Genomic DNA, 288,358 nt, shown 5'->3' on the forward strand with positions numbered 1-288,358 from the left:
AACCATATCAATAGACACCAAGTGTTTTGCCTTATGTTTTGCTGATGACAACTGAATTTTCTCTGGTAATTCTCTATTTCGATTTAAAAAAGAGGACAACTGGATTTTTTTTTCCCATAGCCTAAGTCATATATAAAATTATTATTATTATAAAATCTCTTGTCAAAGGCAAGGCAATCTCTTATCAATGTCACAATTATGAAATCGCTTATTCAACTTATTTAAATAGAGAAGTGGTTATAACATGCTTTTGGTCACAAAAGGCTTTTCATTCACAGTAATTCTTGGCTTCAGTGAATGTTTTGTATTATTGACAATCCTGAAACATTTTCAGATACAGCTTCACTGTAGGGAGGGTGACAGGAGAATGGAGTCAGGTGTGGTGTCAAGCCATAGGGCAAGAGGCAGAAACTGATGCCCAGGAAGTTTCAACTGAATACAATGAAGGAATTCTTACTCTGGGTACACGAGCACTGAACCAGATTGCCCAGAGAGGTTGTGAAGCTCCTCCCTCAGTGGAAAAATTCAAGAACCATCTGGTTGCAATCCTATGCCATGAGCTCTAGGATGACCCTGCTTGAGCAGGGAGCTGGACAGATGAGCCACTGTGGTCCCTTCCAACATCACCCATTCTGCGATTCACTCATCCAAAAAACCAAACCAAATCAAAAACCTCATCCTATGTCTTCATACTGAAAATTATCTTTAGTAATCTGGAAATCAGTCTTTGATACAGATGTGTTAGGAATAACATAGAAGTGATTATTGAGTGGCTAATAAACAGTTAATAAATAACCTGGAAACTAGTTCTCCTAGTCATTTTTCAGAGTAAAATCGATAAGCAACTGCTACCAGAAGGGTTATGAAATAATGATATACATTAGAAAAAGTCAAGCTCTTTCCCATAGTTATATAAATCTGGCACAATTGAAAATGGAAAAAAAAACCTATTGAGCTAAAGTGTAAACCTAAGAAACTGCAACAAACAAGAGGAACAAGTCTACAAATGGTGCTGTATGATGCCCTTTTGATCAAGAGGTGTAGTCCACAGTGTTGAGTAATTCCAAAAATGTAGCTATACAGCTTTTACACATTAACTTTTTTTATTAAGCATGCTTGTTTACAGAACTCAAGATTTTCTTTTAAATCCCTATCTCCTACTTTAATCTATTTTTTTTGATTTCATGCTGCTAATTCAAATTGCTAACACTGCACTTAATTGAGGTCTTCTCTGAACTTCCCTCTGAGGCCAAGGAACAGGTTTCTTTAAGCTGAGTTAGTTTACTGGATTCTGATCACAGGACAGAAGTAGCCTTAGCTCCTCACTCATCCTATGTCTGGTGAAAAACAGGGCCATGAGGGAAAGCTATTATTTATCTACACTGGGGTAACAGGAAAGAAGCTAGCTTCCAAATTTCCCCATATTTGCTCTTGGCTGCATTTAGGATCAGAGGGAAGAAGCAGGGAAGCAGAGGGAAGCATCTTTGAGTAAAGATGTCAAGTGATGTAGCTCTAACTCCCAAGCACTCAAGGAGAATTTTATTGGCCTGAATATGCTCTCTCCAGGTCTCACAGCAATATTAAACTAATATAACAGCAGAAGGAATCTAACCATTCAACTTATTTTGTATTCAGTGTATGTTCTCTTAATTGTTTCCAATTACTGCACTTCTTCTCCTGGAAACAGATCGTGCTTGCTTGTGCTTGGCACCTATTAACAGTAGCCTCAGCCACTGGAAACACAGCAGCTACATTTCTGTGCATCCATCTGTGGATGCAAGACTTGACTGCATTGAAACCATGCTCAACTTGCCCAAAACTTGATGTTTCACTCTACCTAATGAAGGAACCTGGCTCATTTTTCCAAAAAATAAAGAATTACCTTCTCTCATTTTCCAAGAGCCTGATGGAGCTTCTCTCAAAAAGAGGTGGACCTTTTGAATTTGCTAATCTGGTCTAGCAAGGAATTCTTATTTGCACAGGACAGTGACATCTCAGTGCATTTTTCAGATATTAGTTATTTACACACTCCTCATTCTCCTAAAACAGTCATTCCTAATCTGCATGTTAAAATTTACCTGTGGAGTAAGCCAAGTAACTTAAACCAACAAAACATCCAAAGAATGTTGGTTCAGTTCTCAAACTAGTTACACTAGTTCAGTGTCTGTAACTTTACTCAACATCAGAGATGCGATTAGGAGATGTGATATTATACTTATGTTTATATTATTTATATAATATTTATGTTGAGTTATAATTGCCTTCCCTTTCTTACCTAGATGCATTTAAATGAGCTTTTGAGTATTGTGCTTCTCTGGTTAGTAGAGCAAGTTAGTTTATTCAGTTTAGAAGATAACATGAGTGATGCCTGAAAGTGGGTATTAGAGAGGCCTGGGATGTAAAAAAGTCTCCCTCTCATTTTGTTAATTTTCTCTTGGATAAAATCTGTCATATTCCAGGCAATGTCTGCTTGGGATTTCTACAGAAACCTTTACTTTCATGTATATATATGATTCACTTACGCTTGTTCTTTTAAATAACACAATTTTTTTTTTTTCCAAGCAAAAGACGCCTACATGATTTTAACAACTGATAATGGGTTTATAGAATTACATTTTTATTAAAGTTGGAAGAAGACCTTTAGGATGGCCAAGTTCAGTCTCACAGGCCTGTAACTCCTCAGATCTTTCTTCTATCTTTTTGTAGCTAGGGATCACATTTGCTACCTTCCAGGCACCTGGGAGGGACCCCCTCCGTTAGCCAGGGCTGATGATGAATGATGTAAGTGGCTCAGTGAGCACTTCTGCACCTCCCTCAGTACTTTGGGTTGGATCCCATCGAGCCCCATAGTCTCATGAGTATCAAACTGATGTAGCAGGTCACTGACCATTTCCACCCTACATCATTGGGGCTTCATTCTTCTCCCCAGTATCTTCTGATGAGCATTTCAGATATGTATCTTCCTAGGAAAAGCTGTAGTCTCTAGCAAAATGTACTGCTTGCTAAGAGATCTGAATATAGTAACCAAGAATTGTGAATAGCAACCAGTGCCTTGCTTTCCTGTTTAACTGATGCCTCAATTAAACAATTCATCGTGGCAACAAGGATTGATTTATGGTGATTTAGAACAGAAGTTCATTTTTTTCATTAATCCCAAGACATTTATAATAATAAAAATAGTAGTAATAAGAATAATAATGCTACCTCACCAGTATTCCTGGTTTAACATATCTCAGTTGAGTAAGTACTCACTATACAGAAGCCATACAAAATGTCACCTGTAAACTGTAAGACCTTCAGCTTCTCCTGCACTGTCTGACATGCCAGGTAGCTTTCACATATATACAGTGCAGGAAGGTTGAAAAATAGGTTACATGGCAGAGCAGTACAAATCCCTATAAAGAAGCACAGTAGTCAGAGTAGTAATAAACATGCAATTGCTTTCACTGTAACTTTGATGGGCAAGACAGGAGAGGTTGGGAAAGAAAAAAAAGGGTAAGTCTCTGTTATCTATCTGAAGACAGTCCTAGCTTCAGTCTTTGTAAAACAAAAAAATGTTATTTTGGTTTGCTTTGCCCAGAACAGCATTTCAATATATTATTATACCTTCACTAAAGAAACCAAATGAAGCCTGCTCAGACTACTAGCAGCCAGGGAGATCATTCCCAGCTCCCACAGATTCTAATGTAAATTCAGCCTCCACTCATTTACTACTGAGAATTACCTATTGACAAACAAGCAAGCAGTGCTCTGAAGCCTGAGTGCTCTCTAAGAGGTGGGGGCTCTGTGCTTCTAAAGAAAGCAGCATTTGCCAACACACCACATGATGTGATCTACCAATGTTATTCTTTCACCATCTCTGGCAAATAAAACAGTTTCACTTTTAATATTAGCAGGAGCCACTTCCTGACACAAAGTCAAAATCCAATTGCTCAGCTGATTACAAACAAACAGCAGCTCCCATTCCACATCCCTACCCAGCAGAACCTGCCACCTGCCCACAGAGGGGTGAGCTGGAATATTGCATGAGAACATCCTCCTCAGCCTGACACCACATCTCTTCCACACTGGTTCCATCTTTACCATGTAACAGACCACACATACTAACTTTGAGAGGAGCAAAACTTGCAGACAATGAATAGAATATGAAGAACTTATTCCAGTGAGTTTCTGTTTGTAACCTTTAAAAAAAATGCATGACTTGTTGCTCATCTGGCCCCAGTTTACAATTAAAACCTCTACAGTCATCCTTGGACTGCCACACCTTCTAGGTGGCTCTAGATTCTCCTCAGAATTTTTTCTGTACTCTTTACACTCCACCTTCAACATGAGATTATTCACATCCCCAGGAAGATCTCAGAAAGCTTGTTAACTTGCATATTTTAGTTTCATACTTCATCTTAGGTATTAAATATTTCTCTGAACACAGTGGTTTTAATTGATCTGTGCTGGCACTTTAAGTGGGGTAGAGCTTTGTTTCCAATGTATGGCCAAGGGCTTCTATAATCCAAAATAAGATATTCTGTCTCTCTTCCATTAATTTTTCTTTTAATTGTTTGGTATATGCAAGAATTGTTTAGTACATAAAACTATGTATTATTCCTCATTGCATGAGAACTTATCTAGCTGCACAATAATACTGTTACCATAGAATATGGCTCGGAAAATCTCCTATTCCTGAAGTAATATCATCTGGGGAAAAATATTAAAGAATATGAAAAAACAATGGTAACATTATTTATCTAATCAAAGAAAGCAAGCTTTTATGGCCACCCCAAGCAAAAGGGTTTCACTGATACATGCATGTTTTACCACTCAGCCTGGATTCCACATCAAATCAACAATTAAAAATGCATATTCTCTTTAAATTTAAAACCACTGACTACAGCAAAAGTACTCCCTACTAATTCTCCCAGTCCACAATAACAGAGTATTTTGTGCATTTCAAAGAAAGAGTAAAACCAATTATAACCCTGAGACCTGGGAATTATGCAAGGATTAATCCTAACAAATCAACCCCTTGACATCAGGAATGCATAAAAAAGACATTGTAAGTCCTTATATAAAGGTTGTATTTTTAAAACAGGAAAAAATGCAGAAAAATATAGGCCAGATTGTTTTTACATACTGCTATGATACAAATTGACCTGTGTTGTTTTAACAGATCTAGTTTTGAGGTTTGATTTCAACTCTTTCATTCAGTTTTGAATGCTCTAAATTTTATGTTTTACAGAAAACCGGGGGGGGGGGTGGGAACAAAAATTCTTCCTTTCATTAACTAGAATTTTTTAATTCAGCACAGTGTTATGTAAAAAAATATCAGAATGATGATAGGGAACAGAACTTTACCACATGCTCTTTTTGTAAAGTAGAGATAATATTGATACAATGTCAAAAAGAATAAAAAAATTAAGCAGTCCTTTTTAAGTTGAAAACTTCCCTATGCAGTGTCTCATAAGCAAATTCACAATTGATGCAAAAACCTTTCCTAACAGATCACCAGCTGTTGGCTTGGTATATCCCAGCTTGGCCTGGATGATTTGGATTTCAATTTCTTTGCTAATCATTACAACAAACATTTATTCATGTCATTAGAATTTCAGGCATGCCAGACTCTTCCTCAGCCATCATTCCACAACTCATGAAAGAAGCTAACGTGTCCCACATTAAATGTATTTCCATCCCCAGTGGGATGAAACAGATTGGGAAATGGTATTCCCTACTATAGACTTGGCTCTGCCTCCCACAGCAACCTTCAGATCTGGAGCAGAATCAGCTAGAAAGGGAACAAACTGACATTGCAAATGCAAGGCAGAGAGTAACCAGCAAGGAATGGGGTAAAACAGGGATCTACAGAGCTCAGCAGTGAGCTGAGTTTTACCTCCCAGTCCTGAGGTGCTGGTTACTGACAGCTCCTGCTCTGAAATAAGGACAGGAGAAGAACTAATGGAAAAGAGGACCAAGATCCCTAACAAGGACCAAAAGCCCTTTCTGCTCTGCTCCCTGCTGGAAGGCCAATGGCTGTACTTTGGGTAACACTGGTCTCCCTCCTCCTAGCACTAACGGCCTCTCCTCAACTCTCTTCTGTTAACAGATGATATACAGCAAGCCTGCCAAACATCTGCCCCAGGCTCAACACTAGCGCCTAGAGCCAAGCCCTGGCTCAAGGCCACAGGGAGGCACTGGAGTTCAGATTTCAGCATGAAAGGATGACACCAAAAGGATCATATCTCTGATAAGTCACCTACAGCCTCCACAAAGTTTTAAAGCTGGTACTGGCAGAGGGGGCCTGACGTGAGCTACTGTGAATCCTTCAATCCAGCTAGGGTATAATTATATGGTTCTGCTTGACAATGTGACATAGCAGGGGCAATGAAATATCCATTTCACAGTGAGGCCAGAATGACATGGCTACTATGGATGGTTAAGCTACTTAATTTATGTCTCAGAACTCATTTGAATTCATTAAGCATTGTCTACTATATTCAACCTTGCTATAGATAGCTGCTTATAAATTTTATAAGAAATAAACACTTTAGGCATGGGCAATTTATTTCTTCCTGCAACCAGACTATCTTTTGTGAAATTGCACACTACAGACAAATACTTACAATATCTAATTTATAGAAAGCATGAAAACCAAAGACTTCAAACTGTTTCAGAATGGTAGACAGAAGCAAATACATTAGAGGAAGAATAAAAACAAACAAACAAAAAGAAAACACTTAAGGTATGGAAGAAGGTGCTTTAAACAGTGAAGATTACTGTTTTACAAGAAAGCCACTTATCACTTTCTGTGCTTTCTGTATTTGAAAAATAATTAACTATGAGGTGAGATTTTTAAAGAAGAAAACAAGGCAAACATTTCCTGAATTCTTACAAAGTAAGAAGGTAAATATGTGAAGACTTGACAGGAATGAAATAGAATCTCTCAACTTTTGAGTGCATTGTTTCCTGTCCTTTAAAAACACACTAACCCAGTGTGCACTTCATTAGTATTCTAATTGTCAAGTAGTGCTCAGTGGTTGTCTCAGGCTGTCTGATTAAAAATTAAACAAAATTAATTTTTTTCTATTACCAGATGCATTGAAGGTATGGGGGTTTTTTTGATTTTTTTTTTTAAATTAAACTCCCTTCCCAACACAGAATCCCATGCTGTCATAGTGGAGTGGTAACTCACTATACTTTGCAAGAGTAGACCATGAAAACTACTGAACTCTGAATTTCAGTGCAGAGGTGTTATTCTTATAATGCACTGCTGCTGTTCAGTTCAGTTGATCTTTGTGCTCTCCAAGGGTGAAAGAAAAGCTGATGGAACTGTAACTATAGAACATGGCAAACAGCTCCATGAGCTGCAACTAGCTGTGGTGCACATAACACAGCTTGTTTTCATCTCCAAATGGACACTGTGCTATCTGGACACTAAATGACCAAGTACTCTCTTCCAATTATACACTTATCTAACAAAAAACTGTACCAACCCTTAATCATGAGGGCATTAATAAATATCAACAGAAAGCAATTTTTCAATAATGCTAAAAAGAATGACCTAAAAAGTGAATTTCTGGACAGAACCTCAAGACCCTGGCAAAGATTTTCAGGCACATCCACAAACATCTCTTCAATTTACTCAAATAACTTAAACCATCTTCTGCCTTTGTTTCTTATAATTACAATAGGGATCCTTTTCTCTCTTTTAAAGTTAGATATTATGTAAACAAAATTAATTGAGTTATGTGTACAGACACTGTAGTTGTACAGGACAAAACTGATTCTATGTTCAGAATATTGAGATTAGCAGGACCCAGAGTGTTCCCAAGACACAAGAAAAATATACAGTTATTATTTTAAGCTACAGCCAACTAGAATAACATGCCAATCAGTTTGATCAAAGACAAGAGAGGAGTCATGTTAGACTTGAAGGTTTTTGAAACTTAAGACTATGACTCATTGTTTCATTCATGTTAAGCATGCTGTCAGTGACATTAACTGTAGCATTCATAAAACCATTTTAAAAGACCAGGAAAAGTAGTGAACTTGTTAAAAAGCTGTACTGAACACACTAAGGTTGCATTAACAAACAACAAAACCTTCAGAAAAAGTACTGAAAGAACCTAGCAAGACAGATTTTCCTTTGTAATCAGGGTCTCTTTTGCTAGGAACAACATACAAAGGCAAATACAGATAACGTGATCAAGTCAGTTCTTTTTTTATTTTGGAATATTGGTGGTTAAATTTTTTTATTGGTCAGAAAACAGAGTTGAAGAATTGCAGAATTCTTCTTAATACAACGCAATTTATGTTCTCCTTCAGAAATTTTGGAGGGCTGTCAGGTATTGCTATGATAGTCAACTTTCCTGCAGTACTTAACATGTGGCTTCTTCAGTGTCTTAAGCACATGCAGGTATGCAGCCACAGACACTAGGGCTGGACACACAATTTTCCAGTAAGGCTCAGCTGAATTCTTCTTTCTGTGTGGAAATGGTGGTCTCACTTGCAAGATTATGCATAAATATTAAGGACAAAGACTAGGAAATTAAATTAAAGCCCAAATTTGTTGCCTTGCAACAGGGCCATATCCATATGAGAAGAAAACATTCTTTGCAGTGGTGGACTAGAGCAGGTTAAGAGGAAAACAAGAGAGAATTAAAAGAACAGGACAACTCATTCAAAATGACTGAATCTATACAAGTAGACATCAGATGCGGCCATGAAGCAGTATTTTCTTAAAATCAATTTATTATCCTTTTAGAGATGATCTGAACACTGTCAGACCTTTTGTATTTTATAGTTGATTGTCCAAGTCCTTACTCTTTGAACACAGAAAGTGTTCAATGCCCAAATGCTTCAACTCTAGCCCTGTTAATATAGTGTTAAAAGGGATTTTATGGTGGAACTAATAACAGCAACTCACATGGGATATTTAGTGGCATTTAATACTAGTAATCTTACAAAATGTCCTAAGTATGAAAAGCTGTTCTAATAAAAATGTCTTCATGTTAAACAGCTCTCTGAGTTTTCATGTCCAAATGTAAAATATCTACTTTGCCCAAAATTTTGCAGGTTTTAAACTAAAAGGATTCTTTCCTGCAATGAAATAGTCTTGGCACCTTAAAATAAAATTTAGGAGATTTAAACATCCCCATCACCTGCTTCCACTACTTTCATTGTATAATCAACAGCTGAATAATCAAATAAACAGAGTCCAAGAATGCCTAAACTTAAACTTCACCCACCTGTGACTTCCTTCCCCAGGCTGTGACTTTGCAAATTCTTTTTGGGAGGTGAACTAGAGTGAATAGTGCTGGATTTGTAGTAAAGGGCACCTCTCTAACATTACCATTTTTCACCAGAAACACCTACAGCTTCCCATTCCACCTATAAAGGAAACTGCCTACACTGCGGAGGAAGAACCAAGAAATATTGGCCTGCCCTGATGTTAAATCATTATGGCTATGACAGGCATTCCTACACATGATGCATGTGCAGCTGCAAATAAGGTCACTGTGTTTTCTCCTTGGCAGTTAACACTACGTGCTGAACATCTCTGCTTCCATTTTAAATTTACACTAGCTTCACTCCCTTCAAAATCAGACAAAAAATTTGCAAAGTAATTAGATTTCTATGTCTAATTAGAGAAGACTTAATTCACTACTGGTATATTTCACCTTCCTATCAGCTAGTTTAGCAGTGACTTTCACATATTCAGAGTTTTCCATACTGCTGAGCTCCAAACTAATTTACAACCTTTGGATACTGTTATGTGCTTTGACAATAAATAACAGAATCCCCAGATTTCACACTATGTTATAAGGGAAGCTTTACAACAGCCATGTTTTCAGATAAAAAAATCAGAGCTGCTGGGCTCAACAGTCATGGTGTAGGCACAGACCAGCTCCACATGATGCCTGCAGACAGTCCTGTATTTCTAACAGCACATGGGCTTCATCAACAGCCAGGCACAGGTACCATCCAAACCTAAACATTATAATTACTGTGAGAGCACAGAACTGTGGCAGTGTATGCACACACACATTTCTGTCACCAGTTAGAGCAGATCAGTGTGCCACTGATATAAATCAATGGCAATGAGCTTATTTAGAACAGACAGGGGTCTTGTCTTGAAGAACCTACCTTTTTGTCAATTACAATTACACAAATTCATTTTAGCAAAGCAGTGCTGCTGCACTTTCTAAAAGAATCTCATTAGTACTGGCTTAGCATTAGCTTGGCTACATTTGGAAAATCAGGATTCAATTCATTTACTTATTGCAGTAGTACACCCCAGCAAAGACAGGATTCACTAAGAACTACTGTGGAAGACAGCTTAGTGAGAGTGTGCTGATAAACAATATTATTTAAATAATCTCACTACAAGAGAGCATCTCTCATCATGGATGCTGGCCAAGTGCTTCCAATATTTTGTGAGTTAGTGCAGCCAGAGGCAAAAACAAACCCAACAGTCACCAGGAGGATTTGTGGGGTTTCCCCTGGTAGCTTCCCATCCAAGTACGATGCATACTTTCTGAGATCTGATACCAAATGTGGCAGGGCTGCTGCTAAGAGGGTCACCATGGGATTATTTTAATGTTCACTGAAATGGAAGCAATTTATTACATACTGCAGTAGCATCGCTTTCGTTCAAATTATAAGAGGTTGCAAGCAGCCTTTTAAATCTGCTCTGCCTTTCCCTCTGGTCCCAGCTTACCTTCCAGCTTCTTGGAAGGATGATGCTCTGAGAAGCAGGCTTTGGAGGTTATACTAAGAACAGAGCATTCAGTAAGTACTCTGTTGACCTTCCCAGAGCATGCAGGGCTAGAAACATACATCTGCATGCCTAAATTCAGCTTCCCCAATGGCCTAAGAAAGGGATGCATCTGTGGAACAAGTTTCGCACTTACTTGAATATTATCATAAAACATTTACATGATTTAATTAGATTATGTAAATGCTTTACTCCAATTTGAAGCTTTGAAAATCATAATGTCATGCTCTAAATTATGCAAATATTGAAAATGCTTTTCACAGCAGCAGAAGCAAAGACACAAGTGAGACAGTCCTGCCACATGCCGTTCTGCTGTTCTTTACTCATGGCAGACCACACAGAATGCATTACTGTAATCTTGACTTTTTCTATTAGGATTTTTTGCACAGGATGTAGTTATTTCATGCCCTCATTTTATGCTAAGCCCCAAATCCAAATTTGATTTGGAAGATGTTCTGTGGTTTATATCCACATCCTGACTAAGCAGCAGATTTTTCACAATATCCTTCCCCCTCCACTGCCACAACATGCACTTCATGGCAAGGAGATCTCAGCAAGGAGATGCAGTAAGAGTTATTCATTGAACCATCTTCCTAAAGTGCTGAGCAGTGGAAAAGGGAAGTAGGTAAAACCTTGGCATATGTTTTTCTCTTACGTTAACTTACTTCTGCTGTACTCCTGGGTAGAATAGTGCTGCCACAGAAGAGCACAAGTCACTAAAAGATCCTGCACCTCATAGGACATTCTTTAGACAGAACAGGCCCTTATATGATGTACAGAAATAAGTTACAACAGGTAGAGATGGTACCAAATTATTTGGAGATGAAAGGATCAATCATGTCAGTCAAAAGAACCGTCATGAATGAATTGCAGGAATTAAATTGTACACCAGGGTTGGGCAGCTGAATTTTAGCAGGATTTTGTTATTCAAAAAATTGCTTTGTTACTATTTTCCAATCCAAACTGAGTGCACCAACTTCTTCTTCCTCAATACAGCAGTTCAGTGTATTTGAAACACTGAAGTCTGATGTGGACAGACTTCAACTGCCAAAATGGACCCTTAAAGAATGGGGTCTCTAGGGTCAACAAATCTTTCCATACCATCAGAATACCTCACCTCCATCTCCTACTAGTACGCCAATATTTGGATACCCCCCTCCCCAAACTGATGATCATGAACAGATTTAAAAAAAATAAGGTTTAGGTTTATGAAGAATCCTAAAATGTTTAAATTCTAAGGCAAAGGAACTTTGAGAATACCATGTCAGAGAGAGAGAGAGAGAGAGATTTCTTCCTGTGGAAGTATGGCTTTTCCTCAGCACACTGTTAAAGGACCTACCCTACTGCTCTTCAGCCATGGGTAAGCAGAGTAGTTGATGTGCAGGCCAGGTTATGTCACATGGCCATTGGTATATCCATGCCAACACAAACCATCTGGGGTAACACCTCTCTCTAGCAGCAGCCTACAGTCCTGGCTAACCAAAGAATAAAGCTGTCCATTGTTACACAGATTATCACTCTTAGAAAGCTGCTCCCTCAGCAGTCTCTGTCACCTCTGGTGTGCTGCCTGGCTATGACTTCTGAGAAAGCTGATGGGTTGTTAGGGAGCCTGTGGGGAAAAGCCACACAAAATAAACATAAAACCACAGACAAAGGTAATCCTTTTTTTGGTGGGAAACATTAGCAGCTGAAGGGTTCAATGGGGAAAATACATCAGAATGCAAAGGTCTAAAATCCTAATGGGACAAATGGAGCTGGAAGATGGCCACTCTACAACTCTGTTCCAAACAACAGAAAGGACATCTTCCTAGCCATGAAAATTCACTTCAGATATATTCCAGACATAAAACCCAGACTATTGCTAGACCCAGCAGCCTGTTAGATTTTTGCCTGAGACAGGCACAAACTACTGCCTTTTCCCACATACCTTGCCCTGCTTACAGCTCTCAGATTATCAATACCTTTTCCATGACAACAACACTTGTCTGCAATACGCTTCACCCATTCCCTTGCTCTGCTTGCTAGGCTTGCCCATTCTCTGCTGACCTCAGCCAGTCATCACAACACTGCTCACCTTCTGGTTTTACAGCACCCTTTATATTCAATATTCTTCCTAGGACAATCCACCTAAATTGCCTTTTTTTTCACCTATGCAGGAAAGCTACAAGAGACAAATAATAAACTTGTAGGGACAAATTTATTTTTAAAAGTTTCATAGAGCACTTTTCAGGGATGCATGAGTGCTCTCTTTGCTCTAAGGATAAAATTGATGCTCATCACTACTCCAGAAAAAGTGAAAACATTCCATAAAAAGGCAAGTAATTTTTTAAAAACAAGTGGTAAGAACAACACCCTCTCAACTGAATAGAAAGGTTAGGTTTTCAAACACTAAGTAGTAAAACGCTCACTACCCTTTCCAGCAGAAATTATCCCACAATAAATAAATAAACCAGACCTGACTCAGCCAATGTCATGGGCAATACCAGAAGAGCCCTAGGTACTCACTCTTTAGTTCTGACAGGTCTTAAGTCAGGTCATAAGTCTGTCATACAGGCCTGGTTGCAGAATTAAGTTGCTCTTATTCCAGGTCCAAGAATGTCTTTCAAGGATTCATAGGAATCCTTGAAATGAAAACTCCCTATCCAAAACTGCACCCTCCTGTGGTTATCAGACAAAATAAATTGAGCACAGCTGACTGAAATTATTCTGATTCAATTATTTCAACTAACCATATTTATCAGCCTCCTAAACTCATAAATCATAACAATCTCTGTTGGGAAATTCAAAATTGATGTGGCCCCGCCTGACTCAGAGAAGGCGGCAGGCATCTGACAGCCTTGAGGAGCAGCCTTGTGTGAGTTGATTGAAATTTCCAGCAGTATTAATCTTAATAACCTCAGGTAGCTTCCTCCCCACAGCCTATGTCTTTCTGTGCAAGCAGCGAGGGAGGGAGCACTGCAGCAATTACTCCCTAGTTCTCTCCAGCTGACTCTGTTTTCTGATGAATATGAACATGTCAGTCATGCTCAGCCTTCATCCCTTCTCAGCCCTCAGCAATGACCAGTCCAAAACCTGCAGAATTTGTAGAACATGGAAATAGAAACCAACTACCTCTCAATAAAGCAGCGTGAAGACTCAAAGCCAAAAGCTTTTTCCTCTGCTTTACAAGAAGTGCCTGTGAACTGCAACAGAAAAAATGTTAAGCATTTTTCTTAATCATTCACAAAATAGATTGAAGATATTCAAATTGTATTAATGCTGAAAATAGATGATTAAAACACAGATCAGAAATATGCATCCATCTAGGAAACTGAGTTCAAGTAACCATCCCTCACATATGACAGGGTGGTCAGGTGTTGTTGAAGTTGACTGGTGTTTGCTTTGTGATGGATTAAACAGCTTCCATTGTGATGAAGCTTTCATTTGTGCCTTCCTTCCCTCCCCAACAGACTTCCCAATATCATTACGCACCAGATTTCTTCCACTTCACCCAAATTGACTTCTAGGGGAAAAAAAAGGCCAAAAAAAAAGGCAAAAAAAAAAAAAAAGGCGCAACATCGAAGCATCTATGGCTCCATCCATCCACCTATCAGCTGCTATTGGCAGACATGCATGCACCCAAGCCTAACTCTTTCATACTTGAAAATAAATGTGTTATGCAGTTACTCTCATGATGATAAAGACAGATTCTTAAGAAGATGCTTTCCTGTTTGTGCATATCATTATCCTGAGTTGCATAATCCTTTGTTTGGATGCAGCTTTAGATAGGCAACCTCTCAAAATATTATATGTGTGTATTGAGACATGGCTGGAAGTCCTCAAGTGCTTTACCCCACAGACTGCATGCTGGAAAACAGATCATTGGTATTCACAACCTTTGCAAAGTCAAGTTCCAGGCATTCTCCCCACCCACTACTTTCCAGGCAGAGTCAAAACCTGTTAATTCCTTGCCTTAGCAGAAACTCTTTCAAATGATGAAAAACTAACACTTGCAGGTTTTTTTTCCCTTCAAGTGTGTTTGAAGACAAGTTCAATTTACCATTATATACTATGTTCCACCCATCCTCCTTGGAAAACAGAGTGGTGTAAGGGAAATCCTATAAACTGTTGGGTTAGAATTCTGCCTCTTTGTAACAAAATGCATAATCCCCACTTTGTTGCATGAATGTGATCTCTTAAGTTCTGATATTTGCCAGTATTTTGACTGGTATTTATAAGAAAAACCTCTCCATTAAAAACAAACAAATGAAACATTCATAATTTGGCAAAAATTTCCTCACTTTGAAACACATTTCCTTATCCAGCTCTGGGCACTGCTGTTCCATAAAGCTCAAATAATACCATTTCTGCTATTTGCCAGTCTTTCTCGCCTTTTAAGGCCTCTGCAAATGTTTAGAAGCTGGCAGTGGCTCAGTGAATTTGTCTGCCAAGTCTTTTGCCACCCCAGGATTCAGCTCACCTAGGCTTGCAGATCACTAAGTATGTGGTATCTTTGGGTTTCCCAAGGTCTTCCACATTCTCTTCAATTCATTCTGTTTAGGAGCTTTTCCACAGTCCCTCCTGCCAAAATCCTGAACTCAGCATGGCATCAGAAAAAATGGACAATTTGCTGAGAAAGTACATTAGAGGGTCTTCCCTGCTCAGCCCAGCTGTCTGGCAGCTGTGCTTTAACTCCAGGGCAATGGCAACCATTTGCCAGGCATCTTCACACTGGGTGCCTGACTCCTGGATTTAGTAAGTCTCATTCATCTCCTTCTCCCCAAAGCTATCTTCTGTGCTGGAGCACTAAGACTCCCTTATGAAGTTGAAGCAGCCATAGCACCAAAAACATCAAACAAGTTTTCTCAAGATTAGCTCAGAATTCTTTTGCTGTAAAGTTATTATGGAAGGAAGAGTGGGCCTCAGATACTTTATTAATCATATCTAATATCTGACTACGACACTCTCTTGAAGTCATAAACAGGGGAGTAAAGTGTCTGTCATAAACAAGTATTTCTGCAGATTTAACTAGTGTGACTCAAGATTAACAGCCCACTTGAAATTTTCTTCCTGGTGGCTTGGGTTAATTGCCCCATCTGATAACTTCACACCAACAGGGAAGGAATAATGAACAGCTAAAAATCCTAAAGCCCTAGAATGTATATGCTTCAACTAATAACTTATGGATTAATAAGTAACCTACATGAACCATCTTCAATATCAGAACTAAGATGCTGCAACATAAATGGCAACTCTCTAACACTTAAATCAGTTAACACAGGAAGATTAGCATGGTAGAAATTTAAGAACTTTTAATAGCATGGCCAAAAAAAGCAGATAATATCATTGGGTTTTTTTAATCCTTACCCCTATATCCTTTTCTTCACTTACTGCCAATTTCTTTCATCTTTCCCATTTCTCTTTTCCAAGTGATCCAAATTTCCCTGATCTTGTCCTTTTCAATTCACTTTACATTCTGTATTTGTCAGTCTTGCTTTTTACTTTTTCTTCTCCTGTGTCTTTTACTCCAGATCTGTTCATGTCATTTTCTTCTCACTTGGCAAGATTCTCACTGACCAAAGTGGCAAGTGGAATGAGCAGAAGCAATGTGCAAATTGTTCAGGGAACTATCCATGGCTTCACACTTTGCAGCTCCGTTTATGGGAAGGCCAGGCTTCCTGGAAAACTGATTTGCTGTTTTCTCTCAATCACTTCACATGCTATTCTAGAAATCATAGGCCTTCTGCAGCTTCAGAACAGCATTCATATCTCAGGCACCACAAGCCAATTTTAAACACTTTCTTCATATCCTCTAGAAAAAGTATCCTGGACATTCTCTGTGAAGCCAAATGGAAGCTCTACAGCACTTCAAACTTGTATCCAAATGCTGATCTTAATGATGAATACCTACTACTTTTCACTGCTCCAGTTAAATCAAAGGCATATAAGACACCATGTGGTGCCTTACTGTGTCAGACTAGTCAGACAACACTGCTGAAGTCCATCTCACATCAGCTGCAGAACTTCAGTCTCAAATATTGCCAGAGAGATCAGGCTGAAAGATTACGAAATTCCAAATGCAGAACTAATGCTTTCTGCTCTCTGCTGGAAAACTTCTGGAAGCTTATTTCTTTACAAAGCACTGTTTTAAACTACTTTAAGTGTTGCACATAATCCAGATCATATGGCTTCCTCTTTCCACTCAACTTCAAGGTCCAAGGTAAGGACTATGGGCCTAGAGCAAACACCCAGAGTACCTAAGCTATGCAATGCTCTTCATTCATTCTGATGTTGACAAGTTATTCATTAACGTCATCATCTTCGGGATAGATCAAGGTAATTTTAGCACTAACACCACAGGAAAAGTCCAGGTCAGTACTGAGTACTATGGTTTGGTGGTGGATTGGGTTTTCTGGTTTTTTTCCTTATAATTAAGTTAGCACCATTTTAGTTCAAGTTAAAGAGATTGTTATTTCAAGCTTCTCATTAAATGGCCAAGATTTATATTGACTTTGATCAGTTTCAGTTAAAGCATGCTAAAAACCTTTATAAAATATTATAAATTCATTTCTTCTTCAATAATTCACTTTCTGTGGAGTAAAAATACCACATATCAAGCAGTTTTGTAACTCCATACCAGAGACATATTAATATAGAATTGAAAAAGATTTTCAGGACCAAACCTAGAAAACAACTTTTTAGACAACAAGACTGACATTTTTAAGAAATACTGTAACTCACTTTTTCAAAATCAAGACCTACTGAATTTTCTTACCTAGACACAATCTACAAAGAAAGAAAAATAATTTAAGAGGTGTTTAAAAACAGAGTAATTTTGTGCTTACCAGTGGTGCTAGATGACTGTATAAACAGAATTCTCTGAGACACTGAAAGCAACTCAGAGCTGTGAGATGAGTCAGACCATGACCTGAACTTCCAAAGCAGCGATGGGCTCCTTGCTGTACAAAAATCTTCTTGCCTTCGCCATTTTTGCCAAGGAGTATTTTGCAACAATATTGTTTCCAAAACACAATACTAGGATTCTGTAAGAAATTCACCTGAGACATGAGAGTTTTCTGAAATCCCTTATAACACAACTCACAAAAAAAGTAAATATACAGAAAGAAATATGCAAAGAAACACACAGGAGCAATGTGCTGTCTTAGCTCTAGACACAGAACTTTAGAGACTAAGTTATTATTTTTAATTTCCATTTTCTACCTTTTCTGGTGAATAGCACATGTCCAGGAAGTTAATTTAAGACTGGACAACCACATAGGGATTCTCTGCCAGTACTCTTTGTTGTGTCCACCAGCTGGTGGTTCAAAAGGATTTTTCTAAGCCAGGGATGCTGACATTATATTTGGCAACCTTTATTTGCTTCATCTTTCAAGTACTCTTTCAGTTACTTCTAAGTAATTTAAACTTTACCATTAATGAGATTTTTTTTCTTTGTGCAGGTTTTTTTTTTTTTTTTTTAATTGGGGAAAGGGTTGTTAAAGGCAAGTGCCATAGCTCACCTTCATGCCTGTGAAGGCCACTTTATTTCATATGCTTTGAGCCACCATATGCAGATTATATTCAATAACCTCTAGTTCTGGTATCAGGAGAGACAGTGAACAGTCATTCCCTATTCATCCTCTCCCTCTGCCACTTTTGATTTTATAGACTTTTATCATTCTGTCTCAACCATCTGCCTTTCAGTCTATTTAGTTATCCTCATACAGGTGTTGCATGCTATTCTTCATTCCTGTCACTCCATCTAAAATCTTTCCATTTTACTGCATTAGACTGAAGATGGAAAAAATCACAGCTACACACAGGATTCCAAATGCACATACACCAGGGATTTATGAATATATATTATTTTGGGGGATTAACAATGCTTTATTTTCGTTACTTGCTTGCTAGTAATTCCCAACATTTTAATTAAAATTTTTACCTCTATTAAGTTGATGTTTTTGAAGATCTATAAAACCCTCAAGATCTTACTTCCAAGCAATAGCCCTATTGGAGGTCCACAGTATGCAAAATAACTGTTAATATTAGTTACTTAAAATTTCCTGCACTGAAGTTCATCTGCCATTTTATCTGCCATTTTATCATCCATGAGATAAGGCCATTTCATAATTCTTTAGTCATCTTTACTTCTCCGAACAGTCTCTGAAAACTGCCATATTTTTCTGCAGCCCTTTTTCCAAAAGTTCATGAGCATACTGTGAAGCACATGCCTTGGCACAGACCTTGTGGACTTTCCTGGTAATTTATTTTTAGCCACAAAATGTGATGATTTATTCCTTCTTCCTAGTTCCTTTTAATCAGTTATTTAACCATCTTAGGACCCTTCCTTTCATTCTACAGCAGTTTGCTTGCTCCAACAGCCTGGGATGAAACCATGTCAAAAGCCTTCCCTTTCAGAAGGTCATTTCCATATTGCTGCCAGTGCTGTACACATAGCCCAGATCCTGCTTTACAGACAGCTGAAAATGATTAAAAACTGACCCTTCCCACTCTCCTGATTCTACTGTAATGCATTTTCATTCAAATTGGACCTGCTAGTCCCTTCCTTTCCAGTGTTCATCCATTCTTTTCTTCCCTATTGAGTGATACACACATTTAACAAGACTAAACCAAAAGTTTCTTGATATTATTTGTTTACAGAGCTTTCCAGTTCATGTAAGCTTATAATATTAAAGGAAATACAGCCACATAGAAATCAGCCTGAAATCTATCCTGCATTTATTACATGTTAAAAATCAAGTCAAATCCCACACAATGTTAGGCAATTTCCCCGTCACCTTCGCACTGCCAGCCATATACACCGCCAGACAAAGTTTCATTAGACCTTTATTGCTAATGTGAAGAAAGTTTGAAGGAGTTCTGCTGCATACCAAAAATATACTGCAGAGGTTTTTTCTTTTTTTTTTTTTCAGAGGGGTGAGTGGGGAGGGTGGCCCACAGGTGGGACAGACACGATACCCAACAAGATTTTGTGTCTGATGAAAAGCTCCACATAAAAAGCAGCAGCCCAGCCAAGGATTTTGATGTTCAGACAACTGAAGTACTACTGATTTGGAAATATAGTTCTTCTTACAGTATACAGGTGAATAGCTCATGCCTAATTACAGTTTGAAATGATTTGAAACACCACAAGTTTAAAATATAAACGCAGAAAATGAGATAATCAGAATTTCCAATGAAGCATTCATTCTGAAGCAGATAGGTAATACCATTAACACAAATGCAAACAATAGTACAGGTGATTTAACTGGATTACTTCACTCCTATGAATTTTTCCAAATAAGCTCCTTAAGAAAGTCAGAAATGGAATTCAACTGTCATCTTTTCTGGATGTTTTGGCCTATAGCAGTCAGTCATGCTCTCCAAACGCCATCTCACTGAAGCAGCTGTGTGGACACAACAAATCACATTTGGACGTTTCGATCCAAGAGTGGGGAAGGACAAGCAGAGGTGAGCAGCACGCTGTCCCTCACCACTAACACCAACAGTTGCCATAGCAACAGGAGGGCTCGCTGGAAGAGGTTGGTATTGATCTTTCCATCACATGTTCATTGCCATTTCTTCAGAGTAGTATTACACAATGCTACCACAACCAACACTGTCACACATACCCAAGTTCTGAAGCTAAAGGAAAATAATAGTGTTGAAAAGGCAGCAGGGAATAATTAATATTACAGTTAGCCTGGGTACACAAAGAGCAAGCAGCAAATCTTCATCTTAGTGCAAGCTCTGCCAGGGGAAGACAGGATGTCAATATGTACAGGAATGTTTCACCGTGCCTTCCACCTACATTTGAAATTTCCTGCATATTTTCCTACAGCGCAGCATCTGCCTGTTCTCAGCATTTGTAACAACACAGTAACCCATGTCGAGGTCACCTATTGCAAAAAGTAGGATATAGCAAAGGATATTTTGTGCTTAGTTGCAAGCCTTTTACATCATGCCAGCATACTGGAGATTGGCATGGATCCAGAAGGGTAAGAAAGTCTAAGCAGACAAATATTAGAGGAGATTTTTTGGGTCAACAGTAGCATAGCTCCAGAGTCCCTCACAGCACAACTTGACCTATAAATATGGGATAACACACATACTCACATTATGTGAGTATATCAGAGATTTTGGCAAAGACTAATATTGTTTCCAGTAACAATACATAGCTGAGAACTGCATTTAGTTTGCAATTTGCAGGATGTTAGTTTGTTGCTATTACCATAAAGCTCAAATGAAAAATATATTTTGAAGGTTTCACTTTCACAAAAAACATTCCTTCTTAAGACATGCAAAAATGGGAGAAAAAGTGTTTAAAATGTTAGATGGTATTAAGAAAGCCTTTAAAGACCACTCCCACTACTGTATCTAGAGCCAGAACAGTTAGCAGAACATGGCCCTAGCTACAAGCAGAAGGCTGTTTATACCAGAAATGTAGAATATTATTCTTGAAAACAAGTAGATCACATCTGCTACATGAACCCTACACTGTCCCAATTTTGTATCAGCATAATAACACTTCTGTAATTCCTTATATTTGCATAAAGCTGATGTAATAAAGCAAAAGTATGGAATGTACCCATTATCACCTGAAACTTTAGAGTTCACAAAGTGATTAGCCCCTCAATCATCTAGGTAGCACAGCCTTCAGAAAATGCATCATAGTTCCTCAAGGCAAATACAAAAGAAAAAATTACAAGTCTACATCAGCATAGATATTCCTAACAAAACTATAACTTTTTTACTTAAAAAAAACAGATCCTGAAAAAAAACCTTTAACAATACCTACCAGTTGTGTACATCAAGTTAACAACTCCAGAATAACTCAAATTATAACAGTATATGATATTTAAGGGCTCTCGGCACCCTGTTAATAACCAGTCTCCCATCATAACTTAAAGATGCAAATAGCCATGGGTCTGCTGAGGACCATTCAACTGCATATACACTATCTTCATGTTCTTCATAGGTAGCTATTACACTGTCCTGAAGGGGCTCTTTAATCCTAAAATTGAAAACAAACACACAAAAAAATTAGTAAGGATTTGTGAACACATTTGATTTTAAAGGCCATATTAAGGGTCACTAACATCTAGATAGATAAAATTTAAAGTATAAGAATGTAGTAGTAGGTTCTAAGGGAATTTTTTACACCTTATGTTTGCATGTACTTATGTTTCACATGACGGCGAAGTCAAGTCAGTGCAAAAGACCCCCTTTACAGGGACACAGTAACTCTCACTCTAAATTTCAGTGCATTTCCTGTCTCTCAGAACCTACACTGAGCATCTCTCACTCTCTAAAGCAAGTTAAAGTACGTGGCATGATCTAAGTGCACAACTTTTCACAAACATCTTTTCTCTCATCATGTAACACCCCATCTTCTCCCCCTTCATTGTTAAATGAATTCTTAAAATAATACACAGTCTTAGAGATACATAGATGGGTAAGTTGCAGTCCCTAACATCAGTCTCTCCTGTGTTGCCATACTGGACCCACGCTCTTCAGAATTATGGAAGGCAATGGAACTACCACTCTGAATTTTATCTCCCATTGCTAGAGTTACATCAGCACCAGATTCTCATCCACTATTGTATACCCCACCTCTCACTGCAACAGCCAAGCTCCTGGTCACCTACATCATAGGAGAGACACAGATTGCCTTCTGCTTTGTAAATATTCAAGAGATTTAGGAAATTCTGAAGTCCAAACCAAGTACTCAAAACTCATTGTACTCTACTAACTGAGCACAATCCTTCCTTCCTCCATTCCCAAGGCCAGTCTCTCCTCTCAAAGCACCACTACAGCACATTATTCTGTAGCTACAGGGTAGGGGAGTTTTCAGAGGATGACCTTAGAGCTCCCTTGAGCCACAGATAATTGTCTCTGTCTGACAAGAATCAGTCAGCCCTTCAGAGTCATCTCTCTGCCTCCTAGAAACAGCCTTGCAGTACAGCTGCAACCCTCTTCATGGAAAGCAAAGCCAAAGAGCCTTGTGAATGCCACTCAATCATTTAAACAGATGCTGCTACTACAGAAATGAAGTGCTGTTATTGGCTGCCTGTGCCCTTTCCTGCTGCTCTCTGAAAGCATGCAGTTCTGCAATAACAAAGCCTGGATGGAGCACAGTAGGATCTTCTGCAGGGTATTGCTGCCCCACCTAGCCATCTGAGAATCTAACACTGCAATTAAAATTCAATTGAGTTTAATGAAGAAACCAAAAGCAGACTCATACTGCAGAATAGCTTCAGACATATATTTTCAAGGATTTTTACCATTTGCTTGTGTTACATTAAAGGTCAACTAACCAATACAGGTCACAGCACAACCAACACCCAGTCCCTGGTTAATTGCAGTTAATTGTTTTGCAGTTCTCCTAAATATAAACTTGATACAAACTTACTAAGAGCAGAGAGCTAACGAACACACACAGACACTTCATCTCCTGCAAGGCGCTTTTCTAACTTCCTGCTAACTGACGTGCCTGGTTAAGTGAAAGTTGGTCATGTCCCCAGACAGCAATGTGCTTCATGAAGTGCTCACCCACTTACCCACAACTCCATTATTCTGAAGGTTTCAGATGTCTCTCTGGATAAGCAGGGGAGTAATGCACACTGCACACGGCTGTCAGGGGACACGACCGACTTTCAGCTAACCAGGAATCTCAGTTAACCGAAGGCTGGATAAACAAGGACAAATAAGCTTCTAGATTACACTATTTTCTGTATGCTCACAGTTGTTTCAGTGTTTCATTTAAATAATACAGCTCATCTAAATTAATTTAGAGGAGTCATAAGGGGAATGAGTGTTCAGGAAACAAGCCTGTAGATGAATTTCTGCTTGGCATTTCCATTTATAACTACAGTTTTTAACTGGGTTTTGTTGTCTATACACTGAATTTCCTCTTAGGTATAAAAGTAGATTTTGCGCCTTCCCAGAAAAAGAAAGCATACTATTCCAACACGGTTCTTCAGGCCAATGGCACAGCCTTGAAACAATTACTGAGAATCAGAAAATCCTCATGGAAGTGATCACTTGGTGTAAAAGAGCTAGATACTATACAAGACAATCAGGATGGGAAATAATCATCTCAAAACGACATGTGTCTCAGGAGCAATACAGAAGATCCAAAAGAAACTGTCCATGAGCATCCTTTACAATCACAGTGAATGAAAATAGATTAGGCTTTAAATTATGCAATGGGTAATGAGCCCAGAAGGACTCTGCTAGTGGAATAAAAAGGAGAATTCATTTCATGTATGTGAAAGACTCTTCTAAAACATTAAAAGGAGCTGACTTGTTTGTGATGAATTTTTTCCTCACAACAGGAATCTCTTAGAGGCAGACTACCTTACCTGATGCTATGATTTCTGAGAAAACACCTCAGATTTCTCTGCATTTCAGCTATGTTTACTTTTCTTTGTAATCCAAGAATAGGCTGAGGACACTATTTTTGAATTTATACCAATCTAGGGTACTTAGAATTGTTCTGTTCCTGAGTCACACAACAATTTATGCACCCCAAATAAAATTTTACACATCTTTTACATATTTATTTATTAAAGAATCATCGCAGATTAACAAGAAGAATAGCTGTACTGAACTGGATATGAAATAAACTTTATTCTACGCTACTTTAATAAAATTCACATGGTTGCCAGAACACAGAGGTACCTGTTTTTACTTAAAAGCTGCAGGTTATAAAAACAGCTGTGTGTAGCTACATATACAGCACGCATGTGTGTACAAAACAGCTATGTATAGCATGGATAGCTATACTATATAGCTAGTTCAGTGTTCCACAGATGTAGGTGCTTGAGCTACTGATCCCATCATTGAGAGATGGTGCTGTGCAAGGCCAGCAGTTGGACTCAATGAGCATTGTGGGTCCCTTCCAACTTGGCTCATTCTGTGATTCTGTTACTGTATTTGATAGCGTACTTGGTAATCCCTTGTTATGTCTGGCATGCTTAGTGAACTATTTTCTTCCTTGCCACAGATCTTCTTGACCCTTAAAATGCTTCTTTAGTTTCTTACTTTCCTATCTGATTTGAAGATTTTATTCTGACCAGACTAAAATACCTTTTCTTCTATACGTTCTTGCACTGCATCAACTGACAATGCACCACATTCCTTTCGCCACCAAGAAATCGTAGTATGAAATGTGCAGTCTCTGCCTACCTCATGCATAAATTTCAAACCTGTGCCACACAGAGCTGAAAATGGACTGTGTTTTCTCTGTAGTCTTATTCAAGCAGCATGACCCCAACCTGCTTCTATGAAAGGAGAGAAGCTTTTATTTTACTAGATAACTTTGAGGTTAATTGTGTTTCAGATTCAAGAAAGAAGTTTGTTCAGCCTTGGATAACTGTTTTCATGTAGAAGGCTGTTATTTCCAATTACTTTTCATGGTAACAACCACTTAAGTTTGCAGTGCTTGCAATTCTGTTTTGTCACCACAGTGTTCAATAAAATATGGTTTTCAGTCAGGAAAAATCATTAATTCCTTATCACAGTCAAAATTAAATCCTCTTTAATCTAAAAATCACTATGAAATAGAAATGAATCAATAGAGTAGCAGCATAAACTACAGCATCCAAAAATGAATCCTGAAAAGCATAACACTGGATTCTGGGTTAAGCCCATGGATGCACTTTCCTTTTGACTTCAAGAGAAAATTGTTTCTGGTAAGATTAGACAACATACTTGCCTTTTCACTCACTTTAAAAAGCCCAAATTCAAGCATATTTATTCTTGAACACATTTTTTTATAGATAATAATTGGCCATTCATACTATTCCAAACATCCTATTTTTTTTTTTAATTCAAAAAAGAGCTGTCTGAACTGCTTCCCCAGGAAAACAGGAAAAGCATATTTTTATATAACAAGTTTCATAGAGGCCCTAATATGAAAAACAAATTAAGGAAGGTATACTTGCTGATGAGGGTTAACGAAAGAAATACTACAGGAAAACCAGAAGTTTTTAAAGAAAACAGTCTTGGAACTGAAAAGTGCTGCTGCACTACATTTTGCCCAGCTTCTTACACATCCAACAAAGCAGTCCTGAATCCTGGCACTCCCCAAAAGAGAAACTATTTAACCTGTTTTAATTAATTAGGTCTCTTGGTTGATTCCATAGCATAATCCTGTGACTTCTAGGTTTCTCCAAGACATTAGTATCAAAAGAAAAATAACATCAAATTTAACACTGCTGACAGCTGTGTGAAAATATCCTGAAAGCCTGCCTCAGCATGTTTGGCAAATACTTTTCCAAAGATCAACGCTGACAAATCTCTCTCCTGAAGTCACAGATGCCAATAGAAAGGTGCTACGTTAGACTGCACAGTTCATATGTAATATTGTGAAACCTGATTATTTATTATTCAAAAATCTCTAAACCACATTTCTATCATGAAAAGTAGATATCAACAACTTCTTTAGATAGAACTTTGAGGAAAGTCTCTTTCTACAGAGAGGGCAGCCACCATTTTCTCTCTGGTCCGTTCCAAGAGCTGAAGATGTTTCTACACATAACACCTCATTAAAAACTTCACAATCTCAAGTGAGATACTCTGTAAAGGAAAAACTAATCCTTTACATCTCTCAGCATTAAATATAAAATATTGAGAAATGCTTGTGTTAGATCTTCTGTTTGTATTTAAGGACACTATGGCTAACATCTATGACAAAAAAGATGGAAACATAAGCCTTCAGGAAAAAACACTAAAACTGTATTTTCTGATAGGAATTTCTGGTACAATCTTCAAAGGATAACAAAGGTTATCATTATTTTAGAACATATAATAAAAAATGTAACATAAGGGAAGAAGGCAGCATCCTGACCTTAGTAATCAGTTCTGCCAGTGAAAACAGCAAACATCTTAAGGCTGTAAGCCCCATAGAAAACTGAGGGAACTGGTAGTTTAAACTGCAAAATTAAGGTTTTAGGATAGCTTCCTTTCCAGGCCTGATGTATAAACTCCAAATGTTATTGACTGTATAAATATTTTCATTGTTATGGATACAGATATTTTTTCTCTTAAAGAGCAAGTCCTCCATTACCAGTTGAGCCTTGTCACAAACTTCTGGCTACAAGTGTCATGAAGAATAAAAACACTGCTGTAGATGCAGCGTGTACCTTGCTGCTGGTGCTCCTATGACTCCAAATATTCTTCTCATGCTGTTTATCACCAGCATACCAAACAGAGACCTACACTCTTCATAATTTAAACCTATAAGCCAAACAAACATATTGGAGTAATTGAAGAAAAGGAATTCTGATTGGCAAGTAAAGATGGCCACACTAAACTGCAAGAACCTAGTAGCTTTCTTTTAGTCTTAGAGCAATGTAGAATTAAAGTGACTATCAGAATAATTTAATGCAGTAACACATAGACTAACTCACTAACATCAGGATTTTGGATGACCAAAGACAAAAGGAAGGATATAAGACACTTGATACCTGCCTTAGGAGGAAGACAGTTCCCAGTGCTATCCTAATATCTTACAGGGAGCTAACAGTCACCTTCAGGAGATTTAGGACTAGCTAGTTCAGTGTTGCAGGGAGAAAGTTCTTGCAACAACAGAGTGCAAAGCCACTGAAGAAGGAGGCCAATGAGAAGCCTGACAAGCAATTGCACAGACGTGGAATGATCCCATGTTTTGAAAGTTTTGTTCAAACTTAGGCATTGAAAATCATTCCTCATGTGATAAATATCCAGGCACATTAGCTTTGTGTTGAGGATGAAACCAAAATGAATCCAAGTACTCACCCTCATCTGCTCTATCTTCATTTATTTTGTTTTTCTACGCTTTTTTCTACCTCTGGATCAAGGTGCTAGAAACTGAACTAGTACAGCACTTCATCCTCAGTTGCGGTTTTTTTTCCCCATATTTGAACTGTGCTTTATATAATCCAGACTGGGGACTTGACCAGAATATAGCATAGCTGTCCTTTGGCCACATGCCTATAGCTCTTCTCTGTGGACAGCTCCAGCCTCTTCTTAGACTACCTGTTTTCAACAGTGGCTTTTTGCTTCCCATGCAGAAAGCACTGAAGCCTTTCTTAATTCAGTGCAAAAAAAACAAACACAGTTGGCATGTTTCTCCCAGACAAATTTCACAAAAAACCATGCAAGCACAGCTGGCACATTTAAGAATAAACAAAAACACAGTTAGTGAGAGCAGATGAACTCAAGAATATTGCTGATAGCAAAGCATAGTGGAAGAATCAGAGATCCCCAAAGATTATTCAGAAGGCAGTAAATGTCCCTGAACTACAAACAGTCAGGGGCTAGGAACATATCCAGGGGAAGTACATCTCCGTTTCCTATTTCTATCCTTTTTCCTCCTGACCACTATGAGACACATGATACTGGGTAGCAAGACCTTTGACATGGCACAGGGAAGCTGCCTGCTCTTACCTTTTTTGACTGATGAGAGAAACAGCAGCAGCAGTTAAACAGAAGGGAAAAGACAGACTTAGAGTCTGATCTAAACCAGCAGTTAAGAGGAACCAGTAGTCACTTGATTTCAGCAAGAGACAGATCTTCATGCAACAATATAACATTCTAGTTTTATTGCTTATTCAAGCATGTTCTGGTCTCTAAGATGGGAGCAGATAGGCCCAAGATGTCAACACAGACAAACACTGAAGGAAAAAAACACTAAGAAATTCTTATGAAGAATCTTCATAAAAAGATTCAAACTATCTTTTAGTTTGTCTACTCATTATGCAATGAACTTGAACTCTTTTCTTTTGAAAAAAATTATCTCCAAATAATTATTTTCAGTTGGGAACCTTAAAAACCAGGCAACTACAGCAGTAAATCTGGCAACAATTATTGAGTGGGTAGACTCATGCATAGCTCTAAACAGTTGAACAAGGAAGGGTTAAACTGACATACTATTTGTTTTTGTCTCCAACCAAGAAATAAAATAAAAATCAGGAAATTTACTCTAAAAGATGTTAAGAATTAACAAGTCTTAAAGATCTCAAGAAGGACTTTTAACTGCAATGTTTTCAAAATATGGGGAATTTACTAAGTAGAAAAAACAATAAACCTTTGAAAAGAAAACTGACACATACTCATCATTTTTATATTTATTCCAAGGAGGATTTTCACAAGTGATTGTGTTCAGGACAAATAAAATGCAGAAAGAGTCTTTTTCTTTCTTTCCACTTGATATTTTAACTTTCTGAGAGACATATGGTAGTCAGTCTGAAGGTGACTGGCCTGAGACACAAGCTGTACAAACAGACTCTTCCTGGTGTATTTCAAGATACACCTGAAAAAGATATTCTCTTTATCAGTATTTGTGTGCTGTTTAATAACAAATCAAATGTCCTCCAAAACAGGATAAATGAACCTTGTGAGACTACAACACTTTCTGGAAAGTCTAGAACATACCCAAGCCAAAAAAAAAAACAAAAACCAAACCCAAAACAAACCCAAAAAAAACAAAAGAAAAAAAAAACAAAACAGAAAAACCCAAAAAGCAAAATGAAACATAAAAAACCCCACAAAGAAGAAAACCCAAAAAAACCCAACAACTAAAAAACCAAGCACACCCCTCCCTCATTAAACCATAGAGTGAAAACCTGTTTTTTACAAAGGACAGTATGCATTGGAATGGTGTCACAGACTCTTCACAGAGGTCTCTAGGAGGGTATCAGAGCTGAAATATTTGGCACTAGTGGTTGACTAACAAGAAGTATTCCCAACAGCTGTTATGCCCTACTTCATTTGTGCACTCAGAACTAAACAGACATTCATTTGGCAACAGTTCAAGGCTGCAGCAGCTTGCAAACATCCTTCTGACTCAACTCATTACAAGGGGGCAGAAGAGGAAGCCTAAAACAAGCCTTTCACAGTACCAAGCAAAGGTTACAAAAGGTAATGTGCTTTCCCAGGTTTTATGAAAAACAGATAAGCAGTTGAAAAGCACATATTTAAAAAGCAAATGCAGAGTTGATACTCTTGCAGCCTCTGGGAACAGGCAAGGGCTCTACATCATTATTATACAAGTCAGTTGTGATGTGGTTTACATTCATTCCACAGCCATGGGAAAAGATGCATTATATTTGTTGTATTGCATCGGATGATCTTGGATTCAAAAATTCATACTCTAGAACAATTACCTGTGTTTTAATGAGGCAACCTACACAGTCAAAAATCCACAGAAGTCCAGAAGTACAGATAATCTACTGCACAATGTCTGTCAGAATGCTATTTACTTGTGGTATTTTTAATGAATTCCACCATATTAAAAAAAATGTGGTCTCTTTCTCATTTCCACTAATGCTATTTATTTTCCATCCAGAACAGAATAAATTGCAATCTCCAGCCAAAGATAAGGAACCAAAAGATGTCCCTGCCCATGGCAGGGGAATTGAAACTAGGTGATCTTTAAGATCCCTTCCAACACAAACCATTCTTTGATTTTATATTTAAACACTGTAACTCAGCTACATTCTAGAAAGAAAATATATACTGCTGATGTGAGCAAATTTTTAGGTATTTAATTTGATACTCCTTGATTTTTCAGGCACTTAAAATACATGGAGAAAATCTTCTAAAGAAATCCTGTACACCTAAAATAAACCATTTCTATATATGGAGTAACTTTCTTACTTAGTATTAAAAAATAATAGTTTCCAGGTATTAAAAAATAATAGTTTAAATCAAGCCAAAACACCAAAACTATTTGGAACAAAACTGCATATGTATTAATAAAATTAAGATTCAACAGCAACCTTAAAAATGCAACTAGAGAAGTAACCTAAACTTCATCTAGAATTTTAGCTGAAACATCTAGCAAACACAGCTGAATAACTAGGGGATCTTATTTGTAATTTCCTTATCACCTCTGACTATTCTTTATTTTAAAAGATCATGCAGGAGCTTCGTAGAGCTGTCCAGAAGAGCAATGGAGCTGGTGAAGGATCTAATGAGTAAGTCACACGAGAAGGGGTTGAGGGAGCGGTGGTTGTTTAGTCTGCAGGAGGCTCAGGGGTAGCCTTACTGCCCTCTGCAACTGGCTAAAAGGATATTGTAGCCAGCTGGGGGTCAGTCTCTTCTCCCATGCAACAAGTGACAGGAGAGGACACAGCCTCGAGCTATACCTGGGGAGGTTTAGGTTGGACATTTAGAGAAATTCCTTCACAGAAAGGGCAATTAGAAATTGGAATGGGCTGCCCAGAGAGGTGCTGGAATCACCATCCCTGGGGGTGTTCGAGGAAAGACTGAGGGTGGCAGTCATTGCCAGGGTCTAGTTGACACAATAATGTTCAGTCATAGGTTGGACTCCAATCTCAGAGATCTTTTCCAATCTAACTTATTCTGTGATTCTGTGATTCACTTTGTAAAGGAAGAGTTCACTGAAGATCACTATGAAAGCTAGTAACAAAATTAGAAAGCCTTGGCCAACCAGAACTTCCTATATACACATATATACAGTTAATTTACTAAAACCCAATCCCCACAAAATTCACAAGGAAAAGATTTGATTCCATACAAACCAAATGGATGGGTATACAACATTTGCCAATAGCATGCACTATTCTCTACCAAGATTGTTGAAACCAAGCTTCTGGTTCGCTTGATCTAGGTCTGATGAGTTACTGGGTTACAGAGCAGTCAGAGATATTAAATGCAAAATTTAAAAAAAAATGTGCTTATACTTCATTTCTTCTGCCCGTGCAGAAGCTCATCATTGGACTGGTAACATTTCCCAAGGGTCCTAACACTTACACATACAATACAAAAGCATATTTTCAAATTCTAACTTAACCCAGATTATTCTACATGCTTGACTTGAAACAGAGCTCCCTTAAAGTGAATCTTTTCACCAACCCAGTGGACTTTAGGACTGATCCTCAGCATCACCACTCTCTTCCTACCAGTGAATGTGGAGTGACCATGCCAATCAGATTTAAAGAGTGTATTCCACCCAAGACTGAATAAAGAACAAAGTGGGAACTCTAACTACTTACCTGAAAGGCCTGTATACAAAAATCCTAGTCAGCAAAAAAAAAAAACCCATGTAAACCATTACAATGAAATGACAAATTATATGCATCTACATAAAAATCAGGAAATTTCATACTTCTCTTCTTGATGCTGGTCCTCTTGGTCACTGAGTTCATCATCATCTACCATATGGCCAAATGGTTCAGAAGAAATTGATACCATATTAGACAGGATAACTCTGCTATCACTGCTTCCTGTAAGGATCAGCTGATCATGAGAATGATTGTATCTGACATTCCAGACCCTAAAAAAGTTTAAAGCAGACAGAATGAGACACTATTCATGGTAGGTAGTGCATCACTGTTAAACAATTTTTAAGAGCAGCACTAAAATTCATCTTTTCAATGTTTTAAATATGCATAGAAGTAACATGCCTCATTCCAAAGACGGCTTTTTTGCCATCTTCATTAGACTTTTAAGCTTCCATGTAATCTGTTTTCTATAAGGCGTCTTTAAAATTCAACAAGTAAATTTAAAAAAAAAAACAAAACAAAACAAATCACACTATTCAATTGTATCATTCCTTGAGGGTACATGCCAATTCATTTTTGAATAAGGCAGATACTTAAGTCCTAAATACAAAAATTTCCCAAAGCAAAATATGGATTTTAAATAGCCTTTTAACAAAAAACTCACAACATTCTTAAAGTGAAGTTTAAAACAGATCCTAAAACAAATGTAGGACTATATTTCTCTTCAATTTTTACATATCAATACGAAATTGTCTTATGGTTCTTGTTTTGCTCTTTTTCTTTGAATATTCTGAAGAAAAAAAGTATAAATAATGCCTCTGTTAATTCCCATCTTCATTTCCCCTAAAGTAGCTTTAGGGACTGGATCTACTTTGCAAGAATTACTCCAACCCAAATTTTATAAAATATGAATAATTCATCTTTTTTTCAGCACTGAAATTAGCAGACATCAGGCAAGATTCTCTCCTTAGTCGAGCCACAGACCAGTGGCTAACCCTAACCGTGCAGTAGACACAGGCTCTAAATGTTATTTCGGAGAATAAAATTATTCACTTGCATATTCTGACTTAAGGACTGTGAAGAACACAAAAAAAGTTGAGCTGCATTACTGAACATACCATGTGACAACAGAAGGATGGACGGCAGCTGCTTTATTACTGCACATCAGGTGCAGCACATCAGGCTCCATTTGGGAAGGCACACCTGTGTCCCAGCTGGGCCCTACGGGCCAAGTTCTGTGCTGTGCTTCTCAAAGGTGTACCCCATCTCCCAACAATGCTAACAACAGTTTCTTGCCAATTAAACTAATGTTGTCTAAACTCTTACTTTACAATTACACAAGGAACATTGACATGCTGAAACTTTTCCTCTGTGCAAAAAAAATGATTATGCACAACAGTACATAGTTTAGTTTGCATTGCTCCTAAACGATACAAGAATTAGCTGAATAAATGATATAAGCCATCCACCCACAAAACAGCATGCAGATAATTTGATCTACCAGTGGGAATGCTCCTCTAGTGTCTTCACTGGTTCTGTGGCATTTCTCGTGTCCCAGAATTTCACCTTGCAGTCATCTCCACAGCTAGCCAGGTAGTACTGTTTATTGGGATTAAAGTCCAGGTCTCGTACCAGCTGTCCATGTGCATTTTCTATACAATATATCTGCCTGTAAAACATTAAAAAAATTTAAATGGTCTATAAAAAGCTGACTGCACTCCACCTACAGAAATCGGTTTCCCGGGAAACTTGCATAATCCCCTTGAGACCTTGAGTTCCCAATGCTATTGCAGAGTTTAGGGAATTCCCAGTTGTTAACAACAGTGACTTGTATAGATTTCTTGGCTTGTTTTGATGCTTTGTTCCTCCCATGTTTGTTTCTACTAGGATCATCTGGAGTTAAAAGGAAATAGTAGTTCCAGATGATTCTAGCACAGCTCTGTAACAAATATTATAAATGTCTGCTACTAAATCACAACAGTTTCAGGTAAGAACTTCTTCACCCCTAAGCAGTTATACTAATTATACTAATATACTAGTAGATGTCATAAACCTGTTTATGACATCTACTTCAGCAGGAAAAGCTGAGATGCAAAGGTTGCAACAGATATCAATGACAGATTTTTATTACTGCTCTCTATTGAATTTACCTTCTTGAGCTCTTGCATTTATCACTAATTTACCTGTGGCCCTTAAACTATTCAGCCAGACACAATCTCATCCGTCTGGACCACTTTAGAAAACATCTGTAGTACTTCTAATAACTTAGCATATCTATTCAAAACATCACGTGCCATCAGTTGGTGTCCCTACCTTGCCTCTTAAAATTGGGGGTTGTCTGATTTTTCCTGTTTTCACTATTGTATGACCAGTTTTCTTCAGGCCACCAATATATCATCTAAAGTTCTGCTTAGACTTGACCATCTCCTACAATCTTCATTGGAACTTTTCAACACATCATGAGCTTTTTGTTTTTCTTTAAATGAAAAATGTTTCTCTTCAGTAAACATATTGACCAAAAATTCCTATTTCTTGTGAAAACTACATATACTTATGGTCTTCTGCCACAATCAGATAGTCTCTTGCTGTTAATACCTAACTACTAATACGAAGCAAAATAGCTCCAGAAGGAGAGATTCAAAGTTATCAGGCCTGTACTAAGCCCTATCTTGACAGCTCTGGCTGTCACCAGTGAAATTACTAAGATATCTAGCATCAACACTCTTCTCAGAGTTTGACAGGCTAAGGATATCATTCAGGTATGCCTTTCTACCAAGTATTCTAGGAATGTAATTCAAGCTTCCATTTATTTAATTTGGACTATGTATATGGCAAAAATACTAAGTCTCAAGCATGCTGGCTGCAGTAAAACACATCTTTCCTCCTTCACTGCGCCTTTCACTTTTTTCTTGCATTGCTTAGAGATGTGTGTAAAGGCTTAAAAATACTACTGTCCATTGTATATTAAGGACTACTCACCATGAAAGACTTTATCCCAACTTAACAATTATTCTGACCATTTGATCCCTTTCCTCCCCAAATATGAATATTCTTTTCATCACTTTTCACCCTACCTACAGCAATAATACATACACTAAATTTCCCACTTACATCATAAGATTAAAGCCAGACCACATGAACATTTTCTCCAGCTTTTGGCTCCACTTTCTCATATTACTCTTCTTACATATTATTTAGAATTTAGCCTTGGAGTCTGAATTTTCCTGATAAAGTCCTCTCTCTAAATCCAATCAGCCTAGTGTCTGTCTTTGCTGCTTCACAAGCTCTTCTCTGATTAAGATTGCTTCTTAGTCTAGTCTAGGACTCTTCCTGACAATCATTTTTTTCCTCTCCCCTTCTTTGTTTGCTATGTCCAAAAGAATGTATTCCCTCTACCTTGCAGCTGTCATAACCACACTCTACAGGAGCAGGTATTCTAGCTACTTCTAGCATTTCTCTTCACTTGGCCGGTAGGACAGTTTTCTGCCCTTGATTCCTCCCTCCTCCCTCTTTTTATGCTCCTTATACTGATGCAGTTTATATTGCCTGGACTTTAAACTCCTACTTCTAGCTTAACTAATTATTAAGAAATATTCACATAATAGACATATTACAGCCTAATTGAAGATGAGACTTACTGTTGCACATACTCTTTGAGTATATTGCAAACAGCTCTTTGGCACAGCCTAGCTATCAAACTAGTTTAAGGACAAACCAGATTTTAGGACTTGTGTACTCTGAGCTTTACTTAAAGTAAATACAATAGTGGGATTTGCTTCTCTTAACCAGCTACCCCTTTCACTGAAGATCCAGACTACAATATCCAGATAATCTAGCTTTCATAGAAGTTACTCAGAGAATCCCTTTAATGATAAAGAGAGAGATGCTTCTTCTAATGAGACAGAGCATGAAGCAGACTTTAAAATATTTAATATTCTCTCTTCAAAACACGAGATTTGGTTAAAGATCTGCATGCTATATGTTAGAAATAGGATTACAAAAACATTACAAAAAAAGCAAATTATTAAAACCCCTTCTCCTTTTGTCCTCTCTTTTCCCTCTTGTCTTTCTAAGGTGTATTGATAAATCTAAGTATACACATGATATATAAAAATCTAATTTTATGTAATTTTACAAGGCAAAGAACAGGACAATCAAACATGACTTTAAAACACTTCACAGAAAGTGACTTTTAATTACTGTATTTTTAACTTTCCTTCATTAAATAAAACTTTTCAGCAAAACCACAAAGACTAGCAAACAAGGGATTTATTGCTACAACTCTAAGCTAGCAGGAACCACTGAACTAAATTTAAAGTCATCACCCTTTAAAACAACAAAAGTTATTACAAGACATCAGTCTTCTCAGTTTAGTGATAAATTACTATGTGCTAAGGGGATAAAGTGTACTTTTAAAAAAGCTTGAAGAGGCTTTAGTAGTCATGGCAACAGATGTGCACAACATCAGTCCTTTGCTTATCAAAATCACAACTAAGCAGGGGGGGAAATGCCTTATAATAGACATATTCAAAGCTTTTATTTAGTTATGATTTTGATAGATTCAGTGATTTCTTACAACCAGTATGCTACAATCATTAATATAGTATAGGACACTTTGTTAAAATCAGAAGTGAAGAGCGAACTTGTGAATTGCCTTCAAAGATTAAAGTCACCTTTAATTGCTATGAAGATAGTTCATAGCATAGTCAGGAGTGTTAAAAGCATTTTCAGGCTGAATTGCAAAACAGCTTCATTCAAGTAATTCCTATGTATTGAACAAATCCTTGTGAGACCAGTACGTGGTTCAATAAAACTCAATATACAAGTTAGAACTGAAGCTGAGGGGGAATACAAGAGAAAACTCTTTGTTAAACTGTAACTACATCAGCTATGCAAGCCTTTCTATTCCTTTTATAAACTATAGGTTTACCACCTATCATTTCAAACAAAAAACTTATTGTAGGAGCAATGGAAAAATCTACCTCCAAAGGAGATTGCCTTTTCTAGAGAACACGGCTGCCAGCTGCCCTTACCTCATGCTCCGTGTATCCCAGCCTCGGACAGTGGTATCGTTGGCTGTGGCAATCTGGGTACAATTGTGGTGTGGACTCCATCTGCCCGAAGTAAATTTTAATTGTCCTTTCCCTTCCAAGGCTGTGGAACTAGAGAGCTAAAATAATGAAACAAAGCTGGCAATGTTTCTAAATGTAACACTAAAATGAAATTAGTTGCAATGAAGACAAAGCTGTTCAACAGCATATTGATCCAAGCGCAACAGACTACCAAATCCAAAGATTGAAGCAAAAAAAAAAATAAAGAAACAACAAATAAAAGCTAGAGTTAATTTTCTATGACTATTTTTAAAAAAGGCTTATGCAGTGTAATGTATACCAAATTATTACAAGTACTCTTCTATAAACCTAAAAAGTTTCAGATAATTGTTGAAACAGTGGATAGACAATATGGGCACACTGCACAGATTTGTAGCTGTCACACACACACACACACGTGCATTTAGCTTCATTAACAGTCTTACAAGATTTTTTTCCATGTCAAAATGCCAAATTTTATCTGTAGTAACAGAATTATGGTGTCAAAGACTCTTTTTTATAAATGTATAGCAGCTTTTAAAAATAAAGAAGTCAAGGCCCAGGTGCCCATGTCATCACATACATGCCTGTTAAAATAACAGTAGATACTAGATTACAAATCTACAATCTGTGAGATAAAAAGGTTTCAGTTCCAAAAACAGGCTTGCAGGTCCTAGAGTAGGCAGCTCTGCATCTCCACAGTTAATGAAAAGGAGGTCCAAAGTAATCAACTTGCTTTTTGAAGTTGTATAGCAAGTTATCCCCCAATTTCATGTGAACATGGGGGAAATCAAAGCTGCCTACACTGCAAAGTACTTTTACTTCCAATCACTTACTGAAACTGTTTAGTAGCTGAAGAGAAAGAGGAAAACCAAAATATTTGCAATTAATCAGATATAAAATTTACACAAATTTCAAGCAGCTACACAAACAACAGACTTATTTGGTCATCTTTCACACGACTTTCATATTTCAAAATGTTTTATTATGAGGTATTTCTCAAAAGCAGATTACTGCACTGGATCCTGGTGGATCCTAATGCAACATCAAAATTCTATTTAATAGTAGATCTCTCAGCACAAATATTATGCTATGATGGATGAAAAAGACTAAAACATACAAACTGTTTACATGAACTTTAAGTGATATCAACAGAAAAATAGGCTGTCAATACCAAATGGCCTAAATCTATTTGTATATTGTGCAAAAGTTCATGTATGTATTTTGCTCAATTTTTATTACTATAACTCCACCAAGAATATCATATTTCTTTAGCACTACTATTACCAATCTAGAAATTACAACTAGAATTTATGTTTTTTAAAGAAGATGGAATCCCCAGCATGCAAGATCATATATTACTCAGGTGTTAATGAATCATATAATACTATGGCCAAACCTACTCCTCTAACACCATTCCTCCTCTAGAACATATACTGTCTGAAAACCTTTCTACAACTCACAGGTCATTAGTAGAAACAAACCACACTGCATAGGGCACAGGACACGGGATAATAAAATTCACTTTTTATTTTTTGACACATATGAGATTCCAGGCTCAACAGAATATTCATAGCTTGCATAGGTCATTTCAAAAATTAAAGTAAGTTTCTTTAGAAAGCAGACTTGGCCATTCAAAGCTTAGAGTGGGGGGGAAGGAAACCAATGTTATCACTGACAGTAAGATAGAAGCAACAAAGGGAGTATATTTTCTCAGGTATTTAAAAAATCTTCTCTTGAGATGGAAAGCATTGTATATTCAAAACATGACTCAGGGCAGAGGGTCTTTGTCAGCAGTAGACTATGCTTTCTCCAGCATTCAAGACATATATACACACACACACACACACATACACACAGACATATATATAATGCGTATTCTCATTTTAACTTTTATAATGTAAGCTACTATAAAAGATCAAATTTTTCTTCTTTGCCGTCAAAAGTTTAGGGTTGAGGTCAGCACACACATACTGTGATATTTCTTAACAACATAAAAAAAAAATCACCTATGCTAGATGGGCCAATTCATCCTTGCCTTCATAAGCAATTCATAATTAAATTAAATTACATCTTTCCTTATACAGATGTCCAGCTATATATACAGCCAAGTTCTTAACTGACTTGTTCTTCTTTTCCATGTCATCTGTGAACCTGAAAGCAACTGCAAGGATTTAAAGGACAATTTGGAGATAGAGAAATTTTCATATATAAGAAGGAATTCTTATTTAACAGAAGGAAGTATACAAGTTTCCTTCCTAGACATCCAAGAAATAAAAGAAACAAAATTGGTAGCTCAGAATCACAAATGCAGGTTCAAAAACACCTTAGTTGTAATTTTAATTCATACTGAATATATGGACTGGTAGGCAAGTGCACTTTTTATCTTGAAATCTTTCCTCCACTTCTTTAAATGCAGAAAAGCTAACTACAAAAGCTAAAGAAAACATGACATAGGTGTATTTTAAACATTATTCTTGCATGAAGATTAAGATCAGTGCTGCCCAGGGGATGAAGACATACAGGCATGAGGGCCTCACAGGATACTATAGGTAAACAATTCATGGTATTATTTTACAAACACAAAATGGGAGTTACATTGAGGAAAAAGGAAAGGAATAGAGTAAGACTGAATGTCTACTTTTAGACAACAAAATTAGGAATTATTCTTGCACAAGTGTGTAATACACTCTGATTTCAGAACTCTAAAGAAAATAAAATCTCGATCAGGGTAAAATGGTTACTGGAGTATGGATGGATTTTACACTGTTCCTAAGTGCTTAGCTGGAACAATGCCTAAATCTGCTGACACAAGAAGAAAAATAGAAGAGCAGCATGATATTATACTACAGTTGCATGAGAGCAACACTTTGAAGTAAGAAAAAAAATCTTCTAAAAAAATTAAACAATGTAACATGATCAGAATAGAACTGTTTATGTTATCCTCAGTGAAGGAAGGGGTTTTACAAAAACAAAGTACAAAAACACGAAAAAAAAAAATCCCTCCTAGGATATCCTAGATCTAGGACTGATTTCTGTGTATTCAAATCAAAGTATCAATGTATCCAAGTTATTTTTTGTCAAAATATCAAGGACTGAGGTTGATTTTCCTGCTTCAAAATTTGATTACACAGGGTCTGACTTCGAAAGAAGAAAGGACAGGCACTATCCTTCAAAAAGCCCCAAACCAAACATATATTAAATGTTAAAGGGTACAGAAATTATCTAGGAAAACCACAAGCAGCATGGAGATCAACTGTTCATGCTCTCTTCCAAGAAAAGAGCTTTGTGACCAAGAACAGAACAGGAAAGTCCTTAGAAGAAAGATATATTAAGGGCTACACTAAGTAGACAAACCCAAGCAGACTATTTTGAGATTGACATTAAAAGGCATAAATGTTTTCCTGACTTGTTATTGACAGAAAGGTTGATGAGGATAGTAAATTGAGTTCAGTTCCTCCAACTGCAGGAAACAATGCCATGGAGTCCTTTCACAACTGTTCTTGACTCCTGAACCATCTTAAAACTATTTGCCTTTTCAAATAGCCTCATCATATTGGCAGCTCAGACTATTCTCACAATAGCTAAGTAACACAATTCACATATTTTTAAGTGCTGAGTTTCTGCATTACAGTAAGAAAATATATTTATTCCTTAAACACGAGTTTTCTGCTTTATACTATAAAATTAAAATAAATATCAAGTTCATCCTCTGAAATATATTGTTATTCCTATATGCTGATGATGCATTCCAAGTTCTGCCAGCAATAAGTTTCACTATTTCACTCCTACTTATATTCTATCATTAAGGTGACCATGAAATAAAATTGATTCCAACCCTATGAGCTGGTTTCTATTCTCATTCTGACCCAGTAATTTCCCTTTTATTTTTCTTCTGACAGTTTTCTGCCCTCCTATAGTTAATCTATGTTTATTTTAGTTGCAGTAATAATGGGGTGCTAAAAAATTCTCCACTTAATTCCACAAGGAATTTCCTGCCTTGAGAAATAGCAGCTATCTTGCCAAGAAAGCATCTCATGCTTATTCCTAACATTCTCTCTATTTGGATACATCACTTTTATTCAGATAGCCTGTGAAATCTTCCCCAAAATATATTCTGCCTTGCCTAGAATGCCACTGCTTGATATTATCTGTTGTTCAGAACCAAGACCACATGAATGCTGCTAAGTAATACCGACAGGACAAGAAATCTAAAATAGTTTGGATAAGAATGATCAAAAGCACACCTCTATTTGTCCCCTTTTTGAAAACATATGAAAACCAGAAAAATATCTGGTTTATAATATCAGAGATTTTAATATCTCTGTTTCATTCTGTTGCACTCATCTGCCATGCCAACCATACTGCATTTACCCATGGAAGAGTTCTAGCAATTTGTTGACATCTGACCTCAAATCTGTACACAGAAATATTAACTGTCTTCTTCTCAGCAGATTCTATCCACACCTTGTGCATTGTCTGGGCTTCTCTTGGGTCCAACTAATGATTATAAATGGCATAGAATAGCTAATTTAATTGCAAAAGGTAATGATGCAGTGAGCATAAGATTAGTTTCACCCCAGAAGGTAATGTCCTCAAAACAATAATAAAGGGAGTGATCAAAAGGACAGGAGAAGCTTGTCTTAATGTAAATACAGGCAAATTGAACACTGTAAGGCAGAAACAAGTTAACAAAAAAAATTGAAACAAAAAACAAAACCCCAAACCAAAACGAACCAAAACAAACCCACTGAACTGTACAGTAAATTACAGTTAGCAAATGTTTCTTAACCCAAGCTGACTAGATAATTCAGAGAATGAACACACCAATAATTTTATTACCAAGAAGCTCTGAATCTATTGGGAACTGCACAATTCTTCAGGCTAATTTTAATGAAGCAATGTGACTTGTAAATCACAGGCAGATACAGAAAAGAGGCCAAATAAGACTCTGAAGTTTTGATCACTGTAGAGAAGCAGAAATTTTGGCCCATACAAAATTTTAAAGACAGACATATTTTCAGTTTTTCATCTATATTATACCTGAATTTTATACACACTTTAATAAATATAAAAGGTCCATAAAGAGTAGCATTTGGTTTACCTCTTGTCATTAAAATGGCCTATAATATGTACCTATTCAAAAAATGGGAAGCAATTGAAATGTGTTGTAAAAACAGGAAGAACAGTGATGAACCAGTGTAATGAATACCTCCTTACCGCTACTACCTGATACAGACACAGTGGACCTGATTTACTTTTAGTTAACAATGATGATATTATTCAACTTGAGCACCATCATGTGTTTTTTACAAAAACAGAAAACAATACAAATACACTGACATTCCTATTATTTTAATCCTAGGCTCTTGATTTAAGTTTTAATTACAACATTTTTTACTTATAACAACACATGTACACGCACAGAAGTACACTGCTATTTCACTTATAAGTCTATAGCAACATATATATTTTGTAAAAATGTTCTCCCCTTAGCAATCCCTACAGAATATATAAGTTTACTAGTGTTGAGCAAAACATTCAGTAGAGGTAGCTAGGTGTGCAGCTGCAGTGCCAGCTGCAGAATGAGCCCTGGATGGTGGAGGGAAATGAGGCAAGGAAAGAAGCTCTGACCATTTGCACAACAAAAGGCACGATGGACCTGTGTCACCAGTCAGTTGCCTGGACACTCAGAGACACAGCAGGAGCAGAGGATTGAGAAGGAAGACCCCAGACTTTTGCTGCATAGACTGGGAGAGTATAAAACCCCAGGATTTTCTTTATTCAGAGTCCCTCACAAGAGGCACCAACCCAGGCTTTTGAGCTGTTGCACTGGGATTAAATGACTTTAGGGATGGAGAAGACTGAGACACTGTTCTGGGAAACTCAGTGTGTGTGAGATTGGGGCATGCAGGGAGTCCAGCAGGGCCCTGTCAGCCCACTGGAGCTGCCCAAAGTCTCTGCCCACGGGAGTGTGACTGCTGGAGTGACTCCTGGATGGTCAGACAGGGACACTTCCCTAACACCAGCTACATCCTGCTTAGTCACTGCCTGCTTGAAATAAAGCATGTTAGGTGATAAGACATCAGGTGGCTAAGAGATTCCAAAAATGGACAACCTTTCATCTTAATGAACAATAAAGACAACTTTTCTTGTCATTTACATAACCTCCATGTATCTGCACATAAAAAAAATGTTGCGATTTTTTGCTTTTTTGGCTTTTTTTAAAATTTGCCTTAACATGCCTCTTTTCTAATGTGGCAAGACCTGATTTCTTTGCTTGAGGCTGTTCTATATTTGTTTACCAGGCAAAAAAAACCAACCAAACCAAACCAAAACAAAAAACGCCCTCTTTTTATTAATATCTCAAGAAAGTCTCTATTTACATTCTGATCAAAAACCATTAAAATACAAATTGCGCTTTTTAGAATTATGATATATTATCATAATAATATATCATAATTGCAACAATCCCTTATAAACAGGATATTCACAGAAAGAAATCACTGTTCACTGTTTCACCAACAGCTCACTAGCTTGCAAACACTCTTTGTCCATGGTGATAACCAAATGGAAAATATATTTACTACTTACCTCTACTAATGCTATCTGTTTAATAACCAACTTGTTCTCACAGATTTCTCTCACATTCTAAATACTACAGCAGCAAAAGTTGGGGTAGAGTGTTGATTTATGGAAGAGGGTTTTACTGTGGTTTTTTGTTTTTTTAGAGAAAGTCAACTGTGTAACAAAATATTGCTTGTTTTTCTTTATTGCTCTTTGTAACTGTCAACCCTATATGTTTTTTGCAAATATAAAATTGCTACAAAACAAAAGTCAAAAAGTCACAAGTTAAATCCCCATAATTCCTTTATCACTTACTTTGCCTTCTAGAGCCCTTTTGTGCCATCAACATTTGGTGTAATAAAATAATACTTTAGAAGTACCCAAAAAAAAATAAGTAATGCTACTTGAAATACTGAGAGAATCTGCAAGCTGAATGCTGCTTTGAGGATAAAAATACCAATTTCCCCAAATCATGCTAAAATTACAAAACTTGGTAGCATCTATTCCTCTCCAAAATTACACAGATCATAATTCTAGCAATGGAAGGAAAAGAAAATGGAAATCATACTTATCTGCACAAATATTTGTGTGATAAGAGTGGGGGTTTAGTTTTGAGAAAAGAAATAGTATAAGGAAGACACAACATACAAAATTCTAGTAAATAATTCCCAAGCAATATAAAATGAGGAATAAAAACTCCATAAAATTTGGCATTCATGACAAGATTTCCACAGAGAAACTGACAATACACCAGACAACATCCTAGAGGAAATCACAGAATGGTTTGTGTTTAAAAGGGCCTTAAAGATCATTTAATGTCAATCCCCTGCCATGGGAGGGAGGTTAGGATTAAGAAAAAATCTGAGAGAGTTATGAGAAAATGGTCAAACACTGAAAATACTAATTAACATTCAAAAGAATTTCAGCAGGTGAGGACAGAAGGAGTGAAAGTAGGAGAAAGGGAAAATGCTAAGTTGCCTAGCAGTCTCAGTTCTTCAAGGAGACATGAGGACCCACAGTATGCAAGCAGTACCAACCCCAAAGTAGTTTTTCAATATTGCAGAAAGGTTTGTGTATTATGCAGACATTAGGAAAGAAATACTGACTAATGCAGGTGTAATGCAAATCCAGGGGATACAATGCCAGAGACAGGCTCCTGGAGGTAAGCTGTCAGAAACTCTCCACATCAATTTGATAAAAATAAACTCTAATTTGAAGCCTTGGAAGGCCACATAACACCTATTGAAGTTGCAGATGAAAAAAAAAGCTAAAGTTTCTCATCTAGAGAAGGAACCCAAAGGGCTTAATTATAAGCATAAAGTATTAAACTATATTATATTACATTGTCATCTATTTGCATGCAGTCAGGTGGTATAAACAGGGAAGAGTTTATGGACACAATGTATTGACTAAGTTGAAAAGAATTAACCCTGACTTAAGGAGTTAAAGGTGACAACAGATCAATTGAATAGCAATGTCCTTGGCATAACAAGTTTCCATTTATAAGCACAGACACTGATCTAAATGACTATACAGAATCATTCAAAGTTTTCTATATACATTTTATCATATGGCATAATCAAACAAAAATCTATGCCAATGACACTTTCTATATATGTTCCTGAATAAGAATTTTTTTAACGATAAGTAAAAAATTATAAATAAATAATAAATAATAAATAATTATTTATAAATAATTATAAATAATCTGAATAAACTGTATATTACTAAATTAACCTAACACTGAGAGAATTCAAAGCAGTACATAGCAAATAGAGAAACTTGTATTATGCTTATACAATCAAGAGTTGTAAATTAAATAAAGGGCTTCATGGTATTAACCAACATGAGTTACACCATTATCTGAATTCAGTAACCTTTGGCTTTACTGCTCATCAATTTTTCCACATGTAGACATTCACCAAATCAGCACTGCTTTATCCTACATTACTCACTATAAAAGCAGTAGGACAGTAAGGGGAACTCTAGAACAAAGAAAACACTTACCCACTAGCAACAGATACTACTCTCAAACACTCTTATTTAAGACAATGGTAGGATATTCATTTCCCCCACCTACATTATAGGCAACAAGATACTTCTAAAGGAATAATTAAAAGATTAGCAAATTCTAGGCTAGGTAATGCCATTGTTTGGGCTATATTCAAGTACAGAATTTTTTGTTAAAAGAAAATTTCTTACCACAGCTTTGGCTGAACTTTCCTGCAAATCCCACAATAATATGTTGTTATCAGCCAGTGAAATAATCTTTTTACCATCTCCCATCGGTTCCCACATAACACTGTAAAACAGAAACAGAAAAACAAAATAAACAACCCAACATTAAAATCCATCAGAATTTGAACTAGAAAGCCATTTTAATTCTCTGATCTAATCTACACCAAAATATGTTAAACCATATTTCTTCTGGCTTCCTTTAGATGAAATCCATCACATATTTTAAATCCAAAATCTGCCATTAACTACCAGTTTTAGCAGTCATTCTGCACACACAGAAGTACAACCAGAGACCTTAATGTACACTAACTTTAGAAGGCTTTAGTTTGAAACCTCAAAGTTGTTCATATGGATTGTTGCCATCCTTTTTGAAGGTGCACCAAAAATCATAAGCCTTAGTTTTGATGCAAACTCCTTGCAACTCTGCATCAGTCATCATGACTTAATCAGGTTATACTTTTAACCTGTGATTCACTTCATGCTATAAAGGAAGGAATGCAAGAAATCTCTCTTATTCTGTCTATGAAAAGCAGCATATTTAAGCCAGTCAGTGTGGGCAGCTCAGCTAACTAATTAGGCACTCTAACCCTAATAAATTTGCTGGAGGTAACAGCAGGATTGAAACTTGTCATTTTATAAGAAGCTTCTATTTCTGTGATTTTGTTACACTTTTGTAACCAAGTTTTGCAGCACCCCGATAATCTCAGAGCCACAATATACCTGGAGGTACAGGTCACAACTTTAGTATCAACAAAAATGAAATGGAAATGGAAGAAATGGAGAAACTTCTTTTCATTTTAAGACTGAACCTTCAGCTATCTAAAAGCACTTGATATGCTGTTTTCATCTTCAGAGCCTAGCTGAAGTCCCACTGCTCGAAGTTTAACCAAAGGCCATGACTAGACACAAGTTTTCTAGTCATGGACTCCTCACAAGTTTCTCACTTCTCATGGACTAGTCACAAGTTTGTTTTTGTTTTTGTGTGAATCAATTCAGTAACTGGATTGTTGGAGATTGAAATGTTATAATTTATGGCTAAACATGTTCATGGAAGACTTTTGCCTATTACAGCAAAACTATAAAAGCTGCAGAGAAAATCACCCAAATGGGGCCTTGGACTGTGCATTGATGGACATAAAGCAACTCAGGCCTGGGCTGGGAAGAAGAACACATTCCCAGAGGGATCAAGCTGGAGACCACAGCCCAGGGCTGTCAGCTGCCATGCTTGCACAGATCCTCACACCAAAGGGTGGAAGGAGGAGAGGCTTTGGGTGTGTGGTGAAAAAACTTCTGGTGAGAGTCAGTGACGGCCCATCCTCTGGTGTGCAGAGCTCAGCTAAGGGGCCCCTTCACCCCAGAAAAGGTGAAGAGGGTGTCATGGTCCCCTAAAGACCCCCCCCCCAAAAAAACCCTGCACCAGAACACTGCAACATGATGGAACAGATCCAGTGTTGCAAGGGACAACATCAAACTTGCCCTCCCTAGGGGAGGCACGTGGGCGTTCCCACCTCAATATTATAAACATTTTTTAATCCATTGCATTCCATTGCTTTGTGGTGGCAGTGGGTAGCAGGGGACCCTCACCACCAAGAAGCCAGATGGAGGGGAGCCACAAGATGTCATTGGCACCCTTGGAAGGCTGATGTTTCTCCCTCACCCCTGGTTACTCTCTGCCTGTGCCCCCCACCTCTGCACATCTCTATTTCTTTCTTTTCTCTTTCTATTCCTTTCTTTCTTTTCTCTTGTTTTCTCTTTGTCTCTTGTACTATTAAATAAAATATATCAAGTGTTTTAGCACCAACATCTAACCTGGTTTCATCAAGTTTTGGGGTATATTTCAAACCTTTCTGGGTCTGATCCATTTTATTCAGAGAGACTTAGTTTTCCTTGCTCTTCTGTGTTAATTAGGATTGTAACAGAGGTAATAGATGAAAGAAGGTTGCACAAATAGTTGTGAAGGTTGCTAGTGGCTGCCTAATGTTGGGTAACTAAGCCCAACATTAGGCAGCCACTAGCAACCTTCATAACCCTGCACTGCACACTATGCATGCTTCTATTTTATCCCAGATTTTGCTTTACTGCTGTATTCCTAAAACACTGGCTATAACCTGGCTGACCCCAGATCCAAGTGATGGAACTGCATCTAATCTTCATCTTATGCTATAAAACACAAGGAAAACAAAAGATGAAGTTGCAGGTAAGAGAAAGAAGTGACAAAGTACCTTTTTTCATGCCATTAATACAACAAAACTCAGTTATTCTCAGCTGATACCTTCCTCTCAAATTACTCTTGTTCCTTGTGTAAACAGTTTCATCAGTTTTTATTCAGCATTTTTAGTAACAAGCATCAAATCTATAAGACAGATGACTATTTGGTGTTTTGTAAAGAAGGCACCTGTGTAAGGCACCTGTTTGGTGTTTTGTAAAGCAAAATCTGGAACTGAAACTTAAAACGTGCATTGGCTGACTCCTTACCCACTGAACTTTTCCATAAAGCAACAGAACAGAATAAAGAAAGGACTAACTTCTGCACCTTCCTTCTGCTGGAAGCATGACCTGCATAGCTTACTGTGTTGCCAATCCATGAAAATTACCTACCTACAAAAGCCCATTTGTAGTGAGTTTTCCTGTATTAGGACAAAATCACTACATTTAGCACATTAAGCTACCATCATGTTTTTAAACATGTTTTACCAAGAACATAGCACTAGAATAATTCTATGATTTACTTTAAATTTGCCTGGTTTGGCTGTAGTATTGCCAACACACACTTTTGAAAAGTATGGTACAACTTGGAAAAACTTAGAAGCAATTGAAAATGAGTGTTGATAATAAAAATGATAACATGCAGTTTCAATTACATGTTCAACTACATTTTGCCCTTAACAATGTGAAGAAACCAATTGGCACTGCCACGTGTATTTCAGAATTTCACATAGTTGTGCTGCATAGATACATCAGTTAAATCCTTCAAATAGATGAAAATATTTTATGAAAACATGTAACAGAATCAAGAAAATTAAGGCACTATAACCTGCAAGTGATCACAAGCAACGTTCCACAATCCGGTTTTCCAAAGTGAAATTTAAAGAAATCCGGGTGATCACGTGGCTGAATAGGTAAGTAAGAAATCTTCAAGTTGATTCTGATCACATTTATTTAAGTCCATCATTTTACTTACATATTGCTGAAAATATAAGTGGTATTTGGTGTTGATCTATGTAGATTTATTTTTAATTACAGACAATGAAATCTGATTTGACCACTTAACCCTTTAAGAGTTCTTTCAGCCAGAGATCAGTATTTTATATGCCTGTTGATATATCTGCACCTTTCCTACACAAATCACTCAATTTTTAGTTGCAAAAGCTAGATTGAAAACAATTTCTTTGATGTTTTCACAGGTAGGAATAAATTCCACATCATTGAGCGTCACTGAACTTCAAGGTAAAATAATTTTTCCAGCTGAATATAGTGTACTAATTAGAGCCAATTATAACTGAGCTGACATAACTGGCAATGAAAAGGCCTCTCCAACATTCACTGTCATTGTGGGATGCCCATTTTACATCTATTTCATTTTTCATTTATGGGTGTGGTTGTAGTGATCATTCATTCAGATTTTTTAATCTCAAGTAGAGGTTACTCAAATCACCCTTTGTAACATGTTCAGCTCTGTTCTGTACTCACAACTGAATGTCAAACATGAAATACTATGGAGAAGAGATGGGGAGGAAATATTGGTGAGTGAAAGAAAAAGTTACTCTTGAAGAAAGATACAAATTGTAGAGAAACTGAAGTTTTCACTTAGAACAGTCTTCAGCATAGCAGAAATTGTGATAATGTCTGAAAAGGAAAACAGATAAACCAGGCAGTACCATTTTCCTCAGTGTGTCAACTGCTGACGCTTACAGTTTTCAGAAATGGACAAGAGAGTCGTCAAATTCACAGTTGCCACTCAGAAACTGAGGGCTGCTCTTTAAATAATATATAAACAGAAGACAAGCAATTATATATGTTGTATTTTACCCTATTTTGTTATCATCTAATTCAGGATGCTTCAATAAAGCTTGCAGCTGGTAGTTTTTAGAATAAAAAAATAAAATCCAATTCTACAGAGAACATTACCTTAGCAAAAAATAAGAGTATTTAAAATATTCACTCCAATGCACACATGAAAGGAATGCTATGCTGCAAAGATAGTTAACATCTTTATCAATAAACTTACTGAGCTTTTACAAATGAACAATTCAAAGTCCTTCATTATAGACAAAGCAAGAAAAAAAGCAACATGCAAACACTTTCATTGACATGAACTGCAGTTAAGCCACAAGTGTTGGACACAGCACACATTAACTACTGCTTAACTGCAATTACAGCAGTGACAACCATTTATTTCTATAAATGGAAAAATTTTGCAAGATTGAAAACTCTCATGCATTTAAAAATGGAAAATATACCCATGCGTTTGGTAATTCAGAAGAACATCCTGCAGCTTCCATGTAGCCCAGAAGAAAAATTCACATATTGTGAACTTAAATATTGTGCCTGTTTTGCATTATGATGATTACAATTTAAAGATTACTCTTGCTTATCAGATAATCAGGTCATGAATTCTAAGAGACAGGAGATCAGACCAAGTACAACCTGAAACCCACGATCTTGTTCCCTACCCAAGTGCTCTACAAAACAGCCACATTTCTGAATGAAATCAGTTCTGGCTATTTTACAGTGTATTGAAGTCTGCTGCAGGGAACACAAGTTACACTTCATCTCAAAATTCTCAGACATTGAGATCTAATTCAGAGTGCCACTAAAGATGTGCTGAAATGAGAACCACTTTAGCTTCCTAAAAAAAACTTAGAAGGTAAGATGAACATTTTAGCTAAAAAGTTGCTGATCAATGAGAATTAAGAAATGAAGGGTTATTTTGGACAAGAACCCCTAAGATAGCTGGGCTTTATTCTGACTCTTGCATTACTATTACATTCAGAAAAATTAAACTGCTTTATAAATAAAAAAGCATCCCAACAAAGAGATGCCACAGAAAAATCACTTATTTCTACTTTTTTTTTTCCCTAAACTATCATTGTGTGGGCCTCTACAACACACTACTCATGAAACAGCTCTTGCCACAGACACCATTTCTATTCTGTTGCTTGAACGGAGCTTAAAAAATTTGCAAAGTGAATATTATAAATGTGTGACATGTCAGGAAAGAAACAAATAACTGGCTTGTCTGTAGATCAAGTAAGGTGGGCAGCCTGGGAAAAACATTTCTGTAGTATCTGTGTCTGCCAGGAAAACACACAGGTAAAAGCCATGCCCAGCCTCTGGAGGCCTCAGGATGACAATATTTTTTTCCAAATACTAAGGCAAAAGTTAAGGGCTGAAACAAACTTATTTGCAAAAACAATCTCTGCAGACTTACCTTAAAGAAAAAACTCATCTACTTTTGAGAGGGACAATTTGAGTATTTTCATAAGGGATTTTTCAAAGATGGAAATATGGATACAGCACATCCTTACTGATTTATACTGTTTGGAACAAACTGCATGGTTGGTCAGGGGAAAAATACCTAACAAAGCAGGATACTCCTCTGAGTAAATTCTTCAGTGATTTAAAACATGTGTCTAAGATGATCTAGGTTGCCGAGATCTGCATTGATAGCTGAAGAAAATCACCACTGCTTCTGTTCAAAGAACAGAATGCTAAAGGTTTACACAGACCTAGCATAGATGTACCCTCTAACACCTCTAATGCAGCAGCTGTTAATTCTGGGGGAATTTGAGGTGAAGAGACTGCAAGAAGCAGCTGGGACTGTAGTAATGTGGTCTCCCTAACTTACCTCTTCATCACCATTGCTGGAGCATGAACACTGGGATGGATGGACAGTGGGAGGCTGCAGGGCACCCCTTCAGGTCTCACAGACATTTTAACAAATAGATACACTTAATCACAAATGTACAAGGGTCAATTCTTTCATCCAACAGGCATCCAAAAGACATTTCAAAGCCCTGAATTTTTAACTACTATGTAAGCAAGTGTCAGCAGCAACATTGCTACATCTATAGTCATCCCAGAATATTGTGCTGGAAAAAATTCTACCCTAAGGGATAAATATTCTAAATAATAAATTCTTAACAGGGCTTTGGAGAGCAAACTGCTGTCTGATATCATGAAAACGGGCACCTGTTCAGTTAGTTCCTCATGAACATTTAAACTTTTCTTACATAACTGATTTTTTCACAGTTCTGCAACACTGTTTTTCTTTAACATTTCCCACTAACATTTTAAGCAATTCAGTAAGATTGAACAAAAAACTATTAGAATAAATAGAATAGTAGTAGAATAAACAGAAGTATCTATTTCACCTGCAAAATCAGTTGCGGCAGACTTCAAACCTCGCTTTTTTAGTGGTATGAATACCTTAAGTGACATTACAAAGAAGAAGAAACCCTCTTTTAAAAACAGTTAAATTTTCTTTCAGTGGGGAAAAATCTCAACTAATTTAGCAGTAAAACTGGGGAATATGGTGAGAACAGAAAAAAACCCTATATTCAAGTTGGGATGACTAAAATAGTACTCTACAAACCCCACTGTATTTACTTGCAGAGTAACACAATTTCTGCACTATTTTCTGTATCATAATTTATGAATCCAAACTAAACAAAAACATCTGCAAAGACCTCATAAACAGTAATTTTCATTCAAGCATATGGAATCTATTTAACTTATTAGAAGTTATAAGTTAACTGAATACATATAGTAAGTTCACCAAAACTAATAAATAACTATTTTTCCCTTTAGTATTTGCTTCAGTGTCAGATTTTAGCTTGACTAAGTTTCCCTCTGCTGTACATGAGTAGAGTCAGATAAATTCTGATTAAAAGCTAACATAATAAACAGGGCATATAATACAAAGTTCTATTACTTCAGTATCCAATTAATGAATTGCATTTATTCCCTAGAAAAAGTGATTACATTGAAGAGCCTAAAGTTTTAAAATTGCACAATACTAAGCACTCAAAATTACCACAAACATTCAAGGGAATGAAAATGAGAAAATGAGTGTTCTAAATTACTCTGCTGGATCGAGACATATTCTAGAGGATGACAAAAGTGGAAAAGGAAAGAGAAAATGCAAGAAAAACAACTAATGGTCGAACACTGAACATTTGTATTTAAATATAATAGATTAATTTATCTACAATAAAGAAGAATCAAAGATTCAAGAGAGCAAAATCCTGTGAAGAATTCAGGATCACACAGAATTATGAAGAGAGCAGAGACAAATACAGTTTAAACTTGACCAATTTAGAAAGGATCAAAATATAAAGGGCATTAGCAGTACTGATAAGCAGCTGTTAAGATACATTACCAGTGAAACTTGTCATGTAGTAAGTTAGGCCAAAAAAACTGTTTCTATACTTACTGTAATATCAGAAGTGGCTGATGGAACATGTGGAATGAACCAAGTGTGGAAGAATTATTCTTAAATGCTGACAATTTCAGATAATTTTCCGAAATTCTGTTCATCATGTGAAGATACAATTAATATCTACTGTGCAGCTGTTACAACCCCTCTTCCCCCCCCCAAAAAAAAGTTCAGTTTATACACCAGAATATACAACTGACAGTCCTGACACTCTCAAAGAAACCTCTATACAAATATCAGAGGGAGGTCTGTCCTCACAATTATATTTCAGGTAGGGGGACATATGAAGTGTTAAAATAAGTTAAGGTTAAAAAACTTATGATTGCATTTATAACATGCCTTTGCTATAAAACATATCTAACAGGCACTGAACCACATATTCAAGACCATACGATCCTTATAAAAGTATTGTTACTTTCGTGTTTATATTCATTAGGTAAGGACTATTGAATTATTTTAGACTTTCTTTTTTTTTTAATGAAACCCTAAGGTAGAACTTTTACACATATATCCTGAAGCCTGCAGAGGGGCTCTAGAGAAGAAGTAACGTTACCAACAAAATGACAGGAAACAGAAGTGATACCTGAATAACATATGAAAGTTAGAGCTATTAAAAACACTGTTTTTACTTTTGAGTTTCATATTCTCTTCCTTCTTGGCTTTTTTACTTAAAAATGTTTTGGGATGGTTTGTTTTTTGTGGGCTTTTGTGTTTTTTTAAATAAATTTAAAGGCCAAAAAAGTAAGTAAAACCCTACTGGATTTCAGTCATCTGTCTTCAGGACATCAATTATAAATGAGCCTAACTTTGATCAGGTGACTGTGTGCATTAATGGAATGAGCATGATGAAGCAATAAAATGTTATGTATTAAATCTCTACTCAAGTTGAAAGGACTATAAGAGCAAATTTTGTACTTCTGTAAAAAGCCAGCCTTAATGAGCATGATTTGTACTGTGTATGGCCAAGGAAGAGATGGTACTTCTCTGTACTCTATATGGAGACCTTCAATGAAATGCCAAATAAAATCTAAGTATTTAAAATCTGTGGGAACAGCTCATTTATAATAGCTTTCCCCTTTGTGAATTCAAAGTTCTAATTTAATATTATAGTGATAAACATCCTGGAGTTCTTGAAACATCTGTGACTCTAAAGAATTTATAATTTCTCTTCCTCTCTACAGTCTCTTAGATATGGTAATATTTGCATGTTCATATCTAGGATTGATTGAGTGGGATACACCAGAAAAAAAAGCAACAAAAAAAATTAACCTGAGCTAGTAGAGCAGCCTAATGAAGTAATCTATCATTATTACTAACATACTCATCCCTTTCAAACAAATTTTTAGCAGCTCTTATTTTCTATATAAAACATGAATTCTTCATTCCTCACCTTTCAGGCTTCTCAGGATTGAGTCTCCACTTATATTGCCTCTGTAACCCCCATTCATTTTCCCTTTACAGTTGTATTTCACTGTTCATCTAACATTTTCCCCTTATTTATTTTCATTTTATTCCACATTTAGTCCATAAATCACGATCCAACTTACTTCACTTGTTCCTCTCTCTTTTGAAGTACATAGCTTAGTACTGAACAGGATCTGCCCTATTTTATATCTGCCACCTTTGGAAAGCAAAAAGTAAGATGCTAAGCATTGAGAGGCAAGCCTGCTTCCAGCAGAATCAAGAGAAACTCCCTGCTGTGTTATGAATTCAAGATCTCACAGATTATACTTTGTCTTATGGCCTGTAGTATCTTCTTTCTCCAAGGACTATCCATCCTGTCAAGTCTACTACCAAAAGAGTCTGCAGCAAAACTGAGAGAGAACAGGAGGTTACTATGCTAAATACTAAAATACAAGTCTCCAGGGGTTTAACAGAAGAGAGTTCTGGGGATTCCTTCAAGCTGCACTCAGAGGAATAATCAAAATCTCATTAACTGCTGCCCCCTTTCCCTGGCCTCTCCTATGCAGACAGTACTTTGGACAGAACCGCTTTGTGCAAGATATCCAGTTGAATCTTTAGTTGAATCTTACAACATTGCATAGACCAACATGCTTACTGTTATATGGGTTTAACTCTGTATGTATGAATATATACACTCATCTACAGAAGGAATTCATTGAAGAGACTTTTTTTCTTTTTAAACGCACAAATTCCTGTGTGTATCTGGGGGTTTCCACACTGAAAGTAATTCACCCAGGATTTTTGCACTTGAAATCCTTCTATTTTGGCTTACATGAGGAACAGCAGGCAGAGGATGAAAAAATCTTAGGCTAGAACCAAACAGAATAATTAACAGGCCTATTTGTTGGCCTAATTTAAGCATCTGTTTAATTTTCTGAACTCTCTTTATGCCATACAAGAGTTTGAGTAAAAATGCTGATGAGTCCCAAATTCAAAGCTTGGAGTCAGTAAACAATCTCAGATACTAAAAATGAAAGGTTATGCTCTAATTTTTAAGCACAGTAACTCATGCAATCCAGATAAAATGGAACTGTAGAAAACCAAATTTCTTTTTCACTTGCCTGTAATGCCTTGGATATTAGATTTTTGCCAAAGGTTTTGTCAAGACTAGAAAATTATTTCCACAGATCTTGAGAAGGAAGGGCGCAGTGTTGAGTAACACATCAGCAAAGTTTAAGATTTTAGTCACAATCGATTGAAAACCCTCTTTTGGTCTTGGTTCACAAAAGAGAACAGGTATTAAGCATGTCTCCACTGGTTTTTAGTAGGAAATTTCAGAGAAATCGGAGTACAGAAATCCATAAAGGAGATGAGAAAGGTAAAAAAATGCAGAATCAGTTGTTAGCATCAGTACAGAGTTGAACAAAACCAATTCCTGACACACCAGACCTAGAAAAAAAATACACCCCTTGTGTTTATTAGTGCATGATACTAGAAACAAATATCTGTGACGTAAATTTCAGCTAACAGGCTCACCTTTAAAAAAGCTGATAGAGAAGGAAGCAGAGCAGGGTAAACATGAGAAAAACTACGAGCAAATAAAGCCCTGAGAAGGGTAGTAGATGCTAGAATATATAACGGGTGGCATGTTCAAGATAGTTTTGCTTTTTTTCCTGATTTACAATAAAAACTCAATTACTTATGATCTCCAACCAGATCCATAAATCTCATGAAGCATCTGTGCAATGGATAGCAAGACAAAAAAATACCCTCCTACAAGCTGCTATCTGGAGCCACTGTCACAAGGGTTGACACCAACATTACAAACTCCATCTCTAAACTGTACTGACAACTCTGCCCACTCTTCCAGGCCCAGTATATAAAGATATGATAGTAGCCCAGTTTTTTATCTAATCTTTTTTAGCATGCATTCTGACTAATAATAGTCAAAATTAACTTAAAAAATGAAGGCTGTATCCAATCATTCATGGCTATAGTCACACTGCTCTACAGCATGCTGGGGATTAAGCCACCCTGTTAAAGTGCACATGGTCACACTAAACTCAGATCCAGCATTCAGCCTGTGGTTTTCCAGGCAAAACATACAGGGTATGTATGCTGTAATGGCAAGGCAAATGACAGATCCTTCTTACTGCAAGTATTTGGTGCCAGACCACCACTGATCTCATAGTGGTTGTGTACACCAGAACACTGGTCTTACATTGTGGTTTGAAAAGTGTTTATACTTGGCACTGAGGAAAATTGCTTTTCTGATTCCTATTTGGTTCTAACAGCAACCAAACCCTTACTGTCTAAGGGCTTCATGTTTTTCTAAACACTTAAGTAGTGTAATAAAAAGAATATTTACTTTGCTATTTGCAGCCAACACACCCCTCAGTGGGGTGTAGCCTTTGTGACATACTTAGCACAAAAGGCCTAATTTACTCATTTATGAGTTGTGTCCATTATGAGTGAGACAGGAATAGAAATGTCTGCTCTAAAACAAGATCCTCTAACTCAGCTGTGCTTTTCTGAGATGATGTGAGGAGTACTAATGCCAAGTATTCTCTTTACACCTTTTATCACTTTAGCACCTTTAGCACTGAACATTTTCAAATCTCTATGCATATATATATATACATGCACATAGGTAAAGGGCATTAAATAGCAGTAGATATTTGTAAGCACTAAGTACTGAACAAAATCAGATAGCAGATGACTGAAAACTGCTCATGAGCTTGTTATCAACTGGTTTTAGAGCAAAAAACAAATTCTGGGCATTCATATAATTCACATCCTGACAAAAAGTTGTTTGTATGCCTCCTATTATTCCTTTAGTGATCTGGCTACCATTCAAAGCTCTGGCATTCCAGCATCAGATAGAAATTGAAAATTTTATGGAAAATTAAAAGACAAAAAGCACAAAGCTTAAGAGATTAAAACAAACAACAAAACCTCTCAAATTTAGTATGGAATTTTAATTACCAAAAAGTGTCCACAATAAAAAGTGAAATAAAATAAAAAAAATAACTACAAGGAGGAGTACTCAAAGTATGTAGCAAAGAATTAAAGGATGCTACTATGAAGAAATTTAACACTCAGAAAACCTGTACCTTAGAAAAAAGTCATCTATAAATTTCTGAACACATTGATATGTCCTATATTTTCAAGACCTGCATAATAAATAGCATCTTCAATTTACCCTTTTTCTCTGGTTAAAATTTAATCTGCAAGGCTCAAATTAGACATCCGTGGCTAGAAATGGATGCTTAAAACTTATTATATGTCCTGCATCTGGTCAGGAAGCAGTGGGAATATGTCATATACCCACATCCATAAAGCACCAAACTTGCAAATACACAATGGAGAAATTTAACGTCCTCTTAATATAACAGCAAGGGAAACAAATTTCTGTAATAACCTCTTGCTAGATTGCAGCTCTCCTTGTCTTGACTTATACAACAGATAAAGAGTAGTTACACAGGCAGCATGTAACAAAATGAATTTTTATCCTTATGAAACAATAAATTACTCACACTAAATCAGCTGAGTGAGACTAAAAAATAAAAACTTGTATGCAACATCAAATTTATATTCCAAAATATTCAAATTCTAAGTATTATACCTTTGTGCAACAAAGGCCTTAGATGGGGGCAGGTGGGGAAAAACACATTCAAACAATACACAGGCTGTTACTCCATATGTGTTTGCAGGACTTTAATATATGTTTTTAATCTATGAAACATCTGGGACTAAAAATCCAATTTATACTTTTTTTTTTAAGATGGAATACTTTTAAGCTGCATAGCATAGTTTCTTCAATATAAATCTGCACAAAACTAACAGCATGGGTCTATCCTTTAGGCTTTTTCTAGAAGTATAAAATATGCAGAATCCTACCAGGCCATATTGCCATGGGCTGTGTTGTCAAGGTGACAGAGTAGCTCCAGGGTTTGAGTGTTGCTTGATGAATCATCAGGGGATTCATGACTGCCTGATTCCAATTCCTTCGGCATCCTCCAAACAGCAGCACATGTCATGACTTTAGTGTCTGAAGCTAAGCAAGAGAGAATAATGTCAACAGATCATTGTATGGGAGATGCATTTTGTACACACTGCACCAACATTTACACAAATCTATAAGCAATGCACATCTGCTGTTTGAAAAATTTAAAAATATTATACCAAGATGAATTCAAAGAATGCAGAACGTGGCTACAGATGCAGACCTCAAGTTAGCAGTCAAGGTGCTGCAGAACTCATAATTAGCATGTATTTGACATATGTCTTCCTGAACAAAAGCAAAATTAGGTGCTCATGAAAACTCTTTGGGATGCATGTTTTCCAAGTTTCATTCCCCGTACTGATGTTAACGAGTATGTCAAGTTACATTGCTTGATTCATTAACAGTAAAGGTACAGACATCATTTAAACACTTCTAACAGCTATCTCCAGTTTAATCTAGAGCGTTATCTTATGTCCTTTACTACCAGCAACTGCTTATTGCAAAATTAAGTTTCCCAAGTAAGTATATGCCTCTAACCCCAGCAAATAAAAACGGCTTCCAAAAGACAAACTGAACTTACATGCACACAGCAAAGTATTACAATGTACGAAGAACAAGGGATCTGTAGATTGAGGAGAAAATACCATATGGTCTGTGCACATATGGCAGTGCCCATCACCCAGTATAGCAATTTGTAGCAGTGCAGAATGGGAGGAGACCAGAGCAGCAGTGCATATGTTCACGCTGTTCTAGCCACTGGTGCAGGGTTCAGTGAGGATGAACAGGTCGGTGTGATCCACTCCAGTGGGAACAAGGGAACCAGCCACGGTAAGCAAAAGCAGGGAGAGGAACTGCTGGCTGCAGGATGAGCTATATGACAAGTCCATAGGATATGCAGCAATGAATCTTCTCTTCTGAGGTCATTTTACAGGCCTCTGTCTCCAAGTACATTTTAGCTGATTTTAGTCAAGAGTGTCTGATTACAGAGCCGCGAGCAAACGCAACCAACTTCATCAGTGGAAAGGAAAGTGGCAGCAGCTGCATGTAATGAGAGTGTTTTCAAGAGGAAGCAAGGACATTGAAAAGGCCTTCTCAGGCTAAAATGGTACTAACTGAGGAAAAAACATGTATTATAAAGGTCACCAATGTGGATATTCTCTATGGAAAAAAGAGGCAGCCAAACAACAGAGAATAGGACAAAAAGTAACTGATACATAGTAAGTCCCAAATACAAGACTGCAGACATGTTTAAAATGCAGTCATATGAAATAAATAATAAAAAAAAAGGTCATGAAACCTTTAGGTGGAAAAGGTGAAACCTGTAGAAAAAAAAATTCCATTTCTGTAACAGGAAACAGGGATAGGAGGAGGACTTTATATGAATTCTGAACACACAATCACTGGATATTTGAGAGATTGTGCTGAGCAAAAATTATATGTATGATGCACATAACTGCTCTACAGTGATTTGGATATACAAGTTGAATACAGTAAAAAGAGACCATACATTTAAAGATGATAGAAAACCCCTTATTTACTAACACTTACTTGAACTTTTGCTAATTGTAGAGCATGCTAACTAAACAGCTATTTCTGAATCATTCCAGGCAAATTGTTTACAGCAGATCCACGTACCACTGAGGAAGAGAAGAAAGCAGCAGTGGATGGCTACCTTTCCTTAGCAAAGGGCAAACCAGCACACAGTGTGCTTTGTACACCATGCAAGTAATAAATAACTTAAAAGTTCAATATAGCTAAAGAAGGGGAGATTTATCAAATGTTTCACTTCAATGTGAAAAACCGGTAATGAACATTTTCTGGTAGATTATAACTACTAAAAAGTCTGTACCACGCATATTAACTTTTCCACTATTATCAGGATCATGGCAGAGCACCACAAAAGCAAATAATGGAAAACAAACTCTTTAAGCCATCTTTCCTCTCCAGCACTGCACTGCAAGTCTTAAGAAAACTTTAAAATGTCACAAAGAAACTTAATATACAGGAAACAATTTTTTTTTTAAAAAACGTAGCCTTCACAAAACACTTTTCAATATACTGATAGGACGTATCTTTCCCAAGAATTATCTGATAAATATTACCTTTTTCTTTTTAGTTGAAATTTAACCCACAAGGTTTCAACTAGTAATCAGTGGCGAGCCCAATTCTTAAAGTTTATGGTACAATTATGGACATAATTAAAAAACTAAGAATCAACTATCACTTCTGAAGTTGTTTTGGGGTGGAGGGGTGTGATTTGGGTTTGCTTGGTTTGTAGTTTTTTATTTGTGTTTTTGGGGGTATTTTTTGTTGTTGTTGTTGTTCTACTTTACAAGCTAGCTAACAAATAGAAAACTTTATGCAGCCAGATTTTTAAAAGGATAGAGACTGATTTTAAGTATTGTTCACTTTTGATAAAATTACTTCTACTAGAATATATGTAAATATAATGAGATTATGAAGACCATCTTACATAACAGATGTCTGAATACAGAAACCAAAGGGGCCCTTTGCATGCTCATGTGTGAAAGTGTACAGCAATATCCAACACTGATGTTTCATTATCCTGGCTCAGTTTCAATTCAGATTTCTCATTTCATGTACAAAAATCTGCTATTATTCCACTTTTCTTAAAATTCTCTGATAAATGCGAAGCTGCCCATAAAACTTGCACAATCACCTCCTACACCATATTTTTTCTGAAAAATTACAGCAGACCTCATTCTTCTGGTTTCAACTTTTCTTGCTAGTAGATGGCTAGGTGGTCCCAAAATTATTTCAAACTGTGATTGGTAAAACCTGGAGCAAATGTATTAACATTTCAATGCCCTGCATCTGCTCAAGAAGCAGTGAGAACATGTCATATACACACATCCATAAAGCACCAAACTTGAAAATATACAATGGACAAATTTAGCTTTCTTCAGAAAGTAAAAGGAAACAAATCCCTGTAATAAACTCTGCAGTACTGAGCTCTACTTGTCTTGTCTTAGGCAAGAGAAATGAGTAGTTACACAGGCACCATATAATATCAATTCTCATCCTTAACAAACAATAAATTACTTCCACATAGGCCAAATCAGTGGAGGGAAGACTGAAAATCAAAGACTGAAGTGCACCATCAAATTTATCTTCCATAAAAAGATCGAAATTCCAAGTATTGCTGCTTTGTGCAGTAAAGGTTTTAGATGGAGGAAGGTGGGGAAAAACACATTCTCAAGACATCTTTCCTCTAACCACAGCACAATCTTAAAGACAGCCTTGAAATGGTATTTTAGCTTCTTCAAACTGGAGTATTACTTCCTTGCACAATCAGATTTCCAGACCAAAAACCCTAAAACAACTAAAGAAGCATCATTTTGAAGACTGAAGGAGGCCAAAGCATAAGTGTATCTGTATGTGTATATAAATATTAAGAGAAAAATCCCCCAGAAACTTGTGGGGATTGAGGCTCCTATAACACTTTGGTAGTTTGAAAACTGAAGTACAGGTTGGTGCAGAACTTCATATGCAGAATTTTGTGCAGTTCCATGCTTGTTTTACTCCACTGGAACTAGTGGGGAAGGATAAATTAAATTGCACATCAGAAAGGGATAACACTAAAAGCCAACAAGCACAAAACTTTGACTCAGCACAGACATTATCCTCTGCTTTCAGGTGGTGAAGCTCAGGGAAAGTGACACACCACTGTCCAGCTGCTGAATGTCCATCCATCTTGAACAACTGTATGTACATTGCAAATATTCCAGCTTCAAACTTTGAAGAAATTCTGGAATTAGATACATGGCTGAAATCTGTAGAACAAAGACTTTGATTCAGAGCACTACTAACTTCTCCTTGGACAGTTCTGACACTTTGTTAATTCCCAGATGTGTGAAACCAAAATAGAATTTCCACAGCCACCCAGAGAAGTAATTTCAGATATGGCTGGCCTTAAGGAAGGCTTACTTCACCTTTATATAAAGAACATTTTTAAATATACCATTTTCTCTCTTGTAAAAGAGAGGGCAAATCTAAGTGCTGAGTGAAAGCGTCACTCTTCTGATAGATGAAGTGGAGTTTTTTCTGGGTCACAATTCCTCTTAATAGAATAACCACTAGCTATAAACCTACAAACACAAAATCCACAAACACAAACAGGAATTCTCACTACACTGAAATCAAAGTCCCACAACAAGCTTCCCATGGCCACATGAAAAGCTCACTAACAATATACAGTATTTGTGGCATTACCCATATTGCCTTATTTCCCAAGTGATCATATGAAAATTTAAAAATCCAGTGTTACTAGGTAATTGCACTACCACCTCTGTAGTGCCACTGCTTATCTAGAATGCCTACGGGCAAAGAGAAACTCCAGATTTTCCCATCTTTTACCAACTTCACATCACATTACTGCACATATGCATACAAAATGACAATGTTTTCATCTACCAGCTCTCATATTATCTCTTAAAAATGCTAAAAGACAAGTATTAAACTAATATTTAAATGGCAAAGCCAGTTATTCTGTAAAAGAAAGAAAAATTAGGTAAAAACATGGTGTCTCTATGTTGTGCTTCTGTGTCTTCCTTTAGTTGAAAACCATTTGTGCATCCCTACTTCATATTGAAAGAAGAATTTTTATTTATGTCACAGCACCAATGCAGAACAGAACAGATAAGGTTGTGCTGAAGTTTTATCACTGAGTATATTAAGAAAAATGTTCCAAGGTTTACTAAGCACTAGTGAACTTTCATAGAGTAAGTCAAAGGTTTGAAGAAGATGTTCCACTGTATTCCTCATGCATTGTTCACATTAAATGATCCAGAAATGAGACAATGAACTATTGAATCTTTGTCATATTTATTCTTCCTCATTCAAGAGAGGGAAATATTTGTTCCTTCTCATTCCTTATGTAATTCATCATACATCTTCAGTATATCTTTTGCTAGGTACAGCTAAGGATGAAGCTAAATGTACTTCTTCCAACTGCAACAACCCTCTGTTAAGCACCATTTCCCCAAGTCCACCAGTATTATCTCCTAGGCAGAGGATAATATCTGCTAGAGTGAGTGTACAATAGTTTCATCTACCTAGTTCTGTTGAAATGATCCAGGCTTACAAACAAGCAAAACAGAATTTAAGGTCTAATAAAGTAATCTCATACTTTGACAGCACTGAATTAGGAAACAATTACACATTAAGCTGGTAGCAATAGGGGTACAGTAATCAAATGTAGGAAATAAACTTTGCTGAGTTCAAATTTTGTTGAGTTCAGCCAAAGCCTAAGAGATCATCATGGCTATAGAACATGAGGCCGTCGTTGATGCCAACTTTACAAGTTGAGCAAGTGAAAAAACACTCTGCATGAAGAGTGTGCAATTTGCAAAGGGTCACACCATGGTCAGTTAATACTAATTTTCCCTGCAGCATTCAAAAGGACTTCTCAATGAGGACTATTTCCATGAAAATTTTGAGCTTTATATTACCAGCTGTTTCCAACACAGAAAAAAAAAGAAAAGCTGTAGATTGGCGGGACATCCCATTTATCTTCATCCAAACACTGTTCCCCTTGGAGAACTGTTCCAACTTATATTAAGAGTAAGAAATAAGCCTGGGGAAAAAATATCTGCCTGAAATTTAAAAATAACAGGAAGCTACTGACCAGAGTTCAAAAAGAAACACTGTAAGGTTAACTACAGGTAGCTGTTACTCCTTGATAAAGTTCCTTCATGCACAACAAATCAATTCATGGCACTGCTGCTGCTGCTGAAACACAGTAGCCAGCAGACATCCCTTAAAAACTACACAATCATTTCTGTACTAGATGAAAAAATAAAAATCTGTGCATATAAGAACACTGCTGATTCCAGATGCAATACAGTTGTTCAGGACACTGAAAGTCATTTCTGCTGTTGTGGAAAATTACAATTTTTCAATGGACTGGTAGTTTTTAAAGCTAGAAGGAATGGCCTGTGTACTTCACATTTCTCTTGATTTCACATCAGCCATCAGCATTTCCTACAGTTGAAGACTTGCAGAGTGAAAGAAGTGAGCTTTGTCACATTTCCAGACTTAGACAAACTTAAAATTTTAAGTAATTCAGACTTCTTATAAAGATTCCTTCAGAAAATGCCACAGACTGCAAAACAACAAAGCATGCAACTGAACATCAGATCCCACAAAATCTGTTTATACAGCCCTCTTAATTTATTCTCTTTAATAAAGAACCGTTTTAAAAAGGACTTAATATGCAACCTCAGTAAACATACTAAGAAATCAACTGATATCTGGGCCACTGATGCAGTAAATCAGAAGAGCCAAACAAGAAATACATAGTCTAGTTTGTCCCCAAAGCAAACCAAAAAATCCCCAACAAAACAAAAGGCAAAAACCCCACCTGAAACTACTTTAGAGAAACTTTCCTCAAATGTTACTAAAATAAATACGAAATACAAAAAATTCAAAGAATATATGGAATATAAAAACCAAACCCTCAGTGGAAGTGTAGATACTAATCAATATTCTACAGTTTCAGCAAATGAGGACTGAGTACATTCAGAAACACACCAAATCTGTTCTCCTTCCTGTTTCAGGTGGGGACAGATGCACATTTAGGACTTGCTAAAAGTCAGTATTATCGTTCACCCATGCTCACTCTCTGCTGCTTCTGCAAAAGGAAAGCTACTGCCTTTTGAAGTAAATACAGATATTAGAAAAAAAATAAAGGAGAAACTTATTTTAAGAGAAGTAATTAAAAATAACCTTTATTATTTCACAACAAAGTTTAAAACAGTATTTTAAGCAGTTAGCACCCCTCTTAAACAAAGTTTTAAGTGGATATTACTATAACATAAAAGAAGTACAAGAAGAGAGTCCAGTGGACATTTATGAACACTACCACCTGCCATTCCCACCCCATCACTCTTATCCAACATATTCAAGTGGATCTTAATTCCAATTATACAGGCCCACATTGGACAACGTTACAGCTCACTACTGTTCAGTTATCCACCTTTCATGCTTCTGGCATCACTTGCTGAATAAACCCCACCATGCTGCTGCAGTCCTGACCTGTCAGAAGCTTCCAGCAAACCAGATATAGATCCTTCATAGCCATATAATTTTACATACCACTTTAATCTTTATGTTCAATCATTCTTTATGGTCTTTCTTAATGAAAAACATGATATATCACCCTTGATTGTTCTTCCTTCTCCTGAAATTCAAGCCAATTATTGCTAGCCTCCCAGTCTCTTTTTGAATAATTCTAAAAGATATTTTATATGTACATCAGTAATTTAGTATTTTCAAGTTAATCCTCGATCACCAATAGCTATACACACCTGACTGCACTATCTACAGGAACAATGTTTTCATATTTCTTTTTGCTGTCACTCTACTTCATTCCCCTGTGTTTAACCTTGAAACCTGAATGACAATGCTTCCTACATCACTGCCTGCAGACATTCACTCTAAAGCTGGAGGAGCTGAAGTATCAGTGCCTGACAGGGTTTGCTCTTTGATCAGCTCAGGTGGTGCAAAGCCAGCTGTCTGCAGTTATTCTGTTGCCCAGGGAACAACAACTGAAGTGTGTACTTCCTAAATCTGCACAGGAGGCCCTTCTGCAGCATTGCCACAGCAGCTCGTGCTGCGCAAGGCTGAAGTGGTGAAGCTGCTATAGCTACAGCCCAGCTGGTGCCCATTAGTGCTCTCAGTATGACAGGAACAAGCAGCTAGTGTTCAGAACCCTCCTCCCTTCCACTGACAAACAGTTAGCACTCTTCCTTATCAATCAATGTGAACATTTTTCTTCAAGTTCAATAGAATTAAGAAATAAAACCAAAATTACTCAGGTATGCATATTTTGTTTTAAAAAAATAATAAGCCTTTCAGCATTTTTAATCAATTAATAAACTGTGTTGTGTTTACTCAATATCATGTCCTTCACAGGCAAAAAAAGAGGTGGAAAACAGACCATTTGTTTTCTGGGTTAGTAACTTCATCTTTTGTTCTAAAAGCCTGTGTAGTCCTCGATTTTACATTTTTTCTGAAATACAGAGGGTGAGATATATGTAGGAATAATGAGCCACAAGGAGTTTAATTTTTCTTTCCATTACTTAAATGCACTTTTTAGCTACCAAAAACCAGACACTGACTTTTCAAAAAAATCCACCAAACAAAACAAAACAAAAACAAACCCCAAAACATGGAAACACAGCAGCTCACTCTTTATCCTAACACTAACATATGTTTGCATTGTATATACAGATGTCCAAGGAAGTTTTAAAAACCTCACCTGCTGCACACTAACACAGCTAGAACGATTTAAGAGTGTGCAAAAGTATGGAGTAGACATGGAGAGTGGGTATAGGGAGAGACAGGTAAACTCATCTTTTTCTATGGAAGAACAGGAGACAGTGCGCAGAACACAGGCAGTCAAATTGGAAAAGGCATAAATTGCACTTTTTAATACTCTGATGCTTCTTATGCTATCCCAAGGGGATTTGAGACAACGTTTCAGCACATATCTTTTTAGCTGATATACTCTGCAGATAAGACATCTATTTGAGGGAGGTCAGAATTTACTGATTGCACTTTGGGAACTGTGCCATATGGGGACAGCCCAAGCAAAGAACTGCAACCATCGCTACACCCGTGAGCTGCTCTTCAGGCAGAATTTGGGTGCAATAATGTAAAAGCTGCAACAACAGTGAGAACCACACAAGCAATAAGGTATTGGCTAGCCATATAAAATCATTTGTGAGATTTAACTCTGTGCTGAGGAAAGCTGCACAGTACACCAATAAAACTTAATGAGGCATATTTACATGTTGGCTTCTATCATCACAAAGGCAAGCAGAGCTGAACAGCGTCATCCACATTGCTACTTTCACACACACAACAGTTCTCTCATGGAGGTACCATGGCAGCTGTCAGTGAAATAAAGTGAAATGAAACCAATGTACTTAAATTCCCACTTGATATTTCATAAAATATTAAAAACTGCACTCCTTAACAAGTTGATGGGAACTGCAGACCACTTATCCCCCCGGTGAATCAGGCACCTTAATAGACAGTTACATATTCAAGAGTACATCTATATAACCTCAAGCATTCCCAGATTACTCCTTAGGATTTCCAAAGACAAATATAACTTTTGTAGTAAGTGTGCCTCAAGCAGGACAAATGCCACTCCATCCAATACGAGCAGATTACATGGCTGCCTCAAGCTTGATGAACCAAGTTCTAATGACTAGCTCAATTGGAAAAGGTAGGTTCACCACCCCCTATATCATCCTTCCATGGTCTCCACTCGGTACTTCCCCTGAACAGAAATCCAGATGTGTGGCCACAACCAGCACACACAAAATTCTTCCAGCAATAACTTGGGATTCAAAGCTTAGATCTCGCAATCATAATCTGCTTGTATCTTGACATTAACTAGACAATAAGAAAGGTATTTTTACTAATAAAAGAAGAATAAGTTGTGATTGGGATTTTTTCTTAGTTTTCTTAGTTCAAGGTATCAACAACTAGCACATCCAAAAAGTCTAAAGAAAAAGACTAAATATTGCCCTACTCAAGTTAGTAGTTTTCTCAGCTTGGGGCATTCCAACAATACATCATGTTGTTAGTTGGCTACTAATAAGTATGCAGTTCTCATTTGTTTACACCTCAGAAACACTCACAGCAGAGAAACCCCATGGCATTTTTTTTATTGAACTCAAGTGGAGAAAGACATATAGCTCATTCCTAAAAGGCTTATAATCTAAGAAAAGTAATTATGAAAACATAACCAAATAGAAACAAACCCAGAAATACCTTGGTGGTCAAATCTTCAGCTCGGGGATGGGATTCAAATCTTTTGACCAAGTACACCTTATGTTTTTGTCAAATACAGAGTCTTACTAGTGTGTACAATCTTGCTGGGATTAGAGGTATGGATCAGGAAGGTGAGAGGGGAGAATGACCCTTTATAAACATCAGCAACTAGAGTGCATGGAGCTCCCAGCTCAAATGAGAGATTATGGTTTAGGATTAGAAGGTAGACCAAAGTGGCAAAATGCAGCTGGTGTCTGCTAGAAGGATGAAACAAAGGATAACACAATCTTCTGACAACGAGAAGGAGTTTCCTATTTATAGTCTTGGTCCTGGTGTAGGACTTTAATAAGCTCAGTGTCGAGCGGAGGGGTCTTTGCTATCCTCAGGATTGAGGGATCCCAGGCTGCCAAGACCAGCGGGAAAGTCAAGTTTGGGAATATTTAAAGAAATTGGATCCTAGTAATGCATCCACAAGAACTGAGGAATGGCCAATGTATTTATGAAGTCAGTTTCAATTAACTCTGAAAGGTCACGGTGCTGGAGAGAGGTTCCTAAGGACTTTGAGAAAGCAAATGGCATTCCTATATTCTAGATGGGCATGAAGGATCTATACACTAGTCAGTCTCCCCTCAGTCCCCAGGAAGGTGACAGACCAAGAGAATCTGAAAAACATTTCTAAACATGAGGTGACTGGGACAACCCAGTATAGATTTTATGAAGGAGACCTCATGTCCAACAACTATTATTGCATTCTGCAGTGAAAATTAAATTAAAAACAGGCTTGGTAACAATGGGGAAAGCAGTTGATGTTATTTACCTTTAACAAGCCTTTGGTCCATAACATCCTCACAGACAAACTGAAGAACAGGAGGGTTGGATTCAAAAGTGGTTGAACTACAATTCTCAAAGGGTTGTGGTCAGTGGCATAAAAGTCATCTGGAGCCAGTCACTACTGGTATGTCTCAGGAGCTGGCAGTGTGGCCAGCACTATTCAGCATCTTCATTAATGACCTCAGGGAACATCAGAGGGACAGAAACAGGCTGGAAAAACAGACTAACAGGTACCTCAAAGTTCAACAATGCTCTGCAGAAAGGGCCCTGAAGGTCATGGTGACAGCAATTTGAGTATAAGGAACAGTGGAAAAGTGCTGTTAGTCTACTAGATGGCATGTGCACCCACAGTGGATATCATAAAACTATGCTGAGCTGCAAAATAGTCTTCACAATGTCAAAAAAGACACAAATATTAACCTCAAATTCTCATACTTCCTGTAGCTGTCACTCAGCTTGCTGCAGTAGCAGAAATGTCGTAAGTTTTATGTCTAATGGTCAGAAACATTGATGACACACACACAAAAAACCCCACACACTATACACACAAAATAATTAAGGCTGCAAACTATGACCTAGAATCAGGAGAAAAATTTCAACTAAAATAGTTCTCAAAACATTTTAACATGGTTTCATAAGAGGATATGCAGATAATAGAATATGCTACAGAACTGATGTCATCATATAACTACAATAACTCAAGATTTGCTACTTTATTAAAAATGTATCATTTTATAACTATTTAAGATATTGCTAGTATTTGAATTGTGATGTTGATAAGTCAGCAAGAGGGGAAAAAAAAAGATTAAATAAGAAAAAATCTTTATCATTCTCCTAAGAGTATGAAGCAAGAGATACTCCCTGGGCCTCTCTAGCTTTCCAAGAAGGACAGGATAATGGAAAATAAAAGCAGACTATCTTTTCATCACAGAAAGAACATCACAAAACATAGAATGCAAAAAAAAAGTGAAGTTGCAAAATGTCTTAAAATTTACTGGAAGGAACTTGCAGAGTATACTTGGCTTCACCTGCACTATTTGGGAATAACTCTGAAGATAAATACAGAACTAGTCTAATACAGAGAAAAGCAAGCCTTTAACTTTCATTTATGCAACAAAATCATTACACAAGGAAGCCTAAACACAAACTGTAAGAATTTACATGTTTCTGCAAAATGTTATTTACTGTAACAATAGCATTGACTGGAGATGGCAAAAGAACAATTTTCTCTTGCAGTCTTTTATATTAGTTGAGATCAATACTTGAAAATAGTGTTTAAAAACTACTTTGAATTAGAGACAGAAAAACACTTCTTTTGTTCTAAGGGAAAAAATAATTTAAAAAGAGGAAGAGAACTAAACCTTCCAACAGTGAGAGAGAGAGCAGTCTGATAATTCAAGAGATTATCCCTCAGTGACAGCACTAATTCAGAAGCATTTTATCCACTTTCTGCATTTAAAGCACTCTTTTCAATATCATGACCATTCTGTTATACTTGAATTTCTGTCATTTTCTCTCCTTCCTCTTCTGACATTCATTTCCTTTTGCTTCATATCAAAAATGTTGCAATTATCCTGATAATCGCTGTCAAATAAGGATGAGATCCTAAATCAAGGGATAACAAGGATCTGTGCTTCAAGCTAACTCTATCATACATGGTCCCCAAGATCTTACACTTTTCACTGTGCATCTGCTCTTGCACACTGGCTGAGACACTACTGAGCTTAACTCCTACAGCAGTCTTACATGCAAGTGAGATTATAGCACAGACTATGAGATGACAGCTTTGTTATCTCTCATCTGGACAGAACTCAATGTACATCTATGCATAGAGGCCTTCAAATTTGAACAGAATTAACTTGAAACAATTTCTCAAGCTGTTCATCACTTGTGTAGTATTTTTTCATCACGTGGGTCAGACAGGCAACCATTTCATTTAAAACCTTACTGCAAACTACTTGTAAAGAAACAATCAAATTACATATAACAGATAGAATTCCTAAAAAAAAAAAAAAACATTAGAAGAACATTAGGAACACCAAGGACATTTATTTCTTCCTTCAAACTATGGGAATAAATCTTCTGTACATCCCACCACTACTGCTGAGAAGAGGGAATATTTAAAGACACATTCCACTTCTGTGCCCATTTTAATGACTGTAGCATATCCCATGGCTGTACCAATGATTTCCCTACATGGAGTGCTTTCATTACAGAAAGGCAAAAGTGTCACCTGCTGTCTTCAATACTAAGCAGATGAAGCAGAATTATTTCCAGTATCCTTACTGATCAATTTTCTCTACAGAAAGTTTTTTAATAAATGAGTTCAGTGTGTAAGTGCAATGCACTAGACAGCCATAACTCATTGTAGATTTATTGTTTTGAAATAATGGATTTTAAAGGCAAACTATTTTCAACAAAATTAAACACATTTTGTGTTTGTATGCTCTGAATCCAAAAATGCAAGCTATTTATATGAAGTCTTCATAACCACTGCACCAGGGCAACTATCTTGTTTGAAAAAATCCAAGTGAAAACCAGGATGTGTGCACACACATGCCTGCCTGCATGTGGAAATTTGCAGGTAACAGCTTTGTCCAGTCACACTTCCTTTTGCCCTCTGGTGGTTTTCTATGTCCCTACATGCAATGGAAGTGCAGAAACTAGGAAGTGCAGAAACTATTTTTGTAGGAGTTTAAAAATACATTTGAACTGGGACAATAAATGTGATTCTACATATATGTCCATGGATTTGAATAAGAATTTGAATTCTTAGGAGAAGCAAAGGCAAGCACAAATACGAAAGATGACAGCAACATAGAAACTTACTAATTATGCTTTTAAATTTAGGTTAGATAAAGATTCTGCTTTTAAATTCTGTTATATCTCTTCCTAGTGAAAGGAATTAATCTAGATTTATCTCATGGATTTAAAACAAAGATTTATCTCAAGATTTATCTTTGGAGGAAGCATTGCACTGTGAGCTCCTGAAATAGCATTATTAGTGTAATGATGTCATCTACGTAGCCTTGCACACCTGACACTTTTAGGTAATTTCATGCCATGGAAAAGGTGAAAATAGAAGGACTGAAAAGATGAGCTCCTCTGTTTATAAAAGTTAGTTAATGCATGTAGAGAAAAACAGTTCAAGCCATCCCAACATGATGCTGTACTCTAAAGTGGTAGTTACAGCTCAGGAAAAAAGCTCTTAGTATCAAGACTGACAGTTTTCTGAGCCTTGAGTGCAGCAATAGATGAGGAAGTCAGAAAACCATCAGCATCCTTACAAAGGGCACTGAAAATAAAAGAGAAGGGATTGTTTCACAGCCCCATGAAAACCCAACAAGCCTTTCTATGAACTCAGAAATCACCAAGCTGGCAAACAACTCCAGCTCATGATCTGATTCAGCATCTGATACCTGAAAGCAGATAGAAAAGAAGAGCTTTCTTGAGAAGAAAGAACTAGTATGAATTAAGACAATTATCATTGCTAGAAACTTAATTTTGCCTCAATGAATGCATGCACCTAATACCCAGTAATTAAACATTCTCTTCAAATTGAGCAGCATGAAGCTTTTTCTTTAATTCATCAAGATTCTTTAAGAAGAACCTCCACAACACCTACTAATTCTTATCATAACAAAACCACCCCATAGCACCAGACACTGTAAAAATGCTATACAAAAAAGGATAACTGTTTCAAAATATCCTCTTCTCTAGAAGGCTGAAATTATCTCTAAAACAATTAGTCAATTTTGTGGAATAAGCCACACAACAGAACCAGCATATTATTGAGATCAGCAGAACAGAAATTCTTGACCAGATCTTCATACCATAATTTATTTCATATACATCTTTATCATGTCTTTCATCTAATTTCTGAAGTACTTGCATGTTTCCCTTCAATACATTATCCAAAATAAACAGTCTGTGTATGTTATAGAAGTCTGCAATGGAGAACTATGACAGGTATTTAATTTTTTGACAACTTACTTAAGATAACATCAGGTCTGCAGCCCTCAGGCCAGAAAGCACAATCAAGCTGAATTTTTCTGCAGGCTAAGTTAAAAGAAGGAGGCTACTCTCCAACTACTCATTAATTTCTTAGACTACATCTAGGCACTATTATCTGAAAGTACACTGTAACTTAGCCCACACCAAAACTGCTCATAGAGCACCCTCACAGCTTAACAGTAGGCTCTACTCCAAGTCAGTCCCTAGGTGAATGCCAGGGCCCTGTTCCAAGTTATTAGAATACATATATAACCTTATAATAGTCTAATCTTCCTGAGATTATTTATTTTACTCTACAGATTACAATTTCCAGCAAAAATGATCATTATAGCAATATTGTTGCAAAAAAACAACCAAGCAAACAAACAAACAAAAAAAAAACCAAAAAACAAAAACACCACCAAAACCCCAACAAACATGCAGTCAGCTGATTGATACCAAAAACCTGATTATTCAACATTAAGACTTGCACAGCCAGCAGGTTCTATCCCTCACAAGTTAGCAGGTAAGGGTTGTTTTCTTAAATTGTTTTCAGTGTTGATACAGCTCACACACACACTTTTCACACTGGCTTCCACCCTACCTGACATCATTAGAGTAAATCATTCCAAACATCAGACTTTAATGCTGTTATTTTTATCACCTATACTGTGACATACTAATTTTCAGCTTTTCAATTACATAAAAGTACTCTTGTCGTGAAAATACCCTTGCAACCCAATTTACAATTGCATAAACAAAAAGCATAACCATTCTGTTTAGTTTGCTGGTACAGTTTAAAACAGCTGTAAGAGAAGCTGAAGCCTCTAGACCACTGTTCACCTTACAGCAACAAAACTAAAAGGTCCAACAATGTGGATCTAAGATCTTGGCAAATTATTTCACCAATCCTTTCAGTAAATGCCACAGAAAGGAAGAAAAACAGGAAAATAGCAGAAGTTTCCACAGATAAAGAAACAAAATGCAAAACAAGAAATCCTAATCAAAAACCAAAACATAATTTTTGTATGGGCAGACACTAAATCTCTGCCAACACCTAAGGATGTTATCTCTAACATTTCCCAAGCCTCCTACTGACTGACTGCCCAAAAGCTATTTTACCATGGCATACCTCCTTGTGTTCTCACATATCCTTTAGCTGGTTTTGGGATCTCCTTATTTCTCCAGCTCTACCATCGCCTTAATTTCCTCACTTTGTCTTTCAGCAAGCATTTCCCCTATTAGGCCTGTGACAGCAACAGTACAATTGTCTACAATTATGCTGTGAGACATGGTCCTTTACTTTTGCCCCTGCAAGCATATCTTTCTCCTGCACCCAGGGTAGCTGCATACAATCACATCCTAAAAATTCACCTTTGCAATAATGGAGACCACTACCCAGGTCCAACTGGAGGTTCAGCAAGCAAACTGTTTTCTACCTATGCAGTTTTTGGTCTGGATCTTTTTCTGTTTCCTCCTCCTCTGTTTCCTTTATCTCCCTATCATATCATGCAAACCCACAAGCAGTTTGCCTTAACCCTTGACTTCCCAAACAATTTTACCATTGCTAAATTCCTGTAGAACATGTAACAGAACACAGTAACCACCCAAGTAGCTGACCATTACACAGTATCAAAATCCAAACAAACCACTAGTTTCTTTGCTGACATGATAAATAGATTCATGTGTATCTCAGAGCAATGTACAAATCTGGAGGTTAATTCTAGCTTATAGGATATAATGAAAGCTATATTCAGGTTTTGCAAATAATGTTGTATAAACTATAATTATATTTATAAAACATTATTTTAGAGTAACAGCTTTCCCCAAATTCATCACCATGATCATTCATTTCAACCTCTTTATTTAGTATTCTGGTCCACAGAGACCAGATCTAGGACTCACTCGAAAAGAAGCCATCCATTGCTGGCAAACTGGCAAATGGCTGCAGAACTCTTTACACAGCTTACAGAAAAATCCCCCTGAATTCCCCTTTCCTTTAATGATGTAGTTGAAATTTACTTCAAAAAAATGGAGGCAGGAAATAGCCTGCCTCCATTTTAACAGTACCCCAAAACAGCAGGTGAGGGACAGGGAGGTGTGTATAAACAAGGCAACAGATTAAAAATAATTTCTGTATTAAACAAAGCAAATTCAAGGCATGACTCCCCCAGCCCCCAAAAGCCACATAAAACCTGAACCACTGCACATCCACCTAACTTGGAAATTTTTCAAACACCTCATAACAGTGTATGATAAGCTGGAATGACAAAAATAGCATCATCAATATATTTCCAAGTATTACCCAACATCCTATTAATCATCATATAAATGCAGGGATCCAGATTTTTTTGGTCATTTCTAGAGCTGAGGCTTCCATCCCCTACTTTACATACAAAAATTATTAAACACCTAAGCCCATTGACTGTTGGTATTTCTTGTTGCCTCAGAACATCATTAAAAGTTCATGAAATGGCTTTCTGAATTCTCCTCCTATAGTCTGAAACTTGAGCACTATTGAGACTGTAGAGAGATAATTTTCCAATGGAGTCTAGCACTCTGTCAGGTCTCCACTGTTCTAGTTTCCAAGATACTCCCCTTTAGTGTAAATTAGAGGGATTTGTCATTTCACTTTTTCACAACGAAAAAATTATCCTAGAGTAGGCTAGGATGCTGTTCTGAATAATGAAGGAAGCTCCTTTCAAACTTGCAGTAGGAATACACATGTGAAATGCTTTTCCCCTTAGCAGTTGAAGACAGTGCTTGGTTAGTTACCAACTTCTTGAAGACTAATTTATCTTCATTTTTAAACTTGTCATATTTAGTATACCATTTTTCTCCTTGGTTCATATCATTATTTGGAGGGTACATTCTTGACCCTCAACCCACCCCATAATTCTTCTTTTCTGATATTTAAGTGTGGATTTCTACTAAGAAATGCTATGATCTCCTTAATTACTTTGTCACCTTTCTCATTCACTTTTTAGAAGTGCCACTTCTGTCCAATTTTAATTTAATGAAAGTAATAAAAAAGAGAGTACTCAACTGTCTACAACTAGCCAGAACAGCAAAAAAGAAGAAAGGTGTAAAGTTCCTAGAATTGTTCTGACAGAGATTTTCCTCTAAATACAGTATCCTCCATTTTAATTCTGGGCTACTGTAAAGCAAATTATATGATGTCTGCTTTGCTGAACATAACTTTGGGATATTAATAACTATCATAGGCAAATAAGCACATGTAAATTTTCAGATATTAGGCATTAAACAAATTATGATGCAGCTGTACCACTCTAGCTTATAGTCACTTTTATTATCATCATTACCCTAAAATTGCATTGCTCTCTCAAGAATCCAACCTTTTAGTTTTCTTAAGACCTAACCTGCCTCATACTGAACTTTATCATAATCTAATTTAACTTCTAAAGCTAGAAGACTACCAAACTAATTTCTCCCCTTGATTTTTACCGACTTGAAAGCTGTCAGTAACAATCTTATTCTCTTCAAGAGGAAAAAAAAAAAAAAAAAACCCACGCCCCTGTTTTAATTCAGTTGATTTGCTGCAGTAGAAGAGAAGAACTATGCATCAACATGTCACAAAACTGACTAACAGTGCTTGAGTTCTTCTGGATACCTCAGATATTAATTTTACAAAGCCTTCTTCCCCTGCCCCTGAGATATTCAGACTATAATCCTTCTTTTCTCCTCTTATACTTAGCTTCTTTCATATATTTATGCACTTTCTCTCTTCACCCAGGGAATCTGTGACAAAATACAACACTCCTAATTCTCACAACATCTATTAGCTGCCAAGCACATTTGCAAAAAGAGGAGCTACTTCTCAGTGTCTCCTGAAGTCACATCCTATCTCTCAGCAACATCAGTTACATCAGGATGGTCTTAATACATTTCTAGCACAATATATTGGTGAGTGAGTTAGAAATGTGTAGCATAGGCAAGTGCTGTGCCACCAGCATAGCAAATTCCTGATCTTTTCTGGAGGTTGGACAAGATTATACATAACTAGTAAGCCTAACACTTGAGAATAAAATCATTTTCCTATAATATCAGTCAGAACAGTATAAAATTTCCTAAGTGGCATATTCATGACTGGTGACAGGGGAAACCACAACAACTGAGGCAGCAACTGAGTCTAATAAGTTTTCCCTTTGTAATGATGTGATTAAGTCAGTATTTTTGAAGTGTGTGCATGAGGAGGGGCATGAGGGGAGATGGAGTTCCACAATTTTTTCTTTATATTAAGACAAAATATCCTAAAAAATGGAATTTCTGATTAATATCCAAAGACACAATTGTTCCAGTGCTACTGGATCCACTATTAGTCTCGTTAATGTCATAATTGAGAATGCATCATTAATAAAGCCTTGCATTTTTTCAATGTCAAAATGAGACAAAGTTGTAAATACTGATGCTAACAAAAAAAGGCTGTTTCCTTCATTTTGACTCCAGAGACAGGAAGGTATTTTCCTTTTTAAAACCTAATTATATATTGATACTCAAGTAAAATATCTTGAACAAAGAATACAGAGCACCCTTTGACTTAACTTTATTGACTGTTTAGACAATATAGTTCCCAAATTACATATCCAGCAAGGATTTAAATTTTCCTGTGACTTCTTGTGAACAAGAAAGTTATCTGAACCATTTTATTTTTACTTTTTAAGGAGATGATCTTTTCTTGAAATCATAGAATTTAAAGACATGCAGAATCAATGTCAGTAAATAGCAAATATTCTGATGGACTTCATGTAAAAGGGCAGTAAAGCCAAAAATATGAGTGGAGAGTCTGCATCCAGTCATGGAAATGTGCTATACTTGGCACTTTTGACATATTTTGTCGAGAGTTTCTAAAAGCAAAAGCCCATCTCAAAATAATGACTGAATTGTGGTTGCTGCAGGTTTAGTCATTTAGGTGCAAAAAATCTGATTTTATCAGAAGTAAGCACTTAAAGAAAATAACCTAGTAGAGAACAAGGAAATTATTTTTTATTGACATAGAAGAATAGCTATTATGATTCATAGGTACATGACTTTGTTCTTCATTAGTTGTAATAAATAATAAATACATTTTAAGTTCTACCTCTTTATGCCTCTTTCACTTCCATGTCAAGGACAAGTAAAAGGATTTCACATATCCATGAAGGAAGGAGAAAAAAAAAAAAAAAAAAAAAATCACGCTCCCAGAGAGTGACAAGGCCAGATTGTTTCTACTTCTGAATGAGGTTTCCTACCCATATGTTCCAGGAGAAAACAACCCACACACATTTACATATCCACACACATGGGAAAAACCTTCAGATCTAAGCATGATGGTGTGGGATTTTATAGGAGTTAAAATACTGTCTTTGAAATTAAAAAAAAAAAAAAAGCCAAAACAACAAAACAGCAACAACAAAACCAAATCAAATGCAGGAATTTCCCCATTTAAGAGGATTTTTTGAGTTTTGATTAAGACTTGTGGTATATCAATTCAAGGCATCTCTCAACCAGAGTAGTAAAAAAAAGCATTATTACAACACCACTCTTCTCAAACACACAGAGATGGCTTAAACTTTCTGTTTGTACCTTGACCCCAGAAACAAGCCATTGCTACCAGCTGAATGCACACACCCATTTCCCATACAGAATTCTTAGCACTCAGAAGAAATTATCAAAAGCTTTGCATATTACATTATTTTGCTAAGTTTTATCCCCTCATGAAAAAAGAGAAGCAAACCAGCACCTCATTTGTATTTCAAAACATAGAGCAAGATTGCTGGTGTCATCTGTGACTTTCAGGCAGTAGTATTAACCATCAAGTAGTCAAGTGAAAAATAAACAGGAGTCTTGATGTCTCAATAACGTAACAGGGGATGATATCAACGGGATACCATAGAGAGATTTTCACTGCATTTGAAAAAAGAAATTTATAATCCCTAAACTTCCTATATAAAAGGCAAATTCCTCTTAACAAAAGTCAAAGATCAGGACAGCCCTTCTCTTTGCACCTACAACATTTTTTTTCATACATCAGTTATGATAAGTGTTTGCAAATATGCAAGAGTAAAAGAAAACTCAGTATCTTTCCCATTAAAAAAGAGGAAATTTCACCATATTCCATTAGCTCATCCAGTGAGCTAGGAAATGGAAAATGTAGGTAATTCCACTTCTCTTCAATGCTACATTTTATCACTTCTTTAAGCAACTTCAAAAACAGCTATTAATAATGGACACATCTCACATTTCTTCAATCTCCCTGTTTCAACAATGTTCAAGTTTTGACAGAAGTGCTGGGCCCAGACACAAGGAATGGGCACTACACTTAGAGCTGTTCCTGAAAGCATCATCTCATTTGACTGGTAGTTCAATGAGAAAATGAGTTGAGTCTTTTTAAAACAACAAAGAAATGCGACTCATTAAGAGTTGTAAAGGTTTCGATTGCTCAATTTGGCTGCATTACTACTTGAAATAAGTTGTCTGCTGAACTCAGTACTCCTTATTACAGAACCCCACACTGTGTGCTTTCAGTTCTATACACTGCTATTTAGAGTCAGTAATCACCATTTGAGAATGAGAACTTGTTTTCTGCAGAATGCTAATGGATGATAATTTTAAAGTAAGATGCATAAAGAATAAACAATAGAGCTTAATATTAAGAAATCAGATAAATTAAATCTAGAACACAAATAATCTGGAATAGAAAACATTCATGTGATTTATTAGGTCCAATAAAGGAAATTGGAAATCTCACAGAAAGGCTCTCAATCAAAATGCCCACTGTCATTTCAATGGAAAAAAAAATCTACTTACTTATCTTCTATCACTGGTTTTAAAAAATCACCTAAGATGTGTGAAAGGAATTGAAATTTTAGCAGTTTTCTTTCAATCCAAAAGATTTAGGAGAACTAGGCAATCCTAGAATCCTCTCCCTAGTATAATCAGAAGGCTGAACAGCAGGATCATACATCTTTACAGCTGTTCACAGGTGCACAAAGCCTGAAACTAACTCTGTAATTGTTATACCCTTGGACTGCATTTCCATGAAAGAACAGATGAATATTGACTAGATGAAATATTTATTTCAATTGACACCTCAGATTTCCTGTCAGAGAGAAAAATCAGCCACTTCCCTGAGTGATGCAAGTGGATTTCTCAAGCCTCATGACAGAAAATCTTCACACCTGCCTCACTCAGGAATTGCACAGAGACCCTTAATCTCAATAGCTGTGCACTCAAGAAACATTCCTACTGATGTAGCCCTCTGTAGGCATACCTGCATTTCAAATATGAAAAATAACATTATATACAAACTTCATCTGCAGTTTTAAGTAAAGCTCGATGCCAGCACATTTTGAAAGACATTTACCTGCACTTTCAAAAGCAAACATCAATAAAAATTATGCTTAAAGTAACAGGAATATATTTTATTTGCCATGCTTTGCCTTCATCAGCCAAACTTAAGGCACATTTTGCTGCTTTTCTTAACATGAATGCAGAAGTTGACTTCTAACCAAGATAATCTAAGGATATGACACAAATGAGGTATAATTTACTATTGCAGATTTTTTTTCAGAAATGCTTGCGTTGATAATTCCAAGTGAAAGTGTCTACACCTTGCTAGAGGTTTGAACTTGACACATTGAAATATACCAAAGCACTTGTACAAGTTGAGCATATTTAAAAAGGACTTACTTTTATTGTAGCAGGTTGCAAGTACACCTTTGTCAGCAGGACTTGTACTAATGTGCCAAATTTCACCCACTTGATGAAGAAGAACATTTTTGTTTATGATGTTATTTTCATCATCAAAATCTATGATGTGAATCTGCAAATACAATAAAATAGAACATTAGGGTCTCAAATGTTTTCCTGTGGGTCTTAATTATGCACAATGACTCCAGAGAACAATTTAATGAGATTTTTATAACCGATATCTACTTTAATTAATTGTTATACCAACAATTTACTATATCATTGATTTCCTGCAGGATTAACTTTTCTAGGAAAACACAAGCAATTTCCCTGTTTGAGGAAGTACCATTCTTAGTCTCAATTTTCAACTTAAAGCTTGAAGGTGATTTTTCATTTTATGGCTAATAGTAAATAAGCCACATATTACAATTCAATGCTTCTTATGCAATAAACAAAAATAACAACATTACAATCCTTAGTCTAAATGTCTGCACCAATTCTGTATCCAAATCATATCATTCAAATCATCTACAAAGAAAAAAGGAGAGAGAGGGAAAGGACTCTTCTTTGAAGCAAGTACTTTACACTCAGTAAGAAACTTTGACAGTTCACTTTAGCAGTCACATATCACTACCAAGATACAAATCTACTCATTTCATACTATATGGGAAAAAAAGTACTGAAAGATGAAGAAAAACAATAATATTTAAATACATAAAAAATATTTTTAAAAGACAGAACTAAGTTTGCTTTTTATTATTTTCATTTGTGTTTGTTGCAGGTTTCTTTGCTATGTTTTTTTTTTTTTAATAGGTCTATAATTTTTCCCTCCCTTTTACTAGTCAGCTGTTTTTTTACAGTTGCTGCAGAAACATAAGGAATTTACGAAGATTTTAGCCTGGCATAATGTACAGAAGGAACTTTACTTACAGTACTAATTCCCCTAAGCTCAACAGTGGACAAGCATATTTTAGAAGACTCACAAATTTTGAAGAACTGTATCCTCATTAAAAATTAATTTTCAAAGTTGCATGAACAATGAAGAGGAAAAAAAAGCCAAGAGTTATCCTATCATTATCCTATCATTACTGAACCAAATTAACTATATTAACTACTGAATCACTGCAAAAAGCTATACAGAAATACAGTAGATTTTCTTAAAATACAGAAGCTGCAATATAGGTCTCAACTTCATCTTAACACTATTATTTTTAAGGGATGAGTTTACACATTACCTTTTATTTTACTGCCCAAACAGTCATCAGAAACTCCTCCTTCAAATATAATCCTGGACATCATCACCTATATTATTCTTCCATTTTGTCATCCCAGCCACAGAACTGCCTGTGCAGTTGATAAGCAAGTTGCCTTTTGAAACTTCATTTGCTGCCTTGAACCTAGGAGTCTATTCAAGAATCAGAACACCTTCCATCTACCCTAACAACTGCATATCTGTCTCAGAGTGACAGAAAAAGATCCATTTAACCTCAGACTTTGCCTTTGTTTGGAGTCCCCTTTGGAAGCTTAGGCCAAGTTTCTCACCTGAGAAAGTGAACCGTAAATGTAAACCCCATTTCCTACAGTCACACACATCTCTTCCCACACTAAGCACGTTGAAAGTCACTCAGCACATAAGGGAGTGCTCTTTACCCCATCTGAAGCCCTTTGAAGGCACAGAACACCAATCTCTCTGCTGTTACGTTTCTGATTCAGCTGACAACACGGACAGCTCTAAACTAGTGGAACACACGTGGGATTCACATTCTCTGAACTTGAGAGAAGCAGAGAAGAGAATGATCAAAACAATTCTTATCTTATTTGCTGTGCTTGTGTTTGTGCACAAGTGGAATGCATTATAGAAGACTGTTCACCTGAAGGGAATTGGTATTTAGATTCTGGTGTAAGTATTTTGTTTTCTTGACCAATCTATGCAAACTGTGTCCTGGCAGCCAGTAAGGAGACAGTCACAAGATTTTGTACAGTTGAGTTCTTGTTCAGTTTCAGTTTAGCTGTAGTGTAATATAGTGTAATATAGTACAGAATAACAGAGTATAATAAAGTAATTAGCCTTCTGATATCAAGGAGTCCTGCTCATCACTCTTCCCGCCCGTCGGGCACAATTTTACAATACACACAGGTAGCTCACAAAAGGCCCAGACTGAGATTTTTGGGAAATTTGAAATTTAATTCTTATGCAGGAGTATTGTTTACATTTTGTGAGTTGAAAAATTACTACTTTCACAGCTATGCCACCCAATCAACACTACCTACCAGAATGAGTTGATCAGCAGAACAGAAAGAACTGCAAAAGTTCCCCCAGTGTTTTTTTCTCTAAGAATCTTCCTACTGATTTGAAGACGTGATATATGGAATAGTCACTTCACTAAATACTAAGGACAACAGAAATTTCATAGAAGGTATTTGAATACCTAATTCTGTACACCACCATGTACACCATTAAACCATGTCCTCAAGTGCCATATTAACATGTTTTTGAGCTCTTCTAGAGATGATGACTCCACCACTTCCCTGGGCATTCTTTTCCAATGTTTTATAACCCTTTCCATGAAAACATTTTTCCTAATATCCAGCTTAAACTTCTCCTGGTGTAACTTAAGGCTATTTCCTCTCACCTGTCCTGTCTCGTGCCTGGGAGAAGAGACTGACCCCCACCTGGCACAACCTCCTTTCAGGTAGCTGTAGACAGTGATAAGACACCTTCATCCCTCCCCCAGCCTCCTTTTCTCCAGATTGAACAACAACAGCCCCAGCTCCCTCAGCTGCTCCTAATAACAGTTGGGCTCCAGACCCATCACCATTCTCTGGACACACTCCAGCACCTCAAAGCCTTCATTGCAGTGAGGAGCCCAGAACTGAACACAAGGTTTGAGGTGCTGAGTACAGCAGATGCAATGCACTATTTAAATCATGGAAATTAGTATTTTAAGTTCTAAGACACAAGACTGAAAATAACTTGAAGAGTTCTGAGAATGAGATGAGGAAAGAAAAAATTGCATACTTGGATATTTCCAATGCATACAATAAACACAAAGTTCAGCAACAAGGAAAGTACTGAGGACAAAAGTTCCAAAACTACACCACATAGAACAGTGCTACTACTTAAACCATTTGCAGCATGTTATGAAGACCAAATGCCAAGTCATATACACTATTAATATGTCAAATACTAACATAATGTAAAATCTTATACAAACTTTCCTTTCCTTTGAAATACTAGTATAAATAGGAAATTTTTTAACCTAAAATATATTCTCCTAAGAACACCTAAAATTGTTTTATACAGCAATACACCTCAATGAGGCAAAAGTTATTATGCCAGCTGTAAAATTATTCCTCTTTCATTTGCACTACACCTGCCCATGACCAGAAGGGAAGAAATAATCTGCACATGATAAAACCTCTTGCTGTGCAGGACTCAGTAAAGTATTAAGTGTTGCAAGAAAAGCTCATAAGTTTGGTCAGGTAACTAAAAAAGTTTTTAAGCAAATGTAGAAAACCTAGTGCTGAATTAAGTTATAATGAGCTGAGCCTAGGGCACTTCTTGGGGATTGAGGAACTAGCTGAGAAGAAATGATGGCCTGAGGCACAGCTAAAGGCCAATAACCTCCAAACATTTGTGAATACACTAGAAATTGTCCTCCATTTCTATTGTTAATGTTATTCACTGGAGAAAGAAAAGCATACTCAAAGTTGAAACATACGCAAACATTTCCAAAATATATAGCATATACCAAATAAACTTATCAAAATCAGAAAATTTTAATTATTAAAGATCTGTTGGCTGTCAACTGGTGAGAACCACTCTTCAACATCAATTTTGTATCAGGATTTAATTAGTTGAGCAAGTTGCAAAACCATCACAGAAATCACAGTAAAAAAAATCCAAATTATACCAAATATTTGAGGAGCAAGAGACAGCACAATCAAAAATATAATTGTGTGCATTGAACTTTTAATTTTAACTGTGTTGGCCACTTCTTTTGTTACTCTTTGCACAAGTATTACTTGAAATGTAAATAAACTGAATACTCTATTCCCCTTATGCCTTGGAATAACCTTTCTTGAGTCTCATCCAGTGTTATCATTGAATAATGAACTCAAAAACTCACTGGGAATTGACAGCTTACATGTCCCAAAGCTGTGGTTCCAAGGGATTTTGTGCAGCCCATTACAAGCCATTTTCAAAAAGCTGGTCACTCCATTCAATGCCAGGGTCTTCTGTGGTGGGTGTTAGCCTTGGCTAACAGACTCCCACCCAGATACCTGCCCTCCCCAGGAAAGACAGGAGGAGAAACCAGGAAGAATGGGAATGAGATAACTGATGTGCCAAGCTACAGACAGGAAGGTCACTTACTAATTAATATTCTGGGCAAAACAGACTTGACTTGGGTGAATGAATTAGTTCATTGGCAGTTAAACAAGTACCTTCTCTCCCTCACTTTCCAGGCTGAACGTCAACCCAGACTCCTCTGATCCTTTCAAGAGGGGCAGGTGGATGTGGTTCCGTGGTGGTTATGGGTGTTTTCTCTCTGATGCTCTTTGCACCTCATTCTGCTCCTCTGCTTCAGCACAGGGCCTTCATGGGATACTGACTCACCTGTGTCCTGAAGTGGATTCACTGGAACCAGCTGTGTCTGGCACAGGCAACTCCTGGCTTCTTCTCAGAGGCCACCCCTGCAGCTCCCCTGCCACCCAAGCCTTGCCACCTGCACTCAATACTGCCTTCTAACCCTTTCAGCCTCAACAACTTGTTTCAGTATGATTTCTACTGAAATTCGGTCACAAAAATTGTACTAGCTGTACAATTACAGCTCATACACTTAACCTGAGAAGAAACAGCCCAATAGAAACTGAGCCATGAAAGTCACTCAAACTTTAATTTGAATTGTTTCAATGATCAGAAAGGACACAGCTGATTTCCGATAATGAATATTGAAAAATCCAGTTTATGAAGCATCATGTGTTCTCAACTGTGCATGTACCAAGAGTCCCATTAGAAGCAATTAAGGCCTAAAGAATTTGTTTCACTTTGCATCTCTTCAAGGATTTAAAGATAGTTCCAGAGCATCTATAGATTCAAATTAACAAAAATATGGCAGTTTCTTTACTAAACCAATCTGATTTAATCATACAATTTATAAGAGGGATATGATATTCAGAAAATGCACACAGCTTTCATTCACCTCCATTTCCTTTCAATATCTTTACATTCTACCTACAGAAGTCTTCAACTTGACTATCAATGCTCATACTCAACAGGGGGGAGAAAGGAAGAGGGACATCAAAACAATGCTACAAAAAGTGTTAAAAATTACAACTGATATTTGACAGAAAAATTACCTGATTATCATATCTAAGAGACTGTGTTCCAACCAAAAATCTTATTGCATCTGTTTCTGCTGTCTGAGGTGTTAAAGCTCGTGCCTAGGGAAAAAGAAAGCCATTAGAAAAGCACAATTAATAAAATCCATTAATTTCAGCAAAAATCTTGAAACTTATATATCAATTGCCTTTTTAAGCATTACATATTTACAAAATGGCCTTTATGCCCATTTTGCTTAATACATTTTTTGTGCAATTTCTCATACTTGTGAGGATTGAGAAATACAAGTGCTAAATACATTACCTGATCTTCATTATAACAGGGATAACATTAAATGCAGCATCTCTCCCAAACTAATTTTCCTTTATCATCTGAAAAAACTCCATAGAACAGTAGACAATTTTTAACTATTGTTAAAAAACAATATGATATCCAAGTAAGAAGCTGTTTTTACAAGAGTTTTCACACCACTCAGGTTGAATATGCCAATGTAAAAATTAATTTTTTTTGTCACCATTAACCACCATGTTTAGAAGCAAATTAAAAACCAAGCCTCCTCTTTTCTGCTGCAGCCTATTAGAGATAAGAATTGTGTGAATGAAGGGACAAGTAATTTGTTATTTATCTTTAAAAGTTTTGTCATAATGTTATTTCTTTGTTGTATTATGTTAATGGCATTGCTAGAGTCTCTGCCTTGCTTCTTCAACTTATACCAACCACAGTCTTGAAAGAAGCAAAACAAAGCAATTAAGGGCCATGGGAGGAACTGATAAACAAAGCACAGCTTGAACTAAAACCACAATCTCTAGTTTGCACTAGTCAGTAACAGAGACTCTTAGATAATTTTGAGTGAATGGAAGGTAAACTAATACTCAAAGGCATTTTTATCAACTACATATTGTGAGGAATATCTGCTATTTCTCCATGGAAAAGACACCCTTAATATTATTGTTCAATATGAATTTTTTAAATCTAAAAATAAATCTCTGCAATCTACATCCTATTTGGCACAAAATAGCTCGGATCCCTCCAGACACTAAGGAAAGTATTTCAAGGAAATACTGATGAAGGATTCAGGTAACTGCTGAATGGCCCTTCTTCTTACTGCCATCCTGGCATGCAGCTTGTTACCCTCGGATTCAGAAACACTTTGATATCATCATTCTATTTGAAACTTATTTTCAAATTGATATTTAAAAATGCCTAAAAGCTTGGAAGGGAATATCTGGAATATATTAGATCCCAATACCCAAATTTAGATAAATTTAATGCTAGAAAAGCAACTTAAAGATATTTGACTTTTCTTAAACAAAGCAAAGGCATGTAAGGCATTGTCCGGCAGTACAAATAAGGAAAAACTAATTTTTTTGAATAATCTCTGGACTTACATAGAGCAGATATTTTTTTCCTGGTATCTGAAATGTATCATTTAAACTGCGTAATATTTTGTGTAAGATGGAGCATTAAAAGTTTAAAAATGCAACAAGACTATAAGTAACAAGCTACAAGCCTATACCTACATTTATAATATCTATATAGTGGGGGGAAAAAAGAACTAGAGAACATAATGAGGAGTTTGTGTTCAAAACATTCAAATGCAGATCAAAGATCAGTGTGAAACCATACCAATTTGCTTTACTTTCTTATTTATGCAGCACTCATCTACAACAAGCCTAGAGTGTTCCTGATTGATAGACACAACTTAAACCACCAAGATGATTGCAGAAAAGGTTTTGTCTTTAACAGAATTTACATTTGCAGATCTTTGCAAGCATATCTTTTCATTTAAAAGACCTGCTTTGAATTATTTTGAAAAAACACTAGAAATGAGCCAACAGCTATGTATCTCCTTAAATCAAAGAAGCTTCTGTTGTTTCTATGCACAAAGAGAAGTTGAGACCTCCAGGATCTTTAATAAAATAAAAAAAAAAAATCAAAGAGTTTTCCAGCCCTTTCAAAGCTTTTCAAGTAGGTCTGGTCAGCCTACTTTCAAAAATGCATAAAGTTGAAGACAAAGTGCCCAAAATAAATTTATGTAAATACACAGTAACATTAATGTCATCAGCTTCTCTAGCTCTTCCTTAAAATAATTCTCCATTTTGCAGAAAGAAAAAAAAAAAAAGGGCATGAGAAAAAAAATATTTAGACACATTTCACAAGAAGAAACACCATTGTTTATTCCCTGACAAAAAAACCCCAGCAACATCTATACATAGGCTACAAAATTGAAACTCGCCAAGCCTTCATAAATTAGGAAGTCTGATTCATAATATCAATATCAGCACAATTGACTTTCACTTGTCTCCTGCACAAAAATATGTGTAATTTTGTCTACTCTGAGTTACTTGGAGAGAAAAACAAGTTCGTTTAACAGATGAAGATACCAAGTAATCCTTTTAATGGACAATACAGCTGAATCCAGAGTGCTGTCAAGATCAAGGAAAGCACCTTAACTTTGTCATCTTGTCAGAGCAGGTTGCAAACAGAACCTTTCATAAAGCATCCTACCTTCACTGCAGCTCATAGATAGAAAATAAGCAAAAAAGTGCAGTAAAATGAACCCAAACCAGTGGAAATTTACTATCTTTTTAAGTCTGCACCCACAGAACACAGAACTGTGTATAGCCCAAAAAGAGTTTACTACTGAGTTTATGTGGAAAGGGACTTTCCATAAGGACACATAGTGATAGGACAAGGGAGAATGGCCTTAAGCTGAAAGAAGGCAGGTTTAGGTGGGATATTAAAAAAAATTAATTCTTTACTGTGAGAGTGGTAAGGGACTGAACAGGTTGCCCAGAGAGGTTGTGGACTCCCCATCCCTGGAGTTCAAGACCCAGCTGGATGGAGCTCTGAATAACCTGGTTTAGTGGAAGGTGTCCCTGCTCATGGCAGGGAGGGATTGGAGCTGGAGGATCTTTAAGGTCTGTTCCAACCCAAACAATTTTAGGATTCTACCCAAGGCAAGAGACTATTACTTACTAAAAAAAAAATAGCACAAAGCTTAGAAAATAACTAGATACACATCTGAAAGACACAAGCAGCAAGTTAACAAGTAATCCTTACACAAGCTCTCAACATCCCACCTAACCGATAGTGCTAGACAATGCAACAATCTATGCAATTACATAATTTCCTTTTTAAAGAAGGCCTAACCACAGGAAAAAAATATTAGCATGAAAAGTTTAAAACATTGTGAACCACAAAGAACTTTTTGGCTACATGTCCAGATTTCATATTTATCAATTGCCCTATGAGGAAGTGTGCATAGCTTGAAGCAAACAGTTTTACAAAACAGGACAACAACTGAACTGCAAATCCACTACACATGCAAAGGACATTTAAAACCCTAGAACATAAGCATGACAGAAAGTAGCATCAAGATAAAGCAAAAGAAACACCAATCATTGTAGCAGAATGCAAGTAAGACTAACTGGAGACTGGGCATCACACATCTATGCCTACACTACGCTCAGTGTGATGCTGGGCAAAGATCACCTTCTACCTTCCCCTGGACAATTTGGGCCACCTGCAGAAAAATGAAAACCTTGGATAAAAAGAAATAGAGTCTATTGTACTTGACAATACCAAAAGATGATCCAGAAGAACACAATGGCAAACCTCAAAAGCATAAAGAAGGTTGGTTTAGACTAAGAGCATTAGGCAACTGCACTGCACTGATTCTCTACACTTTGTTCACAATTTCTTCTAAAAAAACTTTCACTCCTTAACATCTTTTGAAATATCAGCCAAATGCACAAAGTTGTGGTTTGGTTTTTTTGTTTGTTTTGTTAATTTGACTGTTACTATTTAGGGCATTAATAGACAAACAAAAAAGTACTTGCTCAACACATGTTGTTGTGCTGATGCATTGCACTGGTTTGGTATTAACAAACAAGAAAACAAACAGACCCCAACATTTGAATATTTGTATTACATTTAATACAAACAAAATATTCTTCAAACCAGGCGTCATTTGAAATTCATACAATCAATCTGTACTAACAAACCGTGAACTTACAATGCAAAATGTAAGGATACAGTATTTGGCTTGCAATCCCTAAATCTGAATTTAAAGTTATTTGACCATCTGTTTATGCTGAAAACCAGGACTAGTGTACTGCTACTTGGGATGAGGAGCTGAATTTGCTGATGCCTCATTCTGGAGGCAGAATACAAGTTCCCTGCTCCCCTAGACAAGCCCCAGGCTGCTAATGTCATGAATGTTATTTTTGCCTTCTGGCACAATTTCAATTTTCAAGTAAGTACACTTTGATTTTTATTTAGGTAAGACAGCCTTGTTTCTCCCATCACAGTAGGAGACTCTCTCAGTGACTCTAATAAGCTGCAGTGACTATCAGTGATAAGGTTGGCAGCACACATGCCCAGGTGACCTTCAATGCTCTCAGACAGCTGTTTTCCCCAAGTCTTTCACAGCACAAGAATTCCCACCACCAATGTATTTAGTGCATTGACCCTATTCCAAAGATTGACAGATTCTGTAAACCCTCACAGCAACGAAGGCAATCCACTCACAAAGACCTGCATAGCACAATCATCCTCAGAAAACTCATTCATTTCTCATGAAGGTAACAATCATCATGTAAAAGCCCCTTCAAGTTCACCTGCCTGTATCTTTATATTGTCATTATTCTGTACCACACCTAACACTAGGAATAGCCTACTAATTGCTTAAGGGTCCTAAAAAATACTTTCCAACTGTTTCACTTCATGCATTATGAAGATCTTTGGGGGATTAGTTAAGAGAGCTTTGCCACTTAGCTACTTTTGTTCCTCTAGTAACACTTTAAACCACAAAGGCTTAAAATATACAGGATTGGCACTCATGAGGCAAGTAATCTTAGAGAAGAAAGAGAACTGACACAAAAGCTAGGAATTTAGTAAGACATTATTAGGCAGTTTCTTAAACCGATCCAATTTTCAAAGTAAATCTTCCAAAGACATTACTAAAGCTGGACCAAAATTATTAAGTACATTCTGCTTAGGCAGCTCTCTCTGAACCCACAGGAGACCACAAAAGCTTCCCCCAGGGAAGAGAACACCACTGCCCATAGGGGGTATAGGCTCTGCACTCCAACACAGGAACAGAGCTGAGCCTGAAAGCCAGCATAGCTTTCCCCAGATAGCTCAGAAGTGACATACATTTTCCAGGGAAGATCCCTTTTACCACTTCTAGTAAATCTAGACCTGGCTTTTACTCCATCACAGGTAAGTCAGCTGAGCTATTCTCAATACATACTGATGAAAATAGGTGTACACACACTGGTCACAGGTCTTCCACAATCTATTTCAGTTGGTATCTTTCTTTTGGTTTCTTACTCTAAGAAAACACATTTGGCTTTAGGCAAATTAAGTTTCATCTTATGCTTGCAAGTCCTAAAAAATCAAGTGTTTGTTCAGATTCATAAAACCTGTTAACAACTAACAGGCAACACAAAATGGGCCAAGTATCACTTATTCAAGAAGCACAATGGCCACAATGCAGAACACTAACTCTATCAAAGCATCAGCGCACTTTTTTCAAGCCTGCTTCAGCCAGACCCCATCTCAGGATGCTGCTGGAGCTGCCCATGGGCAGTATGGCCTTGTGCTCAGCCAGGCAGCTTTCTGTGGTCCTTGCCTCCTGCTCATTGTCCTTTTTCCTCACATGTCTAGGTACTTTTGACATGCACCATACAGTAGGAGTATCCAGCATGCTGAATGTGCCACACGCTCCAAAATGATCCCTCTCTGGCATAACTCATGATACTGGCTGGCTTCTGCATGCTTTTAAACAAGCAAGATGCAGGCTTGAGCCAAATGCCTATCCCAGAAAGCACCCCTCCTCACTGCTCATTTCCAGGGCTATATATGTTAACCAGTCAACCTTAAACTAAGGCAAACACAGTATTTTGAGATGTTCAGTGATGCTTTCATATCTGCTCAAAACGTCACTGTTTAAACCCTCAAGAAAAACATGGGGAAAATTGTGACTCCCTGAAAATGAAAGCCAATTCAACATGGGGTAGACATACCATGTAGTTCAGATTAGAGAATAAAGCCCAGGTCAACTCTACACAGCACAAGAACAACATAATTTCACTGACAAAACACAGCACTCAGCAATATCCCTGGGACCTCATTCATCACATTCTTATAGTTGAGGATATTGATTATTTCTACCAAGATCCTTTTTAGAAGAAACACCTTGATATTGAAATGTTCTGCAGCTGCTGTTGTTGCTTTGTATTCATCATCATGAGCCACATCACTCAGTACCTTAATTCAGGCAGCATCTCACATTTTTGTTCACCACCCACTGTAATCTCATTTTCATTGCAGTTGGACAAGCAGAGCAACTATGGTGAGATTGTCTTTTTAAAAGTCACAAAAAGAGGCATACACCCTAAAATTCATACATAATTTGCATGTCTGTACAATATTCATATCACTTACACACGCACCCAAGAGATTAAAAAAGAGAAAAATGTATTTGTTAATTATTCTAAGTTATCTTATATATGCCAATACATCAGAACACATTCTATACATGGAAATGAACAAGATCCATGCAGAAATAATGTTAAGTTAGTTGGTGGATAGCACCTAGGAGGAATCAGCTTTATGTTCCTATAAACATGGTCACATTAGATCAGATGAAAAGCACATTTACACAACTACACTTTCTCCATCAGTGGCCAAAGAAGGACTTCTACTGATTGCTGGAGCCCAAACATGAGATGCAAAGCCAAAATTTTTAAAACTTGGCTGAAAAATTAGTCTGAAGAGACTCTTTCAGACAAAAAACAGTAATTGTGATGATACATCTAACCATTATTATCTAGCAACACAGAAGAAACTATGTTTAAAAAAAAAAATCATCTTTCTTATTAGACCTAGAGATGGAAGTTGGAAAAACCAGATCAGTTTCAGGCTTAAATTTTTATATTAGTGTCTCCACTTTCAAAAAGCAGAGAGACGAATTTGTTTTAAGGACACACTGGGAGTTAATGGAGATCAGCAACAGAGCCTTCATCTCTACATTCCCTTTCTGACTTACGCATAAATCATCTCTTCTTTCCTCAGCCTCTCCCCAAGTGATCTGTATTAACAGTAATTTCCTTTTCTTACAGCCACTTTATTCATCCTTTTGCTTTATCCTCCTGCCAGACAACTCCAACAAGTTACATACTTCACAGGAGAGAAGTGTGTAGTAGATATATGGTATGGGAGGGGACAGGATACACAGGTCCATGGAGGTTCCAGACAACACACACTAGCTTGCCCAAATTCCTGGAAGATGGATTATATGTGAGTTACTAGAAATGAGCTATGAATGTTATTAAGTACAGGATATATATGCTCTTCTGCAAAAAAGTTTTAAGTGTAAGTTTCATTAATTTTGAAGTACAAGTTACAGCCATCTCAAGCCAATCACAAAATACTATCACACAAAACAGCATTCCACCAGACTTCATCAGATTTCAGTAGATTCAACATTTATTGCAGGTGAATATTAGGTAGCAGTTCCTATACAAGAGGAAAACCAAACAAATACAAAATTTGCTAATGAAATCTATTGGTATGGTCAAGACTACAGAGCACGCTACTCAGTATGCAGGACATTTGCTACAAAGAACCTTTGCACGGTATTTTTCACAAACACTTTAGCAAAGGTGTCAAAAGAAAGAAAAAACTGCACATGAAGATATTTCTGTTACTACATCTACTGTAGAATGAACTGTTTTGTTAGGAGATGCTGGCTTTCTTCTGCAGGTATTACTGCTATAATGGCTAGTGATGATGAGCCAGCTGAAATACATAGCAGCTAAGTAAAGCCCTTAGGCGGAGGAGGAATGAATTAGGGTCCCTCTCGCTCTGCTTTCCCAGAACTTACAGAAACCTCATTAAAAACAACGCCTGTGCTCCTCTAAGAAGAGGATCTGTAAGTTTCTGAGTTAGACAGTTCCATTCCTTCCAGCCATAAAATACTGATGTGATGGACAGATTTGTCGCATGGGACAGCTGCACATACAGAGACCCACAGGGAGAGCCCACTAAGATCTATGGTAGGCTGTAACCAACTCAAATTCGTAACTTACTGGAAACAGTTTCATGCTCTCCCCTCAGAAAAGCAATTTTTAATCTTTTTTTTCTGACAAGGCAGAATTTGGGTTTCTTTGACGGTATTTTGGTACCCCTCCAGCGCCAGACAAAGCCTTTCCCAGAGCGGAGCCGGGAGCCGTGCCGGGCAAGAGCCCCCGGGCAGCGCGGGGAGAAGAAGCCCGGCGGGCCCCGCACCCGCCCAGCAAACAGCGCGCTCTGGGGCGGGGAACGACTCCCGCCCGCTGGCCGCCCACCCTTAAACGCCGCAGCGCGGCTGCCAAAAGCCGCCACAACCCGGCGGTGCCCGCGGTGCCCCGGTCCCGGCTGGGGGAGGAGGGAAGACGGCGGTCTCCCCGGGGCGAGCTCTCCTCTACCCCACTACACACACCCTACTCCGCGGCCAGTGCCTTTTCGAAGGCAGGACCGGCACCTGCCAACCTCCCCTTGTCCTCCGCTCTCGCTCACCTGGAACTCCAGCCCGTAAATCACCGGCGCGTCGTCCTCCATCGCGACCCCCCCAGCCCAGGCAGGCAGCCGCCGTCGCGTCCGACGCTTTCTGACCCTCGGCGCGGCCCGTCGTCGGCCGCTTCCGGGAGCTGCGCGCGCGCAGCCCCGCCCGGCCCGGCCGGAGCGCAGGCGCTGTGAGGGGGGAGCGGCGCCGGACGCTGCGGCGGCGCGGAGGTGACGGGACGGGACGGGACGGGACGGGACGGGACGGGACGGGAGAGAACGGACCGGAGCGGAGCGGTCGCGCGGCCTGAAGGTCGTTCGGATGGGCGGGTGCTCACTGGTGCTGTGCCTGGAGGAGGCCGTGGGGGAGGCCGGGCCCACCCCCCCGCGGGGTGCCCGGACCGGGGCTGCAGGGCTCGCAGGCGGCGCTGCCGCCGCCGGGCGCTCCTCCTGCTGAGCCCGGCCGTGCTCGGCAGCTGCACTGCTGATAGCCGTGAGCCCGCGCTGCGCTTTGCTGAAAGCGGGTCCTAGCGGGTCATTTGCGGGAAAGCAAATGTTGAGTCACTGGAACAGGTTGCCCGGGAAAGCTGGGGAATGTCCCAAACCTGGAGGAGTTATAGGGCGGGTTGGATGGGGCTCTGAGCAGCCTGGTCCAGTGGAAGGTGTCCCTGTCCATGGTAGGGGGTTTGGGATCAGATGACCTTGTAAGGTCTCCTTCCAAACCAAACCATTCTTTGATACCATTCTATGATATTGTTTCATGTGTTTCTAGTGGGAGCCATTTGCTCTTCAATCTTAATACTTTTACGACTTGCAGAAAAGATAAAGAGAAAATAGTTTCAGAATTGATTCTGTAATTAGACATTAAATGAAAATGTCAAAGGGGAGATGTGAAATAGTGAAATCACTATTTTTTAAAGCAAGAATGTCACTGTTTGTATGGAACTTAGGAGTTTCGCTGTGACACCTGAGCTATATACAGGTAATAAAACTAATTCTTGTTTTGGTGGGCTTCTCCTTTTTCAGTTACTATGGAGAATAATGAGAGCAGTGCTAAGGATGCAAAGAGCACCTCAGGTGAAGATGACAGCAGAGACATAGTTCAGCAGAAAACTCAGGAAGAAATTCTCTTTCATGAGGAAACCATTGATCTTGGTGGAGATGAATTTGAGTCTGAAGGGAATGAAACTGTATCAGAGGATTCAAATAATTTTGTAGATAAACTTAATGAGCAAATGATGGAGAGTGTCATTATTTCAGATTCCCCAAACAATAGTGAAGATGACACAGGTGAACTTGGTTGTCTTCAGGAGATAGTAGACCAAATGGAAGCTAAAGATAATCAAAAAACACAAACAGAAGCGGATAAAGAAGAGTTTTTAAGTAATGAGAGTGAAACTGAACATGAAGAAACTCCTAAAGACATTTCTGAGATTGGAACAGATGATCAGGCATCTTTAAAGGAAGACTCAATTCAGGAAGCAGTGAAAGAGGAACCAAAGTTGGGAAACAATGTTCCTGTTGAAACAAAACCAAATAATATTGATGAGACCACACCTGAGGACCAGATGTTGTCACCCAGTACTACCAAACCATCGTCTGAGGCTGAACCCATTCCTGTGTGCACCATCTTCAGCCAAGCAAACAATGCTAATTCCCAGCCACAGTTGTTCCTACCTGATGGTTTTGAGCCTCAGATGGTGAAATCTCCCAGTTTTAGTAGTATAATAGAGACTCCAGTGAAGTATAATCCACAGGTGGTTCAACCAAGTCCTAGTCTGAGCAAGTTCTTTGGTGATCCTGTTAACACTAATACTTTAGCTTCTGATTTTTTTGATTCATTCACGACATCCAATTTTATTTCTGTTAGTAATCCCAATGCAAGCTCTTCAGTTCCAGAACAAATGTCCTCTCTTTCTAATGGTGGAGATGGTTCTTCATCCAACCCTACTTTCCCTGTGCAAAATGGGAGACCTGAAGCAGGTGGTCCCCCATCATCTCTAGAAATAACTCAATCCCCCAAGCCATTCTCACAAATCCAAGCTGTGTTTGCTGGGAGTGATGACCCATTTGCCACAGCTTTAAACATGAGTGAACTTGATAGAAGAAATGATGCTTGGATTCCTAGTGAGGAGACAAGAAATGTTCTCATTTCAGTTGCCACACAACAATACAGCACTGTGTTCATAGACAAGGAGAATCTCACCATGCCTGGATTAAAATTTGATAATATCCAGGTAAGAGTCTATTACTGTATCTTCCTCTGTGATTATATTTTAGAAATACTGTAGATCTGTCCAATAATCTGTATATCATAGTACTTCATATTGTTGCTGATGCTCACCTTGTGTGTATTACTTCAGTCCTAATTAGAAAATGCAGTGTCACTGCTGCCTTGTAAGAGGCTAAGACCAGATCTCATTTATTCATAGTGATATTTCTTTGCTGCATTGAAAATCAGTGTTGACCACTCCCATAGAAGCCAAAGCCGTTTGTATTTTTTAAGTACTTTATTTCTGGTCCTCTGAGTTAGTAAAATAATACTGACTTTTGGAATATATACACACCCTCTAAGCTGTGCTACAGAGTCTAAGCAGACAGCTTTGTTTGTGGAATTCCCTTTGTGATTGAGTGGGAAATTATTTCACTCATGTTCACAGTGCTCTCAATAATATTAACACTGACTGAAATGGCATCATTTCTATCTTCCCCAAGTGATGGAAAGATATAACCTCTAAGAAAGATTGAGTGCTGCAGCAAGCTGCTGGGAAGGGATAACCCCAAAATTAAAAGAAAAATACTAGAGGACATCACAAAGCAAACAACGTACTAGTGAAAAGTAATTTTTTGTCATCTATCAATTTCTAACAGGTGAGAAGGCATAAAGCATTTTTTTCAGAATTTGGGAAATTTTACTCATGTGTATTCAGGATTTCTCATGAAATAGTTTTATCCTGCCTGCTCAGCCAGGCTAACCATCATGATGTTTTGGGTTTTTTCTTGAAACAGGCTAATCCTACTCTTTGATATCTATGCCTCTGGATAATAGAATTGTTGTGTAGATAGATGGTGTTGGGAGTTTGGATGCTTAAATCCTTAATTATGCATAAAAAGACCATCAGTCAATAGTCAAATACAAGTAGAGAGCGCTGTGCAGTAGCTTCCCAGTCTGCAGGAGCTATCAGAAGAGTTTCTGGAGTGAATCAGGTCCTGACTTATAGATAAATTATCTGAAAAATCTTGGGTTTCTGTCAAAAGCAATAAATACCAAGCAATAACTACCATGCCACACTGCTGCTGCTTCTTGGGTTTGCTTTATCTTAAAACATTAGTTTGTTATCACAGAGTCAAATAATTAGCATGGAAGAAAACACTGTAACAGGAAGCTATTCCTCCTCCAGTTGTACCCAAAATATCCCTTAGACCTTGATGAGTTATTCCAGTGTGTACTCTTTCTCTCCTGACAGCTAATCAGTTAGATGGAGTGATCCCTTCTGCAGTCTTCAAGGATGATGGTCTCCTTTTTGCAAGCTTCCTTTTTTACAATAGTTCTCTTTCACCTTCCTCAGTGCAGTCAGGGTTTAAAGGCTTGTTTTTGCTGATGAGTCCCTAAATCTGGGCATGTGCAAATATTCAGATCTACCATTTAGTACATAATTGAAGGGAAGATGTTTGACCATGTCCATGTAATGTATTTCTACAAAAGACCTGATGTAAAATCATCAATAGAATTAAAGGAAATCCTAATGCTTTCTTCATTGTCCATAAGAGTTTCATAGACATGTCCACAGGGACAGGTTCTGAAGTGCTTTATGTTTCCTCAGTTTTTCAGTTACTGCCTTTTTGTGGCCTGAGTGCTTGCCTTGACTAATTTGATATCCCCTGGTTTGGCATCATTGTTCCATAGTATTGCAAATTTTGTATTTAACTGTAACTGTAATTGTAGAGTGCTTGAAATGTCAACTGAAACATTGTGGGAGGTATATTTTCAGTGTTAAAGTAGCTTCCAACAAGGGTCATTACAGCTCTGGTATGAATAGTTTGCTAATGCTGAATGTTAATGCAAGATGTTAAACCAAGCTGCATGCAGTGGACAGGTAACTTGGCTGAAAAATGCATTTGCAGTGAGTGAACTCTAAATGTGCTTCAGGGAAGGACTGAAATTTCACATTATATATATTGACACACTTGGGACTTTATTTTTTGCCCTGCTTGCTCAGGAACTATATTGTAAGACAAGTCTTATATCAATAAATCACCCCAAGAAAAATACTGAATGACTTTTATTTCAGCTGCATGCTACTTTTTGACAAATCATTTAAAAAACATTGTGTTTTAAACTTATCTTGGTTTGTGGTAAAGATGGTAAAGGTTATCTGTAGCAGTGTTCTCCAAGCTTCAGAACAAATCTGAGTGCTGCTTTTTATGCTCTTTCCATTTTGCCTTTTTTTCATGAGTTGCTATCTTCTGTCATTGTTCTTTGTCATTACATTCATTTTTACTGTTTCCTACACCAAAGTACTGTTGGGGGGATTTAAAAATTCTTCTCTATTTACATAATTTTGCACACACTGTCTTTTCTTAATTCATTGGACTCTTCTGTCAGGCAGATCTGTTGTTTATTCATAGAGTGAGATCATTAGGGGTAAAAAGTTTCCATGTATTGAAACAGTAGTTTTCATTCCTTAAGAAGCTAGACAGAAAACACAGATATATTTCCCATCACTGTCCATGGAGAAAGCTGAAACACATAATGTCAATCGTCTTTGTCATTGCTAAGTTCTGCTGTTATTCTATGCAGTTCATTCTCTTTTTAGGCAAAATGCTATTGAGCTCAGATAGCCCAGTTTCTCTGACTGATGCCTGCAGCTAGTTCTTTTGAAATTTAAAACACTTGTTGAAGGGTTGCTGTTTACTTTGGTTTATGATCTCTCAAAGTTGATTTTCTATGGATATTTAAGGCTAGCTTACTGTGTGCATGCTTATTTTTGATCAACAGATTGCACCTTTCAATGTTACATTACAAAAACCTGTAAAACTTTCTGGTTTTTATAGGATCTTTGAGGAATATTTTGTAAAGTCTGTGAATGACAATAGTATTAAAAAGGAAATAAATCTGAATGTGTCAATGCTAACTGAAACACATGGAAGAAAAAATATAGCAAATTATGCGGAGTACGTGTAGAAGTTTTCGTTCCAATGCTGTATATACACATGCAGTTATATTTATTACACACGTAACGTACTGCAAAGTTTGTATTTCTCTAGAGGAAAGAACTCTTTCTCAGTTTTAATTCTACATTTTATTTTGCTGAAATAATGTTTTAAATAGTCTTATTATCTGTTTTCTTTTTCTGTTCCATGGACACCAAGGGAGATGCAGTAAAAGACCTAATGCTTCGCTTCTTGGGGGAGCAGGCTGCAGTGAAGAGACAAGTTTTAAATGCCAACTCTGTAGAGCAGTCGTTTGTAGGCTTGAAACAGCTAATTGTAAGTAACAATCATCATATAATATATATTTAATATTGTATTTCTCTCAAGATGACTGGGAGCTACTGACTGAGGAGAAACTGGGGAAAAAAACCTGTGTGTTAGTCTGTTCCACCCTTCAATAGTACTAGCCAAACTGCAATAGTCTTTAATGGGAATGACACTGGGGTTTAACTGTTTGGGTTTAAATCACATTTTTTTATGTGCAAAAGTTACAAAAAATTATTTTGAGTAAATGTGAGTTTTTATGTAAAGAAATGGTTGCAAAACAGATTTTAATCATGTTTTTTGTTTACATGTGTATATACTTATGTTTTCACCTGTGTGTTTTACAAAAAGACATAAAAGTTGTAAATGGCAAGCCAAACTGGTATGATAATTTCAACTGCCTGATTTTTTACTTCAGTGCAGAAAACTAAAGCAAATTACTTCCAGAGGAAAACTTAACTTAATCCTTTCATTAATGTAAGTATTTCTGTTCTGAAAATAGTTCTGTCTAGCAGCCTTGTAAACCTTGCCATGTTCCTTTAATCGTTGTGTTCCTGTGCAAAATTCATTACTATTACATACATGATTGAGCCTTCTTTACTCTAATGACATAACAAGATTTTTTGGATTTACTTTATTTTTGAAAAAATGGCTGAAAAATTACTGAGGAAGAGTAGTGAGTAATTATCAGGACAGGCTGTATTTAGTATTTAACATCTTTTAATTTAATCATGTGACTTTACATGTAAAACTCCAAAAGAGATTACTTTTTGTCATGTTAGGAATAGTCTAGGAGGTCTCAACAAACACTGTTAAAGGAATTCAGAGGAAATTTTAGAAACTAAACATGAAAAAACAGATTGTGATCTCCACCCTAGATACATGTTTTTCTTTTTATCTCAATGTTTTGCTTGACTTGAGAAGGGGAAAAAAATCTTATGCAAAAGTCTTGTACTTATCACTGTCTTAAGTAGGAAGAGCTTTTTTTTCCACACTTACTTTGCATCTTCCAGAAGAGAATTTTTGATGTGTGGGAAATGCCTTTCTATTTAGCCTGTTGGTGGTGTCTGTGCAAGATGTTCTTCTATGGTGCAGAGCATCTTCTACCTTAATTACTTAATGCTGCTGCTGATACTGTTTTTGCTTTGAGCCTGCCCTTAAGCATCTGAAGAGTCCTGTTAAAGCTTTTAGGCCCAAGGCAGTGAAGCTAGGAGGCAGTCTGCAGCTGTAGGATATTTTGTTACTTACGGTATTTATGGTTACTTACAGTTAAAAAAAAAAAATAAAAACTTGCCTTATTTAGACTGGTGGTGTTTTTTTATAAAATATAAACCATTTGGATAGAAGTTAGAATGTTCTTTGGTTTTCAAGGCTTTCAGTCATTAGCTGTTGGTTGGTTTTGAGTATGCAAAATAACTTTCCCAGTTCCATTTGTAGAACTCGTTTCTTTTTATAATTAGAATTGGTCTTTTTTTGTTCCCGTGCAAACACTGCATTTCTTCTTAAAGTCTAAATGTGGGAAATTTATTTCTGATTGACTCTAGTCCTTAAAGTTCAAGGGATTTCAGACTTTAAAACATTAAAATCCCATGCTAGGTGATATGAACTAAAAAGATATATGCTTTTTACATACGAATAGGCCAGAATGGCATATAATAACTACTCTGTTACTAGTCACAAATTTTACTTTGTTTCTGAGAGAATTTGTGACCAAATATGTTCAGCGAATAAATCTTTTAATGCAAAGTACAACTTATAGGCAGTATTTCTATTAAGATCTAGTTAAAAACTAATGAATATTGGAAATACTGCTGTGCAGTTTCCATAAAGTTAAGATTTTTCTTTAGCTGTTGATTTGATATCCTTTTGTGCTACACAGGAACATGAGATTTTTTTGTCTCCCAATTCAATCCCTTGTAGCACCTTAGAAGAGTGTATTTTGAATGCATTTGCAGTGCAGAAGAGAAATGCTTAGAATTAGGATAAATTTCACCTTCAGACTGATATCTGTTATTTAGGTGTTTGCATGGTAGTTGTTGTCTGAACTGTCAAGTCAATAGAGACCTAATAGTACAGTCCCTGATTACAAGCTAAATTTAGATGGATTTCCATCTAAAAGTCCCAACAATTATCACATGCTGTAAGAGGACACTAGTAATAGCTAAAACCAGAAGTGAATGTTTAGTCCTGTCATGAAGAAATTTGTTAGAATAAAAGTCTCAGATGATCTTGGGAAAGCTCCATTGTATTATGGGGACAGAAAAAAAAAAAAGGGGGAAAAATTATAAAACCACTGTTCTAAGTCTGTACTTCAGAGGAAACTGCTTCATTAGTGTCTAGTTATTATTTTAATCCTGTGTGGATGGAAAAATATGCTCACCAGTACAAAAAATTTTCAAACCACAGGTCTTCAGCTGTAATTCTGAAGCTTTTCTCTTCTACCATATGATTAATTCTGTTAGCTTATTTGCCTGTTTTTATAACTACAAATATACTGCTTCTACTTTCAAAGGCTATTCCAGAAGTTAATTCCTTTGGTTGTTAATCAAAGGCATTCCAATCAGTCCTCCCTCAAAATCTTTCTTCTAATCAAAGCTAAAGTTGTTTACAATAATTTAAGTGTTTTGGTCTTATGTTGCTTTTTAAGTATTTTTTTTTTCCTTAATATTTGCTTCTTCTTCCCTGCTGCTTGTATGAGCAGACAGCCATGGCATTTCTACTTCTCAGATTTTCTTTGTAAAGGAAAAAATAACCCTTCTCTAATCATCTCGTCATGGATGCCTTCATAATCACCTTTGGAGCCTTCTCAGACTCTCTCCCAATTGAAGCTAATGTCTTTGTTATCACTGTTCAGAACTCAGCACGTTACATTGTAAATGACACCACTTACCTTGTGTTTTACCTTTTCTATTGCTCTGCTATTGTAAATCTGGTCCCTGTTTAGTGATGTGGTCCTTACATACTGACCACATATTGTAATATATGGTTGATATGACATATTACATACACCTCCTAGGTTACACAAATGGCGATACCACCTCTTTTAACCAGGACTACAAAGGAATGCCTTATATTGGACTGTTCTCGAGTAGTACCTTCTCACATTCCTGTAAAAGTTTCAGTACAAAACATTTAGGTAAAAGCACTTCTGTGGGTAAGATGCAGTTAGTGGTTGCAGCAAAGAATGTTGGAGACTGACGTCCTTTTTGGGGGAATCATAATGCAGTCTGCAAAAGCTTCCTCAAGTACAACTAATTGTTGGAAAACAAAATTCATCAAGAAGTTGCTGAACTTCCAAAGGTGCACGTTTTCTGATGAGATCACCAACAGTAGCATCATGTCTAAGATGAATAGTTTTTCATCAGGAGCTGAACTCAAGTTGTTAAACTTGGTTAACAAAATTGTTCAGCATCAGTTTGGTCTCTAGATGATTTGAATGAGATTTTTGCCAGTAAGCCAAAGATGGTTTATTGAATAACTGTTCTTTCAGATTTTCAGTTTCTTCTCTGGTATGGGCAGCAGTGAATTGGAAATGCTCTACTGGTAGCAAAACGGTGTGGAGTTGGTCTAGGTGCATTATTTTTACATCTTTAGGGCTTTAAAGAGATATGGGGATGCTGGAGAATTTCTACACTATAATTCTATAATAATTTGTGAATAGAGTTACATATCTGTACTGGATAAGTTTTTATATTTTTTAACTGAAAACAGAAAATCTGGATTTTCAATTTCTAAAATGTTTTATCAGTCTGGCATAGGAACATGCATTTACTCTAGAGCAAATAAATGTAAGCAAGATCTTGCTGCTTTGTTTTGCAGCAAATACAAGGTGCAAGCTGCAATTATGTTAGTTCTTGTTATTCCATGTTTTAGACCGGTTTTTTACCCTCATTTGAACAAATATCACAGTTTTGCTTACCAGAGGCCCTTCTGATGTTTTCAGTTGTAAGGTGTCTGCAGCCAGAGGAAAATGCAGTCTTTCAGAGTTATCATACTTAGAAAAAGACTGCTGTATCTTGCCACTGTAAATATGTTTCCTTTAAATATGGAATAATATCCTCAAGCTACTAGACCAAGAAAGGGTTACTAGCTACATTTTCTTAACTGATGTGTAAATGCTCTACCAATGTAATTTACAGGGGAGAAGCATGTCATTGCTAGTGGAGGAGGACATTTTAATCACTTTAATGGTGTTACATGTAGAGTTAATGACTCCCTTTGAGTCTATTTTATAAAAAAGTCATATATTGTTACTTTTGTACATGAGTAATGTTGTGCTTTTGTGTATGTTTTCAAATATAACAAACCTGGATACAGTGGTAAAACATACATATTCACTTTAATAAGTTATAAATTATCCTTAAAATAGGGGAGGGGATTGTTCTTTTGTTTCTAAATCAGTGAGAAATTTTCTACGTTTTTATAGCTGATTTGAGAGAAGGTGGTAGTGGTACAAACTGTAAATGTGTGCTTTTGGGAAGGGATTGCATTTCTGTACTAAGAAGCAACTATTTATTGGATAAAATTTCAGTGATTTTCCTGAGAGACTGAATGATGTTATAAATTGTGTATCAGAGGAGTTCCCTTTTCATCACTGAACACATTTTCTGTAAATTTCCAGTCTGTGTGCCTTTCTTTGCTTGACAGAAGAATTACATTTGAAATCTGTTTTACTATGCAGTTTCCCTGTCTGTATGTAAACCTCCCCTGGGATTTCTGGGTTTTTTTGAAGAACAGAGAAGTTCTGCAAGGACTGATGCATTGTCTGTTGGGTCGCTGATCTGCTTGGCCTAGCTTTGATGTTTGTACAACAGTCGGTACTGAAATGGTTTGGATTTTTAATTTTTGGTTAGGTATATGGATTTTTTTAAAAATCCTTTCACTAGATAAACATCTAGTCTAAGAGTATTTAAAAAGTACAGAAATCATGCTGGCTGATGCCTTTCATTAAAAGACCAGCAGCTCCAAACTTTTGAGGGGAGTGGAAAGATGATACTCTCATTGTGTGGAGAGTAGATCTCTTCTTTCAGGCTGCTGCTGTGTTAGTGACCTTATTAACAAGAATATTTGGCTGATGGTATTTTTTCTTAGAGAAATAAGTGTTTTCACACAATTACAGCTGGACAACCATATCCTGATCATGACAGAATATTTTTTTTGTCTTTGAGAATGTTCTTCAGTATTTTTTATGCTGTATCTGAAGCTGTAGTGTCTGTATTTGCTTTGGGTCTCTACTTAACAACTTAGAAACAAAATTCAAATATAAGGAATCTGGATTTTAAGAACTGTGTGATTGTAGACCATAGGAAGCACAAAAGTGACCTGCAAAGTTTTGAGGGATGTTTGAAACGAATAAAGATTTCTGGTGGACTGGCAACTCTTAAGCCTGGTACAATTTGCCTAAGACAATAATTTGTCCAGTTAATGTCAAATTAGAGTTGTACTGCCAGCAGTCATCTATTAAACTTCCAGAGAAAATTATGCTTCATGACCAGCAGGCAGCTCTCATTTTGAAATAATTTCAAATATTCATCTTTGAGCAAAGACTGTTTTCACAATAATTGTCAGACCTGCTTCTCTTGGCTGTCTTGTTCGATAAAATATTTTTTGTCCATGCCTGAAATAGAATTTAAAAGATTGTAGCAACTGAGTTGGTCATAAATGATCCATTACTATTTTTTGATCCTAACTCTCATTTGGGAAGACAAGTTGAGCAGTTCTAGTTTAGCAGATTTTTTAGTTTTTGTGTTTGCTCCTGTTCTAAGGATAATAAGAACGTAGTTTGTCTCTCCAGAAGAGGATTGAATTTCAGGTAATCCATGTCAGTATCTTTCAGCCTTTCTAAGTTGACACAGGTAGATGTTGAAGGATATAGTAATACATTATCAATTTCTGCTCTTCCATAGGAAAGTGGATGGCTCAGAGTCTGCCATGCTGTTGCATGGTCTTGCTGTCAGCCAACTTTTACATTTCCTGTGGAACTCAACTTTATCTGGCATCTGACGATGCAGAGAGGAGAGATGAGGTGGTTAGTGCATGGTGATCTCTGTAGGGGCCTGTTTGCAGCCTGTGTGGCTGCAAAATGGGAACTAGAAAGTAGGAAAACTCTTCAGTTGTTACTGATGATTTTTCATTGTGACTGTTTGCTGTATCAACACATTTTCTAAAACATGGGAGAGAAATTAATGAAATACCAGTTCAAGAATAGGATCTGGATTTTGCAAGCACCAATGTACATGTATTTTATTCCTTCACATTTCATCAGACAACATGATTATTTTATATTACAGTTGCATTTTTTTATGTATTAAGAAACTATTTGAAAAAAATATTGCTTTCAGGAATAGCAAATACTTACTTTACAGTGATCTGCTGGATACATGTCTCTAAAAACACCACTGTGTAATAGAAAAGCATAGCAGTTTAAAACCTGTGAAGCATTAATCTATGTTTTAAGTTTTTAGTTTGTTGCATCAGACTATACAAGGCAGAAACATTATTGGGATATTTCTGTTGAAAAACTGATTAACAGTGTGAGACTACAGTTTGATTTGTCTAACTAGGGATGTTGTTGTTCTATGAATAAAAAATTAAGAGTATTTTGAAATTAGTAATTCAGTAGAAATTCAAATGTTTACGTTTTGTAGGTGAAACAGTTGTTATTGTTCGGAATTTATCATTTTTGCATTGTATTCTTCCTTGTTCTTTGTTTTTGATTAATAAGAATTTTGTATCCTGTACAATGCTGAAAGTTTCTTTTCATTAAGTGAACTGCATACTAGGGGTTATAATCTGAGATACTGAAATCAGTTAGATAAGAATGGACATTGATTACTTTATGACCGTAGATGACTTTGATATTATTGATGATACATGGCTGGCAATTTTTTTCTCCTTTTTGTAGGAGAAAACAAAGTTGTGAAAATTATAGTATATTCATTTATATAATCAAAGCTATGATATAGCTTTAAGTTTAGAATTCCATATGGTATTGTATATTCTTTTGTTTTAGTGACCTGGTGATATTAATACTTGATTTCCCTTTTTGCCTAATTAGACATGCAGCTTTGACAAATGACATCTTGCTTCTCAACAGCCAGCTCTCCTGACCTTGTCATTATTACTGATGGGTACATGTCGCTGCTGCAGGCAAAATCAGCAGTTGTGCATTTTAGGGACTTGATGATTTTTCTACTTATTCTTTTCTTCTTCCCAGAGCAGTAAAAACTGGAGGGCAGCAGTTGACTTGTGTGGGCGGCTTCTAACTGCACATGGTCAAGGCTATAAAAAAAGTGGACTACCTGCTAGCCATACAACAGATTCTTTACAGGTATGTTTAAATATGCTCTTGTCACTTTTTTACCAGCAATATTCATAGTGGCATTTTTTTTAACATGATCAAACTCATTTTCCTATTAATAACATAGAAACTGAGGTTATTTAAGTATTTTAGCAAGACACTTTTTCTGTTTGCTTATGTAAAGTAGGCCTTCATTTAAAACAAACTTAATTTTAAGGACAATCCAATCTTGATTCTGTGTTTTGAGAAGTTTTTACACTAGTAAAATGCAATCTGTTTTGCTGTTTTGAAAGACTCATTCTGCTAAAATTCATGTAACTATCTAGATTGTGAACTTTATAGTAAGATTCCACGTGTTAAAAGTATGTTTCATGTTGCTTACAAGATAAGAATCCGAACTAATAAAATATTGCAAGTGATTCACATATGACCAGGTGAGAACTCATGTTTATGACCCTAGTGATTATAAAGCTCATGATGTTTCACCAAAAGATTTTAAGGATACTGTAAAGTCAGAAAAGCAGTTAAAATACCAGATTGATGAATTGTACATGCTAACTCATTTCAAGGAGAGATGTTCCAATTTTGAAGCAGGCTAGTTTTTAAACTTCATCTTCAAAATCTTAATATCTTTGCAAACAGTTAAACATCAGAGCTTTGTTTTAATGATTTGATGAAAAGTTCTATGCAAAAGAGCAGGTAAATATAAATCTTGATTTTTTTTCAGTAACAGAGAAACTCTTTACTCAGCTTTTATCAGAAAAAGTTGAAAAGTTGAAATTGTATTGAATGTGGCTTTTGATTGAAGCTAATAACAGACCTCGTCTTTCCCTTTTTTTATATGTATCAATTTTTAGCTGTGGTTTGTGAGACTAGCACTGCTGGTAAAACTGGATCTGTTCCAAAATGCAGAAATGGAATTTGAACCATTTGGAAATTTGGACCAGCCTGATCTTTATTATGAATATTACCCTAATGTATACCCTGGACGTAAAGGTAAAACACTTGATTTATGAAATGCTTTTCCTTTTTTCCCTTTTTAACAGTCATTATAAAATACTGGTTGGATTCAGGGGATGTTTAAGGCTGAAGCATTGTAGAGCTACGGATTGTGTTACTTTTGGTTTGTTTTTTTTCCCCAGAAGAAGATGATTGATTAGCACATTAAAGTATTGCTCACATTATGGAGGTAGTGATAAGAACTAACAACAGGTAGAGCAATATAGGTAGGCAGTGTATTTCATGATGCTGCTACAGAGGAATGTTTTTAAAAATTAAATATAATATTTTAATTCTATGATATTGAAATTAAATACTACCAAACTTGAATAGTTCATTTTACCCAAAACCAGGCTTGAAAGATGATGAGAGAGTTTGTGGAAACAGACTCTATAAGCTTTTTTCTTTTCAGTTCATCCAGGTAGTATGCTGTTTTTAATATTTGCACACTATGCTATTTTTGCATACTATGCTATTTTTAATACTTGCACACCCATATGTTACTGCAGGTGTTTCCTGATTTCCTGATTTCTAGATTATTTCTAAGATTAAAAGAAAAAAATGTAAATTTAGGAGTAAGTTAATAATTCTCCTTAATTGAAACATGCTTAAATGTTCTATTATTTGCTAAATAATTGAAAGTAAGTAAAAATCAGAGATTTACTCTGTTTCTCATTATTGAAGAGAACCAAAACAACACCAGCTTCAATTCTTTTTAAGCACTATGCCTCATGTTACAAATGCACTACTTCCCACTGCTCCAAAGAGCCCATAGGTTAACCACATAGTTCTACTACTCAGGATATTCTAGCTCTCCGGAAGTCTGGATTTGGAAAAATTGCTATTTTTAAGAGCAATTTTGCTCTTGTTCAGGCTATTTTGAAATTTTGTTTTTTCTATATCTGTTATTTAGAAAAGAATAACTATCTGATGCAAGTACACTATTGAGGGTTCTTAATGTTCTTTGGCTTTTGTATTTGAACTGCAGTGTGTAATAAGACATTTGTAAGAAGCAGTTGTTACAGGCAGTGCCACTCTGAAAACTTACAGTCCATTTTACATGAGATGCTGTTAGCCTTGATGGGGTAACCTAGAAAGATAGACCATCTTGAGGTTTCTGAGGAAGGGAAGTTGGTGTCAGACAGTTCACAATTTTTTGCAGATTATTTTGTATAGTGACTTGTCACCGACATGTTTTATGAAAAATCCTTTCCTTAGGATTTTTCCCCTCCTGAGAAATTGAGAGGCCTCAGGAACAAACTGTAAACAATTCTTATCTGCTGCTGTGGAATGCAACAGGGGGAATCTGTGATTGGCCTCATCAGGCTGTTTCCAATTACGGGCCAATCACAGTTCACCTGGCCTGACGGTCTCGGTCTGAGAGAAGACCTTTGTTACTGATTCCTATTCTATTCTTAGTTTAGCCTTCTAGTGAAATCCTTTCCTCTATTCTTTTAGTATAGTTTTAATATATTATCTATCATATAATAATAAATCAAGCCTTCTGAAACATGGGGTCAACTTTCTCGTCTCTTCCCTCATCCTGGAACCTTTGTGGTAAATACCACAGTGACTCAAAAGATCAGTTACAGCCCAGCAAGGCCAGTGGGGACTGCCTAGAACAGCTCCCTCTGATGTTTCTCATCGTCCTCCCGGTAATCCCAGGCCATTCACTGGGAAGGAATTGTGTCAGTTGGAAGAGTGAAAGTGGTCCTGGTCATCAGGTTGGACAGCTTTTTGGACCTGGTGTTCTTAGGGCAGATGCACACACAATGCTATAGCAGTAGTCATCTTCCACAGGCCATATGTATGTCTCCACATCTTTTTCAATATTAAAAATAAGCTAAGAAAAATCCTTGCAGGTCATGTCAGTATTTGAGATACTTGAGTGCTAATGCCACTGATACAGGGAGCAGCAGTTCTGAACAGTCTGGCCAGGTGTTGAAATCACCTGTCCTACGACTGAGCTTTGGATCCTGGAGCAATCACTCAACCACTGTGGCTATTTCATTCAAGTTATGAGGATATTGATGGTAAAAAGAGGTGATCTTAAGGAAGATAGTCTATTTCATAATTATATGTCTCAGTTAATTTTTAACAGTTGCACATATCAACTGGGACCATAATCTGATCATTTGTGAGGAAAGTAGGATCAAGGTTGGATGGAGCTGACCTGCTAGTTGTAGATATGTCATAGACATCCAGTGTGGGAACAGCTATTAAACATTCCTTACATAGTTTTGAGGAGAGAGAAATAGCATTTCCAGGGATGTAAGAGAACACGAGCAGTTGTTTTTTGTCTAGCCTTAAACTATGCTATACTGGGTTATGGATAAAGAAATTTAGTATACATGCATTGTTAACCAGCTATTTTAAATAATAAAATACAGATAAATCATTCCTATATTTTGTTTGAAATATATTAGTATGAATACACAATCCACTGCTATTCGGCAATTTTGTGTATCATTTTGTGGTATAATAAGCCTAAAAGAAAGGGCTTAATTTCAGCATTTTAATTTTGATTCATGGTATATAAATGGAGTAAGCACTTAAAAGTCAATTTAAGAAGTGAGAGTATAGATATAAATAATATTCTAATTATTTGTAATACAGATAATACTTTTTGTATTCAAAATATTCATAATAAAAAATATAGTACCTTAGGAAGTTTTCTGGGTTTTATGCATTAAGTAGGGGAAGTTTGAAACTCACAGCAGTGAGAATAGCTCTTCATCCATTAATATCTGAGAAATCTCTCTCAAAGAATTTAAGTTACAAGTAACTGTACAAAAAGTAAAGGATGCTTTTCCATTAATATAACTTAATATGGCCAACATAGTCCTTTTAATTTCCCTCTGAAACTCACCTAAAGCTGTTTCACTTTCAGCAGTGCTGCTAATCTCCATTTCTTCCCCATATTTTGTATGGCATTTGCAGCCATGATGTGTATTGATCCCACTATTGTTGTCTTTATCATGGCTGTAAGATACAGTCCTTCTTTCCTGGTTTGTGTGGGCTCTTTGTTCAGTCATCTGCATTGCCTGTAGGAGTGCAGCCTCTCAGGACACTGATGCTGCTGGGATCCTTGTGCTGACCAGTGGGGTTGGTTAAGGCGCTCGTAGATCATTCCTGATTGATAAGGAGCAGAGAACAGACTGTTCTCATTTTCTAGTAAAATCTTAAAATTCATTAGTTACAGATTTAGTTCTTTAAAATTCATCTGTGTAAAGAAGCTAAATAGTCATATTTTTACATTTATTTTTCTTTCATAATAGGTAGGTCCTTAGGTCAGGAACCCTGTTTCAGATTGCTTCCTGCACACCTTCATTGTTCTCTGTGGGATATGTAAGGCTGAAATTTTGTCATCATTCTCATGACAGATGGATTTCAAGAATTTTTTTTTAACGGTTTGAACTTTATATTTACACAGTCTGACCCACTTCTATTCATACCATTTTTGTCTGTGTTCCTTGTGATATATAATAAACTCTCAGATGATAGCTTGCCTAACCTGAGACAGCATTTCTGTTGGGTAATGTCTATGTGTTTCTAAACCTGTGAGAGCAAATAATTAAAATGGAACATTAAAATGCTATTTCATTCTTTTATGAGGTAATTTGGTCTTGTTTCTGGTTAATAGAGCAGTAAGTTCCAGAAAAATTAGTGCTAACAAAATCAGTCTTCTAAAGCTACAAAACTTGTGAATAATTTATTTTGTATTGCAAAGGGGGAAAAAATAAGCTATGCATAAGTAAAAATTGAACTTCTGACCAGAAGCTTATGTAACAGAGGGTGGGCTTTCTTTCCCTTTACCCTTTTCATTTTCTTTCTGATGTTGCAGCATCATCTGTATTCCTCTGAATGAAATCAGTTTTCTCTTCTCTGGTGGGAAGAGCCTAAATTAGGAACATGGCATTAATCATCTAGGTGTGTGTGTTCTAGAAACTTCCTTCATAGTGCATTCCTTCCCTTGACCTCTGGCTTCAATACCAACACAAGTTTTCAAAAGCGTGGCAGTGTTGGTGACTAGGAATACTCTAGTGTGTCCTGTAATAGGATGTCACTTCTGGGTAGATAGTGATTGTTTAAAAAAAACCATTTTATTTATATATATATATATATATAATATATATATTATATATATATATAGATATATATATATTTTTTTATATATATGGGAGAGGAATTTTACTATTGATACTTTTATGCCATTACTAATATCCACTGTATTTAGAATTTTTATCGGAAATATATGAAAAAATTTTTAGAAAAAATTTATGTGTAATTTAATTTTTAATGTGTCCTTAGTTATTCAAGCCATGGTCTTAATTTGTTTCTTTTATTCAGTTTTGAAATTCCAGTTGTTCTAAAGGAATCATACATGGTCTAGAACTGTCACACCAACCCATGTTGTTAACAAGTTTTCAGCGCTGATGTCTAAGGTGAACTGTAATAGTTGTTACTACATTTTGTAAGCTTACAAAATAGCAAAAATTGTGGTGACAAACTTCCTATATGTCTGTTGATACAGAGATACTGTGTTAGCTATGAAACACTTATCCAGAGTATTTCTCTAGTGCCCACAAAAGATTTTACAGGCATCTGGACTGTGTATAGTGCAGAGGACTAAGTAGAGTTGCAAGGTCTGCCTGAAGCTTGGTCCTGTTTCTGAATGTCAGCCTATGCCATAAGTAAGGACAGACTTGGATTGGGGAAATTATCTCCTTTATGTGATGTCTCTACAGTGACATTTGGCCATTTTGAGTTTTCTGTCTTCCTTTTTCTCTTCTACTTGTCCATGCCAGTAGGAGGCAGGCAGGCTGGCTGAAGCTTTCTTTTTTTTTAATTTATGGGGTCTGATAATGCTAGAAATCATCCTTTTTTTCACGTTCCTCAGATTTGGTTAGTGGGTTAACTGTGGCAGAATGTGGTGTGGGGAAAAAACATTAATAATAATAAAAGGATTAATAATAAAAGATTGTGATAGGTAGAGAAACAAAAGGAAATAATCAATTTAAAAACAAAGAAAAGAGAAGAAATGCACAGGCTAAGAAATTATGTCTTAGAGAGTACTCCTCTTTGTAAATAAATTCTGCAGGAAAGCAGAAAAAGAATACTCCACTGTATTGTTACATGTGGTACTGGTTTTTTCTCATGTGTTACCACAAATACTGCCTTAAGTTAACACTCCCATGTCAGACTGATTGAGTCTTGGCAGTTGTTCAGGAGAGTTATTCATTCAAGATCATGTTGGCAGTAAAAAACATATTAAAATCTCTAGTGGAACTGGTTAGCCATTATTTTGTTTTCATGATTCTGTACCTCTCTACTTCTTCTTTAAATTCACTGTTCTGTTGCTTCAGAGCTACCTGTAAAATCAGCTAATACAGCTTGAATAAATACCACTCAAATGTTGTGGTTCCAGTTTAGTAGTTCAGGTTACTCAGACATGCAAATAGAATTTTCTTCTGAAATAATTTAGATACTTTATTTAAGAAATGTATGTATAATCTAATAGGGTAAAGTACTGCTAAAATACTTAATTGTGCAATTTTTCCCAAGGCTACATAGTCTGATTGAAAACAGTATCAGATTACACAGGATTTCTTAATACTATGAGCAAGTAACTAATTTCTAAATTCTGCCTTATTACAGTTATCAGTAGGTAAGACTTAGGGTGATCTCTTTGCTGCCGGGCAATTTTTGTTGTTCTCCTCCTGCATTCTTCCTGTTATGTTTTCCTTTCTTCAATGTGAGTAACTCCAAATTACTGAAGAAGTATTTTTGAAACTTTTTAAAACTAGATCATGATTCAGAGTTTCTGTTCTTAGGTCATCTGCAGTTAAATTGTAAAGTATATGCAAGCATGTAATTTCAGATAAAATTTTCAAAACATTTTCTTTAAATGGTTGCAAACATTTAGTCTCCTATCTCCAGTCTCTCTGGATTGAAGATAATAAACAAAACCTTGGAAATTAGTCTGTTGAACTGGGATTTTTAAGTGTACTTTTAATTTCTAGTCAGTGAAGCTAGGATTTGAAGTTCACTGCATTATCCCTCTTAAAAATCCTATAAATTATAGAAATACACTCTTGGTATGAATATGTTTGTGCATATAAAGGCAAGCATATATATCTCTCTGTGTATATATAAATGTAAAGCAAAATATTTTTCAGAAACTCGATACAGTGAAGGAATGAATGCATTTTTTGTTTTGGTTTGGGTTTTTTTACTGTTATAAAATCCCACTGTATCCTTTTAGTAATTGATAATCTGCTCTTCTGTTGCTTTTGGGCATTGAAGATTTGTTGAACAAGCTGTAGAAGGCAGACCAGAAAGCATTTCTGGTTACTTGCTTGCAGCAAGAAAATTCAAGGATTAAATAGCTGGTCATTGGCATACTCTTCTCTGCTCCAAAAGGGCTGTAGAGCAGGGCTGCAGTTCGGATTTGATTGACATGAGGTGATGTTGATGTTTTGACAGTTATGAAAATGTGCAGCTGTTCATAGAGAAATAGAAATTGAAATCTGTGGTCTTAGAAAATTCTACCTGATCTTGCTCTTTATTCCATCTGTTCCCAAGCTTTCAGTGTATCCATTTTCCTTTCAGCAGATCTTTTTTTTACTTTTGCCTTTTGTATGATGATAACACATATATATACACATATGAATGAGATTAATTCATGTGAAAGTGACAATCAGACATCACATTCTTGGAGAAAAAAATCTCCAGTGTATTTAAAAGTAATTGCTAAGAAAATTGTCTTAAAATTAAACTATTTCCTATTATGTATTTTTTTATGTCATTATGAAGCCCCTAAAGAGGAGCAACAGAGGTCAACTGTAAAATATCAAGCTAGAATAAGACCTGCTTAAATTAAAAATAAAATCTCAATATATTGCAGTAATTGTAGGGTATTACCTTCTGTGGAAATTATCTAAGCTTAGCTGGCATAGTTTTACTGTGTGAGGACATTACTGTAGAAATTGGAAGTATGAAGTAGAGAGCAATATCCATTCTCCTGTGCTCTTAAGTAAGCGTTTTAATTGCAGGATATGCTAATTGTTTTAAATACTTTCTTGACATGTTGCCCTGTTAAATGCAGTACTGAGTGAAATGTAATAGAGTATATGGGTTTGGCTCTGAGTAGTTTTGCAAAAGACAGTCTATGATAATTCTGTGTTTATATATATATTTTTTGTCCCTAGTGGGATGCCAGAGGAATAGATATGTGTGCTCATAATAGAAACCTGTTATAAAGAAATATGTCTTTCTCTGCATGCTTTAAGTGGCCTAAAAGTGAGTAGGTGAAACTTTTCTGACAAGATAATGTAATCCTTAGTCTAACCAGCACCTGTATTATTTCTGTTACAGCTGAGTGTTAGTGCAGTCAATTGTACTTTTTTTTCCCCCAGTATAAGTGTGTTCATTGAGGGAAGTATAGTTTTTTTCCCCCTGCTGATCTCTTTTTTTCAATAAATTTTCTGCTCTAAACTCTACAACCTGCCTTTCAGACCTTCTTAATACTATTATTATTGATCTGTTCGAGTCATCAGCAGACATATTTACTTCTTCCCAATTTTCGTGTTAAACCAGATAATGTAAAATGAAAATCACAGTGATTTCTGAAAATCTCTTTTCCCTTTTTTAAGTCTCACCTCTTGTCAGTTCTAATACAGCTGTTAATCAGTTAGAGAATTACACTGGTGAACAGATCTCTTTGCATGCATTTTCTATTACTGCTATGTGTTTCTTTTTGAGAAGTGTATGTAAATTGTATTAGCACCTTATATAAGTAGCACTCATTGAAAACTTTACCAAATCTAAGTAAATTTATGGCCTTTTTTAACTAGAAAATCAGTCTATTACTGTAGAACTGAATTAGATACATTTTCCATACCTCATATAATTTAACTAAAAAGAAGTTTACTTGTCGACAGGAACATATCTGGGAAACGCACTTAACCAAAAATCTCAAGAGTTTATAAGCAGTATATTCAAGGTCTTTATTTGGTTTGACTGGCTTGAATAAGTGCTGCAGGCTTTTTATGAGCAATTTGCTCATCTGATTTGACCTGAAATTACACAATACTGTTTACATGGGCTGGTAAGAAAGCCTTATCAGTGGTAAAAGGACGTTTCTTTTCTCCTTTCTCCGGCTGTCACATTTGTCTGAGAGCACATGTACAGTTTTGTCCTTTCTCCAAAAAAAAAAAAAAAAAAAAAAAAAAAAAAAAAAAAAAATCCTGCTATTCAGTAGGATTACAAGGACTCTGAGGAAGAAGGCAGAAAGAACTAGTGTTTCTGATACTTTCAATAAAGTTAGTAGCTTACTTAATAAGCAATAAATAACAGACATTATTTGGATGGATTTGGTGGATGTTTACAGTGAAATTTCTTCTGTTTTATGTCATGAGTTTCAAAAAGAAAGAGAAGAAATAGCTGCTAGAGTTTTAGAGGCTCCTGTGAGAAATTGTAATTCAAATTCTGGTTTGAAAATTCTTTACACACCCCAAGCCAGCTTTCTTCTGCTTTTGTTTGAGAGATCTGTCAAACAAATGTACTACTGAGGATCACAAGCTATGAAGGAAATACTAAGCAGTTGAGAAATAATACATCCATACAGTACATTTTGAAGTAATATAGTTCTGCATGCATGTTACAACTGAGGATTTAGTTGTAATAGGAAATAAATCAGAATCTTATGGAGTTTAAGTTGACCTGGGGTCTCATTCATCATTCTGACGTCTTCTGACACCACTTTGGTGATGTACATTGCTCGTGGGTTGTTCTTTCCTTTCACAGGGATTGTAGTACAGTGGTTTCATTCAGCAATACATAAGATCAATACTTTACAAAATACAGAATTCCAAAAAACTGTATCACAAAACATGAGGTAAATGGTATTAAAAATTGCTAGTGTGAGATGTTTCATCTGTTTCATCCATTAAATACCTGTCTATTTGTGTGTTGACTAATTCAAAGAAAAGTAATTCGAGTTTTCTGTATGAGTGTTTATTGAATTGACCTTTTGTTGCATTTTACAAGAGGATGTAAACATACAAACTTATTCAGAACGGACAGTGCTGCAACACAGTAACCAAATGTTGCTAAGCCTTTAGTTTATTTCAGTTTTTTACAAAATTTTCTCCCCCTTGTTTTAGCTGTGCTGCAGAAATCCCATTGAGTGCAGCAGAAGGTGCGTCATCAGTAAATTAAGACTACCTTCTCCAAAAGAGCAGTACCAAACTAGCTGGTTTTAGGCACTGCTTTTTCTAACAGGATTACTGTTGGATTGTGGAGTTATTAGAACTTGGTCATCAGAGAGGTGGTAGAGATAGCACCAGCCAGAGTTCAGATTTGCTTCCATAGGTTTGCAATGCAGTCTGCAACATGTCTGCAAAGCAATTTTTCTCTGGTATTTTGGCACAGAATTTACTCTTAAATTTTTTTCAACTTTCTTTTTGTTGTTCACTGCTTACAGTGACTGTGTATGTTCTGTCATGCTAGGCACTATTCAGAACACATACATAAAATATTTCACATCTTTTGTGACCAGTTGAATCAACTTCCACATGTCTCTTAATAGAACTTCAAAGGTGGTTTTATTTGTTTAATGTGTTTTCCACATATGATGATGCATGAAACTCGTGTGCGTTACAGGAACTCAGCAGTCGGGGAAGCCATCGGGAATAGTTAGCACCAGCAAAAGAGAATTTATGTAGACATAAGTGGCTTACTGTGAAGGTCATAATTAGTGAGTCTTGTGATTAAAATTTTGTCAACCTTTAAAAAAGTCTAGAGGCAGTGACTCATTTTGTATAGCATTTACCTCTTTGACATACAAGCCTGTTAAGAACAGGTGCAAAAATCTATTTAGAAAGCTCCTGAGTCCTGTTTTTGAGAAAAGATGAGGCAAGAGGTAACTTTAGAGAGAAATCCCCTTAGAATATGTGTATAGCAAAAGTACATATTAAAATATTAGAAACGTGGTGATGCCTTGGAATGGCTACCTGAAACAGAGGCTAGACAAAATTAAGAGAATAAAAGGGAGTGTTTATTGAAGGCCTTCAGTAGGTACACCTTGGGCAGTCAGAAGCCTCCAAGGGGCTACACTCAAGATGGACAATGGTCTTGAGTTTTTCACACAAAGTTTGGTCCATTTCCATATCAGGGGTTAATCCTTCAATTACAGTTTCAGGTAATGAAGTAATTTACTCCAAGTTTCCCCCAGTTCACTGTTGTTTACATCTCTTGAGACCTGAGACAATAAGGTGTCCTTGAGTTTCAGGCCTAGAGAGGAATTGTTTTGTCTGAACAAAATGGGAGAACAGCAGCTGACAGTCTATGGAGTTTTAGAGTTATACACTAAAGCAGTACAGGATCTGAAAAATATAAAAGCTAAATCCTAAGAAATCCTAAGGCATCGGTGGCGTGGTATTTTGCAAGGCCTATGTCCCCATTATGCCAGCTCTGATTTGGTTTCACTAGTGGTGTTTAGTATGGTATTGTCTGTGTGTCAGGATTATGCAGTTACCTGAAAGCAAGATGTTACACCCATTAGGGTTCATTAGGGTTCGTTAGGGTTCGGGTAAACTCCTGGAACTGCCTGTAACATCAGCCTGGATGTCCATAAACACAGACAGTGAGGTCTTTGGCACTACTACTAGTAATAATAATTATAATAATTGAATAATGATAACAATAATTACAATAACAACAACAGTAATGGTAGTAATAAACTAGTATGCATTTCTTTTTCTCCCCAAATCTTGCTTAAAATTCCCTATTTTTTGATGTTTTAAATGAACCAGAAGTTACACCAAAATATGCCAAGAGAATTTGCATGTCCTGGTTATATCTCTTTCACAGGCATACTTTGCAGACCAGTAATTTCATCTTATTTCTTCTACATTGATTGTAAAATATACATAATTATTAAATGGTAGTAGTAATGTAGCTGCAACTAAAGTAAACTTCATTTTTTTAATCCTTCATTTTACTTAGTTTGAAGAAATTTTAAATGAAACATGGTACTTCCCAGTACAACTTGTTTTTGAAAATTTGAGTCAGGTGCACCTTCTTCTTGCCTTCTTGATTATGGTTTATTTGTGTTTGCCTGTTCAAGATGTTTTAAACCTATCACATGATATAGCTGAAAAGAGGTTTCCTATTTTCTCATCTTTCACATTTTTCATCAGTAGAAGAAAAAGATATGAAGGCATTATATGGACTTTGTGATATAAGCACTAGTGAGACATACCTTTTTTAACATAGGCAAATCACAAACTGATCATTATAGCAAACACACTTAACAAAATTAATTTTGCTTCTAGGTTCCATGGTTCCTTTCTCCATGCGGATTTTGCACGCTGAACTTCCTCAGTACCTAGGAAATCCTCAGGAATCACTTGACAGACTGCACAGTATGAAGATCATCTGCGCCAAGGTAACAGCATCTCTAGGCACTAACATTTCGTAATGTTTAAGAAATAAATTTTACTGTCCTTATAAAGAACATTGTTTCAATTATGACATTTTTTACTCCATCTGGATGAAAATAAGAAGTTTGCTATTAAAAGTAATGAAGTGCCTCTTGCATTTTAAGAGAGATCCTTCTCTTCCCTGTGGTAGCTCTGGCTCAATTGAGTAGAGCAGAGGACAGCTTTCGTGCTTTTGCCAGACAAGATGTGGAGCACAGTAAGAAGATGGGTTTAAGGGCGAGTTGGAGAGATTTCTTTCCTTCACTCAGCTGTGTCCAGCTTGCTGAAAATAGTTGTTAATGACCTTGATCCTTCAGAAAAAGTCCAAATAACTGAAAACAACAGTCATTTAGGAATATAAATAAAACCTGCTGAGTTTGGTTGGGGTTTTTGTTTTGTTTTGTCAAATGCTACAATAAAAAATTATGGCCTAAATTTTAACATGGGATTTGTCAATGCTGAAATTGGAGTCATAGTGTTGTGAGCACTAACTTTATCCACTAAATCCAGCAACCCTGAACCACAAATATTTGTCCTTAAATGTTTTTCTTCACAGAAGTCATTCCCAAGTAGTCTAATGCACCAGTGACCATAAATTTTACAATGTGGTAAACTGTAGAAGAAATGCAACATTATTGCTTTATCTATGACACTTGAAAGTTCAAAACTGTATATAAGATAAACACGTGTGATTACTTTTCATTTTCAGTGTTCCTTGCAAGTTTCCTACATTTACTCCTTAAAATAACTTGGATAAGGGAAGTGGAAGAATTTGATAATTGCCAATTGTGTAGCTGTAGTGGCATTAAGGGTATGAAATCAACTTTCTTCTAACACAGTAATATGTAGGAGAACCAAATGTTTACTGTAAAAAGTTCTTATTATGAGGGGAAAAATTGAATGGTTTAGGTAATAAGAAGTGAAAGTGTCATTTTTTGTAAAGTTGGAAAGAATCGATTTGGAAACTGTTGAGAAATATATCTAATTTGGCCAAGAAGTGGTACTTCTTAACACTTAAAGACTGCTGTTACCTCTCATCTAATATCACTGTCCAGCTATTCTCTCCAGCCCTCTTCTTCATAATCAGTCCTCAATTTGAAGTAATTCTGTTCTTCTGGGAAATGCCATACACCTCTATTGCAGGATTTCATTTCAATAACATTTGCCTGCCCCAGTCTGCAGCACATCAGCTGTTTCACATCTTGGGTTTATGCAAGATGCAAGTCTGGTATCAAGTGCTACACTGTCTGCCCTCAGTCATGAAGGTGCCACTAGGTTCCAAACCTAAGCTAGTTTCTAAGTTCCTGAATCTTATAACGAAGAGAGAAAAATTAATGTGGATGAGGGAGTAATTGCTAAGCAGAACATCCATCACCTATCTGGCAGACTAGATTGAAGTGACCATATCTCATTTACAGTGTGATCAGCCATGATTCTCTGCAGGTTAAATATTGCTGGTCAGTAGAGGAATGAAATAAAAGGGCATTAACTCTGTCCCCATACACACACTCCTTTACAAGACCTTGAACTCATCTGCAGCCTTGAGGTGGCTCTGCCTCTGATGTTTCTCTACAAGTGCACATCCTTAGGGCATATCCAGTGAAGCTTTTAAACTACAATACAAACTACAAACATTTTGTTTGATTATTTGTTTAAATAAGGGAAACGGATTATGGTGGAGAAGATGAAATAAAGGAGAGTTACAAATTAATATATACATATTTCCCTGCCCACTAAGTTCTTGAAGAACAGGTCTTTTTACTCATGTTCTCAGTCCATCAATTGCTAGTGATCTGGGTCACTGCGAATTCTGTGTAATCCCTTGTTGAAAGGTGCTTTAAAGCTGGCTCTACATCTTCCACAAGCTCTTCTGAGGAGTCTCTTGTTCTCTGCACTTGGTGTTGGTTCAGAGATTGTCACCTCTTTGCCTCTGCCTTCCTGTGTCTGAGTTTCAAGGTTTCCCTATGTTAGTGTGTTCATTTGTAGCTAGAAAGACAACAATATCTCATTGGTTCTGACAGTTCCTCTGAGGCCAGATATGGTAGCCAGGACAAGGTAGCCAGGACAAGTTATTGTCTGTGCTGATGGATGCTTCTTTTTAAAGTACAGTAGACAGATAGCTACAGACAAATAAAACATCCTTCTTGGAAATGTTTTTGATCAGTTATTCTAGATACCTCATTCCAGATTACTTCATTTGCTTGCAATCATTTAAATATCTTAGTTTTTGGAGCAATTCAAGAGCAACTGCAGAAAGAAGAGTGTGAAAAAGGACAGCTTGTATAGATAACTGTGTTTTTAAAAGACAGTTGTATATTGGTGGTAATTTAACCATTTGAAGTCGGGGCTGGTTGATAAAAAACATTTGTATATGTTCTGATCTTTGTTTAGAATGCTCTTTGTCTAACAATCTCAATCTCAACTGGAATGTTCAAGAATGTGGTTCTAATACTTAAAAAAACCCTTGGCATAACCAAGAAAATAACATAAAGGATATACACTCATTAGTCTTAATATTTGTATGTGACACTTGGGTACCATTTGGGTTATAACAGAATTAATTGGGGAGCTTTCAACCAAAAGCCTCTAGTGTTTTACCTCCCTATTTTAAAAAGTGGAAAAATAATCTTTGGTCATCTATATTTACAGAAGGGCATACGAATCATCATTATGTAAATGAGATGATCTTGGAGTCATAAAAGCTAGAAGAAAAAAAAGACCTATTAGCTCACCTAGTCTGTCTCTCTGCAATGCAAAGTTGTTTTGTAGTTTTTAATGAGCCAGCCTATGGTGCTGAGGCCACATCCCCTGGGAGGTTATTCCAGGCTAATGGCAGTGCATTCTGATCATAAGAAAATTTGTCTTTCTATTTCGTTTTTCTTTCTTAATGAAAGGGTAAGGGTTTTTTCCTGTCCAATTCTTGCTTTTAATCTACTAAAGTCTTTATTGTTTTTTGTTGTATATATTCTACAGACAGCTGTTAACTTTAGATTAACAATTCCTTTTAAAGATGGAACAGCCTTTTTTTTGTTACTTGGTCTTTACAGCCTCCATCTACTTACATATCTCTGGTACTTGAAGCAGGATTGGAGGTTGGGTGCAAAAATGTTATTTTAATTTTTCCTGAATATATATTTCCATATATATTTTTTCTTGCAATAATGTTTTTTACCTTTTCTAGTATTCCTGCAATTGTCTAATCAAGATCTAGTTAGATATTTTGCATCTTCTTCTATATGAACAACATTTGGGAAAGAAATTATCTGTAGTGCCAAATGGGTGTTATAGGCTGGGAGAGGAGTCCAGTGAAATTGTTGCAGTCTCTGTGTTATTGCTGGTCTTCCCAATATGAACTGCCTCAATGAATTGCTACACCTCTAAGTCTGCCTTGAAATAAATGGTCTTTGAACAGCCAGGCAATAAGAGCAACAATAGTAATTTAAATCACAAAAGAATTTGTTCTTTTCAAGTGTTCGTTTAAAAACATAGGCATCATCACTTTAGTGCTAATAATGCTGAAGACATGCTAAAAATGCGTAGCTGGAGACCAAAATGTGAAAAGGACAACTGTCAGGCTAAATGTAATCTCCTCTTGTCTGTAAGTATGCTTCCCTCGATTCTTGAGGGAGAGCTGGAAATGTACACATTTCATAGTACATTTCACTTTTAAACCCTAATCCCTGCCAGAGCAGTTGGGCTCTTGTACCAGGTGAACGGAGCAGTGGCAAGTGGGTTAACACTCTTGCCACTAAAGGCCTAAAAAGGCCTCTGCAAGTGTTACCTCGGCAGAACTTGTCAGAAATACTTTGTGCCATTGCCCATCAGCCACAACTTCTGTAGTTCCACCACTCTCCTTCATGAGTAGTTGTGTTCCTCCCTGGCCCTTTCATACACACTCTTCCATATCTCCTGACCTTCTGTTTTACTCCTAAATTGGTGAACTTCTCAGTCTCTTTGAACTTCTAAGTCTCTTAGGTTTGATTACTATAAGCTTCTACTGGCTAAGGTGACATAAGTTTTCTGATTTTCATACATTACTTCTGGCTAGAGGATATTTGTCTTGACACCTTGTTTGTTAAGTTCATAGAAACTATGATGACCCTGTACCAGTCTGAGTATCCAAAAAGCCACAGTTCCAGAAGCACCAAAAAAGGCTGAATGGTGGTATGCATATATTAGCAATTTTGCTAATAACAGGCAAAATAGATAGGGAATGAAACAGAAGACTTGATGAAGTAATACTAGCCAGTGAAACTAACTAGTGTGCATAACAATAAGGGTTCAAAACAAGAAAAAGCACAGGTCATATGTAAAACTAATGAATTAAATGGTAGAAATGTTCAATCATTTTTCTTCATAGTAGGAACATGGGTGGTTAGAGCTATGTCGTGATATTGCTAGAATAAACAGTTTGCCATCTAAATATTTCATATTGATTAAATGCAATAATTTACACTGAGAAGCTGTCAGAATCATTAATGTTACTATTAAACAATTGTTGGAAAATGGGGAAATACCCAAATACTGGAAAACTGCAGGTGATGTTTTTGTACTTAGGGGCAAAAGAGAGATAAACCTAGGGAATAAAACAATTAGCCTCAAATTATCGCCACGTTCTGTTTTAATGATGTTGAGTTTGAGGTCACAGTTAGATATCCCCAAGTAATGTCACAGAATGGTTAATGTAATACTCTAATTGTATGCTAATAACTAATTCTTCCTTTTTGATTATGTTAGTGAGAATGTTTTCAGAGAAATGCATTTTCTTTCTAAACAAGACAGCATGTTGTCTTGATGAAGGCCCCTTGTTGTGTTTATACCATTTAAAGAGTAGGAACTTTGGGCCTTACTGAATCTGAGAGAAAATCACTAGATATTTTGTAGGGGAAGAGAAAGATCAGGATTTTTAGACCACAGAAAGTAGATTATAAAGTGGTTTGGATTTGTGGGAGAAAAGAATGTGAGTTTTTTTTCTTACAAGGTGTCTTATTATACACTAGGTATTTAACTCTGAAAGGTGGCACTTTGGTTTCTAAGTGATTTCTAGGTGGCTGCACAGGTTTTGAAAATGGGACTGAGAGTCAGTCTTGCAGGAGTGCCACTTCCAGCTCATAAATTGCCAGCTGACAGCTAAGCTGCAGTATCTACTGGTGTATGCTCATAGTCTCTCAAAATCTCAGGTATGGCAGCTCAGTCTGACCAAAGTTTACAGTAAACCATATTACCTTGTATTTGTCATGGCCTAACAGTTCTTACCAGGAAAATTAGCCTGGCTCAGCTGGCAGGTGGTAAATGTTCTACATTCATTGCATGTCTGTCCTTGCTCTTAAGTTCTTTGTAGCTGAATTTATGAACTTAACTTCAGAACTTCACTCTAGTCTCTGAAAAGGGCTTGGTATCTCATAGGGTGATTTCTTCCAGCTTAATATGTCTAAAATTGGTGGTATGAGATGACTTTCTGGAGGTACAGATTATCTTGATGGGCTGTAGAAAACACCAACACACTTTCCAAGGCCAGATTAATTCTACCAGTCTTCTTTTTTGAGGACCTCCTGTGTTGATTTGAAGTGTACTTTGTTGGTTTAGGAAAAGAAAATTACTTCTAATGCTGCCAGAAACCAAAAGCTCTTTGTTTGGAAGTGTACTCAGTCCCCAGAAGAGGCAGTGCCTTGTATTTCCTTCGCTGAGTAACCACAGTGGCTGATTAAACAGCAAGTGGCCCTAATAGTTTTTTTGAAGGAAATCTCAGGCTTTACAGGCTTCTACAACCAAAGTTATACATCTGTAAGAAGAAAAATAGGGTCATCTGTGGGAATTGGAAAATGAATTTGGAGAATTGTAATGGAATTAGGAAAAGGAAAGTTTACTTGTGTTTAAAATGGAGCCTTGCATGCATACTTTAAAAGTGCTTTCAGACACAAGCTTCATTAAGTATATATTTCCATTCTTCCAATAAAACAACAAATTCACTCAACAATTTACATGATTTAAAATCTACGATAAATTTAAAAAAGCAATAATCCCCAAAGTTTGAGAAGGAAATTGTAGTAAGACCTAGTAGAATACTTCATTAAAACAAAAACATAAAATTAAAGAAACTAATGCCCATACTTAGGGTGAAGAAGTCAGGAGGCTGTGGCCTTCTCTGAAAAAAATCAGTTTGGACTTTCATAGTGGTCATTTCATTTAATGTTCATTCTCTTGTGGAGCATATTTTCTGTTTTACTTAACAAAATGTGTATGACCCCAGAGTGTGCTGACATTTAATGTTCTGTAAGTATCATAATTTGAACTATAACATCCTTCTACAGTACGATGACTTTCTTTGTGCAATTGATCTACCTATGGTAATAACCCGTAATTTTGAACTGTACCTAGGTGAAGCATTCCTGGATGAATTGGTTTACACAGAGACTGTCCATTATAGATAATTTGCATTAAATATATAGTGCTGTTTAAACTCATGTTGCTACTTTAAAAAAATTACTACAGATACTAGAAAATTTGGAACAAGGCTTAGCTGAAGACGGAAGTATGACTAACATTACACAGGAGAACAGACAAGGTAGGTATTAAACATTTTTTTTCACAGACAGTGTGTTTTTATTGCTTGCCTAAGTGTGCCAGAAGTTTTCGCAAGACTGCTCCAGACTGGTTAAAACTGTAGTTTTCTAATCTTATAGCCTCTATCATTTCAGCCTCTATCATTTCAGCCTCTATCATTTCAGCCCCTAAAATGATACACTTTGTACTACTTTTTGCTGGAATTAATTTCACAGTTTTGCCCTTGATCAAACTTGTGCAATAAATCAATTCTTTTTCTAACTTAGGAGAAACAACATGGCTGTTATCCTTTAGTGATGAATATATATAAGTGTGTTGCTGTTGCAGCTAGATAGTGTTTCATCTTAAGCCTTGGCTGACTGACTCCTCTCAAACCTCATGTCTGCCATCCACTCAGTTTTTTCAGACTGAACTACCACCATACAGTGGCTACTCTGGCTTAGGGTGCTGCTGCACAGATGGCTGAGTCTCACTGTAGCTGCATGGTACTTAGACTCCTGAAATATCTAAGGCACTCTTTAGAATAATATTTAGATTATATAGAGCTATGTCATCATTTTCATTATTGTATCTCCAATTTTGTTTTCTCCTGTTCCTTCTATCTTAGTGATGTTGCTTCAATAGTATAGGGCAAATTACTGCACAAAAAAGGGTGGTAAGGACAAGTTTTTTTTTTGACAGAATTTATACTTATGAGGTCATTTGAGTATACTTGAATATTAGACAGGAGACATTTTTGGCATTGCTATGGATTGTATGGACTATTGTGATGCCTAGCAAATTCAAAACATGTACCAAGAAAACAAAAATCTTTCACCTTTAGCTAACAGTCTAAGGAATGTTACCAAGTTCCTTATAGGAGACCATGCACACAGAGCCCATGGAAAGCATAAGTGATTCTGAGACAGAAAAGACTGGATAGAGCTAACACCAAAAAAAAATTTAAATAATTCCTTAAAACTGTCTGTATGGAAGGGTGCAGGCCTGTTTGAACTTTTTTTCTACCTGGTCTTCCATTTGAGTGGATGTGAAAGTTCCTTTACTGTGTCATTGTACCTGACTTGATTCACCTTCTGAATGCATCCTAAAAACACGAACACATGTGAGCTGCTATAGCATAAAGATATTTGCACATATAGTCAAAATTAGGAAAAATGGAAATAATCTTACATTGAAGTTAGACACAGCACTTTATGAGTTTCTGTTCTTTTCTCTTGTATCTAATATTCTTTTTGCCTCTGTTCTCCTACTTACTTTTCCCTGTTAGCATTTTCTCCTAGAATTTTCATCCTTATCTCCACATCTTTTGATTTTTATGACTATAAAACCAAGATGTTGATCCCCCTTTAAGGTACAAGGACTTTTTACAAGCTGTATCGTAATCCTGTGTCCTGCAGTCTGCTTCAGTCATGAGTTACTGGCTCCTTGCTTTTCCTCTGCTTCGGAGCTCAGATGGGCTCAGGAGGAGACATAGTTAGAAAAGCAGCAGCTAGTAGTTATCAAGGGACCTGGCTGCAGAAAATTTGGAGCGATCTTTACATGTTTACTGTGCAGCTGCCTCCAGGTTTAAGACTGCCAGAAGGCCCACGGGACATTTGCAGAGGCTGTTGACTGCTGTTGTCTGTGGAGGTCAGCCAGGTCTGCTCCCTCTCTGCTTCATCTCTGCATTTGGAGCTCCAGGAGGCTGATAATGGGTTTGCTTTTTTTCATTTGAGACTTGCTGAAGCAAACCTTATTAACTTTATGTGAAGACAGCCCTAATTCATTATGGGGATTATGCTTAGCATGTAATTTCCATGCTGCTGATGTAAGAAGGTGCAACACCAATCAACTTAACATGTGCATCTCTAGCCTTGAACAGAGCACCTCATTTGCCAGATTTTCAGCAGGCAGAGAGATTTAGCATTGCACCACTTGCCTGGTAACACACTCTGTAAGATGCCAATTTTGTAACTTCACAGTGCCTATTGAAATGAATGGCAGTGTGGAGTACAGAGCCCTTAATGAAAAAAAGGAATAGCAAATGCTTAGAGTGGAAGCATGGCTGCATGGACCTGCAAAGAGTGTTTCAGGCATCTCAGTAAAACACAGTGATCTGCTGTTGGGTTTTGGTTTTGTTTACTGCTTTGCAGGGGTTTTTTTAACCCCTTTCTGCCAGTGCTAAGAAGCCTCATCACACAGAGCTACAGAATTTCCAGATCAGGTTCCTGTTCAGTTTATAGCACAGGCTGAAGACATCTGGTGTGCCTGCTTTGCAGTCCTTTTTTAAGAACTGTAGCTGGTGCTGTCTGATTGTTAACGTGAAATCTGGATGTCTTCGTCGTAGGAATCAACATCTAGTTTGTTGTCACCTAAGTCCTAAAAAACTGAATGTGGTTACCAAACTATGAGAACGTGCAAAAAAAAAAAAAGAGGTATTTACTTAAGTGAAATAGTGAAGGGCAGTTATTTAATTATGTTTGGATTTTACAGATCCCCCAAGGAAAGAAAAAAAGGAAATGTGTCATAAAGTATTTATTCATAGTCTACAGTATCATCTCCCATACTGTTTAGTATCACTCCGGATGTGTGGTCCCGGGGGAATTTCTGAAACAAAAGCTAGAAGAAATTAATGATTGTAAGGTACAGTGGATGAAATACTGGGTTCAGTCTTGGACCCTACATTATAACCCTCTTTTTGACAAAGATAATTTGCAAATATTCATGAGTCAGATTTTTTTTGTTTTATTGCTGAAGAGGATGGAAGGAGTTTTCCTTTTTAGGGAAGATGATAGGCATTTCACCAAGCTCTTCTTATTTGTAATGATTTCTTTGTGTGCTGAAAGAATTATCTGTGTAATCTGCCATGCTTTCATGAGTGACTACATTAATGATACAAATGAGTGGTCTCAGTTATCACAGTTTTATTGAAATAGCCTCTTCTCCCTTCCCCCTACTTTCTTTCAAATCATTACAGTGACCTTGACAGCTGATTGACTGAGATACATGTATTTTTCAAATGTACTAAATGAATAGTCCTAATGTTTATTTTTGAGGATTAGAGAAATAATTCTAGCATTGATCTATGGTACATAACACGAGAGAAAAAAAGGGTCTGTGTGAGCTGTTCTCTTATTACATCAGGAGTCTGTCTGCAAAGCAAAAGGGAGAAATCTGCTGCAGCTTTTAATGCCTGCAAGCTCCAGGAGAATAGGGAAAGCAGACAAGCTTGGCAGATTTTTTTCAGCATATCTCTCAGCCAGAGGCAAGCACAAACAGTCCCAGACTCAGACATTTCTCACTCTGCATGTTTTGGCTCTTAAATTACATTCTAGCTTTGTTTGATTTTTTTAATTTATCACATTTAATGCTGTCAATTACATGTTTTTAAACTGTTGCTCATTATCGCTTGAATCCTTTTATGGACCTTTTGTTCTGATGTTGGAAAATGGGTGGCTTATTGTGGTGTTTAATATTTGGCCTGAGCTGAGAGCTGAGTAACTGTCTATTGCTCTGCATTGTTGCCTTGTGTATGGTACCCAGAGCTGCTTGAGCAATTCCCTTGGAGAGATGCAGGATTCTCTGATGCTGCAGCAGGGCTGAGAATTAAAAATTCTAGGCTAAACCCCAGTGGTGTTAACGAGGGAGACCTTTCAAAACCGTAATTCATAGGACCAATAATTGATGGCAAGAAAGAACCTCTAATTTATTTGTGCAAATTCACAAGCTGCTCTTATTTTGCAGCCTCTGTTCAGCTGTGGAGGTCACGTCTGGGCCGGGTGATGTACTCCATGGCAAACTGTCTGCTAATGATGAAGGTACGTGGGTGGCAGAGCTGCAGAGGTACCGTATATTCCAGAATAGAATGTCAGAGAAAATGCAAGTGAATTACTGGTGCAGAGATAAGGGAAGACTACCTGACAGTACATTAAGGTTTTGCTTAGTGAAGAATTAATTAGGCTTAATAATGTCTTATTTAATAGGTAGCTATTTGCAGTAATGTTCTTTGGGAACATATCTGTACTTATTTCTCCCCAAATCATCCTAGAGAACATGCAATAACAATACAGAATTTGCATTTTTAAATTGAATTTTTCAAACACTTAACTAAATGCTCTAATTAAAAGCAATTATGTGCTCTGCCTTTTTCAAACTGTGTACTAGGAATGTTGCTCTGTTTGTGAGGTTTAATAACACTGTAGCTTTTGTATCTGATAGAGATCCAAAACATCTAAATACATCCTCTCTTGTCAAGTGATCTCAGTTGTAATATGTCTTCTTTCAAGTTTAAATCCTCACTAGTGGGTAGGGGTAGAAGAGAAAGCAATAAAAGCAAAAGTGACTAGCTGTCACTGCTCTGGTTTTCTGCTTTGATTCCTTCATTATATTTTTTAACTATTTGTACTCCATTTGGTGCAACACTCTTAGCTTCTCCTTGTATTCTGGAAGCAGAAATAAAATGACTTCTGCTGATCCTCTTGTGGTCAGGAAAACAGGGGTGTCACCATTCTTGCAGCAAACTGCTGTTACCCTGAGGCTGACTGCTCTACAAATCACTTAGCAGCAACAGCCTTGGAGCACGCCGGTCAGCAGTGGAATCTTCGCAGGCCAAGATTTGCATTCTTGGCTCCCTGCACTTCGATTACCCAAGGTCATGCCAGACCTGATCCTCTGATGTTTTCTGAGCTACTTCCCAAACTAGGCTTCATTCTTAATATTACAATACCGCAAAGAAGTATGGTTTGTTCTTTTTGTTTTGTTTTGTTTTAAATACAAGAGCCATCTATACAGCTTTACTTGAAATGGAATATTCTTGTTGTGGGAATTAGGGAAAACACAATTTATTTTCTTGATTATGTTGTAATAAGAACATTTCTGTCTTGCATAGAAATAATTGTTCATTAAAACAATTTGTCTTTTGAACTAGGTACATGACATAGGCTCATTTTTTACATCATTATCTTTTTCAGTAAACAAGTGAAGAAAAGCATGAGCTGCTATCCCAAACAAAGTAGAATATATAAATAAAAAATACTGGTATATATATTTTCAAGAACTTCACTTTACTTTTTGCTGTGAATTCTTTTTTAACTCGTATGTTTTTCATATGTACACACAAATCTACATGCATGCACAGTTCTCACCTTCCTCTGGTTTGATCTTGTTAGTGCTACTTTCTTTGAGGAACAGAAATATATTTGTGAATACCAATTACCATCTTTTTGGAAATGATATTTCAGAAATACGGCAGCTTAGGTACTTCTTAAGATCAGTTGTATTTAGGGCCTATCTCACAGCTGTTAAATTAGAAATTTATAGTTCACAATAACTTCCAAATCACCCACTATTGCATGTTAATGCATAATTACTTCCATCTGAAATTTTCATTTCAGTGAATTGGCTGTAGAGTACCTGTTAGTCAGTTTTCAGGAATATCCCCAGACCCTTCTAACATGCAGCAGTCCTGTAGTCATCTTCTCCACCTTCCAGAGTATTCAGCATGAATCTATTCAGATTACTTTTAAACACACTTTTGTAAGTTCTCCCATTAACAGTTATATTCATTTAACACGGTTCTACCCTTTTTTGCTGTTATATCATATCCTTTAAAAGCTGCATTTGTTTTTATTCGTGTTTTAAGTGTGTGTAATTTAAGAAAAAACGATTTCATTCTCCAAGTCAGTACCATGTATTGCCATCTAGTGACCATTTACAATATTGCAACACTGCACTTGGTCCTCAGGTGCTGTTAGGGGATGGAATACCTTGAGCAAGTAGTTGATGATGATGATGATTATAATATTTTATTAAAATAAAACTGTCTTATTTTGGTATGAAAAAAACCCAAACATATTGTCTTACTTTTACTGACCTCTTTCTTTTGCCAGAAAAACTACAGTAGTATTTTACAAGGAACTATCTTGTCAGGATTGACACTTGAAAATTAAAAAAAATCCTCTTTGATTAGATGTTGGCCCTATAACTATTTAAATCGACATTCATTATCCTCAAATCTTAATTAGGTTTATTTCATGTCATATCTTTTCGGCATTACTTACCTGAATCAAAGAATTCTGTTTATGTAGGGCAATGATCTTTGCCTTTTTAAATATGCCTCATTTGTTTCATAGTTAAACAGCTCCTTAAATTTTGAGATGGAGGGTTATCTTATTTTGGGGTAGAGAGTGAAGTCAAAGTGGTTCACCCAGACCCAGGAAATGAGTCATGTCTCCTACATCCTGGGAGTATCTTTCCTAGGTACTGAGCTCTGCCTGCTGTGTCCCTTTATCCATGTGACCAGTGACAGTTTGGTAGTAATTTAAAGCAGTGTCTTTCTTTTCTTTTCATCTCCCTTTCTTAAATGGGTTCTATCTTCTTTCTGTGTACCACTGTTGGACTTAACCAAATGACAAAGAAATGGTGAATCCCAGTTGTATCAACTGTTATCAAACAGCATTCCTGTTTTCTGTGAATAAGGGGAAACTTCAGGAAAGATGTGGAAATACAGCAGGAGGAGAAGGGGAGACCATATAACCTCTCACTGTAGACTTCCATTTACAAGAACTGTGGGCTTATGTCACTGTGAAAGCATGTCCTGAATATAGCAGCATGAGGGAAATAATAATTTAACGTACAGCTGATGACGTGCATTGTTTCATTTCAAAAGTCTGTCTGCAGAATGCTTGTCACTTTACTAAATCACCATGGAAGTGCCTTAAAAACTTTTTAAGTTCTCTTCATCTGAGGTAAAATTGCTTTTGACATTATCTTACCAGACTTTGCTCTCTCTAAGGAATAAACACTTAAGTATTTTCCATATATACTATAAATGCACTCTAATTAAAGGCATATTTTGCGCTTTTTAGTTTTCTTCAGTGTTGTGTTAGCTTTTGTAGAACTTGCCCTTCATAAAAGAAAAGCATTAGAATTTATTTTGATCTGAGTACAATACAATTAAAATGGTACCAAGAAGGAGGTAACAGCTTGTGCTAGTGACACAAGGGAATGATGCCTAAGGACTTTGGTTCCTATATGATTTAAAGGTGAATGACTGTCTTGCCTGAGTGCTGCAGTACAGCTCTCTGGATTCATAGCACTGTGAATCTCTGCTTTCATAACCCTTCCACAACTGCACTAGATAGAGAGGAAGGATAAGTTATCCCTGTCCTCTCTCCCCAAAACAAAGTATTTATGAACTCCTTGCAATTAAGATTTTTAGTCTAAGGTTTCTTGAACTTACTCTCAGCATTCTACACATCATGGTCATTTATGCTAACTTCTAATTAAGTACTTAAGGGTGGTGATGAGGGAAATATGAAAATGTGTAATGCAGTAGCCATGAAGGGAAGTACAGTTAGACTGTGGTGCATTAGAAAAAACATACTCCAGCAACTCGGTCCAGTGGCTTGCTAGAACTATTGTATACTATTTTCTATTATTATATACTATTATAGTTTATAATAATATAATAATAGTAATATATACTATTTACTATTTTATACTATTTACTAGTATATGTAATGTTAGCCCCAAATTTCCATGATAAAAGAGATATTGAGTTATAAAACAATAGGCCAATTCTCATTCATATCCTGAATTGTGTAACTTCAGACCTTCTTTGGGGATTCTTTTACAAAGGTGTGGAAAACTGGAAGGCTCTTAATCATTTTAAATTAAAGACCATGACAATATGTCAGCCCCATCTCTAAGTCTTAAGATCACAGGCTGTAGTCATTGGGGTATTTACTGACAATACTTAGTATGTTTTACTCCTCACAACTACACCTGTTATTAGTCAAGACATCATTTCTCAGAGGCGGTGTGTATTTATCATTCCATCAGACAATCTTTGATGTTTTATGTCACATTAGCAAAATTGTAAATGGGAACAGTCTTTAGTAAGTGAGACCAAATATCATCTATTTTACAATGTGCTCTGTCAGAAGGAACTGTCAGATAAGAAGCCTCCAAAACTCACCCCAGAATAGTATTGTTCTGTATCACATGTAGGATATTCAAGAAACCTCCAAATCATTGTGTGGGGAGAATAATAAATGCACATTAAACTCACTGAGGGATCCACAGGTGACCACAGAATGAGGTTGTATTTAGAAGTGAGCCTAGATATGATGATGTTTCACAGTTTCATCCTGAAGCCATCCTTGTTTGTGCCTTTGGATCTACATAATTTAGTCTCTTGTCATCTCCTGGAAGAAATGGGTCCTATTCCTGTGACAGATATTGCAAGACATGGAGTGGGTAAGCACAGATGTGAGGTGCTGTGCTGTTGTATGGAAAGAGGGGGCAGTGACCACCACAGAGTGCATAGACTCTTAATGTTCACCTCTAGTCTCACTTTTCAGGAGCTGCTAGTGTTTATGTACTTGTAATGTATATGGTGTTGGAGATAAGGATGAGGAGTGCAGAAGAGGGTTTCTTTGCCTATCTAGGCCAAATCCATGAAGCCACTGCAGCATGGGCCTCTAAGACTTGGCTGCTTGTTCCTACCAAGGCTGGCTGCTATGTACACAAGGGAGCCTGTGCTGCTGTGATGGTGCAAACACTGCCCACTCACGCAGCTTCTTGTGGCTGAGGCTTTTCTGCCGTCAGTTCATGCTAGGCTGTAAACTAAGCTTGCAGAAGCACTTTTCTGTCAACTTGCTGCATGGTCTTGGGCTCATTGGACTTGGGCTCATGGGTCTTGTTTCTGCATCAGTTGGGGATGTGATTGCAGAGCCCCAGTCCCTCAGGGTTGTGCTGTGCATCTTTGTTGTGTAGCCAGAGCCTTAGAGTATGCACAGGAGTGAGCACTGGGTGAGGGGCAGCTTTAGACCACAGAATTTGATACAAGAAAATTATTTCTCTAGTGACCAGATTTTATGCTTGAAGGGATAGAAATCACAGCCATAGACAATCCTTCAGATTTAATAGATTATACTCTTGGAAGAATTAATAGGTACTACAATCATGACTGGGATTCCTCTAAAGAGCTAGATCAAAGGGTCCCTGTTCCAAGTTTTTTATGAGTGCCTAACACAGTTGTACTCCATGATCAAGTAAGTCCTTTACTGAGAGCCATTACAATGAAAATTGAAGTTTTCCTAAATCACAAATTTGTACAAAATTATGGTTGCTTTATTTTCATCTCATTTGAGTTTGAATGATAAATACAGCAGCATTTAAATAAATATATTCTGTATGTGGCATGTTGGTTTTCCTCTGAACTCTTTTTATTACCAGTAACAAGTGTGAACTTGTCATGGCGCATAAGAATTGTAATAAACTCTAAATGCTAATAATTAATTGTTCAGAATTAATCATTATACAGTATACAAGTTGTTTGCAAAAGAAGGGTCCTGCAGAGGCCTTTTCTGGGCTAAGTCATCTCCTGCATGTAATGGACATGTAATTTCTCTCATATACAGATCAGACTCCAAAGACTTATCTTGACTTTTTGTTTGTATGAAACAATAGGTTTCAAATAGAATGGTTTGGGTCAGAACAGACCTTTGAAGGTCATCTACGGTAACCAATCCGTGCCATGTGCTGGGACCTCTTGAACTGGATTGGGTTACTGAGAGCACCAACCACTCTGACCTGGAATATCTCCAGGGATGGAGCATGCTCCATATCTCTGGGTAACCCCTTCTAGTGTTTCACTGCCCTCACTGTAAAAAATTAATTCCTATTACCTAGTCTAAATCAACCCTCTTTTAGTTTAAAACCATTACCCCTTGTCCTATCACAACAGGCCCTGATATGTAAGCCCATTTCAGGTACTGAAAGGCTGTAAAGAGTTTCCCCAGAGCCTTTTTTTCTCCAGGCTGAACAACCCAACTCTCCCAGTATTCCTTCCTGAGAAATGTTCCAGCCCACTGACCATTTTTGTTGCCCTCCCCTGGACCTGCTCCAATACATTCATGTGTTTCCTGTGCTGAAGACTTCAGAACTGGATACAGGGTTTACTCCTTTTAAGTGCATCCTCAGGAAAAGAAATTCATTACATAGGGGGAACATTGCTTCCTCAAACCAAGCAGGAGATGAAGAAAAACAGCATTTCCCAGTAGCCGTGATCACATTAGGGACAAGTTAAATGAGTACTCTAATTTGACTAAGACCAATGGTAGGGCAGAGAGTATCCCAAGATGTCTGTGTAGTTTTTTAAGGTTATTCTCCATTGTCCTTTGCTTTCTAATGCCCACCACAATTCTTGTACTAAGTTGAAGGGCAGGACTGTTGGGGAAGAACTAGAGTGTTACGGCACAGAGTCCTCAGCCTTCGCTCGGCCTGGCCTTTGTAAGCAGAGGCAGGTGCTCTCTGCCTCTGATCAGGTTTCTCCAAGCTGCAGCAACTGAGGCTGGTACAGCCCCAGGCCAGTGTACATTCCTACAGCCACAGCTGGTGTCAGCACAGAACGTGGGCAGTGCCTCTCACCTCTGCCTGCCAAGCCTTGTGGCCAGACTCTGAAAATCATGTCCTGTCGAGGTCCTTGAACTACTGCAGTTCAACCATGAAACAGCTGAAGTGCAGGAACCAGTCACATGGGAATTTCTTTCCATTGGGAAATGGGAGCCATGTGTTTAATCTTCTGTCAGTAGTCCTTAGCTGGAGGCTACGTTGGCATTCCATCTTGAGCAGGCATATCTCAACGCTGCCCCCTGCCAGCATGGCCTTTGTGCAGATTTGATGTCCCTTGCAAAGCTTTCTGGAGATCAGAACAAGTCCTCCCCTCACTTAGTTTTAGCCCAAATACATTTTCTATCTAGATTACCTGCTTTTATGCAGTAAGAAACCCAGTTCAGGAGCAGGACCTTATGCAGTAAAAAACCCAAAAATTTGGGTGGAGGAAAGGAAAATGTCCTGTTCCCCTTGGTAGTAGTGCTAGTTTGTCATCTGAAGATGTGCAGGAATTGCAGTTTCTGTCATGTGATGTTTTTCACAAGAGCATGTGCACGGGCACATCACAAAGCTTTGGAATATAGTTTGTTAAACAATGTAAATGATGTACATATTTGGAACATGAGACACTTCTCAGTTATGTATACCCCCAGTCACACCAAAGATGCTTGACTTTCATCCTAAATCATAATCTAGGATGAAGAGTAAATGTTCAGAGTTTTAGTTTGTAGCATTTAGCTACAAAATATGATCCTCTTTAAAAAAAGAAAAAAAGATCCCCTGTGTATGCAGTTCCAGTATAACTTTGAAAAGAGCAATGTAGTCAGCCACTAGTGCCTACAGTGATTGATAGAAATTCTGTCCCACTGACAAGTTGCAAATACTTTAATTCTGTTGGAATATGTCTTTACAAAGAAGGTGACACAAAGGCTGACTTATTCTGAGGCTAAATATCTGATTGTATGCTTTCTACCCTCAGGACTATGTGCTGGCTGTAGATGCTTACCACTCTGTCATCAAATATTACCCACAGCAAGAGCCTCAGTTGCTGAGTGGAATTGGAAGGATTTTCCTTCAGGTATGCATTTTATTCTAAATTTGCTAGGTAATTCTGCTGTCGATAGCTACATAGAGAATAATCATTGCATTTAAAACTGGAGCTGTTTTTGTAGGGCACATGTCAAATTGTAGAGGTAGTGCTCAAAACAAAAACCCTTCTGCCATGTCATATTAGATATAATTAGGAAATATGAAGCACCTATAGTATTTAAAGTGCATTAGCAAACAAATAACATGCTGTCGAAAGTTATGCTAGTATTTAATTCAAAAAGTGACATTCTGTTTTCCCTAAATTAAGGGTAAAGCTCCCATTGACATCAGTGAGATAGAATTTCACTAGAAATCTCATGTCTCACTACTTCAGACTGCATGCAACTCTCAGTCCCACTGTATAAAAGAAAAAAACAGTATACAGAAAAGTGTAATAAATGTCCATGTACCTGTATTTAATGGCAAATAAAAATAGATGTCTTTCTATTTTTCATAAAATGATGCATCTAAATAGCTATCTGATTTTTTTAATTTTTAGTATCTCACAAGTTCTTTGCAGTTCTTTCATATTTCTGATACTGATAATTCAAACTCTTCCTCTTTTATCTACTTACTTTTACTATTAATGATAAATCTAATTTTGGATTGTTAGGTGTTTACAAATGATCTTATTTGTGGCATTCCTGTAATCAAATTGTATTGAAATTGTGTAATTTACTCTTAATAGATTATTATTAACATTGCTTGCTTGAAATCGTAGAATGTCATTCAAATTCAATTATGGATTTTCAGTTCTCAGCAGGAGCATGGTTTCACAATGTGTTAGACATGTCTGTCTTTAAAAATCACTAGTTTAAAGTGGATCTCTATCACTGCGGAGCAATTTTATGATATTGGCTGTGTGCATTAATTACTGCCAATAGGGAACATAATAATTATGTGTATTAAAGAATGGTACTGTAAATACGCAAAATACTAAAGGAAATACAAGTTGTTAATAGTTCTGGTCTTTCTGTGAAGATGACTGGGTATGTTACTGACACTGCCTTTCTGACAAGAGTGTCTACCCTGATGTCACACCCAAAGTCTGTTTGTCATTTCATTTGCTCTGGAGAAATTTTCACTCCCATGAGAAAAGCATCTCCTAACTTACAGAATGATTTGAAATCAATGCTGTGACCACAGGCCTCCTGTTCCTGTCAGATCTGGACATAGCAAAAAGGGTTATGAGGAGTCCTTGATATTTTCATGTGACCTAGATAGAAGTTAAAAAGAATAGTTCATAAATGCAAATATTTTCCTTTCTTCTAGCACCTTAAGGAGATAAGGTTATATTGCTTGGCTTGTCTTTTCCTGTCACAAAATTTTCAGCTCTGTCTGGGGGGTACTAGTGCAACAGATGTAAGAGTTTGATATATTAAGAGAAATAGGCAGTGTCCTGTTAATCAAAACCAAGCCATTTGAATTAAAGAAAGATAAATGTGTTGCAGTCCTGGGCATCATCATTTTGGTAAGATCCCTCTGTGGTAAGTGTGCACTGTTGACAAGGCACTTGCTGGAAAGAAAAATAAAATGTCTTGCAGGTAAAATAGAAAAGCAGCTTTCCCATATTCAAATGTCTCAACTTCTCAAAAACAAGTAGCAATTCCCAAATAACCTCAGACTCTGCTGCTGACTTTGAACATTTACCTAGAGAGGTGAAAGGCAGCCAGATTCCAGCTGCTTATGAGTCACAGCCACTGTTTGACAGTAGACATCACACACATAAAACAAAGCAATAAAGTGGAATAAAGTTTAATTCAGGAGTTTAGCAGAAAAAAGTTGCAACCTTTTTTAACATGTAAAACTTCATTTCTTTTACTTTGATTTATTTTTTCTTAATTAAATTGAGCTAACTAGTCTAAGGCATCATGTCCTCTTTTATCTTCACATGTAAGTGGAACATAAGGAGGTCTAGATCTGATGTACAACCTTTGGCTGTTGCCTTAAAAAGTGGGAAATGAGAATTATAGAAGTGAAGAATGGAGGAAAAGACAGAGTTTATCACAGAGAAATTTTTATAAAGACTAATTCTCTCAGCAGTCACCTGACCTGTAAAGCAGATACAATGAATGAATTAGAGAAACAGGGAATACATTTGAGTCTCTAGGATTATATTGTGTAGCTCTCACTGGCTGACCTCTCCAAAATTTCCATTTGAATAAGTACATTAAGAAAAAATTTCAAAAGCTACCTGACCTTACCCTGTGCAATAAATTGCTGCAAAGCTGAGTCAAAAGCAATTAAAAATTCTAGAAGAAAAATAATCTTGGTTTCCAGACAAACAGCGAAGTTAAGCACGTATTATGTTGGAGGCTCTTTGTTCGGGAATATGATTATTTGAGGTTAACAGTAGAATCTTCATTTTTATTTGATGTACTAATTATTATTAGATACTGAAGTCATACTTTTTGAGTTAAATAAGTGATAAAATGATAAATAAGTGAATAAGTGATAAAGACCACTTAAATTGGTTAAATTACTTTAATGACTAATTAAAACTGGTTACTTCTTTTAAATTATCCTTCCCACCAAAAAATTTTAAAAAGTAAACTGTTTCTCCTCTGTGGGAAAAATGAGATTTAAGAGTTCAGCATGTTTGCTGAGAAGATACGAGATCCTGCTAAGAAATCAGAACTATTCATGATCACAAATAATGTATAATTAGTATCAAAGCATACTAGATTTGGACTCATCAAGCTCCCAGGAGAGCAAACTGGTAACTTGCTTTAGAAATTGATTGTTCTCATGATTAAGGGATTCCCAGGCTAAAAATACTGGAGGACAAAATCATTTACACTTTGCCAGCATTATCCTCTAGTTAAATTTAATTATTTTCTTGGTGATTTACATCTTTAGTGAAATTTATAGAGAGAAATTGTATCCTTTGTCATTACAAGGGAACGTATGGTTTTAGAATGAATAAGATTTGAGTCCAGCTACATAACATCTGGGATAAATGCATCTGTTTCATTAGAAAAGACTATTAATGAGTATTCCAGAAATGCCTGGTAGATGCACAGCAATTGACACTACATCCTTGACTGCAGTGTTCAATTGGATCATCTCCTAAATGTAAAGAAGAATAATTTCCTTATGTTGACATGGAATAAGTCTTGTGGTTAGAGGTGAAGCAGTATCTGTTGCATTAGTGGTGTTAGTAGTGGGTACTGCCACTGGGATATTCCCATAAGAAGATTGGGAAGAAATGTAGATGAAGTCTTCAGATGGATGGATGTTTGCTGTCTCTGAAAAGTGCAGTTGGAAAGTCATTTGCTGATGACTAGAAGGACTTGCTAGATGATCTTTTCTACAAGGATCTCTTTAGGGTTTGTATTGTTTGTATTTTTGGGTTGGGTAGTACTTGTACGATGAAATATGAAGCATGCTTGTAAAATGTACAGATGATGCCAAGCTGGGAGTGGTACAGACACTATGAAGGGCAGGATAAGAATGCAAAATAATCTTGACAAGTTGAGAAGCTGAAATGTTAAATTGGCTGTGATTCAAACAGCAAAGGCAAAATGCTACCAAAGACTGGGAGTAATATAAAAATACAAAATGAGAAGCAACAACAAGCCTATTTCCTGTAGAAAGGAAATAGGCTGAGAGTAAGAAAACTACACAAGGGTAAACAAATTGGACTTCCAGATACTTGGCATAAAAGTAAAATTTATATTCACATGTGAAACATAAAGTGATTCCTGCTTCTCATTGCTGGTGAGAGATCAGTTGGATTACGGAGACTTCTTATGTGGGCACTCAGGGAGGATGTGAAGTAACAGGAGAGAGTTCAGAAAATCCAGAAAGCATTATATATGAGAAAGGGGTAAACACTGCTTTGTCTGAAAATTGGTTTTCATTCTAGAAGGGGAATAAAAAGTTTTCAAGTGTGCATAAGACTGTAAAAAAATAGGAGTCATACATTCTCCCCTACCCTATGGACAGGACAAAAAGCTGAGGTTAAAAGTGCATTAAGATAGAAGGTATTTTCTAATGCTAGGGCAATTTAAGAATCCTGGATTAAGTTTCCTAGTAAGACTTAGATTTGTAATATCCACCATCTGAGAGCATTAAGGAGACTTCAGCATATTTGTCACAGACATTTTTTACAGTGTTCTTAAAAAAAGGGTGGTCTCTTGAGGGCCCCTTTGAATCTCTCCACCCAAGGGCTGCCTGGTTTCCATGGCCTTATGCTTCTGAGCTAGTTTAATTTTACTCCTTTTGATAGCTTTTGATAGATTTATTTTACCCAGTAGTAAGTTTTTGTCTTCTTCCATCTCTCCAACCTGAAAAACATGTTGGTAACTTGTTTTCCAAATAAGTGGCCTTCTTCAAGTACTTTTTTCATCTCAAAGAGCAATGTATGTGACACACCTTTAGGTGAAATACCCCTTCCTTTTTAGAAATCCCTTCCCCCATTCCACCCCCCATTAAAATTTGTACTTCTTTATGCCAGTTTTCAAATCTCTCATTCCTTCATCTGGTCAACTCACTCTTTGGTGGTTTTTTTAATCTGTAAATGGACCATCTTCCCAATATCCTCAGTGGTCCATTGTACTGGTGTTGTTTTCTGACATGTGGTGTGATGCACTGAAGTCATCCTATGGCCTCTGGCTATGACCCAGAGGCTGTGGATGAACCAGGTGTGGGTCCTGTGCTAACTACGAGGCCACTGGTGTCTGTCTTCCCTTCCTGTGGACTAGCACCCCATTTCATTGGAAGTAACTGACCTTTTCTCATTTTCAGCTACTGTTTTGAACTGTGGAGTTAGTTACAACAAAGGAGCTAAATGAGGATATGGGGGCTCCCTGCCCTACAGTCCATGAGTGCTCCACAGCCCCCAGCTGAGAAACTGCTCTGGGCAAGCAAGCTGCACATGCTTTTTGGGTGCTTTTCATGACCTTAATGTGGCTCTTCAAATACATTGCTTGGTAACAGGTGTTACCCAGTCACCTTGGTGTAAAGAGCTTGATAATGGACTTTGATATGTTGTATATACTTTTGTGTCCTTATAAGATACAATCAGGATGTAGCTCTTTTCTTCTTATTGTGGTAACTCACTTTTGACTTTTCTGTCTAGATTGGAGACATAAAAACTGCAGAAAAATATTTTCAAGATGTTGAGAAAGTGACTCACAAATTGGATGGACTACAGAGCCAAATTATGGTTTTAATGAACAGGTAGGTAATTTAATAGCTAAATAAAACTTCTTAAAATGTAGTTCTAAAAGTATGCAAGGTGATCATTCAACTACCCTTGAGACAATCGTGTTCTTTTTCTCTCTTTTATGGGACTTCATCTGTCATAGGTGAGACTGAATGGTGCACAGACTCAGGCGGTGTCTGTAACTTGGCACAGTCGTATCATCCTGCATTGAAACTGCAATCTTTCAGTTGATTTTACAAAGCTTTTTCTCATTCTTTCAGACACTGCATATTTTCACCGTGTTTTGTCAATATACCTTTAGATAAATACCTTTTAGGAGAGGAGAAGTTATTTTGGGCAGTTATTCTACAATTAGATCTGTCAGGAAAGTACCACCCAGTAGCTTCAAAGGATGCTTGAATACACTGTAGTAAATCGAGCTGTGTGATGGGGGACTCACTTTGCAATGGTTAGCATACTGGCTTAATATATTTGGGAGATGCTATTCAAAAGTGCCCTGAAAATTATATGGCTGATTTCATGAAGAGAAATAATTCTGGGAAGAGAGTGTCTGCATTTAAATTAATAAAACACAATGAAGACTGTTGCTTTCGTAGGCAAAAAATATAGCTGAGCGATCCAAGTTGTCATTCCATTTGTCTGTAAATCAGTGTCTCCTTCACACTGTAAAGAAGAAATGTCAGAAATTCTCACATCTGTAACAGGAAAAATAAAAAATTGTGTCTATTCTTTTTAAAATGTATTATTACCTTGGGTTTTTGAGTAGAACTCATTTATATGTCACTTACTTTCTAGAGCATTTCTCCACCTTGGTCAGAATAATTTTGCAGAAGCTCATCGATTTTTCACAGAAATTTTAAAGATCGACTCATCAAATGCTGTGGTAAATCTTCAAATTCCTACATATATAATGAACACCTAAATTATTCTCGTAATACTTCATGCATGGATTTAATTAGTGCCCAGAGTATGCTCAGGGCTTTACAGAAAAATGGGATGTGGCATGTGTGCCAAAAGGTTTTTCAGGACACATAAGGATAAGATGGAAAATGGAATGGGAAATTAAGAACCAGTCTGTATGAAGGGCATGAATACTTAGGCATGCATGTAGAAATTCCGAGACACTCTTTTACGGGATCTTTGCAAAAGCACTTTTTTTGCACTCACTGTTTTTAGCATAGACTTGCATGTCAGGAAAAGAAACAGCAGCTGCCAACGTGTATAAAATTAACTTGATTTCACACAGCATTGAAAGGATATTGTAATTTTAAACGTGACATTTTTACCATGCATATCGGAGCCTTGGGTTCCTGTCACAAGCTGAGATCAAAGAGCTGTTTATTCACCTTTGGGTTTCCTACACCTGGCAGTTTTCAGTGCATGGTCATGTAAGTGTTCCTGAGAAGTCAGACAGCTTAACCCCAGTAATCTGCTCCAAGACCATCTACAGACTGAAGGGACTGAGTTTAAGGAACACATGAATTGCATTATTTTGCAGGCTGTAAAATAGCATGTATTATAAATCACACAGGATCAGTAATGTTTCCTGAATCGATAGAAAAATATTTTTTTCTAAAAGGCATGTTCTTCCTTTATCTTCAGCTTTTAGAAAATATGAAAGTTTCTGCTGCTGAACAGGTTATAACATGTTTTCACTTTGTACTGTTGGAATCTTTCAGTAACTCATAAAACCCATTTTGTGTGTTAAGGAAAATGGAACCTGACTTGATCATTCATGATATATTTAGACTGCCCTATCTGCTGGATTTACATGAAGTCAGCTGTAGATGCCATTGTGATAAGAAAGTATCTTCCTGTTGCTTATGTGGACATGAAAACCAGAGAGAGAGAAAAACACTTCTGAATATATGACAAAGTAATTAAAAAAAAATGAAAATGCATGTAGATGCTCATGTGGTTTCTGAAATTTGTTTCTTTCGGCTTTCAGACTAATGTCCTATACTATTTATATTTCATTTTAGACTGTCTTTTAGAGTTTCAGTTCGTAGACATCAGCAGGTCCTACTGGCAGAGGGTAAATTTGAGAATTAAAAGAAAAGGACAGCATTGTATAACTGATAATGTATTTTAGTTTTGCACACACATGCAGAATAGTAATTCTTAGCATACAGTAAATATGTTGTAACTGCAGATGCTAGACTTCTTTTCCTTCTCTCTCATCACTTGTAAATACATACATATATATATTTATAAACACATGATTTGTTTACAATATGTTTTTCACTAGGCTAACAACAATGCTGCTGTTTGTCTTCTTTACCTGGGGAAACTGAAGGATTCCCTCCGGCAGTTGGAAGGAATGGTTCAGCAGGACCCTCAACACTACCTGCACGAGAGTGTCCTCTTCAACCTGACCACCATGTATGAACTGGAGTCCTCTCGCAGTATGCAGAAGAAGCAGGCACTTCTAGAAGCTGTGGCTGTCAAAGAGGGCGATAGCTTTAATACTCAGTGTCTCAAGTTAGGGTAGATCATTTCCAACTAAGTTTTTCCAGCAAGGCTGATTTTTTTAAATTGTATATACTCTCACTAATGTGCAAATGTGAAATAAAATCTATTCAATTATGAATATTCAGTGGCATTGCTACAGAACCTGTCATCTCTAATAGGCCTATCATTGCAAAGACTTTGTGCTGACTTAGAGCCAGCTTCATCCCTACAGGTCTGTTTCTGTCCAGTTACTCCTCATTACAGTGCACTACAATATACATGTGTATGTGTATGTATATAGTCAACTACTCTGATTCTTTTATGAGAAAAACTGATTTTAATTTTATTTTGTCTTGATAATTTTTCAGTAGTCAATGAGCAAGCTACGAGAGTTTATTTCACCAGCTAGGAGTTATTGACAGAATATCAGTATGTGTGTTATGGAAAGGAAATTCTCAGTCCATCTCTCTTCATTTTGTCCCCATCAGACTCCTGAATATTACACCTTTGTGTGGCTGTGGCTGTCAGAGGAGGCTGCTTGATAACCACGAGTCACAGCATGGCTAAGGTTGGGAGGAGCTGCTGGAGGCCATCTGGTCCAAGTCCCAGTAGCACAGGGACATGTCCAAGAGCATGTGAGGGAGTCAAACAATCCTGCACAGTATCAGTTTCCCACAGAATGAGGGACTATACCAAATAGTCTGTCTGTACTTCCTTGATTTTGTGTTACTGTTAAATCTTTCAGATTAAAACACATGGATTCTGCAAAGCTGCTCCCTCCACTCTGGCATTCTGCTGGGTAGAGAAAGGATCACTGCCAGCTGGAGTGGAAACACAATGGATTTCTGCTCAGTTCCTCTCCTTTCCCATTATAAAGCAAAAACACTGAGCATGAAGTATTTCCCCAGGAAATGATGCAGAGCCTAAGGCAGAGGTATTGAAGGGTTAGGCCACACAGAGTGGAAGCAAATGGGGTTCAGGACACAAGGCAGTTACCAGTGATGTAACAGTATCAGCATATACTGATTTTGACATCCCTCAGAACACAGATTTTTGGAATCACAGTACCACTGTCATACCAGTGTATTTCACATCTCTGCCTACATTTCTCCCTTCAGCTGTATCATAAAGATTCAATGCAGATACTCCCACTCATACATGAACACAATATATGCATCTGTTCATAGGGAGGTTTTATTGTTCCAAGATTTAATGCTTAGCAATTGGACTAGTTTCTTGTCACAAATCACTGCCATGGGACAATTCCATAAGTGTGTTACATTTTTTAATACCATATCCATCAATTAATTCTCACTCCCTTTAAATACCCCCACCTGTATTTTTAAGTAACCAATAACTCATTTTTATGCTTGTCCATCTGGAGATACTGTACAGGGGCCAAACAGTTGTCCTCAAAAGTCAGGTTGTTTGAAAACTTGTGCAGTCCAGACATGCAGACATAAGGATGCTGCAAAGTTGCTGGTCACCAGAAAAGATATAAGCCTACAGCTTATACAGAAACAGAAATTGCTCCATTTTTACAGTGTATTTCTGTAAAAAAATGTTTGACGTGCCATACTTGTACACTGAAACAACAGCTAGTTGTGTACCAATCAACTGAAAAAAAAATTAAAGCAATTGGTATTTCTATTTCTGACTTGGCCTCTAGGTTGAACAGCTGGATCTGAATTAAACTTGTGCGGCCCCTGGGTAGACTTGTCCTAAGGTATCACTACTAAACTCAAAAATGAAATATTCAGCACCACCTGCTTTAGCTGGGCTTAAACACCATTTGCATAATTTTAGTGAGTATTAAAATAGTAAATTAAAAGTAGTTATATTGCATTATTTTTTATGAGGTTTTATATTTGTTTTAATTTCTGCTAGGATTTTAGACAAGGTTTAACAGTAATTGGACAGATTCTCAGTTTACATTGATAACTTGAGTTGAAATCACTGTTTTCATTTTGTTACAGCTGTTAATCTGGTCAGGTATGTTACTCCCTGTACTCATTTTTTTATTCTAGTAGTATATTTTCTCCAGCATAGGTTCCTTTTCTTGGGCATGGGATTTCTTTGGAGATAAAAAGAACTCCTGGTATGTGACAACCGTTGTTCTCAAAGATGCTGACAGCGCTGAACAATTTACCAGGACACATAGTGCTAGGACAAGGGGCAAGAGTTATAAACTAAAAGAGAGTAGGTTTAGCTTGGACATAAGGAAAATATTGTTATTCTTGGTGTGGCACTGGAATAGCTTGCCCAGAGAGGCTCCCCATCCTTGGATGCATTCAAGACAAGGGCTGGATGGGTTTTAAGCGGTCTGTTCTAGTGGAACGTGTCTGTGCCCTTGGAGAGGATTGAACTAGATGAGCTTCAAAGGTCCTTTCCAACCCTAGCTATTACATTTTTTACAGTAATAGGTAAAATAATAGAAAAGAGATTCACATACATTTAGCTGAAGTGTCATGTTGCATTACTGTACTGTTGTCTGTGCTTTCAGAAAGTGTCATTTGTCTGTTCCAATGCAAAGTGAAAGTACCATGATCCATCATCATCCATCATGCTGGAGCCACTTGCCTCTTTACAATTGAAGTCAGAGGTTCCTTTTTGGTTCCATGTGGTCTGATAGTGCACACGTAAATGACAGTCTGTATTCTGATTGGCAGAGAATAAAAAGTTATTATCCTAGTCAAGAGTCCAATAACCATTATAAAAGAAACACTCTGAAAACAAAATCCCGTTTTCCAAATTTCTCTAATTCTAATTCATGTGTAAGTCTCACTTCAGCGTGTTTGCTATATTCTTATTAGTAGAAGCTTTTGCTCAGATAAAAATGCCAGTAGAGGAGACTTGGATTGGGTGACCTCTAAGCTTAGCCAGCCATTAAACAAGTGATATCCTGGTAGACTTGCAGACTAATTAAAATTTAAATGCAAAGGCATATTATCACTGCTGGATGTATGCAAATTGTTAACTGTTTATGAAATGCAGGTAAGACTCAATGTCACTTTATGGTTTGGATGTAACATACATACAAGTGTTTCATTTCCCTAAATTCTGCCTGTTACACATTTGAATGCTCTATATGATGTTAGAACATTAAAGCTAAGAATACACTTTGTCCTCAAAACATTAATTACACCAGGTAATCCTGTTAAATTCAATGAATTCAGCTGAATTTAATGAGGGTTCCTGGTGTAAAGGAGGGCAGAGCTCAGTTCTAAAACACAGCATGTGTATGTCATCTGGCTAAGTGAAAAAAGCTGGGGAAAGCAGAGCCTGAATTTGCTGATTGTTGTATTCAAATCTTAAAGCTTAATGTGCCTTAGCAGAAGTTTTGCATTTAAATTCCCACTTTTATTAAAAGAGGAGAAGAGCTGTACTTCAGACATTCAGATAATTGCATTATGCACAGAGACTCTGATCCTCAAAAGAACTTGAGCATCTCTCTGGCATTTCTAATATCTAACTTCAGTTCAGATGATAATGGCATCCCCTCACCAGCTGGTCACTGATGTTTTCCTGGTGCCTCAGTTTTCAGACTGGACACATCAGGTGTTCCCCAAAGGCATGTGCAGACATGCCTAAAACTCCACAATGGACTTCAGCCAGTGTACTGGAAAGGATGGTAATTCCTTCACCTACCCTATCCTTCATGTCAGCAGGAGCACTCTGCACAGTCTAGATGAGCTCACTGACCTGGTGGAAGAACTCACCCAGCCAGCTAGCACCCTCTTCAGGTACATTTTCATCCTGAGGCTGTCAAAACAACGATGTGCTGGGCATTACCATGCTGCCTGGGTAGGCTGCTGGGTTTTCTGCACTATAGGCCTATAAGAGGTACACAGACAGCTCCTCTGTCAAGCCTTTGCTGCAGGTGTTTTGCAAATCCAGTCAGAGAGGGGGATAAGCAGGGTATGATCTTTATGCACAGCTAAGTTTGTCTCTCTCATTTGTATGTCAGCTGATGTGCTTAATCAACCACAAGTGCTGGAGCTGTCTGAAAGAGGAGTGCAGGATGTGCGGTACTGCCATCAGCAGCTGCAGTGAGAAACACACATTTCCTTGCTGCTTCAACTTGCAACCAAGCAACACTGGCAAAATGGGACTGAAGCATCAAATACAGATGTAAATGTATTTCAGACAGGCAGAACCACAGCAGGCAGGGTCAACTTCTCTGAGGTTGCTGAGGTAGCAACCTATAATGCTGCTGTTGTGAGCAGAGGCCATGGAAATTAAAGTAAGTTTATCCAGTAGCTCCCACCTATAAGAGTTCAAAGGAAGATGCCATCCACTTCTTCCATCCTGCTTTCTACCCACTTAATTAAGCATTGAGGAAGGAGTTACCTTGCCAGTGAGGTACCTTAGAATGTAGGAAACTGCACAGACTTTCTGGCATTTGAGCAGCAGTTCTGTAGTGCTGTGGATGCAAACAAGCCCCAGCACCAACCTTCAGGAAATAGTAGCACTTTTTTTTTTTTTAGAAAGCTGCTTTCCCACTTAGTTCTCTCAGCCAGTCTAGGGATTACAAATTTAAAGATTCTCGTCTTCAAGAGGTGTGAGAGATGGTCACAACCCTGCTCTTAGGACAAGAAAGGTGTGGATGGGGAAGAGGACTTAGGCTCTGCCTTTCCAAGCTGTTCTGGATCAACACATAGATTTTCTGTCCTAGATTTGGGCAGTCATCTGCAGATATTTATTATGTATGAGCGTCATTAAAATGAATCCACCCAAAAGGCAGCAATAATGGCTTATAATTTTCCCACAAAGAGGGGAAAAAATTGGATGTTACTTTTTTGAGGCAAGGATGGAAGGGGGGGAGAAGGTTCCTCTTTGGCTTTGAAAAATTGTCAAGACTGTCAGTACTAAATTGAAAACAATGAAGTAAAGAGATGCAGAACTAGAGCTGTTTATTAGAAGAGAAAAAACCCACAACAATTCCCCCTCCCCCCCCCAAAAAAAAAAAGCAAAACACTATTTTCAATACAATGCATGAGCAAGTACATCAAATTCCGGGGCACACTCCAGTGGCAGGCAGCAGGACTGAGCCCCCACCCAAGGCTGGGGCAGCAGCCTGTGCAAAACCCGGCCGCCACTTTTTGTTACAGCTTCACCAAGGACAGCTCACCTCCTTCCCATGAACAGCAGGTCAGCTTTAAGCTGCCTGAATCCTTTGGGGAAAGAAATAAGCCTGAAGGCAAACCCAAATCAAATTCTCACAGCACAAATGCCTGTGATCACAGGGGAAACCAGAGCCTAGAGCTCAGCTTGGGTGCTCTGGGCTGTGTCTGTGACCAAAGGCAATCACAAACCATACCCAGCCCAATTTTCTACCAGCTAATATTGACAGGCACAACAGTTTTAATTGGTACTCTGAGAAGCAGCATAGAGAATTAAACAAAATTAATGCAGATATCCCAGAGAGAACTGCGGCAGGGGAGGCCAGAATTGAAAGAGATTCACAGTCCTTCAACTGTTGAATATTTCCCTAAGCATTTAGGTTTTGTGAAATTTTTCTTCTTTGCCTTATCTGGGTACTTATACAGTTAATAAATAATGAGAGCTAGTGACTCAGTTGCACAAAATATGTTTATCAAACTGCAGGTATAGCAGAGTATTACCTTTTTGAAACCACACAAAATATTTTGGGAATCGAGCTGTAAAATCACGAGTGCAGTAAATCAGATGAAACCTGCACCTTTGAGCCAGGAATATTTAAATTGTTACACCAATTCATGCCCCCAGTGAGTTTATATGTTTATTTGGCTTCAGGAAATGGAAGACAACTGTCAGTGACTCTATTCTCAGACTTCTTCCCCTATTTGGGAGGGAGGGAGGGAATCTGAGAATTTCTATCGTTTTTCCAGGAAAGACTCCCAAACAAATCATGCCATTTTCAAGCACAGCACAAGTCAGGTCTACTTCTTGGCCAAATATCTAAATCCACAATTTGGCTACAAAGAAATATTCTTCAAAAAAGTGCTCAGCTTGCATCTCAGCCTTATGCGCACAGGTGTTTGCCAGCTGACATTAAACGACTGCCTTTGTCAGGAAACTGTCCCTTCTCCTAAGTTCCTAGTTCAAGTGAAGTCCTGGAACCAGCAACCTGGCAGGAGGTGCCTGTTCTGCCAGCAGGACCCGATGCTCTGAGTACATGAAGTTTTATTCTTGCCAGCCAGGACAGGCAGATACCGGCTCCCACAGCTGCAGGGCGCAGCACAGCCGCTGCCCTCAGGCAGCCAGGGCAGGACACTCACCGCCCCCAGCACTTCCCTTCACCTAATTTAGATCCCACCCAAGTGAGTGTTACTATTTAACTACCAACTGGCCGGGAAATGTCTTTTCATTTAAAAAAATCCAGCCACAGACACTTGCCCCAAGGCAAATAACAAGGGAGCACAGACACCAGTTTGCCCACCTAAATTATTAAAAATCCTACTGTCCATCCAGTTTGCAGAATCCCGTTCAGAAAAGCTCTCTCAAGATGTTCATGAGAAAATGGGGTATATCCCACTTTAGGAAAGGTTGGATTAAAGCAGAAAATAATACATAAGTACCAAAAAAGCTATCTTTAAACATCTCAATTCAGTACCAATGATACTATTTTTTTTTAAACTCTAATCCTGGAGGAGCTGAAATATTTCCTGTGCCTGAGTTAATGCTGCCAATATGATGTTGCTGAAACTGCTTCCATGAATTTTCATACTACATCAATATACCAAGGTTTTCCACTGGCTGTGGTAAAACAGAACCCTGGTTTTGGACCAAAAATCAATTTAATTTTGCATTTTTTTTGGGGGGGGGGTGGTCAGTAGGGGTGGGCAGAGGGAAGAAAGAAAAAAAAAAACCCAAAAACCACAATGAAAAAAACTGCATTTTTCATCTGAAGGAATGGCATATTCTCCTTCCCATCTCTCTGCTTTCTGGAATGTTTTCTATTAACATTTTTTTTCTGCCCAGCTGTTTCCTCCCACTGTAATTTCCCACATAACCTCTTTGCAGGTGTGGAATCTTTATACCGGCCCTGAATTGCTTTTTTCCTGGCTGACAAAAACCACTTTCAGAGTGCAAAGCTTTCACCCTTTCAAAGACACCTATAGCTCTAAAGGGCATGGACTCCAAAGTGTTGACAGTCAGACCCCCACAGTCCCTGCCACCTCTCAGCAGCAGAATGCATTGTGCTATGAAAATGATGAACGATCTCCAGTGGGGTGATCGTGTGTTATTTTGACAGCTAGGAGATGGGAGCTGTACTGGGTGTATATATTCCTCCAGAGAGGCAACAAAACAAGGTGGTTCAGTCCTGCTCCTCAGGTCACATCCTACATCAGCAAGCTGCTGAAAGCAATTGCTGCGGGCAGCTGCTTTACTGTCCATCCCTCACCACTGCTCCTAGCTGTAAATCTCTCCAAAGAATGCATTACCTGCTCTCTCTCCCTGGTCACTCCCCCAGCCTGTTGGGGCTGCCTGTTCTGTAAGTGGAGGTTCCTGAGGGCCTGTGCTGCTGCTCCACCTCTCCTTTTGCAGAGAGAGATCAAAACAGAAAGGCCCATGGGAGGAAGGAACAGTCTCACCTTGACTTCAGATTAAAAAAAAGAAACAAAAGCTTAGAAGGGGGATGAATTCGATGGGATACCAGCACCAGGAGAAAGCAGTCGTTTTACTTTACATTCAGAAACCCAATTTTCTGTGGCATATAAATCAAAGGAATAAAATCTGCTGCAGGCAGTAACTGTCATTTATTCCTGTAGCTGTACCTTGAAAAATCCCCAAAGTTTGTTCTGGGATCAGGAAGCCCCAGAGTGCTGTACAAGAGGACATTCAAGACCTCCCTTTAGACAGGTGGCACACAAATCCCTGAGCCAATAAGGCAAATGTCACAGCACAGCCTCCTCCATGTGTGTCTGACTATGGCTAAACTTCCTATTTGCTTGTAACACCAATTTTTCAGACAAGCTTATGGACTACAGCACAAAAGCGTCCTGGCTGCATGGAGAGCTGGATGAGTTTCAATATTGCAAGTATGGATTGTGTCTGTACCCCTCCCATAAACTGAGCCCACACTGGCAGACTGAAGGGTCACTGGTGTCCCTAATCTCATCCAGCTTGCAACCCAACCCCAGGAAACAACTTTTTTCTTCACCCTTTCCAACTTGTAAGTTCAGTACAATTTCACCTCAAAATTGCAACTTCACTTTCAGGAAGATTTTAAGAAATAAAACACCCAGGAATGGTTAACAATAATGCTGCTACCAAGTGAGAAAATCACTGTTACCTACTAAAGAAGGGCTGTGTACACACGCATAGGAAAGAACAGTGGGAAAGTTCAATTATCCATCTTCTGCTACATTGGGAAGACCCAGGTAGGGCCATTTCAACCTCCTTCTAGAGTTGTTTGTTTAGGAGACTGCAAGCCAGGAGGATGTATTATATCTGGCTGAAATCAGTACACAGGTTGCAGTCAGCTCATCATCCACTGAGAGCTGGAGCAAGCAGTACATCTACCCAGCTGACATAATTCATCACTGAGACGAGTAAAACGCTCCAGTGCCCATTGCTGTGGAGCTCTATGTCCTCTGCAAACACAAGGCATTTACTGAAAACCAGCCTAGTGTGCCTAAGCCTACTCTTCTCTCTCTCACAGTTCAAGAAACTGAGGCACAGTGAGTGATTTGTCCCATGTTAGAGAACACATCAGTGCCAGCACAAGGAATAAAAGCTGATTAATAATTACAGTAACACTGTTGTTTACTGGGTCCTAAATGTCAGCACAAAGAATAAAAAAACCCCAAACCAATAAAAAATCAACATACCTAGATCAAAGTAATTTTATTAATAACACACAAGAACAAATTTGCTACATTTTACTGAGAAAACCACAGTTTTATGTACCAGGGCAGAACTTGGAAAGCTGCATACTAAAATGCCGATTATGCAAATGTATCTTATGAACATTTTTAGACAAGAATGAAGGAGAGTTTCTTTTCTTTAATTAAAACCAGAATCCTACGTAGTTCATTAGCATGGATTCTGAGCAAAATGAATATTAATGTAGCCCACCTCTCACAATTCTACCTGCCAGAAATACCAAGGAAAAAAAAAAAAAGGTTAGAAAATGGATTCCTGAGCAACTGTAAATGCAACTAATGTCACTGCAAGGCTGCTGGCATCTTTGAAAGGTCACAGAGATCAGGAAAACCTTTTTGAGCTGAAAAAGGCAAAAAATACTGCCACCTTCACAAAGGCACAAAAGAACATCTGGGGAACTGCAGGCTGCTCAGCCCTGCTTCAGCCCCCAGGAATGTTACAGAATAAGCCATTATGGAAGGTGTTCCAGGCACAAGAAATACCAGGATGAGGAGGTGATGAGGAGCAACAGTCAATGCCAATTCACCAAGGGCACATTCTGCTTGATGCCAACTGCCAGGAGCAATGGCTCTCAGCAGAGGGGACAGCACAGGTGCCATTCACCTTGACTCCAGCAAGACTTTCACTACAGTGTCCCACAGCAGCCTTGTAGCCTGACTGAGGTTACAAACCACTGGCTGGATAAAGAACTTGGGTCCACTGGGCTCAAAACAGTCTGTGGTTCAAACTTAACTACCAGGTGGTTACAAGTGACATCCCTCAGTGACCAGAACTGGGGCAAAACATGTTGAACATCTTAGTTAGCAGAAGGGAGCTCAGCCAAGGGCACTGGTCTGTGCAGCCTGGAGAGGAGAAGGCTCAGAAGAGATCCAACTACAGTTTTTAGAGCAGGGACTGTGAAGAAGACAGAGCCAGACTCTCCTCAGACATGCAGTGAAAGAGCAATAGACAACTGCAAACTGCAACCAGGGAGTTGGCCATGAAGAACAAATGCTTGGCCTTGGGAGCAGCTAAGTGCTGGAGCCAGCACCCAGACAGGCTGTGCAACCTCCATCACCAGAGGTTTCAGAACATCAAGGTCTTGAGCAACATGGTCTAGATTTAAAACTGGCATAGTAATGCACAGGGCTGGACTAAATGACCTCCAAATGACCTTTCAATCTAATTTTTTCTATGATTCTGTGATTCCAACTTCCTATGTAAATGCAAGTTTAATCAGTGAAAATCAACAAGGCACATTTATTCTGTCAGGCCTCAGACACCATTATGTGCTTCTTCAGCCAAAAGCTTCATGTACTGTTTCCGGGCAGGAAAATCGTCAGCCGGCCTGTTGTACGCAGTCCAGACGGGCTCTCCAACAAACAGCCTCATTGCCTTCACGTAATTCTGCCAAAGAACAAGAAGTGACACATCATTTAAGAGCTCCTTTTCCAGGGATCTTCATTCCAAAGTTAAGATTCCACTTGCACTTCTGCAGAAATTTTTGAAACTATTTCATGATGGACTGAAAGCTTCACACATTCCAGAAAATTATAGCACTGTACTGCTGCTCCTGCTCCCCCTGCTGCAGTGGAAGACTCTGGCCCCTATGCAGTGATACACTGGGTCATGATCAGTGCCTCCAGTTCAGGCAGAAGCATGACTTCTCCCCGTGTCAAAGAAACCAAAACCATCCTGCCTTATGCAAACCTTTTGCACTGGATCCACAATACTCAGCAGTGCAGCATTTAAATCCTATTTGCTTAGTTAAACAGCAGAACCCAAGTACCCAAGATGTTTACACAATGCTTTTGGGGAATATCAGAAGCGTCACAGTCACAGCCATAAAAACTGAATGGGAAGTGCATAAACTACCCAAAAAATAAAGCTTACAGGAAGTGAAAAGTCTCCAGATTCCAAAAGGAAAAGCAACAGCCTCTAACACCAGCTAACCAAAAACAGACCCGGTGCAAGTACAACTGTGGCAATAGAAAACGGGATTTTACATCCTGCAGAAGTGGTCCAACCATGGGGTTACGGGGAACTCTACTCTTCTGTCCACTGTGCTATAGATTTAGACCCTACCTATTCTGTAAAACACAAACAGATGATTATCTTACATCCAGGTTTAGTAATGGTAAGAATAAAGTTAGGTACCAAAAGAACTTAGCTCCAAAATGCCAGGGTCTAGAAGTACCTAAAGATTTTACTTTGAAGACAGCACTTCTGCACTAAAGCTCCTGAAGTGAACAAACACTTAAGACTTCTTGGGGACTCAGCCATAACCCCTGACAGTTTGTTTATGTAAAGAAAAAGCCTGAGAATAGTAATTGCAGCTTATTTGCTATGGATCTCAAGATGCAGATAGGAAAAATCGGGTTTTACACTAAAGCAGCATCTCCCTTTTTTCCTGTATGAACACTGCTCTCCAGACAGCTGATTCAAAAAAAAACCATTCTCAAAACCATTCCCTTCACCAGAGATGCAACTTCACCACACAGCATACAGCACATGTTTCCCCATTTTGCAGGGGTAATGTCGAGGTTACAAACACCTCTGTAAGAGCCCACAAGAAGAGAAACACAGCCCAGGACTGTGAGTGCCAATCTCACACTCCCACTGACAAAAAATACCTTTCCAAAGGAGGCCACCACCTGTGAAACCAGCACCCAGCTTAGCATACAGTAGTTGCAAGTAGGCTCAGGACTCTTAAATCCCTCTTTCCCCAAAGGTGAATTTCACACTTGTGAAAAATGTCACTGCTGGATACAGACATGCTCTTCTATCCCCACAAAATTACACAACAAGGCAACACAGAATGATCCATCCACACCTTCTCCACCTCAGACAGCTGGGACAACGGTGGGAGGGACAGCCCAAGGCCTGATATGCCACAGATATCATGTGGCAATGAGTTACTGTTACAGCTGAGAAGGAGAGGCTGAATTTGTGACCTGGAGATGAAAGGTTCAGATGCTGTGAATTATTTAATATTTTTCATCCTCCTCCTTCATATTTAACATGTTTTGCTAATGAACTGCAAGTCTTAGGGCATGTAGTTACTAATGTGATATACATTCACATGGATTTGTCACCAAAATTTATGGTAATCTACAACAACATACATTCTCATCCAGTGTAAATCGGTGATATATGCCAGCAGGGAGGGTTATCATGTCTCCTTTTTCCATGGAAATCCGAATCCATTTGTCATCCTTGTCTCGAACATCAAAATAGCCAGATCCCTCCAAGATGTAGCGAATTTCATCATCGAGGTGTAAATGTTCTTCATAAAATGTTTTTATCTAGGAAGAGCAAATATTTCAGAAAACTACTGAACATAGGAAAGCTGCAAAGAAAACTGGCAGAAACACAGAGAAGCTGAGAAAGGCTTTCAAAGGGTAACTGTTTTAACTAACAGAGGAGACCAACATGGGCAAGAAGGCCAAGCCAGCCAGCCAGCCCCTGTCTCCAGACACATCTAAGCAGGCTTCTACATTTCCTTTGGAGGGCAGGAACTCCTGTTTCTGACAAGAAACAGCAGCTCTAGCTGTACATAACCATTCTCTGAATAACAGTGATGCTTACACCCATTTGAAAGAGAGATGGGTAAAACTTCCCACTGCAGGATTTGGTCCTTGCACTCGCTCAGTTGGATCATTTTGTGCTTTTTTCCCCCCAACATGAAGAACCCAAACAAAGACACAGATTATCCCCTCTCTTTTACACTTATGCAGAGCTGAATTAGCTGCACAGGGTACTACTACTATCTGTGAAAATGCAGTTACTGCCAAACACGGCCCATCTACAGCAATCTGATGTAAACAGCATGTCATGCCTGCCCACACACAGTGAGACCCAGCTCCAGGCTCTCTTGGCCAAGACAGTGGCAGCAACATTCTCTTTTTTTTGGAATGTTGAATTCTTCATACATGCACAGAATACAAAACACATTTTAAAAGTTCAATTAATGGAGGCCTGGGAGGTTTAGTGCACAGTGAACATTGCAGTGCCAGGTACCATCCCTGCCTTCTCAGGTCTGGATGATATTCAGCCACACTTCTGCCAAGGTCCTTGAACCAGAAGTGATCCAGCACAGCAGGATGAGCAGAAGTCCCTGCGTCTTGTAAAGAATGGCCCATCTTCCTGTCAGATAGAGCCTGAACAGGCTATCTACCTAATGAGTTACTACCTAATTCACCTTCTCACCAAAACAAAATCACTGGAACACAATGGGCTTAAAACAAACTGGTAAATGGAAATTTAATAAAAACATAGAAGTGTCATTGGTTTGCTGTCCTCAAGTCAGAGAGCAGCCAGCAGCACCTGGAGGCTGGGATGAGAAAGCTCCTTCTAGGAGGCTCATCTGAACAGTGCTGAGCTGCTATGAAATTGTCAAGGTACGAGTTCCCCAAGTTAAAATATCTTGTACAAAGAATGCATCCCTCCAATTCCATGGGGCTAACACTCACTTAAAAAAGACACATTATGCAAGCAGCCATTAGGATGTAAAAGCCTTCAAAGCCCAGGCCCAGCTGGCAGCCACTTGCCTTCATCCCACACAGGTTCTCTGAGGACAGGTCAGCATTGGCAGAACTCTCCCGGTAGGAATCTTAGTTTTGAAATTACAATGATGGAAATGATCCTCAAAACCTCTGAAGGCAATCTACAGAAGCAAAAGACCTCTACTATCTTTAAAATTATATCAAAGGTTCTTTTTAACGTTCAGGACTTCGGTACAGGATGTATTTTAGACGTGGAAGCCTCATCGCCGTGTCCCGCTGGGCTGTGCAGGTGTCACACGCTGGCCGGCGCGGAAACCCGCACTGAGAGCCAAGTTTCGCGTACCTTTTCCTCATAATTTGGAAGCTTGTCTTTATGTATGGTCACTATATCCATCCAAGAATAATTTTCTGCTCTCCGAATCTCTTTCAAGCATGGATCAGTCTCATAGTTATCAGCATCCAGCTAAAAAAAATAGGCAGAGGGGAAAAAAAAAAAATTTATTCGGACGCCATTGCTAAAGGCGGAACTGAGGCACTCGTGGGAATCCCGAGGTGCCGGCACTGCCGGGGCGGGTCGGCCGCTGCACGGGGAGCTGCCACAAGGACACGGGGTGCCTGCAACCGGCCCGCGCCCGCTGCCTCCCTCTGCGGCGGCCCAGCCCGGCCCGGCCCGGCCCGGCCCGGCCCGCGGCTCCCCGCGGTATCACCCCGCCGTACCCTCGGTACCCCCCGCCATCACGCCCGCCGTACCCTCGGTACCCCCCGCCGCACCACCCCGCCGTACCCTGCGGTAGACCACGCCGAGGCGGCGCAGCTGCTCCAGGCTGACTTCGCGGTTGGGCCGCTGCCGGTGCGGCGCCCGCTGGTCCTCCTGGGACTCGTCCATGTACCAGGCCTCCACCATCCTGCCGCCGCAGTGTGCGCGGGGCCGGGCCGGGCTGCCAGCGCGTCCCGCCCCGGCGGGGCTCCAGGCCCGGCAGCGAGCGGGACGGGCCCGCCCCGCGGCCTGGGGCAGAGCGATACGGGGGCGCCATGGGCCGCTCCAAACACACTGAACGCGGTGCGGAGCTTTCGTTTGAGGAAACGGCTCCAGGCTGAGAGCCGAGAGTCCCCGAGAGACAGGCCGGGGATCCTCACCCGCACCGGCCCCCCGGGGTAACCCCAGTGAACGGCCACGGTGTTTGCATCGTGTCGGCCCTCGCTGTAATGCTCTGACGGAACTTACTGCCACGGCTCAGGCTTAAAAGGCCGGCATTGCAACCCCACGACATGGAAAAAAAGAAATTGGACAAGAAATTAAGTGGTGCGACATGCTTGCACAGATAACTTGTGTTGTCTCCATCCATGAAGTTACATCCTCAGCGTTCTCCCCGAGCTGGAGTGAACAAGAGATCCTGGGATGTGTCCCCTCCAGCCTCCACACTTCTGCATCTACCCGATCCTACAGGGTAAATAAACCAAGAGCCAGCTAAGCACAATATAAGAATGGCCAGACAACTGAAACAATCCCTCCTTAGAATTTTTCTTCATAAAGACATTTCTTTCTTCATTACTTACCAAGATATCTCAAGCACTACTATTCAAATTCTCATAAAAAGGTATCAGATCCCTTTAATGTATAGTGTTTATGTTTAAGCACCACTGTTTATCAAACAAATACTCTACAGAAGCTGTGCTAAGGCATATGGAGGACAAGTAGGTGTTTCGGGACAGCGAGCACTGAATATTGTGGCTGCTAAATGCCAATATTCTTCTAAAGTTGCAATTCTCTGAAAAGAAGACTTAAACATCTGCCATCTTCTGCAGGCCCTTGAGCCCCTGTTAAGTCCTTTTGAGAAATGCTATTTGTTTTCCATTCTTTAATTAGCCTTAATCTAGTAACCTTCATCTTGCCTTTCTTCTGTCCTGAATTTTCAGAATAAGAATAAACATTCATAGGAAATTGATATAAAACTCTGTCCTATTAGATTTTCTATTATAATCTACCTATTAGATTCAGGTAATGAAGTGGCCTAAATTAGGTATTACACAGTAGTTATGATTTACCCACCACAATCTTACAGGTTTTTCAAAGCTCCTGCTTGAAAAAAACCCCCAAAAGTCCAAAACAAAACTGATTTCCATACAGTAAACAGGATTTACTTGTTTAACATAATATGTAAGATAGGCAAGTTAGATACCTGATCAGGGTGATGGGTCTTTTCTTTGCAGCCAGACTTCTAAAGTAAGTAGATAATTGTGTGCATACATACAAAGAAGCAGAGGGGGCCCAATCAGCACCCTCTTTTACCCTTAGATGAGCTTCAATGTGCAGTTATGGATGAGGGGAAAAAACCAAAAATTCTCACTGAGCTATTAACTACTGGATACCAGTTTCCTCCTCCTCCAACCATGTGACTAAATATGTAAAACCTCACATTTTGCCTCAGGAAATATATTATAATGCATGAGAATTATTAAGTAACAAACTTCTGCAGCTCTAACCATCTGTATAGAAATTAACAAATCCAAAAACATTTCAGTGACTCCTAGCTTAAACCCTACTAATTCAGTGGTACAAAGTGGTACCATATAGAGAAGTTGACACTGGTAACACAACAAACCTGTTTGCTTTTCCTGTATACTTGCATAGAAAATAAACCCAGGATGATTACTGGTAATTACTCTCCAATTCAAGTGCACATTAGCCATTTCATTAATCTCATAATTGACTGGACAAAACAAAGTCAAACCCTTTAGAGCTGGAAGGTATGGAGAAGCTTATCTTCTAGTCCCATTTCAGATGAAATGTCAATCACTACCTTTGGGACAACACTGAAGAGGAACTAACAATGCTAACAAGAACCAGTATGTATAAAAAAACTTACTTTATGGAAAGAGGAAGCCAGAGACAAAGAGCTTGGATCTGAATCAGGTAGAGAGAACAGTAAAAATTCATTATTCAAGTTTTCTTGTGACCTGGCTTTTTCTTAGTTCATACTACCCTGCAAAACAACATGATAAAAGAAAGCTACTGGTGCTGTAGCTGACACTGGGAGGCACACGCAGGTCAGTGTTACAAGCCCATCTGTAGAGCAGTTATTGCCAGTACCAGAATTACCAGAATGCCAGAGTGGACCAATGGACATTTGTGTTAGGCGACCTCCTACCAAATCAACCAACCCCAAAGTCTGCCCCAACTATTTTTGGCTGCAATAAATAACTCTGCACAAAAAAAAAAAAAAAAAAAAAAAAAAAAAGAAAAAGAAAAAGAAAATTTATTTAATTAAGAAAAAAATACAGAACACTTTGATTTAAAATTACTTCTTCAGAAGCCTGTCTTTAAGGTGAGTTCATAAGTACACAAGACAGCTAAAAGCACTGACCGCAGCCCTTCCAATAGGCGGAGAAAAAACAAATACTCAGTATCATCAACTAAATATTGTCTCAGTTGTAAAACAAATATAACAGAAGAAAATGGGGGCTTTTCCTTTCCAGAAGTTGGATTATATTTAGTGCTTCAGGCCAGAAAGAAGTACAGCTCAAAGTTCAGCTCCAAAACAATTACAGCAGTTCAAGTTGTTGCTGTCATGTTAGGCCCTTTCCTCCCAGTGCAACAGTCTCTAGTCCCAGGCCATCAGCACTTTGGTTTACAAGCTCCTTCTCTTGCTAGTCTATCAGCTTCTTCATTTCCTTGGAAGCCGGCATGACCAGGAATATGCATCTATCAGGACAAAATATAGCAGTGTTAGACATGGAAGAAACTAGGAAAAAAGTAGATACATGAAATTGGATAAAGCAATGCTCTGTCATTCATAGTACAGGAGCACCTCCTCAGAGGTCCTCACCTAAGATTTATTCCTTAAGTTTTCTTCCCAGAGATATTCATTGTCTCTCTTCCTCTAGGGAAACTCTTGTAAAACTGTGGATATCATCTTTATGGGAATTAATAAAAAGCATAAGGACCAGCTAACCTATCCTTTAAGAAATGCAGACAACAGCTCCAATTCAAAATTCCCACCTTCCTGCATTCAGTGGTTAAACTGAGTTGATCTTTCCCTAAAAGCCAAAGTCCTCTATTCCACTAAAAGCCTTGGCAGTTACTGCACTCACTTAGGATACATACATAGGGTATTAGAAGATCCTCTCATTTTCAAATTTCTTAATTGTCCATCCATCAATCAGGAACTGAAAAAAACCTTTACACCCGAAGCCCATTCTTGTCAGAACTAAGGGCAGAGTATGAAGGTGAGGAAGAAAATCAAGGTTGCTACTTGACAAGATCAGAGAGGGAATAAGCATGAAGTGGATGTGAAGTGACATTAGATTTACATGGCAAGGTTTTGGTACCACATGGGGAGCTGTAGGTATGGTTCTGTGAAAAGACATGAGCAGTGCCCCTACGTGAGAGAGAGCCAAATCCAGACAGCTCCAAAAGGGACCCACAGTTTGACACAGCTAAGCCCATCAACAAAGCTGATGGCTCTTCTCTGATGACATGTTTAAGAAAGGGTAAAAATGCAGCACAACAGCCAGAGAAAAGAATGAGAATCTGTGAAAGGAACAGCTCTGCAGATACCAAGTCAGTACTAAAGGAGGAGATGCTCCAAGCACCTGAGCAGAGATTCCCCTGCAGCCTGTGGTGCATGGTGAGTCAGCCTGTCCCCCTTACAGCCCAAGGAGGGCCACTGTGGAGCAGAGATGTGCCTGCAGCCCGCAGAGGACCCTCTATGCATACACTCCTCCTGAAACAAAATCTGTCCAACCTTTTTTAAGAGATTTAGGTTTAAGAAGTGTGCATAAAGGAGTATCTTTTAATTACGTAAAATATTCCCAAGAACAGCTGAACTTAATGGGTCTTTAAATTTTTATGCTTTCTCCTCAACAGAATATAGGAGCAGCTATAGAAAATCTAACCAGCCTGTAAATTGCTTTCACCAACTCTGTGACACAGAGCAACATGAATACCTGCAACAGATCCCATCAAAAAAATTGCACATTAAATATCTACATGATCCTGTTTTCTACAGAGTAAAGATAGAAGCTGAGTAAACATGCCATTAGCACCTGCAAAGTCAAATCTACACACATTTTCTCAAATCAGTGGTCTTATACCATAATTAGGCTAAAATTTAAGATGCAAAGGAATGTATTTCCCTGAAGTGTTAAGCACTGATATTAGAGGTTACAGAAAAATACATTTTACCAGAAATACCTGTATAGAAGTTGGTTTACTTCTTTACTGGAGAGCAAAACAATTTAAAAAATGTTATTTTAAAGACCTTCTCACACTAATTTTCCTTAGAAGAGATGCAGTTAAGTCACAGAAAACTAGAGCTGGTTTATTTGGGATTACACACACTTAATTTTCCCAGTTTAAAGACACTCATGTAATTGCGTTACTCCAACAAAGCAGCATCCTAAATAGTTCTGAAAAGCAAATACAGAAATTAAGCTATGATACAAAAACCTGTTATATTCTAAGGTTAGACTTCCAGGATCAGAAATTGCATCTAGTTTGTTAGAGCTCTAACAAACTAAATAATTATTGCAGGCATTTTCTAAGCAGTAATAAGAGACAGGAAACAAATACAAATATTTGTTTAAATAAATGAAATACTGGTTCTATGAATCTAGGTTATGTTGCTAATTTGCTTTAAATACAACAAGCAGCTTCTCTGTATTTGCAGTTTTACTTAAGGATGTACAATACTATGCTCTACAAAAGTCTTCTTTATGATCACACTTTTAAGTTTCTACCAGAAACATGTTAAAAATGTTACCATGTTCTACCAGAAACACGTTTAAAATGTCATTAAGAATAAAACACAAGAAACTTACCCACTGAATTTCTATGTCTTTTGCTAGATTATCAAGTCTTTCAAAATCTTCTTTATTTATTACACTTCCTCCTGAACTTGTTCTCCAGCCATTTGTTTTCCAGTTGTCAACCCAGCTCGTAATACCTGTGCAAAGGGGGTATCACCATAAGAGTGCTATTAAAGAAGTCAGCAAGGATCAAGGTGGAGCCAACAGCCTTTTAACAAGACATTACCTCTGTACAAAGTCTCAGGCAAAAACACTGGCAACAAAAGATAATTCTTGTTTGCTTCTCTGATGCTGTCTTTCAGGATTGTATTTTTTCAATATCACCTGAATTACCCAACCATTAAATTAAATATCTGTTTTTCCAAACAGATATTTAATTTAAAGACTACAATTTTATATATGCACTGTACACAGAGTATCTTATTAACTTCAATAAACTGAAGCTAAGGATTTGCTTGATGATACAGTAAGCAAAGCCTACTGCTCACCAGAGAATTTTCTATGTAACTCCTTAAGTAAGGATTTTTATTTTCCTTTTAAACATCTGTGCTGGTGTGGACAATGTAAGACATCCTTAATGCTTTCATGACCTGAACCAACAGGAAATCTCCAACCTTGCATGCACAACCTCCAAAAACCAAATTACATCCACTTGTACTTAACTACAAGCCTCCTTCTTTGGCATTTTTAAATAATAATTTCTAGACACATCTACAAAATACCTTTGCTTAAACAAGAATAGCATGGCACCTGCACCTCAGTGTCCCAAAATGCAAAATGAAACTGCCAGCAAAACCAAAGAGACTAAGACAAAAAGAGCAACTTTTAATTTTCAGCCATAAGCTGCGCTAAGTTTTTGTTAAATGTTATTTCAGAAAAAAAACCCACAAAAAATCAAATCCCCAAAGTGATCTGGAAACAAACAAACATGTACTGCCTTTGTAAAATTGAGTTTAAAAAAAACCAAAAAACAACCACCTAACCAACCAAACAAAAATAAAAAAAACTTAGGCAGTTCCAGATTATCACAGGAACAAAATCTGAAGATCTTGAGGAAAGAGGAAGAAGCTTTCTTCTGAAATTTAGTCTTACTGGCTGCTTCATATCGTACTTATAGAGAATAAAATTAGGTTTTCCAAGTCTTTTAATCTGAGCACATATCTCTGGCTAGTCTTCCAGGATAGCCTAAAAGCTTGGAAGCAATAGAACCTGAATGTACTTCACAGATGTGTGTGTTGAAAACAGCCTCTCCAATACATGCAAAACAACAAAAACCCCACAGGTTACCACACCAACTCCCAAGTAATTTCCTGAGTACAGCCTTAATAGCCTATACATGAACAACATTTTTTCTAGATTTTGTGTCACACTAAACGCCTCAGGACACAAATCCTGGTGTTACTTCTGTCAGCATTTACTATAACAGACACTTTGACTCTACTTCTATTTGATGCAGTTAGCAGGCAATGTCTGATACTCTGAAGTTTTCCCCCAAGCAGTTGTAAGTGTAAGTTATGCCCCATCTTCCTTACATTCCTCTCCCCAGGATTCAGAATGTTCTGTGGGTCTTATGTAATGAAAAAGAATGCAGTGTCTTTAAGGATCAGGAAAATTAAAATCATTAACTTACCATTAATAGTAAACTTGCTATCAGTGTAGATGATTAACTTCTTGATGTTTTGACTCTTGGCTTGCTCTATTGCTTTGCAGGCTGCCTTAAGAACATTTCAAAACAACCACAGTTCAGAAAGGATTTTGACCACATGGAATTAAGATACCAACAAAGTACCTGATGCTAACACAGAACTACAGAGTATTACTGTAACCTCTCCACCAATGGCTATCGACATGTTTTAGTGTAGAGGATCCCCAAATTGTGTATTGCACATGACACCTTTATGATTCAGGCAAAGAGGCAGGCAATTAAGTTTCAATAGCAAGAAAACCTCTTAACATTATGATGTTCAACTCTGTGCTGAAGAAGTAGCTCTCTGACCTGTTTTCTTACTATCAAAACCTCTATCAACACCAAGGCATTTTCTCCAAAACTTTGAGGAGGAAGAGCTTATATCAGTTCCAACAGTCTAGATGCCTTTTGGGGTGTTTTTTTGGTCCTCTGAAATATTACAGGGAGAAGTGGCTGGGTGTGGATGTAGAACTGAAAAGCTCTTTAGTGACAAATCTGACCACTGGCACACCAACACCACCTCTAAAATGAACTCTGAATTTTTTAAGCAGATCAATTGCCTATTAGGTTCATCTCCAAACATGGAGTGTGGGATGCAGAAATACCATAATTAAGAGGAGATGAAAAGAGAAGACTAAATCTGCTGCTGTCAACAGAAGTTAGTCAGGAGCCTAGAATAATTTGTTGTATTTATCTAAGGATTATGATACTCTGATCCTGCCACCATAAGAAGCTGACTCTCAACCAATACTCAGCAGTCCTCACTCTAAGGTCTGAAACACACACATTAAAAATGCAAGAGAATCTACACAGAGTTGAGAGTGAGACTTTTCTAATGTAAGGCTGTTTAAATAGCTGTGCTTGGTGACATTTGGAAATTCTCAAGGTGAATTACCTAGTTCAAAGCCCATAAAGACCAATAAAACTTGAAGATAACTATTTATTTGAAGTCATAACTCTGAATATTTTGCATACTTTTCTTAGAGCTCCATACTAGTTTCTGGAAACCAGAGCTGAAATAGGCCTGAAAGTGCAGCTGCAGTCTAACATGGAGAAGCATTTCAGATCATTTGCTACTTACATGGATTTCTGCTCTTTGATTAGTCTGCCGTCCAGGAAGTCTTTCACTGGTATTTCTGTGTCCAAAGAACAAATAGTAGATTAGTTATTCCAAGTATTCCAAATGGTATAATGGATACACATTAAAAAAAATAAAATAAAGACAAGAATATTATTTCCAGTTGATTTTTCCCAGAGAGACTGCTTTCTCTATCCCCCTCAATATCTCCTGACTCAGTCTCCTAACACTGTCATTATGAGTCCCAACAACAGAGCTTCATATTTAAAAGGAGGCTGGCATTGTAAATCATAAGAACCAAACAGAATACATAATTAAAAAAAAAAATCCATTGAGCTACTTACAAAGGGTGGCCTGGTCCCCAGTAGACACCTATTCCAGCACGTGCCCTGTTATGTCCATTACCAGAGCAACAACCATCTGTATAAACAACTGCAAAGTCACCTACAAAACAATCATCAAAATCAGCACTTTTTCAAAAACACTGACTATTTAAGATAGAAGAAATGTTTGCCAGTATATTAAGCCTCAAAACTTCTCTCCCCAGAGAGCCCTTCCAAAAGGCAACTGCAGAAGCCATGTGAATTAGGAGTGCAGAACACCACAAGTCTCACTGCAGCTCCTCACTGCTGGCAAACCAGTCAGCCTCAAGAACTTCTGCCCCAAGTCCCATACTTTTCACTACAGCTCATGTCTACTTCAAAACTTAAAAGCTACAGCAAATCTGCAGCCCAGACACACATAAAATCCCACCTATAACACTATGATTAAACTATATATTCATACCAGTTAAAATCAATCAAAATTACACTGAAACACAATGTGAACAAACAGACCATGGTTCATGTTTTCATTTCAAAAAGAAATAATGGGCCTAATGCTGCCATATACAAACCTCCCTGAAAATTTTCTAACAGTTACATTTGTTGCTTGTCACAGAGAATAAACAAATGAAAATAATGAAAGGAATGATCAAAGACCTCACCCATATATGAAAACTTATCTTCACTGACTGTTGGTATTGAGCACACTGAGTGTACTTCATCATGTTTTACACGCTTTGCAATCTGTTCTTCATTTGTAGACCGTTCATATGGCCTTTTACAGGTACTGCAACACATAGTATTTAATTCTGGTTCCTCTCTCTGGCTACCATTTTCTTGTGTCACAGCTGGAGGAGCAAATGCCTCTACCAAAAAAAAAAAAACCAAAAAAAACAAGGAAGTTAGGAAGTTCAGCAGAATCAAATTTTATTTTATTTGAAATGACTGCTTCTAAAGACAACAGTTGTTAGCAACTATTAGCAATGTTAGTCCGTTATCTGACACCCCATGCCCCCCCCCCCGCCAAACCATTATCGAAAAGAAATAGACAACTCCACTCATTCTTCACCTTAAGTCAAACCGAAGAGGAAACAGACATGCAATGGCCCTTACACCTTAGCGCGTACACAGAGCAAGCAACGCTCTCCAAACACCCACAGAAACACTTCCACTGCACTGGCACATCCATCCCCGTGTCCGGAGGCTATGGCCACGGCGCTGAGCCAGTGACGAGGAATGAGCAGGGGCTGGTGCCCGCGTTCCGGCAGCAGCCGCAGCGCTGGCTCAGCCGCCGTGCCTGCCCCGAGCCCCCGGCGGGACGCCCGCCCCCCTTCCCTCCTCCCTGCCGACCGGCGGGACGCGCTACCTGCCGGCTCTGGCTGCTGCTGCTGTGGTCCCGGCAGCCCGGAGCGCACGAAGGTCCAGGCGTCCTTCTCGGTGGCGAACTTCTTGAAGCTAGCGGAGGGGAACTTGTTCACCTGCTCCTGGCACTCCGCCCTGCAACAGAGCGGGCAGCGGTGAGGCCGGGCCGGGCAGGCTCCCCGCTCCACCGCGGCCCTCGCTCGCTCACCAGGTGCGGTAGACGCCGGTCCGCCGGCCCTTGCGCACCGCGTAGAACATGGAGGCGGCCCTGGGCACGAAGCAGGAGTGGCTGAGCACGGCCACGAGCCAGCGCAGCATCGCCCGACCCCGCCGCCATCCGCGCCCACCCCGGCACCGCTGCGCCTGCGCGGCCGCCGCGCTCGCGGCAGCGCCTGGGCCGCCTACGGGCCGCCAGAGAGACCAAAGTACCAGAAAATCCCACAGCGCAGGGTTTTGTATGGCTTGGCTTTTTTGTTTGGTTGGTTTTGTTCCCTTCTCCCACCAATAAAGGTATTTTTAAAACCTAAATCAGCTGGTGTTTGGGGCACGAGGTCGCAGCGGCTTTGCACAAGGCACCTCGTTCTGGAAGCCCCATTTGCTGAATGGCAGAGGAGAGAGAGACCTCTCAGGTGCGCTGGCACGTTCAGCGCGTCCGAGAGGCTGGAGCTGAGCAAGGTCTTTAAGCTGGTTCTCATCCTGCTGCCCAGGCTCCAGGTGCGTGTGTTCCAGCTGAGCCCTGCGTCGAGGTGGCCTCTGGAGTGAGGAGAAACGCCTTGACGGAATCGGAGGGCCCTTAGGGTTAGGAGGGACCTCTGGGCATCATCTGCCATGGCAGGGTCGGCTGGTGCAGGTGACACAGGAACATGTCCGGGTTTTGAATGTCTCTAGAGGGGGAAACTCCACGACATCCCCAAGCAGCTGCCACTCTCAGTGTAAAAAAGTTCATCATGTTGAGATGAAACTTCTCATGTTTTAATTTATGGCCACTACTCCTCCTCCTGTCGCTGAGCACCACCAAAAAAAGTGTGGCACCATCCTCCTAGCACCTTGGACTGTCATGTACTTGGAGACCGAAGCTGGGAGCTGGCTGTGTGCCAAATTCAGCTCCTCGGCTTCTGACAAGATCAAAGTAGCAAAGACGGGGACACTGCTCTGGCCACCTCCAGGAGCAGCCCAAGGTATCCAAGCTGCTGTTGTACTTCCCTCATAGCTCTAGTACAGATCCCTGTAAAGAAGCTGACCACATGGTGCCAGAGCTGCAGTGTTGTGTCCAGATCTACAAGGGTGGCCCAGTGCCAAGAATGCCAAGAATGAGAAACACTAGCATTAATTTTGCCTTGTTGCAAAACCAGCAAATGGGCTCAACATTATGCATAAATACTATGTGTATTAATTGGATAACATTTCTCTTAAAAAAAAAAAAAAACAACCCGAAGAGCTTATGTATTTGACAGGACTTGGTGGAACTGAGAAACGACTTGGTCAGGGTTATATGAAAATATAATTACTTCATTTTCCTTACTTCTACCAACACATTCATGAGACCTCATATAGCATCCTAATGCTGTTGGAATACTTTTGTTACACATCTGACTAATTTATTCTTTCCACTTCTTCATCGTGCCCATTCTGAGACTGCATGGCATAAGAACCTTTTTAATTACATTACTTTGCAATGACATAACTTTTAAAGATCACAGGTCCACAGTGGTTCTTAAAAACCTGTCAGATATTTTAAGTACCAGGCATTATTGGGTACCAGGCACATTGATCACTCTACATCCTTCTCCTAACACAAATTCAGTGTCCAAGAGGAAACATCTCTCTACACCTTTTTTTCTCGTTGCTGTTATGCAGCATCCTGGTCTGTTCAGCACTCACAACATGGAGATGGGAAGCTGCATCTTTATTCATTAATGCTCTGAACAGTCATGTTTTGATCCACCCACACATCACCTGTTCTTTCTCCCTCTCATTAGTGGCTTCTCAGTATAAACTAAGTGCATACTGCTGGACTGATGAGACGATTCCTTCTTATCTTTCTTTTTGGTACTCTTCAGTCAGGTCCTGATCACTGTTGTTTAGCCAAACCAAATCTCTATAAATACTAATCCTGGCCATCAGTATGAGCTGAGCAGTTTTTCCCATTCATTGAATTAATGCTAGGAAAAAAGAGTGATATGGGAGAAAAATAGGCACTGAACAATCTGTTTTGCTGGCTATCATTAATTTAGTGAAAAGTCCACAAATGTTAGAAAACATGATGAGCTGCATTTTGCAGATGCTAAGGTTGTTTAGTCTGGGATGTTGGTGTCTTTGTCAGTTTTTTGTTTACAGGGGTTTATTACTCCATTATTGCATTTTGTAAAGTAACAAACTACACACAGCATTACATGGTAATGGCAAATGTGTTTGTACAAGCTTAAGCTGGCTGCTCTTGGGGTAATCCAGAGAATCTAAGCACACAACCAGTGCTCTGAACCCCATCCTGGGCCCAACATCCTTGGACAGTATGTGCAAAGAATTGCACACCTGCCTCCAAGTGGGACTTACCCTTGAGCAAGAAACCTAAATCAGCCAACAGGGAAGTGTCAAGACGGGGATTTTTTTGTCAAGGCAAGGTTTTAGCTCCACTTCAGATATACAGCCTTCTTTCAAAATTAAAGAAGGCACTTCTTTCAAAATTAAAAAATACAGCTTGCTCTATTTATCAGTGTGCAAGTGTTATTTGTTAGATAATAGCACAGTATACAAAAAAGAGTGCTTCCACTGATGGCAGAGTATGGTGACCCCAGAACACTCATCTTGAGTTAGTAGTACTTGAACACAGCTGAAGACTCATGCATTATTTGTACTCTCGTAACAGTCTGGTAACTGTGATCACTGTGACACTGACTCAGCGGAAGCAACTGAGAGGTCACATTTACAGAGGCAAACAAAAACCAAAGCCAGGCTGTCGCCCTGGTTTTTTAAGATTTTCTAGGTTTTCTGATGTTGACATTCTTGTCGAGAACTTTCTCACACACTTTCTGTAAATAACACGTTGTTTTGCATTCTTTTATGGAGGAGGAGAAATTTGAGAAACTGTTAGTTTGACCAGTGTCTTTGGAGAGGTGGCACTGCCACCCTCCAATCAACTGTCACTTTTGGAAAACTATAAATGCTGGAGTCAGAAAATAAACTTCCTTTTTGCTCTTCACCTTGAGAGCAGCGGTGTGCGCCTGTGGTCTTTCGTGTTCCACAGCGACATCAGGCTGCCCTGTGCTGGCAGGCGATTGCCAGCACGCTCCCTGGCATGGGTTTGGCCATGGCTCTCAGCACAGCGCCTCGCTGCAGGCCGCGGTAACGGTGCCAGCACTGGCTCCATCACGTCTCTTCCGCCTCGAAAGGGCTGAACATCAGGGAGAACTCCCACACCACTAAATTAACATGGAATGGTTGACGGAGAGGGCAGGGAAAAACACCACACCATCCACTCTCCCACTGTTCGAACGGTGGCTGCTGCCGTCCTGCACAGCCCTGGCGAGAGGGAGAGGGGAAGGGAGAGGGAGCTCCGTGGCGCAGGCAGAGCCGCGCTTCCTCCGCGGGCTGCACAAACCGAGCGCACCGCGGTGCCAAGGCCGACATTCGGGCTCTTCACAGGAGCGGCATTTCGACACCAGAGGCCGAGAGTTCTGCTGTGAGAGAGGCGGCGGGGGCGGCCCACGGCGAAGGATCGGCGTAACAGTGAGGGATAGAGCTGAGCAGGGGACACTCTCCCTCCCCGTCCCTCGCTCCCTGCCGCAGGAAGCGCAAAAGTCTGAGGCGGGACGGGAGGGCACCGTACTCGACGGCACTGCGCATGTGCCAGCCCGCGCACCCCGCGCCAGGACCTTAAATGTCCGCTCGGGCTTCGCTATAGCGGATTCGCCGTGTGCTCGCAGCGCCCGCCTTGCCCTTCTTCCGGCTATGGCTTCACCCGAGGTGGGCGGGGCCAGCGCCTTCCCGGGCCGCGATCTGTGCTGCTCTCGCGAGAGCTCCCCCTTTTCCTGGCCGGCGCGGAGCGAGGTGGGTGCCCGGGCCGGGGCCGCCGTTCCCCCGCCGGGGCCGCCGCGATACGGGACCGGGCGCGGAGCCGGGGCCCCCCGCGGCATCGCGGCGTGGGGATGCGCCCGATTACCGCTAGCCCAGGGCCCGATGGCCGCCGGGGCGCCCGGGGCCGGGGGTAGCCAGCCGGCGGGGTTCCCCTCCTCCCTCGGCCGGCGGCGCCCTGCGGGAGGAGGGGCCGGGGCCGGGAACAGGGCTGGGAGTGCCGCTCGCCCGTCGAGCCGCTCGTGGGGCTCTGTGCATGGTGGTGCCGCTTCCCCGGGCTCCCGCCGTGGTGGGCAGGCCCCGCGCTCCCTGGGACGCTTTTCCTGTGGCCTGGTAGTCACCCCCTGGTGCGACGTGCTGGGGCTGGCCCGGCCCGTGGGGCGTTCTCTGGCTTTTGGAGCGTGTGACTGCGCAGGCGGATTGGAGAGTCCTGGCTGTGTTTGGAATAGGTGACACGTGCTTGTTGACAGCCGAAGTGTTCTTTTGCGTTGCAGAAAGGCCATGTTCAGCTCTAGCGCCAAGATTGTGAAGCCTAATGGCGAAAAGCCAGATGAGTTCGAGTCTGGTATATCCCAGGTATGTGGCTTTTCCTTGTTCTCTTCGGTAACTCACTTCAAGTTATAGACACAGTTGTCCAGACCCTCAGCTTTGAGGTTGATCCTGTCAGCGTGTTTTCTTTCCTAGTTTTACTTGGGGACTGGGTCAGCCTCTGTTTCCATTAGTTAAACTTGTTGGATGTTGGTGTGTCTTACAGGAAGTTAAGTCTTTGATATTGACTGTGGTTGTAAGTTTATACCTGCTATTTGGCACTCTGGACACACTTTGGTCTCAAGTGTTCTCATGAACTGAAGTGTATTTAATGCATTATTCCACAACTTTACTTTTGTAGGCTCTGCTGGAGTTGGAAATGAACTCCGACTTGAAGGCTCAGCTGCGGGAGTTGAACATCACAGCAGCTAAGGTAGGCTGGACCTTCTCCACTAAGAGCTGGGTGGTGACTTTTTCTGTGTATGTTTAATTTTTATGGGTGTTAATGGACTAGGTGAATGGTGTCTTAAGCCCTTATGGCCTGTGATAGTTTTGTTATGTGCTGTTGTAACTTATCTTCTGGTATTTGCTGCTAGCATGTAGGATTCTGTATAGCGTTTTTCTTAGGAACTAGTCTGAAAAGTCCCTGTAAAAGCTGAAAGAGCAATTTGGTATGTTAAATAAGTGTTCTACAATGATGATTCTAATTTATGTCTCTGCAGACTGGGTTTGTGAAACTGACTTTTTGCATGTAGATAGTGGCTGGAAATGTAGGTGTTACAGAAACTTAGTCAGAAACATAAACTGCAATACTCTTCATAAAGAACGAAATTGTTGTGAGTCTCCTATGTAGGTGGTAGGTGGATTGAGGCAATAGACTGACTTGATAATGTAGCTTAGCCTCCTGTACATTTCTAGTTTTAGATCATGCAGGCAGCTGAAACATCAAGAAAGAAAAAGCAGAAGGCAATTAATGGAAAAGGAGAAAAAAAGAAAGAAAGAAAATTAGTGTTTGAATTTGTTAGGCTGGAAGACTGGACGGTAGCAGTGAAGCAGATCACTGCAATCAGAAACTTTATTAGACTGCCTTTGGTTTTTGTCCAGGCTTACATGTACAGACACAGGGGCCTTGACTGCTTAGAGTTGAGTTAAAAAGAATCTGGGAATGCAGAAAGCAGCATGTATGGTGTATGAGCTGAATGGCCTTCAGAAGAAACCACATCTCTCTGGAAGTGCAGCAATGCCAGCTGTCCGTAGTGAAATGCTTTTAGAAAAGTCTTTGTTCTTTACTTAGCTGCTTGATTTGTGAGAAATCTCCCATGAGCATCTGAGTTTGCTCATATGAGAAGGTAGCTGGTGAAGAACAATTCCTTCTTCCATTCTGTTGGAGCATGAGGTTGTCTCTGCAGCCAGTTTCATGGGAGAAGTGCCTTATAAGCCTGTGCAAACTTTGAGTTTTAACTACTGGAGAGACAAAGCAGGGGAGAAGTATTCTGTCCTAGTGCATTGTAATCCTGTTACAAAGGGGTGATGAATGTTTTGATTGAGTAGGGATGCAGTTCTAGGCAAGTGGCCGACCGGAGGTGGTTTCCATGAAGCAGTAGATTAAAAGTAAGAGATTTGTTCCCCTAAACTTTGTCTGGAGTCTGCCTTAGAGGCAAGTAATTTCTGAAACTTTGTATCAGCACAACTGCAGATGTGATGGTAAACATTCGGTATAGGTGCAGTTTTAGCACCTGAGTCTCACCTTGTAGAAGGAATGGGCTTTGCTGTTCAGAGGATGTGGTTCTGAAAGGGTGGTGGGATTTATTGCCCAATCACTCTTCCACAGTGAAACAAATACTCTGATTAAAGTTTTTCTGTCAGTGCTTTGTCTATAGAGCATTAAGGCAGGTACTGCCTTCTGATGCTCTCCCTGCCCCACAGAGTCAGAAGCAAGGCTATCAATACTTGTGCTCAGGATTCATGGTCAAACCAAACATTACTTCTCAACCCCCAGCTAATGATTACTTTGTACTTTTGTTTCAGGAAATTGAAGTAGGTGGTGGCAGAAAAGCCATCATTATCTTTGTACCAGTTCCTCAGCTGAAGTCCTTCCAGAAGATTCAGGTGCGGCTAGTTCGGGAGCTGGAGAAGAAATTTAGTGGAAAACATGTGGTGTTCATTGCTCAGGTAAAAAACCCCTTATAATCACAAAAAATGTTGATTTGAAGGGATATCTGGAGGTGATCTAGTCCAGGCTCACACATGTTCCAGTTTTGCATTACCCATTCAAGGTAACAGTGGTAGTAATTAATTGTACCAGCAGGAGATGTAATGAGTGTCTGGTGGATGTAAGCTAAAATGTTTTCAGTTGGCAGCAGTAGAAACTTGGTGAGATGTAAAGTTGTTTCATGGGGGTTATAACTTTCTTGTTCTGGCCTCTCTTACTCCTTCAGAAGTTTGACACACAAAGCTTAAAATAAAAGGGAGTGAATATTAATAGGAACTTTGCTACCCTTAGATGATCTAGGCACTTACATTTTAAGTTACTAGGAAATGAGGGGAAAAAAACTCATGCAAGTTCTAAATATATGGCAGGAGCTAAGGTGAGAATGTGTTAGAGGGATCTTTGGGGAGTACTTAAGGGTTGGTCATGCTAGGGATCTGTCTGCAGAGTGGATAATTGGTTAAACTGAAGCTAGATGAAATTTTTTAATGCAATTTTTAGAACCAGAGCACCTTACCCTGAATCTTTATATGGCCAAGAAGATTTATTTTAATAAAGTGCCTCAGGTTTACGTCGCCTAAAGGTTCTTGACCCAGAGGTGGTTGGGCACTGGAACTGGACCGACTGGGAAGTGGTCACAGCACCAGCCTGACAGTGCTGTGAGGTGTTTCTGCAATACCTGCTGGCACATGGTGTGACTTATGGGGATGTTCTGTGCAGGGCCAGGAGCTGGACTCGATGGTCCTTGTTGGTCTCTTCCAACTCAGCATATTCAGTGATTTTTTTAGATTCTGTGATTCTGTAATCCCTTGAGAATTCCTTTTCAATTCAGTAATCAATTTTAGAAGGGAACAGTGATTTTGACTATGACATGGCCCAGTTTGGATAGTGGTAACCCCATCATGAATACAGTCATGGAGGAGCTGTGATGTGATGGTAGAAAATACTGCAGGTGGCTAAAACTGTGTCTAGAATGTTTTAAAACATCTACACTTGGACTAGGAAAGTAGAAAATAAGTTTTACTGACCTAACATTTAGATCCTAATTTTAGAACAGGTTATATTTAAGCCAGGATTTGATCTGGATTGTGCAATAGATCTTACTATTAAAACTAGCATTTCAGTCTCAGATGTCACCTAGCTGTCTGTGGAACTGAGCTCACTACTCCGGTTTGCACCAGAGGCTCGGTCTGAAAGAAGTTTGAAGTTCCCTGGGATTTCTGTTCCCAAAGAAGTCTGTTCACAGTGCTGATGATACACAGTAAACTACTGTGGTTGTATTCCTGGGGAGAGGGGATGAAGTACATATCTTCTATTTCAATTTCAGTGCCCTGAATACAGGAGGTAGTAATTGATACAGGTGTACAGCACTTCTGCAGGCAGCTCTAGTTCTCTAGTTTCTAATGCTGTTGTAACTTAAAACATACTTCAATCTACTTTGTCTTTTCATGCATTGATTTCTAGTGTGGGGGGAAAAGGTGGATGTTTCTGAGTTCATTGTAACCACCAGATACTGAGAAATGCCTTTTTGTTCTTCTCTTGCCTTAACAGAGAAGGATTCTGCCCAAGCCAACAAGAAAAAGCCGCACAAAAAACAAGCAAAAGCGTCCGAGAAGGTTGGTAGAAGATACTGATTCAGTATGACAGCCTTCTTTTGTACCTGGTAGTTTAGTCAAGTAATGGTTAGTTGAGTTTTTGAGAAGTCATTCAAGTGATTGGTTGGTCTTGTCCTTTCTCCTACTGCTTGAAATACTGCTTTGTATCTGTCATTTGACTGCTAATGTGTTCAGTAGAAAGGTCACCTTTGGGCACTGTGTTGCATTTCTTAGCACTCAATCTGTATGTCCAGCTACATCTGTAGCAAATTTTTAGCAAGCAGTGCTTGCTTAAGGAACCCCAACCTGCTGTCTCTGTTACCACAGTGTGCTGACAAGAACTATTTTTTTATCAAGTTATAGGAAGAGCCTCTTCCACATCACGTATTAGACTGTGTGAAAAAGTCAAGGCTTGCACACTGAAGGGGATGCAGTGAGTGAGAGAGTGGGTGAGGAGGGGTGTTGGTACGAGTACTAGTCCCTCTGGATATGAATTTAATAGCAATAGTATAGTCATTTGTGTTAAATGGCCTCCCTGCTCTCATCTAGTCACTGGATTGCTAGACATGCAACACTGCTATGTCTTTGTGGTTGTCAGTGCTTCATGTATGTGTTGCTATATCATTATGTAAGTCTGTGTCTTAAAAGTTTGTTCTCTTTATGACATGTGGCATGTCTTGTAGCTTCTCCCTGCCCCCCCCCAGTATTATACCTGTGTCATGTATTACTGTATTTTGCAGTCTTCAGGCATGGATTTTTAAAGTACAGTTTCACAATACTCATCTAGCTGCAGTCCTGCCTTTGGAAGACTCTGCCTGTGTTCTTTTAAAATTAGCACTGCACAGTGGTTAGAGAAGTTGGCATTTGTGTCTGAATAGTATGCTGCTACTTTGTGCACAAGGAAAGGCAGGTGTGCAGGACTGCCCCTGACTCAGCCTGAGATAAGATACGGCTGGTGTATTGTTGTGGATGTCTCCCTTAGCTATGCCAGTGTGGGCAGGTGTGAAGTGCTGCTGTAGACACAGGTGTTAGTTACTAGTGATACTGCCCTGAAACTGTGGATCAGGATGCTGCAGACTTACTAATCCTCTAGACTCACGTGAAATAACCTGGGCCACCTTTTCTCATGTTGGCTCACTTCTGGACAGTTCAGGAACACATGTAGATTTCAAACAGTCATCTAAGCATGGACTCAATTGGCCAGCTAGTCTTTTTCTGTATTACATTGGGTTTAGGCAGATGAAGAAACCAGTGTTTCCAAAACTGGGTCTCCCATGAATGTACTCTGTGCAGCTGAGGATACTTATCCACTTAAACTTTTCCAGTCCGTGTCTCTGGCAGAGTTGCAGATGGAGCAATTTGGTTTTGATTTAAGTATTTATTAAATTTGTAGACATACAAGAATATGTCAGGGCTCTTGGCCACAAATCATTGTGTGATCTAGAAGGTCAGAAACCTGGCTACTTTTTCTTGTGCAGTCATTAAGTTTCTGCGCTCTGTAGAATTGAGCTTTTCTTTTTGCATGCCATGTGATATTGCTGTATTGTCACACTGTGGTGTTAAAGAGAGAAAACAACACTGAATTTTCAGCCAAAGCATGCTATGGAAGATTTAAACCTTGTCAAACTGATGAGTTTTCAAGAGGATGTGTTTTAACGCTATGAATGTGGCATTTCAGCCGTACGCTTACTGCAGTGCACGATGCTATTCTTGAGGACCTGGTCTTCCCCAGTGAAATCGTGGGCAAGAGAATCCGCGTAAAACTGGACGGCAGCAGGCTTATAAAAGTCCATCTGGACAAAGCACAACAGAACAATGTTGAACACAAGGTAAATAAAAAAACTCACTCATGCAGGTGGGGGTGACATTCTGACATCCTCAAGAGACTGTTTAGGGATACAGCAAAAGCCTTTTGGCTTGTGGAGATGCTTTGGTTTGTATTTGGAGTAGGGTGCTGAAATAGAGGCAAGTCAGTTTTGAACTAAAGCTCTAGTTCAACTTGCCAAAGCCCCTGCATTATAAAATAGCTATATTGGTTCCCTCATGGGACCAGACAGTGTTTTATTGGGTTTTTTGTATGAATAGGGGTTGTTTGGGTTGGTTTGTATTTTTGTTTTTCAAGTGAGGTGTTTAGTTTTGACCTTAAACAGATGTGCTGAGACTGTACTTCGCTTGTTTTTTTTTCTGGTGGGATTAAATGGCAGGTTTGTGTTCGGGCCTGCTTAGCTCTCAGGGTCTCATATTGTTGAAAATCAGAGAGACCCCAAATACTCTAGAGGAAATGTATCTGTTATGTAAATCCTCAGCTACCTTAATCTACAAGAAAATAATTGGCCTCAGAGTGAAGATATCCTGGCAAATAGTATAGTACCTTAAGTATGTTAACTTAGAGTTATTTGTTTACACAGCATATATAAGCAAGATGTATTTGTCTTCACAGGTGGAAACATTTTCTGGTGTGTACAAGAAGCTCACAGGCAAAGATGTGGTGTTTGAATTTCCAGAATTCCAGCTGTAAAATGCAAAAAAATGGCTGAATAAACAACTATTCATATAACAGAGTAATTTCATTTAAATTTTGAATTCCATAAACACAGATAGATGGGGATTAACTGGTTCTTGGGACTTCTCAGCTGTCTGGAGAGTGACACCTGTGAATCAAAGTATTAACTCCCCAGAATTTTAATGGTAGCCCTTTTAAGTTTTTCTTGGCGCTGTTGCAACACAACTGGACAAAATAGTCCAGTGTCTGCAAAAAGAATTCAGACTGAAGAACCTAAGTATTCCAGACCTCAACTGAGGAAAATACGGAGAATTACTGTAGAGCAGTGGAACTCCTCTGAGTTTTGCACACAGGATATCAGTTGGAGACCTACATGTTCCTGACACTGGAAGAAGTCAACTAGCAGGTGGTGTGTGACCTATGAAATGTGTAGAAATAACATCTGGATAAGGGGTTTGAATTCTTAGGAAGTAGACTGGGGGAGGTATAGGTTGATTTTTGAGGTAACTTGCTCTAAATGGCAACATTCCTTACCAGTTCTTACCTTAAAGCAGGCTCTGGTAGCTTAATGGAAAGGCTCTCAGACTGAAATGGGAAGGAATTTTTACTTCTCAGTGCTTGACTATATCACTGGACAAAAACAATGGGTTTTTTAGGTATTGATCTTGCTTTCAGAAATATTTTTTTTAGATTATGTTTTACCATGGTTCTGTACATGCTCAGTGATACAGGGAGAGATGCAGAAGAACTAGATGCATCCAAGCTTATGGTGGTGCTGGTCATGAAAAGTTCTGAGCTAATTACATTATTTAGTACCTGATTGTACTACACACAGTATTAGGAGTAAGTGTTTTATTTATCACTGTAAAAGACTACTAATTTTGGAGTCAGTCTGATAAATGGAGAGCTAAGTTGGGAACAAGTTGCGTGACAGGAGCACTTAATAACTTGCATTTTTCTACCTGAGAGTAGAGGGAGCAGAAGTACCCCTCACTGGGGGTTTTTGTACCTTTACTTCTCTTTTCCATTTACAGTAGTTTTGGTTGCTTTCCATTTTTAGCAATGGAGAGCTAAAAGGGTAAAACAAGTTCTGCATTGTTTTTGCATTGAAAAAATGAAGACTTTAAAATGTAAACATGACTTAGTAGGGCAGGAGTGATAGCCCTGTGCTGTTATTGTTGGTGCCGAGAATGCAAAGAGGAGGAAAACGTGCCTTGTTGCAATTAGTTAATTTCCTGTTACTTGCTGACAAGGCTTGAGTATTTGCACAAAAAGTAGGCTGTATCTTTGAAGAAATTTGTTTACCTTAAGGCCTTTTCCTATCTCCTTTTCAAACTTCTGTCTGGAGTATAACTTAATTCCTTATTTATTCCTTGAGACTTATTGTTCATCTTGAATGATTCAGCAGAAGTGAATGCATCAGCTTCCCTTAGAATTAGATGAGAGGAGATAATAACCCCAAGTTCTGTCGGCTTGTGTGGAGAAAAATTGTAAAAGATCTTACAGTAGAGGACCCATAACTTTTGAATTCAAGTTTCCATTGCAAAAACTAGTATTATTCAGATTGGAAATGCCACCTTGTCTAGTCCCCCAAAAGTATAGTCTTGAGTCAGACACATTACTAAGCTTTCCTTTTCCTACTTGCACAGGATGGCAGCCTGTGCAAGTAGACCTTGGTTGGTGTGGGCTGAAGACGCAGCTTGGGGAGTATTTGGAGACTTACCAGATGTTAACTACCTTTAGTTAAAGGCTGGTGAGTCTGCTGGGGCTGTGTAACCTCTGCAAGGAGAGGTGATCCTCAGCAGGCTTTGCTAGACAGCATTTCCTGCTTTATAGGGAAATGTAACTCAGGTTTCATCTCTTCATAGTAATAAAAATGTCAGTTGAGTTGCTTTTGAAGCACTGGGAGGGGGTGAGCGGGGGAGGAGAAATCCAGTAAACTGAACAGAAAGATTGCAAACGTTCCCAGGCATTGCCAGCTGGCTGTAGATTTTTCTTGGCTCTTGTTGCAAGCCCTCTTGAACTATATGATATGCAAAGGCTCACGATGGCCCCATAAGCAAATTCTTTGAGGGAAAGGATAACGGTGTCAAAGCTCTATGGCTTTTACATCAATTATGCTACAAGGAGAGGTGAGTTTTTGTGGCATAAAAATACAAGGCTGTGTGTTTGCAAAAGACTTTAGTCTTAGTTTACCTCTATTTACAGACTCCCTCGTGTGTTTGTGTCAGTGATACAGTCAGACAACTCCCTCTGTCCCTTGACAAGCATACTAAGTGCATGCCTGCAATCTGGAAAGTCAGTTTGATGCCATCTGGTCAAGTGCTAATGAGGCTGCTGGAATGCTGGTGTCAAATGTTACCTTAACCTAAGCAAACTCCATGTGAGATGATGCTAGACTTTTCCTATGCCTTTCAAATGCTGGCACAGTTGAGCTCTGAACATGGGATTGATCACGAGTTTTCTCAGCTGCTCTGGGTGATAGAGGGGTGGGGCATTCTGTACCAAGAATGCAGCTTATGTGGGTGGTACCAATGTGCAAAGACAGCCCTGTACTGAAGTTCTTCCCTGTAGTAGCCCCAAATGATAAGCAGGGGCTTTACATCTGTTAATTGCTCATGAGACTTCCATCTGATCTTAAAGCTTCAATTATTTATTTCATATGAATCCTTTCACAATGTCTTCAAATATTTTTGCCTATGAGGAGGTCTTGTCCCTGGTGATTTTTCTTCAAAAAGGTATACAGATGTGTCACAATTGTAGTGTAACAGAACTTGCTTGAAATTTTGGGTGGTATGTGCTTGACCTATCTTTTATTAATAGGGCAACTTGATATATGATAACATCATGTCTGAATAGCCCCTCTTGAGTGTGAATGGGAACAGCTGGTGAGTTTCAGTGTATGATCTCATGCCAAGCAGCATTCAAAGGAAATCCTATCACTCTTGCATTGTTGACTGAAATAATCAATTTTCTATTCCTTTGTTTTTCCTGAGTTTTCCAAGTGATAGGCCTGAGTTTTATTCTCAATTACATCTGAAGGTCAGAGCAGTGTTGAAAATCTACACCCTTTCCAGTTTGTGGGATGTGCGATCTAGGCCACTGGACATTTATCGGAAGGACAGAAAAAAAGATGTTGATTACAGAAAGTTATGAAGCCTCATGAAATGAAGGTTGGTGGTGAGGCTGAGGGAGTGTGAGTTTGCCTGTCTCCAGTAGGGGCTGACTGCAGCACTGATCAGTGTGAATAATTCACTGCTGTTTAACAAAGTGCCTTTGCCCTGCCCCTTGCTGCCTGCCTTAAGGGTGCTCCTGTGAAAACCCCACTATCATGAACATCTATGTACTAGTGCTCTGTTCCCTACAGAGGTACAAGGGTCTTATTTATGCATTGCCATCAAGAGGAGAAAGTTTGTTGGATTTGTTAAGTCTGTGATTTCATGTATCCCCTCTTTTACCTTCCAGTTACTCTTTCTTGTATTCAGGAAAATAATTCTTAAGCTTAGTGTCATGCAGTTGCTACTTGGTGTTGTTAAATGATTAATAGCTAACATATCTAATTATTGTGTGTTGAGTTAACCTGTGTGCCTCAGTTGTGATCTGCCCCTGGAGTGGCAAAAATAGAATTAAATCCAAGCACTGAGGAGATTACTCCAGTTTTAGAGATGACTAACAGAAAAAGCACAATTGCTGCAGTGAATGCTGCTTAAAAATTTTTATACAAAAAAAAAAATTAGTTCAACATCACTTAATAAAGTAGAAGGCCAGGTTTTACACAGTTGCAAATAAAGTTAATACTCTATTGCTGTGGCCATACTGATCTTTCCCACCATACATCTCATGTACTGCACAGAAGAGGCAGGAAGGAGAGCTTTGCACTCTGGGCCCACAGAGGTGCTGGGCAATGCTAAGAAGATGTTCAGATGGCAGATGGATGTTTTCACAGGGACAGACCTACAGGCTGTGTTTCACCAGGACTGTCTTAACACTTAATAAAGTTGTTTCCTATTTTATTGGCTAAACAGATACTGTTCTGTGAAGCAAAGGGAATAGGACACATCATTGTGCTGCTCTGAGAGCAGAGGAGGGGTTGCACTTGGCATGCTTGTGTGCATGTCTGTACCATGGAGGAGTCCTGTATCTGCTCTATCTCCTTGCCACTTTTTGGAGTTTCTTGGGGGTGCCCTGGGAGGCCTCATAAGGACTGCTTAGTGAGTCAGCTCTTATTTTCAGTAACTAGAACAGCATTTGTGATGGCCTGCAATAAACTGAGCTCCTGCAACTCATCTCAGATACTGATTTTTTAAAAGAGTTTGGGTACTGGAACTTTTCATCCTTTGGAAAAATCTGTTTGGGAAATGCTGATACCATTGGATGCTTTGCTAAGCCAATGGGAAAATCCGAGCCTTGTCATCTTCTCTTAAGGTTTTTAAATAGGTATTGTATTTAATCCTCTTACAGATACAAAGATCATGCCAACTGACTATGCAAAGTGTAGAAAATTTCTCCTGGATGCTCCTAAAATGTATAAGCGTATTTTTTCTGTTTCCTAAAAATTTTATTGTCCTTTTACAACCTGTTGGAATTTATCTGCATGGTTTTGGTTTGGTTTGAATCCAAGAATTCTGCTTGTAGTTGTGTCAGTGTGGTATTTAATCTGAATTTAAAGGCTGAAGAAAAGTTGTGTAGTGCGTCAAGCTGAAGTAGCTGCCACTGCCCTAACTGGTGTCTTGCTGTATAGAAACATGGAATGGTTTGGGTTTCAAGGGACCTGAAGGATAATCTCAAGCCCTCCCTGCTGTAGGCAGGGACACCTTCCTCTAGATAAGGTTGTTTAAACCCCCATCTAACCTGGCCTTGAGCATCTCCAGGGGTGGGGCATCCGCAGCTTCTCTGGGAAACCTGTTCCAGTGTCTCACCAGTCTCACAGTAAAGAATTCATTGTATCTAATATGAACCTGCCCTCTATCAGTTTGAAGCTTTCCTGCCTTGTCCTTGTAAAATATTCCTCTCTCAAGGACTACATGTCCTTGTAAAAAATCCCTCTCCAGCTTTCTTTTAGCCCTACTCCCCTTTAGGTAGTGGAAGGTACTCTAAGGTCTCTCAGGAGCCTTCTCCAGCCTGAGGAAGCCTGACTCTTTCAGCCTGTGTTCATTAGAAAGGTTCTCCAACTTCTCCAGCCCAGCTCTGATTGTGTTCATTTAGCACTGCTCTGGAGTCATTCCAGCAGGTCCACATTTCTTAAGTTGGGTGTCTCTGAGCGGGATGCAGCACAGCAGGTAGGCTCTCATGAGAGAGGAGTAGAGGGACAGAGTCACTTCCCTCACCATGCTGGCAAAGCTTCTTTTGATGCAGCCCAGGATGTGGTTGGATTTTTGGGCTGCCGGGGCACTTGGCTGGCTCATGTTGAGCTTCTCATCAGCCAACAAGTTCTTCTCAGGGCTGTTCTTGGTCCATTCTCTGCCCAGTCTGTGTTTATGCTTGGGATTGCCTGCCCCAACCCAAGTGCACTTGGGAGTCTCCTGTTTCCTTGCAGAGAGGACTCACATTTTCCTTTGTTTTCCTTTTATCACTGATGTACCTAAAGAAGCTTTTCTCGTTGCTTTTGCTGTCCCTGGCCAGATTTAATTCTCTCAGGGAGGTTAGCTTTCCTAACATGATCCCTCTTTGCTCAGACAGTCTCTATCTCTCCCAGGCTATCCATTCTTGCTTCCACCCTCTTCAGGCTTCCCTTCTGTGTTTCACTTTGTCCAGGAGCTCCTTGTTCCTCTGTGCTGGTATTCTGTGGCCTCTGAAGGCTGTCCCTCTATCCAGCAAAGGTGGCTCAAAGACTTGGGAATCAGCTCTTGAAGGGCTACAGTGTCCCAGACAAGCATGTTAACATAATAAAGAACTTAATAACCTGCAGCTATTGTGACCTGCTGATGACCTAAGCTGCTCCCACATGGCCCACCCATCACTATGCACATAGTAGCCTTATTTAGATGATGCACCAGTATGGCTACACAGTTTCTTGTTGGTTTTTGGGTGGGAAAAGGTTACTTATGCCCTTCTGTATGGGGACTATTCTTTTCTCTCTTGTGTGAAAGAAAACCATGTGCTTGTTTATTCTCCCTTGTCTAGAGAAAGCTCTTTCACTGCTTTTATAGTGTTTGTCCTTTCCTTTTGAACACTGGTCATTTATGTTTTCTTTTCTGCTTCCCCAGTGTTGAGTCCTACCTTTTCTACCCGCTTTCCCTGAATTGCTCTGTTTCTCCATTGAATTCTGTTTCTGGCCTCAGAGTTATTTTCCTGTGTTTACAGGGGGAGTAGATATGTATGTAAATGGAGTTGTCTTTGCCATGGTAATATGATCTTCAAAGGCTTGGACTTCAGTCACTTTGCTGCATTCTTTACATAAAATGTTTGTCTTGGCAAGTTTCGGCCAACAGAGTGCTGCAAGGGCCCAGTCCTGCTAATTGCCTTCTGCTCCCACTGAACTGGTGGGGCCTGTGTGCATAGAAAATGAACTTTAAAATTAGAGTTGCGTGGTCCTTAGACAGTTATGTTCATGTTCTACCATTTTGCCCTCTCTTTACTGAGGTACTCTATTGAGGAAGAGATCACTGGATCTTAACTTTTTGTGACCATTTGGTGAAAATACAGGAGTTCATAGCAGTGGAGGAGGGTAGCTCAGTTCCAGTCCAGCATGGAAACCTGTATGTAGGTAATCCACAGGGAGTCCTGAGTTTGAGGCATCACCACCTCTTTTTGTACCTGTTTTTGTCTTTGCCATTAAAGCTGGTCAGTGTGTGCTATGGGCTAACAAAACAGGAGCTGACATGGGCAAGAAGCCTGCACACTCCAGGCTTAGGGAGAGGTTTGCTGGGAGAGGATATGTAATGTCAAGAGCAAAGCAGGAAGAGAGTACATCAGTAGCGTGTCATCAGCTTGTACTGCAAGCCCCACCCCAGCACAAAATTCTCAGTGGAGAATTTTGGACCTCGGTGGACCTACACCTCAGAAGAGATCTGAAAAGTGATAAAGAAGTGAACACAGGGATGATCCTATTGCAGCTTTCTCTAGCCCCTCAGTCTGAAACCTTTTCTGTGTTCTGATACTTTCCTGATCTTGGGACTGTGGAAAATGAAAAGGAACTTCCTGCTACTGCCCTTAGCTCCTGTCCTGGTTTTCAAATAAAAGGTCACATACTGGGGGTTACCCAGGCTCCCAGCCCACTGGGTGCTTGCTTAGAGCATGACTCCTCAAATGTTACCTGGAAGAACTGGGAGGAGGGAACAGTGGCACAAGATGGATGGAGACAGATGATTCACAGGATTTTTTTTTGTAGCTATCAGAGCTACAGTCTTACAGAAGCTTTCATCAGAGGGTATTAATTGATATAGTTACAAGCGGTACTCTCCATTTGCCCTGGAAATGGAGAGTGAAGCCATTTGTAAATGCTGATGTATAAACTGCTGTAGCTGAGGGGGGTGTTCTCAAAATCCCACATTCCAGAATCAGCTGGCCCCAGTTTTTTGCTGCTTGAATGTATATGAAGTACTGTGATTTATCCAGGCCTCAAACTAGTCTAGCTGTTTAAGGTAAAAACCAGAGTTGTACAACTATTTAGAAGCTATAGTGAAATAGCACTAAAGTTGTATCAAAAGGTGTTTAAAAAAACCCCACAAAATATTGTGAAGATGCCTGCCATGTGGATAATTTAGCATTTACATTGCTGTGGGGTGTTCAGACATGGCTCTGAAACAGTTGCCTTTTTACTTAAGAATGGTGCAGCCAATTGCAAGCATAGGGAGAATTTCAGCAAGGGGAGAGTGTGTTAATTATCCACACAAGATGATCACATTCAGTGCTGCATTTCATGTGTTTTCATATCCACTGAAGCAAAGCAAGAGAAGTGTTGTGCTGGGGCAATGTGCATGCATGGCTTAGAGCTGAATAGATGTAAATGGTTAAAAAGGGGTTCTCTGCTAGAGAGGAGGAGGGGAAAGTAAATGTGCATTCCCAAAAAAGTACATTCCCAAAATAAAAAGCTTACATCATGGACCTCTTCAGTTTTCCCACACTTCTTCCCTAATTATTGTCCTGCAGGACAGCTGATCTATTTCAAACAGGAAGCTGTTTACAGATAACACTTGCAACTGTTTTGTCTGATTTGTTGAACTGTCGAAAAGAAAAAGACAACCTCTTTTCAAATTAAAAACTGTCAGACTTCTGTAAACAGCAGCAATGAGGTTCATCTGTGCAGTGTCCCTGCAGGCACAGAGTGCTGTGCAGTTCCCATTCTCTCAGCAGCCATAAGGTAAGAGACTTTTATGCTTTCACTCTGTAAAAATATGTAGAAGAAAAAGTTTGGATATTTGTTACGCAGCTGCTTTGTATATGGCAAAATATGATTGGCAATCCCCAAATAGAAGGGGTAGGTAAAGGAAAAAAGAGCTTGCTTGAGTCTATTGGATAACATTGGACTTTTCTATTAAGAAGCACCCATGTGGGTTAGATCACTGAATGCCAGTTTAGTTTAGGGGGGGATTGTGTTTAAAATGTACAAATGTCATTGGAAGCGCTCACTTTCCTTTTAGCAGGAAAGGACAAAACAGTACATGAATTTTAACTTCTCCTGCAATTGAAACTTATTTTACTCCATTCTTGAGTTGTGATTTCTAGTAATAGAGACAGGCAGTTGCCTGTTTTCCACTTTGAAAAGTGATCTTTTAATACAACTGCAAAGCAGAGAATGAAGACTGGCATTGCAGAAGGGAAGGTCCAATAAGGGCTGGAATTACGTAGCTGGGCAATTAAGAGCAATCTCAGTGAAAACAAAATCATGTAGGGAGTAGTACCATGCAGAAATGCTTAGTGAGATATAAGGGTGTATAGTGACACAAAATCTTGGTCCAAGTGAGCAGGAATGAGTGAGAGTAAGTCATACCTGAGTAAGGAGCCCGGCACGTGCCTGCTTTTCAGTCACGAACTATGAAAACTAGGATTCATAATGGACTTTCAAGTTTCCATTCTGACCTCTGTGCATACACATGTGTAAATTTTGGAGGAGGATTGTTTTCTAGCAAAATCAAATCACTGTGGAGTACCTAACTTTACTTGTCATACAGTGAAATGGAGCAGCTGGACTGGAAATATTATGACTTTGTGGATTGGTGTAAAACACTTTGGTTCTTGGGTATTGAAATATTTTTAAAATGTTACAAATGTAAAAACTGCTGCCCTATGTTTTCCTCTCTGTAGCTGAGATCTTTGTATTTAATATGTATGTGATTGTTTACATGGTTATGAACATTTAAGGCATTATAGTAATCAGAAAATATAAAACAAACACTGATTTAAAGTTGATACAATGATACTATCCCTAAAATTTTAGTGTGATACTGATGCAGCATAAATAAGGTGTGCCAGTGTTGTAGACAAGAAGTCAGACTTCCAAGTTGAGTATTCCTTTTAAAAATGTTTGGACTTTCATAAAATTCTTAGATGTATCTGTTAAAATGAGTTTATTGTTTTAGTTCTAACATGAAAGATGATGTATAAGTTAAATTCATAGTCAAAACAACATTTTAAACATGACACTCCTATAGTCAACAGAGAAGTGCTCTGTGGAAGCAGCAGAAATCTGTGCAATTTCTAATTGTATGCTATGTTCAAGGCTATTTTTTCTGATTATTTTGTGTGATTTTACACTGTTTCTAAAGCTCTTTTTAGTCATCTCTAGGGCTGTCCAAAAATTCTTGAACCAGAATCCTTTTGAAGTAGGAAGACTTTTGGCAGAGTAGCTTTTTAAAGAAAAGTGTCAGTTTTCTGGGATAGTTCAGTTCTTTTGTCAAATTATTTTGGCTGAAAACCAGGGGAGTTTAGCCAAAAACATTCTCATGGTGTCTCTTGGGAAGTGTAGTTTGTGCTTTGCACTGCATTTCACTACTGGCTGAACCTCACAGCTGAACCACACTTCCCGTAAGGCTGTGTGCTCAGGGTCTCGCTATTTTAATTTCCCTTGATGAAAGGAGTGTCAGGGTGTATTTTGGAAAAGTTAGTCTCGTGAAAGAGGCACAGACTGGGCTCATAAGGCATCAGCTGGTTGATAACTAGTTGGCAGCTTCTTAAAATTCGATTGTTTCCTTCTGCTTTGCACGAGCCATGGGCCATCCTGGTTTTCAGCCATGAGAGTAGGACCCTTCAAGACAGTGCCAGCAGAAGGTTTAAAGCCTTTTTTTGTTTTTGGCCATGCAAACACCTGTACAAGGGAGAAAATATTTAATAACATTTCTAGGGCTTTGTTAATGCTTCTGCCAACTTTTGTACTGAAAGTGTTCCATTTTATATATTTGGAACTGAAAAATGCAAGGGAGTATGGCTGGATGTTCAGATTTTTTTAAGAACTCTGAAGAGGAAAACAACCTACTAGAAGCCTGAAGCTTTAGAAAGAGGTGGTTTTGAAAACCCAGCAAGGGGTCATCTCACCCATGTAAGTGACTCTTCAGAAAAATCTAGTCCTGGGTCATTTGCCTATAGTTGTATAAGATGTTTGTAGTCAAGAAAAGAACCGAAGTTGATCTGCTTGAGCACTTCATCAGTGCACAAGTCTCTTAATTTTTCCATAGGATCCAAGGATCCTTAGCTTCTGGGAATATTTGGATGCTGCTCCCTCAAAACTTTATCAGAAGATTGGTTAGGAGGTCCATAGGGTGTCCTGAAGGCCAGGACAGAGCAGTATGACAAATGGTGAGGGGTTATAGGGTTTACATTGCTTTTCTTCTGCACTGAATCATAGAATGGTTTGGGTTGGAAGGGACTTTGGAAGATCTAGTCCAGCAGCACGTGAAACAGAGGCACGAATAAATAGTTTCACAGTGCTGCAGGCTGGATACCAGAGTCCAAACCAAGAACTGGCTGTGCCATATGGAGTGAGTGGAGGAGAGCTAAGGGCTGAAGAAAGTGACTCACCAGAGTCAGACAAGTGTGTGATGGCCACAACAACCATCTGAAAATTGCTTCTGAGAGGTGTTCCACAGTTCTCTCTGCTGGACGTGGATCAATTCACCATCTTTAGTGCCAAATGCTGCAGGAACTAGAGTTCTGGAAGGTGGAAGCTTACCTTGAATTTGTGTGCTGAGTTGTTCTTCAACATGCAGATTGTGAAAAATGTCTCTGAGAAAAGTGTTTTCTACAGTTCTCTTTGAGAGCTAGACTGCTGCTACCCAGCTGTCACATAATAACCTGCTGTGTGGGACCACTTACCCAGGAAGTAGGAGGTCTAAATGCAGCTCATTGCACTGCTCCAAACCTCCACCTCCCAAGGAAAGGTGCCCTTGTAACTAACCAGCATGGTAATTTGGGGTTCTTGGAGGAGACTGAATGATTTTGGATGTGTTTCCTTGATGGAAATGTGCTAGGTGGGAGAAGAATGTCTTGTTATTCTTCTCAGGCAAGATGTTGACAATCTCTGGTCTGTGCAGTAAGAAAAGCTTAGATACACAAGTTTTCCAGTAAAGCCACATGAACCTCCTACCTCTCAAGGTGGCTGGATTGTTAGGAGATGGTTTTGGATGCTTTGTTTGAACCTGGGATGAGGCCACAGAGAGAGATTCAGAGGTAGTGTTGCCAGTGTTGAACTTAAGCAGCTCTCACTTGGAGGTTTAGGGGAAATGAAAAAAGGGGGAAAAGGATGGAGAGTGGAAAGAGAAACTGCTTCAGCTTTGGCTGTTTTTTGAAAAGGGACTTGGAAAAATGAAGCTGTATCCACAGATGTGCTTAAGTTCCTGGTGCCTGTCTTTGGTCTTAGGTATGGCTCTCTCTGTGATTATTTTCTTTTTGTCCTGTTTGCTAATTGCAGAATAAGCATAAATAGTAACAAGAACAACAACCTTCAGACAGTACTCTGAGATTTTCTGTTTGAGTGATTTTCAGGCTTAGTTGTGGACCACCCCAAAATCTCCTATGATGGTGCATTTACTATGATTTTAGTAAATACTGAAACTTGCTGACAGTAGGTATGCATTTATTCATCTTTAGTGGACTCTTTAGAAATGGTCTATGGGCCTCCAAGAGAACACAGATGAGAAGTTGAATGCCAGGATCAGTCTTCTCTTTGGAAGGACAAAATTATAAAACTGATTGTATAATTCTTTATTTTACTTTTATCTAGAACTTTTTATTATCATCAGAGAAAGTTTTGTAAGAGATCTAATTTTTGGGAAATAAAACAAAGAGCTTTAAAAAATTTGATATGAAAGAACCAGCATTGTTAGGTGGCGCAGTAATATTAGCCAATGAATTAAAAACACCAGACAAGAATCTAATGAAGGCCTAACACAGGAAACAGAAAAAAAAAAAGCCTTATTAAATAGGAAAAGAAAAATGTGTATCAATGAGCTTTGTCAGAATGGTGTTAATAAGAAAACAGGTCTCTAATGGGTCACTAGAATGGAGCTATGTTTAAGAAATATTAAGGAAACAGATACTGAGAACATGTGAAAGAGCAAGAGAAGGACTGATGGTGCATGCTGAGGAGACTTCAGAGTGCTGGATCTGCCAGCAGCCCCTCCACATGCACTTGCAGTGTTTCTCTGTAGCTGTGCAATGAACTTGCAGTTTAAAGCTAATGTAGAGATTGAATGAGATGATGTAGTGAGAGCCATGCTGTGCTGAAAAACCTCTTTATTGGAGGTTATCTTCCTTTGCAGTTTAGTATCTTCATGAATTGGGTTTGTTCAGGCAGAAGAGAAGGTTTTGGGGTGTCCTAATTGCAGCCTTCCAATACCTGAAGGGAACTTACAGGAAAGATGGGGAGGGACTTTTTTTAAAAAGACTTGAAGTGACAGGACAGGGGGAAAGGGCTTCAAACTTTAATTAAATAGTAGAAAAATACTCTTTACTGTGAGACACTGGAACTGGCTGCCCAGAGTAGTTGTGGATGCCCCATCCCTGGAACTGTTCAAGGCCAGGTTGGAGCTTGGAGCAACCTGGTCTAGTGGAGGGTCCCTGCCCATGGCAGGGAGTTTGGAACCAGATGACCTTTAAGCTCCCTTCCAACCTAGGCCATGATATGATATGTCAGAATTGCCTTTTATGTCATTGTGGAGTGTCAAAAACTCTCAATTGTCCTTCTCTACTTTTATGACTGTCATAAAAAACCTAGAGAGGGGCTTGGTGGGCAACTGGCCTCCAGCCATGGCCAACCCACCACATCTGACAGACTGTCTCCTAAGCAACTCCAAGTTTAAACATGCATTTGCCTAATTACACTTAATGTACAAGTGATTGCATTCACACTGTTTCTTGATTTTAGGGAAGATGACATTAAACATTGCAGCTCCAGTGACTGAGTACATGGACTTTCTGTTATGTATAGAACTGATGCCTCTGTATCTTTTTGGCAGCACTGTGTAACTGTGGCAAGTCTTGGTTTTGTTTTCATTTTTCCTTTCCTTAAGTCATCTGGTGGATGTTGGGATTTCAGGTCAGTCTACTCTTTAACACCACTGAAGCCTTTTATTATACTGGTAACTGCACAATCAGAACAGTAGCATTAGTTTTTGCTCCTGTAAGTGCCCTATAAATTCTGAGCAGACAAACGTGGAGGTTTAAGTGATCACTGCTTAGCTGTTCTGCAGCTTCTTAATTGGTGCACAGCTGCCCTCTGGTCATGTTCTCACTGTGTGAAAGGTACGTCTGCTGCTATTGTTAGAGAATTTGCTGAGTACCAAAGCAGTGGAAATGCCAGTAGTTATCACTTACTTAACACAGCTTGTTATATTATTCCCTTGAAATGTACATTATTAAAATGCAGAAATCTCTCAGGGCAGTTGGTTAGATGGAAGGACTTCAATGAAAAAATTTCTAAGGGGGTTGTCCTCCTCAAGAATCTTTTGGTAGCAGAAGCATCATGATATACATTTAAGGGAAGTAACACCTTCTTTATATGAATTCAGATTAACACCCTTGCTTGCAAATTGTGTTCTTCACATTCTGTCTGTTTACTTCTGAATTAATATTTCAGGTTTACTAAAGGAGATGAGATTGTCAAAAGCATCTCAAACTGCATGCAATCCCTTGTTCTCCTTCTCAAATTTTAAAAATATTTGTCAACCAGTGCATTGTATATGATAAAGTATTTTGAGTGCATGTGTTGTGGCGTGTCTAAGAGCTGCTCTGGGAGGTTTTGCCACTGAAAGATATTTCCACTGGGTTCCTTTTGGCAATAGCTTTTACATTAGATCATGGCTATTGCCAATGATATAGACTGATTAGTGAAAGTCTGCTGTGGCATTCTAGTGTAAGAATACTTTGACTTCTGAGAACTTTGTTAATGTCTAGAATTGAGTGCCTTTTTGTGTGCTTCAACTAAGTCACATCAGACACATAGAAACCTGTTTATTTTCCCACTGCATTTTGCTTCTACAACCATTTCTGTGTACCAACCATATATTTTCCATTAATGCAGGCAGCTGTTTTGATAAGTTCCCCTTTCTTTTGCCTTCTTTCCCTAATCTGTATTTGGAAAGGTGTGTCAGAGCTCTAAGAGTAAAAGGACACTGGGTAGTACTGTTGCTATCAAGATCACCTGTCACTTGTCCAGTGAAGATATAGAATCATAGAATGGCCTGGGTTGGAAGGGACCTTTACAGTCATCTGGTTCCAAACCACCTGCCATGGACAGGGACATTTTTCACTAGACCAGGTTGCTCAAAGCCTCATCCAGTCTGGCCTCGAACGCTTCCAGGGATGGGGCATCCACAATGGGCAGCATTGTGAGTGCATCACCCCTCTCACAGTAAAGAATATCTTCCCAGTATCTAATCTAAAGCTACTTTCAATTTGAACCCATTCACTGTAGTCCTGTCGCTATGTGCTCTTGTAAAAAGTCTTTCCACATCTTTCTTGTAGATTGCCTTTAGGTACTGGAAGGCTGCAATTGTTGACTCCAGGAATCACAAATATCTCAGCCTTTCCTTGTAGGAGAGGTGCTCCATCCCTCTGATCATCTTTGCAGCCTCCTCTGGACTCACTCCAACAGGTCCATGTCCTTCCTGTGCTGGTACCCCAGAGCTGGATGCAGCCCTTCAGGTGGGGTCTCAGCAGAGCAGAGCAGAGGGGCAGAATCCCCTCCCCACGCTGCCTCTGATGCAGCCCAGGGCATGTTTGGCTCTCCAGGCTGTGAGGGCACATGGCTGGGTCATGTCCAGCCTCTTACCCCCTCACACCCCCAAATCCTTCTCAGCAGGGCTGCTCTGGATCTGCTCATCCCCAGCCTGTGTTGATACCGGGGCTTGCCCTGACCCCGGTGCAGCACCCTGCCCTTGGTCTTGTTAAACCTCAAGAGATTCCCATGGGCCACTTCTCCAGCTTGGCCAGGTCCTTCTGGATGGCATCCTGTCCTTCAGGAGTGTCACTGCACCACAGCTTGGTGTCATCTGCAAATCTGCTGAGGGTGCACCCAATCCCTTCATCCATGTTACTAATGATGATATTAATTACGTTGGTTCCCATACAGACCCCTGAGGGACACGACTTATCACTGATGTCCATCATGACACTGAGCTGTTCACCACCACCCTCAAGATGTGATTATCCAACCACTTTCTTGTCCATCTAACACTCCACCCATCAAATCCCCATCTCTCCAATTCAGAAAGAAGATGTTGTGGGGCACCATGTCAAAGGCTTTACGGAAGACAAGATATATGACATCTGTAGCCCTTCCCTTGTCCCCTGATATAGTCATGTGTAGAATAACATAGGATCACATGTCAAGTGTTAGTTGGGCTCTCAGCCTGAAAGTAAAAATAACCTTTTGTTGAAATAGCATTGACACTGCCCCAGTTCAAATGCAAGATTTTGATCATCTTGCCCCAGTGTTTTGTTATATTGAGGATATCACTACAAGAAATACACCCTTGTCATTTGAGGATAACACTCTTGGATCCTTTCCATAACTCTTGGTGGCTTGCATGCTATTACAAAATGCCTGATGTTGTTTTGTTTCCTGTGTTCTGTATCTTTTACTGATTATTATTTTCAGCCTAGTATTTTGCCAATCTTTTCTTCTTTTAAAATGTTCCCGCTCTCATTATGTGCTGGGTTGGTTTTTGGTGGGTTTTTTTTGGTGGGTTTTCTTGTAGGTTCTTGTTTGTTTTGTTATTGTTTGTCTGTGTGCGCGCGTGCATGTGTATGTGTTTGTTTTTGTTTGTTGGGTTTTTTGTGGTTTTGATGTTTGTTTTTTTGTTTGTTTTTCTGGTAATTTAGTCCCTTGAATTATTTCACTTATGTATCCTCCTGTTTTCTCTATGCTGCTGGCATGCAATGGCACAGTTTTGTAACACACTGAAGGCCATCTCAGCTGCTGCCAAGGGCATTCCTTTCCTTGGCCGACATAATTTTTTGCAGGAATTATGGCCATTTTATCCTTGCCAGGAACCAAGGAATTAAATCAACTGAAAAACAACATTACAAGCAGAGGAATATCTTACTGCTGGAATAGCAGCCTGTGCTAACTGGGGTCAGCTGGCTGTTGGTGACAGTACAGAGAAGGTGAGGCTAATGTGTGACTCCAGCAGGAAGCCAGGCTGCTGTTAACCCTCCTGTAGACAGACTTAGCTAATTAGCAGTGATAGGACACCTCTCACCTAACTTTACATACCTGCAAGGCTGAACTAGTGATACTCAGCAATGAACAGGTATCTCCAGAGTCAATTTTCTATATTGGGATGAAATGAATCCCTGTGCCAAGGTGCCTTTCTCTGACTTGGCTACACAGTGTTCAGGATGATTTTCTCAGTGACCACCTAAGCCAGAACAGTTAAATCCCCTCTAAGGGTCTGTTTCAAACTAACCTCTGCTAGCTGGGAGTCTGGACCTAAGCAGAGTTGTCCTGATAAATAGGCATCTGCTAATGGCAGCTGTGTTCTGTCCTGTGGTTCACTTTTTGAGGTGTCATATTTGAAGCACTGGGAAGAACTGGGAAGCAGTTCAAGTGGTGTCCCTTTATTCTTAGAACCTCCTTTAATTGTAGTTGTCACTTATCTAATGTGTGAGAAAAGAAGGTCAAGATCTGTTTCTGCTCTTTCTTGTTTTTTCTTCTCAGTGGGGAGTAGGTTATTGTGACAACCAAAAGAAAACCTTTTTCCCATCCCCTTGCCCTCTGGGATGGTGCCATTGCTCCTCTGTCGTTTCTTTGCTACTCTCCCCTGGTCAGACCTCTAATTTTTCCCTGTTGCTGTATGTCTGCTAGTAGTGTATATCCTATGACTTGTCTCTTGTTTTTATTCTTCCTTTAATATCATAAACTGCTTTTCTTAGATTTTGTCTTCTCTCTGGATATTCCTGACCTGTCCCTATGATTTATACATTATTCAATTGTGGGAACATAAAAACAGAAACCAGAAAACTCATTTTACCCAGTTATAGTCAGTGTCCTACCAATAGGCTGAGCTTGCTTGGTCATCAGGCTTCTTCTCTGCTTCCTTTCATCCTCTAATGTAGCATGCCTGAGTGTAGTCTAATTTCACTTGTTGTGTCCATCCAATGTGGGCAATTACTCTCTTGGGGAACTGGAGCTTTGTGTTTCAATCCTTCTAAGTTAAGGATCTTCCATAGTTGTTACTTCACACCTTTTGGATCAATACTTGAATGGCATTTCTGTTGTGCACAAGGCAGGTGCCACTGCTGGCATGGCTGGGATGATTGGATGGGGCCTTGGTAGACTTTTCTGTCTCTTCTCTACACCTCCCAGAATGGAACTGCAGGACTGGGACAACCCCTTCCCAGGGTGAGTTTGCCTTTTGTCCAGTGCCCTCAAGAAAACAATGGTCAGGCCCACCCAGGAAACCTTCCAAACACCTCAAGAGTGAGAACGTGTTGCAAAGTGTAAGTCAGGTGGGAATAATATTGCACAGATATCCCAACTTCTGCAGCTAGTCCTAAGCCTCTGTGGATGGCAAGGACTGAAAAGCAATGCCTTAAAGCTCCATAAATAAAATTACAAATGAATATGTTCATATTATGTATTTATTCATGTACAGAAATATTCCCTGCAGCATTCTCCCCATCATTCACTGATTCTTGGTGAATCCTTGATTTTTTATTTCCTACAGATAGCTGTGTGGGGATAGTATGAAGTTCTCATGTAATTGCTTTATAGGAGTGGGAATGACACATATAGGAGTGACACATTTTAATCCTATATTTTAGAAGAACTGATAGTTAAATTAGAACCCTGTACACTAGTTTGTTTGCTTGTTTGTTTGTGGTTGAAAAGACAAAACAATTTGATCTGACATATAACAACGATGGCGCCCTGTCACCGACATGTTTTATGAAAAATCCTTTCCTTAGGATTTTTCCCTCCTGAGAAGCTGAGAGGCCTCAAGAACAAAATACAAACAATTCTTTGCTGCTGTGGAATGCACCAGGTGGATCTGTGATTGGTCTCATCAGGTTGTTTCCAATTAATGGCCAATCACAGTCCATGTGTCCAGACTGTCTCAGAGACAAACCTTTGTTATTGATTCCTTTTCTATTCTTAGCTAGCCTTCTGATGAAATCCTTTCCACTATTCTTTTAGTATAGTTTTAATATATTATATAACATAAAATAATAAATCAAGCCGTTTGATACACGATGTCAACTTTCTTGTCTCTTCCCTCATCCTGGGACCCTTGTGAACAATACCACAGCACCCAAAATCACAAATTATTTTTGTAAAATATAGCTGAAGGCAGAAGAGATCTTGTAATCTAGTAGAGACTTTGATTGAAACATTGCATGGGAAATTCTGTTTAGTATTTCTTGTTGTCTCTGACCACCAATTTACATAAAACCAAAAATGTACTTGAGTGTTATTTTCTACCAAAAAATCCATAGATTATCTAAAAATCCATAGAGAACTATTGTGAAAAATTTGGCACTCAGGTTCCATTTCCCTCTAGTTAAAAGTTTTGAAAACTTGCTCCTTTCTGGCACTACTTCATCTCACTCTTTCTGAAGCCTTGTTTTTACACTTTCAGTACAGATGACAGTAAGTTAATTCTAACATGAACTCATTGACTTCAGCAGAACAATATCAGGACGAGATTTGTCCCAGTTTTAAAAAACATTCTTCTTGATGAAAAATGAGACTATCTACATCTGATAAGGGCATCTATGTTGACAAACTAATGATACCTTATACCTCACCAACACATTGTCTAAGGAAATGGTTCTGTTGTGCCAGTATTAAATGTACTTTGGGGAATAACCAAGCAGTTTGCTTTTTAAGTAATGCTGGCTTCCCATCAACTTACACTCACTCTTTTGTCCTCTACAGCAAACCTCGCTGTTCTCCAGCATCATCAGGAGCTGAAATGTGTTATGTCTCTGCTTTATGCTACTGCATGCTCCATAGGTTTCACAGAGGCTTGGTAACCACGGCAGTTATGGTCCTCGTTTTTGCAATTCTACAGTATTAATATTTAGGAATTTTTTTCAGTCTTTCAAGTCCATTGCTTTAACCTTTAAATCAACACGTAGGATTGAAGTGGAGAGCATTGCAATGTTAGGATAATGATCACCCACTGTTTAAGCAGCTTTGTAATTGATTCTGATTTTTATAGTCCAGCTAAATGGCAAATGTTTGATTACCCAAGATAATGTGCAAGGGAACTGAGAGGACAAATGAGAAAACGCTTAGATAAAGTAAAAGCATAGCTACAAAACATCTGTAGGTTAAGAAGATTAATAAGGCTGTAATGGAGAAAGATGAGGTCACTGACCCAGGTTTCATCTCCAATGTGAAAGACTTCTTCCCCAGGGAATGATCCACATCCCTTGGGCCAAGGGGTGAAACACAACTTGTGCCAACAGTGCTAGAGGCTTGTCCCTTCTGCTCCTCCCTTCTTCCCCCAGAAACCTGTCCCTGGTCTGAGGTGGGCCCTGGTGGTAGCCCTGGAACCTAATTTTTTTTTTGGTCTTTTACGGGTTCAAGATGTTTGAAATAGCATGGGGACTGTGTTACAGCCTGCTGTTTTGTGGGCATGTGTAGCATTTCCTAGAATTCAGCTTAGGGCCTGCAGGTGGCTTGAAGATACATGAGCTGCCGGAGAGTTCTGCCAGGGAGGTGTTGAGATGTGGATGACAAGGACTCAAAAAGTCAGGGAGTGAAAACTGTTGAAAGTTATTGCTGTGTCTGTAGTGCTGACTCAAACCAGCTTGGGAAAGTCACTCACCAAATGTGGCTGTGGTTCTGCAGATTTGTGTGTCTGTGCCAGAAGCATACTCAATTCAGAATATAGATAATTCAGTTCAGATACTTGAGAATGAAGTATAATTTTAAAAATAACTGCAAAAAAAAAATCATAGTGTGAAAACTACTCAGTGAAATAAAACCATCTCAAAGATGAGTCCTATAGGATTATACAGAGGATTAGAGTTACTCTGTAGCTATTGGCTGGCTGAGCATTAATGCCAGCAAGCATCACTTGTCTTCTACATTTTTCATCCATTAAGTTTCATCTTGGCAGATCATCTGCATTGTTTCTTCTAAGTCCAAAAATAATGCCATAGAATTAGCCACTGGCGCTTCTGGAGCCATTGGAAGATACAGGGACTTCATGCATGAGGCATTAGCTGGCTCAAGTGCTCTCCAAGCTTTCCATCCCCCCAGAGTTGGAGGGAAGTGTGGGAACTCAGTGAGTGCCAGCTGGCCTGGCTGGTCCTGCAGTGGTTTTGAGTGAGCCTGTGGGGCCTTTGGGAATCTCCAATGACCTCTCAAGGACTTGTCATTTCAAGTTTGGCTTGAGAAACCTCTTGTCTTGTGGTGACTGAGGCAGATTTCCTAAAGCTGAGAGGTCTCAAAAGTTGTTTTGAAATGATTGTGCTGGTTGCATTGATGTGTCTTCATTTCTGATGGAAAATGAGGCACTTAATTTTAATTTTTTTTAAGGAAGTGCTGCCTTTTCTTGTCCTATTTTTTTCCAATACTTTCAGCTTTCACTGATTTAATGGCCACTGCTAATAACCATGAATTTTACTTTTGACCCCTGCATAGACAGTGAGAAAATATTCGTGCTTTTACAAGTGCTGAACATGTCTAGGTTTCTCTCTGGCATTGATTTTACCAATGCTGAAGATATTCCAAATTCCAGGGCCAAAACAGTGTTTGAAAAAACAGCTTGGTCCTCCTTCAACTGAGGACCAGTTTCAGTGAGATTTAGTTTTCTTAAATGACTTTATGCATCTAGGTCTGAAGGGCTTGAAAGTAGGTCAGAAAGGCAAGAAATTTTCTAGGATTTGAAAGTGAAAGTGTCTGCTGTAGCACATACCTGGAGATCAAACTCACAGAAAGAAATTTTAGCTGCAGAGGGTTTCTTTTGAAAGAAGGGAGAGATGGAGAAAGTGATATACAAGGTGCTTTTGGCTTGATTTCTACTGTTAATCTGCCTCTTGACTGCAACCACAGATTCTAGAGGGTTTTTAATATGCAACCTCCTCAGAGATTCCCTCTGTTCGTGGCTCTTCTCAGACCAAGGTAATTTCCCCGAGTATTCTTATGGACCTGGGTGTTGCTACCTGAATTGTACTAAAGAAGCTTCTTTTTCTAGAAAAGTCCATTTCCTCTGTGAGTTGAGGTAATATGTGGTAGGGTGGGGTTGAATCCCCTCTGTCTCTGAGACACGTAAGCCCAGCAGCAGACAGCGGGCAATGTGCTGAAGCTTTGTTGGAGATTTTGTTTTTCCCAGAAAACCCTTCATATGTGGCTGCTGAGCAGAGCCAAGAAGCAGCCTTGGCAGTTCTCTGCTGCTTCATGTCTGTCTCAACTCTGAGCTGTGTAGGAGTTTGCAAAGGCAGATTAAAATTTGACATACCTGGAGCCTTTGATCTTTCAGCTGGAGTCTGGGTACATCTAAATCCTCATAAAACGCACACAGGGGGGATGATGTTGCCTTTTATTCACTAATGCAGGGACAGGAGCACCACCGTAATTTCAATTTCTTCCTCCATCTCAGGCCATTTCATTCCACTCTCCAATTTGTCCATCAAGAATCCTTATCACCAGTCTGCCAGGTGCTCATGCTGAAACTCCCTCATTTCCTGGCTTTCAGCTGGGTATCTGAACCACTTGGCTTGAAAGCCTCTTTGTCTGATCTTCTGAATCCTGGAGTACTCCCACTGCATAAAAAAGGTGGGATATCCTGCCTAGGATGTCCTGCAGGCTGGTGACCAGGTGTTCTCCTGGAAAAGGATTGTTCTGTCTAACTACCTTGTGAACTGGCTAACACTTAATATGAAGTTCAGAGTTGCACACTTAGGCAACACAGAATCTGAAAAATACGAAAGCTAAAACTTAAGGCATCATCCAGGCTGAGCAGCCCCAACTCTCTCAGCCTGTTTTTGTAGGAGACGTGGTCCAGCCCTCTGATCATCTTTGTGTCCCTCCTGTGGACACATTCTAACAGATCCATCCCTGGCTTTATGGTGCACCTTCTCCTTAGCTCCTGTACCTCATCCTTGAGTGGCAAAAGACAATTTTGCCCAGTACTCTTGAGAAGCCTCAAGTGATCATTGCTGCAATTGTGACAAAACTTACCACAGCCTAAATATTTGAGCAGCAGTTCCACTCTCTCCTAGGTATTCTTTCTGGTTGGCAAAGCTTGTCTGTGAAGTAGCTCATGCCTGACCCATTATAGGACTGCATGGCAGGTTGTGGAAAACCCCAGATAGTCCTTGTTCCTCCCTTACCCCATGGGAAAATGACCAACATTACCCAGGATTACCTTTTCCCTAGGGTTTCCTGGCCTACTGTAGCCCATCAGACTATGAGTGTATTGAGATCTCTTGACCCAACAGCTCTTCCCAGCTCTAAGCACAGACAATTGTCTTTTAAGGTGTGGTCCTCCAGGTGCAGGTTTCTCTCCTTTGGAAAGAAACCTGGGGAAAAGATTTGGGTTAACACGGGCACACAGCATACACAAGCCTTTGCCCCAGACCTGGATGAGCAGTAAGAACTCAGGGGTATCTTGTGGCAACCCCCTGTCCCTGTCCCTCAGTGTGGATGTAGCAACAGATGGTGCAGCAAGGGGGTTGTGAGGCACAGAAACCTGGCCTGTAACTCATGCATTCCCCTTCACTCATGAAGAAGGAGACAAAGTCTGCTCCCATCAGATTCCCTTGCTATGGTCTCCTAGGGGATAATGGAAGCACAAACTGGACAGTAATTCAGAGGGACAATTTATTCCCCCAACTCCAAAATCATCTGCTTGGCCTTGCTGCTAAGACATCTGTTATGCCAGTTAATTTCTTCAGGCCATCCCAAAAATAACAGTTCTGCTCTCCTAGCTCCCCAACATGCTGAGGCATACAGACCCACATACTGGTCCCACACCTGTGCCTAATCCTACCTGGCTTATTTTTAAAGGAATTCAGGGAGTGGAAATTAATATAGCCCAATCTTCTTGCTCCAGATGTAAAATGCATTTGCCCTTATGGTGGCTGTAAAAGATGACAAAAAACCTGTTATGACTTTCAGCTTATTTGTGTGTTACTGAGCTCTGGTTAAGGACAGACTGGAAAAATATATCAGAAGTACATAAATAACACTTTTATTTGAAAATACTTTGTCAAAGTATCTTTACAGGCCTCCTAAATACTGGTTTTTTACAGTCCTTTCCCACAAACTCCATTTCTGTTTGGTTGTTTTCTGGGACATCTCTTCACAGCCTAATTTCAGGCAAGCCATTTCACTTGTCAGCTTTGACTAGGATGTGTTTCAAAGGTGATTCTCTTCAGGAGTTATTGAAGACTCTGATTCAACTTTATTGAGTGATACAGTGAAATATTACCTGCCTTCCACCCTCAATGACTGATATGAGGGCTATTGTATCAGACAATTTGCCTGGGCACAATTCCAGTGCTCAGGTAGATGGGAAGTGAATTTTCAGGCCTTTGAGTTGGTGCCATCTGTCACTGAATTGCCTCTCTAGAGCAGTATCCACTCCAAGTGGGAACTTAGTACTGACAACTTTCATGGCAAGGCCAGGTGGCCAAGAAGGCCAATGATGTCCTGCCCTATATCACCAATGCTGCTGACAGCAGGACCAGGGCAGTGATTTCCCCCTGTGCTTGGCACTGGTGAGTTTGCACCTCAAATCCTGTGTTCAGTTCTGGGCTCCTCACTGCAAGAAGGACAAGGAGGTGCTGGGGTATGTCCAGAGATGAGCAACAGAGCTGGTGAAGGGTCTGGAGCACAAGTCCTGTGAGGAGTGGGTTTAGCCTGGAGAAAAGGAGGTGCAGGGGGGACCTAATTGCTGTTTACAATTGCTTGAGAGGAGGTTGTAGCCAGGGTGGAGATGGTCTTTTTTCCCAGGTTACAAGAAATATGGACCAGAGGAAATGGCCTCAAGTTGTGCAAGAGGGCGTTTAGTTTGTATATTAGGAAAAAATCACTTCATGGAAAGGGTTGTCAAGCACTGGGACAGGCTGCCCAGGGAAGTGATTGAGTCACCATCCCTGGACATATTTCAAAGACATGTAGATGTGGCACTTGGGGACAGGGCTTAGTGGCAGACTTGGAATCCTGGGTTAATGGCTGGCTGATGATCTTGGATGTCTTTTCCATCCTAAGCAATTCTGTGATTCTAAGCTTACATGCTGTATTATCTCCTTTCACCTTTCCAGATAGCTGCCTCCAATCATGCACAGAAATCCTCCAATCACCTCCCGAAATCAGGCACACAGAATTGCCTACTATTGGCATTGTTTTATCTCCTTCTTGTTTAATTAAATTTCTTCTGAGCTTTATCCCATCCAGTCTAACAGCAAAAAAACTTGTTAAATGTGCTGCTGCCTGTTTCATGTGTGTCTGACTAACATGTAACCTGCTTGGAGGAGCTGCACAAGTGCTCATGCTGTGTGGGTTATGGCACACAAATATATATTGTGTTTGTAGTGGGATGCTGCATGTGTTTAGAAACTGTTGAAAGCCTTTGGAATTCTTATAACTGTTTATTCATTCTTTTGTTTAGGAGTCAGTGACCTGTAAGTGCTCATTATGAAGAGAGATCTGGTTTTCTTGGTGACTCTAATTAGCCTTGCCTTCCTGTCACTGCTAAGATCTGGATATCCTCAACACATTGCAGAGGAGTCCTGCTCTGTTCAGATTCTTGTTCCAGGCCTCAAAGGTAATGTGAAAGCCTACTCATTATTCAAATATTAATATTTTTGTTCTAACAGGCTCAGTTGCATAACTGACAGTTTTTACAGAGACAAGAAGGTACCTCTCAATTGTCCTCTTATTTGCCCCTGTTTGTAGCCTCCTTAAAAATGGAGTTTTAAGGTCCATAAGGTGAAATTAAATGGTTCAGAGAATGCATGCCAGTTTCCTAGATTTGCTTGTGATCACTAGTGCTCGTTACTCTTATCCATTGCCTGGTTGCTCTGTGTTTATACTGAGCAGTGGTACACATACCCAAAAACTGAAGCATCAGGCCCTACTTTATACCTGGAGAGGTTTTCATTTCCATTTTGCAATGTAATAGGAATTATTTTGTGCTTTCTTGTCTTATGTTTATCTTATTTTGATTTTTTAAAAGCTCAAATACCTCTTAGAAGAAAGCAAACATTAGTTAGGCTTTTGGCATTTCTATAGTTTTTATGAAAAAGGCAACATTTTTACAGAATATGCCCCCAAACTCTTGCCCAAAGAAGGTGGTTTAATAAATTATTGATCTTTTCATAGGAAAAAAAAATATATCTTGCATAAGAAATCAGCCACTGGCAAGAATTAGCATTTAAAAGCAACAACATCCATTATGGTTGTTGAAATCCCAGCCCTGTTTAGTCAATAACAATAATTCCCCTTGTGAAGACTATGACATTTCTGTTGAAATATAACACTTTTGAACATGGGGAAATACTTTTTAACTAAGGACAAAATAAACCCCATGAAAACCACCAGTTTGTCAACAACAATAAAAAAAAAATGCATTGTGTACAAACCACACAACAAACCTTTCAGTTTTTCTTGTAATTATGCCTTCTAGTGTCACAGAACCCACCCAACCAGAATTGCTGCCATTAATCTTATCTGTACCAATCTGGGCTTTCCTGAGTTGCCTGAGGGCCACAGGATGGACTGCAGGCATTGCCTGTTCTGCTTAACTGATTGGAAAGGGTGAGGCTCAGTTCTGTTCTGCAGCTAAATTGTGAGCCCAACTTGGCCAGGGGTTTGGCTGGGGGGTAAACTGCCCTCTCCAGGCATTGCCCAATTTGTGTGTGGCTGCTCTCTTCTTGGGGCAAGAGAGCTGGGCTACAGGGGTGCTGGCTCTGCTTAGCCAATTTCCTTTAAGAATATGTTTATGTCTTAATATTTATTATTGTTTTGCATATATTATTATTATTATTATTATTATTATTATTATTATTATTATTATTATTATTATTATTATTATTATTATTTAAAAATACATAGATCTTCTGCAGATGTTCTTGTTAGAGAGAACAGCACTAAATCCAGGCCTTCTGAGGTTTAACTAAGGCTTGAGAAAGGTGTTTACTTTGTTTGAAATATTTACTGTGTAAAAGTGACTTACAGAGAAGAACACTACCAACAGCATGTATTTGGACAACATATGTTTAAGTTAAATTTGCATGAAAGATCGGTCAAAGGGTCAGATTTCACAGCCCTAAGCTTTGAAAATATTTTTTGTATATCAAAGAACTTGACAGGATGAGTTTTGTGACTTCTTTGCATTGATTTTCTTATTTTTGTAATCAGTCAAAATTAGCATCTATGATTACCATTGTAATGCAAGAATTATTATTATTATTATTATTAGTAGTAGTAGTAGTAGTAGCAATAGTAGTAGCAGTAGTAGTAGTATGTGCAGCAGAGGTTTTTAAAGTGTGTAAACTGTGCAGGACCCTTTGGCAGATGACAGTTCTGAGCCTGGAAACCAGAGAGAGGCCTGAAAACCACAGTGTGTTAATGATTTCACTCTGTTTCATAAGATATAAGCCTTGTGAAATTGAGAGAGATTGATGTACAAATTCAGTGAAGCACTTAATGACCTGATACAAACCTAGATAATGTGAAATCCCTAAAAAGCTTTCAATGCTCCACCTATGCTGTCAGGGGGTCTGGCTCAGAGGGGTGGTGATGAGATGCTGCTGTCCCCCACTGGCACAGTTCCAACCCATTTCACTGGCCAAGGCTTCCTTTAAACTGAGCACACGTGTGGCCATGCCCAAATTTCAGCTGCCATGCAGCGGGATTTGCTCACTGCAACTTTTGGATCTGCACTATCTCCTCCTCCTTCCCTGGGCTGGCAGCAACATCTCCAGTGGTGGAGAAATCGAGTTCCACACTGCTGGGAATCTGGGAAAAACAGGTACAGGGGAAAATGCAAGAAATTAGGGAGACCATGGGATATGTGAATAGCAGAGGATAGACACTTAAGAGGTGGTGCAAAAAGTGGAGCCCAAATGGGCTGATGAAGGAGAAAGTTATCAGGGAAAAGTACACAGAAGCAGGGGAGCATAAAGGAGGAATTTTAGAAGGACAGAAAGAGATAATAGGGGAAAAACAAAGGAAGAAGAGCTCAAGAATCAGACTGAGTGGAGAGACTGGAAACTAAATAAATGTAAAATGACACAAAATCAATCAAGATCCCATAGAGTAAAAGAGAAAATCAGAAGGGGCAGGAGATGAGAGTGGAAGTGGAAATGGATGAGAAAGAAAGCTACTAAAGACACCAAGAGTAGTAAAAGCACAAATGAGATTAAAGTCAGCAGTTTAGGTCTTAGGGACAGGTTTTGGTGGTTTGTGGTTTGGTGGTTTTTTTTTGTTTAGTTTGGTTTTTTTTTTTTTTTTTTTGGATAGTTTGGTTTTGTTTTGGGATTTTGTATGTCTGGGGTATTTTTGTTTAGGTTTGATTTTTTGGTGGATTTTTTTGCTTTGTTTTTTGTATTCATTTTGGTGGGGTTTTTTTAGGGGACAGGTTTTGCTAGGTTATTTTTTAACTCGAGTATAAAGGAGTAAGATGAAAAGTATAAGTGAAAAAACCATGCCTGTGAGAATGCAGACAGCAGACTGAACCATGTTTTAGAAAGCCAGCAATATTAATAACAAGAAAAGTGTGCTGTGTTTGAAGAAGCAATGGGTGATGAAGCCTCATTACACAGCTCACTCATATTCTTCCTAAAGTCCAGTTTCTTTTGATGGGCACATGAAATTGGAGTTACTACTATTGTGGAGAAAAAAATAACACAGGACAGTCCTTCAAAGCTTAAATTCTCAGCTTGCCATCTTGTTTTGTCTCCCTTCTAGAGTCCAAATCAGTTGTCTTAATAGTCTCAATGACACTCAATACATAAAAAAGTTAATGCTATGTTAAAAAACCCAATTTTTTTACACTCACACTTGATGCATCAACTCACATGGAGAATATGAGTAATGGAAAGAAATTATCACCAGACAGGAATGCTTAATAGTTAGTCACATAGTTTGGCAGGGCTAAGTTTCTTTTAGGAGTAAGGGGCAGCTCAGCACTGTGGAGCACTACTAACATCTCTCCCTGCCTCAGCTGCACAGACAATGCTGCATTGTGCTGACAGGGAAAGTACTCTTTCCTGCAGTGGGGCTGGAGCAAATATGCAGGAAGGGATGGAGAGGAGACTGAGCAAGGAGTGCAAGTGCTAAGGGACTGTGGCTGGTGGGAGAGGCCACAATGGACCAGTCAGCAGGGACCATAATGCACAGATCCCAGCCTCCTGCTCTGAAGGGACTTGGATGTAGATTGGGGAACTGGAGACCAGAAAGGAGGCACAGTGGTGTATTTCTTTATTTCACAAATCAAGAAGTTAAACATTATTGTTTATTGGTGAAAAATTAAATTGATTATCTTGACAGAAAACTCTTTTGTTGCCCATGACACCTACACAGGCTTTACTTCCTCAATTTGTACAATGCTCAGGGTGCAAACAGCAAGAATAGGGACTTACATAAGGCAGAGCTGTGCTGTGCCACTGATCAGTCCCTCTTGGCCAAGGTCCTGCTCCTTAAAACAGCTAATAAGAAAAAAATGTCCACTGGTCCGTAGCTGGGCCTGTAATGGAGCAATCTCCTCCTGGAGAAAGTTTTTAGAACACCCACACAAAGGAATGCAGTGTCATCAAATTATAGGAATAAATGCAGGCAGGTGTAATGGCCTGGAGCAAGAGTGATCTATTTTATTGATCCCTAATGCACAGCTTTCACTCTGAAGAACGTGTAGAGCAATAGGCTGTAATAGCCTGCTCTCAGCCTCCAGAGAGCAAGGGAAAGTCATTGTCAGGATTTATCTTTGGGAAGCAAAGAACTCATAACCAGCCCTGAGGGGTGAAAGGCAATCATACAAAGCCTATTGGTTACTTGATAATAAAAATGTGACGTTCCCAAATGTGCCAAATTATAGCCTGTTTCATACTAACAATATTATTCACTGGGGGTTATGTGAAGTTTGTCCTCATTAAGGTCAGGGAATGGCCTATTTTTGCATGTCTGAAGGCAGGGAAGATGGTTTGGAGCAGCCTGAAGAATGAAACTATAACAGATGGAGGGCTGAGTTCAGCTCACAGCCACCTAGGTCTACAGTAAAGAGAGAGATTTGGAAAGAGAGCTGGAGGCTGCATGTTTTAAATGTGCCATGGTATGACATGCTTTCACATGTCACCTCTGTGACTCTTCTCTGAACCACAGCTGCCAGCTATGCCAGAGAGCTGGGCTTGTGGGCTGCATGGTACCACTGACAATCCTGCTGTGATGCTCCCATCAGCTTCCTGGAGAGCAGCTAATGCTCACTCTCCTCCACAGAAAAACAGTGTTGGGATATCATATGTGCTGTGCTAACTCTGGGTCTTGCATACTAGCACTTTATCTTCTGTGGAAGCCAAAGAACTTTCTTCTCCTTCCTCATATAAATCTTGTTTTGTCAAGGTGGCTGTATAAATCATTCTTTAACCTTCTGTTTGTCAGAGATTTTAATTTTATGTCAATGGCAGACTACAGCAATAGTGTGGCTGTAGTGGGCAAAACAAGCTAAGCATCCCTAAATCTTTAATAAAAGGCACCAGGAGGCAAACACTTTTTACAGAAAGTGATGTTTAAATATGCTGAATATAATGATGCATCACAAGCTATGTGCATGTAAATACACTACATAGTGGTTCATACCTCAGAGATTAAAAAGCACAGTATATAACTGAGGATATGAAGTAGGGAGTTAATGCTTTCATGATTAAAAATGGCCCTCTAATGATGGAACTAGCAGTGCTTTCTTATAGGTCTCAAAAATGGCATTTTTTTCTTTTAATGAGGTCATAGTTAAGCCATTTTCACTTGAGACTTAAGGATGTCCTTAGCAGAGGCTTGGAAGGAGTTTGGTGAACACAGAAGTTTATGTGCTAAGCTGGGGACTGATTCTGAAGCTTCTGCTTAAGTGAATTGTGCTGTTGGTTTTTTGAAGGTCAGTGATATAAGTAACATCCACAAAACTAGACCTGTTGTATGAGACTTCAGCAATGTATTGACAGGGTTTTCCAGTGTCTGCATCAATTGAAGAAAAATCTGTTTTCTGTCCATCAAGTAAAGCTGTTAAATCAGATCACATCTGCTTCTATTTTTTTCACTGGAGAGAATGGCATTCTTGTCACAGCTGCTAACAGAAAATAATCCTGGTTTAATATGATTCTTCTTTTTGTTTAACTTTTGTATCAACAGGGGAGGCTGGAGAAAAGGGGGAGAAAGGTGCTCCAGGTCGTCCAGGCAGAGTTGGACCTCCAGGAGAAAAAGGTAACTTTGATAAGGAAGATATTTTGGAAGTCATACCTGAGAAAATGCTGGTTTTTCTTGTGAGATGGTGAGGATGGGGGTCCTTGCTCCCTTAACTGGGTGACCAATTCATCCTTGGCCATTTCTGTTTAGTGCTGTTGTGGTTTAACCCCAGCCAACAGCTCAACCCCATATAACCACTCAGGCACATCCCCTGGTTTGGATGGGGGAGAGAATCAGAAGGGGAAAAGTGAGAAAACCCCTAGGTTGAGATAAGGACACTTTAATAGGGAAAGCAAAGGCCACATGCACACAAGCAAAGCATGACAAGGAATGAATCCAGTGCTTCCCCAGGGCAGGCAGGTGTTCAGCCATCCCCAGGAGAGCAGTCACACATAATGTGACTTGGGAAGACAAACACCATCAGTCCAAATGTCCCCCTATGTTCTTTCTTCTTCCCCCAGCTTTACATACTGAACACAATTCCATCCATTAGGGAACTTCCTTTGGGTCAGCTGGGGTCAGCTGTCCTGGCTGTGTCCCCTCCCAGCTTCTTGTCCCCTCCCAGCCTTGTCACTGGTGAGGTGGGGTCGCAAGCAGAAAATGCCTTAATCCTGTGCAAGCACTGTTCAGCAATAATGAATGTTTCTGTGTTATCCACATTGCTTTGGTCACACATCCCAAATATAGTACCCTCAGAGCTACAATGATAGCAGTCAATTAATTGACAATTAATTTAATTTAGCCAAAACCAGTACAACTATACACACTCATTTGTAGACTAACTATTATCTTCTGGTTAAAAAGATAAATTTTGGAAATAAAAAAAAAAAATCTCAATTTTTTAAAAAGGTCTCTGTGAAGAAAGGCATCATAATGTCTCCTTCATAATTTGCCTACTGCAAATGAAAACTTCATATTAGATCAGAAGGGAAAACTCCACAAGGCTCAATTTTTTTTTTTTTTTTTTTTGAATTTGAACACTTACAACATCTTAATTAAAACCATTGAGGGAAGGCAGTAAACCATAATAGGCAAAGATGAACACAACTGTTCCCACATTTTTTGGATATGGGAAATGGTGATAAATTTGTTTGCATTGTTGTTCAAAAATATTGTGAGCTCTTGAGAAGAATGGTGCTCAGCAGTATTCAGTTATGCAGCTGAGAGAAATAGCACTCTGTCTTGCAAAAAATTCTGGTTTTTCACACTTGTTTTCCTCCTGAAGTAAGGAGGAAGTTTGACCTTCATAAGTTTTCCAGGAGGTTTGTGTTCTGAAAGGTTCAAATTAGCAGGAGTCAAATCCTTTGATTTCAATATTGAGATTAAAGATTGACATTCCTGTCATTAGAAGGTTGGAGTTAGCTTTTACTGAACTGAGTTTATGATCTTTCTTTCAAAGCAACTGTAGAGATAATTTGTACTTCCTTGTGACGATGCATGATCTATTATGTTGTTCTTTTAGGCAGTTGCAGAAGTCTGATACTGATTATCCTGGGACCAAAATCTGTAGCTAGAGCTCTGCCTCCTACAATACACTGAAAAAATTATAAACTTCCATGAGAGGTGTGTGTGTTCAGTCAGTCTGTTTCCCTTATGTAGATGTACTTTCAAGGATGATTCTTAGAAAAACAATATTGTAAACTAAAATTTCAGCTCTTGTAAGGCAATGCAGCCTGAAGTGTAGATGACAGAATATTTTAGGTTAAATGGTTGTAAAGAGCTCATCTAGTCCAATCTACTGCTTTAAACAGGGCAAACTTCAATATCAGAGCAGATTTCTCAGGGCCTTGTCCAGTAGACTTTTGAAAATCTCCAAGGATGGAGATTCCACATAAATTTTAATCAGACTGTTTCACTGGTGTCATTGTGAAAGACCTATTGTAGCTTGTAATCAAGGGAATCTTTCCTTTTCTCTGTGTCTCTCTGAGAAGAAAAGGCTGCATCTTCTCTAGAAACTGCTTGTAAGTAGTGGAAGACTGCAATTAATTTCCCCCTTACCTTTCTGTATTCCAAGCTAAATAAAACCATCTTCCTCAGCTGGACTTTACTTTGCTTCTCGTGTATGAAGGCCCAAAAGTCTCTGGGTCCTCTAAGGCAAAGGAGTTTTTTACCCAGCCATGGCCAGAGTTCATCAAAGTGCAGATGAGGAACTTAGGGTCTGGCTGAAGCCATGATATTCCTGTCACCACATTTCTGCAGCTTGTCCAGCTCCTCCTGACTGGCAGGGCCGCCCTCCAATGCACCCACCATTCCTGCCAGCATGGAGCATCTTCTACTTCTTCCTCCCTTTCAGCAGTGAAGGATCCTTAGCAGCTGCTAGTTGGACTTTGGAGCCTTGCAAAGTCTAGCCTAGCCCTCTCAGCACCCTTGAAAGCCATGGGCTCGAGTTGATTCAGGTGAAGTAGTCCCTCACTCAATTGTCAGCTTGTCCTCTGCAGATCTTTGCTACCAGACATGCAGAACTGGGAGGCCAGAGAGCAGCCCTTGGCAGCAGAGACAAGGGCAAAGAAAGCCCTAAGTGCCTCAGCCGTCTCTGTCCTCTGGCATGAGGTTGTCTTGACAACTTCTTCAGAACCCCTCTCATCACGCTGTCCTGCATGTTTCTATACCTTGGCATATTGTCATGTCACTTCAAAATGCTTTGTCCATCTGAGATGTGGAAGTACTCTTTTTCAGTCAGAACAATCCGTGATGTGGCATTTCATTTATTTATTTTCTACTGTAAAATTGCTTTTGTTTGAAAAATAGCTCTCATAAGGTATGCTTGATTAATGCTAATAACAGTGGTAATTTTCTAGTTTTTCATACCTGCAAAAGTCCAAAATTCTGGTGAGACTGAAAAAAGAAACACTGAAGTGGAAACACACTATGAGAAAACATCAATTTTTTTTAAATCTCTTTTCTGTTTCATTTAATACTAATGCATGCTGTATGGGTATTTTTCCAGGTAGTACTTTCAACTAAACAGAAGCAAAAGTTCTTGCTACTTCTGTAGCAACATATTTTTCTACTTTCCTTTTTACATACAGACATTTCTACAAACAAGCTCTTGTTTAAAGTAAGCTCTAATTAAGTAGTCTTTTCATTAATGCTGTACTTTTCATAGATATCTTGTGATCAACTCCTTCCCACAAATGCTTTGTCAAAGAAAATAACACAGATACCTTAAAAACAATTTGGATTATATGGCACCACTTTTCATCATGATAGTATATCCAGTACCCTTTGAATGTCACAGTGTTGACTGGATAAGCAAACAGACTTCACAGATGTAACTTCTGCTCTATGGAAAGGACACAGAATAATAGCCAACTTTGACCTGGAAAAACCTTTCAGTCTCCTGACCTTTCAGTCTCTGGTTAACCTCCACGGGCTGTGTGTAATGTGCAGACCTGTAGCTGAGTACATAACTACTTTTCTAGGCTCTCAAGCTGCATGAGACTGAGTACATTCTCTTCCAACAGACCAAGGATTTTCCTATTTCTAATCCAGAAGATGGAACATTCAGACAAAAATAAAATATAACAATATGTTTGGCAAAAATAATTGCTCCTTCATTTTGCATTTACCCCTAAAACCACCCACAGACAGCAGCCCTGCTTCTATGCAGTCGTCTGTTGAATTTCAGTCAGTGTGTAAGCGTGTGTTCATCCCCTTGTATTTATCTTGAAGCCTGATAATTTTGTCTTGGTCTAATATTTGTCTCCTTCTGTTGATGCAAGCTGCTAAATTCCATTTTATTTTTCTCCTCTTTGAGTAAGTGATGGAGAAACTGTAATCCTTCTGCCACATTTGTAGAGTTTTCTACTTTTGGTCTTAATTTACATCATCAAAATAACGCTAATCTTTTTTCTTTTATTTTTTTTCTTTCCCCTTTCTTTGTTTCATTTTTCTGGCAAGTTCATCTAAAAAAATGTGCTTAGTGTCTTTGAATTTCATAGATGCATAATAACCACACAATAGCTTACAAAAGAAACTACCTTCTTATGGAATATTTGACCTGAAAAGCTCAAGATCAGAAAGTGCTGCAGATGTTTTTGTCATATCTTTCCTCATGATATTTTCAGATTTTGGTAACTCAAAAAATTAAAACTTTCTGGTGCTTACCTGAAATTAATCTTGTTTTGACTGTCCTGATGCTTCAGGGTGACATCAGAGATTCTGATGTCTTTGGGTGCTGATTAAGGTTAAATTCCACTTACTTTCCTCATTGCTTTTAATTAATTGTATAGGTCAATCATGATGCATAGCATGTCAGCAGAATAAAAAACTGTGTTGGCATTATGTAAAGCATGGAGCATGGGTTGAGTACAATGGCTGTTTCAGATTAAAGCAGTGTGTACTGCAGTGCAAGTTTTGGGCTGTGAAGTTCACAGAATTAACTTTCCCACTTGCACCAATGGCTGTACTGTGCTCTCCCATGTTGGGAGTAAACTCAGTTATTTAACTGAGTCCTGGTGCAGTCTCTGAGGCCATAACTTCTATGTTTTCAAATTCCACAGTACCATCCTGTGAATATTCCCAGAGTGCCTTGCAGAAATCAAAATAAGAAGGGCAAAGTGGATTTACGCTTGGAATGTAACATCAAAGGAACAGAACATTAAAATTATGTTCTTCAAGATACTTCAATTTTCTTAGAGCCATAAGCATTTAAAATGTGTATTTTAGTATTTTAATTTCGGCCTTTATACATTGTACTTAATTTATATGCAACTCTAATGGTATGTGATACACATATAATGGTATGTTCTTGGGCTTGGAACACAACTGTCTCTACCTTTGCAGTGTTAACACAGTGAGTTTGGCTTTTGCCAGCTAACACTTTCCCGGGCAATTCTTGGGTATATTTTAGGAGCTAACACAATGAGCAGCTTGCAAGATTATCTTGGCTTGAAGAGTAGGATAATTTAGTATCATGGAGTGCCCCATTCTTGACTACCTGGTTCCCACTGCCAGGGAATAGTCCCAGGCATTTAGTTTACTAATACAGGCACAGCCTCTTAAGTAGAAGAGAAGACTCATTAATTTAACTGGATTGGAGCCAGAGTGCTCAGTCATTTGTATAATCAAATTCTAAAAAGAGGTAATAATATCTTAATTTATATTTTATTATTACTGATTGCTCATTAATATGTAATCAATCAATCCTTTGCATTTCTGAGTCAATTTCTACATGAATTTATTGCTCGCTAAGGAGTGCTGCAGGCAGTATTCCGTATAAAAGTCCTGACATTGACAGCTGTGAATTCACAAAGTGGCTATCTGTTTCAAAACTGTCTTTCAGTTTCACCTGAACTCAATAGGATTTTGAGAAAATACTGCTAAACCGAGTGGGCAAAAGGTGGCAGATGGGCTTCAATGTAAATAAATATATTGCCTAGGGAAATTAAGGATGCATGATTTAATCCATGCTTAAATGATGCCAAAACCCCAAACTGTCACTTAAAACTCAAGGACTGCTCTGAAGTCATTAGCAAGAGTCCCAAGGCCAACAGAACACTGCCCATCACCACAGAAGGATGACAAAAGGACAAAACAGGAAGCTTCTTTTTGCAGCTGATTTTGTTCTGTACAAAAGCCTGACATGCACTGTCTCAAGAATGTTTTTCTGGCCTCTGTCTCTCAAGAAGGACTTGAGAGGTAAGAGATGGGCACCAAAAATGTGGAAAAGAGGAGCTGCCTCATAAGGAGAAACTGGATAGACTGAGACTCTTGCATCTGTACAGAGTAGTCTGAGGAGGTTATAGTCAGGATTACATAATCACCAGATCCCATAGTACCTGAACTAGGAGGCACTCTCTGAAGCTGCTGGGGACAGATCCAGCAATTTCATTTGCAGATAGTGGCTGTGGTGTGGGATCTCCCTGGATTGCACCTTCTGCTGCCATCACAGGAAACAAAGTCTTGGCCTAGAGGGACCAGTGGTTTGAGGAAGCTTGGTAATATGTTGTTAACATAATTCTAGTGAGATAATGTTTCATGAGGGCAGTTCTTTGTCTTTGCTTGCCACCAAATAGAAACTCCTCCAGTCAGGAATGTACCTTACTATTTTCACTTTGGCTTTGAATGTACTTTTAAATCCTTTAAACATTGCTGCTTCCTCTATAGATTGGATTTTTTCTCACTAGCTTTAGTTTCCTTTGCAAATTTTCTAACTATTCTGATTATGATACCTGTCTAACATGAGTGGGGCGGATCACTACTCAGAGGTGTTTATTTTTCCAACCAGGGGAGTTTAGATAAATATCTTAGACCAAACCCCCTAATTTTAAGAAGGCTAATGCTGGGTGAAATAGATTTGCCCCAGCTATATAAAATGCTTCCTGTGATTATGCACTGTTCATTCATATCAGAGTATCTATTTAACATTGTTGGTGACACAGATGGTGGGATCGAGTGCACCCTCAGCAGGTTTGGCAACACCACCAAGCCATGTGGCACTGTCAACACCCTGGAGGGAAGGAATGCCACCCAGAGGGACCTGGACAGGTTTGAGGTGGGCACGTGGAGTTCAACAAGACCAAGTGCAAGGTCCTGCACCTGGGTTGGGGCAATCCCAAGCACAAATACAGACTGGGAAGAGAATGAATGGAGAGGAGCCTGGAGACGAAGAATTTGGGGGTGTTGGTTTAAGAGAAGCTCAACATGAACTGGCCATGTGCCCTTGCAGCCCAGAAATCCAACCACATCCTGGGCTGCATCAACAGCAGCATGGGCAGCAGGTTGAGAGAAGTAATTCTCCCACTCTACCCTGCTCTCATGAAATCCCTGGCTCTGGGGCACCCAACATAAAATGAACATGGACCTGCTGGAGCAAGTCCAGAGGACAGCCACCTTGGGACACCTTGAAGACAGGCTGAGAGAGTTTGGCTGCTTCAACATGCAGAGAAGAAAGCTCCAGGGAGATTTTTAGAGCATCTTCCAGTAAAGGGAATCTACAAGAAGACTGGAAAGGGACTGTTTACAAGGGCATGTAATAATAGGACAAGGAAGAATGCCTTTAAATGAAAGAGGGCAGATTTGGATTAGATATAAGGAAAAAATTATTTACTGTGAGGATGGTGAGATGCTGGAACAAGTTTCCCAGAGAAGCTATGGATTCTCCATCCCTCAAAGAATGTTCAAGGGCATGTTGGATGGGGCCCTGAGTAACCTGGTTTTGTGGAAGGTGCCCCTGCCCATGGAAGGGGTTGGTACTAGATGATTTTTACAGTTGCTTCCAACTCAGCCCATTTCATGACTTTATGATAAGATGTAACTTCTTGTAGCCACTTACCAAGAGTTAGTACCTCAGCAATTGGTGGTTCCCTCACCAACCACTGACCTTCATTAGTGTGGATAATTCGAATTTTTCAGTGTAAAGCAGTTCTGTAGCCTGTTGACATATTTGAAATTTTCTCATTTCCAGTTGCCAATAGTTTTTTTAAAAATGAAGTGTTCTGAATGTAGATTACTACTATAGCATCATTATATCCTTTAAAATATCATTCTCATTCAAGTTAGGCAATCTATTTGCATTGGGAATGCTGACTGCTGCAAGATTATTGAGGTGCACTGGGAGAAAGACTTTTTAATCTTCATCTGTATATTATGTTCTCTTTCTAAGTATCCTGTGCAGATTGTTGTTAAAGATGGCCCTAGATTCAAGAGACCTTTGGTGTGGTTTGGTACATTTCTACTTTCCTTGTTAGGTAGGTGTTTGTGATGTCCTCTATGTCAGATCATGAATTTGATTTGATTTGTCTTAAAATCCTAAAGTTTGGGAAGAAAACTACTGCTCTTTTCTTTTTAACATGATTAGATTAAATTTGTCTGCGACATGGTGAATTTGCATTTCTGCTAGATTTGTCTTTTTGGTGCCTTTTTCTAGGTAGTTTTATACCTTCTTGTCTGTTCCAAATAATCCTGATGAGATTGCCTATACTCTGTGACCCCCATTTATAGTATGGCAGAGAGTGGAACCCCTCATTTTTTCACTTGTTTTGCAGCCCACCATTCATCTCTGGAATTTTATTTCTTCACTTGTTTGTGGGCCTGAAAAAGCCACCGAGAAGATAATTTAGAATTTCCTTCTCTTCAGTTCCTTCCCAGTTCCTTTAAATCTTCTATAATTGGTTCCAATGTATGCCACCTTCATCTAAGGGATGACAGATTACTTTCTTCAGTTTTTTATTCACTCTTTGTGTTTGATTTCCTATTTTTGGTCTATGAAGACTTAATTTCTTTTATTGTCCCCATTTCTTTCCAGCTACCACTTCCCAATTTCATTAAGACTCCTCAGACTGCATTTTTGACAACCATAGGGCCACTAAAAAGGGCTTTACAAAAAGTATTAAAACTTCTGAAACCCTCAAGGCAGATGGGTGTCTCTTGAAACTTTGTGATTTATTCTGCAGAAGAAGCAGAATAAGCAAGCCCCTGGAGTGGAAGCAGGGGTTAGTCACTGTCAGAGAAACCCAAATGTGAACAATTCTTTTAATGAGGAAAGGAGATTTAATGCATGTCTTCATTGCTTGAGATAACACACTTTCCTTTTACCTCTGAACTGAACACATGGGTTTTACTGGCTGTGACGGAGAAGCAGTTCATTTTCTAGGCAATTTCTACAAGAAAGAAAGTGAAATAATTTTATGTATTTTATTTTATTTACACGTTAGAGCAATGATTTTATTTAATTTCAAGTGTAGCAGCTTGAAGAGAAAGAATTCAAACATCTGATAATCTTTAATGTGGTAACCCCAATTCAATAATATGCAAAGCAAGAGACATCGTTTTCAGAGCAACTTGATAAACTGGTTACAAGCTGGTACTTGCAGTAGGAATAGATAAGAGAAATATATTTTTGTTTTCTGGTGAAAGCCTGTGTCCAGTAGTGTCTGAATTTGACACTTGTTAGAAACAAATGAAAATTATTGATTGCAGGACTTGCCCATAATTAATCAGACCAACAAACCACATACATTTAGCTTCTCTCAGTTCAGAGGAAATGGTTTCTTTCTGGCTCATGCCATCAAGAGACAAGGGTTACTTGAGAGTTCCTGGAGTAATAGATATAACATCTCTTAGCCGAGGAGTGATAGGAGTGATCAGGTTTTATTCTGAAACTTCTTATTGATTTCACCTTTAAGTTAGTGGTAATGAAAAAATGGGTAATAAAATTATCCACTTTTCAAAAATACATGTGTCTGTCCAGATGCAGTAGCAACAGGGGACAGCAGATCTTCAGTTGTCATAGATCCACAACTGAGGCTGAGCTATGACAGTTTGCACAAGTCCAGTTGCTGGATCCCTCTGGACAAGCTAGGATTTTCCTCCTAGTTTGTCTCAATTTTCCCTTGCACCTGTGTAGTAGACCAGAGCACAGCAGATGTTGCTTCCAGCAAAGAAGCAATCTTTTCAACTGTCATTGAAAACAACTTCATAAATATTTTCTAAAGCAATTTTGGGCTTAGATTTCTGCAGGATGGGAGCCTCAGTAGGCATTCATCCCTGCAGTCCCTCCATACCTGCTCTCCTCTAATAGTGTGGTCCAGAGGGAAACCTATCTCATATGACAGTATTTATATTGTATAAGTAAGTCCTTAAGCCCAAAGCCAGCCCTCAGTTACTGTGGAATCACTGAGATGAAATGTCAGTTGTGCTTGGATCCTTTAGATCTTCTCAACTCCATGATAGTTTTAATCTGCTGATCCATGTTTGAATGCAACAATCCTCTGTATTTTCAACATAATTCTGTCATGATCCGCTGGGTGAGGTTTGGGAAGGCTTTTCCAGTGGTTCTCAGACAAGAGCTGTTGACAATTACACCTTCCTGCCTTGTTAATGTCAATTGTTTAGCAAAGATAAAATCACTGTCTAGGTTACTGTATGTAAGTTCTTCACAAGGATTGAGCTAGACCTCTGGATTTCAATGAATATTTGGGATATAGCATTTGTTCATTTTAAAAACTGATATTGCAGACGTAGAAAAATCTGAATGAATCGGACTACATTGCTACCTTGTGCCTTTCATTCTTCTGTTATGTATAGGAGAAATGGGGGACAAAGGCCAGAAAGGCAGCATCGGACGTCACGGAAAAATTGGTCCTATTGGTTCAAAAGGTATGTTTAATTCAATTATTTCTCCATTTGTGTTTTAGGTGAAAAATATGTGATCATTTATGTTTGAGAAAAGTTTAGGAGCTTGAAAAATGGCTAACACATCTCACAGTTTACCTTAGCAAGAATTTTCTCTCACTGTGGTCAGCCAGGTCACTGAGATGTCTCAACCAGTTACCTTTGCTGAGACATCAGTATATTTAGTCTTAAAGCACTCTGAGTATTCTGGTTTGGGGATAAATACAGAACTTTGCACTGTCACACAAGTGTGGTTAGTTAAAGAACATGGGAAGATGTGTTGTGCTTTGGCAGACTTTTAAGAGCCAGAAGATGTGTTTTCTTTTGTTGACTACTCTATAGGCTTCCTGTGTGACTTTGGTTAAGTCATTTGGACCAGTGTTTACCTAATCATCTAGATCATGATTCAAAATTTAGGTATAACCAGCCCTTTTCCCTCTACACCATCTGAATTTACTAGTTCTGTAAAGTTCCTGAATGTCAAGAAGTGAATATTGGCACAGATTATTTGGGTTTAAGTTTCGTAGCTTTGGCTGGCCTTTATTGTGCAATGACTAGGACAGAAAAATCTTTATTTTTGCTTGGGCATATTTCTACTCACCATGTTTGAATTTTGCAAGAGAAAAAATAGATAATTGCTAAATGAACTATTGACAGAAAAGGCAGCATTAACATTATGTTATTTTTCATGTCTTCAGGTGAAAAAGGAGATAATGGTGACATAGGACCACCAGGTCCTAATGGTGACCCAGGTAATCCATAACACACCTTGTTGATGTGAAAGACTTTTCATAACTAAAAATACATCTGTTTACATACTGAGGGAAATAATGATTTTTTTTTTCATTGGTACTGTAATATTTCACTGTGATGTTTTCAAATGGCTTAAAATCATTGAAGTTGCAGCAGTTGCTGGACTTGTAGTGTATATGCTAAAACAGTATCTCATACTTTCTCTGAGGAGTAATCTCTCCAGAAGCCTAGAAACCCAGAAACTGAAGCCAGACTGTCTGAATCATTCATCACCAGGGGAAAGGGATGTCTCTGCATATCTCTCTTTGTCTTCCAGTCAACACAAAGGAGCAGGTTGGATGTTCCTGCCCGTCCATGGATTATAGTTATAGGAGCAGGAGATTGTCAAGAACACAGGTCACAGAACGGGTCAGGTTGGGATGGACCACATTGGGTCAGCTGGTCAAACCTCTGCTCAAGCAGGGTAATCCCAGAGCACGTGGCTCAGGATTGTGTCCAGATGGTTCTTGAATATCCCCAGGGATGGACACTCCACAACCCCTACGGGCAATCTGTTCCAGTGCTCAGTTACCCACACAGTAAAGCTCTTCCAGATGTTCAGGAGGAACTTCCTGTGCAATGTGCAGTTTCTGCCCATTTCCTCCTGTCCTATTGCTGGGCACCACCAAGCAGAGCCTGGCTCGGTCTTCTCTTCACCCTCTCTTCAGATTCTCATATGGAGGTACATGGATCTCCCAGAGGTGTAAAATGTTCTAGAGAAACAGCCTAACATAAGTGCAAGCCTTGCAAGAGTGGCAGGTTTGAATTTGACTGAATTCATCCCTTCCTGGCAGAGTGCATTGGAGGTGCACAGATTAGATTTCTCATGAGAACATAATTTGTCACTCTAATTCTTGAGCCAGCATGCTGTGCACCTGGCCAACATGCACAGTTTTGCAGGGCAAGTGCAAACTTGTGCTTAGGCTGACTTACACAACTGAGCAGAGTAATTGGGTAGTCCAATGCAGATTTTAATAATTACATACAGAACTGCAAACTGTAATAAATGCAAACGGTAATTGATCCTCATTTTGAGATTTGTGGTCAGAGATGTAACAATTATTCTTTTAATATTCACATTCAGATTATCTTTGTCAAACCTATACCCCAATTTGGGTTAATAGATGATTTTCTAGTGTCTAATTTTATTGTCAGAAGTATTGTAAATTCTGTACTTTCAAAAACACAGCTCTGCATTTTGCAGGTAATTATGTGCAATATGTGGTTGGAATTTTGGATCTGCTGGGATATGTTGCTTGTGAAAAACTCACAAACAATGTTTTTGCTATGAAAGAAATCATTGAGAAAACTAAAGAAGATAATTTTACTGAAAATGGGAATTTTTGGAAAATGTTTTTGGTTAAAAAATATTGTGGGTGTTCTGCAGAGAATATCTATCTGTGTTTAGGGTAGTGCTAATTATTCAGGACTGAAGATTCGTATGAAGTGAAGTGATCTGTACTGCACAGGCCCAGACCCCCTGAGAATTGTATAATGGTGCAGGGTGGTGAAGGCTCTAAATTTCTGTCTGTTACTTGCAAGACAGCTTTCTCCAGAGCTGCCACGCTGGGCCTTTTCATAAAGATGTTGAGATAATTGTTGAAATTAGGTAGCTTTTTGATTTGGGTGTCTCTATATAATTTCACAGGCATCCCTTGTGAGTGCAGTCAGCTAAGGAAGGCTATCGGTGAAATGGACATTCAAGTAGCCCAGCTGACGACAGAGCTAAAATTCATAAAAAATGGTAGGTTAATTTTATATAACTACTTTCCTTTCTTTTTTTTGCCCCATTTTATCGGTGTAATCGCTCGTAAAGAGCGCCACCGTTCCACATCTGATTTGTGAAGCTGTTTTGGGGTGTGCAGTGACTTGGTTTATCGAAATGCGAGTGCTCACTTTTCAGCACTGCCCTCCCCCGCAGCTGTCGCCGGCGTGCGCGAGACAGACAATAAGATCTATCTGCTGGTGAAGGAGGAGAAGCGGTACAAGGAAGCCCAGCTGTACTGCCACGGACGAGGAGGGACGCTGAGCATGCCCAAGGACGAGACTGCCAACACCCTGATTGCCTCGTACATCAACCAAGCTGGGCTCACCAGAGTCTTCATTGGGATTAACGACCTGGAGAAGGAGGGGAACTTCGTCTACTCCGACCGCTCGCCCATGCAGACCTTCAACAAATGGCGCAGCGGGGAGCCCAACAACGCCTACGACGAGGAGGACTGTGTGGAGATGGTGGCCTCTGGGGGCTGGAATGATGTTGCCTGTCACATTACCATGTATTTCGTCTGCGAATTTGACAAAGAAAATGTCTAAGCTGCTCTGCTCTTTCTCTCTTTTAAGAAAAATGCTTAAGACGATGGTACAAGTTGCTCCATGTTTATAGAGTACAAGTGAAATTTTGCAAGTGTGCGGTGTCGGAGTTGTACAGCTGTAAATACAGTTCAGGTATTTCAAATATCAGAATTTACCCTTCAGAAGGGAGGAGCAGTAATAAGGCATAGCTTGATTGGCTTTTTTATATGTAGGAAAATATATGTGTTTAGATAAAAATGTGCTTTGGGGCTAAATTTTGCCCTTACAACAGTTAACAACTGTGATTGCATGACTGTAAGGGGAGGCCGAATTTGGCCTCTAGTTGTTAGAATGGTAAGAATTAGATTCCTGATATTCTTTTATCTTAGTAAAATTTGTAGTTATAAAAGCTAATAACTTGTAGTGCTACAAGTAGGGATGTTTTGGCAACAAGACATATTTTTTATACTCCAGTTAATAAGTACAAATATTACTGTCGGTTTTTTGAATGTTACAACATTTGTTTTCTTTTTTTTTTTTAAACTGGCCAAAGCAAACCAAAAGTCAAGATTCCTACCAATTTTGTAATGTTTCTTCATTAAACTGTTCATAGATGTATGACCAAAAAGTGTTTAAGTAAATAGAATTTAGTGCTGTGGGAGGAAAAAGTCTAGTGAAAGGTGTCCCTGCCCATGGCAGGGGGTTGGAACTAAGTAACCTTTCTCTTCCAACCCAAACTATTCTATGATTCCGTGATTCTATGTTCTGAAAATTCTTAGAATTTAGTACTAAGAGGGTTTCTATCCAGATGGTGTTTTGGGGTTGGCTAAATGTAAAAGTAACAATTTGATTTTCTTCATTCCTCAGCTGAAAATGATTCAGTGCATGAAGTATTTCAGGCCCTAAATAATTTCTCAAGTAAATGTTTCACATTTCTTTAAGATAATCTTGGTGCATCTTGTTACAAAACAAGCAAAAATACCAGCCCTCCATAATTTAGGCAGACTTCATATATATGCAATTAAGCTCGTGACAACACATTAGCAATCAGTTCCTTTTAGTAAGAAAACAGCTTACATGTTTACACAGATTGTTAAAATAATCCCCTGAAAAGCAGAAAAGTTTCCAAAATTTTCCTGTGTATATAGCAGTAATAAATAACTTTGCACAAATAATTTATGTACCAAATTTACAATTGCCTGTGATGGAAAAAGGGATGTATATTTCAAGAAAACCACCCCAGCATAATTTCACAAAATAAATGATGAATTACTTTAAATCTTCCCAGGAGCCAGTTGCATGCCACCTCATCTCACTGTTAGGCATAGGAAAAACAAAAGAAATTGTAAAATCTCTAACAGTGCTTCTTTAGGAATACCTTGCACAGTGCTTTAAGATGATTTTAAAGGATAAATGATCCTTGCATAACATTCTGGTCAAAATGCATCTCTGGTCATTATGGCAGATTGGTCTATAGGATATCCACAGTGGATATGGCATGTGGTTCCAGAGATTTCTTTACAGCAAGGAAACTCATAAACTCTGTTGCAGCACGTAAACAATCAATGGCCATACAATGCTGTTCATATCCACAGACATTATTTGATTTATATACCTGAGAGAACAAACTGTTTTGTTTGATATATTTACTCTGTAAATCTCATTCCTTTATATATATATATATATATATATATATGTTTGCTATTAATTTTGAAGATCACTAGCAGTACTATACTATCCTATAGTATTTGATTATCAGCCCAGCTCCAGAAAAATCACTCAAAATGAATGGGTCCTTTGATTGCTTCATTTTCTTTTAATAAAGATAGGTATGGTACCTGTGTGTTAGTCATTCTTCCAACTGCATATTGAAATCTATTAAATAATGTGAATCTTTTTCTACAGTAATATTCAAAGACTCTATAGAATTTGCAGGGAGCTAACAATTCCAGTAGAGCAATTTGTTTAGAGCAGTGCTTTGAATATCATGATTGTTTCCTGCCTGCCATAGAAATCCTCAGAAACCGTTTAAGTCTCCAACATACTTTTGTCAAATCATTGTTGCTATATTAAAACAGTCCATACCTGAGACACAGATATTTGAAGCTCCCTCATTATGTCTGATGAAGTTGCTGTTTTTCACCTAGGTTTTGAAATTTTCTGTTGTATTGTTCAATTTCCTCAGAAAAATGAAAAGAGGCCTTTTAGGGAGATAGGAAGCTTTTTGAGATGCCAAATGCTCCTATTTTAGCTGAAGTCACACCAGGTTTTAAAGATTTCCTTGTTATGTGTAGCATTTAAACAGCCTCAATTTCTACTAAAATTTAGGATAAAAGGTAAAAGCAATGGAAAAACATTTATTTTTCCTAGTTTTCATGTTCTTCAGGATATTTTTTCGCAGTTCTTGATATGTGAGGTAGAAACTAAATTAGTTTCATTGTCAGACACCTGTACACTAGCTGCAGCAGCTCTTATTTCACCATTTGAGCAAAGGGAGCAAGGCTGGTGTGTAAGGTCTGTAGCTGTCCTGCAAGGGGCAACAACAGCACATCTGATATTTACCCCTTTGAGGAACTAGGTGGGAAGTGATGGAGGCATTGGAAATGAATGAGCCCTTCATAATTTCTTTCACCCTCTAGTTGCTGATGCCTGTAGGTAGACCCTTGCTGGAGGCAGAAATCAATGTTGCATGTAGTGCTCAGCCTGCATGAAGTCTGCTGACATGCTTGGTAAGGTTCCATTATTCTCCCTGGAATTTGGTACTATTTTTTTTTTTTTTTAAATAAAATGAGTGATAAGTTAATTTTACTTGGGGTGTTTTCCATATGCATTAAAACCTGCAATTGTAATATAATTACTCATTTTGTGTAGCTCTGCAGAAGCCTTTGGAACATGTCTGTATGGCAAGCACAGGTTTCTCTCAGACTATTCTTATATGCTCTATTTTTGATGGATAATTTTTCCTCATAAATATAATTTATTTTATTCTTGAATAAAGGGCATTCTATGGCATTTTAAAAAGGCAACAATAGCAGTCTTTTTTTATTTTTTTTTTTTTAATTTTTTTTAACCTGCCCAATCAGGTTTTTGAATGACTTCATCTCATAAGATGTGGATTTAATTCAATTGTACTCTGCACCTTTAGCTGCCAGGGCTGGGTGCTGCAGTACTGATGGCAGGGCAGACGTGCACTGCCCTTCTGGGAGGGGGCTTGGTGAAGATAAAGCATTTAACTGGCTGAGTCCAAGGGGACTTCTTGGAAGAGCACTGGATCGTGTCTGATCCTGATCACCATCCAAATCTGCCACTCCACAACCTCACTGCTTGGTGGAAAGTGTTGCTCCCGCTTGCCTTGTTATTCTGCTCAGCTCCTGGCTCACCATCCCTCGTGAACCAGCTGCTCCTCACTGTGCTCTGACAGCTGACATGATTATCCCTGGAAATATGGGTTTGTTACAGGTTTGTTAGCAGCAGAACTTCTCCCTGACTGTGAGTTTTAAACACTCTTATATCACAGAGAAGAACTGTAAAAAAATTAATATTCATATGTGGGATATAGAGCATCCTTATTCATGTAAGTAAAATGGAGTGCTTCATTTTTCTCAAGCTCAGGAAATGCCAGTTCAAATATGCTTTGCAAAATAGCAGTTCATTGGACCTTTTTTATGCTACAGCTCTTGATGAAAAGCAAAAGAAGATGATATTAAAATAATTTTAATTGTAAAATATGATGAAGGTTCACAACGGAGGAAGACTTTTGAAGCAGACATTTTTCAACATGTTTACTTTTAGAATTTTTCCGAATTTAATTTCCAGGTTCTAAAGCTTTATTTTGACCCATAAAGGGATTTGATTTTTATAATATTGTTAATATATTTTACACCATGTTAGTAACAGTGATCTGTATATTTTTTGATATATTTTGCTTTATTCTTTATGTTCTTGATTTCCAATGGGAACAAGTTATTTTTTTGAGACTTCTCATGTTTGACATGCTAAAAGACTGTGACACTGGAATTGTTTTTTCTTCCTGGGCCTGCTATGACACTATAAATGCCTTGACTACAAAACAATAGATAGTTCAACCTACATTACATAGAAGACATTCTTTCTGATTATGAAAATTATTCATTTAAGTATTATGCCATGTAATTAGTTGTTTATGCACTACTCCAGAGGTCCAAACCAATCATTAGATAAGATAAATTCAAGGCTTTTGAAACCTGCAAATCTTACAATATACTTTCATCTTGAATTTAAAAAAAAATTTGTTAAAGTAACCAAAGTAATGCAGAAATTCAGGATATCCCCATGGTCTATATCCAGATCTAGTTTCTGTGGGAAACTCAGTGACTTGTGATGCTCATGGCTGAATCAAATCCTCAAGCAGAGAATTAGCCAACAAGGTAATGATGTGTGACTTTGCTCTTTCTGAGCTGCATCTCCTTGGCCTTTTTTGGTCCAAGGGCCAGTGCCTTTTCACTGGAGATTCTGGTTTTCAATTTTTGGCTTGCCTGTGGTGCCAGCAGGTTCATCACTCTACAGGTCTGCCACAGATTACAGACCCAAAATCCCAGAAGAGATGGGATTTTTTCCACTGTGGGGAGCTGGAAGTGTTTGTAAAACTGACTGTGATGGAGGAAGTATTGTGCAAAATTGGAGCTGGCCACTCACCCCTCCTTTGGGATGCATATTCCTGGCCAGGGAGAGTCAGTCCAGCCTAACAGGAGAAAAACTGGCCTTGTTATTGTGGGTAAAAAGAAACCAGAGTTTTAAGATTTACCTAGGGAAAAAATTGTGCAGTGAAGGGTTTTGACTATTTACTTTACAGAGTAGCTGTGAGAAAGAGCAGTTTGGTTTTAATTTTGCTGTAATAGGAGAGTGCAAACTATGGGAGAGAAAGGGTTTGTGGAGAGGACACAGTTGTGTGCTCAAGGTGCTTTTCTGGGTGTGAGTCTCCTCCTAGCCCAGAGCTTTTCTATTGGATGAGGAGGGAATCCTCTCAAGAGGGAGAGCACAAAATGGAAATGGTGGAGGAAGCAGGGAGTGGATGTGCATAACTGGCAGTGAGTGGGATGCCCGTGAGGCGGAATGTAAATGTTACCTCCAGCCATCCTCCTGCTTGCTGCTAGGGAAATGTAATTATCTTGCCCTTTCCATCAAAATGTCTCACTACAGCTCTGGGTGGGTAATTCACAAAAATAGAGTGAGGTGACCAATTTGGCATTATATTTGTGCCTAAATAAAGCCCAGTTTGCGTTTATGGACAAATAATAACATCCACCACACTCTGGGTATATTAATGCATGAAATCACAGGGGATATAATTAAGCACTACTATTCAAAGGCTAGCTATGTAGTATTGATGAGCTTCTGGATATTCTTTACATATAAAAGTGTGAGTGCTGCCAGGAATTCAGCAACAGAAGGTCTGGTGTGCAGCTGAACAGTACAGGTGTTACCATACTATCACCTAGTGGCAGTAAGAGTAAAAATGATGGAGCTGAGGGGTATTTTGCTTCTGCTTGCACCAGTTGCCATGTTGTAATCTCTCATGTTGTATTGAACAACTGACTTCTGAGCTCTGAAGTCTTTAAGTCTTTAGTCAGCTTTCTTTCTTTCTTTTTTTTTTTCCCGCCGCTTTGTGAAAGATTATTTTGAATTATTGCAAAGAGATGTGCACTGATTTTAAGTCCAATTCTCAGGTGGGAGTTTTGACTGAGAAGTGAGAAGCGTGCCCAAATGAGCTCAATTATCATGCCTTGGAGTGAAGAAAAAGAAAACAAGTCAAGCTGTGCTCTGCAGGCCAGCATCTAAATTGCAGGTGCAGATCTTCACCTGGCATCAATCAACTCCAGTGGAGCCAAATTGATTTAAACCTGCTGAGGATTTGAGACAGTATTGTCATCAATTCTAGATCTATGCTTCTTTTGGAAAGAAAGAGATAAAAGTATTTTTATATTTATAATTCACTCTGAGCTCTTTAAATGTTATTCAGAGTCTGAGCCACTGTAATGGGTGCATCTCCCATGAAGATTTCTGGGCAATAATCAGTTTGGAGGCAAATATTGAATGCAAAATAATTGAGGTAGGTCTATGATGCAGAACTTTATCCATGCAAGTACACAAGGGGTACAATGTAGGACACAAAAGAAGCAGTAAAATCATTCAACACAAAGAATAAGTCCTCTTTCATTTTATATTCTTCTGTGAAAATTAAACCTCTGCTTTTTGCCATGCTCAACGTTTATCCATAGGAGAAGACAGGGTGCCATCTAGTGAAGAAAAGATTTGTTGCATATCTAAAGAACCACAAATCCAGCTTTGTTCCTGCTTTTTTCTTCAGTATGAAATGAATGATATGGTCATCCTGCAAGAGGGAAAGAGCACAATATGTTAAGTCCACTGTGTTTGTAAAAGATTGAAATAAAAGAAGGTATAAAAATGCAAAACACTAACTTCTTTATTACAAAATGCCCTCTACATATATAAGTTAGCTTGCTTTACTTAGTCCAGCTCCCTGCTTCTTTCCCAGCATTACAACCCTTCTGTTCTACATAAATAAATCTGATATATTACATATTAGGTAAAGTTCACTGCATTTTCCAAATATCCCCAGCTGGGTTTCTAGAAAACTTACAGTTGGCCTTCATTCATGGAATTCCTTTTCTGTCCTGATTTTTGTCTACAGCTTCTGAAAATGGAAGATAAAATGCTGTTTTCCTTAAACTTGCATTGCAAAAGTATAAATGCATTACAGCTGATGTGTTGACCTCATGCCTAACACTCAGTGGTTATGTCTCTTAAAAAAAATTCTTTGAGACTACTGTCCTGGTTTACACAGTGCCCCTACTTTCCTTCTCAAAGCTTACCTTCCTTTTGCATCTGGTCAGACCCAAAGGGAAGTTAATTGTGTGTGTTGATGTTCCATACTGTAGTTTCTTGGGAATTGATTTGCCTGTGCAGTTGTTTCAAATCAGAAGCAACTTAAAAAGGATTCTTTGAAAATATGTTTTAAATTGTTAACAAAGGCAAATTTCCTTTCAGTATAGACATTTTTTGCTTTATAATAAATAGAATTTCCACAAATATAACCCATGAGACAAACCTGCTTTATGGTTGTAAGTTAAACCCTCGTGGGCTGGTTTCTAGCAGATGAGAAGTCAGTGGCCACTGACCTTTAAGCTCAGGTAAAGCAGGGCCTGAGTTTGCTGACCCCAGGCTGTACTGTGACATGCCCCCTATCAGCTGACACCTGAGACACCTGGTCTGAGGCTTTGTGGGCCAGTTTTGCACAGCCCAAATCTCTGGGTTTAGTGCCACTTGCAGATCATTATCAAGAAGTGCCTGCCTCAGGTGCTGGCTGATCCTTTGATCAGCTGGGTGAGCCTGCTGTTTGAGGAACAGAGCCAATGTGATTTTATGGTATATTTCCTTAAAACTACTTTTGAACCTTTTAGCCATTGTCTACTAAGTGTGACATAAAGTCTCTGGGATTTGCAGTTTTTAAACACTTTATGTAAAAATGCAGTAAACAGATTTTCCTCCACAGGTGATGGCTGCATGGGAACTCACATTCCTCCACAGGTGATGGCTGCAACTCAACTCACAACTCACCTGTTGTTAGCACCAGAGAGCCATCTTGGAAACAGAATATACAAAATCCTAACCACAGGAAAAGACTTGATGAGAAATTGTCCTTTCTAGGCACTGAAGACTTGAACAAATATTGATGGATATCATAGGAATCCAGCCTTTCTGCTGGATGCCCCCCAAAGAACTCACCTGCTCTGTGATGTCCAGTTGATGTTATGCTGGCTGCAGGGAAAAGGGACCATTAGAGCACCTCTCACCCTAGAAGAGAACATTTTCCATCCATGTCATTTTGAGTCAGCTTTGCTGTGATTTGAGTGTAAATAGTATTTGATCATATCTTTATTTAATCCCACACTGATCCTATGCCTTTCCCCTCCATTGTTCAGATCACTAACCAGGGATAAAGAAAGAATTTTCAAAACCAGTCAGCATTGTCCTGGCTCTCCTGGGAGCAAGAAAGGGAAAGACAGAGCTGGCCAGCAGAGTCCTGTGCATCCCACTTTTTCTGTTGGATGGGTTCTGCATCCTTTATTTTTGCATGTATGCAATGTATAATGCCTTTTCCCAATGGCTGTATTTTGCTTCCCCTTACTCTTTACTTGTTCATGTGGAGATGGGATACAGGAAATAAAAAAGGCCTTTTCTGCTGTTTAAACAAGTAATGTATGACTGGAGACTACATATAAGTGCATTCACAGAAATCCATTTTTAATAGTGAGCAGGCAGGGAAAAATCATTTGTCATAAGATTACAGAGGGGAATATTAAAACCTGTGATGAAATTTTTAAAGGTCTTAAGGAGTATGATAATGATTATGCAGACTAGGTTTATTGCTAGGTATGCAGTTAAAATGAGAAGAAATCAAAAAAATCCCACAGTGGAAATCAATATTAACGAAGGTATTATGTGTGAAATTAGTCTTGAAAATAAGAAAGTAGTATTACATGTTAAAAAGGATTAAAGGGAAACAATCATGGAGTATAATTAACTGGGCTGCTCCTTACTCTTAAGGGCTTTGGAGAGTCTGTTTTACCTCTAATTGCCCTGAAGTGTTCTTTTTTTTTTAAAGGGCCTGCAAACTAGGTACTATTTTTTGGCTTATTCTTACAGGTTGCTCTGCATGTTCTCTATCCCTGCTTCATTACCAATCTTGTGATGGAGGATGCTCACCTGCTGTGACAGTGTGTAGGGTTTACTGTACTGGGAGCAGCACTGCAGTGGGCAGCCTGACTTGGTAGTTTGCTTAACCAAGGTCAAATTTTGCACCCCTTGGGGAGAGGCTGGTGGATAGATTTGCTGAGTGTCTTGGATGTCCTAGGGTGCCCAGGGCACCAGACACCTCTGTATGAGGCAGGTGAGCTGAGTCCATCATGATGATCAGTTCAGCCTTCTGGGTTTGCCAGAACCCTTGGCTGAGGTCTGGTGGTTGGGAGTTGTCTCCTGCAGTTTTAAACATCAGCACTGTCGATATTCATTTGAGCTTGTCACACTGTCTCTCTACTCTGTGGGGAGAAATAAGTGCATTCAGGATATGATTCATCTGTCTTATTTTAGATGTCTAAATCGGGATAGGAATGTTCCTTGTTCTGACTCCTCATTTTTTCATTTGCCCTGAGGTGAGGCCAAGGTGACAAGCTAAAATGCAGACTTTTCTGACTGACCGGATGAGTCCTACCCATCAAATCTCAGCAGCCTCCATCACAAAATCCCCCTTATGTGGAGCTGCCACTCAAATGTTTCTTTTGCTGACCAGTGGTGCTTGTCATGTAAGGTTATGAGGAGAGGTTGTAAAAGGTTTTGAAGGAGGTGTGACATCCACTAGAAGAGCATGACCTGTGACAGGTGACTTTTTGTCACATGGTGGATCCGGATGCCTCTTCTATCCCGCAGCCCAGTGTGGTACAGACTCATGAGTCACACTTGGGAAAAAAATCAATGCTCTCCCTGCAGAAAAAGAACTTGCCTTAGTTGCTTTCTGTCTGTCTTCTGTCGTTCTTTCTGTTCTGTCTGTTCTGTCGTTGCTTTCTGTCTTGCGTTCTGTCGTTCTTTGATGCTTTCTTTCTTTCTTTCTTTCTTTCTTTCTTTCTTCTTCTGTTCTTCTTGTCTTTCTTTCTTCTTTCTTCTTTCTTCGTCTTTCTCTCTCTTCTTTCTCTCTCTCTCTCTCTCTCTCTTTCTCTCTCTCTCTCTCTCTCTCTCAAACTGGCAGTTATGATCACTGTGTGAGAGGCAAGCTGAATTTGTTCTTACTTCTCTTTCTTGCATGAGAGAGAGAGACAATAATGGTTGCCTGGCATTGTTTCTTTCTTCCCTGCAAACTGCGATGTTTGCCTTTTCCTTGTCTGTGCTGCAAAGCAATTAATAGCACCTGCAGGAGAGACAATGGACAGCAGAAAGAAGAATCCACGGGCACAGACAGGGCAGAGACCATTTCAGTGACTTCCATGCCCAGATGTTCTCACTTGAGTCGTTTCAGCAGCAGAAACTCAACAGAGAAGGATGGGGTGTGTGCTCCATAGCCCAGATGGGAACTTGCTGTATTGAATGTTTTAAAAAGATTTCTGATTTCCTGCTTGTAAATGTAAAGTTAAAGAATTGTTTCTGATCTGGGGAACAGTATTTGAATCCCCTACACCACACGCTGTGTGTGGTATCTCTGCCCTGTTAAGAGTGTGTTGGGCTAAAATGCCGTTGTGGAGGAGTGTGAGACACACTGTGGTGCTGTCAGTGCTGATCAGCAGTGCTGCAAATCCAGCAGCATCACTGGGGTGCTCAACTGTCCTGTAACTACTGAGAGGACAAATGTCTGGCTTTGCATAATGAATATGCTTTGCTGAGGTGCTGGTATTATATGGACAATATATTTCTTTTTAATTTGACGGAATAAGCTTTTGTATGCTGTGATGACATAGGAAAGGCTGAAAGATTCACTCTCCCAAGGTTAATTGCAATCAGATCTTTGATGCAATTAATTTTAACAGGGGAAGAGAATCACAGGTCAGAAGAGAGAAAGGGCAGGTTAAAAAATATTTGGATGAATTAGAAATGTTCCAGTCAGCAGGGTCAGGTGAAATCCGGTTGAAGGTTGCCAGAGCAGCTGCTGAACTGTTTGTGATTGTCTTCAGATGCTTGTGGAGGACCAAAAGGTCTGACAGCCCTAGAAAAATCTCCTACTCCTTTATTTAAAGAAAAAAAATACAAAGCAACTCATCTGGCAAATAAACTGGGTTACCAGAGCAATAATACCATAAGTGAAAATACCAAGTGAATCATAAAGCGGTGGAAATAATAATTGTGGATTTGTCAAGAACAAATCACATCAAATCCTCTGTATGTTTGGCTTCTTTGCTGATCTGGTAGATGTAGAAAAGCAGTAAGATGTTGTATTCTTGATGCTTGCATGTCAATTGGGTATAGGTTTGATTCATTGCTATGAAGTGAGTGCACTGCTTAAAAAAATCCTGCTAAGAAACATTATCAGTGCTTTGGGGTAAGAATGAGAGGACATTTGAAGTTAGAGTTCTCTGAGGTTTATCCCGAACACAATTCTACTCAGTATTCATGTTGCTGTTTTCAGTGACATAATGAAAGAGTAAGGAGAGCTTCAAGAACTGTGGGAGAGAGTATCATGTTTAAAATTGATTTTTACTGGATGAAAAACTGCCAGGTATCAACGAATGAAATGCAATAACAGAAATTGAAAAGTATTACACATAAGAAAAAGTGACAAGACATCGCAGAATATGTGAAAGATGAAAGGGACTTGGAGGTTCAGGGTTAATGTCAGTGCTAAATTGCAAAAGATTAAAAGATTCTTTTGTTTATCAAGATATTTCAGTCTGGAATGTATACATAAAGGACATGGAAGGGAGTTAATTTCTTTTTCATTGTATAACTGGGGTCTCAGCTGGAATAATGGACACACTTCTGAGCAGTGGATACAGACAAAATGTAGGGAATCCAGAGGTGAAACAATAAAACTGATGAACAGCTGACAACTATGACCTGTGAAATAAGCTCCATTTGATCCAGAGAAGACTTAAGGAAGGGTATGATGCAAGTGTGTGATGATGAAGAGTCTTTAAAATGATGATAACAGATTATTTATAATGTCTGCTCATGATGTGGCATGAAAAAATAAGTTAATTGTGAAGCCAACGGGATTCGATTAAGGTACCATAAAAAAATCTAACAAAAGGGACACTTAAGCTCTAAAACAGATTTTACAGTGAATCCATGCTATCTTTGTATTATTGTTATTATTAATATCATATTTCTGTGTTCTTCATGAAAATATTGCCCCATTATTTGCAAAAAATTCTTCTTGCCTTATTTTAAAGACAAGATAAGCTGAATCTGGTTCCTTCCAGGCCCATGTGTCCAGTGCCATGATGCTATGGCTTATTTTACTGGCAGAGTTTAGTGTGACAATACTTGATGAGTGAAAAAGAGAACTGTGCAAAAAAGGATTTAGTGCCTTCCCAGTCAGCTGCATGCTGATCTGGCTGCCTACCTGTGCCTGCCTAGCATCAAGGATGCACAATTGTGTTGACTTCCAGTAGCTGTGAGGAATTTGCTGAATTTCCTATCCCAACCCCTTGCAGTTCTCATTTGTAGCTCAGGCTCCTTTGGGCCAGCTTAGCACCCAGGGCAAATCAAGCAATAAGAGGCTGAGCTCCTGGGGCTGATGTTGTGCTGTGCTCCTGGTGTGGTGCAACACAGGCCAAAGGCAGCCAGGAGAATGTGGCCCACATGGAATCCTGCTATAAGCATGTTAGGCTCACTTCTGCAATGCTGAGATATAAATAGCCATATGGCTTTACACTGCTAAAATAATTACACCCACACACATACAGTATAACTCCAAAATAAGGAAATGTAAACAGTTATTTTTTGGCATTTTGGAGTCAAGTATTAGTTGAGGGATTGTTTGCATCTCAGAGGTACAGCTTTGCTTTGGGATCTCCATAATATTTCTAGGCTTTGATCTCCCAACAGAGAGCCCCTAGTAGATACTAGAGTGGCAACAGGCATAAAGTAATTATTATTCTAAGTTTTCTAAGGAATATTTTTGAGAGGCTAAATTGCATTTCCTAGAAATATAAGGGTAGTTCTATTGGAATTAGTTGTTCAAATTAAATATTTCTTTTCTAAAGTAATGTAAAAGAACTCTTGAAAATGTTTCAAGTAGAGCTTCACAACATTTACTTTTGCTGAGGATGATTCCAGCTAGCTTTACCCGATAGCTTTTGGTACTTGTATGGGAAGAACTCATGAAGAGTGGGTCCTTTCCATACTATGGGTGCTTCCCCCAAATCCACAGACCTCTACTGTAACTCATCCCTTTTCCTGCTCTGTTCAGATGTTGCTTCCCTGTTCCAAGACTGTATGACCCTATCACTTCTTCTTCCTCTGCCACTGCCCTGCTCTTTTTCCCACACTGCCATATATCCTCCTGCTAGGAGGTAAGTGATGGATGGCATCAACTGTCAGACTCAGCCAAAAGAAGAGTCACAATTAATACAGAGCCTGTTTTTCTTAGAAGGCTTCCATGGGCTTCCCAGTCTCCACATGGATTGCCCTGTGCTCATCACGTTAGTTTATGTTCTCCAAAATGCTGATGATAAAAACATTGCAAGTAGATTACTAAGTATCTGAGTGAAAAATATCAAAGCATTTCCCTACATCTATTGCTTGCATCTCTGATGCAGACAATGTCTTGCATCAGCACAAAAACCTTTCCTAGAATAAACCTGGGCTATCCTAAAGTCTGAATTATGCAGGCCATGGATTGAGATCCCCTTTTGTCCTGTGGTTCTAAAACATTCCTTCCTATCTGGTCAAGTGGGAATCTGGGAATCACCCTTACTAGCAAAAACTGTAATTGTGGTAAGTATGTATTTTTATAATATGGTTCTGCAATAAAAACATAATTATTTGTCAGCCTTACATACTTGAAGGAAATATGATTTTTAAAACTTAAATTCTGCAATTCTTTGTCACCTATTATGTGCCTCTCATGTTTTTCAGTAGCATGTACTGTAAAACATGTAGAGAGTAAAGCAGTATCTTGAGTAGATGTGTAAGTGCTCTTTGAAACTAACAACTAATTCCGCTCATATCAGTTTTTTAGCTGCTGAAAGGGCAGAGAAAAAGTTGCAGACATGAAAAACAAATGACCTTTTTTAGTCTGGCCTTGACAAAGCAGAAACATTCAGCATTTATCTGACTTCCTATAAGTAAAAGAAGACACAGGCAAGAAGTAAACTTTTGTTTCTAGGTGAAGATCAAAAAGTGTTTTATAGACGGTAAAAATTAAGGTTCTCAACATCCCTGTGAATTAGGTAATGATCTAATTTTCCATGTGGGAGAAACTAAGGCACAAATAAAAAATCAGACTTATCAACCTTATCATTGCAATCGTGTGATAAAAATCAGAATAAAGTCTGAAAATCTTCAACACAGTCTTTGGATTTAATTAAAACTGTTTCCTAAAAGAAGGGGTTCTCAGCAATTTTAGTGGATGTACGGGTTGAAATTCTGCTAATATAACTCACTGAATTTTATATTGAATATTTTAAAGCTTGGAAATTAGGTTCTCGTCTTCTGAGGATTGGCATGAATAGCCTTCAGCAGAGCTCATAAAAAGAAAGTTAATTTTTGTTTGGCAAAACACTCTCCTTCCTGTACTTTACTATAAACTGTAGGTCACTAGCATAATCCCTCTCTTTTTATGTGCCTTTGAAGTAAATGGAATTATGTACTGTAAGAGAGAGATTGTCAATGAAAAGATGAAAAAATATCTGGTTGAAATGCTTTGTATATGAAATCCCATGCTTACACCCATGAAAGGAGAGAGACTTTATTCTTTAAAATTATTTGTAATTAAAAGATTGGTTTTATAGTGCATTACTGAATCATTAAAAATCCAGAGGGGGAGAAATCAAACTAGCTGGTAGAGAAGTGGCAGGTGGCTGCTATTACTGGCAGATGTGTATCTTGGAGCTGAACTCTTTGCAAATGTCATGTGAAATAACTGAATTTATTAGAAGTAGGAATTGCACACACAGAAGCTGATGACCCTGAAAAATATGCAGGCAGCTGTGGGACTGCAGGCTAGAAACTACCCTTCCTATCTGCATTGAAAACCTGTGAAAACGCTGTAATAGATTTGGCTACAGCAATTTCAAAAGCTGTTCTCCTGCCTGCCCTGTTTTTACAGTGGAGCTTGCCTATACTGGGCAGAAGAGGCAATATGGGACAGGTTGTGCCCACTCCTGGCCACGCCTTGCATATGGACACAGTTCCCTCTTCACAGTGGATGGGATTAAAACACTGAAATGGGGTGACTGAGGCGAAATACAAATCCAGTTCTTACTGCTGGGATAATGACAGCAGTTTCTGTCAGAAAGTGAGGAGGAGCTTGGCAAGTAATGTCCTTACCAGCAGGGGATGAGCAGAGCCCTGCTCCTGCAGTGGCCCCATTTCACAGTTACCTGCCAGGCTGCCTTGGCAGTGATAGGTGTGCCTGTGCTGCACTGCCCTGAACTGCAGGGGAGGTCAGAGTGACTTCTGGAGGTCACCTGGCCCAAGCTCCTGCTCAAAGCATGGCCAGCTTCACACGTGGCATGAGTGCTGGCACACATTAATATTTAATCTGTAAACTAATTTAATGGAGCTTTCCCTTTTCATGTGATCTTCAGGACTAGTTCACTTTTAAAGAGTAGGAACACAGGGCACAAAAAGGTGATTATTTTTTTAAAGGGAGAAGTGAGTGGTCGTAAATGAAAGCTGCTGTGTAGGTGCTTTTTGTTTGTTTGTTTTACTAACAAGTTTTCACAAAATATTAATTTTTTTTTTCTTGATAAACATTGTTTACTTCAGGTGAGATTTTTGCTCCATTAAAAGAGCTATTAAAGGTACAGTAGACTGATGCTCAGTTTGCCCAAGAGTAGAGAGTTTGCATATTATTACAAAAAAAAAGCACGGTGGGTGAGGCAAGAAGTAATCAATATGTGCATAAACAAAGAGGTAGTTCACATGTCTAGTTTCATGTTGGTATTACACAGAAATTGTTAACTCTACAATTAAAGTTAGGATTTTTTACTCACGTTCTTTTTCCTCTCATATTTGTTATTTTTGGATCTCAGTTTTCCAGGTGAGGCAGGCTAAACTTTGCATATTGTCTATAAGCAGAGGTGAGATAAGATTCCAACCTCTCCTGAACATTATGGGTGGTCCTGGAGTTCCACTGCAAGCTTGAACCCTCTGGCTGTCATCCAATATGGCCAGAAACGAAAGCTCCCCAAAGAAAATCCAGCTATTAAGGATGAATGATTCCAGAGGGTGAATCAGTAAGATACAAAATTGATGACCAATGTGACAATCAAGATTTTGAAACTGTAGATGGAGTGAAAATTTATGAGCTTTAAACTTACATTCCTCAACTGTGAAATGAAGCAGAATGTGGTGAGAAAACTTCAGTGGAAGGTGTGTTAATTATTTGAACTATATTTGTGTTCTTGCTCCAACATCCCCTTTCATTTTTGATAATGAAAATGTTTCAGCAGCATTCTTATTCTTTGAACAAGAAAAATAGGTAAGTATATTTTGGAATGTTACCAAACCTTTGAGAATTGCAAAGTGAGAAATGAGAGAAACGGTGAAATTTCATGATTGCCAAGATCAAAAGTAACCTCCAGTTGGCCAGAGGACTGGCAGGCCCTTGCAAAACCCTTTTTTTTTCAGTTTAAGACCAAACCCAACAGAAGGACAAAATTTCAGGAGCACAGCAATTAGTATGAGGCATAATTTATAGAGGACAAGAAAGGGAAAATTAAAATGAATTGTTCAATTTTTTGTCCATCTTGTGAAAGAGGTAAGATGAGGGGCTGAGAAAGGAACCTACTGGGAATGTCTGGACAGATGAGTTATTCAGGAACTTGCTACCCATGTAGCTCAGGGAGCTTGGGAAGCTGCTGAGGTAAGATGGTTGGTGTTACCTGTGGCATGTGGAGCCAGTTGGCTGCAGAGTAGGGCAGTAGCTCCAGAGAGTTCTTTTTCTTGCATTATCTTGATTTCCAGCTGTCCAGGGAATTGCTAAACCTTATGAGCTCCTTTATGAGCTTGGATGGTGGCTGAGAACTCTGCCAACCAGACTGCTTATAAAAACCCCACAGGGCTCAAGAGATTAGGCAGCCAGGAGCTGGCTGGAAAAAGGACTTTAGCAGCCAAGCACCCAGGAGATGGGCAGTGGGCAGAGAGACCACAAACGAGTAGATTTTCCTCAAGGGTTGCAACTGAATTGGCTTATCCCTTCAGAATGTTTTAACCCTGTCAAATCCATTATTCTCAGGTGACTGTGGGGAAATTTCTGAAAAGTCCCAAATCTAAAAAAAATGCCAAGTAAAAATCTTCACATGTATGTTATTTTTCACATAATGCAATCATGAGAAGTATGGGCAGAAATTTTTTCTTTTGGTCCACTGAAAATAATCTGTGTTGGGCTGTGAAGAGTTTTATGTATATCTGAGTACTGGTTGTGGTGACACAACTCTATTCTAAAATGGTCCTTACAGACAGGAAATACAAATTCTTTCCTGCTTTGCACTGAAATATATTAACTTTGAAAATTTTCCTCAGCTTGACAGTGGCCATAGTGGTTATCTCAAAATGCAGGTATATTCACACTGAAGGTCTGCAAATGAACAATTTAATTACCCAAATTTACATTTTGGTGTGAATGTTCAAAACAATAATTTTAATAAAATAAACTGGTCCAAAAGTCCAGATAAAACCAAACAAATCTTCATCTTCTTTCCTTAACACAGATCAGAATCCCCATGAAGACATTTCCCTTTTCTTTTTTTTTGTTTTAAATGCTTATTGTGAATACTTGATCTGTTTTAAACCAACATATCCATATTTTAAGATAGTCACATACTTTTTTCTCAAGAGTTTTTCAATTAAACTTTTCCTTTAACATCTAAAGGTAAAGAAAGTTCAATCATTCCCCTTTTCCCTAGTCAAGTAGTTTTCTGGAATGCTATCACTAACAATAAATAAATAAATCTAATATAAATATTTTCAGAAAATTTTGATTGCATACAAATTCTTTGAAAGAAAGTTGAATACTTTGCAGACATAATTTGATTTTTGTTTCACAACCTGTATTTGCAGGTATTTCTCAATGTTGCCACACTTTCATGTGCTAAAAATATTACTTGCATTTAAGTTTAGAGACTGTGCATATCTCTTTATCTTAGTTACAAACAAAATAAAACACATATTCTCTATCTTTTTCTATTAACTGGTATGATTAATCCATTACCCAGTTGGGAGCACCTGGCATTATCTGTCCTTTCTCTGCTGGAAACTGTGTTCCTCTTATACCAATTCAGCAGCATGTTTGAAGCAACAAAAAAGATTAGTTTTGAAACAAGGTAAAAGAGTAGCTTCTGAAACATTCCCAGACTTCATAGAGAAAGAGCTATTGGATCATTGCATTGAATAATTAAGGCCACAGTTTCGCTATTTTGGAGGAATTGGTGTAAGTAATTCCTTAAAATCTGATGTTTGGATAAAAATAGTGTTGCAAGAGCTCTGTCCTATCAAGGACAAAGTGTCAGTGGGAATGAAGAGGGAAGGAAGAGCAGCTGATTTCATTGCTTTTTAGCACATATGTTATGCAGCATTTGCCATTAATAGGTATTTTGAGATCACATCTTTTGGCTATAAGAAGCAAAATCCTTCATATGGGATACAAGGCCAGCAACCAGCAGCCAGACCAAGAACCATTTTCTTTAGAGGATTCCTGAGCTACATCCATAAGAACAAATGTACCACCCTCAGAAGAAAACTGTGGAATTAGTGCAGAGCAAATCTGCCTGTGTGCCTCTTTGTCTTCTGATGGCTGAGATGTAACACTTGAGTACAGCCCAGCCCCTACAGGTGTTGGGTACCACTGTGGTTTTCCTTCAACACTTTTTCCCACAGCTCCCTCTGAGATCTTCATCTTTTCTGGCAGATCTACTCCAGCTTCAGTGCCAAGGGATGTTTTGTGCCTGGCTGTTGGTGATGGAGGGACGGGGATGGAGCAGAAGTCATTTTCTTGAGAATACAAAGGGTTTATATAGGGTTTACTTGTACGACACTTATACATTGGATTCTATTTTTGGTAACAATTTGCCATTGGTTATACATTCTTTATGACATCAGTTACTTGGTAAGCATTCTAAGTTTCACAACAGGTCTCTTGGTCACTTCCACACCAGGGATCAGTTATGTGTCTGTCTCTCCCATTGTGTCTGCTCAATCAGGCCCAAGATATCAGGCTGCTTTATCAGTTCCATGGTACTCCCTGTCTTATCTCCCATACCTGGCAAAAGGAAGTTAATTGTTAAGAAAGTGTAAAACCAAAGAACTCAGGTGCTCTGAAAGAATTTGCTAAGATTTTTTTTCATTGGAGGTAATACCTCAGACAGATGTTCATACAAAATGTTACCACGTACTTTTCTGTTTGACCATTCAGATGAGGTGCAGTATCACTTCTTTGGTTGTGTGATAACTATGGGATGCAAGTTCTTTATTGTGTTTGCACTATTTTGAATCAACATCTCCTTAAAAAAGGGTGCTCTCTTATTTTGCTGTAAAATGCAATTTAACATATGACACTGTGTTTTCCAAACTTGCATTTTAAATAGCACTAGGATATTTAAATACCACTGAAGGTATATTGTGAATTGTTTATTATGTGGAGATTAAAAAAAAAAATCACTGAAGAGTTAGCCATTTTATAAATTAAAAAAAAAATAATTCTGAATAATGCTGGTTTGTTATCTAGTTTGATTTGTTCAATGCATGTATGTTGATCTGTTCAATGCATGCAGTGTGAATTCTGACACGAAGTATGATTCCTGTAGTTTGCTTTTTTACATGCATAAGAATATTTATATAAAAATACTAAATTCATATTATGTAACCATGTAACAAAAATGATATAATATTAAAGTAGTAAAATGGCCCTCATGTATAACATATTTATGTTCAGAATACTTCGTGTGACAGGTAAATGCCAGACTATCTATTTCATCCAGAGAAATAAGACAGAAACAAGGTGATATAAAGACAGTAAACAGGAAGTCTGTGGAAAATACAATATTTAATTCCACATCTTCAGAGCTAGATTAGCATTAGGACTTTTGTTCCTTCCCAATAATCACAGATAAGTAGTATCTCATGCCAGAAATAACCTGGTTTTCATAGCTGTTCTTCTGTTCCTTTCTGCTTCACGCTACTGTTTGTGTCTGTGATGCAGTGAGTAATACTATCATTAAAAATATTTCTTTTGGTTTATTGCATTTCTGTTTTCTGTGTTTCTATTTAATTAAATTCTTCACTGATCATAAAATAAGAACAACATTTTTGTTTGTGTAAGGACAAACTTGTAAGTCACTGTTTGTTTTACTAGTCCAAATGACACTTTTTAGATATTGTCTTTCATGTAAGGACTTTGGTCCTTAGAACCCTTTTCTGTGCTGACTTGTGGATGCCATGGGACAGGGAGAGAGAAACAGCAAGCGTTTCTCACAGAGGCTTGTGAGAAGTTTTAGAGAGCTGGAAAGATGTGATAACTGTTGACTGTAAACAACTTACAGGCGCTGTTTTTCTATTTAATTTTTCAGTTCCTCTCAAGGACAGTGTGTGAGAAAGATGTTTCTGTTAGTTAGCCACTAGAATAGAATCTATCGTACCACTCTATAAAAACTGTGCCGTTCTTTCGAATAAAGTCTTTCTTGGCCTTTGCTACGATCCTGCCTCTCGCCTGTTCCTGCCCCGACCCCAGTGCATGAGAGACACTGACTGTCCTATTGGAAAGGAGTAAAATTGTTGAGGAAATCTAGGTAAAATAAGAAGCTCGTCACGAGTGACATTCTAAACTTGTGATGAAAGGGAAGGGAAAGGCATCTCCACACAATCCCCAGCCGAACTCCTCGGATCTTCACTGGCTCTGTTGCTCCAGGAAGCTGGCTGCCCTCCTCAGCACTCCATAGGCACTTCAGCATCTGCTAGAGAAAAAGCTGTGAGACAGAAACACAGAATAGGAGGAAGGAATGACTCATGCAGAGAAAAAACCCCTCATGTTTCAGGGAGGTCTTATCAACTTAAAAAGCTTATTTTCTGTTCACTGCAAAGTGCTCTGTAACATCCACCCCAGAACCTGGTGCTATTCAGGACATTTGACATGTTCAACAATTAACTCCAGGAGGTTTTAGGATTCCCCCCACCTCTGTGGGTCTGCCCCTGTGTGCAGAGCACACATGCAAACCACCCAACACATCCAGCTCCCTGGGGCAGAGCAGGAGGGATGGGCATCTGGGCAGCGGGAGGCAGGAAGGCACTGCCTGGCTCCTGACTGCCTCAGCTGAACCTCGAGGGCTCTGGGGCTGTCTGGTCATAAGGTCATAACACTGATGTTATCAGTGTTTGGGATTAGGGATGGGAGAAAACCTTCCTGAAACCTGCCAGGGGCTGCTCTTCCCAGGCCTTTGTCCTGGACCAGTTAAGCTGTCTCTGTGCATGGGCTGCCCTGGCCTGAGAGTTTATGAACTGCCTTGGTATTGCCAGGGTTTTGTCATTATGAATTGCTGTGGACTGACTAAAATCTGCTTGAAAATGCAAAAAGGAAAATGAAGAGGAGGAGGAGGAGGAGGAGGAATGGAAATACTCTTCCCTGCCATGTGTTACACTAGAAAGGCAAATTGCCTGCTTGAGAAGACACCTAAGTTTCATTCAGCCAAGTTGCTCCTCTGGAAAATAGTGATGATCAAAGGAATTTTTTCTTTCTTTAATACAGTAATTAATTTGTCACCCTGCAAAGCTGTTCAGAGGTGATCTTAGAACTGTCTGCTCTCATGTGGGGTGCTGTAACAGAGTTCAGCTGTTCCTGCTCTGAGAAGGCAACAACAGGGCTGTCAGTAGCAGCAAGATAAAACTGTGATTTTTTTTACGAGTGAGAGTAATGGTGCTCACAGCAGGCAGTGAATTCTGAATGCAAGAGCTCTTAGGATTTTTATCCTGAAATTCCGTGCAAATAATGAATAATCTTTCCAAATGTACAGACGACTCTGTTAGGTCTCTGTTTTGTCAAGCAAGTCAAAACAGTAAGATTTATTCAGTTTTACTGTTGCTCTGAAGAACCTCAGAGTACAGCAGAAATAGTCAAGAGCCTCATAATCTTCAGGCATGCTTTGCTGCTACTGCCTTAGGGAAACTGGAACAACAAACATCCAGGGGCCTTTTTCCTTTATTTTTTTTAGCAGTGATAGACCTAATGGACTGCTGCAAAACAGAATTCAGTAATTTGATTCCCATTTCTGAATAACCAATAAGCCACATTTGTGTGCAATCAATCACTTCCCTGTGAAATTAAGGAGTTATTTTTTTTCATGAACAAGATGAGCTAGCTGGTAGATCTCAACTCAAATAAAATTAGTTTAACTAGTTTAGATTTTCGATATCCAGCATGAGCTGCTCCTTAGCTCAATGGAAAATTGCACAGAAATTTTGGTCGGATTTCATTGAAAAAGAATACTGCAGAAATAAAGTCTGGCATATATATATAGTGGTGCTTGTCTTCTGTTATACACGTAATATCTCCATGGATCACCCTCTTCAGACAGCAAAACCTTTTTCAAAAGCCATATTTTAATTGACCATTTCCAGAAATCTCTTCCAGAACAGAATGAATCTGGCCATGAAACTCCCACTCTGTATGCTTACATATACACATGAATGCAGTGTGTCAGAGAAGGCATCAAGAAAATGACTGCAGACTAGAACTTAAACCCCCCTGACTTAGTACAAGTGTGTTAGTCATTGTGCTGCTGTGTTGGAGTTGGTGGTGCTGTCAGCAGCTACAGCCATGAGGAGATGCACAGCAGTCTGCAGGGAGGGCTCAGGCTCAGGGCTGGCAGCTGGCAGAGGGCATTCTCCCTCCTGTCTCAGTAAATTAGTGTCTGCAGCTGTGCTTTGTGCTGCTACACATGGCTTGTATCCCTTGCTGGCTATCTGCAGGCAATTCGTGGCAGAGTGGGATTTCTGAGCAGCCCTTTGGAAGTGGCTTAAAGCCTCCAAATCTGTGGAGGCCTGTGCCTGATGGGATTTTAGACTCTGTGGTGGTGGCAATGTGTTACATTTAGTTTCCAGTTCTGGTAAGTTGAAGTGATGTTATCCATGTCCTTTTTTCTTCTTTTTTTCCCCCCTCAATCCTTAGATAAGGATTTCAAAGTGAGGCCAAAGTATTTTTAGATTGTCTATTTAATTTGAATACAAATGAACATACTTTATCTACCATGTCTTTTTTTTCCTTTGCAGTTACACTGAAATAGGAATTAAAAAGCCTGAGGGGAAAAAGAAAGAAATTATAGTAAGTGTTTAATTATGAATACTGCCTGTTTAAATTACTATGAAAAAATACCCATTCATTACTTTATGCTTGTATAATTTATGTTTAACTGCTAATGTATGCTATTTCAGGGAAGAGTATGATATGATAATAATATAAATTTACCTGAGATTTGTTATGTAAAATTTTGGATACAAAGATAATGTTACTCTCTCCTAACTTTCCTTTGTCCTTACTGTGCAACTATACATGAGTTGACTGTCAATAAATATTTTCAGGAATTAAGAGTAATTATTACTCTCTTACATTCTTTGCTGTAGAGGGCAAAAGTAGAAGTTCAGGCAGTGTAAACTATAGATAACATTGAGTGATTAATCACAGCATCATGACATTGTTGAGATTGGAGGCCACCTCTGGGGTCATCCAGTCCAAACCCCTACTGACAGAGGGGACAGCTAAAGCAGGTTGCTCAGTGCCCTGTCCATTTAGGTTCTAAATGTATCCAATGGATGGAGACTGCATCTGTCTGGGCAACCAGCCAATGTTTGACCACCCACACTGAAAAAAAAGAGTTGTTCTTTCTTATCTGATCTTGTATGGTTTTCATCCCAGCTGAAACTGATGCCAGATAAGTAAGATTTGCTAATTTTTTTGGCTTATATGGAGTCAGAGCCTGACCAAATCACTTAGGTGTTAAGTTAGCTTATTTGAACTTCTGCAGAGGATAAGAAACATTCAAAATTAAAATGTAAGTACTACAAATCATAAGCCTAAATCTATATTACTTCATCACACAGAATAATTGCCCATTTTTCTGTTTATTTTTCAAGCAGTTAAGTGTTAGTTATGTGTAATTCATCTAGTATGGATTACAGGGAGTTTTTATGACAGTATTGATACAGATAATGCAATGTTAAACTCTATATCCTTTTGTAGTTGTGTTTGGCAGTTTGACCTAGCACATGTCCACTTGCATTGTGACATCTCTGCTGTATTTGTCATTATAATAGCTTGTTACAGACAGGGACATAATAGACAATATGGAACACTGGTACTATTGAAGCCCCATTTATATACTACAAATACAACCAAAATGGTTCAAGTGGGAATTTAAGCAAACCAAATGATGGATTATTTTAGAACTGTGGGAAACCCTGAGTACTGTGTGCACACGCAGAGTCAATCTGTTTCATACATCACAGAATTAACTAGGTTGGAAAAGACCTTTGAGATCCTCAAGGCCAGCCTATGTACAATGACTCTAATCTGTTTTTTCTTTTTTTCTACCTCTAAAGAGAAGGCAGAGTCCAAATGACTGGATATGGATATTCCCATCTCACTGAATACATGATTTTGAGTCTGGTGGTGCTGTATAGTGGAGCTTCAGTGTGATATAGATTGCACCACATACAGAGCTCCTTTGGGCAGGCTTAGCCAGTCAGAGGTTGCCTTTGTCATTCTGATCTTCTCATTCCCCCATATGGCACTGAAGGCAAACAGGATTGAATTAATAACTGTTAAAAGGGAAAGGCCTTTGATAAATTTTTATATTTTGAATTTTAACTGGATTTTGATTCAATATAGAAACTTAAAGTAGTTATTTTCTTCCTCTGTCATTCCCTTGGTAAAAAAGATTTAGTGAAAAAGAACTGGGCTAGATTGCTGACTTTACTGAAACTAGGCCATTCTTACTGAGAATAAACAAACAAACAAACAAATAAATAATGTTAACCCTAAAGTTAATAAATGAAGTTAATCCCACCCAATTTCTTGTATAAATAAGAAATATAAATCTCGGAACTTATGTTATTGCTCTGATAACTACTTGGTATAAATTACTAAACTACACATTTGTAAAATGCTATAATATCTCATATTTAAATTAACATTTTAAATTACTGTGAATAAAAAAAACACATTAGTAAGCTTATATTCTCACGCCTGAATTATAAAAGCTGTTTTAATGAAAGAAACATTTGGGTCTTATTTGAACAGTAGCATGTCTCTTTGTACAGCTGCTTGTGATGTACCTTACAAGACTGCTTTGTGAATAGGAAGGATTCACAAAATATCAGTTTGGAAGTATACCACAATATATTTTAGTATTTTCTCTCTATTGAGTTGTATTTAGAGCCAAATTCTGTTTGTTCATGGAAACAGACTGAAAGGCAGGAAGACCAGATCTATGTGATTATGGAGTGGATGGCTGAAGTACCTGAGAGCACCTCAGTTCTCAGGCTGAGGCGGTCACTCCTGTCTGTACATCATGATGCAGCCTAGGAGTTTATCATCTCCCCTCCTTGTACTTTCTCTTCCAATGAAATGGTACAGGAACATGGTCAGAAAGAGATCTATAGGCAATAGCTACAATCCACAGTGCCACAGCCTGTTTGTCTCTGGCTGCATTTTTATCAGTACATTAAACTGTCTCCTACAATGTCTTGGGATACCAGAACTCAATTCTCTGTACTGGAACATGCTTTTGGCTTGTACCAGCTCATACCTCAATTCCCAGCCTAGACATTAGGATGGACAAAACACTATTCTCAATAGGCATGAACTTCATTTTGAAGATGCACTGAGCTAAATATTATGGATTAGAAGATGATGCTATGTGATTTTGGGACTGGGGAATAAGTATTGTCTTACACTGATTTACACTACTGCTTCATTCAGTAGTGTAAATGTAGCAAGTTGTGTGTCAATATTTTGAGGAACCAGGATTTTGTCATAAATTGTCCTGTAGTATTTTTCCACTTTAAGACCTTTGTTCTACTCCTGAAATATATTTTAAAACTAGAAAAACTGCAGCTATAATGGAAATTAAAGGAGTAAAATGTAAAACTAAATTGCATCATTGCCGACCAATTAAAGTATACTTCATCTAGAACTGTAACAGCATCAGTGTGCAACTTCATACTTCATGGAACAGGGCCAAGGCATGGTCCCAAGGACTGGCAAGGGGTAGGATGAAATCTCCAATCTGTTAGTGCAGTCCCTGGCACACTTTGGGTGAATGCCCTTTGGCACCCTGTCAAACAAAGTCCTTATTTTGAGATTCCCAGTTCCAGCGAGGACAATTGAGTGTCCTCTGATGAGTGTTGAGGCGTGGATAGGAGCACAGAGTAGTGTGTTTTGTGGCATCCTGCCCCTGGTTATTTGTATAGATACCCTAGTGAGGTTGACTCCAGGCTAAAGACAATGTGGGTGTTGAAAGAGAGAACATAGATTTTTATGTCTACCAAATTCCTTGCCTTATACATTTGCTGATTGAATCTCACCAGTATAGAACTCTGTCTCATTATTCATTATTCACATTTTTTCCCATGTAACACTCGCAGCTTTTGCATCCAAGGACAGATTTTTTTTGCTGGAGAGAAGATTTATGCTTTCCTACCCTTGCCATTACACTAGCAGCCTATCTTTGTTTCTACTGGGCCCTCATCAATAAACACAAATTTATTTGAATGAGCATACTGAAGTTGCATGGAGGTTTACAATCACTGCAGTATCATTAATGATACCAGGGTTTTATACAGCATAAATTAAAGAAAAATGGTGCCTGCAATGTCTTTTTAGTAGGTGAGGAAAGCAGGTTTTAGACTTACGTGACTATCACTATAAATATTTAACAGCATTTTTTTCCTGGTTTGAACTCCTGTGTGGGAAATCCTTTTTAATTCTAAACCTCAATTTTTCACTTCTTGGCTTAGCAGATAGTGGAAAAGCTGTGGTGGCAGCTTATTTTCTCAGGGGAGAGAGTGTATCAGGCCACTTGACAGTGAGTTCTCTGGTTGATTAAATTGTGGCAGCCACTTCCAAACAGAAAAGTCTTTTGGACAAATGGTGAATGAATATGACACAGGTTTTTGAGGACAGAAGACATGTAGCAGTGAAAGCCTTGGAATTCCTCAAGTATGACAGATTTTCCAAAATACTGACAAGTAACATATTGCATTGAACAAAGACAGTATTTGACAGTGGGACTAGTGTTTATATTTAAGGAATGCTTCTGAGAAGAAAATATTTTAAACATCTTGCATCAGCTAATGATGTATGATTTATTTTTCTGCAGATTAAATCAATAATTCACAGTACTTTCTGTTGGCCTTCCAGATGGCAATTTATCTGTAATAAGTCACATAATATCAAGTAAGTATGTTATAAATCTGACTGTTTTCTTGGTTTTAAGTTTTCTACTCTAACATATACAAACTTCCAAATGTCTAGGTCCAGTTACAGACTGAATGTTTGTAGTGAAACTCTGGTCAACCAGGTGGGATTTGGAATGGTCAATTCTTGATTCAGATACCATGAATTAAAGTTAAACTGTTATGGTATGACAGGAGGTTTAATTTTTCCAAAGTATTCTTAAGGAAGGAAATAAGTTGAGGGTGATGATATACTGCACTGCATAGTTATATTATGTTAGTGAAATTTAAAGAAAAACTATTATAGAATATTTAGGATACTTCTAGAATACAATGTTTAAGCATCATAGATAACATGAAAAGACCCTTAATCCAAGGGTTATTTAGAAAAAAATCACATAATCACAAAGCAACACAGAGTTTTCTAAAACAGCAGTGTTACAAATAGACAATTTGAGAAATTAATTCTTTGAACTGCTAATGAAACTTGATCTCCTATAATTTTCTGATATTAAGTAATGCTTTTAAATATTATAACATTATTCTTATAATAAAACAGAAAAATAATTCACATTTATCTTCCACATGTCTTTTGTCACCTGCCTGGGTGTACAAAGGGGCTTTTTATGACTAGGGCCCTTAACAGCAGGCCCCTTACTCAAGTAATGGGTATAAAATTCAAGCAAAGCCACCTTCTTTGCAGTTGTGATGCTTCCCATGCAGAATGACATTAACAGTTCAACTGTGCAAGAAGGGGGGAGTTTGAAAGAAGAAAAGATAATATATTGTTTTCCAATCTTTCATGTTAAGATTTGTTTAATGGAGAAACTATCATTTAAAGTGATGAGCATTCAAAATTATATAACCAGGGAGAGGACTATTAGTAGAAGTTTATAAAAGTTGCTTATCTAGTATCTAATTTGCCTTCAACTTAGCTCCTAATAATTCAAGCCATTGTTGCCACAATTGTGTACATTTAGGTAGCTCTAGCAATTTACAAATACAGAGAGATCAAAAATCTCTGCATATTTTGCAGTGTCATTCTATAACTAATGTGATTTTTGTGACTTACTCTATTATCTCCACCTGAAAACTTGTCTATTATGTAAAGGAAGACCAAATATGTTTTCATCATTAACTGAAAAACAATGGTCTTGGACTCTGAAAACTGTAGCATTAATTCTATCCTTGAAGACAACACTGATGATGGATTGTATTCTCTCTGCATATGGGTACATGGATAACTCCCAAAATTTGTATGATCTTATCTGAAACTCTATTGATGAGATAGCTGAAATAATCATGATAAATTCTGTGGAAAGGTCTGTGCACTAAAGCAAGTAATGTTTAAGTTGTGTGCAGAAATAAATACAAAGCCCAGGTAATTCTCTGAGTGCAGATGTGATGTAGGAAATTTTGCCATAAGGCTAATGTTGAAAGGTTTAACATTTCTGTAATCTAGCAATCCACACATGATTCCAATGTTAAAGTCAAGAGCCAATTCAAAAATTATAAGTTGAAGAATTTGTCTGACATGTGATGTTAATTGCTTCTTCAAGGAAAGGAAGTGTATCATTATTAAACTGAATTATTCTTGACAATTGTGTATCTACCAGTGGCAAATTAAACAACAGAATTTGAAGATAAATGAAATAATTTAGGTCTTTTAGTTAATTCCTGCAGCTTAAACCATGCAGTACACTTTCCTGGTTACTCTGGATTTATATATTTCTGGGGATGTTTTTTCTACATTAACTCTCAGACCATCCTGCAGGTTTGAACTTTTACATTAATTGTAAGTCCTTTTTAAAGATAATTTTTTCTTAACCTTGAATAACAACAGTTATGTCAAGTTTCCTAATGTATTTGAGGAAAATTCTACAAAAACTGAAGTCTCTCCCTTTTCTGCCAAACGGGCTGCATTTCATGTCCACGATCCCCAGGTTTTGCCTGGCTTCAGTTCCACTAGATGGCTCCAAACATCTTCTGAACGCAGCTTTATTGCTTCAAGATGTTTTAATGTGGCATGCAGACATAAATATTTGCTCTTGGCTGGAACTTGACACACTGTAGAAGGAGTGCTAGGACTTGCCCCAGGCAGCTTTATTTATTTATTGAAAAAAAGAAAAAAAAAAAAATAAAAAAAAAGGAAAAAAAAGAGCACATGTTCCTGGAAAGTGTTTTTCTTGACATAGTATTTACCTACACGGAAAGTTATATTTTGAGATTTGCAAGATAAACAGATCATTAAAATACATCTTCTTGGTCTTAGAACAACAAAGTACATTATAGCATTCCATATTAAAAAAAAAGAAAAGGAGGGAAGAGACCTTCTCAGTATAAAGCATTTAGATCCCAATAGTGTAGAAAATTGGTAAATAATTAATTACTTTTTATGAGATCTAAATAGTTAGATTCCTTATGTTACACAGAAGATGCTTCAGCTTTCTTTTTGATATACGTAGGCAATTTATTAGAAGTTACTCTGTCATGGAAGAGAACAGAAGGTACTTTCTAAAGCAATTTAGAGCAGGTTTGCAGCACTGGCAAAGTGAAATGGCTGACTTAAGCCTAGACTACAGTTTATAAAAGCTGTTTTCTGTTCAATCCCTTCTTCATATTACAAGACAAGGAAATCTGATTTCAAAATAGTGGACTCATAGTAGAAGACCAGTTACTTCTTACATATGTTCTTCTCAGTTGACCTTCAATATCAAAAAAGAGAAAAGATGTAATAAATAAAAATTAATGAAAAATAACTGAAAATTAGGTATTAAAATTAATGTCATTAATGATGCAGTAGAGGGAAGGAAATATTTTAATGTTTGAATGGGTTGTGAGTTATGGATAATCTTCAGAAGGCCCAAAAGAAACTTACACTTGTGGGAAGGAGTTTCAAAGAAGTAATAGGAAGTAATAGGCAGAAGGAAGTAATGGGAAGAGGAGCTTCAAGGAAAATGGATATGTAATGCTAGGGGCTGAGGAAGGTGACTTATCAAAATTAATAATTTTTTAATTAGAAAACACAGCCTTTGGAAAGAAGATTGCAGAATCTGACAGACAGTATGAAAAAACTCCAAGTATTTCTCTATTGATTTAGTTTAATCTGTATTTGGGAGAACAGTGTGTGTTGAAAGGACAAGAAAGAAGAGAAGAAATGAGTTCTGAGAAGTTTTAATTGATACAAAATCACATAAAATTAGAATTGTTAAAAATGGAGGGCACTTATGGGGGTCATCCAAACTCCTGCTCACAGACAGGGCAACAAGAGCAGGCTGCCCAGCACTACACCCAGCCAGGTTCTGAATATCTCCAAGCATGGAGATGTTGCAATCCCTCTGGGCAATCAGTACAAGAGTTTGACCAACCTCATTGTAACAAATGTTTTTTCTTATGCTTAAGTGAAATTTCCCATCTTTCAGTTTGTGCCCATTGTCCTGTGTCCAAGCACTCCTGCAAAGAGTCTGTTCCTTTACTCACTGTATCAGGAATTCATACATATTGGCAAGATCCCCCTGAGCCTTCCCTTCTCCACATGCAGTGTCCTGGCTTCTCCCTATAATCCAATGTATTCTCCAAGGCCCTCCTTGTCTTGGTGGCCTTGCTCCAGTAAGCCCAGACCTCTGCTGGACTGAGGAGCCCAGAACTGGACACAACATCTAATATGGACTGCAATGCCCCAAACTATTGTCTTGCTAACTGTTTTCATGAACTTACCTTGCTTCTGTTTAGAACCATGATAACTTTGTTGAGTAACACAAAAGAGAATGCAGCTGAAATATGGAGGACTGTGTATTTCACTGCTGACTCATCTGATATGTCAGACAGGCATTAAGGATATGACCCCACATTTTTTTAATGTTTTTTAGAATTTGATGAAACACACTAGGATTTAAAATGAACTATTGGAATTTAAAATTATTTTTGAAGAGATAGATGATTTAAGTTCAGCCAGCTTTCTACTTGAATAATTATTCCTTGTTATTGTTTGGTTTTGATCTTGTTCAGTTTGTAATAAAAAGTAGAGTGAGCCACTTGGTGAGCTTGTAGTGTATCACCAGAGAAATAAAGTAAAATGAAAGAGAAGAATTCTACCCATTTAGATAAAGCTCTTAATTTCCCAGGATGTTAATGGAAATTTATTTATTTTGTGAGATCTTAATTTTAAGTCAGAAATAATAAAATATATTTTCCTTTATGTTTAGCATCCTTCCTCTAATTATCAAATTATCAGAATCTTTACACTTTAGAGAGTCTTTGGGAAACCCTTTAAAATACAAAAATCTTGACGGGAGGACAAAAAATGTTATTCTCACTTATTCTAACTTCAGCATGACTTAATGATTCAATTTTTTTCTAAGCAACTGTTTTGCTCAGATCTATCCATATGTTGAAAGGGCTTGTGTGGCAGCAGCAATGTTCCTAAAAACTACAAACAAAAAATAACATTACCCTGAGATTTTTTACATTGTCTTGCCATATATCTCTCAGGGCCTATATTTCTTGAGAAGTTATTAGGTTTTTTGCTTTCATATTGATAACAGTATTTCAAGAGTTCAAATTTGCAGACTGTAAACCAGTACACTACCATAGAAAATTTTACTTTCCCATTTGCAGAGACTCCTTTACAATTTCAGCATGTTTTATTCTTTAAATATGGTGCCCCCTCTCTCTTGCTTTCCACAGAACCTGCCATTGAAGGTCCTGTGGACTTAGTAGGCTTGCCTGTTAAATTAATTCTTTAGTTAGGAACTTGGTTTTTACAACCCTGTTAACATATTCCTTTCGTTTTTTGAACCACAGTTTTGTAAAACATTGAAAAAAACCACTAATGCTTGTGCTACACTAACTTCTGCGTGTCTCAGACAGTTTATTTCTCTTTTGAAAGAAAGCACATAAGTGAGATTTTCAGAGCTTTTAGCTGTGGAGATACACTTCTTCATCTCTTCCCTATGTTACACATATAGCATAAAAAAGAAGCATCTCAGCTCCCATTATTTATTTTTAACATCACATTTTTTTTAATATCACAGTGATATTTTCTGTGGTTCATGCTGAGTTTGTGGTCAACCTGAGATATTTCCTCAAAGTGCCTTTTGTCAGCCATCCACCATTCCCTCTTAGATGGAAGCAGTTTTAGTACATCCACTTTTCTTGTCGTAATTTCCTTGTACAAAGGCATTGGAGAATGATGTTCAAACATTCCCAAAGAATTTTTCCAGTTCTTGGGGTTAATACTACTATAAAAGAGTTTTCCTTTCAGTTCCCTTCAGTCAGCTGGCTGAATCAAGCTGTTTTCCCCTGTTTATTGTCGTGTAAAACTTTCGTATTTATTTCTTCGCTACTGAGACATCTTTCCACATCTTGAATATTTTATCAGAACAGTTTGGTATTGCTGACAGTATAGACATCTGAGATGAGGTTCATATAGACATCCCCTGCTGCTTGAAATCCTCTGGTTCCTTCCAGCTGCTGCTCCAGAAGTCATGCAGCCCACCAGTTCTGTGGCTCAGATTCCACAGGTACCTGAAAGTGCACTGGGCACAGTATTTAGGCAGCTGAAACCTATGTTTGTGGGGGTAGGCAACTTCTGGAATCTCTTCAGGGATCTTCCAGGCCAGAACAACCTGTTACAAACATTGTACTCTTTCAAAATCCTCTTTTCCTCTTATTATGGTATTCTTGTCTCCCATAGATGGACTCCAGACTACTGCAAGTCCACCAAAGGAGTAGATCAAAAAGATCTTGTTCTGGAGGAAGTTCCTCGAACTGATTTTACAGGAAGCATGTTGTACAACAGTTACTTGCTGGATATGGAGAGATCAAACATGGAGTCCCATTCTGTATTTTAAAAATCTGCATGATTTTCAAAACAATGTCTTAAGAGAAATTAGCTTACATATGTGGGCTTTCAAGAGGCTTATTCTCATCATGTTTCTGTCAGATGTTTCCCTTCAACTCTCTACAATGAAAGAGATCATGGGAGCTAAAGCAAGCCTGGGAATCCTACAAAATATACTACAGCTCTTTAATCCCACGTTGCAGCCATTAGAATCAACACAAACTTGTCCTACCTTTGAAGAGAGTCATTTTTAGAAGTTTTATTATATGAACTGGTTTCAACACTCAGTGAGCTGAAATCTCAGCTCTATTCATTTTGTGGCTTGGATGTTTGATGGCTCTGAGAGCTGAAAGAAGAGGGATCTTCTGTGATTAGATGCATCCTTGCAAATGACAGCATTCCATCTAAAGAGTCAAGGCATTCATAGCATTTCTTATGACACAGTGATTGACTTGTCTGCCTGTCATGCTACATTATTTATTGAATCTGGACTTTCTAATTAGTCAGACTTAATCTGGTGGCTATTTTACTCAGCTTCCTCATTTTACAAGTTTTCTTGTGGTCTCTATCCTTGCTGTCATATTGCATACCCCTATTGGACATTTACACATACACTTGTGATGGGAGCTAAAACAGATTTGGAGACAGACTGAAAGATCCACTTTCACAAGCTGTGCATCAGATTGCCAGTGGTGATAGATCCAGTTTGGGAGTACAAATGAAGAAAAATATGTGATACAGTCAAACAGTATTTTTTAGTTTTAAAAATATAATCTAATGAAGACACCAGATTTCTTGGATAAGACAGGGTTGCACTTAGATGTTTTTTTGGTAGGTCATTACAGAGGAGCTTTTGAGCTGGGTATCTGGTTGTTTTTCAAAAACATTTACTTTGGATTTAATATTTCCTATTTATAAAGTCTATTGTAATAGTTTCTAAAAAGATTAAGACTTACAACTGTGATGCATTGATGAACTCACATTCTGACTTACCAATGCCTTTCTGTTTGAAAGCTTTTTCCAGGCAGTATTTTTATTTTATGAACAGCAACATGCTTTTACCTTTTGCAATGTTATTTTTATTACCTGCATGAGGTGTCATTGCTTCTATAGTGTGATTTGGCACAACATTTTAACTGCTTTCACAGTTTCTGAGAGCAGATACCTTTGTGGGTTGGCATATGTTTTACCTTTATAGTTTGATTGCATTTTTAATTTGAAGTGTTTGGCATTTTTGCTCAGCCTACTAAACTTTCCATTTGTGAGTAATAATTCTTTTTAGCTCGCCTAATATTTTTTCCTTGGAAAGTCAAGTTTGTTTTTACAGTAGTTTTTTATCTATATTGCAATTGGCCATATATTGCAAACAGTGAATCACCTAACAAATAAATTTCTAAATTTGTGAAATGTTTGAATTCGTTGAAAAATGACAAACTAGGTGTTCACTTATCTATGAATCTTCCCAGTCTTTCTTAATGTACCTCCAATCAGCAATTCATGATCCTAACACAATATCATATGTTCTTCCTAGAACAGATTCCCAAAACTTAATTTCACAGAAAACATGAGAACGTTATCTTTAAAAAATTTTTAAACATTATGTTTAAAAAATTAAACGCAGATACCTGTTGTATTAAAAATTGACTGCACAAATATAATTATCTATTTGTTAGTGCTTACTTGAATAAATAAAAAAAATCATGATTTACATTGTTTAGAGTTAGATTTAAAATAATTCATAAGATAATTTTATTCCCCTGAATTTGAAACAAATGCATAAATAACTTGATTTTTATTATAACAGTATTCTATTTGACTGTGTTAAGTATCATTTGAGAATATTTTAAAATTGATGTCTAGTTGATGAGTTTATTAAATGAATTCACATAATTATTGAATATTGGTAATTCAAAGCAGTTTGCTCTGTAGCACTTCAGCCTCTTACTTGGGAATGTGAATTTGGGCAAGACTTATGGTAGGCAGAAATTACTGCCACCTGGAAGTCTTTCAGAGTTCTAAATCAAGTGCCTTGATGGTTTCACACCATTTCCCAGTGTCTAAATACTTTAAGAAAATGTTTCACAGCAGTGTGTATGTACTTCAGAAGACACCCTGCTGATTTAATTGAAATTTTTATGATTTCGTCAAAATTTGACTGTAAAAGGCAATAGTTTCTTTATGATGACATGTATTATATTGCCACTGCTTGGGAAAAATTAACTGGTTGTTTTGTGGGAGAACCTTTACTTAAAAAAATTATGGTATATGGAAAAAATGAGACAAAATGTGTACAGCTGCCTATAGTAACTGCATCAGCTTTACAATACTCAAGTATAATTCAGATTTAAATGAGAAGGATTCAGGGTTCTAATTGAAGGTCTATTTTTTAACTTTATAAACCAATCACTTAGAAGTTATTTGGTATATGCCATTTGCAGGGGGCAATAGCTCATATAGAAGGGAAACCATTAAAGTGCATCTAAAATTTAAGTTCCATGTTAATATAATATCTGATGATGTTATAAGTGCTTTCACCTGGTTGAATCTCTTCAGTAGGTGGAAGTGATGCCTTAAGTTTTAGCTTCCATATTTTCCAGATTCTGTACTGCATTAGTATATAACTCTGAACTTCATATAAAGTTAGCAAGTTTTCCTCTAATTTTAGTTAGACAAAACAATCCTTTACCAGCCCAAGAACTAAGGACACTGCTGCAGCTTCAGGCCCAAAAAGTGTAAAGAGTGAATTGAGGAGAGCAAACTGGGAGGATGGGACTTCATAACCTGAAGCTGTAATTGGACAATTAACCCAATATGTAAAAGGAACAAAACTTATAAAAGTGTGAAAACTCATGACCCATCATCCATCTTGGTGTAGCCTTGGCCAGGCTCTTGTACTGCCCAGGGTGTATCCTTTGGAGGCCTTTTTAATAAATACCCACTTTATTCCTGTAACACAGTCTAGCCTCTCTTCTAGGTAGCCTCTTCAGGCATCAGAAGGAAGACTTTATTAGCATGGTTACTTTTATTTAAAATTAGCAAAAAAGAGAGTACACTTTCATCGTAGCACTTGGCATTCAAAATTATCAAATTAGAATCATTGAATCATCAAATGGTTTTGGTTAGAAGGGACCCTAAAGATCCTCTCGTTCCAAGGCCCTGATGTGGGCAGGGACATCTTCCACTAGACCAGGTTGCTCAGAGTCCTCTCCAGTCTGACCTTGCACACTTTCAAGGATGGAGAGTCTACAGCCTCTCTTGGCAACCTTTTCCTGTGCCTCACTGTCCTCACAGTAAAGAATTTCTTCCTCATATCTAATTTAAATCTACCCTCCTTCACTTAAAGGCCATTCCCCCTTGTTCTATCACTACACACCCTGTGAACAGTCCCTCTCCATCTCTCATGTAGTCTCTTTAGGTGTGGGAAGGTGATCTAAAGTTTCCCCCAAGCCCTCTCCTCTCTAGGCTGAGCAGCCCCAATTCTCTCAGCCCACATTCCTGCAAGAGGTGCTCCAGCCCTGCTGTATCCCCTCTGGACTCACTCCAACAGGTCCGTGTCCTTCCTGGATGCAGGATGCAGCTGGATGCAGCCCTGCAGGTGGGGTCTCACCAGAGCAGAACTCCCTCATCTCACTGCCCACACTGCTCTGGATGCAGCCCAGGATACAACTGACTTTCTGGGCTGCAGGGACACACTGCCAGGTCATGCTGAGTTTTTGTCCACAGACACTCCCAAGTCTTTCCCCCCTGGGCTAGTCTTGATCCATTCTACAATTACTTATAATTACTGAAAGAGGAGAGTGTTCCAGAAATTACTTACAATTTTAACTTTAGTTATTTATAGTTTTCCTTTTAGGATTATTATATGCAATTTCCAGAGGACCTAAGTTAAAAAAGGTGAGAGGTAGTTAAAAAAGGAATTTTAAATATACATTTTAAAGATGTGGCTAGGGTATGTTTCAGGTATTTTATAAAAAAATACCTTGTCAGAGCTATAGAATATTGCAAAAATAGCTGGCAACATAATGAATCTATTGAAATTTATGCTTGAATTCAGATTATATGGATTTAATTATTTGCATTTTAAGTAAATAAAATGTAGACAGTTATGAAAATATATCTATATCCTTTAAATCTGAAAATAACTGAGTGTATTTTTCATATTATTTTTGCATTGATCCTCATCACCAAATTCATAGTGCTTGGTTTTCTCATGTTGAATTTATTACTTCTCTGACCTGCACTAGAAAACTAAGTGATTTAATATTCATGTTTAGAAGATGAAAAAAAAAAAATTTCATTCATTGGGGATATTTCAGGCTAAAGGAAAAGACTATTCCACTTTTAAATTTCTTGTTAAGCTTGTAAGGAAGTCATGGGTAAAATACACTGATTACAAAGTTTCTAGATTCCTGGTCTTCTGATTTCCTACAGATATCATGAGATTTATAAAAAAACCTCTGGCATAAACTCAGAGGTTTAGACACTAGGAGGAAAATCAAGAAAACAAATTTATTTGGGAGACCACATATTGGGCTTAAATGAAAAATTATTTATTGTAGTTTCTTTGCTTGTTTTGAAGAGTTGCACTTGAGATGCTGCATCTCAGCAGTGGATATGTTGTGTGCATTGATCAGCTGGGTGTACTCTCAACTGTGCCTGTTCAGCCCCCTTTCATAAGGCAGCCAGGGCAAGGTGCACAGGTATTTTTCAGATTACATGTGCCTGGTGACATGGAGCTGGGACATGGCCAGTGAACTCATCTGGACCTGGCTTAGAAGCTGTAACTCCCCCCTAGGCCAGAGCATTAGTCATTCTCTGAAGCAATGGCACTGAAGAGGCTGCTCCCTCCAGCCTGCTCCTCTTGCTGGTTTGTGCTCCTGAACTAGCTACCTTCTTAACTCTACTGGCTGAGTCATCTTTCCATTCAGAGTAGGCTCAATTAAATGGATTAGACAGTTTCCATTACAGTTTTACTAGAATTGCCTTTTTTTTTTTTTGTAGTGCAGGACTATCTGCTGCAATCAGTGCAACTATTGCTGGAGAAGAACCTGTGAGGAAATTTGTGGGCTTTCCATGATGGGACTTACAGCAGCTGACATGGAATGTTGCATAAACCAGCTAGAGAATATACTTAATAAAAGGAGTATATTGGAAATATTGCCAATTTCTTAGAGTAAGGTGCTGGCATGAAACCTTGTAAGAGTCACTGTGGAGAAATGGAGGTTCATGGTGTAATACTTTCTTCTGAGTCTGTGTCCCATTATCATTTGAGTACAGGCAGGTGGGCCACTTTCCTCTTTTAGAAAGCACAAGGAAAAGGCTCAAAGAGAAGAGAGAAATATTTTCATAAACTATTTAGCTGTCTAAGGCCTTAACTGGAAAATGGGAGTCCTGAGTTCCTAATCTTTTCTGAGCTTAATTGGTTTCAAACCCACAGCATGCACTTCAGTGAAGAGTGATGAGGCCACAGAGTACCTGAACCTGAGACCCATCTTTCTCTCACCTGGGGAGAACTGGGTGATCTTGGAGGGAGCTCAGTACTACTTATAATAGAAATTTTCCTTTAATGTTGTCAAAGTTTGATTTCTATGCTGGATTTATCTCATAAATTTTTTAATTAATAAGTTAATGTAGCTGTGCATAAACGTAATTGTTCTCTAAATGTTACTGAGATATTAGGTTTTTAAACAGTAAGAACTACATGGAAAGTATCTGTCTTATAATCAAAGCTACATTTATTTCCGTCTATGTTGGAGTTTTATTGGTAATTCTGCTGTTCCTGAATTAAGATGAATGCCATCTGTGGTTCACTTAATATTTTATAGGTTTTTATTACAATCCTACTTTCATTTTTTGTATCATACCTAAATTCATAGCGACATTCTCTAAAATTTCTCTTCATGTGAAAGATCACGTTATAGAAATGAAGACATATTTTCATGATGAAAATTAGTTTACATTTTGCCTTCAATGGGATTTTTATATCAATCATTTCTATTGTTACAAAATTGGCTTTTTCTCATTTTTTCCTTGCTCTTGTTTTCTGCTAGTATATATGACAGTGCCATATGTGTTAATCATAATATTAGAAATATCACTGCACTGATATTACACAGGTTTGGCTACTTGTAATCCATTGGGACATTAAATCTTGGCCTGATGCAATTCTTGCATTGCTAACTACTAACCAGTCTAAGTCTAGTCACAGCAAGCCTTGCAGCATCACAGAGGCACAGAATCAACCTTAGAGATCACCGAGTCCAGCCCATGACCTAACAGCACCTTGGCAACCAGACCATGGCACTGAGTGCCACATCCAGGCTTTTCTTGAAGTAAAAGGAAGTGGTAAGGATTCTGGATTCTTTACAATCCTGATGTATACTATTTAGTTCTAGTGTTTACTATTGTGTGAGGACTGAAATAGTTTCAGAAGTGGGAACTGGAACCCAGAAGGGGAATAACCCCTTGCTGGGGTTAGTGGTAAGTAGGGCCACAATGAGAATTTAAGAACATATTGGCTATGTAGTCCTTCCAGCTGAGTAGCATGTAAAAATACTATGTAGTCTATATGTTACCTGCATTTTGAAAGGAGCCATAACAAATTGTTAATGACTTCTTTGAAATTGAAAGAAAAAATTGTAGTTTTGTATGAAAATATTTATTTTTTCTTAAATGTACCAAAATGGTTTAACATTTCTTAATGGGATTATGCTACCTTCATTTAGTCATTTTACACAGTGACTGAAATATGAGAATATAAGCATAAGAGCTGCATCTACTTTCTCACTTTTGCAAAGCCAAAATAACTTTGGAAATCAAACTAAAAAAGATTATGGATGTGATAAATCAGAACATTGATACTGGTTACACGAAATACAATTGGAAACAAATTATTTTGGCATAATTATCAATATATCAAAACTGTTTCATCTCTATTTTGACATTTTCTGTTTATGTTTCATTAGTCAGCAAAGCCAAGCATCAGGAACCTTCCAGTAGACCTCAAGGAATATCCATTAAAATAGTAAAATACCACTTGGAAAATGTAAACCAGACTTTTATGGAAAAAGGTAACCCAAGATGACATATAGGTGATAATTTAAGGCAATATAAATAAATTCTGAAATTAATTGCTGTGGAATTAATATTATTCAGTTTTGTTCTTGTCAGAACTACTCTCTATCTCATACCAATACCCAACCATTTGGGATGACAGAATAAGGCAGAACTGTGTATTTTCTTTAGGATAATGTTAACTGCAGTTTAATGAACCTGTACAAGAAATACTGTTTAAATACATGGGTAATCTCTTCTAATTCTAAGGTTTTAATGAAGAATTTTTTCCTGCAGATACTGCACAGCTGGATCTCTATAGATCTCAGAAATAATATATATAAGCTCTGTTCTGTAGATATACAGAGATGAAAAGAATATATTTAGTACCACTTAGTGCCACTGTACAGCGCAACGTGACTTCAAATACCAGAAGTATCTGATACTGTTAGAAGGTAAAGAACATAAACTTTGTGTTTCATAACTACATTTAAAAATAATTTTGTCATTCTTAATTTTCCTAAAGTTCTATTTATCTTGAAGTTCTTATTTTCCCCCTCCCAAGCCTTAATGTGTTTTTAGAATGTAAAGAAAAAACATTGTATTTGCAATATTCTCTTTCCTATTACCTATAAAGATAGAAAGGTATGATGGATTGCTAAAATCTGCTGAAGCTGTTCCATGCTGGGGCATGGAAATGCTGGTATGCAAATTTAACAGAAGTCACTTGGCTGATTAACACCTGAGGATCAGCTAACTACACACTGGTGGAGATTATAAGGTTCCCATTATCTACATGGGAAAGTTGCTGTGATTTTGCTCCTATCTGGGGAAAAGTCAGACCAATTTCTTGGATTGTCTTTGCTCAAGCAGCCAGGTTGGGTGGTTGGATAATGTGGGGGAATAATGCTGAGTCTATACCAGAGGGATTTATGTTTCCACTACTCCTTTAAACTCTTAATAAAATAGTGGAATCAAACCAGGGCCACTCACTCATGAACTCATACAACTTTTTGTTTGATTGATTTGTTTCTCAAATGTTAATGTCATGGTAGAGAAAAAGGAGAATTGTATATAGCAGACTGATAATCAAAAGTGAGCCTGAGAAAATGCTCAGGTTTTCTTTTGCTTCCTTTCTGGCAGAGTTGGAATGGGTTGTGTTGAATTTTTTGTGTCATGCTGAATGGATGTATAGACAATTTTAATAGAACCTTGAGCCCTATCAGTTAAAAAAGCTGAGTTGATTCTATCCTGGTAAATCAGAAATTACATTAGTGACCATTAAGAACAAATAATTTTCCTTAATAAAAACTTTAAGAAACAGGAACATGGATAGTTTAAAAAACCAACAGAGAAGACCACATATGAAAAATGATTGTATCTACTGTTAGCTCATGATCATGATGTTGTCATTAAATCATTGATTCATTAAATTGATTTATTGCATTAATTTTTTTCTTATATTTAGTTTAATTAATAGGGCTTTTATATGCATGTATATTCTAACATCTTAGGCACATTTATAGCAGTAACAATAAAGAAACAGCTATTTTATAATTTTATAGCACTCTATCTGTGTTGTTTAAAACATAAAAAAATAGCTATTTTATTTTATATTAAAGATGTCCTTAGTGTTACTATATTAGAAAAACTGCCCAAACATGGAAGTTAGAGTAGTAGATACTTAAAAAATAGAGGGGAAGAATGAAAAATGTACAAATCAGGATACAGTAGTATTTCATTTTATCTTTCTATATGTTTGGAAGGGACTGAGACAAAATATGACTTTCATGTTTCTTTTTTTTTTTTTACAAAAGCATGTAATTAAATATGCTACTGTCTTTCAGTTTCAGTCCAGATGAGTGAGATTGCTGAAGGGCAATGAACTGTCTTCATCTCTGAAATCTCTCACTCTGTTCATCTGTCAGGTCAAACCTGTTTTGATAGTGAAATCTCTATTTTTGTTTTTTAAAGGGGAGTCAAAGCTTGTGAAAGGTGCCAGACTGACAGAACAGAAAGGTGAAGTCCTCTGTTTGTTCCCAGAAGAGATGCTGCTCATCAAGTAACATCAACAGTTGAGATTTTACTAGAAAGTGCACACAAGCTTTAGCATTAAAGTACAGTTGCTTCACAATTGAATTTGCAGGTCAAAATTTTAAAAACCACAACAAAGTCTAGAAGACATTTGCCCACTGCAACTAAAACCAGCACCAGGTTTATCAGCTTTTATAACTTAGTTTCCTACTTATTTCTTTTGCGTGTATGAAGCTGTTTTCAACCTGTTTACATTTGACTACCCATTGTGTAAGGCCAATTGAGATTATGTGCTGCCCTTTTATATCCATACTGGTTCTTTTTGAGATGACCTTTACCACAGTAACCTGCTGCCAGATAGCTGCAAACTGGACAGCAGAATATTACACTGGATGGTAAAGTAGGAAAAGATGGAACATGAAAGGAGGGGAAGAATAAGAAAGAAGGAAAGTATAGCAGGCTTGTAATTCTGTAAACATGGGATAGGCAGATGCAGAATATAGAAAATGGAAATAGAGCTGGAGAATTCAGCAATGGAAACAAAGACACTAGACAAAAAAAAAAGAAACACTTAAATAGTAAAGAATGTTAAGTATGAATATGAGGCCACCATAAATATTTGTGTAAGAATGTGCTCATTTTTGGAGTATACTTGTTATACACAATCATGATGCTCATTTTTCTTTATTACAGCCATGGGGCTACATCAATATTTTTCTTTGCTTGGAGAACCAATATACATAAGATCAATCTTTCAGAAAACTATTTTACATTGCTAGAATGTTATATCTTTATTTTTAATGATACTTTTCTTGGAATTTATAAATGTATTAAGTAGTTTCCAATATATATTTTATTAATTTAATTAATAAGATCCTCATACTTTTAAGTATTGCAGCATTCTTCTCAGACAAATCCTTCTAGTTAATTTTTATTTCTTTGCCTCTTGTAGTTTTTTACTCAATGTATTTGATGAATGTTTGTGTGCAAACCCTTTTTATGAAAGGGTTTTATCAAATCAACACATTTGTATTTGACTTTGAAAAGTAAAACTTCTGTCTATTCATAGGTAAGGGTTTATTACTCTATTTGAAGCATTTGGACAGTGGATCAATGACTTCTGTTTATGGTCCTCTGTAAGCCAAAATGCAGTTGCAGTGCCTGCCTGTTAAAGGATATGAACTGAATGTGGCCCAGCATATTTAGCCTCTGTGGCAGGTTCAGAGCAAGAAAGAACTACTGATTTTGTTAAAAGTCTAAAAAAATGCACAAAATGTGTTGTCTGTGTTTTCATTGGTGAAGATGCTTGTTTAAATTAATTTAAATTTTAAAAAAGATTGAAAATTAACTTACAACATTTTTCTTCTTTAAAATAAAGATTTTCTCAATAATCTTAAAAGATGAATGTTAGTCTTTAGTGGGATAAGGTTATAATGGTTTTAGTATTGTAATTGTGATACTTTTGTTCCCTGTGCTTGTTCTAATTCACTTTCATACACCAACAGTAATTTTGATTTGGCTAAATTATTTATAAGAGCTGAATGTCTTTGTGAATATGAAATTAGCATAATTCATTATTTTACTACTTTAAGCCAGACCCTCAAGCTCTTATTTAAGTAAAAACATTGCTAAAGTGTATACCAATGCCTGAAGCAGAGTTTTGACTTGAATAAGGCCTTCAGATCAGATCTTTTGTTTAATAATACATATGTAAATAATATTTTGTAGGTATTTTGATTCATAAGTAAAAGAATTAGTATTTAATTCTTTGTATATTAACACTGACTATAAATTAAAATTACAGAAAAAACCCTATGATTAATATAATAGTAAAAATTAGAATGAAGCAAGGGTGAGGAAAGTGTTAATGACTAGCATACAAAGTCTGCAAGGAAGAGCTAAATTGGTTTTTGTGTATGTAGGTTCCACCTGAGAATGTGCAAGTAGAAATTACAGCACATACCAGCAGTACTGTGACTGATGTTAGATTTCCTTGTTTTTTAAATGTGTTTTCCTATTTTAAATGCAAGCTGGATTTTTCATGCAGAATGTGAAGCATTTTGCATTTGATTCTGAACATGAAACCATTTAATGTAGTTTTTGATTTAGGGGTGGAATAGTGAGGTTTTTTACTTCGTTCTGATGTGGCTGAAATTTCAATGAACCGTTTGCTTAGGATATTGGGATGATTAAATGATGATGGGAGTCCTGTAGGATTCAGTAATCAAATTTTTGTCATTATTACAGGAGTAACTCAGGAAATGCCAACATCATTAAATCAGTTTCAACCGAAAATTTAAATCCATTTGACTTAACTAGTGTATACAACCAACACCTTTTTTCCTTTTGCAACCAAGAAAGAAAATATAATACAACCACACAGATTTTCTTGTGAACATTTATGGAAGCACTTGAAATAAGTCTGTTTATGTATGCCTTTTTATCAGAATATATTTATTTTTGTTCTACCTCAAACAGTAACTTGTCTTTTGCAAACTTGACCTAGAATTGACTCATTCTTTGACAGTGTTGGAAGAGAAAAGGCACCTCTTAGGAGTCATGCAATGAATTCCCTGGCAGAAAATTTGGCTTCACAAAAAATAGCGTGTGCTTAATAACTGACTTTAGCAAGTTGAATAAAATGGTACCACATATGTTTTACGAGAAAAAGATGAATCTGAAAAGCATAGCTGCTATGTCAGAATTTCTCTGTCATTAATCATTTGTCTGTGTGTTACTTATGCTTGAAAGAATGCCTACACTGATTCTATGTACACTTAAGTCAAAGAACTGAGAAAGAGAAGCAGGTCTAATTTTAAAGACAGCACTGTCACTGTTTTGACTATGTGAACATGAATATACCCACGGAAAATTAATGTTGAGACTGAAACCTGGGAAGGGCTAGGCTACTTGATGCTGAGGCAATTTATTAGTTTACTCAATGATTCGAAAAAATTAGTCAGGATTCACAAAGGAGATTTATGATCATAATTATAGCATGTACTTTTTAAGCATGGTGTTTTCAGTCACATTTTTAATCTCAGCATCGTCACTTAAGCCTTCTCTATAATGCATGTGGAAAATAGGGAATCTCAGACTGTGATCCACAAAAGCCTGAATTCCAGGTGTGTGTCATCTGAACTGAAAAGGGCAAGATGGGTGTTACAAGTCCTAGCCCTTAGTATGAATGGATTTAAACTCAGGCTTTATTACATGATTTCTAAGACACTGAGTTGTGGGAGTTGGTCATGAGTTTTTTCCACTTGCTTTTAACTGAAATTATGTTCTCCTTGTATGATTAACTAAATGCCCACTGTAGCAGGAAATCCAACATAATGGTTCCTCAGGCTGAGAACTGACCACTGGCCACCAAGACAGTCTTCTGTTTGATATCTCTTTTGCTGCAGCCCACCTTGCCTACCACTATTTCTAAAGCTGAACTCACTGGGATTGCATTTTCTGTCATGAGAAAGGGCAAAGCCACTTATGCTGTATCCTTGTACTTAGGAGATTGATTCCAGCAAAACTTGAGCCTTGATCTCAAACTTGAATCCAAAGATAGAATTTGGCACTCTGTATTTGTGTGGTATAAGTGTGCATATTCATGCACAAATGCAGATATAACCATACATATTTATAGCAAAAATTTCAGATATGATTCAGCATATCCAGACATACACTACTGGCACTTCAGCTGGTGAATTTCTGTAACTCTTAGAAAAAGTGGTAGGAATGGCATAGAAAGAATTAAAACCCTTTAAAAAATGTATGAGTTACTTGAAAGAATTTGTGATTGCAGCAGTTGCATATGGGAAAGTAAATATTATTTATTCATGCATTTTCAATGGGTAAGATTCCAAGTGAAACCAATGTTGAAAATGCTGATAATGGGATTTCAATTAAATATTCAGTGGATTAACTGCTATATGCTTTTTGGCATAGGTTGAAGGGGATACTCTGTCTCTGAGGATATTCAGGAAAAGTTTTAATTAAATACACAGTTACTGCTTTCTGAACAGAAGAATTCTGGGTAGCAGGATAAAAGAAGTACTGCAAATTTGGGGTAAGTAAATGCATATCTAAATGTAAGCATGGGTTCATCTAGAAAAAAGTAGTACAGAAAGTGCTATTACATATCCAGCCTAAATAAATCTGGACTATTGTTCTGAGCATATACTTTAAAAGTAACACCTTTGGGATGAAGTTCTTTCTTACTTTGTAGTTTATGCGTGGGGGTACTAACGTATTTGGAATTTTAAATCTCCCAACCTGTGAATCTGTAAGAAAACCTGCAAGCAATGCCTCTATAAAGGTTTTGAAAATTGCATAGGGTGATAAATACAACGTCATACTCATGAACAGAACTATGCAGAGCAATAAGTAGGTTTAATGGTAATGTTTTATGTGAAAAATGGAGAAAATGTATGAGAGAATGTAATGTGACTAAAAATCACAATTTTCTAGTGGAGAGTGTGAGTTTCAATTGACCATTTTTCTTTTTCAATCTACCATTTTTCTTTTTCAATCCGGAATTGAGTCATTTTGGATTCAAACATTTTATAGCCCTATGAATTTTCCCAATAATTTAATTTTCCTTTCTCAATCAGAACATGAATAAAATTAAAAATTCTGAAATTAATATTGAGACAAAAATTCTTTTCCTAGTTATATCTAGAAATCGCAAGCTAAAATAATGATATGTTAAGGGAACTGTTGTATTTTTAGAATGACTTTGAAAATATGGTGTCCTTTAATTCTGTTTTTACCATCACTGTCTGAACTCAGGGATGGATATTCTCATTTTACCTTGTATGAAGCAGATAGTGTGTGTGGGAGGAGGCCCATAGTGAGAGCTTCTGATTTATGAAAAATAATCATATGTAGGCCATTTTTATAGTTGTAGTATCTCTGCATTACCAATTAACATCACATAGTTTGTTCTCACTTCTAGCAGGTAATAAGCAAACATGACTTGGTAAAATAGGGAACTCAGTTGGTGAAAACTATGGTAGGTCAGCTTTGCCATTATATGTCAGACCCATTTCCAACAAGGCTTTCCCTGTTTTTTAGTGTAAAAGGTTCTACACCATTCCTTGTGGAACCTCCACTATCCGTGTCAGGGATTTGCCATCAATGTTTTCCAGGTTCCTCCCATCCTGTTTGTGCTTCACAGTGGTGCTTCTCCAGCCATGTCAGGGTGGTTGAAGTCCCCCAAAGAACCAGAGCCTGGGACTGTGGGGCTCAATTTGCTCACCATCCACCCCAAGACAGAACCTGATGCGTTCTAAGTGTTGCCTCACACAGAGGGAACTCCACCATTGTGCTTTCCCAGTCTGTCTTTCCCAAACAGCTTGCAGCTGTTCATGACAACATTCCAGTCATGTGAGCTGTCCCACAATGTCTCTGTAACTGCAATCAGATCAAAGCCCTGTGACTGCACACAGATCTCTAGTTCTTCCAGTTTATTCCCCATACTGTGTGCATTTGTGTGTACAGGCTTTGTAGAAGTATTTGATTGTATCAATATCCCAATGAGGGTACAAAGGGATGCCCCACAGTCCATTCTTTTTGTTATGCCTCTGGGTACTTGTGTGGTGTCCCTTCTTTAAGCATCATTTTGCTACTTGCAATAGTCCTCCCCTTCCCATACCTCATGTCTGTCAAGCCTGGCAAAGTCCCTCTCCCCCTTCAAATCTAGTTAAAATTCTCTCAATGAGCCCTGCTACGTCCAGACTAAGATCTTATTTCCCTTTGAGTCTCATGTACCCCGTGTGTTGCCATCAGGCTCAATGTCACATATACTGCCCCATAATCAAACCCCTCAAATTCTGCTAATAACACCAGTCTCAAAGCTGGGTATTGTTCTGCATGATTTTCCTGTTTCTTGTCCCATCATTCGTGCAACTGGCAGGACAGAAGAGAACACAGCTTGTGCCCCAGATCCCAAGGTCCTGAGGTCCCCTTGATTGTCTGCAGCCTGCTTAGGATTTCATCAGTACCCAGTGGGAAAATCAGTAGCAGGTTATAATGACAGGCTGGGATATTTCTTCTATATTCAGGGCATGCAGGTGTCACACAAAGGAAGCTCATTGCACTCTGTGATATTTTAGGAACAGAGTAAATGTTACCAAAGGAACATACACTGCTGACCAGATGCCAGGTTTGATTTTTCAGAACAATTGAAACCTAAACTGTTTTTGTTGTGATCTTTAACTGAAGAATGAGTGGTCAGCATCTGCTTATCATCCAGGGGCCAAAAGTTAACCTAAGCAGTTGGCATATAACAATTGCTCCATTAGCTCAAGTGATTTTAACTCTTTGTCTTCCAGGTCATACACTCAGGTTCTCAGCATCCTGCTGCATTAATATTGGACATTGTCCTCCCTTATCTAATAAAATGTTATTAATTGTTTATGAGAACAACAGAGATCTGAATATGTGGGCCATTATCATGCATGCATTGATAGGGTTCCACTTGCTGGACTTCAGTCTTGCCTGGCTTCTGACCATAATGCTCTTGCACATCAGCCACCTGAATCAGATCAAATGGGGTCATTTTTTGTTATGATTCCCTGCTCCATCTCAAGGATTTATAGTGGATCTGGCATCACGCGCTAGGGAATTTGAAAGAAATAAGGAAGAGCTTTCCTGTACTTCGTTATCACAGGGGTTACCTCCTGTATTTCTTTCTTATTTTTCAAGGAATATGATTAGTTTTCTAATCTGTACAATGCTCTGTAAGCATTGAAGCTCTCTTAAGAGTCCTTTCTACCTTTTTTCCTTATTACAAGAATAGTGAAACATACAGCTTAGTATGGAGTGAACATGTGAAAAGCTGTACAAAATAAAACACTTATGGTTAGTGCTCATAATTTAAATGTTCTGAAGAAACACTTTAAGTTCTATCAAGTAAAAAAATCTAAAACAGACATACTATCAAGAAGTTGGACTTGTGTTTTTCTCTTTCCTGAAGAGAAAATGAGGTAATTTGCTTCCTTTAATAACTTGCACCTGTGCCAGCAGATTTTCATCTTCATTCATTGCATGTACAATATCACTTGGGCAGAAGTTGCCCCATGACCATGTTGCTCAACTATCAGAATACATTTTCAGACAAACCAAGCAAATGAAGTGCACCTGCTTGATGTTCTGACACTAATGAACAGACTGTAAACTGTAGCTGAGAAAGTCATGTTAACAAACCCCCACCTGCTAAAACATCACTGTAAGATAAACTACCTGGAATAATTCAGTTCAATTATAAATCTGATTAAATTCATCCACACAGGTGCACTCAGTCTAAATCAGTACACAAAGAACACAGTTTACACTTGGGTGAACACTGGCCCTTTTGATAACTAAATTGTTCTACTTTCTGGAGTGGCATCTAAAGTTTGGTCAACTTTATGTAAGCTGAACAATTGAGAAATATATTTTATGTATAATTCTTTAGCCACAAATTTTTAAAATAAAATATGTTAATAACTAGAATTTTGTTTAATATAGCAAAAAAGTCAATGTGTACCTGTATATATAAATGAATTTCTAGTTAACTTTAATACAAAGACAAAAGTTCAGTATAACCTTGAATGAATTATTTTTTCTTTTCCATTAATATTATGGGTTAGGGGACTTTAAGAAGGTCAAAAGTCGTTCTAGTGTAAACAGTACATGTCTTTCATGCCTGTTGTTATACCTTCTTGGGGAGTTTGCTGCTTTACCATCCCAGGGTCTTAGGGTGAACAACCCATAGTTCCTTGAGTCCTCCTCGACGTCCTTTTGAAGTGTAGATGTAGTTCAAGACACTGGTTCAGCCTGTTACATATTAATGCAATTAGTCAAATTTGTAGCACTGTAATTTTAATTATTTTCATATAAGGAAGTAACACAATGGGTGGTAAAACTTGCAGACTGATTAAATGAGAGAAAGAGAAATGTTTTAGGTTCTACTTCTTCAGTTTATAGCTCCTTTCATAGAGAAAGGTGTAGCACCATATGTTCAATTTAAGTTCTGGTATAGAAGCAGTAGATTTATTCAAATCCATTCAAAACTTAAACCAAAGAATACATTTAGAATTTCGTACATTAGTGCTCCTACCAATTTTTTTTTGGCACAATAATAGTAAGTGCAAACAGGTCAACAGGGCCCTTTATTCCTCTTTCATTTGCAGATGAGTATTTTTGACAAAGTATCCAATATTCAGGTCTCAGATAACAGGTAGAATGCTGAATTAAGGGTGTTCAAATTATTGAGGGTTTTAAAATTACCAGCCTGAAACAAGTTTGTGTTGTCTGTTCTAGGAAGGGAGGGATACTATATTTCTTGGACCCAATATTTGTATCAGACACACCCCTAACTGTAGCAAGGCTTATACAAGCAGAAGTCTATGATGCTTTTTTGGTCAGATTCAGCTCATATTGATTTCACAAATTAAGTATGTTAATAGCAATGAAGGGTACTTTGCTGATTTAAATTAGTTACATTAACACTCTTTTCAGTATTAAAAAATAACTGAAAGTCACACTTTCACGTGATTTTTCAGACTCACAAAAAATATCTTATTTAGAGCCCAGTTAAAAATGTGATTTGTTTTGGATGCCCTTTCAGGTTTAATATAGGTTATCTTCCTAATTGTTGATAATTATTTAAGTAAATCAGATCTGTATTTGGATGCACCAGATATTGAAAAAACAGCTAAGTGATCAGTGAAGCTCATGAAAGGTCTGATTACACTGACATTTCCGTTGACTTTTTTTCTATTTTGAAAGTTTGAGTTAGCTCTGATGTTATTTAAATACTGTCTAATTTTACAGCCACTTCTGTGGTGCAGAAAAAAACCTTACGTAAGTCAAATAAATTGTATTATTCCTTTTTATTTTTTTCTTTCTTCTTGTTACATGAAGAAATGTACTGCACTTTCATTGCCACTTCTTTCTGGATAGTGTAAGTCAGTTTAATAACACGAACATACATTTGCTCTGGTGCAATGTAGCTATGAAATGTTCTGGGTGCAAAATAAGTGGTTCTAGTCTTTTCTAAGAGGTTTTGTTGTGCAGAGAAATCAACAGAAGCCTGGAATACCAAGACTGATTAATAATTCCAAATCTATATTAAGGAATTGGGTAACTTTTTATAGGACAGAATTAATGAAGAATTAATTCTACTATGAATATGGATTCTATCTAAAGGAGTTATTAATGGCATCAGAATCAGACACAGTGTTGCTTTTCCCAATGTCGAAGTCCTTTATATGAATTCTATTTTTTTTCAAACACAAAAATCACTAGTGAAAGGTTTAATGTCATCCAGAAAGTTTATTTTTTTTTTGTATATTGTATCTATATTTTCATAGCAGAAGCTGTATTTCTGTTGTAAACCCCTTAGTAAAAGACAGAAGGAGATAAATCACTCTTGGGATGGATTGAATCAGGCAAACTTCCATGTGTCTCCTTTGTCTATAGGAGGAGCTGGGCCAAGTAGCTTAGCCTAACTTTCATAAGGCCCAGCTTAGGCAGCAGTGTTGCTTCACTTCTAATGGGTGAAATTGGAAAGAATTTGAGTATGGAGCATTAGTTCTTTCATAACTGGGAATGACACACATTTCCTATGTAATGTGGAACAGTAGAACAGATCCATGTTTCCATTTTAAGATACAGGTTGGGGTAGCTACATACAGAATCACTTCTTATTTTGGATGTCTGCAGCAGATGATATGAATTATCTTTCATAGTACTAAATGTGGCAGAACTTCATGTTTTTATTTAATAATTTGTGAGTTCTACATGCCTTTTATTTGTTGAAAGATTTCGGATGACTTTTTTTACAGTGCTTAAAAAACATTTTGAATCTATAGATTCTGAAGCTATTGTGTTTTTATCCACAGGATGTGGCTTAATCTTCTCCACACTTCCATTGGGTCTGATCCAGTTCTATCACTCTAACCAGTACTAGTGATATTGATATTTAAGACCCTTGTTTAACAGTGCAAAACTTGTGCTTGACTCTGTGGTGCTGGACTTGAAATAAATATATTTGAAGTAACTTTCTGAATCATAGCCTGATTTAATAGGTATCCAAATACCTACAGCCACACCACATTACACTTATATCAGTCTTTTAATATTTTGCACATATATGTAATTCATACTGTAACAGTGGATGCTGCTAGTTCTTTTTTTACATGTGCAAATTTATAATAAATTATTACCTTTTATTGGTAAAAATGCTAATTACGCATGAAATGAAGTACAAAAATAAGGACTGATACAGAAAATGTTACTAATTATATTGCATTTTTGTAAATATAATGCAAATATAATTTTCCAGTGAAAATATCTCTTGTTATTTGAAATGCTTAATTCAATCTCAAATGTATTTATGCCATGTGTAAATACACAGATTCTGTATGCAGGTGTTTTGTGTTTTGTGCAGGTAGACCTATAAAAAGAAACCTTTTTTTTTGTTTTGAAACTGTTCTGTAACTTTTAATGATAGACAAATCTAGACTTATTTTATGTCATGTATTTTTACACTGGAAGCTATAACTTGTAACATTTACAGATTTTTATAACATTTATATATCTATTTATAAAGTCAAAAGCTTATAATTTCCTCTTAAATTAAATACATTTTATTTCTTTTGAGAGATAACTTGATGACTTTTTAATTTAGCTAATCTCTTCTGTATGATTTTTCCAACACTGGCTTTAACTTCATTATCTAATCAGTGTGATGCTCTTATACTGCTTTCCTTCTTTACTCTTTCTTGGAAATTACTATTTTTATTACTTTCAGGGCTTTTAAGAACTTTGCCAAGGAAGACTTAAGCTAATACCTGTTTATGAGGATATGGAGACATAAAATACATGTTAACATGTACTTACTACACAGGTGCTAATGGAGAGATCTCATGGAAATAGGTTATACATATGAGTAAAATATATATAAGATACATGTTTGCTGCTGTTGATAAAAATCTTACCCCTTCTCCAGCATGTGCTTTCAGGCTCATTTCACATTGTTCCTCATGAAGTTCTGCTTTTCTTTGTCTCCAGAGTTCAACGAAAATATTGTGTATCTGCAAAAAAGCCATTACTACTTCTGAGCTGGTCCTTCCATCATTTTTCTGTTCTTCTCAATAGTATTTTTAGCTACTTGACATAGCTCCTTTGTACATCTCATTTATTTTTGAGTGTTGGCAACCTGTGATGGAGAGTTCTGTTGTCACTGCACTGTCCCTTTGCCATCATCTCCTCCAGAGTCTGAGCAGGCCCTCAGTTCAACAGCACACATACATCCTTGATTTCCATCATTGCTAGTGACCACTTGCAAGATTTTAGTGTAACCTTGTGTCATGAATTGTTTCTGAGTGCATTATTGCCCTGACTCCTGTGCTGTATCTGCCACTTGTGTGACTTTCTCTGGAACAACAGAATCAGGGCTGTGATGAACCTCAAGGTGCCTGAAGATGTCTCAGTTTACATAGGTTGAAATTAAAATTGTTCTGAAAGACAAACTTCTAGGAATCTGACATTTTAGTTTGCAATTTAAATGAACTCTTTAGTGTCTTGTAGGTGGCTTTTAATTTGCTCTCTCTTACAGGGACTTTGAATACACTGACGGGCTTTTCTAATTTATAAACTGTTTGCTGTGAGTGAAATTTCTTCCTCTAAGTGACATAATGACTGGAGACACTGAACTTGAGGCCTGACTCCTGCAAAGGTTTTTGAGCAGCCTTACAGGAACTAATAGATGTGCATAGATGTGCATGTATTTACAGGATCGGGCTACAATTGTCTAAAGAATTGTTTGGGACTCAGTTTTTCTATGAGACTGTCACATGGGATGTAAGAATAGTAATTCTTATTTTATTACTATCTTTTAATTTTTCCATTTCAGGATTTTTGTGTTGCAGATTGAGGCACAATTTGCAATAAAATACATATTTATACTACGAGGGCTGTCTTCTACAAAATCTATAAAAACAGTGTTTTGTAAAGAAACAAGCAATAAATTATGCATCTGTCTTGCACAATTCAAAATGGAAACCCCTAATGGGTGGTTATATGATCTTTATTCTTTACTGGCACATGTATACATGCCTGCTACTAAGCTTTGGTGGATTTGGAAAGAAGGCATTTAATTATTTATTGGCTGCTGAATATCGTATTTTTACTTTACATGTTGGTGATGATTAATTCTTTTTGTAATTTTCTGATGAATTATTTCTGTTTCTGCCTAATCAGCAGGCATACTGTGAAATATAATTGCACTTGAAAGAAAATTACAGTCTCATGAGATGAATAAGTTTGATGATTAAATTACGTAGAATAAAGCAATAACGTTCGCATACCCAACCAAGATTACATACTCATCCTTTGTTGTGCTTTGATGACCTTCATAAAAGCAGAGAGTATTTTTAGAAAAAATTCAATTTATTTCAAATCAGACTATATGAAATGGAATTTGAAAAGTCCTGAATAAGATATGGACTTAGAGTAAATACAAAATTTTCACCTTTTAAAATAAAAAATATTGGTTCTGGTCTAGTTTCAACATACTCAGAAATTGCTGAGGTTGGAAAAAGCTCTTAAAATTGTTCAAACTCCATATTTACTACTAAAATTAATTACTGCACTTGATCACAAATAGGTTTACAGGCTGCTGTTCATATCAGCAGGAGGCAGACTTGGTTGGAAGGAATCTTAAAGAGTTCTAACTGCCCCCTCACCACAGGCAGGCATGCTGTAATATTTACAAAATCCCCATATTTTAAGATAAGTAAGACTTTGCTTTATACCTAATCGGTTTTTGAGTATAAGTAAAGCAAACAGCTGTCTAGGTACATGTTACGAAATACCATAATTAAAATATGTAAAATTAAGTTTTGCTGGATTTTGTGGAGCTCATTTTAAAAGGGAAACTTCAGCTTTCATGAGAATGAAACCTTAAATTGATTTCGCAGGTTTTCCAATGAATCTGAGCTCTTCAGGGTGCTAATTCTGAATTACAGCTTCTATTTGACAACTTGCACTATAGACTGAGTGCAAAATCATGCAAATTGAGCCACAAATCACAAAAAAAAAAAAAAAAGGAAGAAGAAAATTAGCCTTTTGCATGCCTGATATTTTGTGAGACATTTCTCAAAAAATGCTTATAGTACAGATTGTCACCAAGACTGAAGTACATGGCAGCAAATCCCTCTGGTCCAAGTAGTCATTTTTACCTCAGTGCAGTGATTGCTAGAATCTTGGTAGAAGAATTTTGGAGAAAAAACTTGTCTTTTTAAAATAAATAATCCGTTAGAACAACCCCCTGTAATTTTCAAAATGGAATTTGGAGTTGGAACTTTCTATGACTGATGATCTTTGATGCTGAGTCTCAGAAGAGGTTTTGTCTGATATTTCTGAGGAATGCTGGGGGATGTGAAGATTAAAAAAGGCCTCAATAAATGAACAGAATTAATATGCTGAGTACAGTGCTGCTTTTCTTTAAAAGAATGATTCAGTAGTCATATTTTAATACAGAATCAAATGAGGATTGCCAGAGGTTAAGCCAATGTAAGTCACTGAAGGCAGTAGGATGTTGTCAGGAGATGCCACATGGTACATGGAATATAGATGCCTTGTTTTGAATTTACATACTACTTGGTAACTTCTCCAGAAAGAAATAATTAGAATTCCTGCTACAAGGTGCCAAAGAACTGTAAATTGATTTTTCTAAAAGATTGGAATGTTTCAGAAATTATTCAATTCCAAACACTTTTATTTTTCTCTTTTGGTTTGTTTTGTTTTACGTTTGTTTGTTTTTCTTTCTGGGCCTCCTCTTGCTAATGCAAGAGGATTGTCCTGCTAACTATTTCATGTTTATTGAATGAAAGATTATGGGAAAAAAACACAGCTGGACAGTAGTGTTGAGGGAAATGGCTTGTTGGATTTGAAAAATATACTTTATACTATAATGAATATGCAAAAAAGACGTTTGAGAGGACCTTGACCATAGTAAAAAACATGAACTATTGAATGCAGAATAAGTCTTAAAAGGAAAGGCAGCAGAAGTGCAGAAGAAGCTTTCCATGGGCTCAGAACATGAATACAGCTAAGTCATAGCTTCAAAGAACTTTCTTAATAGAAGAAGAGCCATAATTTTGCAAGACTTGTATCTGTTTCTATTCATACCTATGAATATGAATATAAACAAAATCCAAATCTAGTGTCTGCCTGGGGTTATCAGTATTTGAAAGCTCTCTTTTGGTGTCCACAGGGACGAAATGGAACTTCCCTCAAGCAGAAATCCTAGTGGTGGCTTGTGGCTTGTAGTGGCTTGTTTTGTTAGTGAGGAGGGAGAAATGTTTGCAACAGGGATTCTGATTTTGGTAGGCTACTGGAGAGTGAGCACTTTGGTGACAGCTGGGTTGGAATTCCTCTCATCTAGTACTAAACCTCTCCATCTAAGGCAGTAGAAATAAAGTCATGGTCAATAAAGCTAAACCTCTTCATCTGTGAGCACCTATTCTTCATGTAACTAAATATGAAGACTGCATGGAGCCAGAACAGCAAAGAATGATAATATTATTTAATACCATCTGATTGGTAGTTGATTAGATCACCTAGCAAGGTATTGTGATTAAGATACTGTTGCTTGGGAAGACAGTAAGATAGACTCATGCCACTAAGATCAACAACTGCTAAAGATATTGTAAGGCAAGGAATTATGTTCTTTCTTGAAGCATTTACTGCCATGACTAAAGAAAAAAAAATAGTGCTCTTTTAATATCTAAATTTTTTCTTATTTTCACAAATTCTAGCAGTTTCTATGGACAGGATTATTCATCACCTTGGAGGTGGCATTTATTTTCCTCAGTTTTTTTAATTTGCTGATTTTTTTTTTCTATAGATTTTTAATTAAGCATGACTCTGGTCTGGCCCTTGTTGCTGTGATTGATCAGCTGGCAGAAAGACAAAAGAAAAGTATTTCTAAGAAGAGTTGACTGAGTTGTCTGTGTGATGTCCTGAATCTTGTTACTCCTGGTAATTAAAAGGCATTTTAGATTTTGTCTTATTAGACTTCACAAATTTGTATTTTTACCTACAGTGGGTTGAAGTCTAACTTTAGCATTAATTTTGAAGTGAATAGATGTTGAACTCATTACTTTCTCTGGGTTCTTCTTGTAAGATAAATTTAGTTCAAGACCAGAAATCTCAGCTCTATCATCACAACTTAATTCCAAGATCAAATCAATAGGCAATTAGTTTGCATTTTGCATTCAGTATCAGAGGAAATTATTCCTTGAGCATGTATTCAATTAGAGAAAGATAGTGACCTTGACTGTAGTGGGCATTATTCATTCCCAGAACTACCAGTTTTCTGTATTTCAGTGTTGCAACTACAAGGTCTTTTTTCAGAGGTAAATATTAGCAAAAATCCTGGGGTTTTATTTCAGGAATATGAGTGCTTCTGGGGGTCCTTACTGCTATGCTTTCTTAATGTTTCCAGTTTCAAATCTGAATCTTTGGACTGTAACTAAGGCAGTAGGTTTTAATGTAGCCTCCTCTTCCCTCATTGTATTAATTCTATTTGAAATGCTGTCGTGTGTTGATTATTGAAGCTAAGAATGGGTTAGAACTGAACCAGAAGTTTCACTTCGAGGGCCCAGTGCATTGTAGAGACCAGGAATGAAAGAGATGTGTCTGATTGACTGAAAGCATTAATAGGAAACTATCAGTCCTCAGGACTGGAGATATTTTGAAGCAGACACCTGACAGAAAAGATTTGAGGTAATTGTTTTTTTATTCTCGCAAAATTCAGTGAGAAACTTTCTCATTTAACAGCTTGCCAATGACACAAAACATATTGGACAGCAATTTCATATGAACTTGGAGACCTATTAACAAAAGTAGGGATAGAAAGCTGGAACATTTTTCACATTACAAGTGATAAATGGATGTATTCCTCAGAGCCTCAAGAAGGTCGCAATTTAATAAGATTAAATTAGTGAAGGGAGACAATAAGCATATAAGTAACCAATTGCCTAGTTTAAGGGAAGCTATTGGTACACAGAAAAAATAGGGAAACCAGAGATATTTTCATTTATTACACTGAATTCAATAAATGGTCAAATAATCTCAAGAATGGTGAAACCAGTAAAGTGTAACAGAAAAGAAGTCTTGCTCAGTGACGTGTATTTTGTTTTAACTCAGTTCAAATATGGCCTACTTTGTGACTGATAACCCTGTCAGTTTGAGGTTAGGGACAGATATATCATTGCACAGTTATAACAAGACGTCTTGCTCAGTCATAGGCAGAACAAACAGTATAGATTAGGGCTGACCAAAATGCTGCTGAAGAAAAAAAAAGACAAAACCACAACAACTGCCAAACCTGTCAGAGTCTTGAACAATTTTTTTGTTATTCTGCTAAATCATAAAGTGCAAGAGTAACCAATTTACTGCCAATTTTTACTTGAACCTCTGAGAAAAAACCTCTCCCTGACCTGTGCTCCACTGAATGTATACAGTAGTATCAATCCTTCTGCCTTGCTCATCTCTATAAGGGTAAATTCAGATTTCAGGGTCATCAATTCCAAGTATTTTTCAAAGAATATGAGATATTAGCACTTTGATAGAAAGCAAAATTTCATGGAGAAAATTAGAAATATTAGACATCTTAGAAATATTAGAAATATTAGAAATTTTATTGAGGAAATCAGTGCTGAAATACCACAAATAGACAGCTTTCTGTCACAGAAAAGGCAGTAATAAAAAAACATTGCTGAGTATAAGAATGTTTGGCAAAATTACTTTAACACCTGGTCTACCATTCCTCACTACTTAGTGCAAACAAAAAACCCCTTTTCTTGAAGCTCTTTCACATCATTCTCTTAGCAAGAGTGCAGAAGAGAATTTTCTGTGTTTGATTCTATTGCCTGCTACTGTGGCTTGATGAAGATACATCTTCATTGAACTTTTAGGGCGCCACTATTACTATGAGTAGTTATATGTTCAAATTTAGGTTTCACCATTTGCATCTGAAAGATGTGTATGATTTCAGGAAAAGAGAACTCTATATCCTGTATATTAATGGTGTTGATATTTATAATTTACGTTAATCTACTCTCAAAAGTAATGACCTTTTAGATAATCTACATGACTGTTTGCTTTCCCTTTAATTATGGGAACTTTTGGAAATCAGCAGTTCTTCCAGCTTGAAAGAAGCATAAGCTTTTTTATTAGACTGCTCTTCTCATTTTTAGTCTTATTTTGGGTCATGAAATGAATGGAGACCTTTAACCAGGCTGCCAAGACAGATGCCATGTAGGGAACTGAAAAGTAATCTCAGTTTATACCTGTCTTGTAATTTTTTAATGTTCTTGCCCTGTAAGGTTTACTGTTCTATTAGATCTGTGAGTTAGTCTTTGTTAGGAGGCTTTTGTAAGATTTCCTAAATCGATGTCTGGTGGAAAAATTCATCATATAAAACAATGCAACTCAGAAATTCATGGTTATAATTTAGTTTACAAGGGCAGGGAATCATGAGACATATTTCTTATTTCTAAATTCAAATTAATAGACATGCCTTCTTAAGTTATGTTTTTCAATTTCAAAAGCAAAATCAATATAATTAAAATTATATGAAACATATTTTATCCCTTGCATAGTGGCTCAGGCTTTTACTCTTCCCTTTTAAACATCCTGTCAGTAAATCATGCTGGGCAGATTGAGAGTGATTTACATTAAACAGTGATGATGGAAATATATACACCAGGAAAATGCAATTATCTACACAAAACAACCCAAACCAATTCCATAACAATTATGATTGTTAGTCTCATTATCTATGGAAGCAAAGTGTATGGGATTGTATTGTCTCCACATCTGCCCCTTTGCCTCTGCTTCCTTACTCAATGGGTAATTTCTAGCAAATGGGATGTGTGTTTCAGAGACAATAAATTCCTACAAATTCTGGTGGTTGAAGAGAAAATCTCTCTGTGACACCCTAATACTGACTAAAAGAATGCTGCAAGGTCATGGACTTTTTTGACATAACAGAGAAATATTGCAAATCCCATACTGGGAAACCTTCATTTAGACTTTATTCTCTCCCTTTGTGTCAACACATTATTGCCCCAATTAAATTTTGTCTTTGACATAGATTCTTTGTTATATAAGTTCACGCCTTGGATTTTGTGTACTTCCACTGAACAGCCAGTTAATTATGAGCAGAACTCATTGCAGAACAGGACTTGGGAGGTTTAGTGCTTGCAGGAAATTTTTTTCTCTCATGCAAAGCTGTGGTATAACGCAGTACAGCCCCACTGTGGTAGTTACTTTATGGGTAGACCTTCAACCTGCAGTGAAGGTCCATCCTTTGTAGGTTCTTGTTGACAGCCATAGTGATTGTCCTCCTTTTGTACTCCCATGAGAGTGATCCCAGAGCTGGAACACCCCTTGTAAGAGGAAAAGCTGAGAGTAGGGGTATTCAGCCTGGACAAGAGGAAGCTCTGGAGAACCTCTATAGTGCCCTTCTAGTACCTGGAGGAGACCTATAAGAAAAAAGGGGACAGAGTTTTTTGCAGGGTCTGTTGTGACAGGAAAAGGGGGAATATTTTAAATTGGAGGATGGTCAATTTGGATTAGGATTTTTACTTGAAGGCTTGCATGAAAATTTTTACATAATGAGACACTGGCACAGGGGGCCCAGAGAGGTGGAAGATGCCCCATATCTGGAAGCATTCAAGATGAGGTTGGACAGAAGACTCTAAGCCAACAGATTTGGTTGAAGATGTCCCTGCCAATTGCAGGCACCTTGGACTAGGTGGCCTTTAAAGGCTCCTTCCAACCCAAGCCAATTCTAGAATTCTATGGTTTGTGCTTTTCCCCTCACTAGTGTATTTCATGCCAAGATACTGGGGCTTCTAGCTCTAATCCTGGGCTTGCTATGCACTGCAGTAGTCTGGCAGGAGCATTAATTGAACCAGAGCTTTTGAACTGTAATGAACAAGCCTTGGTGGTTTCAATAAAAATAGTCACCACAGCCAATAGCAGAGTCACAAGGCTCTCAGCTGAATCCCAGGTCTCTGAAGAATACTTGGGTATTACCTACCTTCTATATGCCCTAATTTGTTTACTAATTCAAGGGGCCATCCTAACCTCCTTCCTCTTGTGATATATGCTTATGCTGCATTTATGTATCTGATATTGTTCAAAAAATAAAGACTTTATTTTTACCATCAGAAGCACCAGGATCCTGGGCACTGATCATACAAAAAAAATGTTGTTATACTTTTTTAGGTAAAGAACAGAGCTCATTCCAGCTGTACATTGCCATCATAATTTAATTGTGATGTTATTTATATTTTGGGACTGCCTGGAAGCCTCCATCAGTGTCAGTGTGCCTTTATGCTGCGTGAAAAACAAAGCAAAAGCACAGTCTTTATTCCAGAGAGTTAGTGATTTGCAAAACTGCAGAATACCAGGGCATTTTTATGTGTGCTTATGTCTGACTTAATATTATCTAACCCCTCATGTTGCTTTTTCACCTTTATGGGTTGTATCATTCATTGCTACTTTAGCAGGGTGTAGAACATTGCCATGATACATTTGCCACTGTAGAGATAAAGACTGAAATTATTGGAAATGCTTTTGAAATTAATAATTTTATTTTGTCAAAACTTGACAGGCAATGCTCCTTCTCTTCCTTTACTCTCTGATGTCTGAATGTGATGACTAAAGCTATTATAATCCAAAGGTAAACAGAGGCGAGGAAATTATAAAAATAGTGTATTTTGTGACTGGAGAGCTTAAAAACAGTAGGCATTAATTCACTTTACAAGAAAAACATGCATGTGTCATTCTGTTAGGAAAGATCCTTTTATTGCTCTCACTGAAGTAATAAATCATGGTAAAAAACTGTTATGAAAATACAGCCATGCACAGGGGAAAAAGTAAATAATTGCCATGTCTGATGACTAAAGAGAAAAAAATATATTGGCATCATCCAGAATTCTTCTTGGGTGCTGAGGAAGAACTGGAAGAAGTGGGAACTCAGCCCACATATAAGATATGTTCTTGGGGTTCCTTCCTGGCTTACCTTGCCCAGGCTGTACTCTTTTCTCATCTCTAGCTCAGCTGGCAGTGCACTCTTGAGCAGCTCTTGTTGAAGATGTTTTTGTTCTGGCAGAGTGTCTCAGCTTCTGCCTCTTGTCAGTTCATTGTCTCTTGACAGGAGCTGTAGTGGAAAAAAAGGGATGTAGAAGGGCAGGACATAAAAAACAGAGAACTTTGAAAATTCTCATTGTATGTGAGATCTGTGGTGACTCAGTGATTAGCCTCACACATTACAGAAGTGGGCAGGAAATAAGTCAATAATACCAGGGCAGAAGGCTGAAGAAAAACTTATTTCAATTTTCAACTGGGCATAAAAAGAAAACTTATTATGCCCAGTTGAAAATTGAATCACTGTGACCACTGACTAAGTGATACCTGTGCTCCTCTCTGGCCATATCAGTACCAGCAGCTTCAACAGTGTTGAAAGGGAATGTACCTGAGCAGTTGAGTTTGATCAGCTGGCAAGGAGATGCTGACTATGCTTTCAGGTGATGCCAACTGGGACCTGTTCCTGCATGTAGTGTGGGAATTGCACAGATGCAGAACTGTTCCCATTTGACAGTTTGCATTGAAGGAGAAATTCAAATTGTAACTGCTCAGCAATGGTAATTGGTGACCAATAAATTATCTGGCTTTAGAAATTGTAAATTCAGTGATGATAACCAGGTCAGGCCATGATTGACCCAGGCCAAGGCATGATCCCAGATGTGCTTAATTTTCAAGTGTAAATATAATTTGTGCATCCAGCTTTGTAACTCAAGTTCTTATCTGCTAACCTCAGAAAGGAGCAGTTTTATACTTACAGCTCTAGAGGCTCATGACTTCCAGAGACCCTAAGTGTGATCTAAATAATTCATCAAACTAAAAGTCTTTGAAAATATCAAGTAAGAGATTGTTATATCTGTGATTTAGACTCTTGGGCTGGCAAAGACTTTCTGCCCCATAAGCTCACATTTCTTCCACTGAACTTTTAACCAGAAAAGTGTTTCTGTTAATGCTTCCACTCTAAATTCCCAAGCCATCCTGTGGCTGTCATCATCCTAATGAACAAAGATCATGACTCTCTTTTTCTCTTCCTCACTGACCAGAGGTGGCCACAGTGTCTCTGTGCATAAACAAATGCATGCTAAGACTTAGTTTCCTATGTTTTATCTCTGGTATTCACATACAAATATTTTTAAAGCCAGTATATTTTCCTTAAGCAAATCAACAGTTTAAGTAAAGTAAGACTAGCAAAAAGAGAAGAAATATGTGTGACTAACAAAAGAATTAGTATTATCCAGTAAATATATGTTGTATAGTCTCTTTCAGTGAAAAGATGTAGCTTCAGCTGTGGTTTCTGCTCCCTTTCTGTTGTGCAATTCAAATTCCCACATTAATACTTACCAAGCAGCTTGTGTAGCTACATGAGAGGTAACACAATGTCCATCTGACACTGAGAATGCCAAAGTCACAGCTGCTTAGGAGAATCCTGCTCTTAGGCTTTCTGCTTCCTTGTAAGACATAATAATGGCAAAGTGGTCGCTTACACATGTCTCTTTCAGGTGTGAATTGCTGACAGTTCAAGGTTGGAGGCTGGTCATTTCTGACTGATCCATCAAGACCTTGCTTGAGCCTGCTGAGGTTGTCTCTCTGATAACAGCAGAAGGAAAACACACCTTTTCCTGCTGGCAAATGGACCATGAAGAGGGAGGTTTTGTATTTCTGTTCCTTGCTATCTGACCAGTGTCGTTAGCTGGAGGCATGATGGAATAAAGTCCCAAAAAAGGAGGAAGATGAGAATGTATTCTTTGTGCAGGTGATTAAAGTCTGTACTTGGATGGTTACTGGTGATGTTGCTCACCCTTGACAGTTAACAGATGACTCTCCCAAATGGTTTTCCCCATTTTTTAATAGAAGTTGCTGTTGCTATTGTTGTGGCTGAGGACTAAGCAATGTGTGCCTCCCAGCACAGCAGTCCCCAGATGCCATCCTTTCATTTGTACTCTGAACAGGCAGCTACAAGCTTTTGGTAACAATCTTTTTCATT

At 38.3% G+C, this 288,358-nt stretch overlaps 6 protein-coding genes across 10 annotated transcripts; 3 read left to right on the forward strand and 3 right to left on the reverse strand.

The window, feature by feature from the left end:
• Nucleotides 1-19,460: 19,460 nt before the first annotated feature.
• Nucleotides 19,461-94,866, reverse strand: EIPR1 (EARP complex and GARP complex interacting protein 1). Its single transcript, XM_009094908.4, has 9 exons — nucleotides 94,734-94,866; nucleotides 86,183-86,266; nucleotides 80,822-80,954; nucleotides 58,396-58,552; nucleotides 45,618-45,717; nucleotides 36,792-36,928; nucleotides 33,260-33,427; nucleotides 31,863-32,030; nucleotides 19,461-21,758 (listed from the first exon to the last, which is right to left on the reverse strand). Exons 1-9 carry the CDS (start codon nucleotides 94,773-94,775, stop codon nucleotides 21,584-21,586), a joined length of 1,164 nt encoding a protein of 387 aa, XP_009093156.1. The 5' UTR covers nucleotides 94,776-94,866; the 3' UTR covers nucleotides 19,461-21,583.
• A 12-nt stretch (nucleotides 94,867-94,878) lies between these two features.
• TRAPPC12 (trafficking protein particle complex subunit 12) lies at nucleotides 94,879-145,777 on the forward strand. 4 transcript variants are annotated; one of them, XM_009094919.4, is made up of 12 exons: nucleotides 94,879-94,949; nucleotides 95,745-96,955; nucleotides 100,092-100,208; nucleotides 107,413-107,526; nucleotides 108,354-108,492; nucleotides 119,835-119,947; nucleotides 126,474-126,546; nucleotides 130,269-130,342; nucleotides 137,902-138,000; nucleotides 143,095-143,195; nucleotides 143,977-144,064; nucleotides 145,430-145,777. In XM_009094919.4, exons 2-12 carry the CDS (start codon nucleotides 95,750-95,752, stop codon nucleotides 145,670-145,672), a joined length of 2,367 nt encoding a protein of 788 aa, XP_009093167.1. In that variant the 5' UTR covers nucleotides 94,879-94,949; nucleotides 95,745-95,749; the 3' UTR covers nucleotides 145,673-145,777. The 4 variants fall into 4 exon arrangements, with proteins under 4 accessions (XP_009093167.1, XP_050828085.1, XP_009093175.1 ...); XM_009094927.4 differs by having other exon boundaries at nucleotides 94,939-95,031; XM_018920427.3 differs by lacking the exon at nucleotides 94,879-94,949 and adding an exon at nucleotides 94,976-95,058.
• Nucleotides 145,778-154,449: 8,672 nt separating this feature from the next.
• ADI1 (acireductone dioxygenase 1) lies at nucleotides 154,450-159,952 on the reverse strand. Its single transcript, XM_009094938.4, has 4 exons — nucleotides 159,772-159,952; nucleotides 159,331-159,450; nucleotides 157,608-157,787; nucleotides 154,450-155,889 (listed from the first exon to the last, which is right to left on the reverse strand). The coding sequence occupies exons 1-4, from the start codon at nucleotides 159,889-159,891 to the stop codon at nucleotides 155,758-155,760; spliced, it is 552 nt and encodes a 183-aa protein (XP_009093186.1). The 5' UTR covers nucleotides 159,892-159,952; the 3' UTR covers nucleotides 154,450-155,757.
• Nucleotides 159,953-162,226: 2,274 nt separating this feature from the next.
• RNASEH1 (ribonuclease H1) lies at nucleotides 162,227-169,623 on the reverse strand. The gene is made up of 8 exons (XM_009094949.4): nucleotides 169,454-169,623; nucleotides 169,250-169,380; nucleotides 168,546-168,749; nucleotides 167,905-168,004; nucleotides 167,564-167,618; nucleotides 166,426-166,510; nucleotides 164,808-164,932; nucleotides 162,227-162,690 (listed from the first exon to the last, which is right to left on the reverse strand). Exons 1-8 carry the CDS (start codon nucleotides 169,561-169,563, stop codon nucleotides 162,604-162,606), a joined length of 897 nt encoding a protein of 298 aa, XP_009093197.2. The 5' UTR covers nucleotides 169,564-169,623; the 3' UTR covers nucleotides 162,227-162,603.
• Nucleotides 169,624-173,197: 3,574 nt separating this feature from the next.
• Nucleotides 173,198-180,205, forward strand: RPS7 (ribosomal protein S7). The gene is made up of 7 exons (XM_009094959.4): nucleotides 173,198-173,292; nucleotides 173,811-173,892; nucleotides 174,206-174,277; nucleotides 175,873-176,016; nucleotides 177,605-177,669; nucleotides 179,327-179,477; nucleotides 180,089-180,205. The coding sequence occupies exons 2-7, from the start codon at nucleotides 173,818-173,820 to the stop codon at nucleotides 180,164-180,166; spliced, it is 585 nt and encodes a 194-aa protein (XP_009093207.1). The 5' UTR covers nucleotides 173,198-173,292; nucleotides 173,811-173,817; the 3' UTR covers nucleotides 180,167-180,205.
• An 8,020-nt stretch (nucleotides 180,206-188,225) lies between these two features.
• On the forward strand, nucleotides 188,226-227,162 carry COLEC11 (collectin subfamily member 11). Of its 2 annotated transcripts, none has more exons than XM_018920484.3 (7): nucleotides 188,226-188,453; nucleotides 205,159-205,314; nucleotides 210,891-210,962; nucleotides 220,974-221,045; nucleotides 221,759-221,812; nucleotides 223,501-223,596; nucleotides 223,756-227,162. In XM_018920484.3, the coding sequence occupies exons 2-7, from the start codon at nucleotides 205,185-205,187 to the stop codon at nucleotides 224,163-224,165; spliced, it is 834 nt and encodes a 277-aa protein (XP_018776029.1). In that variant the 5' UTR covers nucleotides 188,226-188,453; nucleotides 205,159-205,184; the 3' UTR covers nucleotides 224,166-227,162. The 2 variants fall into 2 exon arrangements, with proteins under 2 accessions (XP_018776029.1, XP_009093218.1); XM_009094970.4 differs by having other exon boundaries at nucleotides 188,228-188,453; nucleotides 223,774-227,162.
• Nucleotides 227,163-288,358: the final 61,196 nt, after the last annotated feature.

Source organism: Serinus canaria, chromosome 3 (assembly GCF_022539315.1).
Source record: "Serinus canaria isolate serCan28SL12 chromosome 3, serCan2020, whole genome shotgun sequence".
Classification (NCBI taxonomy): Eukaryota; Metazoa; Chordata; class Aves; order Passeriformes; family Fringillidae; genus Serinus; species Serinus canaria.

Excerpts from the sequence above, each read along its gene's own strand:
- RNASEH1 (XM_009094949.4), bottom strand. The coding sequence starts at position 169,563 with ATGCTGCGCTGGCTCGTGGCCGTGCTCAGCCACTCCTGCTTCGTGCCC. Across the intron at positions 168,750-169,249 it reads GCAGCAGCCAGAGCCGGCAG|AGGCATTTGCTCCTCCAGCT; the intron begins GTAGCGCGTCCC and ends TTTTTTTGGTAG. Across the intron at positions 168,005-168,545 it reads AGATAAGTTTTCATATATGG|GTGACTTTGCAGTTGTTTAT; the intron begins GTGAGGTCTTTG and ends ATTGTTTTGTAG.
- RPS7 (XM_009094959.4), top strand. The coding sequence starts at position 173,818 with ATGTTCAGCTCTAGCGCCAAGATTGTGAAGCCTAATGGCGAAAAGCCA. Across the intron at positions 174,278-175,872 it reads TGAACATCACAGCAGCTAAG|GAAATTGAAGTAGGTGGTGG; the intron begins GTAGGCTGGACC and ends CTTTTGTTTCAG. Across the intron at positions 176,017-177,604 it reads ATGTGGTGTTCATTGCTCAG|AGAAGGATTCTGCCCAAGCC; the intron begins GTAAAAAACCCC and ends TTGCCTTAACAG.
- COLEC11 (XM_018920484.3), top strand. The coding sequence starts at position 205,185 with ATGAAGAGAGATCTGGTTTTCTTGGTGACTCTAATTAGCCTTGCCTTC. Across the intron at positions 205,315-210,890 it reads TCTTGTTCCAGGCCTCAAAG|GGGAGGCTGGAGAAAAGGGG; the intron begins GTAATGTGAAAG and ends TTGTATCAACAG. Across the intron at positions 223,597-223,755 it reads GCTAAAATTCATAAAAAATG|CACTGCCCTCCCCCGCAGCT; the intron begins GTAGGTTAATTT and ends CTCACTTTTCAG.
- TRAPPC12 (XM_009094919.4), top strand. The coding sequence starts at position 95,750 with ATGGAGAATAATGAGAGCAGTGCTAAGGATGCAAAGAGCACCTCAGGT. Across the intron at positions 100,209-107,412 it reads TAGGCTTGAAACAGCTAATT|AGCAGTAAAAACTGGAGGGC; the intron begins GTAAGTAACAAT and ends TCTTCTTCCCAG. Across the intron at positions 126,547-130,268 it reads TACACAGGAGAACAGACAAG|CCTCTGTTCAGCTGTGGAGG; the intron begins GTAGGTATTAAA and ends CTTATTTTGCAG.
- ADI1 (XM_009094938.4), bottom strand. The coding sequence starts at position 159,891 with ATGGTGGAGGCCTGGTACATGGACGAGTCCCAGGAGGACCAGCGGGCG. Across the intron at positions 157,788-159,330 it reads TTCCAAATTATGAGGAAAAG|ATAAAAACATTTTATGAAGA; the intron begins GTACGCGAAACT and ends TGCTCTTCCTAG. Across the intron at positions 155,890-157,607 it reads GATTTACACTGGATGAGAAT|AATTACGTGAAGGCAATGAG; the intron begins GTATGTTGTTGT and ends GTTCTTTGGCAG.
- EIPR1 (XM_009094908.4), bottom strand. The coding sequence starts at position 94,775 with ATGGAGGACGACGCGCCGGTGATTTACGGGCTGGAGTTCCAG. Across the intron at positions 33,428-36,791 it reads TGGGATACACGGAGCATGAG|GCAGATATATTGTATAGAAA; the intron begins GTAAGGGCAGCT and ends AATGTTTTACAG. Across the intron at positions 32,031-33,259 it reads CTAGAGGAGCATTCCCACTG|GGTCTGGAATGTCAGATACA; the intron begins GTAGATCAAATT and ends AAACTTTTTTAG.